The following is a 284,358-nucleotide window of genomic DNA, read 5'->3' as shown; positions in this document are numbered from 1 at the left end:
GGTAAACAGAGGTTAAGTGACTTGCCCAGGATCACATAGTTAGTGTCTGAGGTCAGATTTGAACCAAGGTCTCCCTAGGCCCAGTTTATTCATTAACCACTTAACTGCCTCCTTTTTTTCCACATACATTTCATTCATTTTTATCTTGCTTTTTGTGACTTTTAACATTTAATGTGAATAAATTCAGGTATATATAACAAAATTAAACATTTATTTAAAAAAAAAACAGATGTACCATTGTTAAGTTTGGAATTTAGTGTAATGGAATTTATTAATTTGATCATTGACAATGCTATGCTAAGGTTTATTAAAAATACAGCAATTCAAACAATTAAAGAAGAGAATCCAGCTCTCCAGACCAGAGTCCAGAGCCCAGTTTTCCAGACCAGAATCCAGCTTCCTCCTGATGACATCTTACCACTTCAAGAAGACAAGAGAAATCAGAGACTTTATATGAACAGTTTTGTTTTGTTAGTTTTTGTTATCTCCTTCTGTTATTATATACCACCTGTAACATGTATTCTCTGCAGAGGCCCTCCCTCTGCAAGACCAATGTCAAAGCATCGCGTTCATGAGGGACTGCCCCTCTGGACAAAACTTTTTTCTCTCCCTTTTTCTATATTTATATTATCATATTATTAGTTAGCATAGGATATTATTTTTTACTGTTTCATTGAGCAAACTCATTCATTTTTCAAATGAAACAAAGGGGGAATGTGGTAAAAAAAAAACAAAAACGGAAGTTTTAACTGAATCATTTGAGAGTTGAGCACATGCTACAGAAGCGGCTTTTGAAGGACCACCCTTTTAGGGAGGATACCATGATGAACGGCCATGCGCCTGCTGCTGCCCAGAGAGCTGGCCAAGCATGCCATGTCTGAGGGCACCAACTTCTGGGACAGCAGTTTAAAAACTGAGGGTGGAATGGAAGTTCAGTCTCTCTCTCTGGCGTTTCAGCTTAGCCGTGGTGGCACACACTTGATGTTCAGTGCTGGTTCTCGGCCTGGCAGGCAGTTTTGGGATTTGGTGAGTTTTATAAAGGAATATAAACTAAGCTTAGATCTAAGATTATTCATTTGTATTTCTACTTTCCTATTTCCCTAATTGGTATCACCGTTTTGTTGTCTAATTAATTACCAAACATTAAAAACTAATCCCTCACTGATTAAAGCTCAGAGGCTTCTTTTTCTTAGTGGTCTGGGAGATATATAATGGAAAAGTTAAAGGGGGAGTTTAATGCTCATTTATCCAATTTTAAATCTCACATTAGAATCAGTATTCACAGGCTCCACTATAGCAGAATGGATAGAAAGTAGGACTTGGAGTTTGGAATGCCTGTGTTCAAATTCTCCTTGTGATGCATACTAGTCATGTGACCAAAGGCCCATCATTTGCTCTTTCAGTGTACCCCACAAAATTACAAGACTATGGATTTCTGCTCTCTAAGGAAAAAGGCACACAAATGAAATCATCATTCCAGATTATCCCCTCAGTCATAAAATGTTTGGAATTAATTTAACACCAAAAAGAAATTTGGTGTTAACTTTGATATCCATGATGTTATTATCACTATTTCTACATTAATGATGACATCCTAATTCCAAGAACTATTTGAACTGTAACTTTTGGCCAAATTAATCAATACTGTATTTCTCTATTGTGATATAACCTGGACAGATTACTCCCTCTGACAGTACAAGGAAGATTAAGTTTTCTAACCAAAATTTATCAATCAGTTAATATGTTTCTTTGAAGTTTATACTCACATGATGAGGTGGAAGTGACCCAGCAATATCAAAGGTTATATTGTCAGAATAAAAATCTTGGCAGGCTCTACTCTGCTAGAAAGACTTTGATTATAAGTGTTGTTAAACTACAAAGGTCCAGCCTATCAAACTACAATGTGACATCACCTACAGTTTGACCACTGGTGATAAAGTCTTGGTTTCATGTAAACCCATGAAACAAAAAATTTTAAATAGTCCTTAATCTTCCCAACATAACAGTGACATAGTTAAAAGAAACGTTTTTACATTACTTGTAAATCATTACTTTAAGTACTGAATATGTAAGGTTTTGTATAATAATATATAGTTTGTAAAGTTTATTCACATGCAGAGAGAATGAGTCACATCAATGATCATATTCTAATGAAAATGATAGCATTTTCGAGTCAGAAGGGATGTCAGTGGCCATATAGTCAAACGGGGACGTGAAAAAAAATTCTTTCTGCAAAAAACAAACAACCAAAACCAAATCAAACAAAAACAACTAAGTAAGTAATTATCCAGCCTTTGCTTGAAAACTTCCATTGTGTAGAATCCATAACCTTTCATGGCAGATCATCCCACTTTTTGATAGTTCCAAATGTTAGGAAGGTTCTTTTCAAGACTAAATTTGCCTCTTTGCAACTTTGCCCTAGTTCTGCCCTGGTGGGCCAAATGAAAAAAATCTATTCTGTTTTATCGGTGATATCACTTAAAATACTTGGAGCACTATCATGTATGCCTTGTTTTCTTTTAAGCCTAAATGTCCTTAATTCCTTCAACAGGTTCTCATATGGCGTTAAAAAGAAATTGAAAGAAAAAGATGCTGTAGCTAAATGGACGAATAGGTCACAACTTCCCTAGGAAGGGCAAATAAAGAAATTGGAACAGGCGACTTTGTCATGTGCACCAAGATAAAAAAAAACCACAATCTCATGGGGTGCTTGGTCATCTTACCTCATAATAAAAATAAGAAAAAAGAACCATATGAAGAAAATTATAGTTTATGCTCAAACTTCTGTTGGATAAAATAAAGTAGAGGTATTTCATAAAAACTTAACAAGATCTTTCCAAACTAAAGCTTCTTAAACTATGGGTCATAACCCCATGAGGGTTACATAACTGAACATGGCAGGTCATGGAAAAATTGACAACAGAAAAAAGGTTATATATACCTATTTTATGTACCTAAATGCCCAGGGTCATGTAAAAACGGGTTGCAAGTGGAAAAAATTTAAGAAACCCCATCCTAAATTATTCAGAAACAATGTCCTGATAGTCAATTTCAGTGTGAACATGGAAAAGAGGTGAATAACAGAAAATGTTGCAAAATATGTTCAGGATAAAGGAATAAACACGTCCAAAAGCTTACATATTTCTCAAAAGACTAATGTCTGGGGGCAGCTAGGTGGCGCAGTGGATAGAGCACTGGCCCTGGAGTTAGGAGGACCTGAGTTCAAATCCGGCCTCAGACACTTAACACTTACTAGTTATGTGACCCTGGGCAAGTCACTTAACCCCAATTGCCTCACAAAAAAAGGACTAATGTCTGTTTGCCATGAATAATTTCTTTAAGAGAGAGTTTCATGACAGTAGATATAGTTGGCACTAAGCAGATCAGAAAAACTCCGACAGACCAGACATGGTTGGCTACAGATGCAGGAGTCCTTTCAGACTTAGCTGTCTATGTGAAATCACCATCAACTAGTTAGGGCAAAGGCCAAAAATTAATGTCAAGTTAGAAGGAAAAATATTAAGGGAACACTTCATACAATGACAACAGCACTAACCCAACCTATTTTTAAAAAGCTATTGCTGATGAAAAATAGCTAAAGGTAAAGATAGTGATGCTTATCATTTCCTTTTCTTGGAAAAATTTAAGCATGTATGATGATGTCACTGTTCTAAGAACTATTTGGACCATACATTTTGGCCAAATGGATCAATACAGTCTTTTTGTTTAGTGATGGAATCTGGAAGGATTACTTCATCTGGAATAAAGTGGTAAATCTAAGATGCCTGAGCAATAAAAAAAAGTCACTATAGTTAAAAGGTCAAAAGAACTCCCACAACTGTTCAAGCCGGAAAAATCAGGATTCCTTTGCTAAACAGAGAGGCATAGACACCAAGGGCACATCATTTTGGAATGTAAATACATTTGCCAAACATTATGTAAGTGCATGGTAGAAGACTGTGAGTAGTATTTTCTCACAGAACAGCAAAAAATAATTTAGGGGAAAACATGCCTGAAGAACGCTTGACACTAGTCACAACTGACATGACCAACATGATGGTGGCTCAGACATTTTCACCAGTCTTCATGAACTCTCAATACTCCCCCAAATGGTAGCTGTCTCCTCAGGCTAGGACACCAATTAATCTAATGAGGTAACAAGGTGATAAATTAATAGATTGGGTGGCTGATCCCTACTTCCTAACATACCAACTCAGCGACCTTTATGCATTAACTCTCTTGCTCTATCTGGAATCTACTAAGCAATTCCCTTGCTGATGCTGCTATCCCAGCCAGAATACTCTACCCTTACCCTCATGGTAACATTCTGTGGCAACAAACATCAGACCTCAATATCCACTCCACTCGCATTAACTGTGCAGAGGAGGAGAGGTATAGGAAAGTGGAAGTATGGCTTAGCCAGAGAATGTAAGAACATGGGAAACTGGGGCAAGGCACCAACATGTGGAGAATGCTACACAGGGACTAAAAGAAAAGGAACTGGCCTCTACCTGGGGCAGTTTTGTCCCCTAAGAAATCACTTGGGAAGTAACTAAAGATGATGAAAAGTGAATTCCCCTCAGTGTGGAGAAGGCTGAGATAGTTTTGAGGTCAATCTCTCATGTCTATCTGCCATCTAAGAGGGAAACAGGCAGAAAGTGAGACAGTAGGGGAATATGAGCAAAAACCACTGAACTTACCAAGCAAGCATCTCAGAATGAAGAAAACTCAGTTAAAAACCTTGAGTATAATGAGAAAAATAAAGAGGAGAGATGTTAAAAGAGAAGAGAAGGTTGTTGCCAGGATGTCTAAGCAAGTACAAACATCTCTGAATAAGTATTGCATAACAAAAGAAATTCAACCAATACCTGACAGAAGACCTTTGAGTTCTCAACAGGATGTTTCGAAAGAGTTTGAGAGTGAAATAATCATAAAAGTGGAATTTATGGCTTATGTAGCAGAAATAATTAGCAAAATAAGTAAAACTATAATCCACCAGAGCAATTCTCTTCAAAGGGAATACAAATACACAGAAGTGAAGGATAATTTGGAAAAAGAAAAGTAAAAGGCAACAATATTAAAAGAACATGTTTTCTATACATACAAAACATTTATCCTGAAGACAAGCCACACTAACACAACTTAAGGATCATATATCTCCCAGGAGAATCAAGTCAAATAAACTGAATATCATAATTCAGGAAATTATATGAGACCTACTCAGAACTTCTGAATATAAAAAGCAAGGTGCCAAATAAAAGAATCTATTGTTTGCATCCAGGAAAAAAATAAGAACCCTAACATTGTATGCTGCAAACACCAAGACATAGAATGGCTAAATTGAAAAATTCTGAAGATGATTAATAAATTTTGCAAGTGACCTAGAGACTTTCAAATATAGTGGTAAGAAAATTTGAAAAATGCAAGACCATTCTGCACCAATTAGAAACTGTAAAATATAATGTAATAAAATGTTACAAAAAGCAAAGGAGCTTATGATAAAATCCAAGATGGCAACCTCATATATTGGAGCCTAATCATCAGTGAAAAAAATATGTATGTTCAATAAGAGTCATTTAAAGCATTCCTATGGAAAAAAAAAACAAATATGAGAGGATTATTCTCTTTGCAAATATCCCAGATAACAGAAGTTGAGAAAGATAAATATCACTACCAAGCAAGGCACAAGTAATGAAATTAATTGCCCCAGAAAAAAAGAGGAAATAAAGCTAAAAAGAAAAAAGATATCTGTGGGGCAAAAGCAACAAAATAATAACAGAGAAATCATTAAGGAATTTCTCTCTAAAAGTATATAAGGAGATAAAGATAAAAATGGAACTTAAATAGGAGTGACTGTGGAGGAACAGTTTGAAAAGCTATGTATTAAATCTCACAATACCCCACCTATGAGTGAATTTTTTTTTGGGGGGGGCACTAAATTGAAGAATGAAAGTTAACATAAAGGGGGAGAGGCGAGAGGAAGAAGATATTCCAATCAAATCAATGATAAGCAGTGAAGGGGAATAACTTCTATAAACTCTCACAAAGTAATGACTACAGGAGAATGTGTGAGAAAGCAAAGGGAGGGATTGAAATTGTGCTAAAAGGAGTAAATCTTCATTCAGTGGTGTGAGGGGGCCACTGATGTACACTCCTGTGGGGATCTGGTTAACAATGTATTTTGTAATATGAGACAGGGACCTTACCATCATTATAACTTGCAGGGATTTGGGGCTTGTAGAGACTATTACTTCTGAAAATGTTGCATCAATTTTTTTCTTTCCTCTCCAATTTCTGCCCTCCCACTAGGGTGCATGTATATTGATTCCCCCGCAAACACTGTAGCCATTCAGTTTCTCAGCCTACTCATTTTCTATGACCTCCTCCTTCATCTCACCTCAGCCAAAGACAAAAAAAATGGTCATACATTTGATTTTGCCATTACTCATAAATGCACCGTCTTCCTAGTACAGAATTCTTAAATCCTCTTATCTGACTATAATATATTGGCTTTCTATGTCTTTCTGTGCCTTCCCTTACCAAATCCTACGCTTCACCCACACTGTGACCTCCAAACCTTCAACCCCTCAGTTTTATCCTAAGCTATCTGCCCTATATGAACAATTCTATGCTCTTTCCCCCCATCTTAATCTCTTGGTGAATTAATTCAATTTTAAATTCACCTGTTTAGTTTTTATCATCTTGCTGATTGTGCCCTGCCAAGCCTCAGTCTTGAATCACTCCCACCACCCACCACTTTCCTTCCACATTGTCTTCTGAATGAAATTGAAGAAAATCACACATCTCCCCTGACTTGAGTCCACTAACAAATTTGTTTGACTCAACCTCAGCTAGACTCACACTGCTAGACCAAGAATTGCTAGGAAATCCTTCTAGACCACTCTTCCTAACTCATTATCCCACTGTCCACATGTTCCAAATGTATCATATCTCCTCAAACCTCCAAGCTGAGAAAAATGATGCTATTTGCTGTAACCTTCCTCTTCTCCCCTCTTCCTCATCTCATATAATCCATATGCCTTCTTCCAAAATCTCCTCTTTCACTTCTTTTTCACATAAAGAGGTTACCGTGCTCCCTTGCTCCTTAACATGGCTAATGCTTCAACCTACATAAGCAATTCCATTCCATCCCATCTCCTCCAAAAGATTGCCCCTTTGTTATCTCCATTTTATTACTTAAGTTCAATTTCTCTCAAATATACTGTCTCCTTCCCTACTGCCTTTAAACGTGTCCTCCTATCACCCCTTCCTCAAAAAACTCTAACTTGATCCTTCCATCCTTACTATCATCTTTTATATCTCTGGCTTGGCTTAACTCCTTGAAAAGGCCACCTACAATAGATGGCTCCATTTTCTCTTCTCTCACTCTCTTCCTAATCTCTTACAATCTGACCCGCAACCTCATCTAACTGCTCTCTCCAAAATTACCAACGATATCTTAATTGACAAATCCAATAGTCTTTACTCAATCCTCATTCTTCTTGACTTCTCTGCAGCTTTTGATTCTGTTGACCACCCTATGATATGGATATTCTCTTCACTCTAGGTTTTTGAAATAACACTTTCTCCTGGTTTTTCTACTCTACATCAGATGAACCATTCTCATTTTGCTTTTCCGGATTTTTATCCAACTCCTGCTCACTAAAGAAGACATAGAATAGAGTGCTTTAAATTGAAAAAAAAATATGACTCCTAGAAGAAATCATAATATTCTATATGTTCTCTGACCAGAAGCCAAAAAGGACTATGGTCTCCATATTTATAGAAATTATTCCCATTTCAATGCAGTCCAAGATCACATTAGCTTTTCTGAATGCCATATCTTACTTTACTCATCCTGGATTTTCAGTCCACTAAAACACAAGATATTTTTTTCAGAAAAACTATGATCAAGGGCAGCGAGATGGCACAGTGGATAGAGCACCAGCCCTGAAGTCAGGAGTACCTGAGTTCAAATCCGGCCTCAGACACTTAACACTTACTAGCTGTGTAACCCTGGGCAAGTCACTCAACCCCAATTGCCTCACTAAAAAAAAGAAAGAAAGAAAGAAAGAAAGAAAGAAAGAAAGAAAGAAAGAAAGAAAGAAAGAAAGAAAGAAAAAGAAACACTATCATCTAACCATGATTATTCCATTGTATGTGTGTGAAGTCATTTTTAATCCAAATGTATGGCTTTATATTATTCCATATCAAATTGCATCTTATTTAGTTCAGCCCAGTGTTCTAGACTTTCAAGATTATACTTCCAGTTCTGGGCTTCAGAATTTGTTGCCAAAATGACAATTGATTGACTAATGACAGCCATGCAAATGATATGCAAACTTTACTCAAATCTTTGTAAGGGAACATCATGACCATAATAATAGAATATTTATATGGGGTAAGTTATGGTGAAGGGTAGCTTGGTTTAGTGGATAGAAGTATGGCCTTGAAGTCAAGAAGACTTACTATGTAACAAAGGGCTAGCCAGCCTGTTCATGTGACCTGACTGAAGTGGCAACTGTCTAAACTAGATGGAAGTTAGAAATGAGCTGCATATTTGCCTTTGTGGAAGAAGTGTCTACACCAGGGAATTCTTCACACTGAAGAAATTCCAGGTCTAGGCCAAAAAATATTGTGGTGCTCAAAGTAAAAATTTTGTCAAAGGTCACATGGAAGGTGGCTATGAAAACTCTGTACCTGTATTAAGGTTAAATACTTTAAGATGTGTTTAATTAATTTAAACATCTAAGTATAATATTTTCATAGTTATCTACTATGTATACAACACATATATAATCTCTAAGACAAAAATCTTTCAAATGGCCATACACACATGCATGTATACATACATACATATGTGTATATATATTTTAATAGGAACATTTAAGCCAGTTAGCATTGGAAGACACAGCCTATAGGGTTTGAAGTGTGAAAATTCAATATTAATAATAATCAGAATTATTTAGCACTTTAAAGTTCACAAAATGTTTTACATATATCAACTGATTTGATCATCAGAAATAATCCTATGAGGTAGGTTCTATTGGAAACTGAGGTTGAGAGGTTAAATAACTTGGCTAGGGTCACACAGGTAGTTAAATGTCTGAGGCAGAATTTGAATTCGGATTTTCCTTAGTCTAAGATCTGTGCTCTATTCACAGTGCCAGCTAGCTGTCCCAATACTAAGCTTACATGTGGATATGCATTTTCTGGACACTTTTTGGAAAATTATATATAACTGTTTTGGTGATAGGTTCAATGCAGTGATAGCATGATGGTCCCTTGAATTCTTCTTTGGACTTATCACCTTCTGATTTTATAATTTCACTCTGTAAACATGTCAAATAAATATATTATCATATTTTAGGGAATATAAAATATTTCTCTGCAATTCTGTTTCATATTGGTAGATTTAGGCAAAATATGTTAATAAAATAAATCCTAATGAGTCCATACTGCTTACTTAGTTAATATCTGGGTAACCGAGCAATATAAAATTTGGTATGGATGATTGATTATACATGTATTAGAATTAACTTATTTTTTTAAAAAATTGCAGCATTAGAATTGAGCAGTGTTTTGGAGGAAATAATTTCAAAATCACAAAGTATAATGAGGAAAGGTGTTAACCTGACTTCTCCTGCAACAGCTCATGTGTCATTACAAGAATTAGTCCCATATAACAAAAGACTAATAGCAACCACATCATTGAATAGTGATCACAATAAAAGCCTGGCAATGTTATCTCAAGGGAGCTGAAGCTTTTAAAGATTATAAGTGAATGGCAATTAAGTCATTTTGCATTACTTTCGATCAAGATGTTATGAGGAAAATATTAAATGCCTAACTTTTCAAAACCTGCTTAACAAGGACCCTTATACCAATCTCCCTCTGTAGGGAAAATTCGTTTTGACATGAATAGCATAAAAATAGGATCCCAATGGACCATAATTGCCTAATCAAATTATTTGGGGAAACATGTATATTTTAATCAATGAAGTGAAACATAAAATGATAAGCAATACATTTTCCTCATAAATAATTAATTTCATTTTAATCTTGTTCTAATATTAAATTTACCCCCCAAAGAAAATCGTATTGCATCTACATAATGCATACCAATATGTTATTCATTACTTGTATTAATATGAATAAAAGTGTACACAGAAGTATCTTATAAAGGTTCACATTCTAAAAATTTCTTCTGAATTTAGCTAGTAGAATGAATATATTAAACCTAATTAATATGAAATACCTATGTATTTTGATATGCCTAGGTTTCTCAGTACTGTCCAGGGTACTCAACTTTAACTTTGCTTGCAAAGGACTCTAAGCAAGCCAAAATACTTTCAAATGTATTGCACACACTTTGAATTGCCATGTAACATCAAAATCATGCACTGCTACCTCTAGTTGGATCTTATCATAAATTCTTGACAACATCAGACTTCTGCAGCAACATGACCCCAATATTTCTTATGGCTTTTTTTTTTTACATATTCCATCACTATGTCCCATCCCCCATCAGTTATCCCCCATGAATGGCCAATTTTTGTATTATGACATAATTTATAAGAGGATCCATTCTATGATTTATCACTCATTGCTTAAAATTAACACCACCTCATAATTTCTCTTTGATTTTTTTTCTCAAAAAACTTAGAACATGGCAAGTTTTTGGTCAATGCAGCTAAACCAAAATTAATTCAGAGCTATCATGGAATGCAGCTTTACTGCAGTGCTCATCATAAATATTGCTAAAAGTATACCTCAATCTGTGAAGTCACTCAACAGTCAAGTTCTGTGCTCTATTATCAAATCAACATGACAGTAACAAGAAAAGCAAGAATGTGAAAACAATTTATGAAGGAAGAAAATGTGTAGTCCAGAGGCAAAGGCAATTCAACAGCCAAGAACTGCAGTGAATCATTTGGAGCTAATAGTCACATCTACTAATACTCTCCCACAACACCTTCAAGCAAATGGATTTCACTCACATTTTAATCAGTCAATTCAGCAATAATCCCAGATGAATAGAGATGTTTGTTAAGCAAACTCTAATTTACAATTTATTTATTCATGAAGTGACTTACAGCTGGGTTTGGTAGAAGAATTACTATGCTCACTGAAGCATGCTGACAGTCCTGCTTTCTCCTGGTAATTTTTCCTGCAGCTCGCAGCATGGCTGACAGTCATCTGTCAGCACTCTAATATATTAACCATTGAATCATGCAAAAATATTTACCTTCAAAAGATGTAGCAAAAAAAAATCAGTCTCCTCCAGTTTCCATAGCCCATGCAGTGTTAATATGGAGGAATAGTCCTATTAGCTTGTGCAGGCCAGCAGTGTGTATCTCCTACACTTGACCTAGCCCGCCTTACATAAGGAGGAATCAGTGCTGGATCCTGTGTGGTACAGCTAGCTGAATGTCATCACTGGCAAGAATAAGGGGTATTGACAGCAGGCAAGCACGCAGGCAGACTGGTACTTTGCATGGAGAGCACGGACTCTTTTTTTCTCTTCACTGTTCTGGGGGAGCGTTAAGAATAGCAACTCAGAGGAGCTGTTCTCATTCTTCTTCTGGTCCGAATTACCGGAAGCCGCAAAAGGGAAAGCTGTCAGCAAGTTCTGAGCCACTGGGTAAGGAAAGCTAACACAATTGCTTCGAAAGGGCTTTGCATCCACACCTAAAAGGAAGGAGCAGAGTATTGGCTCAGACACACAGTCTCCTGCTGCTACAAGGTTTTGCCTACATTTAACTCCTCATGGTGAGTACAGGGGGAGACAAGGGCAAGGCACTTATCCCAAGTATACTTTCCAAAAGGCTAGTTTTACTTTTTTTGGGAAAATATCTTGTTGAATGCAAGACAATAGTGTTTGTGAACCTTTGAATCAGATTCAGAAGTTGGGTACTTAATCAGGTTACAATTACATGTATTGTCTTTTTTAATATTCCCATGTGGTTAATGGCGACCCACCCTCATCTAAAAAACTCCAAATCAAAACAAATAAAAAAACCCAAAACAGTACACTAGTGTTAAAGTATTGTCCAAAACATTGCTTGTTTCTTTAACCTATACTGAATCTACTCAGTATGCTTCAGCATTTGAATTTGTAATTATAATTGGCATATTCCATGCATTAAAAGTATTTTCCTAAGGGGGGGAGGGAAAAGAAGCAAAACTTATAGATCACATTTGTTGGAATCAGTCTGTGCATCCCTGGAGAATACTGACTGATGGCAAATTGAAATGCATGCTCTCATCCACTGATTTTTCCACTTCATTATAGCTAATCTATGCAATGAAAGATGTCCTTGAGGATGAGAAGCAAAAAAAAAAAAAAAAAGCTTGTGAGAATAGTTTGATATGATATACTTATATGGGAAGTATATTTTTCTTTGATACATAAAGCAATTAGGGTTTAATGTGGATATCACATCATATTTATAATTTATGAGTCAACAGATGTTTAGAAGGAGCCATGAACCACTTAAAAATAATGGTAACGTATTGTTATTCCCTCTAGAAATTCCCCTATAATTTTGCCAAATGGAAATAGAAACATAAGATTTTAGGAATTGAAGAAACCATCTTATTCAAATCAGTCATTTTACAATGAAAGTATATTCGGCAAAAAAAACAATGTTAAGTAACATGCTCATTGATAACATTATTGACAGTGAAGATTTTAATACAGGACTCCTGATCCCCCAACAAGCATCTTTTCCCACCACACCACAATGAATATCATTTGAGGCAAACCAAATAGTCAAGAATACAGTAACTTTTAGCCTCATGATGTAGTAGAAAGCTTGGAATCAGCACACTTGGATTGAAATCTCTTCTTACTATCATGGACAAATTATTTGATTCCTCTAGGTCTCAGTTTCTCCATCCATAAAATATAATAATAACTTGTACTAGCTATCTCATGGGGTTGTTGTAAGAAGGATACTTGTGGTATAATTGAAAAAGTGCTAGACCTGGTATAAGGAAACATGAGATGAAGCTAAGTTCTTCCACTTACTGACTGTGAACACAAGAAACATACTTCACTTTTCTAATCCTCAGTTTTCTAATTTGAAAAATGTAGATGATGATATTTGTGGTATGCATCTTCACAGAGCTCTTGTGAGAATAGTTCTATTATTACACATCCATATGAAAAGACACAATAGAGAGTTTTTATTATACAAAATTAAGAACCATTTGTCACCATGTCAACAGTGTTTATCAAGTACTTACTATGTGGCAAGTAACATGGTAAGATGCAAAGAAAGGCAAAAACTCCTGCTCTCGGGAAGCTCACAATCTAATGGGGAAGAGAACATGTAAACAACTTGGTGCAAATGACATATATCCAGTATAAAATCAATGTAATATCAGAGGGAATGTAGTAGCACCAAGAGACATTAGGAATGTTTTCCTTGCAGAAGGTAGAATTTTAACTGAGACTTGAAGGAAACCACAGAAGGGAAGAGACAGAGATGAAGAGGGAGAGCATTTCAGGCATGGAGGCAGCGAGTGAAAATGCATGAAGTCTATATAACCTATATTAGATGGGTTCCTGTCTTGTGGAGGGGGGAAGAAAGTGAGGGAGGGAGAAAAATTTGGAACTCTAAATGTTATGAATGTTGAAAACTACCTTTACACGTAATTGGAAAACGCATAAAATCAGGAGATGGATTGTCTTGTTCAAGGATCAGAAAAAGGCCAATGAAACTGGGGATGAATGGAAGATATAAGTTCTAACCAAGAAAAATCCAGATTTGGGCAAAGGTATGCTATATTACTTAAGTATCTGATTTGAACAAACTTCTTTTGTCTACTGGCTTATTTAGACTGTTTTTAATTCTGCCCCTCCTCGAGAATTATTTTGTTCTCAAGTCATCTTTAGATGCAGGGAATAGTGACAGAATGAAGGTTTTGTCTGTAGGATGCTAAGATGAATAATCAACTTGTATAAAAATTAAATTTGGTTAAAGTTTTAAGTCCAACTAAATTGATTAATATGACAAGTCAGATTTAGTCATGGGTTCCTGTAGGGCAGGGTCAGTCCTTAGTAACTTCTGAAGGTACTCATTAGTATGACTTGAACCTCTGGTGGTAGATTATGGTGGACTATGATAGTGATGGTAGGAGAAAAGTCACAACACTAATCCAGAAATAACTTCAATTGGTAAGCTTGGATCCCAGCTAACAAACAGCATTGTTTATAGATTTACAGCTGCATTTCTCTACATTTTTAGTCTGTCATAAATTTCATATGTATTCCACCAGTCCAACCACATGATCATTCCATCGTACACCCTCACTTTCCTCCGCTCCCACATAGTTTTACCTAGACACATAATCTTAATATACAGGAAACAGAGAATTTGTGGTTTCACAATTTGGACATTAATGTTTAAAATATTCTGGAACAAAAAACATATTGCTCTCCATTACTCCTCCTTTTCAATGTCCTTTCACATTAAGGTTAGGTCAAGGAGACTGATTACATTAAGGAGAAATTTTCTTTTAGATGCTAATCCCTCTTTCCTCTTTCTGGCTCTGTTCCTGGCTTCTTGACTTCAAAACCATGCTTTCTCATCCTCAACTTTTCTAGTGCCTGGAGACCATTCCTGTGACCTTCTCATTATGAAACATCCCCTATAAGGCTTCTCTCCTGCTCCCATTAGTGAGTTCCTCCTGGAACCTCCACTTTGTGGAGGAATCCAGCTTGACCTTCATTCCCTTTATATCCCCATTCTTGGCTTCTGGACTTCAAAAACATCCTCTTTTCAGAATCCCCCACTTTGCAATTCCCTTTTGTGTGTTGTCTTCCCCTAGTAGAACACCATAACACTATAAGAAATTATGGATATGAGTAATTCAGAGAAACCTGGGATGAGTTGTATGAAGTGACAAAGAGTGAAGTGAGCAGAACCATGAGAACAATATGCACAATGACATCAACAATATAAAAGAGAATAATGTTAAAAGTCAGTTGAAATTATATAAATAGTAAAAATGACCAATCTCAGGTAAGCTAAGGTCAGCTCAGGTAAGTGGTGAGTCTATGGCTACTGAATGTGTTATATGCTATCAGATGTATTCATGGTCTTTTTGTTTGACTTAAATGTTTTTCTTTATTCTAAGAGAGAATTCACAGGGAATATCAATATACACACCCAAAATAATACATATATATTCAGTTGTTTCAGTCATATCTGACTCTGTGACACCTTTTGAAGTTTTCTTGGCAAAGATCCTGGAATGATTTACCATTTCCTTCTCCAGTTCATTTTACATATGAGGAACTGAGGCAAAAAGGGTTAATTAACTTGTCCAGTGTCACTCAGCTGGTAAGTGTCTGAGACCAGATTTGAATAAGTCTTCTTGACTTCCACCCTAGTACTCTATCCATTGTACCACCTACCTGATACACATACACACACATAGGCACACACATTTTCACACCCTTTGTGTGATCTTGGCTAAGTCACTTAACTTCATTGAGTCTCAATTTCTTTATTTGTAAATTGGGAATAATTATAATAATGATCTTATAGGACTATGGTCAAGAAAGTGCTTCACTAACCTAAAAATATTAGATGAATATGCACTATTATTGTCTTTTTGTTTTACTTTACAGCCTTTTCCAAACCAGGATGTCAGTCTGATTTATGAGCTCAGTGCATTTTTGGTCAGTCAACCAATCAATCTATCAAGAAATATTTATTGAGCATCATCCCTAATTTATTGTTTCTTAAAAAATCCTTAAGTAGTTTGAGTCAGTATTATAATTTGCTATTGAAGTTTGGAACCCATTATTCGGAATTTGACTTTCTAGTCACAAGTCTAAGCTTATGATCGAAATGTGATGTGAAGTTATTATTATAGTAGGGGGAGTGGGTTATAAATTAGAAAGATACTCTTGTTTTTGCATAGAATCTTAATTAATAATAAAATCTCTTCTATTTATGTAGCACTTTAAGGTACATAAAGCACTTTACAAATACTATCTCATTTTATCCTCATGACAACTTGGGAAGCAGATGCTAGTATCTACTTTCTACTAGAAAGAAGAAGAAACCAAGGCAGCAGAGGTTAAGTGATTTGCATACATCTAGTAAATGTCTGAAGTTTCATCTGAACTCAGATTTTCCTTACTCCAGGTTCAGGACTCTAGCCACTCCAAAGGAAAAAAAAAGAAAAGAAAACAAAAAAGAAGAAAGAGGAGAGGAGAGGAAAAAAAAGCTTAAAATTCACTTAAAATTTCCAGTTCCCCCAAGAAAGGATATAAACATGTTCCTTGCCTTGTAGAAGTTTACAGTCTATGAGGGGAGACAAGATGCACCTTCACAATAATACTGCCTATATAATTACCAGGTTTCTTTTGTTTTCCTTCCTTCCTTCCTTCCTTTCTTTTTCTCCCTCCCTCCCCCCTCTCTCTTTCTTTCTATAGACTCTGAGAGCTGGAAGAGATTTTTCAGTTACTTGGCTACTTAATACCTTTGTAACCTCAGGCAAGTCTCTTAACTTGTCTGGGGATCCTTTTCTTTATCTGTAAAATGAGAACAGTAGGGAGTTATACTCTACAACCTGGAAGTGTCTAAGTTTATTAGAAGGGCAGCCATTTTGTCAGTCCCTTAGTCTCACAACCTAGAAGTCATCCTCACTATGTCCCACACACACCAATCCAATATATTGCCAAAGCCCATCAATTTCACCTTTGGTACATCTATATGCTTTCCCTGTCTCCTCTGACACTGCCACTACTCTGGTGTGGCCCTTATCACCTCACATGTGACCTACTGCATTAGCCTGTTAGTGCATTTTTCTGTTTGCATCAAATCTTTCCTCACTCCTCCATTTAGCTACTAAAGTAAATTTCCTAAAGTACCAGGTTAACCATGTCACCCTTCTACTCAATAAAGTCTAGCCTCCATATTGTCTCTAGAATCAAATATAAAATCCTGTTTGGTATTCAAAGCTGTTCATACCTTTTTTCCTTTCTACTCCTCTTTTCCAGTCTTATTACACTTTATTCCACAACACATAGTTTTGGATCCAGTTACACTGAACTCCTCTCCTGGCTTTTCCTTGAATGAGACATTGCATCTCTTAGCTACAGACATTTTCTCTAGCTGTCCCCCATGCCTGAAAGTTCTCCCTCCTCATCTCTGCCTGTTGCCTTCCCTGGCTTCCTTTAAGACCCAACTAAAATATCTTCTTTTACTGGAACCTTTCCCAACCCTTTTTTATTGTCTCTCTTAATTATTTCCTGTTTATCATCTATATAGCTTGTTTGTATATAGCTGTTTCTACATTGTCTCTTCCCTTAAGGGAAAGGTCTATTTCTTGCCTCTTTTTGTATTCTCAGCCCTTATCAAAGGGCCTGGCAAACAGTAGATGCTTAATAAATCCTTATTGATTGATCAATTATCCTCTGATCTATTTGAAACTCCACATCGGTATGGATAAGGAAACAGTCTCAGAAAAGGTAGGTCATCTCCCGAAAGTAAATAGCAAAATTCACATCTTAGTTCTGTGCTCCCATGCAATGTTCCTTCCACTCTGTGTCATTGTACTGTTATCCATAAACATTACCACTAAGGGAAGCTAAGTGGAGGAGTAGATAAAGCACTATCCCTAGAGTCAGGAGGACCTGAGTTCAAATCAGGCCTCAGACACTTGACAATTTACTAACTGTGTGAACTAGGGCAAGTCACTTAACCGCAATTGTCTCACTAAATAAATAGATAGGTAGATAAATAAACAGATAAATAAAAATAAATGAATTAATGAAGGAATAAATGAATGAATGAATGAATGAATGAACAAATAAATAAATGAATGAATAAATAGAATTACCACTAAAAACACCATGATAGAAATTAGAATTGGAAGATAACCATAATTTTTCACCCACAAATCATACTCTAAAAGGTATGCTGGTCATCAAATGGAGATGTCAACCACATAAACCAAAGGAAATAAATGTTTTTCTAAACTGGTCAGTGTAAGGATAATATAGATAATAATTAGGGATAAGGCGTCAAATGGAAATGCAGAATCCAGATCAATAAATAAGTCATTCCCTATGACCAGAAGCTATCAACAAAGTTGGGTCTAGGTGAAGTAGTAACAGAGAGACCTCAGACATTCAGACAACCAAAAACTAGGATTCAGTAGAAGCAAACACTGCCGAATCTATAGGATTTGCTTGTTAGCTATGTGCCAGCTTTGTTCTAACTTGTAACCCGATTTTCCCATACTTTCTGATGTCTCACTAGAGTTCTCCCATTCAGAGACCTGTGGGCCTTACACACAGCTGGTATGTGCAACTTTAGAATGTAAATGTGTTGTATTTAGTGAAAATTTAAACATTACTGTTGTTTCCCCCACAGTGACCATAGATATGGTCAATTATCCTCTTGGTACACCTTTTATGCACCTGAAAAAAATGATGAGAAATCAGGCTAATGTACAATCCCATACTTATAAACAAAGGCTCTGTCAAAGATTCAAACCTTATGCCATGTGGCCTGTGGAAGAGCTGTTTGTTTATTAGCCACAAACTTGCCATGAAGCCTCTGTCTTACCCAACATTCTGGTATAATGTTTGGCTCTTCTAAAAATATCAATCCATTGTTTCACCCAGAGCTGGGATTAGGATGCGTGAATAATTGTTCAGCTCTTTAAAATTCAATGATGAAAAGGTCTTCAGAAGTGCAGAGCCTTGCAATTCTTTTAAATAGCTATCATTCCTAAAATGACTTAATGTTGGAGGATTGAAAATCTCAGAAGTGATTAGTCAACTAGCCAAACAGCTGCACATTTCTCTAGATTTAAAAATGCTGTTTTCCTTGCAGCCACATTCTCAATGCAAAGAGATATTTTTTTAAAGCAAAACCTGCTTTGTCAGCATGATTGACTAAGCAGTATAATTTTATATCTATTCATCCCAGCTTTAAGACACTATAAATAAGGAAATCATAAGTTGAGATCAGCAATGGTAAACTTTTTTAAAAAACAGAGTAGGAGGAAACCCCAAATGTGACCCATATCGGCAAAGCTCACCTAGGATTTAGATCTGGAAAGGACGTTGGAGATTGCCTAGTTCAATCCACTCACTTTATAGATAAGGAAATTAGGGCCTCAAAAGGGGAAGTGATTTCATCAAGGTCAAAAACATTCTCTGCTGTCAAATCATACACTCTTTCTGGTTTGCCATGGTGTCTCTGGGTGCACAGAAACACATTTTAACCTTTTCACGACATGAAAGAGCCAGGTATACTTTGTGGGAGTTCTCATCTCTTTGGCTTGTTATCTATATCCAGAAAATCTGGGAACACCCAAGTTCATAAAACTCAAATATAGAAGTGCTTTTTCAAAAGTAGATTGAAGTCAGTCAATAATATAGGATGTCCCAAAAAATCTTGGTGTAGCTCTATGTTTTGATAGGCACTAAATAGGTATTTTATAACTATGAAAACTTAAAACTGCACAAATATTTTTGGGAAACCATAGAGATCTTATGGAAAATAAAGATATCTACCCATGAGCAACACTCTCCCAGAGACTTAAGATATCCTCAGTTATTGATAATCATGAACTAGGTAGAGCTCCCAGCATATTGCCTATTGCAGTTCTTTGCCATGTGGCTTTTCCTGTAGTTATTAGTATCCCCCAGCATTTAGTGCTTCCTGTTGTGATGTTTAAAATCTAAATGCGTGGTCACCTTAAATTAGAAGCTTTAGCACCAGTCTTTGAGCATTAAGCATTTACTAAAGCATACTAGATATTAGGGAAAAAAAGAACACATGGAGGTAAGAAAAGGCCTATCTAGCCTTGAGTTCCAGCCTGGTCAGGTTCTTCCTCAAGTCCTCTGCCAGGAGCCTGCTTCAACCATGAACTCCCCAGCAAACTGAGTGTGGAAGCTTTTTATAGGTCCGGATCATAGGCGGTCCTTACACACTGATTCAAGCTGATTGGTAGACATCATCCAAATCCATTGGTTCACTGGACTTGAAGGTGTTCTCGAGTTAGGTTCAAAGTCCTTAGCTTCTGAGAACAATACCTTCTTAAGGGCTAGTCAGGTGTGTTTACAGTCTAGTTAACTTGAAGTAGGATAATCAGCAGTCAATCACTCTCACTTAATTCAATCAGTTTAGATTAATCTCCAGGTGGGCCTTTGAGTATCTGCTAAATCCCATTATTTTATCACACTGTGATTCTTCATTAGAATCCCTAGAGTTCTCTGACCTACCAGTAGATCATTCCCAGTTTTATTCTTTTTGTTTGTTTGTTTTGGGTTTTTTTTGGTTTTTGTTTTTTGCAGGGCAATTGGGGTTAAGTGACTTGCCTAGGGTCACACAGCTAGTTAAGTGTCAAGTGTCTGAAGCTGGGTTTGAACTCAGGTCCTCCTGAATCCAAGGCCAGTGCTTTATCCACTGTGCCACCTAGCTGCCCCCTCCCCCACTTTTATTCTTCATTGGGGCTTCCCCATGTTCTTCTCTGTCACAGATCCTGTACCGGTACTTCATAGTTTCCCATATTGATAAAAAGCATAGTTCTGTGTTATCACCATAATGCACTTCACTGCAGAGTCTCTCCCATTGCCTATGGTACCTGCCAACCTCTGAATTCACCAAAGTTTAGTTAGAGAGTAGTAACACAGCATAGCTTTTATCTCTAAGGATTTCTATCACCATTACCAACCAGGATGACCATTGGTAATACAAAAGTTATCAAATGGCCAAATCTAATAGTCTTTTCTCAATCATCATCCTTCTTGCAGTATTAACAAGGTTGAATATCCTTTCCTCCTCTATACCCTCCTCTCCTCTTTGGGCTGTTATGCTCTCTTTTGGCTCTTCTTTGTAGCCCCTACCTAACCAGACACATATTAGCCACATAAAATGCTTATTGATGAGTTAGTATTAATGAGTTAGTGATAACTCTAAACCTCTTTCTCCTATGTATCAAGATGGCATATTTTATATGAGTGAACACCTCCTTTTTTGTCATCTTTTTATTGTTGTGTCATTTCATTCATGTCTGAATTTTCATAACCTCTTGTGGAGGTTTTTGTGGCAAAGATACTGGATAGGTTTTCCATTTGCTTCTCCAGGTCATTTTACAGATGAAGAAATTAAGGCAAACAGGTTAAGTGACTAGCCCTGGGTCATACATCTAATAAGGGTCTGAGGCTGGATTTGAAAGCATAAAGATAAGTCTTCCTTATTCCAAGCCCAGTATTCTATCCACTCTACCACCTAGCTGCCCTTTCTTCTTCCCTCTGAGCCCTGTTTTACCATGCTAGAAAATCTGGGCAGGTTGTTAATGGTTCCATTTAGCAACCCTTGTAGGCATGGACCTGAAAAAGACCAATCTTGGAGTGACTCATTCCTATTTCTGAGTCCTACATTTGAATAATCTCTCTAAGCTATAGTATTATTACCATTTTACTTTTATATATATTTCATACCAGAAATTCTCTACATTAGTGAAATCACAGATCTCAGACAATAGAGTCATAACCAGTCCTTTACACCTGAGGTACACAACTCAGGTGGGGAATGGCCATCAAGAGGAGAAAACGTATTCCCAAGACACCTTGAGATTTCTGTGACACTGAAGATCTCACCATTCTTGGTGAGTAAATGGGAATCTGGGATATGTGGGAAGCACAGATAGGGAGGAATTGTGAGGCAAGTTGTGTCAACCAGAAAAGAAAGAAATTTACCTAAGGTTGTCTGCTGAGGCACAAGGAATGCCCTGAGATAATGCTATCAGGCAGTTGCATGGTACAGTGGCTAGAACATTGAACCTGGAGTCAAGAAGACTCAAGTTCAAATTCTTCTTCATTACTAGCTGTGTGACCCTGGGCAAGCCATTTGATCTCTGCCTCAGTTTTCTCATCTGTAAAATGGGAATAATAGCTTCTACTTCTTAGGGTTTTCATGGTTGGACTATTATAAAATGCTGGTGTGTCTGCCTGCCTCAAGTCTTTCCTTATTCCAAACCATCCTCCATTTTTCCATCCAAGTAATTTTCCTAAAGTGCTTGTCCAATTGTGTCACCTCCCTAAAACTCTCCCCAACCCACCCCAAAACCCCCAAACCAAAAACTCAGTGGTTCCCTGTTGCATCCAGAATCCAATTTTTAAAAAATCCTCTGTTTGGCATTCAAAGCCCATCATAACATAACCACCTTCTACTAGATATTTGAGTCCATAGGAAGAGATGTGATTACCAAGGGCGAGAAGAGAATGTAGATATAGAAGAGGATATAGTATAGTGCCTTAGGGAAAACCCACACTTAGGGTGCAGGAAATGGATTATGATCCAGCAAAGAAGACTAAGAAAGAGTAGTCAGACAGGCAAGAGGATAATTAAGAGAGAAAATTATCATGGAGGCAAAGTAAGAATAATGAAAGCTAATGTTTATACAGTGTTTTAAGGTACACAAGGCACCTTATGTTTATTTTCTCTTGATTCTCATAGTGATACTGTGAGGTGGGGGTTATTATTATCCCTCTTTTAAAGATTGGGCTACTGTGGCTGATCAATGTTAAGTGATTTATCAGGGTCATATAGCTGGTATTTGAGGTGAGATTCAAACCTGGGTCTCTCTCATTGTTGGGTGAGGAAACACTCTATCCATTATACTACCCATGTCCTTTTCTATTCAAGTCAACTGTGTCAATACCTATGGAGAGGTGAACAAAGATGAGGCCTGAGAAAAGGTTATTAAATTTAGCACTTACAATTTTTATAACCTTTGAAGAAGCAGTTTCAGTGAAAAGTGAGGTCATTAGCTATATTGTAAGTGATCTCAAGTGAGTAGGTAGCAGGAGTGAAAGATGAGTAGTTTGAGGTTTTACCTTTTTGGGGGATCTAATCCTGTTATTAGTGTAGAGAACTCTCAGCAAAGAAACTCACCCTGCTATGCACATCTTTAACTCTTCTGTGACATATAATACTATATTTCTTATACCACCATCTAACATTCATATACCACAATTTTTTCTACAGTCTCAAATTGATTGAATACTCACTTTTATTTTTGCTACTACAACATGCTGCTATAAGTACTTTTTATTTATATGATTTCCTTGAGTACATATGGTCCATAGTAGGTTCATTAGATCAAAGAGTTTGAACAGGTTAGTGGCATTTCTAGTATGTTCCCCAATAAACACATACTTTCTAAATACCCATTTCAGAAAATATACCACCATTCCTGCATACACACATGCTACCAAAATGTACAATACTCACAATGTAACAGTTGGGAAAATGTAGATTAATGAAGATGTGTGTTGTATCATATACAAGATATACCTACCATATTAACTGGTTGATGTGCCCCAAGTCTATTCAGAAAAACAATTGATATAGTAATCTTGTTTTCACCAAATAATTTCTCTATGAACTCTAGAAATCTTCTAGAAAAATAATTGAACATTATGTTCTGAATACTGCAAAAAAATAAAAATAACAATGGGCAAAGTTTAATGTTTGTAGTTGTCAGTCAATACTATTTACAGTTAGACAAGCCAGCTGGGTGGCATTGGAAGACCTAAGTTCAAATGTCAAATCAGATACTAGCTATATGACACTGTACAAGACACTTAATCTCTTTTTGCCTCAGTTTCATCTTCTGTAAAACAGAGATAATGGCATCATCTACCTTCCAGGGTCATTGTAAAGACAGAATGAGATAATATTTGTAAAGTACTTTATAAACCATAAAGCACTCTATAAAAATATCTATTTTATTAAACTGTAATTACTGCAACGTCAGTAATATTATCAGTAATAAAAACCAGAGGATACTTTTGAAGTCTCAATTATGGGGTCCACGAGTGACTGGCCGCACATTATAGGGACATTAACTCTGTTAAGAATTTTCTATAAACTTGGGTATAAATAGATTCATAACTGGTGAAACCCTAAAACTACATTTAAATAAAGCCATTGCCAATTGCTTGCTACAAGAAAACAATGACTACTTTGAACTTTGTGTTATGGGGTAGGGTTGCCCCCAATATATGTTGCTTTTTAAAAAGAAATTTTACTTTAATTCAAAAATGTTCTTTACAAATGGCCAATTTAAATTTCAATTCTTTCCATGTTTCTTTCTGGGTAGGAAAAGGGGGAACAACACTTATTTTTGTGTATTTGTTCAAAATTTCGAATAAAATATCTAATAAGAGAAGTTATGGTATTTCTAGTTAACACAGTTAGATATAATTGAAATCAACTTTAGTTGCCCTTGCTTTAGCACTTCGAGGATCCATTATTCCATGGGTTTGGGGACTCCAATCATGATGCAGAATGCTACCATCTCCTTTTGCTCTTATTGCAAGAAATCTGCTTTAGTGGAGTATTTCCCTGGACACTCAGCCAATCACATGTCTCACCTTTGGTAGCTTTTTTTCTAGCATCACAGTAGAAATTGGGAGATATCACACTGCAAGACTGGGATTAATGGCAAAGATAAGGTAGCAGAGAAGCAGAGATACTGACAGCATCTAATCTCATCCCTTTTTCATTTTATAGGAGAGAAAACTGAGGTCTTGCTCAAGGCCACACAGTCACTCAGTGGTAGAACCAATACTAGAACCTAGCTTCCTTGTTGCCCATGCTGTGTTCTTTCTGCTAGCTGCAAACTAAACTACAATAGGCATTTTATTTTATTTTATTTTATTTTATTTTAATTTTTTTTTTTAGTGAGGCACTTGGGGTTAAGTGACTTGCCCAGGGTCACACAGCTAGTAAGTGTTAAGTGTCTGAGGCCGGATTCGAACTCAGGATTCGAACTCTATCTGCCTGATAGAATTCTTAGCTTCCTATAAAGCATTGCTGAGGTGCTACCTTATCCAAAAGGTCTTTCTTTATCTTCTCTAGCTGTTATCAACCTCTCCCTCTGGAAATGACTATGTATATACTCTGGAATTATTTACTTGTACTCCTGACTCCAGGGCCTGTGCTCTATCCACTGCGCCACCTAGCTGCTCCCTACAATAGGCATTTTAAATGAGGCCCTATAGATTCTACTTAAAAAGGAAAAGAAAAAAAAAAAGAAATGGATTAGTCATGTGATTTAATTGGTATGGGGAACTCCCTCATGAGGAAATTCCATCTACCAATGTAGGTCAGAATGTTCTTTGCAACTTACAGTCTTATGAGGTCTGTGTACTTTTGGGGGGTAATTTTTTTTTTTTTTTTTGCGGGGCAATGGGGGTTAAGTGACTTGCCCAGGGTCACACAGCTAGTAAGTGTCAAGTGTCTGAGGCCGGACTTGAACTCAGGTACTCCTAAATCCAGGGCTGGTGCTTTATCCACTGCACCACCTAGCCGCCCCTGGGGGGTAATATTTTGATAATTATATATATTTTTTCTTTTTCTTTTTTTTTTTTGGTGGGTCAATGAGGGTCAAGTGACTTGCCCAGGGTCACACAGCTAGTGTCAAGTGTCTGAGGCTGGATTTGAACTCAGGTCCTCCTGAATCCAGGGCTGGTTCTTTATCCACTGCGCCACCTAGCTGCCCTGATAATTATATTTCAATTAAATTAGTTTCCTTGGTAATCATGTGTATTTAATTTTTTACATTAGAAACTTATTCTGAGAAGGGGTCCATAGGTTTTATCATATTGCCAAATGGGCCTATGACCCAAAACAAGCTAAGACCTCCATGGACTAGAGTTCTGAAGTGTTAAGTGACTTGCCTAAGGTCATATAGCCAAAATGTGAGAGAGGCAGGACTTTAATCCAGGTCTTCTTGGTTTTGAGGTTAGCTCTTCATCCAGTATGCCATATTGCCTATATCATGAAATAAAGTCTTCACTGTGCCTCATTGAATCTAGACACTGGTCAGACAATGCTGCATCCTCTAGAGGGTACCAGAATTTTCAGGAATATGTCCCATGGGCTGAATGCCTGGTATACTCTGTGTTGGCTGAACATTCATTGTCATTATCTCATATTTGTCAAGTGACACAGGCTAGCTTTGTCAAGTTAGGCTCTAGGAATTAGAAAAAAATTGTATGGCCAGGATCAACTCTATAAAAGACTTTTTGCCATCTTTTCCTAGGTAGCTTCAATTTTTTTTTCTTTTCTCAGAAGAGAAAAATGATTTAGGAAAATAAAAGGCTAAGTGTTCCGTGAGGAGTAAGAAATTGTGAATAGTTAAGAGTGGACAAATTTCATGTCTTTTGCAGTTTTCGGCTTGAGACTATAACTCTTGTTACATAGATGCCCCTTTCATAAAGGGTGCAGTCATATTTTATGGGACAGAATACTTTTTTATTTTATTTTAAATTTTTTCCAATTACATGTAAAGATATTTTTTTGAGTTCTAAATTTTTCTTCCATCTCCCTTTCCTCCCCCCTCCTGAGGCCAGCAAACAATCTGATATAGGTGATACTTTACAATCATGTTAAACATATTTCCATATTAGCCATGTTGTAAGAGAAAAATCAGAACAAAAGGAAAAAAACACAAAAAAGAATAAACAAGAACAATAGCAAAAAAAGACAACAAAAGTGAAAATAGTATGTTTCACTCTGCATTCAGATTCCATAGTACTTTTTCTGAATATGGAGAGTATTTTCCACCATAAGTCTTTTGGCATTGTCTTGGATCGTTGTATTGCTGAAAAGAGTTGTCTATCATAGTTGATCATCACAAAATGTTGTTTATACTGTGTGCAATGTTCTCTTAGTTCTACTCATTTCACTCAGCTTCAATTCATGTAAATCTTTCCAGGTTTTTCTGAGATCTGATTATCATTTCTTATAGCACAATAGTCTTCCATTACATTCATATACCACAATTTGTTTAGCCATTCCCCAGTTGGTGGGCATCCCTTCAATTTCCAATTGTTTGCCATCACAAGAAGAGGAGCTATAAATATTTTTGTACATGTGGGTCCTTTTTCTTTTTTTATGATCTCTTTAGGATATAGACCTAGTAGTGGTATTGCTGGGTCAATGGCTATAGGGCAGTATACTTCTTTATACCAGAGTCCTCATTCAGAAACCTGGGAAAATATTCTACTGAACTATCTATTAGGCTAGCACCAATTTCCTCAAGCAAGTTAATCATTGTGAATCTGAAGGAAGTTTGATGAAAAGAAAACTAACAAAGATTTATTCAGCAACAAATACATTTCTGTAACCTACCATCCCAACAGTCCTCAACAATGAGTATCTTTTAAAAAGCAACTTTATTTTCAGTTCTGAGTTGTCTCTCTCCAACCTCCCTCTACCCCCTCCCACTGAGGAAGAAAGAAAAACAAAATCCACTGAAAATAGATATGTGTACATATATGTAGGTATGTATACATATGCATTGTGTATACATACGTATATACATATATATATATATATATAAATATATACAACACACATATATAGGGAGAGGATGGAGGGAGGGGGGAGAGAGACATACACACAGAGGGAGAGAGAGAGAGAGAGTATGTCAGGCAAAACAAATTCCTTCATTAGCTATATCCACAAAGAGATCAAAAAGAAAGAAAAGAAAATATGCTTATGTATGCAGTCTGAGTCCCTCAATTCTCTGTCTAGTGGTAGATAGCATGAGTCTTTTGAATTTGTGGTTAGTCATTGTGTTGATCAGAGTTCCCAGATCTTTCAAAGTTGTTTATCTTTACAATACTTCCCTCCTTTATTATATGCAAAAAATACAATGCAATACAATACAACATAACATAACACAATATAATACAATACAATGTAATATGATGTGGTATAATAAATATTATATATATATATACATATAGTTTAGTCTTAATTGTTTGCCTGTTGTCTTCCTCATTAGACTGTAAGCTCCTTGAGAACAGGGGTGTTTTTTTCTTTTCATTATATTCTCAGTACTTAGCACATACTGGCACATATTACTTGCCTAATAAATGTTAGTTGACTGACTGATATACCCATACCAGTGTGGTAAAAAATGAAAGTTTTTAACTAAAATTTAAGAGTTGAATGCATACTACTGAAGGACCGCCAGTTTTTGAAGGACCTCCCTTTCAGGGAGGAGACCGTGATGAACAGCCGTGCGCCTGCTGCTGCTCGGAAGAGCATGGCCAAGCACACCACTTCTAGGGTGCCAGCTTAAAAATGAGGAGAGAACGGAAGTGGGCTCTCTCACTCTCGACACACACACTGGCTCAGGTTTGATGGTGTGTTCGGGTGATCGGCTCTGGTCCTCTGTGGCAGCACACGCTTGACTCTGGTTCTCAGCCTGAGAGGTAGCTTTGGGATTCAGTGAGTTTTATAAAAGAATATAGACTAAGCTTAGATCTAAGACTATTCATTTGTATTTCTACTTTCCTATTTCCCTGATGAGTATCATCTGTTTGTTGGCTAATTAATTCCCAAACAATAAAAGCTAAGTAATCCCTCTCTAATTAAAGCTTAGAGATTTCTTTCTCTTACTGGTCTGGGAGATACATATATAAATATATAAATAAATATATATATATATATATATATATATATATATATATATGGGAAAGGTTAAAGAGGAGTTTAATGCTCTTATATCCAATTTTAAATCTCACACCAGAATCCCATTGAGAGTATTAGAGAAACAAGGGGAGTGAACCTAGAATTTTTAGAAGTTATAGGTGTTGGGGCAGCTAGGTTGCGCAGTGGATAAAGCACTAGCCTTGGATTCTGGAAGACCTGAGTTCAAACCCAGCCTCAGACACGTACTAGATGTGTGACCCTGGGCAAGTCACTTAACCCCCATTGCCCTGCAAAAAAAAAAAAAAGTTATAAGTGTGAGGGAAGGTAAAAAGTTGTGAAAGGCAAACCTACCAATGAAGGAAGAAACAAGATGGGAAAATTTAAGTGATATGATTGACTTAAGGGTATAAATGGTGATAATAGTTCTAACTCTCCACTAAAGATCTACTTTAATGCCACATGGAGATGGCTATGTGTCCTTGAGGGCTATGGCAGAAGAGTGCAGCTGATAAATCACATATCCTTCAGTTGTTCAAATGTTAAAATAATAACTGAAATCTTTATAATTTTTTATTTTCATAAAACTCTTTACATACATTATCTAATTCTCTCCCTTCATAACAACCTTCTTGTCAGGTCTGTAGTGTATTAGCACTCATAGTCTACAGATAGGGAAATTGAGACTGGGAGAGGATGTGTAACTTAATCAGGTCACTGAAGCAGGACTCAAACTCTGGTCCTTCTGACTCTAAATCAAATGTCCTTTTGACTCCTCATTGTTAAGTTGCTCAATGATCTTAGCACATTATCAAACTGTTGAAATAATTTTCAAAGAAAAGAAAAGGCATGACAATGTTATAGCACATTCAGAGAAAAGGGTTTTCCCATGCTTCACTTTTCCTGCTTGGAGCTTTGGGGGAATGTTATTATAATTATTCAGGGGATATATGTGAGTACTTTGTCTAATTTACCTATTCCTTATTATCCTGTATAATGCTTCTCAATGTCCCTCCATAAATCTTCTATAAGGGATCTGCCCAACTATCAGGAAGCTTTCTTCTATGAATTTTAATCTACAATAATATTCAGGCTAATCATTTGTTAATTCTTGATCTTGCTACATACACCACTAGTCAAATGCTTTATCCAGTTATGAACCCTTGATGATGATGTTCAAACCATCTTTTTTTATTTGTTCAGTCATTCATTTGCTCAGCATTTATTAAAGGCAAGCTATATTCTAGGAATTGTGCTTGTCATCAGGGATACATAAAGAAATATTATGCTGCCTATTTAGATCTACCTTATATTTTTTCCCACTGTTTTTTTGGTATCTTCTAATTTGATTCTTCTTAGATCATGATATTCCATGATTTGTAGCCATTACCAGGAAAATGTTGGTGTTAGGAACATGAGTTGAATCAACAGCTACTTGGGATCTGCAAAAGCATTGTGCCATTTCCCAAGTAGAATTCATATTGCTCCCTTTTCTTCTTTTATATTATAAACTGAGATCATTGCCCATATACACTGTTTATCCGGGAAATGTGTACTGATGAACTAACTTGATGAGCTGCCCATCCAATTCAATGTCATAAATTGGACAACACATTTATCCTCCACTTGGTTTTCCCCATGTTGATTGATAAATTGATTTTTATTGTGTGACTATGAGTCCTACTGAGATGGCAACATTGTGTTTCAGGACTCCAAACATTTGATATGATGTTATCTACAATAAAGGAATATTAAGGAAAAACCCATCACTGCTTATATAAAAAGTTTAATTTGATTAGTTATCTATGTCCTTGTGCTTAAGCATAGTCTGGAACTAAGAGGAGAAAAGAAAAAAAAGAAGAGAAAAACAAAACAATGATTTATTCCCTAATACTACTACATTTTCCCGGAAAATGGATACAAAATAAGCAAATACTTTGTATACCAGGATATCAGATATTTTTTTTACTGTTAAAACATCCCTACAGACTTCTCACAATGGAATTAATTTTGTTTGTTCATATGTAGGAGATTAGGAGTTGCAAAATCAGTAGCCTATACTTTAATTGTTACACATGGAATTAAATAAACTTAAAAATGCTCTTAAATCCAAGCTTACCTCTCTCTCTGGAACTATAAAAACAGTTCTTAAGTATGGTCTAAAAAACCTCTAAAGAAAGAGCTGTTCAAAGAAAGTAAGGGCTATCAAATTTAACAACTACCATTCACTTGCTCCCATAAATGGATGGAGGAAATCTGTTAGAAGTCAGTGGGATTTTTTAACCAATAAAATATAGCTAGTCAGTTAGCTATTGACATTTCAATAGCTATTTTAAGAGGAAAAAGAGAAAGTGAAAAGCCCTTTGAGGACAATTTTATTTACTTATTTTTATTTAAATAATCGACATTTTTATTTAAAGTTTTGAGTTCCAAATTCTATCCCTCCCTGAGTAAGTAAGCAATCAGATGCAGGTTGCATATGTGCAATTATGTAAAACATTACCATATTAGTCATTTTGTATAAGAAAGTGAAAAACAGCACTCTTCAGTCTGTGTTCAATCAATATCAGTTTTTCCTTTGGAGGTGGATAGTATGCTTCATTATTAGTCCTTTGGGATTGTCTCAGATCATTGTATTGCTGAGAACAGTTGTCACAGTTTTTCATCAAACAATATTGCTGTCTCTGTGTACAACATTCTCCTGGTTCTGATGGCTTCACTACACACCTGTTCATCCAAGTCTTTTCAAGCCTTTCTGAATAATCCTGCTTGTCATTTTTTATAGAACAATAATATTCCATCACAATCATGTACCACAGCTTGTTCAGCCATTCCCCAATTGATAAACATTCCTTTGATTTCCAATTCTTAGCCACCACAAAAAGAGCTGCTATAAATATTTTTTTGTGCAAATAGGTATTTTTCTCTTTTTCAGGATGTCTTTGGGATATAAACCTAGGAGAAGTATTGCTGGATCAAAGGGTATGCCCATTTTTATAGCCCTTCAGAGATCCTTGTTTTAAAAATCCTTACCCAGTTTTCTGCTTCCCTTATAATCTTGGTTACATTAGTTTTGTTCATGTAAAAACTTTTAAATTTTATGTAATCAAGATTATCTATTTTACATTTTGTATTGCTCTCTATATCTTCTTTGGTCTTAAATTCTTCCTCTGTCCATAAATTTGACATATAAACTATTCCATGCTCTCTTAATTTGCTTATGGTATCACCCTTTATGTGTAAATCATGTATCATTTTGACCTTATTTTTATTATACAGTGTGAGATGTTGGTCTATATCTAGTTTCTGCCATACTGTTTTCCAATATTCCCAGCAGTTTTTGTCAAATCATGAGTTTTTGTTCCAAAAGCTTGGATCTTTGGGTTTATTGTACACTAGATTACTATCGTCATTTACTATAATGTAATTTGTACCTATTCTATTCTACTGATCCATCTCTCTATTTCTTAGCCAGCACCAGATAATTTTGATTATTACCACTTTATAATACAGTTGAGGGCAATTTTAAAAAGTATTTCAGTATATTATTTTGTGGGATTGAAAAATGTAAAGGCTTAGGTATTGTAAAGCTGTAGATTTTTAAAAAATCTTTAAATGCAGATATTTAAGGCAAGGTATTATGTTGTACATCCCTTAATTCTAGACTTCAAGAGATTTGATCAGTGTTGATATCCTTTCTGTAATGCAGATCTCAACTCCTAGGTGATATTTATAAGTTATTCTTGACAAAAGGACTATATAGATAGATGACAGAGAGAAAGAGAGAGAGATACAAGTATAGATAGAGAGAGATGATAGATAGATAGATGATAGATAGATAGATAGATGTATTTATGCCTGTATCCCTATCTATCTATTAATCCATCATTTATCTATCATCTATCAGTAGAGCTATGTTTTGCAGCACCATGATAGCACTATTCTTGAACTTGAGTACAACCCTCTGATTTTAAAGGTAAGAAAAATTACTATTAACCACCAATGATTTGAGGAGACCAAGAGTTCCTCCTTTTTTTTCTAAAGTCCTCAGCTCAAAAGTTCAGTCTCTTGAAGGACATTACTAATGAGATTGGATTAACTTTCTTATCAATCTTGTTCAGACCCCTCCTCTCCAAGTGGGGAAGTCACTTGTGTTTTACTTAGTGCGTAATAGATTGCTCAAGGCTGGTGGTATTCTGGCTATAGGGCTAGTCTCTCTTTGACAGGATTTCATTCTCAACCCCTCATTGTAATATTCATTCTCTCATTACTTGTTAACTGATTGGAGTTGATTGTCACCCTCTGGAACACCTGCCTTTCTAAGTGCATATAAGCCATGAGCCTGCCAGGGTTGTCTGGCATTCAAGAGTGTCACTGAGTTTTTATTAAAAATGCCAGCATTTTTAATAAAATTGTTAAATTACCAATAAATTATGTATCTCAAACTTTTTAAACATCACAAAGCCTAGAAAATTGAGGCTCTATGAGGTTGTGACTCATCTAGAATCACATAACTGTCTGATGCACACTTTGAACATGGGTCTTTCTGATTTCAGATCTAGCACTCTCTCCATTGATCTGGACTAGGAGGACTCAGGAGACTATCCTGGCACTCCCTCTGATTGTATATCCTTAAGCACTTTTTTGTGAGTGATGCTGCACCATAGGCAAGGCCAATAAAACATAACCATTTCAATAGTTCTGATTTCCTTGTCAGCACTGCTTTGTGATCAAGCCATTTTTGTTCTCTGACTCATACTTATTGTCCTCAGAAGTAAAATAAAATATCTTTGGCTCAGCCCAGTCTGAACAGTGTGTGCAGTCTTTAAAGTGGGCTCACTAGATTCCAACTCAGGGAAACAACTTAAATCTGATCTTTTTCAAGAAGGCTTGCTAGTTCTAAATAAGACATGAGAGCTCTTGGCACCCAGGCTGAGAACACTGCAGTCAGGGATATATTTATTACACAGTGAACTTGGCATTAATCATTCTTTGGAACAAAAGAAGCAGTGAAATTAACATTCAAAAGGAATATAGAATTCACTCTCCTCTTCATTAATTTTACTTGGGTTGAAAGGACTGTTATTTTCATGTGATAATTGAGGAGTTTGTGAAATATTTCACCAATTTATTGCATTAGTTTTAAAATATGCGTGTTGTTCACATTTGTATAGCAGCATTCACATTATCTCATTTTTAATTCCCATAAGAATATTAAGTAGCTTGTAAAATATTATTATTATTCCTATTTTAGGAAGAAACTGAGGTTTAAATTTCTGATAAATAACTGGACAGCTTGCATCAATCACAACTCAGGTAGTAGATTTTTTTCCCACTTATTTCTTTGCTTATTATTTGCCATTTTGTTTGGAAGTCTTTGGACACTTGACTGAGATAATCAACTGGATACTCATGCACATGTGCAGATTTTACTCTATGAAATCTTATCTTACTTGGTATCTCTTGTCAAACACTGGCCAATTTCTGATTTAAAGATAAATTGTAAATATGGAATTGAGATTTTACTGTCCCATCTCCTTTGCATTTTCTTTGAATGACATTATTTCACAAAACTAGTTCTAACATTTCCCCCTAGGGATAGAAAATTCCTCTCAAGGATTACATTGGTCTCCATCATTGTATAAGATCCAAGGTCACCCCTGCTCATTTGTAGTTCCCCTCAGACAGTTTATCCCATGTTGAAAGTCCTTTGGATTGGTATCTTCTCAAAACCATAGCTCATACTTAGAAGTGCATCCTTCCAATGGGCATACTTTCATTACTTGAACAGTGAACAGAATTAGTCAAGGAACAGTAGATATGATGTTTGCTGCCTGACAACTCTAGGAGAAATGCCAAGAGCAGAACAGAAGCTTGTACACAATATTTTTTGATGTGGCCAAGGCCTTTGATACTGTCAGTTGTGAGGACCTGTGGAAAATCATTGCAAAATTTGGTTGCCTGAAGAAGCTCATCAGTATTGTATGTCAATTTCATGACAACATGCTTGCATGGGTTCTGGACAATGCATGATACTCTCATGCTTTCCCAGTCACCATGGAGTGAAGCAAGGCTTTGTGCTTACTTCCATGGTTTTTATTATAATGTTATCAGCAATGTTGTCAGATACTTTCAACATGCATGAAAACATTAAAGACAGCTACCACGCTGATAGTAAATTATTTAACTTGAAAAGGTTACAAACCAAGACTAAAGTGGAGGGAGAGTTGGTGGACAGCTTTTTGTTCCCAGATGATCGTGTACTCAGTGCAACCTCTGAGGCTGAGATACAATACAATGTGGATTGATTTCTGGTACTTGTGCTAATTTTGGCCTGACAACTAACCCCAAGAAACAGTTTCTCCACCAGCCAGCCCTGCACCATCCAAACATGGAATTATTGGTTACAGAAAATGGAAAGATGTTGAATTCTGGAGATAAGTTCACTTACCTTGGCAGTATACTTTCCAGGGATGTACATAGAGAGGCTGAGGTTGACTTGTGCACTGCCAGAGCTAGCTTAGGGTTTGGGAAGCTCGGAATAAAGTATGGGAGAAAAGAAGCATTAGGTTGCCTACCAAACTGAAGGTCTACAGAGCTGTTGTGCTTACCTCATCGTTGTATGACTATGAAACCTGGAGAATATACCAGCACCATGCCAGGAAACTGAATTGTGAGACATAGGTACAAAAAAACCTCCACAATTTTACTCAAGTCTGTAGTATTTATAACAGTCCTGAGGTAAAAGGTAATAGAAGGGTGGTGTTACATTGAAGGGTTGATGGGGGTGGAGTGGGGTGGGGAGAGCAGACTAGGTGTGGAAGAATTGTGGGAATTGTGGGAAAAAGAATCCTCTGGGCTGCCTTTATTCAGAGAAGTATGAGATACTGAATATTCAGAACAACTGCACTGGGTTTAGGCAGGGAATAGAGAACAGCACTGGCAAGCAGTGGCTACAAAATCCACTGTAGAACGAACTCTTCTGCTACCCTCAGTTCTTGTATTTTCTCCATGTACCTCAGTAAATTGACATTTTTTTAGGGTGGGGCAATGAGGGTTAAGTGACTTGCCTAGGGTTACACAGCTAGTAAGTGTCAAGTGTCTGAGGTCAGATTTGAACTCAGGTCCTCCTGAATCCAGGGCCAGTGTTTTATCCACTTTGCCATCTACCTGCCCCCAGTAAATTGACTTTTATACTCCCTCCATTGTATGTAGCCTATTTGGGATATCTTTTATTTTGAGAAGCATGATACCTTCAAAAATAATAATATATTTTAATTTATATCTTTTGATTTTACATTGGCTAGATTTCTACCTACATTCCTTGCTTCCTCCTTCCAAACAGCCATCCCTTATAATAAAGATTTTTTTAAGAGGAAGAGAAAAACTAATTCACAACACTGACAATGTATAGGAAAAAAATCTGACAGTGTATACAATATTCTACACCTGTGGAATATGATTCCTTTTAAAGACCAGATATCTGTATTTCACAAGTTGCATACAGCTAGGAGACCCAATTTCTAATAAACCTTTTATTGAGTGTCTATTCTCACATGGCAATTGTGTTAAAATGTTTCCTAGCTTCCACTTGATTTAATTCCACCATTTAATCTTATATTCCCAAACTAACCCCACTACTAAACAAGTGCATAAAATAACAAATATTTTAACAGTAATTACTGTATAATCCAAAGGTTGTAGGAACTTGGTGGAGATATGAGAAAAGGAGAGTTGTGGGAATTACATGTACCAACAGGTTGATTACTGGTATAATTAAATTGAGGATTGCCAGGGATAGCAAGACCTGCTCCAATTTCATTTGTTGCAAATAGGAATATAAAAATTTTTACATTCAAGTATTTTATTAACTTAAAATTAATATTTTAAGTAAATTAATAACAATAGCAATTAATTAGTTTTAACTCAAATTCACTAACTTAATTCCCTTCTCCTCGACCATAAAAATCTCATTCAGTGGTATGCCATGACACCTGAAATATTCACCATTAAAGATTCAGTCCTTTGGGTTTTAAGTAATTGTGACTACCAGAGTCCCATGACAAAATGCAAATATCCTTAGGAAGTTTTATATAGTAATCTCTCATTGACATTTTAGCCGCAATGTTATGGAAGGTTTTCATCTTCCAATAGATGATAGCTAGGAGTAGGGCCTTTGGGAATCCGGGACCTAAGTTCTTATGAGAAGGGAAAGAGAGTTGTGCAAATAGGGCTTAAATCCTTGGGGCAGTTTTATCATTTTGACTTTGAGGCTCAAGGAGCCAATGGCTTTGCTCCATCACTTCCAGCCCTGTTTTGGAGATCCTTTGAAAAGCAACTCTGAGGTGATTTTCATAAGCTGGTCAAGCTACTCCAGGGAGATAGAAGAGTAGAGATAGAACAATGAACCTTCAAAAACACCAGTCTTAGTGGGAGCTAGAGACTGAATGGTCTGCAAAGTAGCTGGTTAACGGAGGAGGGAGCAAGCAAATGGTATTGACTTCGTAGGAGTTAACCCAGTGTGGAAACTAGACCAAGAAAGAGGTGTTCCATTGGCCACCTGGGAAGACTTGGGACTCTGATATAAAAAAGAGATTTCAAAAGGCTTTTAATGTGTGTGTGTGTGTGTGTGTGTGTGTGTGTGTGTGTGTGTGTGTGTGTGTGAGACAGAGACAGAGAGAGACAGAGATAGAGAGAGACAGAAAGAGAGAGAGACAGAGAGACAGAGACAGAGATAGAGACCCAGTGACACACACAAGAGAGACAGAGACAGAGAGAGACAGAGATAGAGACCCAGAGACACACACAAAGACAGAGACAGAGACAGAGACAGAGAGAAGCAGCTATAGCCCTGTCATCTGAGATAGGTTTTTTTCCTGGGCCAGCTTCTCAAATCCTTGGTGAAAAGGTAACAAGTACAGTCAGCTAGAGGAGAACTGAACAATGGAGAGCAGTAAAGTAGCTGAGGCTGGAAGATCTGGACCACCTGCATAGCAGTGGAACCCCAAATGGGGAACAACATCTAGAGAGAGGAAAGTCCCTGGGAAATTCACAACAACGGAAGTTATGGGTGGGGAATAGGGGCGATGGCATAGGGGAGTTCACATTGACCCTCTTGCTGTATTTCTCAGGGACTTTTCCTATAAAGGGGTATACTATAAATTATGGAGATTGTAAGTAGGAGTAGGGTGGCCCATTGAAGGATTTCTAAACTCTATTTAGTGCTGTGTCCTTCACTGTATAACTAGAATGCTATATTTTGAAGCTTTGTGAGCTTGAATACTTGTAAGGGAAGCTACTTGCTATTGTTGGGGGGATGACAGGGTGTATAACACAAACTGAAGTTCTCAAAGTTTGTGTTATACAATATATGAAATAAAAAGGATGTCAAGAAAATGTACCGAGACTCTTCATGTTGGTGGCAGGACAGAATGGGGGAGGAGTACATGTTGGGTACTATCCACGTAGGGCTCATCTCTGTGGGTCATCAGTGAATCCAGGGGCCTATGTGAAGGGTATTGGTGTTCAAAGGAGGTGGGAGAGGAACATTGAAGATATATTTTGTCAGCTTTCCAAATTTGCCTAGGGCAAGCACTGACTGGTAGCAGAATACTTTGTGGGTCTTAATGCCAGGAAGAGTTACATTAAAATCTCACTTAACCTCCCTGAGCTTTGTTTTTCTCATCTGTAAAATGGGAATAATAATATGTGTTTGCAATTACCTCCCAGGGTTGTTGTAAGGTTCTTATAAGAAAATGTATATGAATGAATAAATCAACGAACAAAACATTTCATATGAGGTTACTATGTACAAAGTACTGTGCTATGTGCTGGTGTACAAATAGAAAAGTGAGACAGTCCCTGCTCATGAGGATCCTAAATTCTAATGGAGGAGACCACATATGGAAGGTTGAGCTGGTAGTAACTAGCAAATGGAATCAGATGGAGAGGTTCTGTGGTTCTTAGGGTTCAGCAGCAAGGCAGATGTGATTTGCAATTCTTTAATGTCATTCCCACTGATAAAAAAATTTATCACTTTCTGATGTTGAACTACCTGACAGTGCAAAGGACTCTAGTGGCCTGAACTTACTTTCTGGATCTTAGCTGTGGGCTGTAGCACCTGTTGGCGCAGTTTCCAGGCTGCATCTCCATTGAAGGCTGAGGATGATGGGCTAGAAGCATTGTTACTCCTGTTTCTCAGGTTCAGGGCCCTGGACTATCTTCATCAGGGTCTGAGATAAGATAGTGGTCGAGGAGGTGGTGGTTTGACTTGCCTGGCACATTCTGCCTCCTGTTTCTCCCTCAGAGGACCTTCTTGTTTCAGCTAGGCTGGCTTTCCTGCCCTGCTTTGACTATTTAAAACTGTATAAAATGTAGCTATTAATATATTACATACAGGTTAGGTAATTTTGATCCACAGCAATGAAACAATCTATAAGAAAAATAACAATAATGACTCATATTTATATAGTACCTTATACAGTAGAAAAACATAATTTATCTCTATTGAACTTATTTTATTATATAAGAATGCTGTGAAGTGACTTTCCCAAGATGAAACAGCTAGTAAGTGGCTTTACTGGGATTAGAAATCAAGTCACATCTAGAGTTCTTCCCATAAACAATACAGATTCTTTAATTTTTTTCCATTATCAAGAATTTATTTTTTACTCCTAGGGAAAAAGGTAAGGAAATAAAAACAAAATTATTCTAAGATGCTGTTTAAGTAAAATAAATCCCCATATTGATGGTGTCTGTGTATTTATCCAACGTTATTTGTCAGTCCACTGGAATCAGTCCAGTTATTTTTTTGCATTGACTAAAGTTCTTAGTTTGAAGAATGCCACATACAGTTTTTAAAGGAAGGTATTTTGTACAACAGATTGAGAACTTGTATTTACCATATTTCAGAACAGTTTAAATGTTTATATGGGGATGAAATATGATTTGGTTTAGGCTAGTCTGAAAAATAGACAGAAAAGTATTTATTTTGTTTGCCAGTAGATGGAGCTATTACATAAAGGTTAATGTGATAGGAAAAGAAACCCAGAAAAAGAAGTATCTACTAAACAGTACTGAGTGTGAACACAGGGATGGCCTGGTGTAGCATATAGAAAGTCCTGGGCTTTGGGTCCAGAAAGACCTGGTGTCAAATGCTTCCTCTGACACATAACAGCTCAGTGATAGAGTGGTTGTTTGCCTGGTATTTCTCATGTCATAAGGTTGTCCAACTAATCAAAGATCCTTCTTGTGTTCCATCTGAGCATGATGGAGAGGAATTATGGGCTGGATTTAATAATAGCTAACCAACATTTATACAGCACCTACCCTGTGCCAGGAACTGTGCTACATGCTTTACAAAGATTATCTTATTTGATCTCACAATCCTAGGAGGTAGTTGCTGATACTGTTCTTATTTTACAGTTGAGGAAACAGAGGCAAGCAAGTATTAAATGAGTTACCCCAAATCACACAGCTCGTGTCTGTGGTGGTTAGATTTGAAGTCAGGACTTCCTGACTTCAGGTCGAGCACTCTATCCTCTGTATCACCAAGATGCTTTAAAAGTGTTTGCTTTTTTTTTAATCATTATTAAATTTTATTTTATGTTCTTAATCACTATTGATAAGAGAAATGCAAATTAAAACAACTCTGTGGTACTACCTCATACCTATCAGATTGGCTAATATGACAAAAAAGGAAAATTATAAATGTTGGAAATGTGGGAAAATTGGAACACTAATGTTGGTGGAGTTGTGAATTGATCCAACCATTCTGGAGAGCAATTTGGAACTATGCCCAAAGGACTATAACACTTTGCATGCCTTTTGATCTAGCAATACAACTAATAGATCTGTATCCCAAAAAGATTATTTAAAAAGCGGAAAAGACCCACGTGTACAAAAATATTTATAGCAGCTCTTTTTGTGATTGCAAAGAATTGGAAATTGAGGGAATGGCCATCAGTTGGGGAATGGCTGAACAATGGCTGAGGTATAGGAATGTAATGGAATACTATTGTGCTATAAGAAACGATAAGCAGGTAGATTTCAGAAAAACCTGAAATGACTTACATGAACTGATGCTGAGTAGAATAAGCAAAACCAGGAGAACATTGTATACAATAACAGCAACATTGTGCAATGATCATCTATGATGGACTTAGCTCTTCTCACATGCAATGATCCAAGATAATTCCAAAAGACTCATGGTGGAAAATGTTCTGCACATCCATGAAACTATGGAGTCTGAATGCAAATTGAAGCACACTATTTTCACTTTTTTTTTCTCATGGTTTTTACCTTTTGTTCTGATTCTTCTTTTATAGCATGAATAATGTGAAAATATGTTTAACATGATTGTACTGTATAAACTATATCAGATTTGCTTGCTCTCTGAGGAAAAGGGGAGGAATTGTAAATCTTTACATGTAACTGGGGAGAAAACAAAATATTAGATTTAAAAAAAATTTTACATTTATTGAATAAAATAAGCATTTCCATAACATACATGAAATTGCAAATCTGCTATTCATGACTTGCTATTCATTTCAAATATACAGCAAAATTATCATGTACATTTCTTTTTTTTCTTTCTTTCTCTCTCTCTACTCTAGAGATAGTTACCATTAGACAATATATGTCTGTGTGTATACGCACATACACACACGTATATACACATATACTTTTACATTTGCATTATTGCATTTTCTTTTAAAGTGAAGGGCTACTGTTTATAATAAAATATTTGTGTCAAAGATCTCATAATCTATAAATCAACAGGGCATTTGAAGACCTTATTGATATGCCTAGGGATTCTGATTTAGACTTTTGGGGTAGCCAGTATTCTTAGAGATTCTAACAGAGACATATTACCAGTATTCACAAAAATAAGGCAAAATCTTAGGGTACCATTGTACCCTAAGGGATTTAGGGGTAGATTTTTCTCTACTACCATGTTTTGATCCCCCATCAGCTTTGCTCTTACATTTGTTAGGAGGTTACTAAGTGGCACACCAATTCCATTCAACTACTTATCATTGATTGACTTTTTAATTAATTAATTAATTAATTTTTGGTGAGGCAATTGGGGTTAAGTGACTTGCCCAGGGTCACACAGCTAGTGTTAAGTGTCTAAGGCCGGATTTGAACTCAGGTCTTTCTGAATCCAGGGCTGGTGCTCTATCCACTGCGCCACCTAGCTGCCCCATTGATTGACTTTTAAAAAAGGATATTTTCTTCAGATATAGCAAGAACAAATATACAAATCTTTCCCCAGCACTATGGGGACATATTATCCTATATTACCTGGGTCTCTAGGTGGAGTAGGTTTTCCTATTTTGATCCCCCAAGTTCATCTCCAGATGTAAAATGGTTGTTGGATAAACCTGAATCTCAGCTATAACTGAGCTATGGTTCCAATAGTCACTCCCAAAGGTTGCTTCCTGTTGCTCAGTGCATCAGTGCTGAATTGACTGCAAACTGGTACTCTAGAATGAATGACTAATAGAACACTAATGTTGGTGGAGTTGTGAATTGATCTAGAATGAATGACTAGATTTTTTTTGAACTCACAAGGTCATAAATTCCACTCTCTTTACTAGTCACCAAACTGCTCCAAAAGTAAAAAAGTAAAAAGAAAAACACTGAAGCTGATAAGCCTTTTTTTTTCTTTTGAATGATTCCACAGCAAATCAACCACTCCTGTATCTGCCAAGAAAACCCCATGGACAGTATGGTACATGGGATCATGAAGAATAGGACATGACTGAATGAATACAACAGCCAATCAAAGAACCTCCTCTTTAGCACTTGGTTAAGTTCCCAGAACCAGTTATAGCATGTTTACACATGTCTCTTCAAGACACCACCACTCTCAAAGGAGGCCATCTTTCCCTCTGACCCCATTACACTTATTTCACACCCAGGTTCTCTCTAATGAGGGAGCATGTTTCAGGGTCAGTCCTTTGAAGTCATGTTTGTCTTAGATTATAATATGGTTTAGAGGTAAGAGGGAACTTCAGAGGCCATGTAATTCAATTCACCCCATTTTATGGATAGGGAAACTCAGGTCCTAAAAGGTTGAGATTTTCCTAAGGTTACACAGGGAATAAATGGCAGAACTAGGATTTGAATTAAGGTGCTTTTCCCACGGTATTAGGCAACCTCCAATACTATTAGCTAGCTAGGAGCAGTGCCCTACAAAAGCAATATATGAGGTAGTACATGAGGTATGGGAAGGAAGGAAGGAAGAAAAGAAAGAGAGAAAGAAAGAGAGAAAGAAAGAAAGAAAGAAAGAAAGAAAGAAAGAAAGAAAGAAAGAAAGAAAGAAAGAAAGAAAGAAAGGAAGGAAGGAAGGAAGGAAGGAAGGAAGGAAGGAAGGAAGGAAGGAAGGAAGGAAGGAAGGAAGGAAGGAAGGAAGGAAGCAAACAAGAAAGAAAGAAAAGAAAAGAAAAGAAAAGAAAAGAAAAGAAAAGAAAAGAAAAGAAAAGAGAGCCCTCAAAGAAATCTCTCTTAATTTGACACATTGAGTTAGGGCTAACTCTTCATGTGTCTTTTGTGATTAGGTCAATTAACCAAAACACTCATCAGCTGGATGGGGAATTTAAACTGGTAAATGAATGAATGTGTGAATGAAGCAAATGAATACAGCATTTATTGAGTACAACATTTTTCTAAGCTCTGGTGAAACTGGTGAGACTAGTAATACAGACTAGGTCATGTGCAAATTTTGTGTGCTAACTGGAAAGTTGATGAGTCTCAAATTCAATATTTTCTCAAACTTCCAAAATAGTTGAATTCAGTTAAATCTCCTGACTGAGGAAAGAGACATTACAGCTTGTTTCTGTCTTAATTGAGTGTCTATTATGAGAAGGACATGATGCTAGGCACTGGGGGTAAAACTTCTACTCCTTCCTCCCCTGCCCCCCCCCCATATTCCAAAGTTCTAATTGTTCCCATCTTCAGTGAGCAAGTGTTCTGGCAAAAGGCTACGTAACAAAAATAGCATCTAATGTAACTAAGGGTGAATTGAAGATAAAAATCATGACTTTGAAAGAGTTTAGGTGATTCATTAAACTGGGGTAAATTGGTAGAAATTTAAATGTAATGGAAGGTGAGGAGGAGGATGAAAAATTTTGAGTTCACAGTATGGTAACTATGGGTTGGGAGAACTGGGCTTATCCAACCTGTAGAGCAAAAGACTAAGGCAGGAAGGAAACAAGCATTTAGATAAGCACTTACTACAACCAGACATTGTGTTAAGCACTTTACAAATATCTCATTTGATCTTTACAACAACCCTGGGAGGTAGGTGCTAGTTTTATCCCCATTTTACAGTTAAAAAAACTGAAACAGATAGAGATTAAGTAACTCACCCAGGGTCATACAGCTAGTATCTGAGGCCAGATTTGAAGTTGTCTTTTTCACTCTTAGCACAGTACTCTATCCACCATCCCACATAGGATGGTAACTAACTTTAAGTAATTGAAAGACTGCCATGTTCAGGGGGCATTAGATATGTTTTTTGGGGCTTCAGAGAGCAAACCCAGAAGCAATAAGTGTAATTTGAAGAGAGGCAGATTTTGGCTCCATTTCAAGAAAAACATCCTAGTAGAGCTTTCCAGAAGGGACGTGGGGTGCCTTGGGAGATGATGGAATCCCTCCCTTGTAACTTTTCAAGCAGAAGCTGGATGACTACTTGTCCAATATGTTATACAGAGGATTATTCTCATGTCTGGATTAAGCTATCTATCATCTATATCTTTTTATCTGTCACTTCTATCTTCTAAATATCTATCATCTCTCATATCTATCACATCTCTCTCTCTCTCTCTCTCTCTCTCTCTCTCTCTCTCTCTCATCTAGCTGGCATGTGTTCAGTGACCAGAATGAGACTCACAGAAAAAAAAAACAAAAAACCCCTACAAAAGTCCCTTTCCTGGACAGTAAATGGGCTAGTTTCCCATCTGGGGAGAGGACAGCTATAAGGAGAGGAAGTTCCCCTGCTCAAGGCATAGGCAGCACAGAAGACCTTTGGCAGCTTAAATGCCATCACTGGGCTCTGCTTTGAGCCCAATGATGACATTTAAGCTGCCAAAGGTCTTCTGTGGCTGCTTTCAAGCATAGGACTGACTCTCCCTACTCATTTATTCTATTCCTCCTTTGGTGTTACACCAGTGAGCAAAATGCATTCTTGTACTGTATTCCAAAGCAGAACGGCATTTGTCTGCAATGTTTCTTGTTTATATTCTGGCTCAGGCCAGAATATTGATGTTAGAACTCCAGGGCAGCCAACCCCCTCTCTCAATTTCCCTGGCTCGCTTCCAGAAGTAGCTCAGTCCTCAGCCTTGTCCTAAGTGGTGTTCTGGCCTTCACCCAGGGAGAAGATAGAAGATATGTGCTCTCGTTCTCTCTCTCTCTCTCTCGTTCTCTCTCTCTCTCTCTCTCTCTCTCTCTCTCTCTCTCTCTCTCTCTCTTTCTCTCTCTCTCTCTCTCTCTCTCTCTCTCTCCCTCTCCCTCTCCCTCTCCCTCTCCCTTTTTTTCCTCTCTCCCTCTCCCTCCCTCTGTCCTTCCTCTCTCCTCCTCCTCCTCCTCCTCCTCTTTCTCTCTCTCACTTTCCCCCATCTCATCCTTTTCTTTCTTTTTTTTTTAAAGGAAAATCTGTAACACTGTAACATCTTCAGGAATAAATACATTTTGGGGGTAGTTTTAGTTGTCAAAATCAATGCACAAGTGCTTACAACACAGTCATCAATCTTCAATCTGGGTGGAGGGAAGATTCTGTTACTTAACATGGAACTTCACCCTTTCATATCCAGGACCTTTAGGGCCCAAAGTGAAATACTTAGGACAAAACCAGTAAATGAAAGGAGATAATAATAGGCAAAGGAGCAGAAACATTAAATAGGGGAAAACTGTCACGTGACAGATTCTTTGCTCCTCCTGCTCCCTGTCTTTCCCATTCCTTCCTTATGCAGGAGAGGATGGAGATGAGAGCAGTAACAGCTATAGGTCTAGTAGGTTCTGATGAAGTGACTCAGTTAAACTAGGAGGAAGTCCAAGAACAGACATTTAGAGAAAGGTAGAGAGAACGATGATAATTCCAATTTTGCTATATTTTATTTGCAAGCTAAAAGAGCAATATGCTATTCTGAAGTTCATTATCTGTGAATTTCACATGTGTTAACTACAAAATTTGATATCTATTGGTTTGTCATGAGAGTAGATTACAAAACTCACTCAATTTTCCATTGTGAAAAGGGGGAAAAGGGCAGTATGGGTAATTCATATACCAACATAGCAAGTGGGATACATTCCACTCATTGTTCCAAGTTCAAGGTATTCTTCTGATTTTATATCCACTCAGAACCATAATTCACAAGCCCCCACTGGGGCAGCTAGGCGGCACAGTGGATAAAGCACCAGCCCTGAATTCAGGAGGACCTGAATTCAAATCCAGCCTCAGACACTTGACACTTACTAGCTGTGTGACCCTGGGCAAGTCACTTAACCCCCACTGCCCTGCAAAAAACAAACACAAGCCCCCACCAATGTGTTTACCTTTACTAGTCAGTCAGAGGTCACATGGTTCAGAATAAAAATACTTAATGAAATAAATGAGAAATGTAGCAATGGAATCTTCTCCCTATAAACCTGAAACACATTTTCCCCCAAATACATGTACTTTAAATGGAAATGTATTAGGTGTAGTGGGACTTGGACCCCAAGAAACTTAAGAGACTACATCCCCTAAGGAATCTTTAAACTTTACACATTAAAACACAAGAGTCCAAAAGTGAAAAACCTCTTTGCTTCCCACCTCAGCAATGGGGTGTGGCCAACACAAAGACCCTGATACACTGGTAAGGTCTTCAAAGAACAAAGATGATATGCAAGATATGAATGGGTGCTGTATATCTTACGGATAGCCCATTATTCAAACTCCAGAAACCCCCTCCCAGTTGTTTTGTAATTTCCTTACTTGGCACTCAGCTTTCTTTGTTTGTAAATATATAAAAAGGTCAGATAATTTCTTATTCTTTTCTTATTCCTCTCACCTAATAAATCTTTTTATTTTACAAGATTTAATGTGAACTTCCAATTCATTGGGTGAGCTAGCCTTACCAGACCAGGTGTACAGTTCCTTCCCCCACCCCTCAAAAGAAAGAGTAAATATTTCTGGGAATCACACAATCCCACATAGGTCCACACATATAGGGAACATCTGTGGTCATGGCATACAAGTGGAAAAGCCACTTACATTTTAGACACTACAAGACTATTTTTTGGTGACAACATTATGCTGCTGTCTTTTTTTTATACCAACTCTGTTTTTGGTTATTACATTATGTCTTTGCTGCTCCCTGCCACTTAGTCTTTTCTGGGTTTCTCTCCTTTCCATTGGGCATTTTGTTCTATTGGTCTCCAGTCAGCAACATTACAACCTTCTCCATTTTATCTCCTTAGGGTCACTTATTGGGCATATCAGCTCCAGTTTTCTAGGGTATAATGACCAGAAAGCATCTTCTAGACCAGGGCAGTGACCAGTTCTTTCTTGATAGCCATAAACTATCACCACCATATCCAATTAACAAAAAGCAGCAGAATGGCACCAAACATTGTATTTTCTTATTGTTGTTGTTTTTGGTCCTTTGTTCTTGAAGAGGACCATGACATCAGAGTGATATCATGACTTGCAGTGAATTGGATTTAAATGAGGCAGAACTGTAAAGTCACCAGCCTCACTGTCTCCTCTGGAGCCATCTGGGTACAGTGGCAAGATATACATCAGGATGATTGGAGATGGCCCTGGATGTTTAAGGCAATTGGGGATAAGTGGCTTGCCTAGAGTCACATAGCTAGTCTCTGAGGTAAGATTTGAACTCAGGTCCTCTTGAGTACAGGGCCAGTGCTCTATCCACTGTACCACCTAGCTGCTAGGATGACTGGAGATGGCCATGGATGAAGTGGGAGGCCTTGGCCTTTTAAGCTAAGGCCTTTCACAGGTCTCAGTTTGCCTGAGGCAATGCCCACTCAGTGATTAACTCTAGGTAAGAAAAGAGGCAAAGAAAGGCCTCTTTTACCTAGTCAAAAAGAATGTAAATAAATAAATGAGTGAATGGATGAATGTATAGATAGACAAATGAATGGATGGATGGATGGATGGATGGATGGATGGATGGATGAATGGATGAATGGATAGAATGGTGGGGGTGGGGATGGGAGGACTCTCAGGGTTACTGGCCAAAATAGAACAATTTCTGTTTACTTGAGCCATCAAGAGGCCACACAATAACCAAATGATGCTTAGGCTGGTACCTAATAAGAGACAAATTTACTAGCTAGATTTCTCTTTATGATGCAAATTTATTAAAGGTAAACCCCCTAGCCTTTGTATTCTATTTTGGCCAGCAAAAAACCCTTTCAACCTCTGTATTTGAAACTAAAACTATTAACAAGTGGCAAACTTACCTTTTTTTTCCACCTTGAGTTTTTGTCCTCTCATTGATGATCTAATGAGTGGCAAACAATGAGTATCTAGATTTACAACTTTTATGCATCTCCACTGAAGTCAGCACTTTGATTAAAGTTTATTGGAAGTAACATTTCCTAATATTTCCAGGGAGAAAAAATACATTTCACATTCTTCATTCAAAACCATCCACTCCAATATTTTGTGTGGATTTTTTTGAGTTATTTAAAATATATTCTGAAAGTTTGAACTTACTCTAACAAGGGCCCATGACAATACAGAACATTTCCTTGGATCTCAGGTAATGTATTTTTGCGTGTAAACAACACTAGATTTGGAGTTGTAACTGGCAAGTAATTCTCCCTCTTTGGGTCCTATTGTGCTTATCTATAGCCTGAAACTCCAGGATCTCTTCCCATTGTGATAAAATAATGGAATTTGGCAGACACCTAGGGGTCCCACCTGATTGATTTAGTATTGTTTGAATTGGGTGAGAATTTGAAACTGACTAAGTACCTAATTGGGGATGATTAGATTGTAGGCATACCTGGCTGGCTCTGAGTGACAGTGTTGGTGTACTACTGACCTCAGCAGGGGACCACTCTCAGAAAACCAACTTGAAGGACCTCTCCTTTGTGGGAGGGAGAGAGAAATTAAGAGGGGGAACGCTGGCTCTGGAAGGTTTTTTTCCCTTTGGTGAGCTTCGGGAGTATACAGGAGAGGGACTGCACAGCTGACTCCCATTGAAACTATAGACCCCAGGTGGTGAGTTATTAAAAGCGAGGCCAGGTCTTCAGGCTAACTGAACTGGAAGCAAGTTTGGGGTTTGAGTCAGTCTTTGCTAGAGCCAGGGAGCTTATCCATTTTTCTCTTCCCTTATTTCCTTGTCCCTGGCTTTATTAACTTCACCTTTGTTGTAAATTTTATTCCCATTAATAAAACCTGGTTTGTTTGTGGAAAAGAGGTTGTTAATCTCCTTTCTTATGAGCCTGAGAGAAATAACTAAAAAAGGCAGTTTGGAAGGGAGGAAACTTTGGACCAAGAGGTCTCTCATTATTTTCTGAACCCCAATATTATGGCAAGACACCCAATTAACTCTCCCCATAATAAATTTGACCCTTACACCATGCTAAACTAGTCTGATGATACTAGGATTATATGAACATATATATATATATATATATATATATATATATATATATATATATATATATATATATATATATATATATATATATATATATATATATACTCTCTTTTTAAAAATTTCAAGTTCCAAATTCCATCTCTCCCTTTCCTTCCCACTCCCTGAGGTGGTAAGCAATCAGATTATACATGTGCAATTATGTAAAACATTACCAATTTTAGTCATTTTGTATAAGAAGACTTGAATAAGAGAAAAAATATATGAGAGAAAGTGCAAAATGGCATGCTTCAGTCTGTGCTCAATCAATATCAATTCTTCCTTTGGAGGTGAATAGTATGCTTCATCACTAGTCCTTTTGGATTGTCTTGTATCATTGTATTGCTAAAAAGAGCTAAGTCATTCACAGGTCATCATCAAACAATATTGCTGTGACTGTGTACAATATTCTTCTGGTTCTGCTCATTTCACTATACATCAGTTCATACAAGTCTTTCTTGGTCTTTCTGAAGTCATCCTGATATGGGATGGAATTAGGGGCAAATTGATAATGAGTCATCCCAAAAGAATTACAAGACTCAGTGACTCAGTTTCCCAAGTTTTATTGAGTGAACACAGGGAATGAACCAGAAAAGTGGAAAGGTATCTCTCAAATAAGGAAAGATAGAAAGTTATATTTATAGTATGGACAAAATTGAATATCAGTCTCATTATAATAGTCTCCACCTTAGGGAGGTACAGGGGAAGGCCTATCCTTCTCATTATAATAATCTCCACTTTAGGGAGGTACAGGGGAGGGTTTCTCCCAATTTGGAGTTCCTGGGGGCTTAAGCCAACCCCTGAGGCAGGTACCTTTTTCCATGGTGGTGTGTTTTTGTGGTTTACATGTCATAAGGTGAATCTGGGGACAAATTTGGCCTTTTCTGAACATGTTTCTTTCTGATTCCCATGGCTAGTTTCAAAATATCTTCATTTTTCATTAGAATTTCTATACCCTGTCAGTGTATCCTTGTGTATCATTGTTATAGTTAAGGTCTTTTTGACCTTAATGACCTTAATTCCTCTTTATGTTCTTGTTATGAATGGTGATTTATGTGGGTAAGAGAAGCTAGGTCCTGACTTGTTTCTCAAGTCTTAAGTTATCCATTAATTGGGGTCTGAATCCCTTTTAGAGCTCATATCTGAATTAGAACTTGGGTCTTAGGTTTTTCTATTAACCCTTTTTTGCCTCCTACATCAATCCTGCTTGTCATTTCTTATAGCACAATAATATCCCATCATCATCATGTACCACAGTTTGTTTAGCCATTCCCCAATTGATGGGCATCCCTTTTATCTCCAAGTATGAGCCACCACAAAAAGAGCTGCCATAAATATTTTTGTATATATAGGTATTCTTCTCTTTTGTGGGATATCTTTGGGATACAAACCTAATAGTGGTATTGCTGGATCAAAGGGTTTCCACAGTTTGATAGCCCTTTGGGCAGATTATATGAACTTCCAGGATCTTTTCATCCCATGATTCTGCACAGACCAAAGAATTAGTTGCTGCCCCTCTTTTTCTTTCCCTCTGTCTGTTGTATTCCCTCTGAGACAAGAGCAGAATGGTCAGTGGGAGTAATAAATATGGCACTCTTTCACATAGCATCTAGTTCTTATTTGAAATGATGTACTTGAACAATACAGAAACAGTCAGGTTCCTGCAAGTGAACATAGTCATCTGCAATCTGTTTTTTTGTTTTGTTTTGTTTTGTTTTTTAAGGGGAGGAGCAAGGGTGGTATGGGAAAAAGTGGGCTCCTCTCAAGTTGATTGGAGCTGTCTGGGAAGACAATTATAGGTGATTTAATGTCTGGGGAGTGGATTCAGGTTCAGCTGGGAGAGTGGATTAGAATAGAAGTAGGTATGGCAGAGCAGATGCTAATATCCACAAATGGGGGTTGGGCTCCTCTCAGTTGTTAAAGTTCTGCCTCCCCTCCCCCTCCCCCCAACCCCACGATTGAAAAAAATCACAGGATTCAGGGAAACCCTAGGCTCCTCACAATCAGATCTTCTCCTAAACAATGTTTATGTGGGCGAGGAGGAGTTGAAGTCCCCGTGTTGAGCCAACCCCACCCCCCATCCCCCAATCCCCTGATTGGCTAAGGAATATTATGTTCTGGCTAGTTTTTTGAGCCAGTTTTTGACCAAGCATTGTAATCCTTGAGTAACTGGGGAAGAAGGGGAGGGTCTGGTCTCCTTAAGAGATAAAAGGCCTGTGAGCCTCCAGCTTGGGATTCACTCTGCTAGGGGGCCGTCCATTCTTGTAAGAATGACAATACCTTTGACCCAGCAATTCCACTTTTAGGTCTTTTTCCCAAAGAAATCATGGAAAGGGGAAAGGGACCCACATGTACAAAAATATTTATAGCTGCTCTTTACGTGGTAGCAAGGAATTGGAAGTTGAGGGGGTGCCCATCAACTGGGGAATGACTGGACAAGTTGTGGTATATGAATACAATGGAATACTATTGTGCTGTAAGAAATGATGAGCAGGAGGAGTTCAGAGAAACCTGGAGGGTCTTACGTGAGCTGATGATGAGTGAGATGAGCAGAACCAGAAGAACATTGTACACAGTATCATCAACATTGAGTGTTGACCTACTGTGATGGACTATATTCTTCTCACCAATGCAATGGTACAGAAGAGTTCCAGGGAACTCATAATAGAAGAGGATCTCCAAATCCAAGAAAAAAAAAAAAAAGAATTGTGGAGTATAGATGCTTATTGAACCATACTATTTCTTTTGTTTTGGGTGCTGTTGTTTTTTTTTTCTAATTTGAGGTTTTGCATTACTGCCCTGATTTTTTCTCTTATAACAGGATTCATGCAGAAATAGGATTAATGTTATTATGGATATATATATATGTGTGTGTGTGTGTGTGTATAGATATATATGTATATAGATATATAGATATAACCTATATCAGATTACCTGCTGTCTAGGGGAGGGGGGAAGGGGGAAAAATCTGAAATTGTAAAGCTTATATAAACAAAAGTTGAGAACTATCTTTACATGTAACGGAAAAAATAAAATACCTTATATGTTAAAAAAAAAAGAATGACAATAAATGAGCTATTGACACATCACCAATACTGAGTTCCACAAGTTTTTGGAATTCTATTTCTCACAGGTGGCCTTAAGGTCAAGAAATTCTTACCATTTTTGGCAATAATTCAGGATGCTTTATGGATAATTATCCACTGGGAATGGGAAATGCTTGCCCTGGACACCACAGAGCAAAACTAACCACTGTACAGTGCTGGACATAATAAGGAAGAATTGAGTTCAAATACCACCCCTGTCATTTATGATATATGACCCTGGCCCAGTCACTTTTCTCAACCTCAGTTTCTAATCTCTAAAATGGAGTGAATAATATCTGCAGCACCTTCCTCCCAGAGTTATTGTGAGAGTTGAATGAGCTAGCCTATATAAAGTGAATTGTCAATCTATGAATGTCAGTTGTTTCTGTTATTATTGTTGTTACTATTTTTAGTATATTGTCATTATCTGACAGTCCTTTTCTGAACTCCTTTCAGAACAGTGTTCTCCTCCAGCAGACATGCTGAATAGGGGGCCTCCGGAAATGCTTGTATTCAGTTTTGCCTAGAGACTAATGCATTTAAAACTATTCCACTTTAAATTCCCTGGAGTTGTGGGATATTGATGTGGTTCTGACTAAGTTGACATTACTCCCATTTGAGCCACCAGAAAGCTTAGAGCTCAAGTTTCCTACAGAAAAGACATCTTTTTCACAGTGGCAGCTTTTAAAGTGAAACTGAACTAAATCTGAATTACATTACCTTAGCTCAGAGGAAGAGGGCAATGTTGTTTTGTCTGTTTTGGTCTTACTACTTCCCAAATATGTGGATATTAGTCTCCATTTTTCCTGAAACTGCATTAAGCCAGAGTTGGAGATACAATGAGACTTTGAGAAAACTAGTGATAAATAGTCATCTAGATATCCCCCCTGTTATGGATACATTACTCAGACACTTAAATAGATCTCTGATCTCATAGATGGGGGTGTTCCCTCCAACCAGCTATTCAGATGGAAACTCATTCATGCTTGTTGTCTAAACTCTGTGACTCTTCCCTATGCCCTCCCCTGAGTTAACCCCAAATGCTTGCCCAATGTACAGAAGGTTTTTGTTTTTTGCTTTCTCTTGATATCATGCCAGAGTTGAAAGAACAATGATTTGGAGTCAGAAGGTTAACGTTGATCCGTCCTCCAGTAACCCATTTGATCTTAACAAAATCATTTAATTTCTTCAGGCCTCATTTTCATCTGATGTAAAATTGAGGAACTGTGATTAGATGGATTCTTTGTTTGAACTTGTAGTCCTATGATTCATTTAATTATGGGGATAGCAATGGTGCACACAGAGGCAATCCATTGGTTTTCTCCAGCTCTTGACCATTGATTGACCTTAACTTTCCTTGATGACATCTTTTATTCTACTTCTTCAGATTTCTCTCTTTGTAAAATATTGCTATTCATGAGACTTTCCATTGACCTCTGATTGAAACTCATTTTTAATTCTTCAGAGACTGTAGCGTTCCATATCTCAGAGATATGCAACACACTATATAGGAGTAGAAGCCAAAGAAGTATCCAGAGGCTCTATAAATCATATTTCTGTTTAATATAATTCTATGAATTTATAACCATTTAGAGCTACCAAACAATGGGATGAGATCTCCTGAGGTGATAAATCTCCCTGTATTGGCAATATTCAAGCACAGAACTAGATAATTATTCTTAGGAATACTGTAATGAGAATTCATGAATCGTGTGGGAGACTAGACTCAATGATCTCTAAGGTTCCTTCCAACCTAATATTCTATAATTCTGAGCAATCCTATCACATACAATCTATTAATATGGGACATCTTCTCTGTAATATATTCTGCATCTATGATGTGGGGGTTTACACTTCATAAGGTGAATCTGGGGACAAATTTGGCCTTTTCTATGCATGTCTCTTTCTGGTTCCCGTGACTAGTTTCAAAACATAATAATTTTTCTTTTTATTTCTGGTCTGAATTTCTATAGGCTGTCAATTCCTTTATTGTTGTAGTCAGGTCTCCTCGGCCTTGCTCCCTGTTCTGGTTATGGGTACTCATTTATGTGGGTACGAGAACCCAGCATGCTGACTTATAAATTATCCATTAACTGAGTTCTGACTCCCCTTTGGAGCTAATATCTGAATTAAAGCTTGGGTATTAGGTTTTTCTATCAAACCTTTTTTTTTTTGCCTCCTACATCACTACCTTTCTAGTCTTCTTCTACTTTGCTTCCTTCCCTGTATTCAGTGATCCAGCCATATTGATCTACTTGGCTATTCTTTGCATAAAACACTCCATCTCTTTCACTTGTCTCTGTGATGTTGCATGAACTGTCCTCTGCCCTGCCTAGAAGGTTCTGCTTCTTAGTTTCCATGACTTTTTTCAAAACTTAAACTATACATTCTGTTGGAAGTGTTTCCTGGCCCCCACAGCTGCTAGTACCTTCCCCATCAGATATTATTTTCCATATATTCTCCATATTTCTTGCATGTACCTACTTATTTTCATAGTCTTTCCCATATATACTCTTTCATACTCTCTTGTACATACATAGATATAAACATAAATACATACATACACACATACATACATATCTATGCTGCTTGATGACAGTAACTGCATAAATTGTCTTTTTGACAATAAGCACCTTGTGCCTGATAAAAACAAACTATGTAAAAAAAGAAAGAAAGTAAGAAAAAAGAAAGGAAAAACAAACAAACTAAGAGATAACTGCCATTCCCTGGATAATTAGGAAGAAGCCCTTTGGAGAAGAAAGGCAATAGGGATGATGGGGTTGAAATGAGATTGGATTCTCCCTACTTGAGAATGGAGCTCATATTAATGATTCTCCTGCTGTTTCAAAGGCCAAAGTAAGAACTAGCTGAACTGGGAAGAGCTAGGATTTCCACCTGAGGAGTATACTGCTGATCTAACTTACAATTTATTGAGCCATCAACTCTGCCAAAAAAAGCTGTCTCTAATCACTGGCCAGATTATTAGTTCTCATCTTACCCTGTTAAAATGCAGTGACCAAGAGAAGCTGAACATATCTATAGAAAGCTGAGGGAAGACAGCTGTGAAACTTGAAGACAAAAAGGGGACCAGCCCCCAAAGTACAAAGTGCAAGCCAGTGAGCAGAGTATGGTAGTGGAGCGATGCCCTTCCATAGAGGATGATGGGACCAGCTCACAGCAATGGAGGGAAGTGAAAGAGACTTTGTGCTCTAAGGTGCATCAGAATCCATCGGTGTGCTCATGGCAAAAAAAAATTGTATAATCATATTTTTCATGTAACAGCTGTGCAGTGTTGTGGAGGACTTGCTATGCAATGAAGAGACATGAAACTTAACTCTTCTCTGTTTTGGCTGTTGCAGACAAGTTGAGGTTTGTTGCTTTTCTTTTGTCTTGATAACAAATGATTGATAAATGATGTCTAGCTTGCTCATAAGTAAGGCAGTTGATGCCGGAAACAATGAGATTTAGAAGAAATTGAGTTGCATTTGAAGTCAGAAGATCTCACTTCTGCCACTACTAGTTTGATTTTGCCTCTTGGGACTTCAGTTTCCTCTTCTGCACAATGTGAAGTTTGGAATTGACCTTTAGGATCCTTTTGTGTTCCAAATCTCTTTATGCAGCTTTAAATCTATGAGCCTGTGAGAATATTGAGCTGGCTGTCCAGTCATTCCTCATGGCTTTGGATAAAGTGTTTACCTTACTGAGGCTGAATTAAGGGAGAAGGAGGAATTTATATTTAGAGTCTTCTGTGACCCAGAGCTTACTAGTTCAGTAGATTTTTTCTGTGTGAAATCCAGAAACATCAGCTAGGAGAGGAAGAACATGGGAGAGAAGAGGTTGGAGACTTTAGAAGAGGACAGGGCATATAAGACATGCAAATATGAAGAATTCAGAGAAGCATGTGAAGACTTGTATGAATTTCTTGCTACAGAGCAAATCAAAACGGGGGGGGGGGGCAGGAAATGTATACAATGATTACAATTCTGTAAATGAAATTAGTACCTGAAGACATCAGAATTCAGATTAACCAACATCTAATCTTGTTTCCAGACAATTATTATGGGATCATAAATTGAGGTGAAAGAGATCTTAGAAGTCATGTAATCTAAACCCTTCATGTTACAGATGATGGTCACACAGGTAGTTAAATAGCAGAGGCAAGATTTATATTCAGTCCTTGAACTTCAAATATTGCATTATTTCCACTATACCATGATGCTGATTAAACACAATTTCCTCTTGGTAGAGAGGATGTGGACTACAATTAGAGATTGTTATATATTCTGTCAGACATAATTTCTGTGCTTGTATATTCGGCTTACTGTTTTTCTTTGCTATTGTTGAGGTGTTATTGGGAAATCACAGTAGTTTAAAATACAAAGAGCATCAATAAAACATACTAAAAAAAGAGTACAGGGTTGTACAGTCCCTGGATGTTTGTGGTAGAAAAAAAATATATTTTGTCTTGATTCTTCCAATGGATATGGGAGAAAGCATTTCTTAAATGGAACATGGACTTTCTTCTCCTTTTTTCTCAATTTCCAGACCAAGCTCACTGTCTAAGATATTCCTGTCTAAGATATGTGGTCAATGGACTATACATTCAATTACATAGGAAAGTCTGAACAATTATAGACAATCTTCATCTCCTTCTTTTGTTTGTTTGCTTTTTGAGTTGAACTCTTTTGTTGGGTTGATATTATACAGGATGCAGACCTAGTTGAAGGTATCTAAAACTTCCCTCCCATCTATAGACTTGTTTATTGACAATTGCTCATTGACCGAATGAGACTTAGCAGGAGGCTTGTTGGAGGAATTAGACACTTTGTTGTCTATAAAACAGGTTGGTGTTGTGTATATATAGATTTGTTTTTGTTTTTGTTTGTTTTTGGCAGGGCATCGAGGGCTAAGTGACTTGTCCAGGGTCACACAGCTAGTAAGTGTCAAGTGTCTGAGGCCAGATTTGAACTCAGGTCCTCCTGAATCCAGGGCCGGTTCTTTATTCACTGCATCACCTAGCTGCCCCAGTGTTGTGTATATATAAAGAGAGTATTGGATTTTGATCAGTAGGAACTGAGTAAGTATCTTTCAGCCACTTAATGACAGTATGACCCTGGGCAAATCCTTACCTCAAGAGCAAGAAACAGTGACTTTTAGAAGAAACATATGACAAATGGCCTGTTTTTACCTAGTTGAGCCTCAGAGGGTTGTACCTGGAGTTCTAGTATCTTGCTGCATTCTTTTGATTTTTTGTTTCGTTTACTGAGCAGAGGTCAGAGGCAAATGGTTCCTGAGTTCAAGAGTTTCAGATTTTGAGTCAGCCACTGGCCCCTCATTACTAACATGATTCTCAAAGAAGAAGAGAATCCTCCAGAGAGGTCCAGCTTATAGTAAAAGGACTAAAGTCATGTCATGAGGCCAAGAGGCACATAATATTGCCGAGCTGCTTAGATGATGCAAAGGGGAATGGAACATATTTGTTTAGCTCTACCCCCAAATATTTTTACCTTCTGGGCAGAGTCTAATTAATGGCCTTTATGTTTCTGCATTTGTTTATGGGCTTCAATGAGCCCTTTGTGCCTTACGAATTTTCTGTGTTAGAGGAAATAAAAACTTTTTCAAATCTGGTATCAGGTATATGTAGTGAAATGTTTAACCACCAGCTCTCTTAAGATGTTCATAGATGCATTTATTGAGAGATAAATTCTCCACACTGAAAATTTAACAATAGGGAGCCATTAAGAACTGGTTCTAGTGCCCTCCTGCCTGGTACTCATATTTGTTGGAGACCTGATTAGCTACATTTGGGGAAATATAGATAAAAGCTTTCTTCAGGAGATTAAAGAGCAAAAAAGAAAATGACCTTCTTGGAAGTTAGGCTAGGGGGTTTAAGAGGAAACCTAGGGTTTATATGAAAAGAATCCTTGGGTATGTATCTTGTGTGTGTGTGTGGGGGGGGGGGGATGGGGATCAAGGGGGAGGTAGGGGGAGGTCCTTAGGTATTTCTCTGTAAAGAATTACGATTGTATGCAATCCAATTAGAATTAAAATGGTCCTTTATTGGGCACTAGAGAAAGTGGCAGAGAGGAAAGTCAAAGACTTAGCCTCAAGAGTAGGTGGCTTAGAAACATCTTCCTCCCAGAACAGAAGGAAGGCAAAAGCTTTTATGGAGGATAGGTGTGGTGACCACCTACCTGGAAAAGGAAAGTTCCTTTTGCGGGTAGAGTAGGGAAAGTTTCCTGAGAGTCAGGGGGATTTTCTTTTCTTTTTTTTTTTGGGAATAATAGTCCTGACCCCTGGAGTTCTCTGCCTCCAAGCTCAGTTAGTAACCATGCCTAATTGACTTTCCTGCTATATCTTCCCTTACTTGTTAGGTGTGTCCCTCCTGATTTCTAGTTGGCCAAGCTAAACTTTAATAGTCCCTTAATTCCTCCATATGTTTGTCCTGTTATCTGGTCACCTTCGGTTTTGCTTCTCAAAAGAGAAACTTCTTCTGAGTTCTCCTAATGTCCTAATTTATCCTAATATTATAATTTAGCCCCATGTCACTTTTATTTGCTTTATAATGTTAATATGAATGTATGGATCACCTGGATTTAATGGATCTGCCTTATCATCCAAATGGATTTTATGAGACCCTGGATTAAAAGGAAAAAAATGCCCTTTGACTAAAGCTCCAAACTGAACCTAGATAGCTAGCAGATAAGTCCCTATTTCCTAACCTCTTTTTCCAAGAAAGTAAGCAAATGAAAATGCACCTTTGAAGTCCCCATTCCAGATCTTCTTTCCTATAAAGTATCTAGGCATCCTGATCTTTGATAAAAACCCTTCCAGTTAATACATAATCTACCAATGCATTTGCTTTAAATTGAGCTGTTAATCGGATTTGTGTAGTTTAACTGTTTTACATTTCTAGTATTTGCTTTGGGTTGATTTGTATCATGCTAATGAAGTTTCCCCGAACCAGAGAGCAAAGAAACCTTAAATACCCTTAGAAAGAGGAGGTCTTTGAGCCACTTTGGAAGGGGTCTCCAGCATGATCAAGTTTGTTCCTTCTTGGGACAAAAATAAATTGGTACAATGTTCTTCCTGTCTGTCTCTAATCTGGTTTTTCCTGTAGGAGACATTATATTCTCTGTCTGCTTTGTTCATAGGAGGACAGGTATGGAAACAAATTGTAGTAGATAGTATAAAATTGATTTCTCTGATCTGTTTATTATTTTTTTGCAGGAGATAGAAAATAAAAACTACATTTAATTTTCAACAATAAATAATTTGTGTGAATTTAACTGCATACATATTGTTTCCTTCCACTAGAATGTAAGCTCCTTAGGAACAAGGACTGTTCATTTGTGTCTTTTTAACCCTAATGCCTTGCACAATTCCTGGAATGCAGAAAGTGTTTAGTAAATGCTTGTCAAATATTTGTTATTGAGAGAAAGGAAGGGAGGAAGGAAAGAAGGAAGAAAGGAATTGTAATGGGGAAATGGGGTACAGGTTTGGGTAGGGGTAGGGGTTGTTAGGATTCCTCTTTAAAGAATTACACCCTCTTGCACACAAAAGTAGTTAGAATAAGGTGGTAGTTTATTTAGGGGCAAGGGAAGGGAAGGGTGGGGGGAGGGAAATCATGAAAGAAATCCTTGGACTTCTCATGGGGAGATAGGCACAAAGCACGTGGCTCAGAGGTACCAATCTCCTCGAACAGGAGACTGGCAGGTACTTTTATAGGACTAATGGGGGGAGAGGTGACCATTTGACTGTGGAAAGCTCCTTTGGTGAGGGAGGACCAGCCCCCACTGGTGGTAGCTGGGGGAATTGGGTGAGGAGTGGAGGATCATCCTCCACTGGTAGTGACTAGAGAAATTGGGTGAGGGGTGGCTAAGGATCCCTTGTCAGGACACAAAGGCCACAGCCACACCCAAATTTATCTCCCCAGGGTAAGGGAGACCAGAATGAAGGGTGGGAATCCTAAACTAGCTCAGTCCAATTTGGTTCCATTTATCTCTCTAGGCATATCTATCCTCTGGTTTAGTCTCTCAAGGACGAGATTCCTCGGTGTGCCCCAGAGAAATTCTGGGGTGCTCTGCACCCCATGACAGAATGCAGGAAGGAAATGAAAGAAGGAACCAAAGAGGGAAATCAATATTTACTGTGCCTACTATGTGTCAGGCACAGTGTTAAAGGATTTACATTTTATCCTCATTTGAGCTTCACATCAACCCTAGCTAGTAACTGTAATCATTGCCCCCATTTTACAGTTGAACTGGCACAATTGAGGCAGGCAGAGGTTAAATGACTTGCCTAGAGTGACAAAACTAATAATGTCTGAGGCTGGATTTGAACTCAGGTCTTCCTGTGTAACTGCACCTAGAGGAGGTGGGCTGTAGGTTAGAAGGAGTTTTGGTTTTAGTGCAGTCAGCCTTGTATCATAGATGGAAAATTGTTCTCTCATACCTCAGCTGCTGTTTGCCCTTTAAGCTTCCTAGCTGCTCTCATCTCAGATTTTGTCCTTCCCCTCATAGAAGTGTTATTTTTCTTTAGAGGGTAAGACTCATCCTCTGCTTGTCCCTTTATTGGTCACTAAACAGCCCCTCAGGCTTCATAGGACACAGAAGGGGTTTAAGCAACTTGGAAACTTGTCTCTCCCTATGGAAGTTCTCAATAGTTCTTAACCAGATTGAGGGTGAGTGAATTCCATTGGCCTCTCCCATGAATCAGGGTTCAGGCAGTATGCCTTCCCCCACCCCCAAGCCAGCACCTCCCACTGTGTCCCATGATGTGCATATTTACTCTAACCCTTTTGCTTTTGCTTTCCAACTCCCTGCTCACACCTCTTTCTAGTGGAGGAGCCATGAAAATGATATTAAAGCTTTTATCTGCTCCCTGAAGCCACAGGGAAACACTGGAAGGGGAGGAGGCAAAGTGGGCAACCTCCTGGCTCATTCCTGCTAAAAGGCCCAGGACAAGGTTCCTGACCCCTTTAAGTGTATAGATTAAGCTTTAAACTAAAGCTGCTATTCAGTCATCAGTTCCTAGGAGAGAATAGGTTCTAGCAACATGCAATTAAATTGCAAGAGAAACCCCGCATTGGCAAGTCAGATGGCCTCATTTTTCTCTATCTTTTCCATTTATTAGCTGAAAAAGGAACTTGTGGAGGCCTCACAGTGCTTTTAAAATTAGCTTCCTTCCCGTACAGATCAATTGCTAATGGAAGTCTCCAATTACTTCCCTTACAAAGCATCAGGGAATATAGTGAAGTGTGGGGTGTTTGATACAGCGGCTTGTTTATAACTGTACATTATTCATGTCTCCTTTCCTATGTGCACTTGATGGCATTGCTGCAGAGACCACGTGCCCTGAAGCCTGCCCAAGATCCCTCCCCCACCCCAGGGATGGTAACATAGACCTTCTTGCAATTCATTTTGTTTGGGTTACACTGCAGCATGATATTTTTATCAAGCTATAAACTGATTTGTGTAGCATAAATTCTAAGGCCAGGGATCAGATCATAGAGGCATATACGGGGGTGGTGCTGATCATACAGATATCACGGAGATTAATGATAGTTATTTCCTGTGAGAAAACATATCAATACAGCTTCAGTAAATGGGCTATGATGAAGAGCCCTCTTAGGTGACTGGATTCCTAGACTGAAGAGAAGACAGGATTCTTTGTATTGCATGAGGGAATGAGTCTTATTTATCTTTGTCTCACCAGCAGCTAGCACAGTGCCTGATGGGTAGTAGGCACTTAATAAATATTTGTTGATTGATTGGCCCAAAAAGCAAGACTTCCAGTGCCAAGAGTAAAACATTTAAAAGAACAAATAGATACCAAGTGGGTCTGGCTTTGGGTTATATTCATTTCATTAGCATATTAGGAAAGATAACTAATCAGAAACAAACAAAAAAAAGGCTTGTTTTTCCTAACTCCCAGTTTTCTCCGCCAAAAGAGGGCATTAGTGAGGTGGAGAATCAACAAAGCATTTGGGGTTTTATCTTAAACTTAATTTCACATTTACCTTCCCAATTATACTTTATTAACTTACTATTGAATTATTTTGAGCACATGGTTTAGAGTAACAGGAGGGGTCAAAGCAGACTAGTGAGCCCAGGGGGAAAGAGTAGTATGAATAACTTGCATTTATATGACATTTTAAGTTTTCCCAAATATTTTCTTCACATAAACCCGGGTGGTAGGTAGGCCAAGTACTATTAAGTCAGAAAGGTATCTACCCAACATCTTGGAGAACTTCCTCAATTTTTCCCAACATCTCAAGGTATAGTGCACTCTGTCTGGCCGCCTGTCAGCCTTTGCTTTCATCATGTGATCAGTCTATATATTTGTATATAGGTTCATCACATAAACAAATTTGGATAGAGAATAAATATACTTGAAATAAGTACAAGATAATTATTTTTAAAATAGTAAGGAGTCACTAGAGTTTATTGAATAGTTGAGTGAAATGATTGGGCCTATGTTTTAGGAATATCACCTTGGTAGTGGGTAAAGAACAGGTTAGAGACTTGAGGCCAAGATTAATTAACTGCAAAAATCCAGGTGAGGGGCAGTTAGGTGGCGAAGTGGATAAAGTATTGGCCCTGAATTCAGGACCGGAGTTCAAATTTGACCTCAGACACTTGACACTTACTAGCTGTGTGATCCTGGGCAAGTCACTTAACCCCAATTGCCTTACAAAAAAAAAAAAAGTCCAGGGGAAAGGTGATAAGAACCTGAACTAGGATAGCAGCTATGTGATTAGAGAGAAGGTGATGGATATGAGAGAGAGAGGTACAACTGACATTTTTGTCAACAGATTAGATATATGGAAGGAGGAGTCAAATATGACTCAGGTTATTGGAAGGGTCAATAGAACAACCAGGAAGATGAAATATGCTAGAGTAATATTTGATAATATTAACAGAAACTAAGTGTAGTTCTGCATCTTGGTAATTTGACTAGATCACATCTGGAGTATTCAAGGAACTGGGGGTGACTACCTCAAGGAGAGAATATTTAGAAAACAGTGTAATCTTTAGGTTGAAGGTCTATAAGGTAGAAAAGAGTTTATCATTGGTTTTGCTTTGATGACAAAGGGTAGAACTAGGTGCTGTGAGTAAAAGTTAGCAAATAAATGTTAATTCAGGATAAGAAAAAAATTGAAATAATCTGAGTTATCTAAAAGTAGAATTGGTTGCTTTGGGAGATCCTGAGTCTCCTATCACTTGAGGTCTTCAGGCAAAAGCTCAATGAATAAATAATGTTAAAAGACACTTGCTGCTCAGAAATGAGAAAGACAGGATGACCTCTGATGTTCTTCAAATCTAAGATTTTATGATTTCTAAATCTAAAAAAAAAAGTAAGTTAGCAACAGTCAAATTATACCTGGGGATACGTAATATACAAAATCTTCTAAATTTACCTTAGAGAAAACCTACAGATTATTAATGGTGGTATGCCCTAGTACTCATAATGATAATCACATCACATGTTGTACATATACTGGTGCTTTTTAATGTTCCAATTTTGAGACTAATTTTAAATGGGAAGTAAGGAATACATGCTTTAACCAAATTAGGTATATCTATATTTCTTTCCCTTGGTTTTAAAAAAATATATTTTTTATTTTTTGGTGAGGCAATTGGGATTAAGTGATTTGCCCAGGGTCACACAGCTAGTAAGTGTTATGTGTCTGAGGCCGGACTTGAACTCAGGCACTCCTGACTCCAGGGCTGGTGCGCCACCTAGCTGCCCTTCCCTTGGTTTTATTACAAAATTTTTTTTCTGACTTCTCTCCATCAATTCCTTTCAACAGTGAGCAAAAAGAAATCAGTCCTTAGTTTAAGTCTTTTGATGTTACACTAATTTATATTTTATAGATGAGGTTCAGTCTGGTTTCATATTCTATCCAACACTTTTAAGTTCACCATTATAAATCATGAAACAACATTTTTTTATTTCATCTTCTTGAGCTCCTAAGGTAAATGAAATTATATATATATTTAAAAAATCCCAAATGGACTATTTCTCCATTTTTTTTCTTTTCATAAGAGGAATAGTTGCCAGCTCAGAAATGGATGCTGCAGGTTATATTGTGATTTAGAAGACCACAAATTAACATAATCTATGTTGTATTGTATTTTTATTTTGTAAAACATTTTCCAATTACAATTTAATCTGGTTAAGGTTACAGAGGGGAGTGGATGTGTGGTTTGATGCCTCTGTGAGTACTAGCAAAATTTTTGGCGGAAACAGTACTGATTAAAATTATAATTACTTTTGCTAGAATAGAAGACACATTTATACACAGATTACTTAATTTTTCTAATGGTTTTATTCTCACTTTCTATTACAACGTGTTAGTCCAAATACAATTGGCTTATTATGCTATTTATGACAAACTTTGTTTTTAAGATCTAGGGACTCAAAAATTTCATAATTCTAAGTAAACAGCACAGATAACTTATGTTTTATGTTCATGGCCATTTAATTGCTTTCATGAAACTATTTCTCATCACTGTTTGCCCAAAGAATATTGTAATATAACAATAATAGAAGTAAACAATAATGCCTATGAGATATTTCTGAATTATATTGCTGTTAGTCCCAACATATTATTTAGCTTTCTATTCATACCTTATTCTCAGCTCCACTTAATGTACTTTTGAAATATCTTTTTACTAGGTCTTCTTCACTTTTAAAATACTAATTTATTAGCTTTGGGGGTGAGGGTAGAATTTGGACAGACATCCATTAGAGAGAGAACAAAGATCATCAGTTTCCTTGCCCAAATCCTGTCAATCATGAAAAACAGCTTCTCTTGCTTTCATCTTAGCTATATATTCAAATGGATGATCTAGAGATGAACAGCCTCATTCTGCAAATCAGTTTTCTTATCATTTAAAGATCCTTTGTTATGTACAGCAGCTCCTTTACTATGTCATGTTAATTTTAATAAAAATGAAAACAAAGAAGAAAATGAAATGAAGATGTAGTCATGATTCTTTAGGTCTGTCTAAGGATAATATAGATTAGCTAGAAGTGTGGCAGTATCTCCTGTAGGCAATTAACATTTTAAAAAATGATTGTCTAAATTAAAAGGTTAGTTTAAATTTACTTTTTATTTGTGCTACAATCACCAAAGCTTCAACTGTGACTGTCAATTGTCAACAAATGGCCACTATTATATATGTGCATATATATACATACAACTTAAACATATATACAAACACATACAGCATATGAATGTGTATATATGTATATATGTGTACATGCATGTATATATAATAGACATATACTTTCTATGTATGTACATAAAGTTTTAATGGACCTGTGATTTCATTAGCAGAGGAAGTTCCCAGTGAAGTATTTCCTCTACTAATGAAGATTGGCACATGCTTTCCAATTTATATCTTAGAAAATTGCCAGGGGTCACTGAGCTGTCAAGTTACTCCCCCAGGTCACAAAACCAATGAGTGTTAGAGAGGGGAGCTGAGTCCTGTTTTTCTGGCCAGTTCTTTATCCTCTATGCGACAGTACCTCTCATTAGTTTGTATTTCTGGGGCAAACATTTGCATAATCTACCCATTTTTCTACTGATGAACTCAAGAAAAAGACTTAGACATTTTTCCTTTCCCAATGTGACTTCCAAGAAGTCCACCAATTGAAATTCAAAGCTGTTCACATTAATATGGTGCAATGTAAGAACGTGGACAATGAAAGAAGCATATAATAATTTTTTATTTTGTATGAAATTATCTAAAATATTTATATGGATTTAAAACAATGAGAAAGAACTTTAAGCATAAATAAAAGGTAATAGTTTGAATGTACAAAAATGCTAAAAATTATCAATTTTATAAGTTATTTTATAAAATTTTCTTGATCTATTTTAACAGGTTAAACAGGTATGCAATGCCCTGTGAAGTTTAGGAAAACACTGCATGGTATCTATTTACTAAAAAAAAAAAATGTTGCTGAAATAATTGCTTAAATAAAAGTGGGAACCACTGTACTTGGCTGCCTATGTGATACTTTATACCATACAGTTGCAAAAATACAACACATTGATAAAAGTCTCAATTGGTAATAATCTAAAAGGACCACAGCATGGGGATTGGGGCTGTTATTCCATGAAAGTCCATGTTTTTGCATATCTGTATCTCTCTCTTTCTTGTGAATGTAGTTTTTTTTTTGTGGTCTTCTATATATATTTATGTTTATGACAGGTAATTGAATACAGTCTTATTTTTTTTTTGCTATTATCTTCTCTTTTTTGGTGAGGCAATTGGGGTTAAGTGACTTACCCAGGGTCACACAGCTAACAAGTATCACATGTCTGAGGTAGGATTTGAACTCAGGTTCTCCTGACTCAAGTGCTCTATCCACTGTGCCACCTAGCTGCCCCACTTTGCTATTAATTTAAAAAGACTGTCTCTTGTTAAAACAAAACAAAAAGACAAAACCCAAAAACCCAACTACATAATTTTTAAAAACTCTGTGTCCCTCAATTATTTTCCTCTAAATCAGTGGCTCTACATAGAAAAAAAAATATTTTCTGCCTGCGGCTTAAAGTTATTAAAACATAGTGATTTGAACATTGTCTTTGTACAAGTCACTAATGAGAGTGCTTGCAAAATCTCTGAAAAATGGAAAAAGAATGATGGCAATAACAGAAGCAAGACAAACATGCACTTGTAATCTGCAAACTACTAGTATTGTACTGAACCTGAATATAGAATATAGTCAAAGCATTTTTGAGCTTTAGCTTAGCTCCCAAATCAGCCAGCCCGCCACTCATTTTGCAGAGGATTATGAGGCTCCAATTGAGTAAAGGACTTTGTCAAGGTCACATAGGTCATTAGCGGTGATAGAGCTAGATTAGGGAACCCTAATCTTCAAACTTCCAAACAAATGACTTCTTAATTTTACTTCCCTGCTTCCTATTAGAAGCTCAACAGGGTGCCAATGAAAAGCTTGCCAATTATGCATGACCTGGTACATATTTGATGCAATAAATACTGTGCCCAAGTCATTTATCTGTTTGCTCAACATGCACCATGGTATCAAATTCCTATTTATGTATCAGAAAGCACATCTTGGTGAGGATGAGAACTAAAAAGTTGACCAGAAATACTGCAGGAGAAGGTATGAATAGTGTCACAAAACAATTTATAGTTGGGCCACTCTTGGTTTCCTAGGGCAGTTAGATGCAATATTTGATTCCAACAATCAAGAAGACGCTCAAGAATTGCTTCCTTGCTCTATAAATTGCATACAGTTTGATGTGAATAATGCTGACCTCCCCTGGCTTTTCACAACAGCACAAACCTTTGGGGATTACTTCTTTGTTGCTTAGACTAAACAGGTGACATATTAATAAAAGTCAGCCACTTACATATTTAGGGACATCTCTGAGATTTTATAGGCCTGAAAACAACTAATCCTAATGCAACATGAAATGAAATCAAGCACCTTAAAATAGAGAAATCCTTTTATGCACAGTTAACTGCAAGACTTTTAGCAGTAGGTTTCCCTGTGTATAAGTAGAATCCTCAGCCATCACGGCTACTTTTATTCTGGTGTTGTAGTGGATTAGAGGAAAACACTTTTCTCTTTGTTGCTTTTCTAAATGGAGATGGATCATTTGGAGCAATTACCTATGTTATTTATTGATGTGTGTATGTTTGTGATGAATAACAACCCCCCCAAATATGTGAAAAGATTACAGAATTGTGACTGTTCTGAATACACATATGTTCAACCAAAAGCAGAAATTGAGATTCTGCCTCCCTGAAACCATAGTCCCTTTTGTCTGAGAAGACCTTTTGTTCTGCTGAAGGACCAGCTAATGGTGTAAAGAGTAAAATTCTTGTCAAATTTGCTGCCCTTTCCCCTGTTAGTCAATGAAGGGTCATTATACTCGTTAGGAGTACTGACTTTAAGCTTATAGTGATTAAAAAAAAACCCAGTCAGTTTGGCATAAACCTCCTAAAAAGTCCCATTGACATAATAGGTCATTTCCCGGCTATAAACTATTGATGGCAAAACTGAATTCTCCATTATTTATTGCCTTCCCTGCCATCTTTGTCTTTGTCTTTGTCTTCCTTTTCTGTTTTGTCTTTTTCATATTTCTCTTTGTCTCGCTTTGTCACACTATCATAAGAAGGTGGGGAGGTGGTAGAAGGAGTCACTTCATCTGTTTTCTCTGGAGTTGAGTTTTCATTACCCTTACCAAAGACCATATCTTCTTTCGTAGCCAGATCAACTCTTTCATCACCTTTGTTATATATGCCCGATATGTTTTTGACATTTTGTCTTAAGCGGTAACGTCTAAACGCTCGCTGAATGATTGTAGCTGACACTTCCTCTTGTTTTCGTTTTAGAGTAGTAGTAATGGGTTCATAAGAAACTTTGGAAGGATTTGCAGCCACAAACCGCTCTTCCATCTGTAAACGTAGGGTGTCCATCTCTTCGCTTTCACCCAACACACGCTTTGTAAAAGCAAATAAGATGTCAAGGCAGTGAATTCGGTCCCCGTTTACCATGGGTAGGTCCATGGCTATGAGCTGGACTTTGTTTGGTTTTGCTATAAGAAGAGGAGGATCTAATGAAGCTGCAAAATCAGAGAGTTTACTGTATTCTATGAACTGGGTGGCATCAGGATCAAACTTCTCCCAAACCTCATAGAACATCTCAAAGTCATCCTCGCTCAGTGGCTCAGCACTCTCTTCAGTAGCAACACTGAAATTCTCCAGGATAACAGCAATGTACATGTTTACAACCACCAGGAATGAGATGATGATGTAACTGACAAAATAGAAAATACCAACAGAGGAGTTACCACAATCTCCTTTGACTGAGCTTCCAGGATGAACTTTTTCAGGGTCACAGTCTGGTGGTCCACTGTTAAGAATGGGTGCAAGCAAACCATCCCAACCAGCAGATGTGGTAATTTGGAAGAGGCAGATCATGCTGTTGCCAAAGGTTTCAAAGTTGAACATGTCATTAATTCCAGCTTCCTTTTTAACATAGGCAAAATTGGACATTCCAAAGATGGCATAGATAAACATGACCAGGAAGAGCAGGAGCCCGATGTTAAACAGAGCAGGGAGGGACATCATCAAAGCAAAGAGCAGTGTTCGGATTCCCTTTGCTCCTTTGATGAGACGAAGAATTCGGCCAATCCTGGCCAGCCGGATCACTCGAAACAGGGTAGGAGACACAAAATATTTTTCTATTATATCAGCTAGAAACATACCTGTTAAAGAACATAAAATAGAATATACTTAAATATACACACTTTAAAAATGCACACACTATGCCATCCTCTTGAGGATAAACCATTTTCCCTTTTATCTTTGTTTCTCCAGGCTGAGAGCAGTGAAGTTTCTCTTGCTTCTAGAATTCTAACTTCAACTACCCTCCTGCCTCCCAATCAATGCAAACTGTAGGACTGGGCATTTTTATGGCTTTCCATTGTGTGACTTCACTGGCAATATTATGGCCAGAATTTTACAGTGTTGGCTACTGAAAAAAAAATCAGGAACCATAGATTCAAGAAACATCATGCTGCTTTACAAATAATAATAGTGCCAGGGATATAACCTCCTAGAATTTTAGAGTTGAAAAGACATTGGAGTTCATTTAGTATGACCCATCTCACAATGCACGATTTTACTCTACTATATACCTGAAAGTTAGTTATCCAACCTCTTCTTTATCACCACCAAAAATAGGATTATCCTTTCCATAGCAGCACTTAATTTGGTTTGTTGAATTAAACTGAATTACTAAGAAGTTCCTCTAAATTTCAGGTCATTCTCATTGTTAACAAGTTCTTTTTTTTTTTTCAGGGCAATGAGGGTTAAGTAACTTGCCCAGGGCCACACAGCTAGTAAGTGTTAAGTGTCCGAGGCCAGATTTGAACTCAGGTCCTCCTGAATCCAGGGCTGGTGCTTTATACACTGCGTTACCTAGCTGCCCCCATTAATAAGTTCTATACTGGGTATCTTCAAAGTCTCATTAGTACCTTTTTCTAGGTATAGCATAGTTTTAAGTTACTAAAGCTTAAAGTCATACTCCACTATGACTTTTGGTATACCCTGCCTTTCAAGACAAGCATATTTCACTTTAACCTGTTGTCCTAATTCTGTTTTCTGGATGGATCTGTAAATTTAATCCTATGAGGGTAATTCTTTTATCAGTGAAAGTCATAATTCCGACTTCTACAGAGGATTTATCTAACTGATGAAAACCATCCTCTATGTCAAGGATTCTTAAATTGTTTTTTGTGTCATTGACCAGCAGCCCCTGTGGCAGACTGGTAAAGCCTATGGGTCCATTCTCAGAATCGTGTTTTTAAAAGAAAAGGAAAAATATATTATTATACAGGAAACCAAAGATTAGTGAAAAAAAGAAAATATGTAACTTTTTTTTTCTCATCCAAGTCTATAGACCCCATGAAATATATTCATAGACCCAAAGTTTAGATTTGTCAATTAGTAACTGGAGAGAGAAGATTTGGCTAAATAAGGTCAGAAGTCGGATTGTAAAGTGTTAAGGAGAGTGAGAGAAAAAGAAGTGGAGGTAGTTAATTTAGATGACTTTTTAAAATATTCAGTCAAGTAGAGATATAGGATGATGGCTCTTGGGGATGGATGGATGAAGCTAGGATTTTTTGACGATGGAAGAAATGTGGGCATATCTGTAGGTAGTAAAGAAGCCATCAACAGACGGAGAAGTTGAAGATAAGTGCCCCTCTATCATGACCATTCTCTCAATCTGTTGAAGAACACAGGATAGCATGGGCTCACTTCTGCATTAGAGGGGTTCGTCTTAGCAAGGAGAAGGGCTACCTCATTTTGTAATTGAGTGATTGACAGATAAACTATTTTCTGGATAAGAGGAATAAGCATTTTAAAGTACCTACTATGTACCAGGTACTGTGCTAAGCATTCTACAAAAATTTACCTAATTTACTTCTCACAACAACCCTGGGAGGCAAATATTATCATTGCCATTTTACAGCCAAGGAAACTGAGGCATATAGCGGTTAAGAGATTTGTCCAGGTTCATACAGATAGTAGGTATTTGAGGCTATATTTGAACTCAGGTTTCCCTGGCTTTAGGCCCGTAGTTCTATCTACCATATTTGTTCTCAGGACTCCTCTCCAGGTCCTCTTGGAACTCTGAGATGTGATTAGTGAGCTTTCACCTTATATTCTTCTTCTCTTTTTTTGGGGGGGGGGCGGGGCAATGGGGTTAAGTGACTTGCCCAGCGTCATACAACTAGTAAGTGTCAAGTGTCTGAGGCCAAATTTGAACTTAGGTCCTCCTGAATCCTAGGCCAGTGCTTTATCCACTGTGCCACCTAGCTGCCCAACCTTATATTCTTTTGATTCAGATTCACCATAATCTTGTCAGCCTCCAGATCATTCCATCATGGGTACACCTTGGATTTCCATCTCCTTGGCCCCCCCATTCTCTTTTCTAATTCTAGTTATCTTCCCTCCATTAGAATGGAAGATTCTTGAGGGCAGAGACTGCTTGCTTGCTTTTTTTTTAAACTTAGTACTTGTCACACTGTGACTGACAATTAATAAGTACCAAAAATGTTTTAAAAATTCATTCATGGGGGCAGCACCAGCCCTGGATTCAGGAGTACCTGAGTTCAAATCCGGCCTCAGACACTTGACACTTACTAGCTGTGTGACCCTGGGCAAGTCACTTAAACCTCATTGCCCCTCACAACAAAAAAAATCATTCATTCACTTTCTCTCTATTTAATTTAATTGCCCTTTGTTTTGAAATTATCTCATAAACTCATAAATGGTTGCTGCCTGTGAGTTATGATTTTTGTATTGTGAGAAATTATTATTTGTAACCAAAGCTTAGGGAGGTTCGGAGCTCCCTCCCCCTTCTTCCAAAGCCCTGACTTTTAGAGGTCCAGTTTCTTCTTGATGTATGATTGCATTGAATATCTTTGTCTTGGTCAGACCCATCCCAAGCTTTCAAAGAATCTAGGTTGGGGACACTCAATGAGTTCTACTCAAGCTTGGGTTGATACAGATCTTTCTGTCTGGATAGGAAAAGGCCTCTCCTTCCAGGGAAGGGTCACAATTCACACATTGAAAAGGGTATACATTCTTTGATAGGCCAAGTTGGGGGTGGGGGTGGGGTCTCAGAAACCTTCATTTTAATATAGCCTACCTCCAAATAAGTTAACCAATTAGATCTGATCTCTCCAGTTACTAATCAACAAATCTAAAATTTGGGTCCATTGCTGTTTGATGAAAAACCTACTGTTTCCAGGGTATATAAGCTGTGAGCCCCACTGCCATGACTGTCTTTGGTCTGAGTGAGATAGTCAAGGACCATCCTCTTATTAATAACCTCCTGGATTTATTAATAAAATGATTAATCAGTAACCATGTCTCTCAAATTTTTAATCATCACAGCATGGAAATTGACCCATACTCATTAGAACATGGTAGCAATAATTTGTGAGCAGGTTCCCATGTACTACAGGAACAAACATATAGGACTTGAAACAAATTAAAGTGGTCCTTCACCCTTCACATTAGCTGAGAGTATTTTTCAAAAAAAAGATTCCCAGATTGGGATCCTCTGATCTCCTGTTCCTTTATGATCAATCTAAATGAATACCTGATACTATAAGTAAAGATTCTTACCTACAATGGACAGAATGACCACCACAAAATCAAAAATGTTCCATCCAATAGTGAAGTAATAATGGCGGAGGGAGACCAGCTTCAGCACACATTCTCCAGTGAATAAGATAATAAAAACCATGTTTATCCAATATAAAACATTGGTCATGGTCGCACTTTGTTCATCTTTTTCTACCATCATGGTGACCATGTTAAGACAAATAAGTACCATAATTGTAATATCAAAAGCTTGTTTTGTCACCATATCAAATATACATCCTTGGATTTTGTTCTGTAAAATGAAGAATATAAATTGTATAGAAATCTTACAAATAATATTTAAAAGCTATTAGCACACACAAAAATCCCATTTTTGGCCTATCCAAATTTCTATAAACAGTTGTACACACTTTATCCAATAAGATGAGCTCTTTATAGACAGTATAGATCAAAGGATTATAAATAATACATTTACATTATAATAAAATTATATTTATAATGTTATAGATACCCAATTTCCAAAGGGTAAAGTTTCCTAATACACAAAGTCCCTCTTGTTCATAACCTTCTCTGACATTTATTTAATAATCTATAAACACTTAAATGTACCCAGTATCTCTTTTTTTTTGGTTTGTTTTGGGGGGGTTGAGGCAATTGGGGTTAAGTGACTTGCCCAGTGTCACACAGCCAGTAGGTATCAAGGGTCTTGGGCTGAATTTGAACTCAGGTCCCCCTGACTCCAGGGCCAGTGCTCTATCCATTATACCACCTAGCTGCCCCATACCCAGTATCTCTTAAGGAAACTATAATTTCTCAATAGATAATTGGTCAAAGAATATAAGCAGACAGTTCTCAAAAAATTTCACAATACTAACAACCATTTTAAAGAAGGATCCACCAAAAACAAGTAAAAAAAATGATCCAGGTCATCAAAAATAAGAGAAATACAAATCAAAACAGTCCTGACATTTCAACTTGCACCCTGCAAATTAGCAAACATGACAAATTCAATGATAGAAAAGTTGTGGGAAGATAGGCCTAGTACATTGTTGGTAGAGCTGTGAACCAATACAATAATTCTGGAAAACAAATAATGTGAATACAATGTCTATATCCTTTGATTTAGAGAATCTATTACCAGATTTATAACCCCCAAAAGACCAAGGACAAGAAGAAAACCTATACGATTAATGTATTTTATCATAGCAAATGACTGAAAACAAAGTACATACCTGTAAATTGGAGAATGACTAAATAAATTGTGGAATATGAATGTGATGGGATATTACTGTACCATAAGAAATGAAGAAGAAGAAGAAGAATATAGAGATGCATGGAAAAATATAAATGAACTGATGCAAAATCAAGTAAACAGAGCCAAGAACAAAATATACACAGTAATTACGACACTATAAACAGAAAATCAACTACAAAAATTGCAAAAGTAAATATATATAGATATATTTTGGTGAGGCAATTGGGGTTAAGTGACTTGCCCAAGTTCACACTGCTAGTTAAGTGTCAAGTGTCTGAGGCTGGATTTTAACTCAGGTCCTCCTGAATCTAGGGACAGTGCTCTATCCACTGTGCCACCTAGCTGCCCCACAAAAGTAAATATTGCAAAAATAAAAAAGAAAGTGCATGGCTTGAAAGAAACACAATCTAAGAAGATACCACCCTTCTTTCTCCTTTCTCCCCTTTGTAGTGATGAAAGGTCTACAACTGTGTTACACTGTACAATATTTTTTTTGATTTATTGATTATTTATGCTGATAAGTGGTTGTATAAAAATAAATGATACCAAGCTATATCTATATCTCTACATATAGATGCAGATAAAGATTTGAAAAACTTCCAAAAAAGCCAAGGTGTTCCAATAGTTTTAATGCAGTTTTAAGTTTTTAAAATTCGGGAGCAGAAATTAATATTCACAAAAATGCAAATTGAAAATTTAAGTTTCTTTTACATTTATTTAGTATTATAAATTTTATATAATGTTTTTAATTTTATTTTTAACAAGATTGGGCTCCCTTGTGTGTGACAGCTTCAAGATGACACTATCTCATGGATTGATAGAAGAGGTCATCATGCTTGACCACTTTGATTACCTAATCTATGTGTCCATTAGACCTTTTCTTGTGGAATTCTGTCAGAACTGTCATATATGCATCAAAACTTCATTATATGGTTGATTTTTTTTTTGGCAGGGCAATGAGGGTTAAATGACTTGCCCAGGGTCACACAGTTAGTAAGTGTCAAGTATCTGAGGCCAGATTTGAACTCAGGTCCTCTTGAATCCAAGGCTAGTGCTCTATCCACTGTGCCGCCTAGCTGCCCCCTATCTGGTTGATTTTAAGGCTAGGATTACAAATGTCATCCTTTCAGCCTCGGAGAAATAGTTGCTGATGAAGTTTTTTACAAATTGTGTAAATCACTGGAGGGACATTTTGCACATAATGGTGCTTATGCTGAATTATAATAAGACATATCAATGTTTAAAATGAAAATACTGTACCTTTTTTGTAAGTCTGTAGAAACTATGCTTCTGAAGTTATTGAAGCTTAACATAGTATTAATATTTTTGAAACACATATGTTAAAGAGAAGATAGGACTGAAGAAATTATGGTGATTTAAAAATGACTTTTTTTTTTAAAAAAAGATACTATATGGTTAATCTTTGTTTAATATTTCAGAATGTAAAGAATATTCCGCTAATGGATTCATTTAACAAATTTCAATTTCTTTTCAAGATTTTCTTATAACAAGGATATTATTATGTTATTAAAGGATATATTAAAGTAGCCATGTATCTTCCTAAAATATTTACACTTAAATTTACTAATACCTGTATCAATATGATTGGAGAAACTGAATCATTTTCATACTAAATATACACCTGCTATCACCAATTTTCATCAAAACTATGTGAAAAGAATAGAATACCTACAACTTGACCTGAATTCCTTTAGCATAAAGGTATATATTCCAGTCTTTATCAAAATATATAGATACTCTTCTTAAGATACCAGTATCATTAGGCAACATTTACAGAGAGGCTTTTTGGGAGCATGGTTTGATGGTATTGATAATTACCCCTTTCAGCCTTTTATAAATAATACTATTATAGCATGGATTCCTCTTCTTCATTACATAAAATATTGTGTTTTTTTAAAGAAAGATTATTTTCCCATAATTACATGTAAACACAATTGTAACATTCTTTTCTTTTCAAATTTTGAGCTCCTTCTGGTGGCTCCTTTCCTCCCCCCATAATTGAGAAAGCAAGCGATTTGACACAGGTGGTACATGTGCAGTCATGTAGCATTACATAATCTTCCTACTTCTCCTGGGTTTAGAAAATATGTGATGTGTATATATATATATATATGCATATATATATACACACATTCATATATATTATATATTATAGGTGCATGCACATACTTCTTACCCATATGTATGTATAAAATGCATCTCATTAGCTCTTTACTTTTTTTATAACTTTGATTCTTTAGTCAATATATCTCCTGGACTCACTAAAGGTACCAACAATTTGACTCCCTAATTATGAAGATAAGAATCAAACAACAGTTTAAAAAATGCTCAGAAAGTTAAATGCATCATAAAGACGATACACACACACATACATATATATATTTTTTTTACTAAAAATCTTTTAGGGCTGTCCTATTTCCACAAGTAGGAAGGAATTTATGTTTGATCCCAATCCTGAGAGGGAGACAAGGGTTACTCTTTAATTGCCTTCATCCTTGTGTTTACCTGGCTATTTTTCCTAGAATATTAGAATATAAAATCATAACAAGTTCTATTATAGAAGAATATCTTGTTGAGATTAAAAGTAAAAGTTTGCAAGTGTATATTTATGTGTATAGAAAACTTTAAAATTTACAGATGTTACAGTGCATAGTGTTGTACACTTCAATATTTGCTTTTTTACTAATAATGGATATTCATAAAAAACGATCACAAATTTCTGATCCTATAATAAACAGGACATCTATTAGAATAAATATGTCTTTTTATAGGCTACTATACCGAGTGATAAGCAATAGTTTAGCTTCAGTAAGAACTCAAATATAAACCATTATCACATCACTACCACTGTAGGAGATAGAGCCATATCAATGCTACCCAGTATGTTGGTGGTGGGGGGATTCTTTTAGAAGAAGGATGAGAGAATCAAGGCCTTTTGTTCAGAACTTTAAAAAAACAACAACCCATAAACATTAATTCCTTAAAGAGAGAAACAATCCTATAAAATGCAATGGTTCTTAACCTTTTTTATGTGTCAGGGATCTCTCTGACGGTCTGGTGAAACCTATGGTGCTCACCTCTGAATAATGCTTTTGAATGCATTATTACATAAAATTACAAAGGAAACCAATGATATGGAAATACCATTATGAACATATTTAAAAAAATAAAACCAAACACCAAATTCATGGATCCTATGGATCCTCTGAAAAGACTTCTCAGATTCCAGACAACTAGGAGGTAAACATTTGCTTACCCCTGGCCTGGGTATTGGCTTTTGTGGTTTCTTGGACCCCAGCTTTTTCATTGCATTGTAGTATTTCTTCTGTTCCTCTGTCATAAAGATATCTTGGCCTCCAAGGTAAAGAAATGAAATAAAAAAAACTATTTAAAACCTGCTTTATTGACTTAATTTCCTCCAAATCCTTAATAAACATTTCAAGAACAATGGGTATAAAGTTTAGCCCCTAAGAAATGTGATTCAGGATAACATTTTATGAAAAATATTTTCAAGATCTTATACTTTTGATATACAGATTCTTGCAGGTTTATAACACATATATACACTGCTTACCACACATGTGCAAAGTGACTTTTATTAGATTTCGTTTGTAATTTTTTTATGATGAGGATATGTATGACAATTATATATAAGTAAAATATTTATGATGTGAACTTAATGATTAACTTAGTTCTAGTGGAAGGGTAATATGGAGTATAGCTTAACAGAGTTTTCCTCATTGTGTATCCTTTTGGTGTGGCAACTATTTCATACTGCCTTATGGATAGAGGGAGAAAAAATAGAAAAAAAAATCTAGTTTTGTGATTTGCTTCACATTCATGGGTCTTAAAATAGTTTATGGAGGAAGCTGAAACCAACAGTTCAAGTAAAGTCTTGATTTAGCTGTAATACACCATCCCTTTGCTAATAGAAAAGAAAAAAAAATGACATTTTGCTAAGTGTAATTTCATGTACTGGGCTGAATTGTGTATTTATTATATTAGTGAAATACTTCTGGGACATGAAATATAAGTAACTGAGGGAATATAAGTAAATACAAGTGATATAATTTAGTTATATGTAACACTATATTATATATAATTGTTAATAATTATAATTGTATAAATACAATTATATATTATAATATAAAATATAAGTAAAGTAATATAGGTAAAATAAATGAGGGAGGCACAAAATTCTAGCTGGAAAATTAATGTCACCAAGCATGGCACATCTCTTGGTGTCTGAATATGACATGTCTCTACTTATAAATTGATATATGTATTTTCAAGTAACTTTTTTGGAAGGGATGAGCATAAATTTAGTACTAGAAGGAGCCTGAGATCAGTTAATCCAACCCCCTCATTTTAAAGTTGTGATTTGCTGCACATTCGTGGGTCTTAAAATAGTTTATGGAGGAAGCTGAAACCAATAGTTCAAGTAAAGCCTTGATTTAGCTGTAATACACCATCCCTTTGCTAATATCCAACATGCATGTTTGATCATTCTCAGTTTTCTTTACATTCTCTACTATAAATTTCAAGGTGGAATGGTCACTTTCCCCAAAGGTTTCCATTATTTCCACTGGTGAGAATCAGTGCCAGGATAAAATTACCTCCTTTGGTTCCTATGTTTGTTTGTTTGTTTTTTAATTTGAAATTTTCATGAAGGCAGCTCAGGAAATTAGGAACTGCTTTGCTTTTGGCAGACAATGATCTAGAAAAATGCCTAACTAATTAAGTCCTCCATCACTACTATATCAAACGTAAGTGCCAATTTTCTAATCTTATGGTCCAAATTTATCACTTTGAAAATATTGAAGTTCTGGTGTCATAGGTTTTTTTGTACAGCTGTTTTGGCCCCCTTGATATGCTAGTGGAGAAGTCTGAAAACTTTCAACACATCGTACTCACATCTGCAAATAAGAATTTAATTTATAGCCTCTGGCATGTTAGAGCAATGTAGGGAGATTGGCAGGATAGAGCCACAGCTATGAAAGTTGTCCTATGCTTTTGAAGGATGTGCCTATATAGTATAAGTACTAGCTAATTTTATCAAGCTAGAAAGACTCTGAATATGAACCCAAGGATGGTTCTTCCTAGGTAATTTTGGAGAGGTTCATCATCAGAGATTAGACCACCAGGCAATAAACTTATTCATTTTGTTATTGCAAGCAATAGCATCTGTTTACTCCCTTATGATTTATTAACATTTACTTTGTATTTTATTCCTCTTCCCAACTATATGTAAAAACAATTTTAAACATAAGTTGTTTTTTTAATTTTGAGTTCCAAATTCTCTTCTTCTTCCTTTCCCCTTCATTGAAAAGGCAAGCAATTTGATATAGGTTATACATGCACAATCATGCAAAACATATTTCTATGTTAGTTTTATTTTGAAAGAAAACACAGACCAGAAAATACTCAGGAAAAAATAAAGTGAAAAAGTATACTTCAATCTGTATTCACATTCCATCTGTTCTTTTTCTGGAAATGGATAACACTTTTCATCACAAGTCCTTCATAATTGGCATAGATCATTGTATTGCTGAATATAGCTGTCATTCACAGTTGATCATCATATAATTTTTTTAATCTTTACACTAGGATGAATTTTTTTATTTAGAATTTTATTTTTTCTAAATTACATGTAAAAACATTCTGATATAAATTTTTAAAAACTGTGTTCCAAGAACTCAAGCAAGTCAATATAAGTCATACATGAGTAGTCATGCAAAACATCTCCACATTAGCCAGGTTGTGAAAAAAAACAGATAAAAACAAAACTTCAGATTAAGGAACTATCAAAAAAATTATACTTCAATCTGTTTTCAAATACCATTGGCTCTTTCTCTGTGGATGTATTGCAATTTTCATAACTCAGAATTATCTTGGATAACTGAATTGCTAAAAATTACCAAGTCATTCACAGCATATCATCTTATAATATTGCTGTTATTTTGTATACAGTACATTTCACTCTGCATCAGTTCATGTAGGTCTTTCCAGGTTTTCTGATAAAATCCTGTTCATCATTTTTTTGTTTCCAATAAAGGAACTAACAAAAAAATTATGTTTCAATCTGTATTCAAGTACCATCAGTTCTCTCTGTAGATGGATTGCATTTTTTATAAGACCTTCAGAGTTGTCTTGTATCATTGCATTGCTGAAAATAACCGAGTCATTCACAGTGGATCATCTTAAAATATTACTGTTATTTTGTATGCAGTACCTTTCACTTTGCTTCAGCTCATGCAGGTTCCTTCAGGTCTTTCTGATAGTATCCTGCTCATCATTTTTAATAGTAAACTACATTTATATAGTGCTTTAAAGAGAGATTTCTTTACAATAAACCCATGAAGTTGATTATTGCAACAACAGTAATTGATAACATTTATATAGTACCTTAAACTTGACAAATAATTTTCTTCACAATAGCCTAGCAAAGTAAGTACCAAACATTTTGCCATCATCAATCAATCATCATCCATCAATCCTCATCATTGTTGATCAAGCCTCATCTTCATTCAATCCTCAACATACAATATTGCTGTAACTATGTACAATGCTCTCTTGGTTCTGTTCATTTTGCATCAGTTTGTAAGTCTTTCCAGGCTTTTCTGAGAGCATCCTGCTTGTCATTTCTTATAGCATAATAGTATTCCATCACAATTACGTACAACAAATTGTTCAGCCTTAACTGTGATAGACTTAATTCTTCTCAGCAAAGTAATGATCCAAGACAATGCCAAAAGACTTATGATGAAGAATGCTCTCTGCATTCAGAAAAAGAACTGTGGAGTCTGAATGCAGATTGAAGCATACTATTTTAAGTTTTTCTTTTGTTGCCTACTTTACCAAGCTCTTTTTTCATTATTTTCTTGCATCATTCTCATTTCTTTTCTTTTCTTTTCTTTTTTGGTGGGGCAATGAGGGTTAAGTGATTTGTTCAGTGTCACATAGCTAGTAAGTGTCAAGTGTCTGAGGCTGGATGTGAACTCATGTCCTCCTGAATCCAGGGCCAGTGCTTTATCCACTGTGCCACCTAGTTGCCTTATCATTTTCATTTCTTTCCCCTGTTTTTCCTCTCCCTCTCTTAGTTGATTTTAGCATCCTTTTAAAATTCTTCCATGGCCTGAGTCCAATTCACATTTTTCACTGAGACTTTGTATGTAGCAATTTTCACTTTGTTCATTTTTTTTGAGTTTGTGTTTTGATCTTCCCTGTCACCATAGTAACTTTCTGTGGTCAGGATCCTTTTTTTTAATTGTTTGCTCATTTCCCAAGGCTATTTCTTGACTTTTAATTGGATATTAAATTTGGGTTCTGCTCCTGAGGTAGAGGGGGTACTCTCCAAACCTTTACATTTTCTGTACATCTCTTTTCAGAGCTAGTTCTGGGGTGTATGTGTAAACTTTCAGTTTTGCAAAGTAGTATGATCTAAGGAGAAGTATGTTTACTACTCCCCTGGTCTGTGCTCTGGTCTGTGAATAACTACAAGCACTCTTTTCTGCTCTGGACCTGTGACGAGGGTTTTCACTCCTCTGTTACCACAAGCTCTGGTGTGGTAGTGGTTCTCCCTACCCTGGGATTGTGACCCAGTTCTGAGTAAGGACAATGCAACAGAGTCCTGCCCCTGATGCCAGAATAGGGACCCCTATAATCATTTGATTAGTTGTCTGACCCCCTCATCACCTGTGGGGTAAGAACTCCTAAAGCAGCCCATGCTGATTCGGTCACCTCCAGAGCCTGCTACTGGTTTGCTGAGGTGCCACCTGTGCAGGTGTTTTGTGTTCTTCCTACCTGGTGCAATAGACCTTTCCTGCCAACCTTCTAAGTTATCTCAGGCTTTAAAATTCTTTCATCCTGTCCTTTTGTGAGATATGCCACTCCAGAATTTCTTTTGAAGTGATATTTAATGCTATTTTTTTTTTGGTAAGGCAATTGGGGTTAAGTGACTTGCCCAGGGTCACACAGCTAGTAGGTGTCAAGGGTCTGAAGCCAGATTTGAACTCAGGTCCTCCTGAATCCAAGGCCGGTGCTCTATCCACTGCGCCACCTAGCTGACCCAATGCTATTTTGAGGGGAATTTGGGAGAGATTGGAAGAGTACTTGCTTCTTCTCCACCATCTTGGCTCTGCCCTCCAAAAATCTTAATAGTAAATTATCTATATTTGCTGAGTCTCTACTGTGTCAAGAGGGCTGTAACTAATACTAGTTTAAGTAGGATCTGGAAAGTATAAGTGACTTGCTCATTTTCACATTGCATTTAAAGGTAGGATTTCAAGTCTAACACTTGATATAATAGTTCCAATATACCATAGTGATTCTTGATATTCACACTGACATTTTTTAGAAAAATAAAATATTGTGTCTTTTGTCTTGAAAGAATTGAGCATGCCTATTCCTTTGTAACATCTATCATCTGTCCCTTTCCACTGGAAACACCATAGTTGATTTACATATGACCTTATGCCTAGACTATCATAGTAGTTTCCTAACAGGTGTTATTGTTTCTAGTTTCTTCTTTCTCTAATTTATCCTCTACATAATTTTCATATTAATTTTTTAAAAAATGTTATCTTATACTTATTTTCCTCCTCAAACATCATCATAGCTCCCTACTGTTCAGAGAATAATATGCAAACTTTTTATCCTGGCATGCAAGGCATCCAAAAATGTAAACCCATTCCAGGTCTAAACTTATTTCCACTACTAACTAACTGCCTTGCACGAAAGTCTCCTCTCCAGCCAAAAGGTTTTTCAAATAGGCCTTGCACATTCTTCCCATTAGAATGAAAGTTTTGCACGGTGACTGTCTTTAGTTTTGTTTTTATTTGTATCTTTAGTGCGAGTAAATGCTTAACAAATGCTTGTCTTTCCCTTCCCTTTGCAGCTAGTGTCAATAACTCAATTCTATTCTTCCCCCTCCCCTGCCCCCCTTGAGGGGCAATGAGGGTTAAATGACTTGCCCAGGGTCACAGATCTACTAAGTGTCAAGTGTCTGAGGTCAAATTTGAACTCAGGTCTTCCTGAATCCAGGACTGGTGCCTTATCCATTGCATTACCTAGCTGTCCCAATTCCATCCTTAAATGCAAAGAATTATTATGCCTGATTTCCTAAAAAGAGTTCAATATTTATACAGATAACAAAAAGAAAGAAGCAGAGGCAGGTGAAGTCATTGGAAGGGGAAAAGCTTAACAAGTAGAAATGATTAAGTTGAAAAGAATCCTCGTTGGATGGGTATTAGAAAACAGACCAAAGCCTATCAGATAGAAAAAGGAAGTAGGAAAAGAACACATGCAAATAGAAAAGCAAAGCAAAATAAAAGACAAGTTAATAAAAATAAGGAGGTAGGAATCACTGAAAAATGTTCCCAGTTGGCCTCCAACCACATGGTTGGTTTTCTGTTTCATGTTATAGCAATCTCAACATTAGAAGATTCTCCCAGGATTTAAGGAGCAATGGTTATAAAGAAGGGGATAGATGACACAATGACACAGATTCTGAGACTATGAATATACTTTATCCTGACTCATTTATAATTTAACATGCATCAAACGTGCTACAGACATGTAGCTAGGTGTGAATGTCTTTGAAGTGCTGGTGCTGATAGCAAGGTAGAATAATTAGGAAATTTGGGAAATACTATTCTTCTGTTATCAAATACATTTTCCCAAGGGAAATAAGTATGTAATACTTATAATTAAAATAACAGGTTTAAACCCTCACCTGTAATTCAATTGTCAGAAATGATTAACTCCTTTAAATAAAATTCTCGAGTACAAGTAATTGGCACAAGTAAGTGCCAATCAATGCAAATGTTAGTTGAAGTTGGCATTCATGTATAAAAATAGAGGTTTAGAAGTTAGAACATACTTAGGAAATGTTAACCATAGATACCCCATTTAAGGACACAATTACCTTTGAAAATCAAAGTGTAGAAGAATAATCCAATAATTTGCTATGTTATCTTCCACACTGTGGCTATTGGTCCCTGTTTAATTTTTAATTCTCTGATTTTAGACATGTATGTTTTCCCCAATTGTACCTCCTCAGTTAAATATTCACAAATTGAACATTTTTTATCTTTCACCTTTTTAAAAATTAGAATTGTAATTAAGCTGTCATCTTTCAAAATGTTATTTTATGACAGTGTTTGCAAGATGATTAGAATAACCATTTCTATAATATAAATGAATGAAATAACATTTACTTCTTTCTTACAAATAATTTGAATAAACAATGAGCCTTTTAATGAGAATGTTTCAAATGATGATATACTAAACAGTCTGAAAGTTTAATCTTACATATATATATATATATATATATATATGCATGTATGTATATATGTGTAGTCCCAAAAGTTTTAATGAAGTTTTAAAAGTTTTTAAAATGTCACTAGGACTTTTGGGATACCCTGTATATACATACTCACACATTCAGGACAATGACAAAATGCTTGGAATACTTATCTTCTTTTTCTGTTGATTGAAATTATCTATGATGACACCAATGAAGAGATTCAAAGTGAAGAATGACCCAAAGATGATAAAGATGACAAAGTAAAGATACATGTAGAGGCTTGCTTCATATTTGGGCTGAAAATTTATCTACAAAATTAGCAAGAATTAGCAATATAGAGACACTAAGTTTGGGTAGTAATTTCAATGTTATACAGTGACTATTGGCAAAATAATTCAAATGACACTCTTCTGGATGTTATAATTCTGCTTTGATATACAGGAACTATCATTCTGCCTTGATTTACTTTAAAAATTTCATCATTTAGGCTTTGTAACGCTTAAATATTTCTGTAGACTTCAAACAGACAATGGTTATGAGACTGAAACTATATATACTCCCAGATCTTAGAGCTGTTAATTGATAAATAAGTAAATGATCTGAAACAGGACTTTAATTTGAATTGACCATCATTAAACAAAATCTGCCTACCTTTGACACATGAATACTCTTTTTTTTTTAATGTATGAGGTATTTTATTTTTTCTGTTACATGTAAAGATAGTTCTCAACTTTTGTTTATACATGCTTTACAATTTCAGATTTTTCTCCCTCCCTCCCCTCCCTTCCCCCTCCCCTAGACAGCAGGTAATCTGATATAGGTTATATCTATATATCTCTATACATATACATATATATATATACACACACATATATATACACATAATAACATTAATCCTACTGAATACTCTTTTTTTAATGGAAAAAAAAATTTAGACTCTGACAGGGTGGTAGTTGGGAGAAAATACATAATAGTAAAAAGAATTCAAATGAATTTTCATTAAGTCATATCAGCTTCTCCATCCATTTGTAAAACAATTACATATTTGTGTGAGATATACTATTTATTCAGTCTATGGAAAGCATATTTGCTTCTTTATTATGCTGAATCAATTAATGGGACAGAGTCTTTGCAATAATTCCAAAGCCTATGAAAGGGTCCCTAGCAAATAGTTTGGAAAGCAGTTAAGATATATTATGGCTTTGTCCAGTACTTACATTAACCGAATCAACAGCTGCATACATAATATCCATCCATCCTTTAAATGTGGCCTGCAAACACATAACATTTATAAAATTTGAATATGAAATTTAGAGATTAGAACAAATAAAAGTGTTTTTTTTTTTTTACGTAGGGCATTTAGAATCCTTTGAGTAATAAGAGATTGGTAAATCTAGCAGCACTGCAAAATACCATTTTAATACTAAATTTTCATTTTTACTTTCTCCGAAATTCAATATTAAAATTTTATGTATTAAATAAGGTTACCATTTTCATAATATTACTACTTCACAATTACTGCCTATAAGCCACAATGATCTGTTAACAGTGGCAAGATATTTTTCTAGGGAGAGAGAACTTTTCCTCAATTTCTGCAGAATACATTGTACATACTATAGTCCATTGGTTCTATTTTTTTTTTTTTGGTTAGGCAATTGGGGTTAAGTGACTTGCCCAGGGTCACACAGCTAGTAAGTGTTAAGTGTCTGAGGCCGGATTTGAACTCAGGTCCTCCTGAATCCAGGGCTGGTGCTCTATCCACTGTGCCACCTAGCTGCCCCAGTCCATTGGTTCTAAAAGTTATATGTATGTGTGGAAGTGAGAAGGGTGCCATGGACATCAATGTACTGAGAATGGAATGGACTATGAATGCTGCTTTTGAGTTAGGGCAGAAAACCCTTGCTGGAAATAGATATGACTCAAACGAGCAGCTCTTCTATTTCCATCTTCACCTCTTCCTCCATTTTCTCCATTCTATTCTTCCCATCTTCTCCCCACATCCAACCCTGCCAAATTCCATAAAAGTATGCATGATTATTGAAGGAATTAGATAGAATTAATTGAATAATGGGCCCAGAATCATGTTTAATACTGTCTTTTAAACTGGGACAAGGGGAATTTTGGTTCAGGGGTTGGGGTTGGGACAGAGCAGTGTACGAGAGAAAAACACAAAATAATTTATATAACCTGAGGAGTCAAGTACTTCAGAGTTTTTTTTAACTGATTCTTAGGTTGTATGAATTGAGATGCCTAAGATTCCTACCCTCTCCCCCCACCAAAATAAACCCAGAGATTTCCCACCGAGCATCTAAAATATCAGAATACAATTTTGTTTCTTTAATTAAAGTCAAACTGGGTCTGAGCTGTTTAGAAAACTTCAAATAAATCCCTGGAAAATATAACATTATCAGTAATTTAGATTTTAGTGTGAAGGATATGAACAGATTGTATCTAAAAGCAGGTTTTGATAAGAGGATAATAACCTTTAATGGTTCTTTATACATCAGAATTATGGTTTATGGTAGAGTCAAATTCTTTTCCCCCTACTAGTGACATAGAATTGGATATTAATAATTTACCAGACTTAGAACAGAATAATGAAATAACACTGAACCCATGTCAATTTCACTTTAAAACATGGAGTAAATATATTAATATCAAGGATATGAAAAAAATCTGTAGAATTCATGCTTGTGTACTTAATTTTCTATCATATAGCGAAGGGAAAATATCTTAAATAATCATTAAAAAGCTATATCTAAACATTTCTAATTTCATTTTTATTTTTAGGTATAATCAAACTTAATAAAAAGTTATTATGTTAAAATAGTAATATGTTACACAATACAAATATATATTACTTGGAAAAAAGTATCACTTACAACTTGAAGCAGAGAAAGGTAACCAATTCCAACATTATCAAAGTTCACTTTCACATTTTTCCACCGTACATCATGGCTACTATTCATGAGTTGTTCACACTGCTCACGAGTCTCAACCATGCTTACAGGAAACCTGTTGCCATCTGTGGTGTTAATGCACTCATAGAACTTGCCAGCAAACAGATTTACTCCCATAATGCTAAAAATTAGCCAGAAGATAAGGCAGACCAGTAGTACGTTCATAATGGATGGAATTGCTCCTAAAAGAGCATTTACCACCACCTAGCACACAAAAATAAATAATTAAATAAATAAATAAATAAATAAATAAATAAATTTGTGTTGGACAATTAATCATTCAATGAGTATTTATTGAGCACTAATATGTTCCAGGAACTTTGTTAAGTACTGGGGTTGCAATTGCAAAGAATTAAGCTATCCCTCAGCAATAACATATCAAACAATCATAGCATCTGAGAAATCAAATAAAGAAAATATAAATGAAGTCAGTATCCCAAATTTTATATTACAGAATTAGGCAATCTAATTATTAAATGATCATATCAACCAACCAACCAAGAAGATATATTAGGTGCCTAACATAAGTGTACTCAATCAGCACTATGCTAAATGGTGCTAGAAGAAGATTTTAGTCACTCCCTCAAGTATAGGGTGAAAGAGAAGATAGATGGTACTCATGAGACAGTGGGTGAAAACAAAAGGTGAGAAATTACATTTAAAATAATTAACAGAACTTAAATGAAAACAAACAAATAAATGGAAACCTGATGGTTGTAAGTTGAATCATACATTCTGCATATTCTAGAAAAGAAAAACAAATTAAATGAAATATAATGTCAGTTTAAATAATATAATAAATCATAATAACAAATGCTATATAATCACTTAAAATTCATAACATGAGGAGTGTCAACATTTCACATACCTTCAAATATCAAAGCTTTTAAATTTAATGTAGTCAAAATCATCCATTTTGCATTTCATAATACTCTCTATCTCTTGCTTGGTCATAAACTGTTCTTTGCAAAGATCTGAGAGGTAAACTATTCCTTCCTCTCCTAATTTACCTATGGTATCACCTTTTATGTCTAAATCATGTACCCATTTTGACTTTATTTTAGTATAAGGTATAAGATGTTGGTCTATGCCTAATTTTTGCCATACTATCTTCCAGTTTTCCCAGCAGTTTTTGTCAAATACTGAGTTCCTATCCCAGAAGCTGGAGTCTTTGGGTTTATCAAACAGTACATTTCTAAAGTCATTTACTATTGTGTCTCCTGTGCCTAACCTATTCCATTGATCCTCTACTCTATTTCTTAGCCAGTACCAAAAAGTTTTGATGACTGCTGCTTTATAGTAGAGCTTCAGATTTGGTATAGCTAGCTCACCTTCCTGGGCATTTTTTTTCATTAGTTCCCTTGATATTCTTGACCTTTTGTTTTTCCAGATGAGTTTTGTTATTTTTTTCTAGCTCTATAAAATAATTTTTAGGTAGTCTGATTGATATGGCACTGAACAGGTAAATTAAATTAGGTAGAATTGTCATTTTTATTATATTAGCTCGGCCTATTCATGAGCAATTGATATTTTTCCAGTTATTTATATCTGATTTGATTTGTGTGAAAAGTGTTTTGTAATTGTGTTCATAGAGTTCCTGGGTTTGCCTTGGCAGGTCGACTCCCAAGTATTTTATATTGTCTACTGTTACTTTATTTAAAATTTTTTTTTCTACTGTTACTTTAAATGGAATTTCTCTTTCTATCTCTTGCTGCTGACCATTGTTGGTCATGTATAGAAATGCTGATGATTTGTGTGGATTTATTTTATATCCTGCTACTTTGCTAAAGTTGTTAATGGTTTCAAATAATTTTTTAGTTGATTCTCTAGGACTCTCTAAGTATACCATCATGTCATCTGCAAAGAGTGATAGTTTTGTTTCCTCCTTGCCTATTCTGATTCCTTTAATTCCTTTTTCTTCTCTGATTGATAAAGCTAAAATTTCTAGTACAATATTAAATAATAGAGGTGATAATGGACATCCCTGTTTCACCCCTGATCTTATTGGGAAGGCCTCTAACTTATCTCCATTACAAATAATGCTTGCTGATGGTTTTAGGTAGATACTGCTTATTATTTTAAGGAAAGCTCCACCTATTCCTAAGCTCTCTAGTGTTTTTATTAGGAATGGGTGCTGTATTTTGTCAAAAGCTTTCTCTGCATTGTAATACAATTTCTTATTGCCTGCAGTTCATGTTCTAGGCTTTTTCTTTCCTTCCTCTATGATCTAATCTCAACTGTTGGTCTTTTTTTCCCCTGTGTCTCATTCTTTCCAACTAATGTAAGAATGTCTAATGTGCTACCTAGTTAATGGTATCTTAACATTTCAAATACCATTATACTCATAGTATCAATAAAACTTTTGAGCAGTTACTAATTGTTCAGATAACATTTTAGGAGGAGATATATTTGTGGGCAGATCCCCTTTACAGAATCTTCCAAAAGGCCACCAGACCTTTTGCTAATAGGACACAGCATGTTTGCAGCATTTGGGAAATGCAGTGGTTCCTTGCTGCAAAGAAGTCCAAGTCTTCTGAAAAAGTACCTCTGATTTGCTGTGAGTCATACAGTTTGATCTCATTTATAGAAACCATCATTAGCATTTAAATCTTCCCTATATCTCTTGGAAGTGAATAGAGAGAAAACATCATTTCGTTCATTTTGTAGATATAGGAATAGAAAAGTAAAGTCATAGGTCAATGACAAAGCTAAGCCAGATATGAGGGCTCAAATCCACTAGATCAAATAGTTTCTGATGTTCGTTAGGGAGAAGAAAAATAGGTCACCCATATTTCTGTGTACCTATATGAATTCTGTATTCAAGTCAGGAATACTAGCATTGAAATCTAATCTCAGACACTTATTAGCCGTGTGACCATGGATCGGTCATTTAATTTCTATCAGCCTCAGTTTCCTCAACTATAAAATTGGGATAATAAAAGGGTCTGCCTCCCAGGATTGCTATAGGGATAAAATAAGATGATATGTACAGTGCTTTGGAAACCTTCAAGCTCTCTATGAATGCTAGCTATTATCACAATGGGCTCAGGCTTCCTGTTAAGACTATAAAGCATATCATATATATATACACACATACATATATATGATGCACACACACACACACACATAATATATATAACAAAATTGAAAGAAAAGCATGAAAAGACTTGGTCCATATTGTAAAAGAAAGTGAGGCATTTGTATAAAAAAGATTTATAAAACCTAGAAGTAGATTGGTAGCTAGAGTTTCTAGTTTACAAAATCGCTTATCATTTCTATTCCTAACTTGTTTCTGTCCCACCTCTGTTACTCAATAGTTGTATGATCCTGGCCAAGCTATGTTACTGGCACCCTCAATGATTATAAGACTGGAGACCATAAGCCAGTCTACCTGGAAGGTGACTGACTGGGTACCTCATCAGGATTAAAATATACTGATGAGGGGGCAGCTAGGTGGCGCAGTGGATAAAGCACCGGCCCTGGATTCAGGAGTACCTGAGTTCAAATCCGGCCTCAGACACTTACTAGCTGTGTGACCCTGGGCAAGTCACTTAACCCCCATTGCCCTGCAAAAATTAAAAAAAAATATACTGATGAAATCACAGGAAATGTCTCAAAACTATGATTATGAAGTACTTGATTACATTTGTGCAAATGAGACTACACTGTTAATATGATTCAAGGACAAAGATGTCAGAGTTGGAAGGGACATATGGATTGATCTAATGGAAGTTTTGAAGTGCTTGAACTCAGACAACTAGTTGGTTGTAGAACTAGGTTGAGACTTCTGGTCTTTATTATTTTTAGTCCAATGGTATTTCATTATAACTAATTAATACTTTTGAGATTTAATACTAAAAAAATATAAAAATTGAGGAAGAGCAAAATAAAGCCAGTCGTCTAGGCAAAGAATATGTTTATCACAGGTTATTATAAATCACTTTGCTAATGGGGTTTATATACCAGCATCATATAAAACCAAACTTATCTAAATTATTAAAAAAGTGATGACAATCATAGAATAATAGAACCTTGTTACAATGCTAATTTTGTTCTGATTGTTATGGGATGACTTAAAGATGAAGTCGTTTTATAATAATATGTTCTTGGCAATTAAACCCTTTTAAACAGGGCACAAAACAGTCTATCTTATATTAGAGGGTGTTCAAAAAATCTAGAGTAGTGGCAAGAACAATAATAGTAAATTGTCATGAACCAAAAAGAATTTTTTAAAAACCTGTCACCACCAGTGCAGGAATTTTTGAGGATTGTTTTATATGACAGAATTATAGGGACCATCAAATATTAATTAATAAGACAGAAACTTTGCCATTTGATAACACTATACAATTGGCATTTAACAGTGCAACTTGCAGACCATACAAATATACACACATTTGACTTAAATATGTAACTCTTTCAGAGATGTCATTATTGAAAGTGAGGAAGCTGTCTTGGCAACCAAGGTAATTTAAGTGTGAAAAATTGGATATGTTATGGAACTAGAGAATCTATACTTGTCACTTTAGATGGTATAGTAACACTACAGTTTTCTGACATAGTTGGGGAGTATGATGGGATAAAAGTCTTTCTAGTTAACTGGAATTTGTTAACATTTTAAGAGCCAACACTGAATGTTGTAAAATATGCATGATAAGAATAGAACTCACCTCCCAAGATCGATGTGAAGATCAAATGTGATAATTTCTTTTTTTTTGTGCAGGGCAAGGTGACTTTTTTTTGTGCAGGGTTAAGTGACTTGCCCAGGGTCACACAGCTAATAAGTGTCAAGTGTCTGAGGCCGGATTTGAACTCAGGTACTCCTGAATCCAGGGCTGGTGCTTTATCCACTGCGCCACCTAGCCGCCCCCAAATGTGATAATATTTTAAAGTAATTTGCAAATCTTGAAGCCTAATATAAAGGCTAGTTTTTATTATTTTGTTATTTCAACTCTTTAAGTGGAAATCTTTCCAAAATATATTACTCATTCTCTTGCCTAAGTAGGTGTGATGTGAAAATTGTAATATAATCTTTGATTGATAATTCAGTGTAATCATTATTATAAATTATTTTCCAGTACTATAATTTGCACGTTGCCTTGAATTGACATAACTTACCTTTTAAAACCATCATTCCAGTCAGCCACCCAGCCTTAAAACCTTAGTTATCTTTAAGTCTTCTTCCTCTATCATAGGCAGTAATCATGTCTTAACTCCATGTCTAACATCTCATCCTGTCATTTCTATTCCCACAGTAAATACTCTAATTCAAGCACTTATTTCTACTCATCTAGGCTACTGTAATAGCCTTTTCTCCTCCTGTCTCTCCGGCTCCAATCCATATTTTATAATTAATGCCCAAGCAATCTTAAGGTATTATTCTGATCACATCACTCCCCTACTGGAAGGGTTTCAGGAGATTCCTGTTCTCAGTGAAATACAATTTAAACTCCTTATGCTAGCATTCAAGGCCTTTCACAATCTGGGTCAAGCCTTGCCTTACGCTTTTCAAATGTTCTAAATTCTGGCAATATTATATTGCAATCCCTGCTTTTTTCAGACATTGTGCTCATACTGTGATCTCTAACAGGAATAAACTCTCTTCCTCTCCTACCCTCTGCTAGCTCTACCAGATAGATGAAAATACTTACGTCCATCAAATCCTAAATCTTAGAGGAAGTGGGTACTTTACATACTAATGAGATACTAACAGAAAACCTATAAGATGCTGTTGAAAATTGTCATAAATCTTTTTATATTTCTTACCTTTCTATCTCTGTGCCTTTCCCTGCCTCTCCTAATGAAAGTGAACACTTCATTCATTAAATTACTCAAAATGCTTTGAACTTATCCTTTAACTGATGAGTTGTATACATGTTTTGGAATGCCCCTGATTCCTATGATATTGTAAGGTCCTTAAGGGCCATCTTTGTATCCTAAGTGTCTAACACAGAACCTTTAACATAGTAGGGAGATAGTGCAGTGGCTAGAACACTGGCCCTGGAGTCAGGAAGACCTAGATTAAAATCTAGCCTCAGATACTTATAAGTTGTGTGACCCTGAACAAGTCACTTCTGTTTTAATTTCCTTATCTGTAAAATGGGGATATCACCTACATCTCAGGGTTGATATGAGGATCAAATGAAACAATATTATTTGTAAGGTGCTCTGTAAACTTTAAAGTACCAAACAAATGCCATTATTATTAGATTATCATTATTAGTTGTAGTAGTATTGTTTGATAACCATTGAGTTTAATTGAATAAACATTAATAGTGGCTCAATTTTGTGTCACAAAATTAAAATGTTGAATGAGCAGCTATATGGCTTCTTGGGGAGTAGAACAAGACTGCCTTCCTGCAAACCTAATTACTGATTGAAAAATTGAGTAAACCTTTTCTTGATTTGCTATTTTGCCCCTAAATGAAATCATTATCTTTAATAATTTTTTTTACATACTTTGTTTTTTTGGAAGCTTTCAAAAGATTCTCATATTTTAACAATGAATTACTATTAACAAAATAATCACCCTCAACCCTCTTGTTTTATGGCTTTTGGGATAGTGTCACCATAAGCCATTAAAGTCACGTGATTTTCACAATCCCAGGCATGAATGGAAGGCCTTAACTTTGAATGTTGGCATTTAGATTCTCTTTGACTATCAGTTAGCCTGGGGCTAACCAATCTTTGTCAATTCCAGACTCTAGGTTGACTTATGGATCTCCCCCAAGAAAACTATCCCTTCCCAATGATTCCTCATCTTACTTCTTGGTCTTTATGTTATTATGTAAAAGGGTCCACCTACATTAAGTAGTTTTTATTTAGAGTTAAGTAGTGTCTATACTTAACTCAGTAGCAGTTCTATAGTTTCTTTTGTCAAAGGTTCATTTACATTAAGTAGTTGTACATGACTCTGGAGCAAACTTTTGGTTCCCTTTTGTTCTGTTAACTCTCCCCCCCCTCCATAAAAACCCTTTCCTGGGTTCCCATCTTTGGGAATTCCTAGCTTCTTGCTTTGTGATAACCACAAGCTATAGTTCCTCTGCCCTGATTAAAGACCTTATTTTCTCCTATATTGATTTTTTTCCTTAATTTATAGGTTAACACTGTTAATCTGGGCAATTTATATTTTTGTAAATATTCATCCATTTCATTTATGTCATGGGCCTGGGTACCTCACTTGAATGGCCCTGGGTACCCCAGAAGTTTTGTGGGGTAAATCAAAAGAACCTTCTCCTTGAGAAACTAAACCAAAGGACAGACACACCCTCAGGGAGTTCACATTCTAATGAGGAGAAAATATGCAAACTATCTACAAATAAAATATGCAAGATAATTTGAAGGTAAACTCAGAATGAAGATAATAGCATTGATGGAGAGGAGAAAACCTTGCAAATGGTGGGATTTTAGCTGAGCATTAAAGGAAGCAGGGGAAGCCTGGAGGCTGAAGTGAGGAGGGAGAGTATTTCAGGTATAGGGAAAGTCAATAAAAATGAATGGAGGGATAAAACAATGGTCCTGGATTCAGGAGGACCTGCGTTCAAATTCGACTTCAGGCACTTGACACTTACTAGCTGTGTGACCCTGGGCAGGTCACTTAACCCTCATTGCTCCACCAAAAATCAAAACAAAACAAAACAAAAAAATTAATAGAGGCCCGAATGTCTTAGGAGACCAGTGTCACTGAAGCAAAGAGTATGTAGAAGGGAGCAAAGTATAAGAAGATTGAAAAGGTAGGAAGGGGTCAAACTATGAAGAGTGAGAATTATCTCTTTGATCCTGTAGGTAACAGAGCCACTACAGTTTAATGTTTAGGAGGTTATTATGATCTTTTCCAGTAATACAGTCATTTTAATTATTGATATTTCTTGGAAACGTGTTTAATTGAAGTAAAATAATTGCCATAATGGTGAAATCTTCTATAGCATTTTGTGGGTAAGCCATTCTTGGTAATATTTGGCAGCCTACTTACATCTGAGAAGGAACCTTTCCTTTTCCCATTTGGTCACTAGAAAATTTGATTTTTTCTTCCCTGATAACATGGTGTTTCATGATTCACAGTCATATAGCAACATTAATCAAGTAGAATGAGGATGGAGAAGGGGCTCTGGGACTTAGCAATTAAAGAATCATTGGTAACCTTGGAGTGGCAGTTTTAGTAGAATATTGGCATTATAATCCACCACTACAAGGGAGTGAGAAAAGTATAAGGGACATAAAGGAATAGAAACAAAGAGTATAAATGGTACTTTGTGAGAATTCAGAAAGGGAGAGGAAGTATAGGAGAGATGATAGATGGAGTACACTGTCATCTTTTATTTACCTTTTTAAAAAAAAATGGTTTTAATGACATTTTCTAAACTGTTGGATATGACCATCCATAGACAAGTGATTTTGAATGACTTAATTTCAATAACCTATTAAATATACATTTCATTGTTTTCCAAACAAAGCACTATACAAATGTTAGATGTTGTTGTTGTTATTATCATTATTATTATTATTCAGTGCTTGCCATTTGTAATTCCTTATAATTCTCTCTTTGAAAAAATATTATATAAAGACATGATACTTCTGAATAATTTAAATTGACTTCATTTTTGAATTATAATGAAGGGAATATATGATACCAAAAACAAACAAATCAACAAACAAACAAACAAACCCAACAACCACCCATACTATGGCAGTCCAGAAAAGGAGTTTCACTCTCTTTTGGGAAAACAAAGAGTTTTAGTGGTATGTTATCTCAACTTTCATTTATCTATTTAAGCCTCAGTTTCTTCATTTGTTAAATGAGACATCTATGGCATTATTTTAAAGTATTTGGAGGAATTTTATAAAATGAGGCACCTAGATGGCACAGCAAAGAGAGTGCCTCACTTGGAATTGGAAGACCTGGTTTCAGATTCTGCTTTGGACAAATCACTTAACCTCTCTCAGTCTCAGTCTCCTCATTTATAAAACAATAAAAAAAGATTTCCATCTCAGGATTGTTGTAAGAATCAAATGAGTTACAATATGGAAAATGTTTTGCAAATCTGAAATAATAGCTGAAACACTAGCTATTAATATGGTTAATAGTACTGCTGCTGCTGCTGCTACTAAAATTTGGATAATAATATCACCTATTTCACAATTACAATGAGAGTTAAATGAGGTAAAGCCCTTTGAAAACATAAAAGCACTAGACAAATATTAGCTATTATTTGTAAATTATCATTGAGCTTATTCTTCAACTTACAGAAGGGAAAGGAACAAAGTTGAAAGAACAAGGGAAAATGGGGAAGATTTTCTGAGGCAACTAGATAATACATTGAAGGGAAAAAGGTGGGGAATCATAAATTTAGTATTGAGAGGGGATTTAAAGATACCTTAGTCTAACAACTAAGTTTTACAAAAAAGGAAACTGAGGCCTATACTGGTTATTTGGTCATATAGTTAGTGGCTAAGCTGGGATTTGAACCCAGGTCCTGACTCCAAATACATTTTAGCACCCTATTCTGAAAATAGGGATTAAGCAGGATATATGAATATGTTTAAGAAAGAGGTTAGATGAAGTAGAATGAATGAAGGTGGGAATTGTGACAGAAGAAAAGATTGGAGTAGGGCTCATGTATCATCCTTTTCAGAGGGAAGCATCCAAAGGCTACCCAGTAGCAGTTTGGTGACTCTTTAGAGGTCATAGGAAGAAGGTGGGAATTGCACTTGGGATCCTGTATACAGAGTATGATTTAGTACACAACCAATTTGTATATATAGGCTATCTGTAGATCATGTGTTTATGTTTATAGTTAGCTTACAAAATAATATATTTACCTGCTGTTTATATGAAGCAATTTTTCTTCTACAGTTTCTCAGATATGAATCAGAGAGATTCAATTGGAAGTCTTAAGCTTTTTGTATAAAACATAAAACAATAAGCCAATTTCACAATTATTTATTTATTTTTGTCAAATGGGTTTTAGAAATTATATATTTTTAAAAAATCATAGGGAATTTATCTGAATTTTTCACTTTGATCAGATTATTGTACTGTTTATGTGAATACAGCAGCTTTTGTTTTGATTAATATAAAACAAAATTATAGAGAACTGAAGAAGTAGATAGCCCAAAAATTTCAGATATGCCTTCAGTTGCTAAATCCTTTGTCCTCTCCAAGTAACCGAATCTTGGAAGGCAAAGTAAAATACATAATGGTAATTAAGGTACAATAAGATCTTAACTAGAGTCATAATTCCTGCTAACATCTATTATCAATAAAGCAATTGAGAATGAGAAAATAAGTGAAAAGAAAACACCTAACCATCAAAACTGAATGTCATTTAGATTCAATATATATACAGGACTCTCAGGCCTAAACTTCACACTTGATTATCTGGTTTTACAGTTTCAATCAAAGGAAAAGAAACATATTACAGGAATAGGAGAAGATTAGGAGTTACATTGGTAGTGACAAGAAGGGAAAACTAAAAGGGGGGATATTGATGGAAAATATAACTATAAAAAGTAGATATAAGATCCTGAAAATCAGAGCATTCTGAAACTTTTTGTGTAGGCAACAAATAGTCCTAAGCACCTTAAAAGATCCTAAAGGACATCACTACAGTAAAATAATTGATGTTCATAATGATGGCCCATGTATTCAAGAAAAAGTAAGTTAGAATCCACAGGCTGGTTAAGAAGACTGAGAAATAAATAATAGAGTTTAGACAGATTTCCACACACACAAAAAAGAAAAAAAAGATGGAAACATTCAAATAGTTGTGTCAATCATATAGAAATTTACTTATGTAAACTATCTCATTCCCCAGTTTTGCCAGATAAATGAAATGCTGCTTAACAACATTTCCAATGATTTTGATGTGAGACTATGTATGCCAATAATAAATAGTGCAACAAAGAACATGATTTAGGAATTTTATATAAACTATTCTCCAGGGCAATGAGGGTTAAGTGACTTGCCCAGGGTCACACAGCTAGTAAGTGTCAAGTGTCTGTGGCAGATTTTAACTCCGGTCCTGTGAATCCAGGTCTGGTGCTTTATCCATTGCGCCATCTAGCAGCCCCCATACTTTTAACATTTTATTCACATTCTAGACATCCTCTTTTCCTCCCCATGGATAGAATACTTTGCCAAATTAATTATTTTCTTACCCTCATTCCTTCAAATCGAGATAAAGCTCTGAGTGGTCTTAAAGCTCTTAGTGTCCGGAGGGATTTAATAGGACCAAGGTCTGAGTATCCAAGAGTACTGGCTACAAGAGTAATTATAGATACCTGCCAAAAATCAGAAAAAAAAAAAACAATTCAATAACAACAAAATTTCACACTTACTGTGTCAATTGCCTATATAAAATGTAAAGTTATTATACAGAAAATAATCATAATTTGCTAGGAGCTGCTTAATAAATAACCAAATCATTCAAAGTACCCAATTATTACCTAGAAAAACACATATAAAGAAATGGTTTTTAGTGAAATGCAGTTAAAAGCAAGTTATTTTAATGAGAAATTCTGGCTATTTTATTCAGAATTGACAGGTAAACATATCTACACTTAAGAGGTTATGTGTGTCATAAAAAGAGCTCTGAATTTAGTGTCAGGAGATATCAGTTCAAATTCCGGCTCTGACAGTTAATACCTATGCAACTGTGGGTAGGTTACTTTACTTCTTTACTCTTTTCATCTGTAAAACACACACTAACAGATGCACTACCTCTTTCATGGAGTTTTTGAGAGCATTGTAAACCTGAGAGTGCTTTAGAAATGTGACTTGTTATTTTTGTTTTTAAATTCACCAATTTGGGGGGCAGCTAGGTGGTGCAGTGCCCTGGATTCAGGAGGACCTGAGTTCAAATCCAGCCTCAGACACTTGACACTAATTGTGTGACCCTGGGCAAGTCACTTAACCCTCATTGCCCCGCGCCCCACAATTCGCCCATTTATGGTTAGCATTTCTAACAATTTGCTAATTAGAAACTGTTATGAGAGATCACTTTTGTAATTAAAATCAATTTATAATGGGACCATCTGAAAGGAACACCAAACTATGTTCACACATATGAATAGCTAAGCCAATATCTGGATACAAGAATTGCACTGATGAGCCAAAATTGAGCGAACTACATATATTATTGAACAATATTTTGGTGGCTTTCTGATTTCTATATTCTCTTATTTCCCTAAATGCCATAATTTCAAGCTGGCCTAAATATATCTTACAACTTCTCAAAAAGTGATACTGAAAGACATGCTTTCAGTTATCAATAATTCATTAGTAATAAAGAGTCAATTGGCTCAATAGGGGACTATAATTTAATTGATGTTTCATTGACTATAATTTAAGCAGCAGTGTTATGAGGCTCAAATAAGGTAATGGAAATAAAGCACTTTTCAAACCCTAAAGCTTTACAAATGTGACTTTTTATTATTAGTCACCAGGCCTCCTGTCTGGTGATGACTTCATTTCTGAAACCTTCTGCTGAATTCCTACTAAGCTTAAGCAATGCAGATGTATACTGTTAAATATTTAACAACTAGGCACTACCAAAAAATGCATACATGCATACTTTTATCTGCATTATGAAGTCTAGACAATCAACAAAATAACAACCAAACCTTTATAACAATTTATGATTTCTGAGGGAAATGCTCACACTGAAAATTTAACAATCAGATTTTATAAGCCAGTTAAGAGCTTGCTCTAGAGATACCTGAATTTCTTTTCTTTTCTTTTCCTTTTTTTTTTTTTGAGGCAATCAGGGTTAAGTGACTTACCCATGGTTACCCAGGTAGTAAGTGCCTGAGGCTGGATTTGAACTCAGGTCCTCCTGACTCCAGGGCTGGTACTCTATCCACTATACCACCTAGCTGCACTTAATGCTGATTTAAAAAAAAATTCTAGTGTCTAATATTTTTAATGAACCTGTGACATGAATCTCTTAACATATTCAGTAATGCTAACGCCATGCTTCAAACATAAGTCTTTTTTTCATTTTATCCTTCCCTCCCTTTTACCTTCACATCTAATCAGTTGCCACATCTTTTCAATTGTAATTCCACAACATGTCTTGCATCTCTCATACTAGTTTAAACCCTCATTAAATCCTGCTTATTATTGTCCATCTCTAGTTTCTCTTCCCTCTTTACCATTCTCCACACAGGTGCCATAAGGTTCCTTATAAAAACAGGTTGGATCATTTCACTCCCCTTCTCAAAAGTCTTTCCCTATTTGTTTATGGGGTAAAATAGAAACTCCTAAGCCTTGAACTACAGCTTCATGTACTTAGGTTTTACACTATCTTTCTTTTTCTTTCTTTTTTTACACTATCTTTCAATCATTATTTCACACTGCTGCCTTTCACATCCCACCAAACTGGGGGAGTCATCAGTCTTGATCCCATGCTGCCCTCTCCCACCTTTGTGTGTCACTGAAGGCTATATTCATGTCTAGAGTGTATTCACTCTTTATTTCTACCTTTTGAAATCCTCATTCTTCAAGGTCCACCTGAAGCATAAGCACCTTCATGTAGCTTTCTCTGACTGTCTTAGTTGACAATGATTTTTTTGCAGTAGGTTATCTTTCCTTTGCCTCCATTGCATTTTACCTATCATTATACTTGGTCATGTATCTCTTGTACAACCCTTCTCAGCCCTCATCATGTGCTCCTTGTGAAGAAAGACTATATATCATTTTCTGTCTTCATTCTCAGGACCTAGTACAATGTTTTGCATATCACAGGGATTTGATAAATATCCTTTGAATGGGTTTTTAAAAAATGGATAGATATAACAATGGGATAAAATGTCTAAAAGCAAGGACTAGATTGCAACTATATCTTTGTCTCTTTCTTTTTTTTTTTTGTGAGGCAATTGGGGTTAAGTGACTTGCCCAGGGTCACACAGCTAGTAAGTGTTAAGTGTCTGAGGCCAGATTTGAACTCAGGTACTCCTGACTCCAGGGCCGGTGCTTTATCCACTGCACCACCTAGCCGTCCCCACAACTATATCTTAATTGTTAAGACAGAGATGGGAAGTTGGTCACACTGAAGACTGAAAAAGTTTTTGAAAAACTAAAATTTTAAGGGGCGGGTAGGTGGCACAGTGGATAGAGGATAAGTCCTGGAGTCAGGAGAACCTGAGTTCAAATTCAGTTTCAGATACTCACAAGCTGTGTGATCTGGGGTAAGTCACTTATTCCCTGATTGTCTTTTTTTTTTTTTTTTTTTTTTTTTTTTTTTTTTGAGGCAATTGGGGCTAAGTGACTTGCCCAATGCCACACAGCCAGTAAGTGTTAAGTGTCTGAGGCCAGACTTGAACTCAGGTAGTCCTGAATCCAGGGCCGGTGCTCTATCCACTGTGCCACCCAGCTGCCCCCCTGATTGTCTCCAAAAGAAAAACTAAAATTTTAAACAACTTTAATGGAGAAAGTGTGTAAGTGGAAAACCACTTTCAAATTCTGGATAAGTAGGCAGGCTGGTCCCTAGCCCTGACTCACCCACTGGGCATGCACATCCTTCCTATTTCACCTCTCCATAATATCTTGTGCACATCTTCTGCTGGCTGTTCCCATTGCTACCTCCCTAAATCGAATATCCTCATTACCTCATGTACAAGGTAGTTCCTTAACCTGGTTCTCCATTTCTGTCCATAACTCATTAAATCTATCCTTCATACTAATTACTAGCTGATTTTTCCTAATAGAACTGGCTGTGTCACTCCCTTATTCCAGAACTTCCAATGATTTCCTAGCCACTTCCAAATAAAAGCCAAGCTGCTTTGTTTGACATTCAAGGCCCTCCATAAGGTGACCACAACATATTATTCTCTTATACTACTCTCCTGTGAGTGCTCCATTCTCCCACCAAACTGTATGACCTTTCTAATGCACATGACTTTATTTTTGCTGTCTTCAGCTACTAGATGCTCTGTTTCCTTCTCCTACTCATCTTTTAATTCCTAAACACCATATCCTTCATGTAATCCTTATCCTGATCTTCCCAACTGGAAATGATCTCTCCCTCCCCAAGAATCTTGTAGCACTTTGTTAGCATTCCTTTTAGACACTTCTCTCCTTCCTTCCTTCCTTCCTTCCTTCCTTCCTTCCTTCCTTCCTTCCTTCCTTCCTTCCTTCCTTCCTTCCTTCCTTCCTTCCTTCCTTCCTTCCCTATGTATCCTTAATCTCCAGCTAGAATACAAGCTTTTGAGGGAAGATTTGTGCTTAATAAATGTTTGATGAATTCTGCTTTGGAGGCAGGGTCATCTGGTTTGGTACTTAAGTAATTAATGCTAAAACAGAAAAAAAGGCTGCAATCTGATTATGAAGAAGATATTAAAAAGAGACCTAAGACCACCTAGTGTATTGCATTCATAGATAGGGTCACCCATTTTACAAATGAGGAACTGAGGCTTTGAGATCCATGGTTACATAGATGATAAATGACAGAGCTGATATTTGAACTGAGGTACCCTGACCTCCAAGAACTCTTTCCACTTTACTCTAATGCTTCTCAACATATGGGATAGGTTTTTATAAGAGGTAAGTAATTATAAGTACCATTAGCACTCACTGTAGAACATAAAGGTTTATTATCTCTAGCCAAAAGATTTTTCAAGATGGAACTCATAAAAAATCAAGATATCGTGCCACCATTAATATGTGTTAAAAATTAGACTTCTAGAAGAAGGAAATCAGAAAAACCTATTAAAGTAGATCATATTCCTCTGGCTATTATTTTCACAATACATGTGTACAAATGTGTCACTTATAGAGAAGCTAAAATAGAAAAAAATTCTTCACTATAGTTATGATTCCTTAATTTATATTAATCTGAGGTATTTTTCATTTTATAGTTCAATATATTATATAGGGTTGTACATGTTTATCTAAAAATGTTTAATAACATTGTGAGATATCCCTTTGTTTCCCTACTGTAATATGTTTGGTATGATCAACTAGTGGCTAAATTCTAAAATTATTTGTATGTGATATTTGTATATATACCGGACACTACTCCCTAAAAGCCGACATACACACATACATGCATGAATACGTACATTGCATGCACACATCCCCATATATAAGCAAAAAGTGATATGTATATGAATATAGTACATACACATGCCTAATTTTAGAATGTAGCTACTGGTTAACTGTCTCTCTGTGTTTATACACACATATGCATATATACACAATCTGTGTATATATATATATGTATATGTACATATATACAACTATATGTATATACATATATAATGCTTTTTTCTTGTTGCTCTGAAGTGTTTTAAAGAAGGATATAAGAAAGAAAATAAATCTCCATTCCTATTTAAATATGATGGCAGGATCTACATAAATATACCAGGAGACAAATATTTCCAAAAACAGAATAAGACATATTCAAGATAACTAAATCAAGTGCAAGGCAAGAAGGTAGCTAGCAGAGAATGTGCTAGACTTGGAGTGAGGATGGTTTGAGTTTAAATCCTACCTCAGATACTTATTAGCTGTGTGACACTAGGCAAGTCACAGACTAAGCCTCAGTTTCCACAGGAGTAAAATGGGGATAATACTAACACTACTCCTTAGAGGGTTGCTATGAACATATGTATAATGTATAATATATCCTCAAGTGAGAACATGTGTAGAATGGTTTTCAAACCTTGAATCACTGTATAAATTACTTATTAGCTATCAAATCCCAGCAATCATCATTATCATTATGATGGTTTTCATAATGGTATAATATGCATATACATTTAGAAAACAAAGTTATCTTTCAATCTAAAATAGCATGCAAATGTGTATTCAGTAAAATGTATTTTAGTATTTCTGACCACATTATTCCAGCCATTATGAAAATACTTTTTAAAATAATGAATTCTGGAGGCACCAGAAACCTCTGTAAGAAATTATTTAAAAATACGTACATCAACAATCAAGAAGTCCAGCCAGCACCAGGCATTAGTAAAATATGTTTTATAACCATATGCTACCCATTTTAGAAGCATTTCCAGAATGAAGACATAAGTGAAAATCTTGTCAGCATACTCCAGTACAGTCCTAATGGTCTTTCTCTGTTCAATGTAGATATCTTCAAAAGCCTGTGGGGGAAGAAATCCAAATTTCAATGATATTTAATACTGAGGCATGATTTGGAGTAAGAATGAGAAAGAAAATTAGTTTCTGTAGATTAGATGGTGATACTAAGACTAAGAATACAATTTCACATGAACTAGTTTTTGTTCTCTTTCACAGACACAGAAAATCCCCTTGCTTCTAGTTTGTCATCTTACACACACATATCCATGAGTCTGAGAGAGCATGGATATGGGCACCAAAAATTCCTGGTATATCTATGCTATATTGACATCGAATGAAGAGCACCTTATTGTGAATCTTAAATAAATTTTTCATCCACATCAATTTCTTGCTTTCAAAGGGAAATAACACTTCCCTGAATTTCAGTATTAAAAAGTCTCAATCCTTCCAAGCTGTGGAGTGTAAACAGAATAATTTTGTAAAGTTTTAGAATAAAAATTATAATAATGGTTGCTACTATAAAACCTGATGAAAATTTAACAAAAATTAACAAAAAGTATGTAAAGAGCAAACTTTTATTTGACCTATGAAAAACTACAAATTAAGTTCTCTCCTCAATGGTCTACGTATACTGGACATTATTAATAATGCCATTGCAAAGTATACAGATATAAGTTGTGCTTATCATTTATTGAAGAAGCACAAGAAAATCAATCATGAGAGCATCTTTACTTCAAAAATCCACACAATACGGGGGTATCTAGGTGGCACAGTGGATAAAGCACCAGCCCTGGATTCAGCAGACCCTGAGGTCAAATCCGGCCTCAGACACTTGACACTTACTAGCTTTGTGACCCTGGGCAAGTCACTTAACCCCCATTGCCCTGCAAAAAAAAGAGCTTATAAAATGCATCCATGCAATTGACATTAGTAATATGTTTTGAATATACTTCTGTTAATAAAATATGATGGTCCAAGAATATGCCTTTGAATTGTACTTTACTGAGACTACTTAAACCCAGGTTTCATTCAGTATTCTTTTTATGGTTCTGTGGAAAAATTACTTAAAGTTCTGTGAATTAACTAGTATTCCTGAGGAATCCAGTCAGAATAATCTCAACAGGCTAGATTGATAGACTGAAACCAACATAATGAAATTTAACAGGGATATTATAACATCCTATATTTAGGTTAAGAAAATTATGCACATAACTGCTAGATTGGGGGGGGGGGGTGTGTGGAGGAAGCAGTTAGGTAGATAGAGCACCAGGACTGGAGTCAGGAAAAGTAATTTTCCTGAGTTAAAATCTGACCTCAAACACTTACTAGCTGTGTGACCCTGGGTAAGTCACTTAACCCTGTTTGCTTCAGTTTCCTCATCTGTAAAAATGACCTAGAGAAGGACTAAGCAAACTACACCAGTTTCTTTTCCAAGCAAACCCCAAATGGGGTCATGAAGAGTCAGACATGATTGAAATGACCAAACAACAGTAACAACTGGATGGGGAATGCCTGACTAAATGAAGTAATGAATATGAAAAAAGATCCTGCAAGCTTTAATTGGTCATAAACTTCACATAAGCCCATGATAAGATAAAGATATTTTTAAAAATCTAAATAACAGCTTAGATTTTTAAAAAAGTATACTGTACACATCAAGTAAAGAAATAGCTGTTTGGTACTTTGTACTATTCATATTCATGAGTAATCTAGAGTTTTCCATTCACTTCTTGGTATAACATTTTAAGAGAGTTAATGAAAAAGTACAGAGCATCTTGAGAGGAAGAAAAGACAGTTAAATATCTGGAAATTATATTAAATAATGATGTTTGAGGGAACAAGGGTTATTTATCAGAAGATTTGTTTTGAAGATGGAGCAAGATAACTTCTTTCAAGTGTTTAAAGTAATGTTTTGTTTCTCCAGAGGACAGAACTAGAACAACTGAGTTCAAGTTACAGGGCAACAGATTTAGGATTATTATAGGGATAAACTTTTTTTTGGGGGGGGTTGAGGCAATTGGGGTTAAGAGACTTGCCCTGGGTCACACAGCTAGTAAGTGTCAAGGATCTGAGGTTGGATTTGAACTCAGGTCTTCCTGAATCAAGGGCCAGTACTCTATCCACTGAGTCAGCTATCTGCCCCAGGATAAACTTTAAAAAATAATTTAAACTATCCAATGGAAGCCTTTACAATTACAAGAGTTTGTCTCAAGTTACAGCTACTCTTTCAGGACCATATATTTCCCCTTCCCACCTGGAAGTCCAAAAGAATCACCTTCCTCCTGGTTCAGACCTCTCCTGAGTCCCTTATCCAATGACACTGGTGGAGTGACTGTGTCTCTTTGCTGTGTACCATACTCATGGCAATTAATAATTTATCAACAACAGTGTGGATTATATAGTTTTCTAAAATCTAGCCTGTGAAGTGAACCCCATTTAATCACAAGATTATAGGATCATAGATCTTGATTTGGAAGGGATTTCAAAGGCCATCCAGGTTAAATACCTCATTTTATGCATGAGGATACCACGTTTAAAGGCAGATAAGTGGTAGAGTCTGAGGAAAGGTTTCAACCCAGATCCTCTGAGTCAAATCAATGCTCAGCTCCTTGTATTATGCGTTTATAATATTATTCCTAAATGAAATACTTTTCAGGTTAGGTGATGTAAAGAAAACACAATGGTTTGGAAAATGTCTTGCATCTTGCTGCAGAGGGGCCAGTGACTGTTGCTCAGTTTGGGAAGGGACTTAGCAGAAAGGAGCACAGCTATGGGAATACCTTGTTCTCTATATGGTGTGCTGTTTTTAATTTTGCACATATTTTTAATTTGGATTTCTATAACTCGGGGAGAACCTATACTTTAATTCTGGTGAAAACAGTAATTTGCAATGATTTTCTGCATCACTTAAATTCTTATTAAATCAAATGTTTTCATGTACATAATGCATCACTTACCAAAGCACCACTGCTGAGAAGGATCATGAGGACAATAAAACTCTCAAACCAATTGTGTTCTACTATTCTGTAGCAGGTCTTCCTCATGTTCCACCAAATTTTTCCTTTGCCAGATTCTACACTAACTTGACAGCATGGGAACCTTCGTACACAACCTAGAAGAATGGAATTTTCGTGAAGAAAGAATGTGAAAGATAAAAATAAGTGCTTCATATACTCACCATTGCTTTCTTGTTCCCCATTATATTTCTAAAATACTGTTGAATACAAACATCTTCACATAAAACTAGCCACATTATAAGGTCAGTATTCCAGTAGACTAAGGAAAAGCACTGCATAGCGTAACACACACGTGAGGGTAAGTTGCATTTCTTCCTCCAGGAGATATTTCCACATTATAAAGTAGGAAGGATCAGTGCTTTTATTACTCAGCTCAATCCAGAAGTCAGTGGAAATACTGCTATCCCCTCAATCCCCCTCACAGGACTGGCTGTGGATTTTCAGTAATATCTACTCATTACTATGGAGATTAGAGGGGATTAGTTTGTTGCTCTGTTTTTTCAAAAAAGCTTCAGACCTTGAAGAAAAAGAGAAAATCTTTGGAGCTGGAAGGAAACTGGAACTTGACTGCATTATGGAAAACCATAATAGACATTTTCCATCTCTCCCATCAGTGCCACTCTCTTCACTGTATTAACTACCATCTTCATGCAAGCCTCCAACGAATCTCACCTAGACCACTCTAAAAGCCTCTAACTGTCCTCTCTGCTTCCAATCTTTCTATCCCCCTATTTATCCTCCACAGAGCTATAGCAGTTGCCTTTTTATCAGGCCTCTGTACTTGCCTCTAGATCCATCTATAGATGTGAGAGCCTCAATACAGGAAGAACTAAAAAAAAACACTCAGTAAATGTTAATCTGCTTTTTTTCAGTTATTTTTCAGTCATGTCTGACTCTTGGTGACTGCATTTGAGGTTTTTTTTTGTTTGTTTTGCAAAGATCCTGGAGCGGTTTGCCATTTCCTTCTCCTGTGCATTTTATAGATGAAAAAAGCAAGACAAATTGGGTTGTGACTTGCCAAGAGTCAGACAGCTAGTGTCTGAGGCCAGATTTGAAGTCACAAAGATGTCTTTCTGACTGCAGGCCTGGTGCTATATCCACTGTGCCCCTGTTAATCTGCCGTGTTAACACATGTTAACCTTTAGACTTAGTTCAGGAGATTTAAGTAACATATTAAGTCAGGCCTAATTGTACTGTTCATTTGGATTTGTTCATTTTGCTTTTTGCCACCCTTGCATTCATGACCAATGAGGTCCCTTGTGTACAATCCTAAGAACCTGTAGCTATATAGAAAATATCCATCCATGAAGAGATTTGGACCTTTTGACTCTGGAATAAATACAGTAACTAGTTATACTATTAAAAGCTAAAAAAACCTACATTTGAAAATTGAAGAGAAAATGACAACTCGTCTTTTTACCAATTAAAATGCTAGAAAGTCCAAAACTAGACTGAGAGGGGGGGAAAACCATGGGGAATGTCAAAGTCCACATGGGAAACTGAGGAAAATCTACAAGTTTCCACTGCACTGGGCTGCTACTTTCTTCTTGGACCCAGTGGCCCAGCTGCTGCTATCCACTATAAGATACACAAGTGGAATCAGCAGTGGATACTAAGCTAGGAGATCTGCAGGCCTGGCAGAACATGTCCTCTTGTTGGAAATGTCAAGGACCCATTTTCAGTAGCTGTGTTCTTTTTTCTTTCTGACAGACCTAGGGATAGTTAAAGGTACCTGCAGATTTCATTTCAATAAATTAGGTTTCAGCTAGCTATTTTTTAAAATGGATTGTCTCATTCTTCTGGTATGGCAACCGGGTTATCACTAAATCAGCAATTTTGAGCGCATTTGTGCTTAAAGAGTTGAGAGGGGAAGTGAGGTGAAACTGATCTTGTGATAACATCTATTTCTCAAACCCCTCAATTCAAGCACTTTCAAAATAATCTTCCTAATCCAAAGGTCTAACCATGTCACTTCACTTCTCAAAAATCTTCAAGTGACTATTTCACCTAGGATAAAATACATCAGGGCAGCTAGGTGGCGCAGTGGATAGAGTACCGGCCCTGGAGTAAGGAGTACCCAGGTTCAAATCCGGCCTCAGACACTTAACACTTACTAGCTGTGTGACCCTGGGCAAGTCACTTAACCCCAATTGCCTCACTAAAAAAAAAAAAAAAAGAAAGAAAAGGATAAAATACATCTGTAATATTGTAAATGATGTGCTTGTAAGCAGGAAGTTGGTCTCAGCATACTGGAAAGTACCAAGTATATAGTCTCCCAAGTCTCTTGGGTAGGTGATGTGAGCCAAAAGAATAGAATATCTCTCAAAATAAACTGGGTAAAACTGGGTCCTTTGGGTCTTGAAAGTCTCTGTCAAAAAGGTATAAACAAATATTTAATTATAACCCTAAAATATTTCCCTCCATGAATTCTAGAAAAATTACAAAGACAATAGAAAAAGTAAATAAGAGGGATTATTAGAAAATATATTACTTAAATGAAGTTAATAATAATTAAAATTACCAAGAAAAATAAATACAAAACAATGATCCTAATATTTTCTTCAAAAAAAAACTTAATTAAAAAAAATCATCAGTTAAAAAATAACTAGTCAGTACTGAAGGGTAATCATAAGCTAGAAATTTTGTCTACCAAGGCATGTATAGAGATGAGAAGAAAATATGATTAGATTTCACAGTATCTTAGCTCTTTGTACTTATATTAATTCTACTTAAATATAAAAAAGCTCATGTAAAGGGTTAGTTATATTTTTTAAATGTAATTGCCATAGAAGAAAATCATTATGTTTATTTTTTTAAAAAAGACTAATATTTGTTTACTTGAGAGACAATGTAATATATTTTTTCCGATAAAAGTATTTTATTTTTTTCCAATTACACGTAAAGATAGTTCTCAACATTTGTTTATACAAGCTTTCCAATTTCAGATTTTTCTCCCTCCCTCCCCTCGACAGCAGATAATCTGATATAGGTTATATATATATGTATGTGTGTGTGTATGTATACATATATATGTGTGTGTATATATGTATACACACACACACACACACACACACATATATATATACACACACATACATCTATACTCCACAGTTCTTTTTTTTTTTTTCTGGATTTGGAGATCCCCTTCTATCATGAGTCCCCTAGAACTCTCCTGTACCATTGCACTGGTGAGAAGAATCTAGTCCATTACAGTTGATCAACACACAATGTGTATGATACTGTGTACAATGTTCTTCTGGTTCTGCTCATCTCACTCATCATCAGTTCATGAAAGTCCTTCCAGGTTTCAGCAATGTAATATATTGAATAGGCTGCTACACCTGGAGTCAGGAAGACCAAATCCTGCCTCTGAAACTAGCAATGTGATCATGAGCAGATAACTTTGCCTCTCAAAGTTCTACGTAATTTTTTAAGACATATGTAGTAAGTTCTACATGAGGTTTTTTTTTTTAATAAAGTATTTTATTTTTTTCCCGTTACATGTAAAGATAGTTTTAATCAGGGAGGAGGATCTTACACATATAATCACAAGACCCCGAAGTATTGTTGGGATTCAAATGGAGAAAATATGTATTGCTTGATCCTATAATCAAAGCACACACGCAACTTTGCTCCTTTTCACCTCCCCTATACATATCCCAATTAGAAAAGTAAGAAAACTTTTCATATGATGAAGGCTCATAAATATTGCCCTCTGGGTTTATTTCACTTTAGAGAGTTTCATTCTCTCCTTGTGGGACCAGAATACTCAGCCACTTTGGCTGATTTATATACAAAAGTAAATCCTAAGAGAATTTGAACCTACATGGTTAGCAATGCTATCAAGCCTTCTTTTATACAAAGCTATTAAATAAATGTAAACATAACAGAGAGCCTCTCACACACTTTAATGAGTACCAAAGGGGAAAAAAAACAACAACAATTTCTCTTGGGTAACTTCATTAGGTTGTTCTGATGATGTATTACATAATGACTATATCATCTTTCATCATTTTTTTTTTTGGTGAGGCAATTGGGGTTAAGTGACTTGCCCAGGGTCACACAGCTAGTAAGTGTCAAGCATCTGAGGTCGGATTTGAACTCAGGTACTCCTTATTCCAGGGCCAGTGCTTTATCCACTGTGCCACCTAGCTGTCCCCATCTTTCGTCATTTTTAACTAAAGTCTCAGTTGTTTTTTTTAAATATTCTAACAATGTGCACATTATGCAAAAGCATAAATGAAAATAAAGAACTATTCACTGGCAACACAATAAATGTCAAGTTCTAAAATCATACTTAAAATTTAAAAAACCTGTCAAATCCAGTGATTAAAAAAACAAATTCAAGTAATAGATATTTAATTATTTGAATTAGTTGTATCATGAGAAGTTTCTGAGTATTAAAAATAATTTAGGAAGTGGTATCAAATCATTTAGATTGGAATTACCTTCCCAACATGTAGTTATAGTATTTATGTGCAGTTAATACAGTTGAGTTGTGGTGCAAAATGCTTTATATTAAGATGTAATGTCTTAACACATGTTGAAATGCCCTAAAAACACTAAAGCATTTTGAAACTACAAAGGATTTTTTAATACAAAGGATTATTATCCAAGACCTTTTATGTACTAGGTACTTAAGACATTTGTTTGAATCTGAATTTATTCATTTATTGGTAACAAAAAATATCCATGTCCCTACCAATGTGTCTTATCAATAGCCTATTTGTGTTCATATATTATATAAAGAAAATGATAGTACACATATTCTGCTTAGGTTATATCTATATTGTTGTAATGATAGCTGTAGAGGCTGGTATGAACTGAAAAATTAATGAAAACAATGGATGGTGAAAGAACTAGATTGAAAGTGCTAATTAGAAGTATAAGAATGTATGTTTACAGAGAGGAGTCATAAGGAAGAGGTGATATAAAAATCCATATATATCAGTGCGCATATATATATATATATATTTATATATATATATATATATATATATATATATATATATATATATATATATATATATCACATAGCTTCAGCATAGCTTAGAATCTATAACATCCATGAAGTCTTTCCTGAGCTCACCACTGTAAGTGCTCACTCCCTTATCTGAACTGAACTAATTGGTACCCAACCGAACTTTTTGTTTTATTACTGTTATTTGAGTAATATCTCCTCTCCCTTTAAGGTTCATAAAAGCAGAGACTGTATCTTAGTGTTAGTGTTCCTTACAGTACTTCAAAAATGTGCTTTAAATATCAATATTCATCAAATGTTTGTTGAATAAATGATGTTGGCCTAAAAGAAGTAATTGTTCCTTGGAAATAAAGGTAAAAGTATGTCAGTGAATGTCAGGAGGAGGTTATCATAAAATAGACCACAGGAATGCCTTTGGTAAGTAATAGGCAAAAGGAAGGTTCCTACCAGTGCTGGATGGAGATCAAAGAAGAAAGGTTCTATCTATAAGAAGACAGAGAGGCCTTCCCATTTGGACCACACATAGGAGGAGTTTTTTTACTCTCTAATGTGTTTATCATAACATTGTGAATTAATTTTATGACTGCATCTTATTCCCTACAGATTATATGCTCCAAGAGAACAGGAACAATTCTTGCACAAATCTTTTCTATCTAAATTGCTCAACCTAATGTCCCTTTGTCAGATTTAATTCTGTTTGATAACTCTGGAGCATTTGACAATGTACTTCTCAGAATACTGCCTGGGTTTTTTTTCTTAAATATCGATACTGTTTTAATTTGGTTTTTTTCCTTCTATCTGGACACTCCTCAGACTCTTTTGTTAGAACATCATCTATTTGTTGCCCCTTGTCCCAAACTGTGGGCATGACCCAAGGCTCTGTCCTGACTCCCGTTCATTTCTTTTTCTTCAACGTCATTAGATGACCTCATCCCTTATAGTGGGTTCAAATGACAAATTAGCCATCATCTATTAAACACTATGTCCCACTTGTTAGTTTAGGCATTGGATATTCAATGGCAAAAATGAAATAGTTATCTTCAAGGAGATTGTGTTACATTAGAGGAAAAATATGCACACAAATAAAGTAAGGTTAAGGGAAAGAATGTTAACAGTTATGGGGATAAGGGGTACTTGAAGTGGTCCTTAAAGGGAGCTAGGGATTCTTAGAGGTGAAGATGAAGAGCGGGTTTATTCCGGGCATGGAGGGGGGGTGAGGAGTGAAGGTAACTTGTGAAAAGGTATGAACATAGATGAAACTCCGGGTAAAGTGAACATCTGGCTGGCCAGTTGAACTGGCATGTAAAGTTCATGGAAGGGGCTTTGGTTGCCAAACAGAGGATCTTGTATTTTATTCTAGTGTTCCCAGTTATAAAATACTTATTAATACTGAATATTCATCTTCTTCTAAGATGTATATGAACATATTAGAGCCATAATAACACTGTTCTTAATTTTTTTTTACATTTTAAATGAACATTATATCAATTTGGTAGTGTTAGTGGTCAGCATTTTTAAAGTGATTTAGAAAGATTTTTTTCCAGAACTCTGCAAATTTTATTTAATGCAAAGTGTGCTGACATTGCAAAAGGCTTAATGATCTCTGTTCTAGAGGGCAAATGCTATCTTTTCCATATAATGATGGAAGAGCAAGTAGAAAATTGTAGGTAGCTCATAATGATTAGTTCTACCACTTTTCCAGTAAAATGAAATATGCAAAAAAGATTTACCTAAAATAAAATCCCTTCACATTTTCATAGAATTTAAAACTAGCAGGAATAATCAAGATCATTTAGTCTAATACCCTCATTTTACTGCTCAGGAAATTGAAGTATTTTATAATAACCTGAATATAACTTTATCTTCTAATTATTTTGCTACTATATAAATATCCTAAAAAACACACGGAGTAGGCAAGGTAATAAATGAACCTGACTTTTCATCATCATTATTGAAAATACACAAGGCAAAATATTAGGGTGCTAGAATATAGTTTGTGTTTGTGAGAATATTATTATCAGCAGGGGGCCCCTGATAATAATATTCTCACATGTTTATATAGGTCAGTTAGTTTTGCTCTTTTCTATGGTCATAAGCATCCCTGATATTTACAATTATATCAAGATGTTTAACAAAGATGTCGGGTAAGGGAGTATAAAAAAGAAATCAGCTCTTTTTTATTACTTTGATTTATTTTCAGTTTGATTATAGAATTAAGCTCCCTTCTTTAGGAAGAACTAGCCCTAAATTAAGCCAGACTAACATAGCTAGTCTCTTAAATCTAGGTTACTTATAGATTTAGTGAATAGATTGAGAAGACTTTATCATTTAGTAGCAGATAATTTAGAAGAATAAAATAATTATAAGATTAAAGGGTTTTTTTAAAAGGCAAAGTTCCCCTTTTAGCAGTTGGAGAAAGATTAGTCAGAGGCCAAGTTATTTTTTCCAGTCTTAATAGGTAAGCCTGGTTTTTTTCTTTAGAGCCTAAGTTGAGTGATGGACTCTGCTAAGGAAAATGGAGGTGGTGGTGGTAGAAAACATTAACCATAATTTCCTCTTTCCCAGTACACTTTCTGGTTATAAAAGGTACTACCTGGAGGAAAGGACATTTGGTATAGACTTAAGAAAGTTAGCGAGAAGATATTTAGTTAGGTGACTTGCTTTGTTCATTGAATTATACTAAAAAAAAAAATTCTGTCATTTTTTCCAATACCTCTTTTTTGTTATAAGAACCATCTCTGCAAATCATTCCTTATCTCTGACTTTTGAGGAGTCAGGTGACCTAGTTTGATATGCAAATACTAGCTTTGCAAATTAAATCATAGATAGCTCTGTAACTTTCTCCTCAGTTTCCTTTTTATTTCAGATTTTAACAAGTATGACTAGTCTAGATGAAGTCTATTCTCAAATGACTCAGATTTCACATCCCATTGATGATGGGCCATGCAAATCAACAAGCAACAAGCCAGGCACTATACTAAACACGGTTTATACAAGGAATGACAAAGGCATTATTAACATGATCTTCAGGGAAGACAGTACATTACTCTAGATTCTGGTTTTGGGTTTTTTTGTTTGTTTGTTTGTTTTTGCGGGGCAATGGGGGTTAAATGACTTGCCCAGGGTCACACAGCTAGTAACTGTCAAGTGTCTGAGGCCAGATTTGAACTCGGGTACTCCTGAATCCAGGGCCAGCACCTTATCCACTGTGCCACCTAGTTGCCCCTATTACTCTAGATTCTAACCTTTGCCTCTGTAGTGCAGACTTTCATCTGATATCATAAAGACAAATTAGTAACTCAGATGCAATCCATGACCATTGATCATATTTATGGTAATCAATATGAATTGGGATTTCACAATCTCCTATCTTCTCTAGAACAATACATACTAACGCTGATAGTTATACATCTGGGTCATGATTAGTACAAATAATGACTCTTGAGAAGTGGAGCCCAATGGAAGTAATGCAGTATGACTTGCAATAATTATTGGGACCATTTCCCAGGATTCACTGTTTACACTAATCAGAGCCTACCTGTATGGGGTGTTTGAATGCTTGCAAAGTACTTTAGGGCAGCTAGGTGGCACAGTGAATAGAGCACTGGGCCTGGAGTCAGGGAGATGCAGTACTAGCTGTGTGACCCTAGGCAAGTCACTTAACCCTATTTCCCTCAGTTTCTCCTCTGTCAGATGAAGAGAAAGAAGGAAGTGGCAAAACACTCCAGTATCTTTGCCAAGAAAACCTCAAATGGGGTCATAAAGAGTCAGACACAACTGAAAAATGAGCAATAAAGTACTTTTCACACATTCTCTTATTTGAACTGCAGAGCAAACCTGTGAGGTACATATTTCAGGAATTATTAGCAGATGAGAAAAGTAAGGTTCAGAGATATTTCCCAACCTGCTCATAATGACAGCTATTACATGTTTGTGGATGCATTTTGAACTCAGATCATTCTCTTACATCTTTCTCTCTATTCACTATGCTCTGCTTCCTTGGGCCAAGACAAGTACTTGCACATACTGCCTGTTAGACCAAACTCCAATAGCACATTCTGACACACCTCTATTTGCAGCCATATGATCACAGGCTTTATTTTTCTTCACAGATTTGTTAATCCAATTGTAACATTTGATGGAAATTGCAGGCGGGGAGTGCTATCTTAGGTAGGTTAAATAAAAGGATTCATATTCAATCATTTCCTCTTGGGGAGCTAGGTGGTGCAGTGGATAGAGCACTGGGCTTAGAATCAGAAAAACTCATTTTTCTGAGTTCAAATCAGGCCTCAGGTACTTTTGTCACTTAACCCAGTTTGCCTTGGTTCCTCATCTATAAAATGAGCTGGAGAAGGAAATAAATAGCAGACCCCTCAAGTATCTATGCCAAGAGAAATGATCAAACAACAAACATTAGTCTTGTCACTATAGATAAGTTAGTTAATATCCCAGAGTTTCTCTGGCAACTCTGTAATACTTCAAAGTCAATCTGTAGGGACAGAAATACCTACATTGGTAATTCTTTTAAAAATGAAGTCATAAGGACCCTTCCCTTCCAAAGTGCCCAACTCTCAGATAATGGGTCTGGTTAACCAGAGGTCTCAGATGATCTGGTTAAAAACAACCAAAAACCCTCCAAGGTTTAATCACTCTTTTCCCTTTTTGGGTGAGGCAGAATTATGCTTTTTCATGGCCAACTTTTCTTACAAGCAATTGTTTCATAAATAAAGCTATTAGTCAACAAGTGAGGGGTATGTTACCTAATGCTAATCTGATTATGAATGAAAACAACACCTGGAAAGGCCAATCATTGCTCTTCTGCAGTTTTAATTAAGATACCTGCTCATGTGATCACCCAGCCTTCATTCTCAAGCACTAGGATGCTTTGCATTTCATAATATTCTCTCTCTTTTCTTTTGTCATAAACTGTTCTCCTTTCCATAAATCTGAGAGGTAAACTATTCCTTCCTCTCCTAATTTGCCTATGTTATCACCTTTTATGTCTAAATCATGTACCCATTTTGACTTTATTTTAGTATAAGGTGTAAGATGTTGATCTGTGCCTAGTTTCTGCCATACTATCTTCCAGTTTTCCCAGCAGTTTTTGTCAAATACTGAGTTCCTATTGCAGAAGCTGGAGTCTTTGGGTTTATCAAACAGTACATTACTAAAGTAATTTACTAGTGTCTCCTGTGCCTAACCTATTCCATTGATACTACACTCTATTTCTTAGCCAGTACCAAATAGTTTTGATGACTACCACTTTATCAGTAAAGTTTCAAATTTGGTACAGCAAGCCCACCTTTCTGTGCATTTTTTTCATTAGTTCCCTTTACTAGGATACTTTGAAACAAATAAACAACAAAAAATGTCTCATCCATAACATTATTTTTAAAATGAAGTCTATTAACAATAGCAAAATCACTATGAACAGTTTTCCTCTTACCATCTGTAAAACAGGCCTCTGGCTCATCTGAATTTTCAGGTTCAGCCACGGCTTCTTCTTGGTCCTCAGGGATAGCATTATCAATTGTGCTGCCTTCAGAGGAGCTAGATCGGTTTACTCGCTAAAAAACCAAACAAACAAAAACCCAGCCACAAAAATAATTTTATAATTAATTTAGCAAAGTTTCTTAGAATACCATACTGAGAAGCATGCAACACATTTTGCAAAACACAACAATATTGCGGCCATAGAAATATATAAGCACACATTAAGGTTTAGAAACCTTTCAATGTGTCATTGCTTCATCTTTCTATGCACATCCTGGTGTGGTTTCTATTTTTGTGGATAAACATTGTAAAATAAATATATATATATATATATTAAAAATAGTAATGCATTTTATTTCTTAAAACTACCTTTAAGTAGAAAAATAAAATCTTCACTATATTATCTGTATAAAGGCATTGTATTTAAGTCCATTGTCTTACCACGATCTAATTTTCATTGCATTTAAAAAAGCAACAGTAAATGGGTTTTAGGACCATCAAGATTGTAAAATCCATAGCATTTCACCAGTTGTCATACTACCTTTATCTCTTTTAACTGAAAATTCAATTCAGTTCGATCGGCTGGTGATAAGAGAAGGAATTTTTAATAGTTAAGAATGAAAAAAAATACAGCAGAAGAAAGCAAAAGAAAATTCCAACAATTTTTAATCCTTCCTTCTTTGATATAAAGGGTATGTATAATAGGATTATATAAGATAGAATTTTTCAAAAATAGCATTAAAATCAGAATTCAAAGGGCCAATTAAATTCTCTTCTAGTATCATCTATTTGATGCATAAAATTTAAAAGCATTTTTTAAAATTTAAAAGCAGTTACACAAAAATAATTTACATAAAAAGTCAAGACACTAGTTTGTACACACTAAGTTGAGCATCACATGCGAGTGAACTCTGCAACAAAGATTGAATGAAATCAAACATGATAGACTTACATATGAGAATAATGAGCTTAATTTCCTTATGGTCATATTAACTCTAAGACAAAGAGACAGTTAATTTTTTCCATCTCCTATATCATGCCTAAACTTAAATGAACATTTAAAAACCACCTTTTTGTTAGAAATCATATATACTTATATTATATTAGCAGGGATAGAAAGATTTTTTTAAATATAATTTTCTAATTTACTTCTTATAAAAGGAAAAATAGTAGCTACTTTAATTCTTATTCATTTGCTCATGCATGTATGAATATTTTAAAAGCACCAGCAAGTATGGCACATAAGATTGTCTAGTGAAAATTATAACTAATTTTTAGAGCATCTCAAATCAAGTGTTAACTATGGCTCCCAAACAGAATCAGAAAAACCTTTTACATTAGGTGAACCTAATCTGCAATTTACTATTTGCCATTAGATTGTAATTTTTTTTTATTTCTTGATGGATTTTAGGGTCATTTGCAAATACTATATTAAAAGACAGTAGTTCTAAGTGCATATTTTAGCTAGCCTATCATCATCACACCAAGTATGGCATCAGTAAAAACTGCACAGATAAAATCCTGTATGAAGAAGGAATGATGGAAGCAGACACATCAGAAGAACAGTTGTACTGGTACTTATCATTTTAGGATAGGCATTAGAGGCATTATTCCCACTAGGTGGTTGTACTCTGGTTTGGGAGATCAATAACAGGAGTCTAGCATGTTGTAGGAATCCATAATTTAGAAGCAAATGAAAATCTAGGAGCTACATGAATGAATATTCTGGAATACACAGAAACTGAGTGATTTTAGAGCCTTTTTCCCTCTTTCCCAAAGATTTAGGGAACCAAGCAAAAGTCACTAGTCAACAGTCACCAAGCAGATAAGTGCCTTTTATAATGCAGACACTGTGCCAAGTGCTGGGAATTTTTTGAAAAAAAAAAGTCTGATTTTAAAAATATTAAATAAATTTAACAAAAATAATTACATATATGTACATATATGTATATATACATACACATATACATTTGAAAATTTTCTACAGAATCATGATTGTGCAAAGGAACAAATTACTGCTCATTCTGCAGTGAAGCAAATCACCATAGGCATGTAAAGGTATCTGTATGGTGGGACTGAATTATACCTTTCCTAAACCATTAGACCCTGGAAATATGCTGTCAAATGGATCAGAGCAGAGGTGAGACACATACACACATATACATGCAGATGAATATATAAATATATGTATATAAATAGATATCAATACATATATAGACATAAACATTCATATACATATTCTGTTAAGCCAGGGGTTTTTAACCTAGGGTCAAAAAACTTGTGTTTTTAGTTTTTTGGTAACTATGTCAGTGCAATTGGTTTCCTTTGTAATGCTATATATATATTTTTTTTATGCATGTAAAACGTAATTCTGAGGAGTTCATAGGCTTCATGAAAATATCAAAAAGGTCTAAGAAACAAAAAGGGTAAAGAATCCCTGATGCTAAATCACAGGCAGCTTAAATAATGCTCCCCCACACACACACACATTTGAGATGTAAGCATATTTTTTTAATAGAGGAGTTTTTGGATGCTGGTTAATGAATTTGACTTCAGTAATTTTTTTTGGGGGGGGATGAGGCAATTGGGGTTAAGTGACTTGCCCATGGTCACACAGCTAGTAAGTGTCAAGTGTCTGAGGGCGGATTTGAACTCAGGTCCTCCTGAATCCAGGGCTGGTGCTCTATCCACTGTGCTACCTAGTTGCCCCGACTTGAGTAATTTAAAGGTAGATTCGAGGATTCTTGCCCTTCTCATTAAATGTCATCAAATATAACATATCCTAAGATAATTGAGGGAGAGAGTAAAATATATTTCTTTTTAGATACTGTCCACATTTAAAGAAAACATTTTTTGTCAAGTTTTATTATTTTAATTAATTATAGTAGGAATTTCTTTGAATTAGAGCTGATGCCAGTCAGGACTATTCATTAATGCTATTTATTAGAATGAAAACTGTATTTCCCAAAGTCAAAATTATTATTAATTAAAATGTATTACACCCAGCACTGATTCTGCTAAAAGGCACTTTTAAATGATGAATTTCCCTTCCTTTGTCAAAATCAACAATAGATTACAAACTTCACCAAATGAATTTTTATTACAGTAATAGTTCAATAAATATGTAGAACTATGAACATTGCATAAGGAAAAAGAACTATTTATTCTGATATTCCTAATCCTATCTTTTTCAGTGCTCACTATTTTGTTACGTGAGTGTTATGAAATATATTGATAATGAATAATCAACTTGTTTTCACATAGTAAAGAAGTTAATCCTGTTAATGACATTAAATATTCAATGTGTGTACACTGGTCACACTGACATCATCATAATTACTATCAAGGAGAAAAGGGAACAAGCATTAAGTACCTACTAAGTGCCTTGCAAACATTATCCCACGTGATCTATTGAACTATACGTTTCCTTATTTTTAAAACTATGGGATTCAACTATTTAATCTCTAAGGTCCTTTTTTTAGTTTCAAATCTGTTATGTGGTTCAATGGTTTATGAGAAAACATGAACAAGAATCACCAGGGATAAGAAGGCATGGAGGTTTTTGAAGACACATGAAGTAATGATACAAATTATATCACAAATGCAAAAGACCAAAGAAGGAAACTGAAAATTATGCTCAAATGAAGCAATTTTCTTTCCCTCACAAAAGGCTTCTGATGCTTCGTCTCCATATGGGGTTAACTGGGGTTTTCCCAGACTATGACAGCAGAGGACTACTGGAAGGTGGCAGGTTGTATCAAAATAGAAAAGTCTTTAGTCTGGGCTCTGTGACAGATGATGTCTCCTATTTGAGGATGAGTGTAACTAATTTCAGAAAAGCTCATCACTGTAAGGTTGGTCCCCAAGATGATCATTTTTTAATTATACTAATCTATTTAACAAATAAAAATATAAAATAACTCTCAGTGCTATTTAATTTTTTGAAATTACTTTTAAATCGCTTTTCTTCACTTTACCACTTGGGCAGTAAGGATGGCAGAATGGAAAAGAGTGAAGATAATGTTAAGAATATTACCCTGATTTAAGTATTGGTACAAAGTATACAATCTTGGCCAATGGCCAAGTTATTCCTGGAGAAACTAAACCATTTCCATATTGGCATAAAAGTGGTCTGCTGCAACAAATATCACCTGAATTGACCATGACTGGAGAATAGTTATCCCAGTCACTTTTGTACAGTGAATAAAAGGTTGAATCAGAAAATAACATGATAGGCAGAGACATAAGGGGAAATGACAGTAACCATCAGACTAATCACATAAAGACAAGAAGATGATGAACTAAGCAAAGGCAGGATAGAGTCAAAATTCAGTAATTTAAATAGGAATCTGAGTTGTAAAATTAAGGCAGGGGATGACATGGGTACAGTGACCAATTTGACCATGATCTGAAGCACAATAAAGGATAAACTCTAGTTAAAGACTTTCTGTTTTATTTTGCATATTGTTAGAAATCTGGATATGTAAAAATGGGTAGCTACATTCATGGCATTTTGGTGTTTCCAACTTTAAGTTACTTTTAAGAAATTTCTCTTAAAAAGCTTTATTACCAAACCCATTAAGTCAAACTTGCTTTAAATTTGCTGATGATAAATGCAATATTTTAAAGAGCTATTCACAAAGTTTTACAAAATTTCCAAATTCTTAGCCAAATGACCTTCATAAAAATGGGATTCATGTTTTCTTAAAGTAATTTAGTAAGCAAGTCAAAAGTATTTTCTTAAAATTAGACACAAGGCCAAATAAATATGGATGATTTAAATTCTTTCTTGTCACTGACAAAGATGCTTAACTTTTTCAAAGTCAATGAAAAGTGACCTCTTTTCACTTGACTTCCTGATAGAAGTACTCTGTGGTAGGCTTTTGTGGAATCTGCAATATATTTTTTTAAATAAGTTCCAGCCAACTGTGATTTTTTTATAGTTTAGAAATAAATTATTTTTTAATGGAATACTGCCTCTAAGTTATTTTGATTTTAGCATAGATAAATATAAAGGCAAATATATTGGAAGAGTTAGAAGTAAATAGAGAAACCTTTTCATTATTAAAAAACACTATTTGATGTAGGATATTTTTATTTGCCCATTATAAATCTTTGGATAAGTTTTGCTTTCATCATTCCATAATGAATTGTAGTGATATAGCTGTCACAGTAATGATAGGCTATATTGATGTCATGAACTGGATTATAAAACAAATATTTTCAAGAACAACTTATTTTAAAGAAAAAAGCCATTATCTTTCAAATACCAAAAAGTGTCTACTAAGGTTGAAACTGAATATTTATGTTTTTTTGTCATATTTATATGTTATAGCAGAATTATATAAAGAAATCTGTAGTAGCTTCCACAAATTAGGATGTGTATTCTATAGCTGTTATATAAACTCATTGTGTCTCAAAAGTTTTGGTAAAGGTTTGTTTTTTTGGGGGGGGGGCGGGGAAATGAGGGTTAAGTGACTTGCCCAGGGTCATACAGCTAGGAAGTGTCAAGTGTCTGAGGCCGGATTTGAACTCAGGTCCTTCTGAATCCAGGGCTGGTGCTCTATGCACTGTACCACCTAGCTGCCCCAGTTTTGGTAAAGTCTAAAGCTTTTTTTTTTTTTGAGACATCTTAGGACAAGTCTTCACCTTTAAAAAGAGTAAACATATAAGACAAAAAAATAATCTGATAAACTAAGAAGAGAAGAATGATCTATGTCACTTTTTATTATGACCATTCAAATTACAACTAGGACTATAATTTATAGGTGGTCTTAACATAAAAATATGCGATGATTCTATAAAGTTGCAGTAATAATTAAATGCCAGACAGGTTTATCAGAGGCATCATATTAATTTTCATTGCACTTGATAATTTATTGAGAAATATAATAAAACTATACTTTGAATTTGTATTTTTTCACTGATGCTTATCAACCTAAATTAATAATATTTTGACAAAATTAAAATGGGATATTGGAACTCATATTGTAAAATATCTATATGAAATACTACATGAATCCTTGTTTTCCTTCATAAAGAGAATCTAGTGGAAAGTGAAGACTTTCATTTAGATATTCAAATCCCCCACCAGTGACTCACTTTGTCACCTGGGACAAATGGTATACATATTTTGTTGCTACAGTTTTCTGAAAAAGGGTAGTTGTGATGCTAGTTTTGGGGTCAGAAGATTTAAATCATCATAGAATTTCAGAGTTATAATGGCTTCAGTGGCTATCAAAGAAACTGCCTGCTATAACGTGCATGACAAATGGTTACTTGGGTCTTTACTTGAGTATCTCTGAGGTAGCAAAATCTACTGTCTCTGAAGGCAGGCCATTCTGCTTCTGGGTAGCTCTAAATTTGATTCTTTGCAACTTCCACATAGTTTCTCCTCTGACATATCCTAGTTACATTATTCTGGGCAAGTCCCTTGCACTAGCTGAGCCTCAGTTTCCTCAACTGAAAAATGATGATAACCCCAGGAAAAGCTTATTATGAGAAAAGTAATTTAATGAGCACTTAAAGTTCTATATAATTTTTGCATTGAAAATATCTAGCTAGATTCAGGAAACCAGATGTCTTCTTCTAGATTCAGTTAAAAATTCCTAAAATTATTTCATTTTTTAGCCAGAAAAAATCCTAAAATTATTTCATTTGTAGCTTGTCTCTGCTGGAATTTAAGTTACATTTTTTGGATAGCTGAATCAGGATTCAAATATCAATTATGCAAATCCTTTTTATCTAAAATGAAAGTTATAACACTCTCTGGTTGAAAATTCTTTAAAAGATGAATTCAAATTCAATTTTTTTAATCCCAAAGATGTCTGGCTTTGTATACAAGATTTCAATGAATGTAAATTGGAAAAGTGATATTAAATATAGTCTTTTAAAAACTAGAAAAAGTCTTCAAGTTCAATGATGTTTTAATGGCTTCTCAATTTCTCACTTTTATAATCCAAATGATAAAAACTGATTGAACATGCAGTTGAGGATGCCAAAATATTACATAGATGTATCAGAGAATTGTCAGCAAGAGAATCACAAAAATGATGCACTGCCCCAAGAACATGCTGTGATAAGAGCCTCAATCCAGGTTATGGAATTTTACTTTTTTGCAATGGACTTGGCAGGAATATATTTCAGCTTATTGGCATGCAAGACGAGACATTGAAAAAAATATCATATAGGTATGATTTTTTTTTAGGTAACCTGTGCAAAAGTTGTCACATTTGTCTCTGCCTGGTTTAAAACACCAGAACTGCTTCCTTGATTTATCCACTTTGCTTTTTACCCCTGTGAGAAGTAAGAATGTAAGGTAATGAAGGTTACACAAGTAGTCGTATGAGCGTCAGCTTCTAGAATCAGATTATTATTTCAGGATGACTGAAAAAAAGAGAAGGTAATGTGCCTGAATATTATACACCTAAATATGATAATGCTGCTTATTATGTATTTGAAGAAAACTTTAAAAGTAATTTGAAACCCACTCAACATAATGTTAAAAAGCAATTCCCAAGAGGAAAACAAAAGAAATAGGCTAAGAAATTATATAATGCCATCACTTGGTAATACAAGAAGAGAACCGTATGAATATAAGTATAAGATTTTCTAAATATTGCTTCTAAATCAACACTTTATAACCTTCAAAGCAGTGAGGTGGTACAGTGCATACATAGATTGCTGGGCCTGGAGTCAGGAAGACCTGAGCTCAAATCTGGTCTTAGATACTTACTAGCTGTGAGACTCTGGGCAAATCATTAAACTTTTCTGTGCTTCAGTTTCCTCAATTGTAAATTGAGGCATTATAACAGTACAGGGTTGTTGTGAAAATAAATGAGGTACTTGTTAAGCACTTAGCACAGAGCCTGATGCCTAGCAGGTGCTATATAAATGCTTATTTCCTTCCTTTTCTCTCCTGTCCAATACTTCCTCTGTGGTATTTGCTGCTAAAAGGAGTCACTATCAATAAATTTTATATTCATCATAATTATTAATGAAATAAACAGTTTTTCCCAGTGACTGTTTCTTTAACTTTAAACCAGGTTCATGCTTTCCAAAATGACTGCTAACAACACGCCAGATCTTTAAAAATTTGGGTATTCCTATTTTTTTAACTTTATTCATATACATTAGTTGTGAATAATCCACCAGAGTAACTATCTTTTGATTCAGAAGAGTAGAAGAACTGATTGGACAAACTTTGCTTAAAGTTAAATATGGCATTATATTTATGAGTAAAAAGTAAAAGCTAGTAATGGAAGATGAAGAATTATTCTCTAGATTTTCCAAATGTTTGGAAATGAACACACTAAATAAGGTAGTAATGCAGTACTATTGAGAGAGAGAGAGAGAGAGAGAGACAGACAGACAGACAGACAGACAGAGAGACAGAGAGACAGAGAGAGAAAGATAGGGAGACAGGGGAGGGAGGGAGAGAGAGCACGTTGGATTACATTAATAGAAATGTGAAATGCAAAAACTAATAAATTATTCTCATTAGAAGAGAATACATTTTTGTTCCTGGTTACCAAAATATAAAAAAGGAGCAGGGATGTCTGTTCCAGGGATCCTAAAAACAATAATACAAAAATATCTATATTAAACTAATTAGGAATTTAACTGCCCAAACAAAGGAGTCAAGATCAGAATATTTAGTAACATGCATTCCAAAGCTATGATATTATTATTTTTATTATTATTCAGAGCATAAATAGAATATTATAGACAACAATGAAAACAGGCTTGGTAAATGTTCTTATTTTTTCAAAACCAAAACCAAAAAACCAACAAAAAATCAAAGCCCTTGGAGTACTTGTTCTGGAATTTCTCAAAGAAAAATTAGGAATTGTGTTCTTTTCATGAATTTCAATTACATGTGGCTTTTGTCACATAACTACATTTATTTTGGTTTAATATAGTAATTATAGATATTAAAGAAACTGAAATGATGCTAAACCAAATTTTCTTGCCCATCACTAACTCTAGCCAGCTCACTTTTCAGAGAATAAATAGGTCAAAGGTGAATTGTCTTCCCCTGAAAAGATCCTTTCTCCCTAGATTTTGAAATAAATTCAGTGAAATAAATCCAAACCTCTTATTTCCTCTCTCAAACTCAGAACAATGAATCATTTAAAATTGATCATACTTAAAGGACAAAACCCAACAATCCGGGCTAAATTCTAAAATTCCAAATCGCAGCTCAAACCAGGTCACCTTCTTAGGATTCTTTTTTTTTTCCTTGTGGGACAATGAGCGTTAAATGACTTGCCCAGGGTCACACAGTTAATAAGTGTCAAGTGTCTGAGATAGGATTTGAACTCAGGTTCTCCTGAATCTAAGGCCAGTGCTTTATCTACTGCACCACCTAGCTACCCTCCAGGTTACCTTCTGAAAATAAAACTCCAGTGACTCCCTGTTGCTTCCAATAAAGTATGCCATCTTATTTGGTGCTCAAAACCCTTCATAACCTAATTTCTTCTCACTCTACCCTTCCAGTCTTCTTATATATTACTCCTAACCATATACTCTTCAGTCCAGTCACAATGGCCTGCAGGCTATTTTTTTTTTTAGTGAGGCAATTGGGGTTAAGTGACTTGCCCACGGTCACGCAGTTAGTAAGTGTTAAGTGTCTGAGGCCGGATTTGAACTCAGGTACTCCTGACTCCAGGGCCAGTGCTCTATCCACTGCGCCATCTAGCTGCCCCCCTGCAGGCTATTTTTGAATAAGACACTCTCTTGACTCCAGCCATCGTCTTAAGTGTGTGACATTTTCAACATATAATTTACTAGGTAATGTTTTGTATTCTGTGTTTTAGAAGGAATCAAGATTTTGAAGATTTTTAAATTTAGAGAAAAAAAGTGTTTAAAGTACAAATCATTATCATAATGACTATTATACCTAGCATTTATGTATCATCTCATTTTATTGTTGAGATAACCCTATTAGGAGTTAGTCAGGTAGCTTTGTATATAGAGCACTGGACCTGAAGCCAGGAAGATCTGAGTTCAAATTTGGCCTCACATAGTTACCAGTGGCATGACCTTGGTCAAATCATTTAACTATTGCCTGGGAATAATAATAGCAACTACATCTCATGGTTATTGTGAGGATAAAATGAAACAATATTTATAAAGTGCTTTGCCACCTTTAAAGCACTACTTAAATGTAACCTTTTGTTATCATTATTCTTATATATAATCTCAAGAATAAGGTTAAAATGCTTTTAGTAAAAGTCTGGTAAACCTTTTGAATATGGGAGAAAGTAATCTACTACTGGGTGAATGTCAGAGGTGCATGTCTTTATGTCAGAAAGAAATTAACATTTTGTACATTACAGGCAAGGATCCTTTACTTCTAAGAACACTTGGTCACCCTAATGACATAGCAAATCACTGTGATATATGAAAAAATTGGATTTTCTGCTTAGGTTGACTACTGTGCTGTGGCAATAACATTCTGACTTAAGTCTAAGGGCCCTCTGGGATCTGATAGGTGGTTCTTTATGTTCTGAATAGGTGTAATAGTAGCTATCCTCTAATGGTCGTACTGCCACAGATGACAGCATGTGCTTTCTAGTTCCAGGAGACATAAATTGTGTCTACATTAGGCCAATACCCTTCCATCAAGCACAGACACTGTCGTCTGCACAATGAAAACAGATTGATTTAGCTAAATATTCTGCTTGTACTTAACTTCAATAATATTAGAAGGTCGTTAGCCAAAACAGTTCATTAGTGCATAACAAATTATCAAATTACAACTCATAGAAGTATATTTCACCATCTTCTCTATATAAGTCTCCTCAGCTAAACTAGAAATCAACAAGGAAACCTGCCTAGCTGCCAAATGTCTATACCCTTAGTGCTTAAAAGTGAAAATTACAACTTGGACCAAAGAAAACTTCCAACCCAATGGATCTTAAATAAAACCAATTATAGCCCCCTCAACAACAACAACAACAACAACTACCACTAGATATACTTGGAAATTTTTTTCTCCCCTCTTTAAAATCATTTCAGCAGGGTTTTGGATTGCCTTATTGGTAAGGCTTTCTTGAGAGGCCTGCGATCACCCCTATTTAAACAAAACAAAACAAAAACAATTTACAAGCTGTGTGTTTAATAGTAATTAAAAATTCACCACATGTTCAGCTCTTGAGGTTTGTTTCACTCCAGCAGCAATTCAAGGTAGCTAAAACAATCCAGCCACAGAATCAGTCATGTGTCAAGAAGACACATTTTAAGAACTGCTCTAGGGAATAGATACATATTTCCATAAAACTGCATTTTTGATCGTTGCAGCAGGAAAAAAAGATATTCATTATTCTTGAATATGTGATCATATGCTGGTATCTTTTCTGCATATAGTTAGCAAATTGAAAAACCAAGCAAGACCCTTTTGATTCCTTTCTTTCCATTTCAATTCTATATTCTTTTTGAATAGAAGAATTATAACAGGGTAGCAAAAGATCTCTCAGAAATAGGGACTAATAGGCAACATGATACAGAAGAAAGTATGCTGAACTTGGAGTCAGGAAAGATGTGAGTCCATATACTTCCCCTGACATGTATTATCTAAGTGACAACCCATATGATTTACCCTAAGCCTCAGTTTCCTAATTTATATGTAATTAGTATGTAATATGTAAAAGCTGAATTATATATCTATTGTTTTGAATTTCTAAAATTCTATGATCTTTTCTCTGAAATAAAAGTGTCAAGTACCAATGAAATTAAATTATTATACTATATGGAAAATAGATTTACCTTAATAAGTTAACCCCTTACTAGAATTCCTTCTTGTCTTCCTTCTACTGATTCAGTTCCTACCAATCCTTAAGGACCCATCTCGAGTTTCAGCTCTTTCGTGAAACCCTCCCTGAGAGTCTCGTTTAGCTCCTTCTCCTCTGAACTCTCACAGTGTTTGTCCATCATGATTCAAGATTTCATTATAAGCAATTTTCAAGATGTTTTTTCACGTCAGTCTTTTATCCATAACTAGACTATAAATTTACAAGGCCATCTCTTACCTGCTGTGAATCCTACAGAGTACATATACCATTCTGCCTTATGATCATTTGAAAAATCTCCTATCATATGAATTAAGGCAACACAAATAATTTTCTTAAATAGAATGTGAAAATACATATTCAATTCTACCTAATGATCTTTTGAAAAGTCCCCTATCATGAAATAAGGCAACACAAATAACTTTCTTAAATAGAACTTGGAAATAAAATATTTTTCTCCCTAGAAGTTTAAAGATATTTTTTGTGCTAATCAGTTGGATTTGTTATATGATTTATGAGATGTGAAATCCATTTTCTAGAATTAATAAATGAAATCTTGAGCAGAATTGTTAGGAAATTACTGAGGGAAGGCAAATATAAAGACAAAAACTTTATAAATGATTATTGAATATTATTATTTCATAACATCAAAAATATGAATAAAATAATCTTACCTCCTTGCTGCCTTCAACATCTGACTCACTGCTAAATTCTTCAGTATTTACATTTTCAAAATCAGATTCTCCCAGGGCAATTGGTACTGTTACTGTGAGGCTAGGATTGTGAATGCAAGATTGATAGTCACTCTCATCCATCATGTATCTTTCCATGCTGCTGCCAAAACCACTGGTTCCATCTCTTTCTATGTGAAAATGTTGATCTTTGCTTATTTCAGCAAGTGTACGGTTGGGTATGTAATTTTCCTTTTTACTATTCTGATCATCAACTCTTCTGATCTCGTTTGAAATCTTTGGCTTCTTAACAAATGCTTTTTGAATGAGTTCACGTATGTTTTTTTTCACATAATTTACTCCTTTTTTGATCCTCACCACTGCAAGCTGAAGATTGTTTGCATCAGTATCTTCTTCAATTGCTGTAAGATTATCTGAACTAAATGAGCTCAGTAACAAAGCCAGAAAAAGGTTCAGTACCTACAAGCAGTGAAGGAAAAAATACAAGGGTACCTTTTATTTTCTGAAGGGACATTCGTAGACACACACGCATGCCATATACACACATAAGTACATGCATACATATATATGCACACATGTACACATATATGTATAGATACACAAATATATACCTATACACACATACATGTATGTGTATTTAAAGCTTATTCCTCTTTTATCTGCAGATAAAAAAGTCAGACCTGCCATACAAAAATGAACAAAAAAAATACAACCCCCCAAAAAAAACCCCCAACTATTTCCTTGTTTACATATAGGGCAAACCAGTTCTGATTGTCTACGGGAGCAGGTCTTATGTCAGTCTCTTGATGTGCTATCCCCTATGTACAACAGGAGATGGAATTACTTACACTCATAAAAAAAAGACTGTTACTATATCACTACCAAGAGTATCTCTAGGTGATGCATGTAGAAGGAGGCCAGGAATTACCTGTTGCCAAAAGCCTGTTTTAAAAGATTTTGAAAAGAAGTTGAGAGCAGGGAAAACATTACAGAATGATATTCTATCACATATATAATTATTTTTTCTTTCTTTTAGCATTGGCAATGGATTATGTATTTGAAAATGTATGGTGCGGGTTTTTTTTTCCCCCCAGGAGAAATGTTAGTAAGTAATGAGAAAGATAGACTACTATTTCTGTTTTGTAATGTAGGTATGCATTTCTTTAAAAAAAATTTTAGAAACTGGATAAAGGAAAAAGCCCCAATCTAGCGACTTCCTTTTCTCTGCAATATTTATTACCCATGACACTTCCCTTTGGTTAGCATCTTGATTCTAGCCTTTTATCAATTAGTTAATTTAAAAAAATCATTCCTTAACAAGTTGTTGGGTACCTAATGTCTAGATGGAAATCACAAATTATATTATGGCTAGCTCTTGACTAGTTATAATCAAGATAAGCAATATAAATGAAAGATCTACATAATTAAAAGCTTCATTCTAATTAACATCTGCTCCTCCCTTGTAACCTTTAACTGATTTTGTAGTATAGTGAAAAATGACGTTGGACTCAGATAAACCTCAGTTATGGTCCTAAGCCTTCCATTCTGCTTCTGTGTGACCAAGTTGTAAATTATTTCTTTTCTCTTGGTCAAAATTTCTTCTTTTCTACAACTAGTGAGCTAAGCTATAACAGTGGTGTCGAACTGATATAGAAAGGGTAAGGACACTAGTCTGTACATGGGATGCTTTCAGGCCACATATTAACTAAGTTTTAAAATATAATGTTACTTTGTCTTATTGAATTTTATTTTGTTAAATATTTCCCAATTACATTTTAATCTGATTCAGGTTATACTAGCGAGTGTTGCTGGCCCCACACCTCTGCATTTTGACACCTCTCAGCTACATGATTCCTAAAGGTTACTTTGAAGTTTCAAAATCTGTAGCCTAACCTGTTTCTGAATTGGTTATTTTCTTCTATTACCACCATGATCACCATCTAACGATTATTGGATGTCCTTTTATCATATTAAATAATAGCAATGTGAGAGACAGCAAAGGAAAAGGAAATGGGAAGAAAAGATGGTTATAAAATATAAAACAAATTCTATTAGTTATATTATAAAATTTGAAATTAGTAGGCTGCCAATGAATGGAATATTTTTTTAATGTTATTTTTGTTTCATCAATGAAAAAATTCCTGGTGTGGAGATGGAGAACTAACTGTATTTGATGAAAGAAATCCTGGAATTTAGTCTTATCCTATTAGTGCCACTGCCTGTATGACTCTGGTTATTTAATCTCTCGGAAACTCGGTTTTTTGATATGCAAAAATGGAGAAAACAACAACTTACCTATTTGAATATACAGGGCTAAACTAGATGATTTCATAAACTCTAAGAGCTGAGCTAATATATGATACTGTGCCAAGCTTTGCACAAAGGAACTGTTGCAAATCAGTCCACATTTACTAAAGATAATAATCTAAGGCAGAAAACAGACTTGTAAGTAAAATTGAATGTAAAATGTTTTCTCTCCCTTATTATTTTTGAAGTGATAGAGTCTTTAGAAAACAATCAAACAAACAGAAAATGCATTTGTTATTAACATTTCAATATGATCAAGGCATGTAAAAATAAGTGGCGCACAGGTCTGTCTATTCCTCACAATCACTTACCAAATATTTCTTAAGAGGATAATTAACTTAATTCCCACTCAGGCTCAATAATAATTGCTAGAAAGGTATTTGTTAATGACAAAACCCTAATGCCAGTAAATGCTTTACACATCCATTGAAGAACAACACACATACATCAAAGCTCTGTCTACCTGCAAGTCTTCTCCTTACAATACCTTTATAATGATCGTATAGCTTCTGCCATGTTTAACGTCTCATGGAGGTAAGGGAATAGGTAATATCAAATAAGTACTTTCAGCACTAAAATTCCATGTTGCTCCGCAGGGCAACCTGATCATCTGATGAGGGGGCTGAAGGCAAGCAAAGCCAATCAGTCAACTCCATATGACACCATCAAGCTAGGAGGACAGGAATTCATGATAGAGGGGAAATCTATTCCCAGTTCTTCATGGAAATTAGTTTGAAATGTCTCATTAACAGTAAGCAGAAGCGAAGGGGGAGGAAGGGTCTAAGAAGAAGAAATATGCAAGCATAAATGTCAACAAAAAGAGATATGAAGCAGTCCAAGCATTAAGAGTTGCACAGGAAGACCTAAGTTCAAATCTTAGTGGATGGAATGCTGGTCTTGGAATAAGGAAGACTTACTTTCCTGAGTTCAAATCTGGCCTCATACATTTACTAGCTGTATAACCCTAGGCCATCCACTTACCCCTCTTTGCCTTAGTTTCCTCCTCTGTAAAATGAGCTGAAGAAAGAAATGTCAAACCATTCCAGTGTCTTTGCCAAGAAAACCCCAAATGGAGTCACTAAGAGTTGAACCCCATTGAACAACAACAACAACTGAGAAGCCTAAATAATATCCTTTTACATTTAATGGCCATTTTCTTTTTTCTTTTTTTTTTTAGTGAGGCAATTGGGGTTAAGTGACTTGCCCAGGGTCACACAGCCAGTAAGTGTTAAGTGTCTGAGACCAGATTTGAACTCAGGTACTCCTGACTCCAGGGCCGGTGATCTATCCACTGCACCATCTAGCTGCCCCCATTTTCATTTTTAACAACGATAGGATTTCACCAATGAGAAGTAAAAACCTACAGGGATTATTCATATGATAACACTATTTTTAACTAGATAAAGTGATAGTTTTTCCTTGGAATACTATAGTAGAAAGACTACTGGAACTTAGAGTCAGTAGTTTCATTGAATCTCGACCCTGACACATAGTAGTTATGGATTTCTTTTTTCAGTGAGGTAATTGGGGTTAAGTGACTTGCCCAGGGTCACATAGCTAGTAAGTGTTAAGTGTCTGAGGCTGGATTTGAACTCAGGTACTCCTGACTCCAGAGCCGGTGCTCTATCCACTGCGCCACCTAGCCACCCCAGTAGTTATGGATTTTTAGAAATTCACTTAACCTGAGTCCGAGCTTTCTCATCAGGAATATGGAAAGAATACTACTTATATTATCCAGGTAGAAGAATATTTGTACTAAAAATGCTTTGTAAATGCTAGTATTATATAAATGTGAGTTATCACTTTTACAAATATGAGTAATTTACATACCTATAGTCAACCTAGCTTAAAGATTGTTGAATACTAAGAACTCAGCATCATAAAATAAAAAATAACAGACCATGCAATTTTATGCTAGTTTTCTGAATGAACATTTGAAGTCTTCTGTTTACATACCACTAGGTTTCCAATCACCATGACCATCATGTAAACAATGAGGCACATGGATTGACCTGCCACCTCCATACAGTCCCACATGGTCTCTATCCATTCTCCACACAGCACCCGGAACACAATCAGGAAGGAGTGAAAAAAGTCATTCATGTGCCAACGAGGCAGTTCACAATCACTGTTGATCTTACAGACACATTCTTTGTAGCTCTTGCCAAAGAGCTGCATGCCAACCACAGCAAAAATGAAGACAATGATGGCCAACACCAAGGTGAGGTTTCCCAGAGCCCCCACTGAGTTGCCAATGATTTTTATCAGCATGTTCAGTGTTGGCCAAGATTTTGCCAACTTGAAAACTCGTAGCTAAAAAACAAGCAAACAAAGCACCATCAACATTAATTATGATGAAGATTTTACTTTTTAAAATTCTTTCTATTACAAGTCATTATAAATTCAAAAATCAAAGTTAGCACATGTATAATCTGTATGAAATTGTTTACCTTCTCAGTGAGGGACAAAAACAAAGAGGGTGAAAGAATTTGGAACTCAAAAGTTTTTTTTTTTAATGGTAAAATTGTTTTTACATGTAATTAAAAATAAAAGATTAAAAATAAAATTAATTTTTAAAATCAGTCAATTTTAGCTTCTGTCATCAGTACCACTCACTGAAAATTTACTTGATACATGTAATTTCTCACTGATAACAATATCCATAGCACAAAACACTATTTTCTACAAGATAGCAATCTAGTGGATTTGAGAGTGTGGAATTTTATTTAAGGAATAATAACAACAGTGTTCACCTATGTTTTACAATATAGCCAAATATGCTATAGAGGATATAATGACAGATTCAAAGTCAGAGAGACCTAAGGTTCAGGTACTGTCTGTGATACTAACTATATGACCAAGGACAAGAAAGAGACTTAACTTTGATCTTATGACATGATCAGTGTCAGAGGACATTTTTACACCAATGAAATAACAGGTCTTTGATGTATTGATATATTGATATGACATTCAATTTGTGACAAAGGCCAACTGCTATTTTTATAATTTTACAAGTAATAAAATAATAGTTTTTATGATATGTAGTGGCTATTTTAGCAGGTATAATTGGATTCCCAACTACTCCTAATATATAAAACAATAAAGTCAATATACAAATATTTTTTATTGTCCATTCAGGGTTCCCCAACTTCTAACACTTACTAGATGTAGTGTTTGGTACATAGATTCTACTTAATAAATACTTAATGATTGATTGATTGCTAGGCAGTATAAGTTACCCCTTACCTTAAAAGAAAGTGTTATTTGGCTCATTTATGTCCCTGGCACAAATATAAAATTGGAGACTCTTGGTTTCTTTTTTTTCTTAAAGATTAACTTTGTTTTTTTACTTTAAAATACCTTATTTTGAATTTCCTTCACTTTCCCCATATCTTATAAGGTCATATTCTTAATTTAACTTAAAAAGCAACATGTTATTATGTAAAATAAAAGTTCAAAGGGTGGGCAAATGCTACTATTGTTTGTTTTTCAAATACAGAATATAAAGGAAGGTCTGTTCTGTACTTACCAATCTGAATGAACGGAGGACAGACAATCCTTCCACATTGGCTAGGAAAAGCTCCACTAAACTAAGGGTCACAATGACACTATCAAAAATGTTCCAGCCTACTTGGAAATACTCATATGGATCCAAGGCAATTAGCTTTAAAACCATTTCTGCGGTGAAAATCCCAGTGAAGACCTAAAAGCAAACCAAAATGTAATTCTAGAATTAGCAATGTCCATACATTCTTATGTTAATAAAAAGCAGAATTTAACTCTTGAGTGGATTTCACACAACTGGGGTATACAGAGTGGCCCTGGAAGTACTCACACCTCTCCTCACTGCCTACATCATGCTATGATCATGCTTTGGGGAAAAAAACCCAACACTTTCTGTTCCAGATGGCCAAATCTATAATGATCTAATGCCTAACAAAGTATACACAATATTGTAGTGAATTAGGCAAAGTACACTGTCTCCCTCTGACTGAGAATGATAAACGTTTGACACTGTCTTAAAGTGTGAGTATCTCTAGTGTTCCAAAGAACATTTCTGTGACAAATGGCTTATTAATAGATTAATTAGTAGAAGTGAGGAAAAAAAATCCAGACTATAAAGTCAGGGTGGTCACCAAAGTAAGGCTACCAAATTCTGACAAAGAAGTACATTGTGAGACATCATTAATTCATGATTTTAATATAAAAAGGGGAAATAAGTGAATAGAGTGCCAGAATTAGATTCAAAATAACTTAGGATTCGAGGCTTGGCTCTGACTCATAAATTCTGTGACCAAGGGCAAATCACTTAAGGTGAACTTAAGAAAGAAGTTTAGAAAGACATTTTTCTCATGAACCTTATAACTGCCATTTTTGTAGTTACACTAGGAACAAATCTCTTTTGACCATAGCCTCAAGGGCTGTCATACTCAGAAAGGATGCCCCTGAAGTCAGCTGGACTGGAAAGTGCCATTCCCCAGGCTCAGAATATCTATGCTCAGTATGTGAGGAAGCCAGGTCTGTGAAATTATTTCTTTACATTCCTCATCAGGAATCTGTGAATCCTGAGAACCAAGTTCTGTAGGTGTTACTACTTCTTCTCTCAAACACTCAAGCTGGAATTCTGGGTCTAGTTAATGGTTTAATCTTTTCTGTTAGCCAATTCTTACCAACTCAGTATTATCCCTCTATTTATTATGATTATTTATTATTTTATTTTATTTTTTTTGAGGGGCAATAAGAATTAAGTGACTTGCCCAGGGTCACATAGCTAGTAAGTGTCAAGTGTCTAAGATTGGATTTGAACTCAAGCCCTCCTGAATCCAGGGTCGGTACTTTATCCACTTCTCTATTTATTATTATTATTATTATTATTATTATTATTATTTTTTGCAGGCAATGGGAGTTAAGTGACTTGCCCAGGGTCACACAGCTAGTAAGTGTCAAGTGTCTGAGGCTGGATTTGAACTCAGGTACTCCTGAATCCAGGGCTGGTGCTTTAACCACTGTGCCATTTAGCTGCCCCTCTATTATTAACGTAGCACTCTTGAATTCCTAGCATCCACTGTTAATATAATACTAAAAGGATTGTTTATTCCCTCAAATATGTTCCTATATCTCTTTGCATATGAACCTCACCCTTCCTGGAGTGTTCTCTGTCCTCTCAGCTAAAGCTACAGCTAGAGAGCTAGCTTGAATCTTCTTGAGATGGGACTGCTAGATTTTCAATGTGAGCCTTTATATTTTGGAAATCAGCTAACACTACAGGGCTTGGTTTATTGCTTTGTTGAAATTGATGTTAACAATATAGAATAAATTTTAAAGTATATACATTTTTTCCAGCTATCCAATTCAACATCGACCAAAATAACCCTCACTATAGCACCTTCCACAGTATTCACTGGAACCCTTACTCTATGTTAAAGAAATTTGATTTTAGTCTCAAACTTTTCTTTAAATACTCTTACCTCACTGAATGAAATGATGTGTAATAACACAACACTGATAATGCTAATACAAACCTTTTTTCTATCCCTTAACCCATGAGACCAGGAGGAGAGGTGGGTATATACTTTTCTCCCTCTGCTGCCATTAGAGGGAAATATGCTTTTCTCATTTAAAAATTACACAATTTAATCATGCTACCTTCTATCCATTCTTATTGTCACACACCAACTTTCAGGATCATCTAGAATATCTTTCTTCACTGACTTGAGCATCTCTATCAGCCTTCTTTCCTTTTGATCCTATTACCTACAATAATCTTTGACAACTTTTAATATTAATGTTGATTTATCCTTCTAATTGATATATAAGAGGGTATGGCAGTTCGGGCTAGCTTTGGAGTCAAGAAGACCTAGATTCAAATCTTGGCTCTGAAACACACTAGCTGTGTGATTACAAGGAGTCCACTTGCTTTGTCAGTATCCTTGGGCCACTCTCTGACTATATATTAGAACTATGTTGCCATTCAATATTATTGGATATTTCCACACTGAGAGTTGTGTACACTGATGATATCACATGTATGGACAGTCTTTTCCCCTCAATCTGTCCTCTACCAAAAATCCTTATAAGACTTTGACCTTAGATTTTCCCAATAATACTCTTTATCTCCATCCCCTTTAGTCACATATAAATATGGGTATATTTTAGACTTTGTTGGGATTCTACTATCTCTAAGATCCTTAACTGTGAAATTCTACAACTTCTTGGCTTTGTACTCATTCCACTGAATCTACTTATCAATATCACTGGGCAGTCTCTCCACTCCTCCCTGTATTTCTAGTCTGTATTCCCATTTCATTCACTTGCCTATCCATCTATGACCCTATTCAGTTCAGCTTTAATCATTTACCCCTTTGAACTGCCAATTCTACCTTGCTAATCCTCAGCCATGAGTGTATGCCCCTAGTATTTGTTTTCTTATTTCCACTCAGGTCACAATACATTCTTGGAGAAAGTAATAACTGTGTTGATATTGTCCCTTATAAACATATGCTACATAAATTCAGTTGAATTCTCACTCCTACTTTGCAGTCACTTTTTTCAACTCTTGACTCTAACATTCCCTAAGGACTATTCTAAATATTATCATCTCTCAAGCCCTCAATCCCAACTCAATATGTGTGTGTGTGTGTGTGTGTGTGTGTGTGTGTGTATACATGAGGTGAGTGAGTGGAAGGAATATATATATGAAATCAAAACAGATGACCTTGCCTTACTGATGTAAATTCCTTCCACTCACCTTGTGTACCTCAAAATTTTGTCTTCGCTCATCTTTTCTTCTTCTGTGTCAAAGGAAAATGTGCTCTCCTTATTACCAAGAAAATCTCTTCTGCCTTTGGCTTTCATTCTATTATCCTTCATGACCATTTTATTCTATCCCTCATCATCTCTCTCCTGTGCATGTTCATTCTCTTCCTCTCTCCTTCCTTCTTCCATCTGCATAGTATAAAACCATGTTTAGGTCTCCCCTACACTCAAGACAAACTAGACACAAATAGTCTCTATCCATATTAATGTACTTCCTGACCACCCACTTCTCAACACCTAACAAGATGTGTTTTGCTTTGAACACAACTTAAATCACTGTCTCAGAAGTTACCAATGGTCTTTGAAGAGACAAATTCAACTATCCTTTTAGTCCTCACCCTCCTTGATATATTGGCAGCATTTTGTCCATATAGGATACTTCCTCTTTTTTTTTTTTTTTTTAGTGAGGCAATTGGGGTTAAGTGACTTGCCCAGGGTCACACAGCTAGTAAGTGTTATGTGTCTGAGGCCGGATTTGAACTCAGGTACTCCTGACTCCAGAGCCAGTACTCTATCCACTGTGCCACCTAGCTGCCCGATACTTCCTCTTTCTGAATAGTGCCTTCTTTTGGCTTTTGAAACACTCGTCTGAGTTATCTCCTCATTTTCTCTGAATGCTTTTTTGAAACTTTTTTTTCACTTGATCCTTTTCTTCTTTCATTCCTTTAATGGAACTTTTCCCCATAGTCTTACCCAGTGCTCTCTTATTTTTACATTATCTCCTCTGATTATTTTATTTGTTCCCCCTTCTGGTCCTGTCCCCTTCTAATATATCTTCCACAAAGCTTGAGACTGAACTTCCTCATTCAGGGATCTAATAGTGTTCTTCTTCTGTTCAAACTTGCATCCTATTGCCTATTGAATAAAACTCAGACTACTTAACCTGATAGTCTAGGCTTTCTACAATCTGATTTTGCTTTCTTGTTTCATCTTACTCTTTCCCTGCCCCATACTATCTTCATAGTGATCCATCAATCACCTCAGAATATTCCTTAAGCTTGTGCTCTCAAAGATATGACTCAAAACTGAACAGAGAATTCTAGATTTAGTCTGAAAGGAGCAGAGTACTATGGAAATACCATTTCACACTAGATGCTATAATTCTATTCATTCATTAAGCAGTGTTCAGGAACAAAATTTTTTATTTTGGAAAAAAAAAGCCCAAAGTTCCAAGGTGTTTTCTTCAATATTCAGAGAGAAATCTTTGTAATGATAACAGTTCAAATTTTTGTTAACAAGGGACCAAACATTCTCACTTAAAAAGACTAGACTCTAAATCTGTCTGTCAATGTTGGTGGTTATGAATGCAGCGTAATACTGGTGCTCAAAAAACTTAAACCGTTACTAATAATCAGATGCAAAAACCATCATAGGAACTCATAGGACTATGAATGACAGATACAATATAGTAAGGAAAGTATTTCTAATATGTATTACAAAGTAAAATGAAAAGGGTGATGATCAGAGCAAAAAGCTACAATGAAGTGACACATGGACATTGGGAAAGACTTACCAGGTTTCCCACATAAAGCACATTTTTAAATCCTTCAGTCATTGGGTAATGTTCCATGGCCATAAACAGTGTATTTAAAACTATGCAAATCGTAATGGCAAGATCAACAAATGGATCCATCACAATTAAATGGACAAACTTTTTATATTTCAACCAGTGTGGTGAGCAATTCCAGATGAGAAAAGTATTAGCAAACTTATACCACCAAGGTGGACATTTCTGTCTGGATTCTTCAAGTTCTGGAGAGAAAGAATGTGAAAAATAAAATCAGTTATTTTATTATTTGGCACTTTAATTATTTAGACATTTGAAGACTTTTCAAACCAGATTCTGGTTTAGAATGTATGCCAATTAAAGTATAGTGTTATGCCATAAAGGCCCATGTATCACATTCTCTTCCTATTTGGAAATATATGATAAAAAAAAGGCAAACCAAAAATGGAAAGCAAAATACAGGAGCATCTGACTCAGGAAAATACCATCACATGGTAATGAATATGAGAATTAAGAATTTTTTAAGCGGGAAATAATTGCCGTTCCCCAGATCCACTCAAATATATAGAAGGATACAGTTTTTAAACTAGAAAACATTTTTATTTTTATATCTACCCCATGGGCTGGTTTGGAATCACATATGAATCACAGGATTAAAGGGTGAGGAAGAATGCTGCGAAGTTACTTACTTCAAATCTGAACATTCCTATCCTATCATTTTAATTTATAGCTAAAGAGAGATGATTCTATTTCAGTGCTCCCTCCTAGCATTCAAAAACTACGTTTTTATGGAATTCTTTTCATTATGATCTTCTCCATACTTTTACGCTACTGTCATAGTTGGTAGAGAAAAATGCCTGATAACTTTTTTTTTTTTTGGCAGGGCGATGAGGGTTAAGTGACTTGCCCAGGGTCACTTACACAGCTAGTAAGTGTCAAGTGTCTGAGGCCTCATTTGAAGTCAGGTCCTCCTGAATCCATGGCCGGTACTCTATCTACTGCACCACCTAGCTTCCCCCATAACGGCTCCCCCCCATAACTTTTAAGGTAAATATTATCACATACCTTCCATTGTGTTTGTTATTATGCTGGCTATGCTCAGTGCTCTTTGTCTGACAGTGGGATCATCTAACATATCCATAGAAAGGTGGTAAGAACTTGATCGTCTTTTATTTGGGTCTATTTTAGTTGTCCCGCCCTGCAAAGAAATCTGAAGAATTAGCACCTCATCCCTAAATTCTTACTCATTCTAAAATAAATGACAGGTCCTACTAATCTGGTTTAATCTAATTTGCCCCATAGCATTCCTATCTTCCTGTCTCCAGTGCTTCTAAATAATTTTGTTTGGAAAGCTTACGAATTATTTTCCAAAGAAAAAATAGCTAAAAGGAGCATGTTTATTTTTATTCATTGCTTTATTTTACAGAGATGAGGAACCAGGGAGAATGACATCTTTAGGGGGTCCCTGGTGATTGTTAGGAATTTTCTCTCATTAAATGGGCTTTTCTCACAAATACTATTGTGACTCTTCAATCTGTCTTTTAAAAGGGTTGTCTAAGCAGTATATAGCTAAGCCTGAATCTTAGTATCCATTCTTGCAAGCTAGAAAGCAGACTTCTAAAGATACCAAATGCACTACAATTGTATGCATCACCCATGTAGAGAGTCAAGTAAGCCTATTCAGGCTGAGTAACCCAAGCAACTGAGCAGTCAGAGGAACTTCAGGCTGTGGTTCTACAAACTCAGCTACAGTTATAGAAAGGAAAGGTATCAGAGAGCTGTTTATATAACCCTTCAACTACACTTTCTAAAATTGTAGAATTTAGTGGTAATAAAAGTTTCAAATCATCTCCCTGCATTAGAAAGATTTTCTTTTATCCAGATCATGATTCAAGCAGAAAGCTTATGTTGTTTTCTCATGTACTTTCAGAGCTAAGATGTCTCCCATGCCAGACTTTTCTTATTCATTGTATTCTTTATAGAGGCCACTGAATGTCTTCCTGTTTGTTCCCTTTTACAATATTTTTATAGGACTTCTTGTTTTCATATAACGAAGATTTACAAGGAAACTAATTTGTAATTCATTTATAACAAAAAATAATCTAATATAATTATAAGGCTAATTTTAAGTTTTAGAAGTTTGGCCAATTCTCATAAGCCAAAAATAAAAAAATACAACAAAACAAAAAAATCTGACATTGGGACACTTAAAATAACAGGATGAAGAAAGTTACAATAAGCATGCAAGCATGCAGGGCACATTCTGCCTAAAATATATGCATAAACTCATGGTGTTTTTTTTAAAGTCATGCTCAGCTGATTCATTTGATTAATAATATTAATCAAATTTAAAAGCTAGTACTAGGAAAGTATAATGATATTTTCAGTATGGCACACTGACATTTTCTTTTTAATATTTTAAATTGATGAAAAATGTATAATAAGCCATTTTAACACATGCATATTGCAATCTGGTAACCCATGTGGTGATAAAGGCATTAGATACATTTGTACTTCCTTGGGTTTAGTCTTGCTGGGAATATATCAACACCTACTAACATGCAGCATAAATGCAAGAGAGGAGTGACCAAAGTTTTGTTTTCTTGGTCAGAGATATTGCCGGTATTTTATGATATACTGTGTAGCTCTCAGAACTGCTCTATAGTTATTTCAGTCTCAGGTCTTCTCATTCAGAAAACCTCAGAGTAAAATGCTTATATCTTATTTTTAGGGAAAATAATGCATTACATCATGCTCTGGAATGTTTCTAAGGAAGAAAATTTCTTCCCGGAGTGAGATTCTAATGAAATCAGATTCTGAGGTATAATTAGTGGAAACTAGACATGAAATAAAGATATTGGGAAGCTGGAAAATGACTTAAAATCCTTTTTCATAAGTGGAATTTATTCAAGTGGCCATTTTCTAATGGCATCCACATTAGATGTTCTTTAATGAAAATAGCTCACATTTTGATACAACTATAAGGTCATAGAGTGCTTTCCTTGCAAAAAATCTGTGAAGTCTTAAAAAAACATGATCATCCCCACTTGACAGATGTGGAAAGTGACTTTGACAAGTTAAGTGATTTGCCCCCAGTCAAACAGTTAGTGTTAGAGCCAGGATTTGAACCTAGATCTTCTCACTAAATTCAGAGACCTTTCTCCATGTGTTTAGAATACACTTTCCTATTATCATGAAGTAGCATGATTCTAAATTTTCCTTCAGTAACAAGTATCAAGAAAGTTAACAGCGTAATAGTCAACCTTGGGGTGAAGAAAACATAGGTTCTAGTTTCACCTCTGATGCATGCTAGCTGTGTGATTTTGGGCAAGTCATTTAACTTTTCAGTGCTCCCATGCAACCCTCTAAGATTATACCCAACAAACTGCATCAGTAAAGGGAGTTTCCACACTGGAAGTTTCCCACACTGATGAAATCATGAGCCTTATTCCCTACCCTCCCTTCCTCACTGTTAAATTGCTATTTAAGAATTTTATAAGAATTTTGTTTTATCTTATATTTTTATCATTCTATTTTATAGGTATGTTGAATCATATACTTCAGAACTATGGAGCTTAGTGAAAGACTGGGGTCTAATAGATTTTTAAAAAATAGAGGCATTGCAAGATCCTGGGAGTGTGCAGAGCGATGATTCTCAAGAAGGCCCAATCAGCAGAGTAATCAGTTGATGCAACAATAATTGGCCTGGTCATGCCTGGAATATTCAAAACTTTCTTACACTGTCATCGGAAGTTGCCTTATCTATTATCACCTCTGGCAAAAGCTGTCCATTAGGCAGCATGAGGGCCATAGGACCATCGACCAGGGACACCACACCATTGCAATCCACGGCACTGTGCATCTTTCCATTCGCTGGGAGCATCCGAGGAGACCTACTGGCTTGGCTGATGTTACTACTCCGTCGTTCTCTGTGCCTGTGTGGCACAAACAGAGAACCTCTTCTGCTTTCATTGTCTCCAAAGATACTATGCTCATCATCAGCAAAGTCAGTTTCCGATCCAATATCCTTTCCTCGACCCCTGAAGCTAAAAAGACTTGTTCTACTGCTGCGTCTTGCAGAAAGCAAGGAACCACGGATGCTAAGGGGGGACTAAAAGAAAAATAAATGTCAATGAATATTTCTGAAGTTCTTAAAATAATATATGTATTTGTATTATATATGTACATAACATTTTTATCACTCAAAAAATTGACATAAAGAACACATCCTTGTTCACTAGATTAGGGAAAAAGAAAGGTCCCAAACCAGAAATCTGTTTAGCTAGTATTAGGAAATAACACATGCAAATAAATGACAAGTAGAGTTCTCAGAATCATAAATTTATAGCTCAGTTGAGTCCCTACATTTTGCCGATGAAGCAATAGCTTAAATAACTTATTTGTGTCACACACAGTTAAGTGGCAGATTTCCGATTCAAACTCAAATTCTCTGCTTCTAAATCTTAGGTTCCTTTCAATATTACATGGTCTCTGAGTTCCAAAAAAAATTCTTGTAAACTCAGCTCCTGATCAGCTCAGCTCAAAGTGGTCTTTCCTTCTTCTGAGTTAGCTTCTCTACTAGACTTTTCTTAAATTAATGTGTTCTCCTGAGTTGGAGTGTATGGAAAGACAGACAGATAGAGAGGCGGAGAAAGAGAGACAGAGGGAAGAAGGGCAGATTGTAAACCTCAGTCATCTTTGAGTTTTCCCTATGTCTAACTGTCCATAGCCAATCAGCTGCCTAATTACATCAATTCTTCCTCCATAACTTTTTTTTTTTCAAATGCAACTTCTTTCTAGAGACTCCCACTGCTACCATCCCAGGTCAGGTTCTTATCATCTCTTATCTGGACTACAGTACTAGTTTTCTACCTTATTTCTCTGCCTCTAGTCCAGTCCCTCCCAAATACATCTTTTTTTTACAACAGTTCCCCAAATAATTTTACTAATGAACAGATCTATGCCATTCTTCTCCTCAAAAAACTATAAACCTATAAGATATATTACCTATAAGATAACATTAATCTGGCATGTAAGGCTCTCTGCAATCTGATTGCCACTTGCCTTTACAGCCCAATTCTCATTATTCCGCCTTCACATAGTCTACATTCCAGCCAAACAAGATGAGTAGCTGGTCCATGACCTGAACATGACAGCCTGGCATTTGTGCAGGTCATCCCCTGTATCTAACATTCACCTCATCCGTGTCTCAACCTGTTTAGATTTTTCAAGGCTCAGCTCAGAACTCTTCACCTCCATGAACCCTTTTCTTATGATACCAGATGCAAGTATTCTGTTCCTTCTCAGGTTTTTCTAGAATACTTTGACTACATTTTCCATTTGTTCCCAGATATCGAACTGTGTACATGGTACATCAACAATGGTAGAATGTAAGATAGTTGAGAGTAGAGACGATGCCACTTCTGATCCTTGTACTTCTAGGGCCTGTGTACAATAGGCATGTAATCAATATTTAGTGATCAATGAATGAACAAGTAACTAGGCAGTACCTGATTGGGAGAAGACATCCTCTTTTCTCGAGGTAGTCTATGTCCTTCAACACTAAGATGGAAACTTTTCCTCCTGATACTCTCATCTGATTCAGATTTAGATAATTTTTCATTGTCTCTCTTTTCCTCCCCACTGGATTGTTTCTTCTGATTCTTTTTCTTCCTTCGGTTACGCCTTTCTTTAGCACTCTTTGAGCTCAATTTGGATGTTTCAGAAGAACTTTCTGAAAGTCCCATAACTTTGCCTCCACCAATACTTGTATACTCATCTGCAGCTGCTACTATTGCCTGTGAGGCCAAGAAGAGATTAAATAGTTAGAAGTAACACCAAAAAAAAAAAAAAACCCCAACAGTTATAACAATAGCAAATGCATAACACTTTACGGGTGATGAAGCACTTTACAAATGTTATTTTATCCTGACAACAACCCTGAGACAAAGTGTTATGATTATGTTCATTATATAGATGAGAAAACTGAGACAGAAACCAATTAAGTGACTTACCCAAGGTTACCCAGCTAGTCAGTTTCTGAGGTTGGATTTGATCTCAGGGGTTCCTGACTCCTGGACCAGTGCTATGTCCACTATGCCATTTACCTGCCTGACACTTGTATAGTGCTTTAAAGTCTATGAATTACATACCATATATATCATTTGATCTTTACCTACCTCCCCTAACACACTAATGAAATAGATACTGCATTTATTATTACAAATAAGGAAACTGATGCTTTGTAGGGATGAAGTGATTTTCCCAATGTCATACAGCTCAGAAATATCAAAGGCAGCATTAGAACCCAGGCCTTCTTTCCTGCTTAGTGATCTTTACACTATAGACATGCTAGCTCCAGACACCAAGGATTTAGTCTCTCTCATAGAATCATGGTTACAGAGGTGGATAAAACCACAGAGGCCATCTGATATTATCATTTCATTTTTAAAAAGAGGCAACTGAGGTCAGGGAAGCTAAAGAACTTGCCCAAAGTCCCATAGGTAATTAGTACCAGAGGCAGGATTTGAACCCTGGTCCTCTCACTCTGTGGCCATTGTTCTTTCCACTGTACTATGTTTCCTTCCTCGTATCTTCAGGTCCTTATGTGTTTTTTATTTTCTTCCATTGCTATGAAATAAAAGATCTTCCCATGATCCAGTAGATGGTCTCTGAGAATTTCAGTGGACCGAAGATTCATCACCCCACAGTCAACGAGATGATTAACCTTGCCTCCAAATTTAGCTAGGTTGGTCCTCAAACAACAGGCATGTGTCTGCCACTAGACTCATACCTCAGCATCTTTCAAAGGTTGTGGGACCTACCAGAGGGTGGACTCTATTGACTGGAATCTAATGTCCTTGGTGCCAAACTAAGGCACTAGAATGGGATTTTAATGGGAATTCAATCATACCATGGGCTACTATCACATTTTTATTGTACAAGAGATACACTACAGCCTATTTCCAACAGACTATGCTAGTGTTATAATACAACTGAGTGCTTAACAGTTTGTTACTTGTATAAAATTTGTAGAATATATAAAGTTTTTTCTAGTTAATAATGATATAGTCATTAAAAATAAGTTAAATTAAAATCATATATATATATATATATATCTATCTATCTTGTGGGGGTATGAGGGTTAAGTGACTTGCCCAAAGTCACATAGCTTGTAAGTGTCAAGTGTCTGAGCCCAGATTTGAACTCAGGTCCTCCTGAATTCAGGGCCGGTGATTTATCCACTGCACTACCTAGCTTCCCTCCCCCAAATCATATTTCTAGTATAGTTAATGAGGTATGGTATCAAGAAAAACAAAATAATACAGAATATAAAGTCTGGTATTAACTGACAATAGAAATTCATGACTGTAGATCAAGGTATATGTGACCCTTAAAGGAACTCTTAATTAACAACTGCTAAACATCTAAACATCTAAAGTGTTTGGAACTCTTAAATCCCAATGCCTAGAAGCCATGATTCACCCTGATAGTTACTCAGTCAATCAATCAATAAACATTTATTAAGTAGTAAATAAACATTTTATTAAATGCCTATTATGTGTTAGGTTCTGCCATTGAGAACCTCACAACTAATGGGAAAGAGAAGGTAGAAACAAATATGTAGAGACAAGCTATATACAACACAGAATAGAAATATTAGAGAAAAGATACTAGAATTAAGGGAGATTGAGAAAGACTTCCTTTTAAATGTGATTTGAAGGAAGTCAGGGAAGGAAGGAGGTGGAGGTGAAGGAAGAGAGCACTCTACAAATATGTGGACAGTAAATGATAATTCCTGGAGTTAGAAGATAAAGTTTCATGTTAGAGAAATAAAACGTAGCCAGTGTTACTAGTAGTAGAGAAGTGGAGGGGGATGCAGGAGTGGGGGCGGGAGGGGAGGCTTATAATGGGTAAAATGACTGGAAAGTGTGGGGCAGTTTATGAAGGACTTTGAATGCCAAACAGATTTTACATTTGACCTTGAGGTGACAGGGAGCCAATGGATTTTATTGAATGGGGTAGAGTAGGGGAGGAACATGGCCAAACCTGGGCTTTAAGAGGAATACTTGTACAGCTCAATGGAGAATGAAAAGAAATGACGTATATCCTAATCAGGGGAGATGGAAACTGGTGAGACATGATTCTTTCTCTAAAACATCCTGTTTCCTTCAAATTGTGCTTCAAGAACAGTGTCAGTTACAATTCAGTTTAGGAGAAGAAAGTCATTAGATAAATCTTGTTTGGGGGGGGAGTCAGGGAATAGGAGCTTTGGAAGTAACTTTTTGACTTCTACTTCTATGAAGACTTTTAAGTCACATCTATGATACCTCTGCTTCTTCTTGTTCTTTTTTGAGCCGCTCCAACATCTGCTGAAATTCTAACTCTTTTTGCCGAGCTTCTTCAATGGTTGCCTGGTTCTGTTCTTCATAGGCCATGGCAACAACAGCCAGGATCAAGTTTATCAGATAAAATGAGCCCAAGAAAATTACCACGACAAAAAACATCATGTAAGTCTTCCCAGCAGCACGTAAAGTCTGGAAGAGGAGAAAAAATTGTTATATTTAAGTTGAATCTAAAATTCATAAATTCATGTATTATAAACCAACCATGTATAAGGGCCTAGAGAAGCGAACACAAAAATGATGCAGGTTCTGTTTTCAAAAAGATTATGTTCTACTAGGTACAGAACCTAAAATGGAAAAGTTTTGTTAGCTAAGTCAATTTTACCATAAGGGGAAGGGAAACAATGCATATACAAGAAATTTAATCTGTTGATATATTATAATTTCATATTAGGTGCTTTTCTAGGAATAAAATGCATAACTCAATGGAAAACTACTAGTACTATAACAAAAAGGTATATAGCACCAACAACTGCCCACCTCTCATATGAATACTGTATTCAGGTTTAATCCTAGATTTCTAGGTTCTCATATTCACGGAAAGGTGGTAAGTCAGGTATCAAACTCCCAGCAGGCCCCCCAAACTCCTCTGTGTTAGTGAGGAAGGAATCAGAATAAAATGTACTTGGTAACCATTTTACAGGCAAGGAGGTGGCTCAATTGATAGAGTGATGGGCCTGGAGTCAGGAAGACATCTTCCTGAGTTAAAATCTAACCTCAGACATTTACTAACTGTGTGATACTGGACAAGTCACTTAACCCTGTTTGCCTCAGTTTCCTCACCTGTAAAATGAGCTGAAGAAGGAAAGTGGCAAAGCACTGCAGTATTTTTGTCAAGAAGAGCTCAAAGGGGGTCATGAAGAGTTGGACATAACTGAACAACAACAAAAACTATTTTTACAAAATCAATAAAGATACAATATAGATAATACTCATTTGTGGTTTTCTAAATCAATATGCAGCAGCAGGGACTCCTCTCTATTTTTGACACTACTGGTCCAAGTGACAAAAGCAATGGTTTATTATAATTATGCTGTACTTATTCACAATATGAATTTCTCCATGAAAATTGTAGCTTTACCAATCATTGATGGTCTTAGGGCACATTTTAGAATAAATGATCTAGAAATTCCTTTTCAAGTCACAAACCTATTCTTCCACCCTACCACAAAGTAACTTTGATTGTATATAATACAGGCCAAAAGTCTATGCAATCTACATATTATCTGAGTCTAAATTTATGAAAGAACCACTAGGTAGAACAGTAGGTAGAGAACCAGGCCTGGAGTCTAGAAGTTCCTGTGTTCGAATCTGGCCTCAGACACTAGCTGTTTGATTCTGGGCAAATCACTTTAACACTGTTTGCCTTAGTTTCCTCATCTGTCAAATAAGTTGGAGAAGGAAATGGCAAAACATTCTAGTATCTCTGCCAACAAAACCCCAGATGGGGTCATGAAGAATCAGACATGACTGAAAAATGACTGAACAAAAACAATTATGAAAACATCTTAATAGGTAGGTAATTGGGTAGGTTTAAGTTGGGAGAGGAGAAGCCATGAAAATATCTAAAACATGGTATATGGCTCTTGGTGATTAATTACTATTTACAAAACTAAGTAGTTTGGAAAAACAGGCCACACACATGGGGGAGAGGGGCAAATAAACAACATAAACCCAGTGATGAAGCATTCATTGTCCCCTTTCTGCTATAGAAAATCTTTTAAATTTTATTTGCTGATGAATTTCTCCTTGCTTTCTCCCCGTTCTCTAATACATAATACACATTCAGAAGCTTCCTTTTATTCAATAAGTTTGTTTTTAAACCTTTGTGTATCTAATAATTCATACTATAGAGTTAACTTTAGTAGTCTCTATGTCAGGAAGAAAAATATTTTTATACTAATCTTGAATTAATATTCAAGTCCTAATAATTACTTCATAGATATCAATAAATTGATGTAGAAATATTTTAAACTTTTTTTTTGTGAAGCAATTGGGGTTAAGTGACTTGCCCGGGGTCACACAGCTAGTAAGTATTAAGTGTCTGAGATTGGATTTGAACTCAGGTCCTCCTGACTCCAGCATCTTTCAAAGGTTGTGGCACCTACCAGAGGGTGGACTCTATTGACTGGAATCTAATATCCTTGGTGCCAAACTAAGGCACTAGAATGGGATTTTAATGGGAATTCAATCATACCATGGGCTACTATCACATTTTTATTGTACAAGAGATACACTACAGCCTATTTCCAACAGACTATGCTAGTGTTATAATACAACCGAGTGCTTAACAGTTTGTTACTTGTATAAAATTTGTAGAATATAGTTTTTTCTGATAAATAATGATATAGTTATTAAAAACAAGTTAAATTCAAATCATATATCTCCCTATATATCTATCCACTTCACCACCTAACTGCCCCCTAAACATTTTTTTTTAAATCACAGCATGGCACAATGAACAGAGATCCAGCTTTGGAGTCAGTAACACCTATGATCAATTAATTATCTAATATATTCACTGGCTATGTGATTCTAACCCAGTCACTTAACCCTACTTAACCTCGGTAACCCAGGAAATCATTAAGACTGGAAGTTAAAAAGAAATTACCAATGATTATAAAGAAAGGAAATTCCTCACTAGGAGCCTCCTACACCAATGACGTCAATAGATACAGTAAGAAAACAAAAACAAATTTATATTATTCTGATTCACACATTACATCCTATATCCTACAAAGCTTAAGTTATTAGAAATATAAAACCATGAAGGAGATATGTGGTGAATACACAAATCATCAGAATATTTTTGCCTACAATTCTTACTAAAACTTTTTCAAATATGTCTTAACTGGAATTTATTTAATATATAAAATATTATATAATGAGCTAGATTGTCCCAGCAAATAAACTCTTTCCTTGGATTCAATTAGGTAAATTTTAGAAGTTATAAGAATTCTTTTTTGGTCAATGAAGTGAAATGAGATGTAATGATTTACTAATTAATCACGAGACAATAATGTACAAAATGGTACTCACTGGAGAAGACTGCCCACTTTCACACACTACTGACAAATTCAGTTGGGGCCATTAATAGGAGGGTCTGAACCTACCCTGAGTGAATCTGAGAATCCTAGACAGAATCTAATCTCTGGTCTGTCTTGGTGTTTACATAATTGTATGTCCAAATAAGCTAATAAATCAGGATTTGAAATCAGGTTTTCCTGCTGTACTCTATCTACTGTGCTATCTAGCTGCCTAAATGACACAGTAGATATTCCATTTCTCAAATTCCATTACAGTAAGTTTCCAGCTATGTTACACTAAAATAGGAAGGAATTAAGAATTTGAAGGACTTGAAAATCACAGGGGCTTAAAAAGGGGTGAGAAGCAGATTCCCTTTTCCAAGAATTTGAGCTCAGAAAAAGCTCATTATTAATGAATTAGCTCATTAGTATTAAAAGTAAAACCAGTCTAATTTGAATGAGATATTATTAAAAGTAAAAATGCTGCCTTAAAATTTTATAAGGTCCCTTCCTTAAGATTTCAGTCAGGGGAATCAATTACTTCTCCCTTTTATGTCATGCAAAAAAAAAATACAGTGTTTGCTTCACAAGGCTCTTACCTGTTGGTAAAGATTTTCCCAGAAGTCTTGAGTCATTAATCGAAATAAGGCCAAGAAGGCCCAACTGAAGGTGTCAAAGCTTGTGTAGCCATAATCTGGATTGGTGCAGGCTTTCACACACATATATCCTTCTGGACACTGGCTACATGCAAAAAAAAAGAGGTATTAAATTTTCAGCTGTCTTCAGAATATGTTCTGGGAACAGGTAATTAATACCTCAGAAATAGGGTAGGAAATGATATCTAAAGCTGGAGATCTGCTAACAGCTACATTGTATCCAAAAAATTTGTCACTGCCCAAAGCAGAGTCCTAACAAGCAAAAGGCTTGGAGTGTATTAGATAAAAGGGTGCTCTATGCCTCATAGAGATGATTAAGTAATCAATTTCCCACATGAAGGCTCTTGCCAAGCCTTTAAACTTTCTTGAAGGTTATGCCAGCAGTCCCCACTATAAGCTGGATGGTCCTTCCTACACAAAGCTGGAAACAATTCACGTATCAGCCTGGTACCAGACTTGATGTATTGAAGTGCATTAAATTTTAATTAAGCTGTCCTTAACTACCAAATGTTCAAGTGCTGAGGCATCTGATAGCAAGGCAATTCAACAAATTGATTATGTACCTTCTGTGTGTAGAACACTCTACAATGTATATCAGAAGGGGGAAAACAACATCATGGTCTCTATTTGTATATGACATTAACCCAAAGCCATGTTTCCCATTTTTTTAAGAGTGATCATAGCTTTATGGCAGTCAGACCCACACAAGCAATAATTAAATCAGTGCCAGGGAGTGGGAAGAGTAATTATAATTATCTTAGACACCATCCCATTTCTTTCCAGGAGAGCCTCATCACTACCTTTCAGAGTATGCTCTAACGGCAGGATTATGTTCTACTTTCTCAGCCCTCTAAGTAAAGGACAGAAAAACCTAACAATAAATTAAGGGAGATAATTTAGAGCTTATTTCAAGCCTGGCCTATGTGTACAATTTTCAAGCATGTGATTTTCTTATTTTTTATGAATTTTATTCATTCAAACCTTAGATGTATGAAATAAATAGGGACCTGGCCAATCGTTCTGGTTCCCAGACTGATTTGTATTGTAGCTTGTGGAGCAAAAATTCAACGTCACTTACCCTGCATCAGTGCCATTACCACAAAGAAGAGCATCCTTTTGTCCTTCCAAATGATAGAAATAGCCTGTATAGGAAGATATTAAAAAGTACCTTAACTAAATGAGCATGCAGAGTTAGCATGTCATAAAAGTACTGAGATGGAAGATGCAAGAAGGAAGATGTGAAACTGGCAAAGTTTTCTTTTCTAGGGCTGTGACCTCATTTCTTTTTACATTTTCTTCTTTGTGATAGTTATTACTCCCTCTTTCTTCAGGTCTTTGTATTTATATATGTACGTATGTGCACACATAAACATACACATAACATGCACACATATAAATATCAACATATGCACATAAATGTGAACAGTCTTTCTACACACATGCATGCACATAATTTCCTGCACCAATGAAATCATAGTTCAGTCTCTGTCTTTAAGTCTTCTGCATCATGTATGTATGTGTGTGCATGTGTGCACTGTATATGTGTATATATATACATACTTGGCTGTGTGTGCACATGTGTTATATAAGATATAATAGTATATACATATCTGTTCTATATGTGTGTTCATACATACAATTCTTGTGAGATTAAAGAGAAATGAACTTTTGAAAGTAAGGAAATTCCTTCTACCAAAACAGGTTATATAGGCTGTGGTCTCTTTTAGGTAATGAGTCTAAGAGACTTGTCTAGAGCAGTGAGAAGTTAAGTATCTTTCTTAGGGTCACATAGTCAGTGTGTGTTAGATGCATGGCTTGGACGCAGGTCTTATCTGTACTTAAGACCACCACTATGCTATGCTGCCTCGTTTATAGATGTAGGAATAGCTATAGACAAAGATATATAAACTCCATTTCCTAGAAAGCATCTGATCATTACATTAATAGTATGCTAAAGAATTTTAGTTCCTTAAGCAATGAGGAGCTACTGAAGATTTTCTATCAAGAGAAGTGACGTAGGCATTACTGTAGATGACTAATAAAGCTTACTGTATTATTTTTTCCAAATGTATTTAACTAGGTCCAAATCCCCTGTTTAGTTAAATGAAAAACGAATGAAATTGGAAATGTAGAATTCTAGGCATATGCAAACCAGGTAGTTGGGAGGTAAGGTGCAAATTCACACTGCATATTTCCATCAGGATATAACCAATGACCATATTTTACATAATTATAATTTCATGTCATGTGAATTTAAGTTGCAATTCAGGATCAACTGGACCATAAATGTTCAAGGATAAAAAAATAATTGCTGGTCACTAGCAGCAAATCTATCACTGAAATAAAGCTCCTTGATTAAATGCAAAAAGAATGAAAGATAAATTAGAGTAATTAAAGTTGGTCAGAACATTTCATAATAATCCCTAAACAATATAGTCATTAAGAATATCATTTATCATTGGTCCCATGAGAGTTTTAATGAAATATATATTTTTAAATTAACTCCAGTATTTCTTTTCAATGAAAAAAGGAATAGTTGGATGCTTCAAAGTGATCTATTAGTAGACACACAAAAAATTGATCCCTTTGAAAGTGCATCATCAAATCTTTCTGGCCTTAATGACATTTAAGGCATAAAATAAATGAGAATTTGGTGCATCTCTTTCATCCTTACAGTAAGCAGAAGGCCATGAATTGAATATTTATATAAATATAAATTTATTTTAAATGTACTTTAAAACTGTGTGGGTACCAAAAATTAACCACTGCATTTGTGGAAATACATGTGACAACAAATTATTCAATGTAAACTCAAAATTAATTTAGTAGAAGCCATGGATATGTTACAAATTCTATAAAAATATGCTTGCACAAAATCTGTCAAACTTAAAGTAGCAATGAAATGACTGGGGAAAGATTACAACTGGGCAAGCACCATTCCTAAGTAAGAAACATTTTGGTCTATTTTGAACAAATCATTGTCATTTTGTAGTTTGGATTCAGTTAGAACATCCCAATGAAAAATTAACTATTTAAACATTATTATTTAAAAAGTCAAGAAGCAACATGGGGAAAATTAGTGGATGTAAAATTAAGAGGAAAATATAGACATAACTTTCTCAGAGGCAATAACAGAATCAGAACAATTGAGGGAGAAGAAGCAGTCTTGCACAGTAAGATTCTAACACATAATAAGCAAATGTCAATTTAAGATATGATCAAAGCATCAAGGAATTATGTTGTCATTTTTCTCAACCACAAAACAAAAAGCTTATTTTAAACAACTGTACTCCAACCAAAAATGTTCCCTTTCAAATCAAAGAAAAAACCATATATGTGTGTGTGTGTGTGTGTGTGTATAAAATATGTACAAGTATATGCATTTTTTCATTTTCACAACTTTTGCCCTCCTGTTTTGTTTGATAGTTATTTATGTTCTCTTTCATTTCTAGGGATTGCAGTTCTAGGGGTGGGGATATGAAAATGTTATTGTCAGGCTTCATGGTGTTTGAGTATTTTTACCAGTTATGGTAAGGGATTATATGGATTCATTGTGGTATGGTAGAAAAGAGCAGGAGGATAATCTCTGATCACTCCCAGGACTAAATCAATGCTCCTATGATCCATGTTCAAATCCTCATTCAATAACTTAATCTATGATCTTCAGAAAATCACTTTAACCTCTTTAGGCATCAGGTCTTCATCTATAAGACCCAGTACCTTTCAGACATCAATCTATACTTACATAAAATAGGATCTTATGATATTAGTAACTACAGCACAGGGCAGCTAGGTAGTGTAGTGGATAGAGTGCTGGACCTGGAGTTAGGAAGATTCATCTTCCTGAGTTCAAATATGGCCTCAGACATTTATTAGCTGCATGATCCTAGATGAGCCACTTAACCCTATTTGACTCAATTTTTTCATCTGTAAAATGAGCTGGAGAAGGAAATAGCAAAGCACTCCATTATTTCTGCCAAACAAACCTCAAATGGGGTCACGGAGAGTCAAATATGACTGAAAATGACAGAACAACAATAGCAACAATACAGCTAGAACACAGGATGAAACACTCTGTAGATTTCTTCATCTTTTCAAAGCTAACCAGTCCATACTGCAAACATACTTGGTATGACATTAGCATCATGCCATAACCAGGTAGGGTTTTTTTGTTTTCTCAAATAATTTCATAAATGCTAATTTTACAAACTTAGTAATTTTGTTAATGGTGTTTTTCCTTCTTGTTTACTTGTTTTGTTTTTATTTATATCACTGCCAAGTTGCTAGGTGTGAATTAAAGCATGTTTGTTATTAAAGGCAAATTGATCACTGGTAGCAGGTGAATACATTTTGGGATGTCGGGTGTCTGAGAAAAAGAACAGGAAATAAAAGAAAAATGTCATAATCTGAAGAGTTCTCAAGTGGAGTAACATTCTGAGGAATTGTATGTTGAATACTATTTAAAGAAGATGAGCAGTTGTTCTAATAGCACATGATTTTTATAGACCAGGAATTAAAAATTGTCTTGAGCATAGAACTTATCTAAACAAGCATATCTTCACCTGGTTCTCAAATCAAAAAGTATCTTGAATATTAAGCCAGAGAATCAAATAATGATTCATTTTACATGGAGCTTGAAGGATAAATTAGAGACCATCTAATTCCAATCCCCTCATTTTACAGACGAGGAAATGGGGCATATGGTGATTAAGTTTCTTGTGGAAATTCACACAGGGAGTAACAGTTTTTACTCTTTATTTCTGTCCTTTTATTTCCTTCATGCTCTGCACATCTCAAGTTGGAGTCTGTTTTTCTTTTTGCTATTCTCTGACCTATCTTGCCTTTCTTCTTAAACTTCCCTCCATCTCCATATACCAGTTGTATTTAGTGTATTTCTTCGTTATGTTCTGTGTCTAAATATGTTTGTAAGTTCAACCTTTTTTTTTCTGTTTCAAATGAAAATAAGGTTCACGGTATGTCTTTTCCCCACAACCTTTCCTCCATATTTGAATAGTCTTTATGCCATGTGTTTCTATTATGTGAGATAGTGAATTCTCTCCGTTTCTCCTCATTTCCTCCTCAGGATCATCCCTTACCACTTTTTGCCTTCTATTAAGAAATCAAAATATAACAGAAGAAAGCAAGGAAGCAAGGAAGCAAGCGAGCAAGGAAGCAAGCAAGCAAGCAAGCAAGCAAGCAAGCAAGCAAGCAAGCAAGAAAGAAAGAAAGAAAGAAAGAAAGAAAGAAAGAAAGAAAGAAAGAAAGAAAGAAAGAAAGAAAGAAAGAGAAAGGAAGAAAGAAAGAAAGAAAGAAAGGAAGAAAGAAAACAAATGAGACAGAAAGTTAGATGGAAATAAAGATAAAGATTAAAAAATATATATCTACCCTTCTACCTAACATTTAACTTTCTCTTGAGATAACAGGATTTTCAGAAGACCTTTGTTTCTTCTCCACATTAGCATATAAATAATTCACCCCCAAATAATTCTTTTCAATTGTTCAAATGTGTATCTTCCTATGTTTCTCTTGACTCCTAAATTTTCATTTAAAAGTGTCTTCTCAATTCTGGTGTTTTCATCTAGGATGCTTAAAATTCCTCTATTTCATTATCCCATTTATCCCATATTGGATTACACTCAGTTTTGTTTGAGAGACTATTCTTGGTTGTAGCCTATATCTTTTGCTTTAGTGGATATCATATTTCAAAAACTCCATTCCTTTATATTGAAAGCTGTCACATCTTGTAGGATCTTGGCTGTAACTCTTTGGTACTTGACTGGGATTCCGGGGGGATTTCTCTTGTCTGAATTCTGAGGCTGCCCTCTGTATATACAAATTCAAATCTTAAAGGACCAAATAATTTTTCTGGTGATGTAGGTGAAATCACAGGATCATGCCTTTAATTTGGAAGGGCCATTGAAGGACGTCTACTCAATCCCTCTCATTTTATAGAAGATAAAATTAAATGGAGTCCCAGGGACCTGTTCAAGTTAACACATCTAATGGTGGTAGTGGTGAAGAGTGTTGGAAGAAAGAAGAAAAAGGAAGGAAAAGGGAGAAGGGGAAAACCCATTTATGTGGTATATACTCTGTACCAGGCACTGTTAATAGTTTTTTAAAACAAATATTATGTCATTTGGTCCTCAGATACAGAGATGTTACTACTATCCCCATTTTACAATTGAGGAAACAGAAGAAACCAGTTAAGGAACTTATCCAAGGTCACACTACTAGTTGAGTGTCTGAGGCCAAATTTGAATTCAGCTTTTCTGATTCTTGACCCTTTGCTCTATGCACTGTGCCATCAGCTGCCTCGCAAATATTATAATAATGATGAAAATAATAATGAGAAAAAGAAAGAGGAAGAAGGAGGGGGCAAAGGGGACAGTAGAAGGGAGGAGAACAAGAGGAAATGTCCCAAAGGTAGGATATGAAACTGTCATTTTATTTCAGAGCCTGTATTCTTTCTACTGTACCATACTGCCTTATTGATCTTTATAACTGAACTGTAAAAGGAAGGAAAACACACACACACACACACACACACACACACACTACTTGATTGAAATATTGATTGCATCTGAATAGTTTTCATTTGTGCTAAAAACGTAGCATTTCCATATTTCTCACAAAACAACATACTTTTAAGTCTTATTTCAATAATAGTAGCATTTCTTACTTGTGTAATTTTCCATTTCACAAAGAACATTTATGTTTTCTATTGTTATATTTTCATCTTCTAGGGGCCATCGCACACACTTATGCCTCAGGTTGCCCATGAACAGCTGTAGCCCAATGAGAGCAAATACACTCAGACAAAACAGGGTCAGAATCATGACATCAGAAAGCTTCTTTACTGACTGGATCAGAGCCCCCACAATGGTCTTCAATCCTGAAAACAAAGAAGTGTCAATGATAGTAAGCTAAAGTACCCTAACAAGCATAACATTACAAACACTTTCTTACAAGTTGCAAGAAACATGCAACATTCTCCTATCGGTGAAGTCATCTAGTTCACATGAGTATTTCAGATAGGTGAATGTGCAGCTAAATATCTGTTTATGTGTTAATTATGAGATATTGATTACATGTGGGGTAAAACAGTCCCAAATGCTTGTTAGAACGCCAAAGATTAACCGGCTCGTTCATGCTTCATCACAAAACTGAGGTAAAGAAAAACCATCACCCTGTCAATGCTTTTCAAACAAACTGACTCCCTTTAACTGTATATGGGTAATTCAGTAATAAAGATGCTGATTGGTAATATATAATGGATAACATGTACATGTTCAGTTAAGAAGTTGTTTGTAGAGAAAAAGCATCTTGGTAAAACTATATCATGCAATACCTCATGCTAATACTTTGACATATTTTTTTCCTAATTCTACTAAGATCTAAAGTATGAAAACTATTTGAAATGTTCAATCCTGCATGTGCATTAAAGAGAAGAATTTTGGAAGGAAAGAAAATTTCAAATGGAGATGCAAGCCAAAAGGCTGCATACCTTCTGCAAAACTCATGCAATAATTGATTAAACTCAAAGGCTGATTTTGACTTTAAAGCCGGTGCATTGAAAAGTATTAATTTTCATTAAAAATCGACAGCTTTTTGATTCCTGATTTTAGGCAACATGAGTAGTGATATCAAAATCAGCCTCGGTGTTTAACCTCTCTCTCACCTGGAATGACTGAAATTGTTTTCAACGCTCGGAGAACCCTGAATGTTCTCAACGCTGAGACGTTGCCCAGATCCACAAACTCTGTCACATATCTGTATAGGGGAGTTCACACACAAACACAATGACAACACACACACACACAATAAAACAACCCACAGTTGGAGATATGAAGGGCCTAGTCCTTCACATCAACCGCTTCTTACCTGGGATTACAGAAATAGTTTTCAAAGCTCTCAATACTCTGAAAGTTCGAAGAGCTGAAACATTGCCTAGGTTTACAAATTCTGTTAAAAACCTGTAGAATTAAACCAGAGTTATTCAGAATTTAGACAATTTCTGTTACTTACCCATGTCTTTTATCAGGATCTCTTTATGCTTTGGAAATTCATTTAAAAAAACTCAGTCATATTTTACATGCAGCAGAGATGGTGTTTATTTCATAATCACCAAGGAAATTGATTTTAATATAGAGAAAATGAACATATGACTATTCGTGCATCATGTACCACATAAAATTTACAGAAGAGGAATAATTATAAGCCTCAAAGAGCTAATGCTATGACAATTTAATTTGCTTGAAAAATATTTTTATCTGTAAAAATATATCAAATCAAACTAGGATATCCTTTTTTATAGCTATGCTATGCTGACTAGATAGAACTGAAGAAAGCTAATATTTGGTATTTTGGTGCTAGTGCATTCTAAGAGACACTAAATATGAGGGTTTGATTAGAAAGGAAGAGTCTCGATTCAGAACATTCTAAATATGCTACTGTTTAAAATAACATTAAGAATATCTTAAAACAGAATATGAAAAAGGAGTGTGTATATGGATATAGATTGTCCCAAAAGTTTTCTTAGTGAAATTTTAAGCTGTATGTATGCACATATGTATGTGTGTAAGTATGTATGTGCATATGTAATATTTAGAGGGAAAACCTTATAAATATATTTATCAATATCTACAGGATGTTGCAAAGGTCTGGTGCAAGTTTACACTTTTAAAGCATGCATACATATATGCATATATTTTTTCGTATGCAGCATGTATGTGCACAGAAATTGTTTATATCGATAGCATGAATGTACCCACAAATGTACACACATGAGAATATCCTGTTATATATGTACACATTGTGTATATATAAATATAACATAACACAAATTTCATGTATCATATATGTATGCATGTATATATGTAGAACATGTTATACAATATGGAATGCATTGTGTATTCGTACATGCATATAACACAAATAACATGTTTTTGTATACATGTAGGCACAGTTCTATATTTTATATCTAAAATTGTGTGTCCATGTGTGTAATGCATATATGCATACTTTAATAGTTTAAAGATGAACTGAGACTTTGGAAACACTGTATATAGATACAAACATACACACATTCCTGTTAAATATACTTTCTATTTTTACTTCCAAATAAAACAATACATTAAGATGCTTTCTCATTAATTTATTATGTATATATGCAGGAATATGCTAGAGCCATATACTTTAGAAATTGGCAAATGCTGAATTCAATCACCAATTTATTGTTTTGTGAATTGTCTAGACTTGAGAGTTGTAGAAAGAATGTTAAAACTTAAAAGGGTGTTGTGAACACATTTCCTATCCCAGAGAATCTGTATATGTGTATGCATATATGTAATTCTTTTAGTAAGAAGGCAAGCCTCCAATGCTGTATTCCAATCCATCAATCAACCAACCAAAAAGAATTTATTAAGCAGTAATTATATGGCAGACACTTTACTAGGCACTGGGGATATAAAGACAAAAAAACCCAGTAGCTGACCCCAAGTTGCTTATATTCTGTAGAGGGTAATTATACAGGTTAGTTATTGTGAGGGGAATAGGAATAGTAGCTTCGGGGAGCTCAAACACACACACATATACACATTAAACATTTGTAGATATGTGATATATCCTATACACATAATACATACATATATACAAACCTACACAGAGTGAGAATGAGAATGACAGAGAAAGAGATTAGGATTAAGGCTCGCCCCAGCTGCTACTCATGCCCATTCTCCCCTAAAATACCTTATATCTATTTATTTATGTACATGTATCCCCCTAGAGAATGTAAGCTCCTTGTGCTTACAGCTCCACAACTGTTACATTTTTTCTTTTTATTTCCAGTGCCTCAAAGAATATTTGACACATAAATGCTTCATAAATGCTTACTGAATGATTAATTCAGTGGGATACCATGTTGGAGTCTTCTTTTATTAAAATATTTTCTTCTATATTTTTATGCATTTATTGGTACCCAAACAACATACTTAGTGATATTTTTCAGTGGATTGATTTTTCAGTTTTAATGTGAGCCTGGATAATGTATAAAATCAACCTAGGAATTACTTTTATTTTAGCTTTGAAAAATGGATAATGCATAGCTCCTACTTTTCTTTACAATCAGGTTCTGAGAATTAAATACAAATAATTTGAAGATATTTGACATATATATTTGTATTATATTATATATGTATGTATGTATATGTGTGTGTATATGTATGTATATATATACATATACACACACATATATAAATTTCAAAATAAAAATCGAAAATACTTACGCAAAACAAATGACAATGAAGTCAAGCCAGTTCCAGGGATCACGAAGGAAAGTAAATGGCCCTATACAGAAGCCTCTTGCAAGGATTTTTACCAGTGATTCAAAAGTATATATTCCAGTGAAAGTGTACCTGAGGGCAAGTATCCATAATAGCATTACAACCCAAAACAGCATAATATCTATGATCAAAGGATTTGGACCTGGTATGAATCTATATAAATAAGCCATTTCCCTAGAGTAATAACCTAACACTCAGGACAGGCTATGGGATCACTGTTTTTGGTATCCATGTTTTCTGTTAAAATGGGCCACAGCCAAAGATGGGCAAAGATATGCTGTTAGTTTTGCAAAAATCTGTCATTTCACATGTATGGCCATTCCCATCAACAGTGGAGATTGTGAACTTCTCCATAACTTAGTACAATGTTTTAGAGAGTGATAGGTAAAATATACATCACCCTATGGTCAAATTGACATGATGAGCCTGTCTGAACTTAGCCAGATTGCTCCTTGGTTCACAAGACCACAGACTTACTTAGGTCCTCTAAAGTACTCTCCAAATAGTTCAGTGACATCCGTAATAATCTTCATTTCTCAAAGGTGAAAATAAAAAGTATAACAGCTATGATACTGTAACATAAGGAGAGATAAGCCCCAAGGCAATGACTTCCCTAAAGGGATAAAGACCATTCTAATTCAGAATAGACTGAGGAATATTCAGCATTTAAAATTCGCATTTTGGGGGGCAAACTTACTCAACGTTCTTTGTCCAATCTGGAGGGTTACTCATTGTCATAAATATACAATTAGTCAGGATAGTACACATGATGAGCATGCTGAATAAGGTAGGTCAGAATCAAGGAATGTAGTATAATAAGCCATATTAGATACATTATATACATTAAATTAAGACAATTGTATAAATAATGAAAATTTAAAACCTCTGATAATTTTTTCCAAAAAGACCCTCTTCCCCCCACCTTACAAAGTTTTTGTGTATGTGTACATATATCTATATATATATATACATACACACACACACACACACACATATATATATATAAATCTGTATATGCATACATACACACATATAAATATCCATATATAAACAGAAACAAATAAGTATGTGTGTATATATGTATATATGTGTGTGTATATAGTGCTAAATATTTGCACTGTATCTAAATGTTAGTCTATATATCAATGCATATCTAAAAAAGATACTGAATTCAATTAAGCTGAAAAACTAAAACAAGTGATTCTTTCAAGGTAGAAGAGCATCATTTGAAGATTAAGAGAGAATTTTATTCATTCAGTATGAGTTAGTTTTTAAAAGAAACACTATCAAAAAAGTTACTGGAAAAGGATATGAATGAACCAAAATCTTAATAGAAATCCTTCTAATCAGGCTGAAAGGTGTTAACATGTACAAGGCAGAGGTGGCACTGAATCGGAAAATTGTTTTCCCTTTATTCAATACTATGAATGTCTGTAGGAGAAAAATGAATATAGTGTGAAAAAATTTTAAATTAATTACATTGCTTTTATTTATTTATGACAATGTTTCAATTATTGCCAATCTTTCAAACTATGAGTTGTGTAGATTAAGGAATATTAGATGAACACCAGCTATCACACTAACAATAATAACAATTAGCATTTGTATAGTGCTATAAAGTTTGCAAACCTTTATTTCACTTGATTACTTAGTTTTGTGATCTTGAGCAAGTCCCCTTTTCTTTCTAGATTGCAGTTCCTATATCTATAAAATGAAGGGATTAAATAAGAAAACAATTAAGGGGACCTTCCATCTGTACTATGATTCCCTTGACTGATATTGACTGATATTCCCTAATAATTCAAATCAATTACGTTGACATACATAATTATATTTAAATTTTTCACGTAACTTTCTTCTCTGCTAGTCTGGCATATTCAGAGAAACCAACTAGATTTTAGCATTAGACCTATCATTGGGCCAGAAGAGTGAGCAATACGTTTGAAAGAAAAATATATGTTGAATTTTCATGAAAATTAAGGTTAAAGTTAAGGAAAATCAATACACAGGGTATGGTGCTTCCCTTGGGATGAATTATGGGAAAAAGATTTTCTTCCTTATTTGAAGAGCTAATAAGATATAGGATTCCAAGTATCATGGAAAGCATGATACATTAAATTAATGCTTAATGGAAAAAACCACTGCATTATATATACCACTAGAGAATAGGTATAAGAAAAGTCAATAAGAGCTTTATATATGGCCAGGTTAATGGTAAAAAGAATTTTTCTTCTTAATGATGTCCCTCTAACTAAGAACTATGTAAAATTAAAATTTCATAGAATCAAGGGATTTTAGGGCTGGCATGGTTGGGCCAGCCACCTTATTTTTCTGATGAAGAAAATGAGAGATTAAATTTCTTAACCAACTTTATACATCTAGTTGTCTAAAGAGAAAAATAAATAATACTAATTGGACAGAAATCACTTAAACATTAATATGATGAAAATACAATGAATGAAATATTTGGAATAAAAACATATTTATGTTTAACCTCTTGTCTAAGAAAATATATTCCCACTACATAATCCCTGAAGTCTCTTAGAATGGTGTAAGTGTACAGATTTATCTTTTGTTTAAAATGATCTTTTGGTTATTTTCTTTCCCATTCTTCACTAGCCTTCTTTTGTTTCCAATTTCATGAGAATGAGAAAGAGCATACTAGAGTTGGAATAGAATCACATGACGAGACATTTGAAATTACCTAGGTCCAACTCTTTCATGTTAAAAGAGAGTCAGCCTGCTTCTCAGAGAATAGAAAACTTTCCCTAAGTAATCATTATTTTACAACTAGTCTCACTTCATGCATTACTTCTGCCTTCAAGTCTTCCCTGATCCCACTTCCTTTCAGTTTTTGGCACCCTCTTTTTCATCAAACTAGGGCAGCTAGATGCTACAGTGGATAGAATGTGGGCCTGGAGTCAGGAATACTCATCTTCCTGAGTTCAAATCTGGCCTCATACATTTACTAGCTTTGTGATCCTGGGCAAGTCACTTAACTCTGTTTGCCTCAGTTTCCCCTCTGTAAAATGAGCTGGAGAAGAAAATGGCAAACCATTCCAGTATCTCTGTCAAGAAAATCCCATATGGGGTCACGGTCAGACACAAATGAAAAATGACAACTCCTTATCATATGCCTCAATATGTATATATGTATATATGCATATGTACTATATCCTACAGGGGAATGTAAGTTTCTTGAGGGCAAGAGATGTTTGATTTTTGTATTTGTATGCCTAGAACCATAACAGTGCTGTGTACACAGAAATTGCTTAATAAGTGTTCACTGGACTGCTGACAAAACAAACAAAAAAAAGATATGTAAATCCCTCTCAACAGATTAATTTCACTCAATCCCAAACAACAGTTCTTTCCTCATACTCCTTTTTATTTCTTGGGTTATGGCAATTGTAAAATGAGAATCAGCTAAGGTAAAAATTGTTGATCCCACCTTTAATGGACAAATCATTCATAAAATAGTCCTTACCTTATAGTAGTATAATCTTCTACAGTCAAATATAAGTGTGTAGTAACCAGCAAACTTGCTCTACATTACCATTTCAATTGTGTGACCTGACTGGGAACAACATATTGTTGTTGTTGTTAACAAAAATAACAGGTGGATAGAATACCAGGTATGAAGTCAGGAAGATTAATCTTCCTGAGTTCAAATCTGGCCTCAAACACTTACTAGCTATGTGACCCTGGGCAAGTCAGTTAGCCTTCTTTGCCTCAGTTTCCTCATCTGTAAAATGAGCTGGAGAAGGAAATGGCAAACCATTCCAGTATCTCTGTCAAGGAAACCCTAAATGGGATCATGAAAAGTCAGATACAACTGAAACAACTGAACAATAATGACAATAATATTAATCAACATCACCACTGCCACCACCACTACCACCATCGCCATCATCATTTTATTCTCTTGATAGATACGAGTTCTTGATACAATTTTCTATTTTCTATATCCAGGAACTTCGGGTATGGTATTACATTATTTTCTTCCATATTCACAAAGGAAAAGAATTTTACCTTCCTAATGTCTATATGGATTATGAACCTAAAGAGATCAGTTAAAAAATTTCATTTCAATGACCTTGAATCACAAAACAGTCATAATGGGAATGTATTTGTTTCTACCCTTTAATATATCATTCTCTCAAGATTTAAATCATTTCAATTGCTTAAGGGAAACATATTGACATTTCAAACTTCCCCACTCCTTCTTCTAAAATGGTTTCTCAATTTGAGTATGTGTGCTTTTAATAAATATTTTCAGGGGCAGCTAGGTGGCGCAGTGGATAGAGCACTGGCCCTGGAGTCAGGAGTACCTGAGTTCAAATCCGACCTCAGACACTTAACACTTACTAGCTGTGTGACCCTGGGCAAGTCACTTAACCCCAATTGCCTCACTAAAAAAAAAAAAAAAAAAAAAAAAAAAGTTTTCAGGTCTTTCTATGATGTGTGGATTTTCCTGTCTTAATAATGTGCTAGGTTTGTGCTTTCCTTTAAGTTAAATTGTCATCTTATGACTTGTTATCTTCACTGTTGCCTTCCCACACCCTCCAACAAATATTGTGCTTTTCTTTGTTCTGCCATCAAATAACATATATTCTGCATGTTGAAACATACATTTGGGCCAGACTTTATAGAGTATTTTTACTGCTTGGCTGCCAGAAGCTGATACTCACCCTCTTCAAAATACCCTAGTAAAAATGATTTTAATCACTAGATACAATAATAATCATATCTCCTCCAGCACGTTATTGGGGGTGGGGGTGGAGTGCGACAATCAACATGACTGCAGAACATGTTACTCTAATTTGAATGGAAAACTGGAACTTGTAAAGAATATAAATTTTCATCATCCTTTATCAAAATGATAATGATATTACATTTTCCTTCTTTCATTTGGTAACAAGGATTTTATTTTTTAAACAGACCAAAATTTCATGGATATAGGGAGTTCTGGTGTGGAAGATCCTCTCCTTGGGTAGCATCTCAACTTTTTTGCCATTTAAATAGTCCTGTAGATTTTAACATCATTTACCATACAAACTGTAATAAAACCTTAACTAGATTAAATACAAGAGTATATCTAAACCATTAAATATTTGCTTATATTTATTCTCTATCCACTTTAGAAATTCATGGTATTTATAGTTTTTGTTTTACCTAGCATATTTTCTTCCTGCTCTGTTTAAAATGCTTTCCTAAGGTCTATTTCATGGAATTATGAATTATTAACAACAAGGAAAAAAAAATCACTATGCTCTAGGAAAGGTATGCACACTGCATAATTTCTATAGCATATATTGAAGAATCTATTTTTTTAAGTCATGGGCTACCTTTGCAAGTCTCTGAAAATATTTTCATGCTATACTCTTTATCATCATCCTCATCCTCATAATAGCTAATATTTTTCTATTATCAGGTCTGCAAAGTGCTTTACAAATATTATCTCATTTGATTCTCACAACAAATCTGTGAGGTAGACTCTTATTAACCTAATTTACAGATGAAAAACCTGAGGCAGACAGAGTTTAACTGATTTGTCCAGGGTCACATAGTTATTTGAGGCTGGATTTGAACATGGATCTTTCTGATTTCTACTCAAGCACTCAATACACAGCACTAGCTAGCTGCTTCTACAAAACTGGCTCAGATGTCTTTTCACCTTCAATTTGAGCTTTGATTTCTAACTCCACAGCACCTCCCCTCTGTGTTCCCTTCTCTCTACTCACATAGCAATATGCTAATTCAGCTCTCATCACATCTAACTCAATAGTATCCTAATTGTTCTCCCTAAAGTCTCTATGTAATGGAATACATCTTCCAACATAGCTTCCAAAGTGGTTTTCCTAAAATATGTCTATGTCTCCTGCTGCACAATTTCCCTTGTCTTCCTATTACCTCTATGATCAAATGCAAATAGCTCTTTTTGGCATCTGAAGCCCTTCACAACCTTGTCCTTGTTAATACCTCTAGGTTTTTAATGAAATATTCTCCACCAAACTCAAACCCTGATGTTTATTTGGGGTTTCTTACACACTATGCTCCATTTCCCACCTTCACAATTTTATACCATCTACCATGATTGGAACACTCTCTCTCTTCAAATCCACCTTATAGAATTACTAGCTTTCTTCAAGACTCAGTTCTAACATGACTTTTTGCAAAAGGATCTTACTAAGTCCCCCAAACAGCTGGTATCCAACTTCCTACAATTACCTTGTTTTTATACTGCCTCTTATATATACCTATTTATGTCATGCTGTCTCTTAGATTAGAATGCAAGGTTCTTGAAGGCAGGAGCTGTTTCTGTTTTCCTGTATATCCTCAAGTACCAGTCATGGTCCCTGACACATACTAAATACTTAATAAATGCTTATTGATTGATTAATATAAACTCTTAGATTGAAAAAAAGGTAAAGGGAAATAATACCATTTTGACCAACTTGCTATGAAGTCATCATGATGTCTAGACATTGAGTCTAGACGGGGGTCTCCCCTGTGTCCCATTCCTACAAGGCTTTATTCTGAATTAGCTAGCAGTACAAAGCAATCTGAAAGCCATCCGTATTTCAAATAATGGCTTAAGGTACTTCCTAGGGGCATCCATTTTAAATAGAAAAACACTGAAAACATAGGAATCATAAACTTTTTAAAGGATTAATTTAAAATAATTGAATTTCAGACCATGTGAATGCTGTGGGAAATATTTGGGGACAATATATATCCTTGCTTCCTGGGTTCCTTGAAGTTTTAGCTAAAGTCATATCTTTACAAGGAGCCTTTGTTGTTCTTCCATCTAAGTACCTTCCTTCTACAATCATATCCAAATTATCCTATATATTTTCTAATACATTTGAATATGAGTTACTTGATAGCAGGGTTTTTAAAAATTTTTCTTTGTATTCCTAGAACTTAGTATAGTGCCTGACACACAGTAGGTGCTTAATAAATACTTACTTAATGACTGATTGAATGAGTTGATGAACCCTACTCAAAATCCATGCCTATTACTGATTCTTACTATCCTGCTTCATCTTAGTTCTCAATGGAACTTTGTAGTCCTGTGACTCCTCTTTCACAAATACTTATTAATAAATTATTGCATTTATCATTGATATGACCTCCTGCCAACCCCATCTTCATCAAATTCCCTTATCTTTAAATTTCTTCTTGTACGGAGAGTGAAACCAAAACATTATCTTTTGGGTTACAGAAAATGCTCACTTTTTTATCCATATAGTATGGGTCCATATCTTCCAAGGGCTCTGACACCATCCCTGGAGGAATGTCTCCATAGATAAATGGGAGCTGTTTACCAGCTTCCAAGTCACTACTTGGCTTTGGGCCTTCTTCTTCCTCATCTGTTTTCTCCTCTTTAGGTTCCTTAGATTTTCCTTCAGCGATGCGTTGTTCAATGAGTGCAAGAGACTGTCTAGTGAAGTAGACGAAGCTCTCAGGTCCTGGGGGAGGCAACATTGCCATCTTTTCATCCTGTAAATGTTAATTCCCTTTCTTTTCTTTACATAAGAGGCCTGCATGAGATAGGGTTGGGGGAAGGACAGAAAATATTCAGAAAGTGGAAGTTAATATTTTAATTATAACCAAAAAAAGCATCACCTTTACTGAAATAGAAAGTGTCACATGTACATTTGAAACTAGGAGTTAGAGCTTCAAGTGAATTCTCCACCAAATTTGACTTTAAAGCTGCAAGTCAATGAAATCAATACAAAGTCCACACAGTGTTATAGTTGGTGATTATTTTCCTCAAGATCAGGAGATCTTAAACTGCAGAAATAATTTGGATAACAATATTTCAGTCCCATTTATTTCCTTTAAAATCCCCTCATTTTAATTTTAGATATAGTTTATTAATATATCTCCATTAACCCACTTTATTAGACTTTGACCTCTCAATGGCTTAACCATCAATTATTTCATTGCCCTATGTTATCAGTTTATGTCTAATTACAGATGTCTATCATTCAGAGAGTGGAATGGATCATTCAGGAAATACTATGAGCTGATGAATACTGTAAGCTGTATTAGACTTCAAGCTCTGGGGGCAGCTAGGTGCAGTGGATAAAGCACCAACCCTGGATTCAGGAGGACCTGAGTTCAAATCCAGCCTCAGATACTTGACACTTACTAGCTGTGTGGCCCTGGGCAAGTCACTTAACCTTCATTGCCCCGCAGGAAAAAAAAAGAAGTTATTAGACCTCAAGCTCTAAATAAGCAAATTCTGGAAAACCAACATTGTTAGGTCTGAACTCAATTGATGACATAGAATTAGCCTATTCACCTGCTGCTTTGGGGGATTGTTGTGTCCCTCTCCCTCCTTTCTTTCATACTTTTCCCTTTCCCACCCCCTTTACCTCATTTAACACCAATGCCAAACTACCAATTTGTATGCATAGATATATATGGTAATATCATTCCTCTGTTAGAAATTCTGAAGTAAATCTTTAGAGTCAACCTTGTCAAGTTCCATATCCTTCCTTAGCTAGACATTGAAACTCACTAACCCTTTTCTCACATTCCTTCCCTCCATATACTTCATACTCCAGTCAAAAAAGACTGGTATCCCTTATATTCCTTGTACAAGTGTTCTGTGCCCATTGATGGTTAGGGCTTAAGACCTTAGAGAGTAGCTTTGGAGAGAATAGGGAAGGGGCTCAGGAGGTATAGCCCAGAATATTACTCTTCTTGATATTATCATATATAGTCACCATTGCTTAGTCCTTGGGTATATTCCATTCCTAAGATCTTAAGCACTTCACAGTGCAGCCCAATACACAAGATTTTACTTAGGGACATTAGCAGCACAAGGGAACACAAGCACAGACACTCAGGGAAAGCCACCCAGGTAACCAGACTCCCCAGAGCTGCCCTGCTCTGCCACTGCAAAGTGTCACCTGATTTGCTTTCTCCTTCCTTCCAAAACACATCATCCAAGCACCACAATAGAATGGACCAGCATTCTAGTTGGTCTCAATGTACAGGATCTTCACTCTTTCTATGTTGTGCCTCCAGACAACTTCAGAGGAGAGGACCCAATGCCGCCATTAGATCAGTTAGCAGTAGGTTCCGCTTTCTTGCTTTCTTGCTCCACATATGACCTGCCTTTGTGATTGCAGTTATACCCCGAACTTTCTGACTGCTGCATCTTTACTCATACTGTTCCCTGCACCTTGAATATATTCCCTAGTTGAATTCTTATTAGTACTTTACAATACAGGAGAGAAAAAAATTACCCATTAGTTCTATGGATAGGAGAAAAGTTTATGATCAAACAAGGAACTGAGGGGATCACAGAAAATAAATGAATAATTTTGATTACATAAAACTAATTTTGTGCACAAAGCAATCTAATAAGCTAAGATTAAAAGGAAACTAACTGGGATATTTTTTTTTGTAGCAAGTATCTCTGATAAAGGTATTATTTCCAAGATATTAACAATGAAATGTAAGCTCTTTGAGAGTAAGAGGGCTTAGTGATTTTTGCCTCTGAATTCTCATTTCCTATCACATAATAGATGTTTAACAAATGTTTGCTGAATTAAATTACTAGATTAACCTGCCAATACCTGTTCTGATGAGAAATGGAATTTAAGGAGCAAGTTACTCAAAGACAATATTTATAGTAAAAGAATGAAGAAATCTAAAAGTATATTTAAAACCCTGAAGGTGATCTACTATGTTAAATACACTTGGAATCTTGAGGCTACAGTTGAAGGCCTCACTGGAGTTACCACGTTGCATTTTTAGTCCATGATGGCAGTGTGGTATTGTGGACAGAATGTTGTACTTGGAAGTTGGGATGATATGGGTTCAAATTCTGCCTCATGTACTTATTAGCTATGTGATGAAAGGCAAGACACTCAAGCTCTCTTAGGCCAGCTTCCTCATCTGTGAAATGTGGACAAAAATAGGACCTGCTTTGCAGGGCTGTTGTGAGGAACAAATATGGTAATGTATATAAAGGGAAGCTAGGTGGCACAGTAGGTAGAACACCAGGCCTGGAGTCTGGAAGACTAATCATCCCAAGTTCAAATCTCACCTCAAACACTTACTAGCTGTGCGACCCTGGGCAAATCATTTAACTCTGTTTGCCTCAGTTTCCTCATCTGGGAAATGAGCTGGAGAAGGAAATGGCAAACCATTCTAGTATCCTTGCCAAGAAAACCCTAAATAGGGTCACGAAGAATGGAAAATGACTGAAATGACTGAACAACAGGAATACCAGACTATTGAAAAACTGGAGCCCACAAAAGCCACAACCATCATTTGCAGCCAAACAATGGCCGCTGAGGCTAACCAATATAGCTCTGGTGCCATATGGATCTCAGCCACAACTCTGAAGATTAGGAAACTGGAGTATTCCATTAAAGAATGTAGAAAGCCACCAACCTCTGGTTAGGGAGAAGAGCTAGGCTAATCTGAAAGCAGGCACCTCTTTGATAAGTCTTAAAATATCTCACTTATAGAAAGCATTCTCTTTTTGAAAGGTTATACCTTATTCTCTTTTGTGGTCTAGTTCAAGAGAATAAATGGCTTGATTTCAGGCAAAGCAGGAAGTGAAGGTATCTTGGGGACCAGTGGGATGGGACTATAGATTCACTATATAATCCCTCAATGTGCATTGTTATGGCCCCTTTTTCCTTCTATACTAGTCTATAACTCACCATTGGATAATCCCTTCTCTCATTTTCTTATCCCAAGTCACATACATCGCTTTTTCTTCATTCTTCAGGGGAAGGATCGTTAAATCAATAAATATTAATTGAGTGATCATTATATGGGCTTTTTCTGTCATGTCAGGAAAAAAAAGAGAAGACTTCTGGGTTAGAAAAACTTCCAGTAAACAAAGTGAGGTAGAAGAAAAGAAGACAAAAGAAAAGATACAGGACAAGAGAGATTTTGGGGGTATTCAGTGTTATGACTTTTACCTCTCTAAATTATTATATCTTTAATAACATTTTGTAAATATTTATAACATGCATATTTTAATATTTATAATTTTCTATAATTTAATCTTGATGTCACATAACATAAAATGTATTTATATTTTATATTAGTTATATAGAATTAAAATAAAATAAAATCATATGTGAATTTTGCATTAAAATGGGAATGGGAATGAGATGAAGGTGAAGGAAAACAGAATAATGGACTCTTCCCTCTTCTTTACTCCCCCAACATCTTTCCCATCCATGCTGCCTACCCTAATGCCCATTTCTACTATACCAATTTAGTACAGTCCTCACTAGCATCCATGTGTACTATTGTGATAATCACTTAAATCTTCCTACCTATACTCTCCTTTGATTAAACAGCTGTTGGACCCATCTTCCTTAAACATAGATTTGTTACATAGATCATGTTATATCTCTATTTAAAAATGGCAATGGCTACTTATTACATAAAAAATAAGGGGATGAGGGCAGAACTCCACAGTCTGGTATTCAGAGCTATCTGGAATTGCTAGCTTCAACCTCCAGTCTTACTGATTATCTTATTACTCTAGTTCAAACACGTTACACGTTATTAAAACTAGACAGCACTATCTTATTCCAATTCGATAGAAATGACAATGTTACTTAAATTAATTTACCATTCCAATGGTATGCCAATCAGACTACCAAAGGAATAATTTATAGAAATAGAAAAAAGCATAGCAAAAACCTTTTGGAGGAACAAAAGATCAAGAATCTCAAGGGAAATAAGGAAAAAAGTGGGAAGGAATGAGTCTGTTAGTAACAGATTGAAAACTATATTACAAAGAAGTAATGATTAGTCTTTCCCTCCACTCTCTGCTGGCTTCACCTTAGTCCCAAGGACACCATGAGCAACCAGGTTGTTCGAGAAGAGTATAACCAGCCCTGTCCTCAGAGGCCAACACCCAAGACCCAAGAAAAAGGCCCTCTATGGTTTCTGGTAGGGGCTTGGCTTGTGGGGGCCCTCATAGGGATGAAAGGATTGAGGATTTGAGCAATGGAGACCCTTTTGGGAGCTCAGATTAAAATAGATCTATTCAATCAAGAGGAAAACAGTGAAAAGCCCTAAAAAAAGCAGAGATTGTAGATAGAATTGTAGATAGAATAAGAGCAAAAGAACTGGTTGAATGTATCATCAGAAGGTATCCACCGGCATCTCTTGATGCGGCAGATGAAGCACAGAAAGCAGTTGCCTAGATGTTCATTCAGGATAAGAAGTAATATGAAGCCCAGCTGGTTTTTGTTAATTTTATACAAATAAATTATAGTTCTTTTAAAAAAAAATAATGATTAAAACAATTTGGTACTGGTAAAAAAAAATAGGGGCATCTAGGTGGTGCAGTGGATAGAGCACCGGCCCTGGAATCAGGAGGACCTGAGTTCAAATTCGGCCTCAGACCCTTAATACTTACTACCTGTGTGACCCTGGGCAAGTCACTTAACCCCAATTGCTTCACCAAAAACAAACAAAAAAAAGCAAATCAGATTAGGTACACAATACAAAGAAGTAAAACACACAGAGTACAATAGTGTTGGATAAACCCCCAAATCCCAGATACTGTGGACAGGACTCACTATTTGGAAGAAACTGCTGGGAAAGTTAAAAACAGGAAAAAGCTCCAAATGGTTATGTGATCTAGATATAAAAGTCATATTATAAACAAATTAGAGGGGCAAGGAAGAAATTATCTTTTGGATCTATGGATAGAGGAAGAGTTCATATTTAAACAGGTGACAGTGAGGATTACAATTTTGGTTATATAAAGTTTAAAAAGTTTTTGAACTAATGTGCGTCAAAAATTATTCTTGGAATCACTAACTAGGAAAAATATTTGCAACATTTCTCTGAAAAAGGTCTCCTATTCGAGATATATAAGGGGCTGATTAAAATTTGTAAGAATAAAATCTATTTCCCAATTAATAAATATTCTAAGGATATGAGCAGGCAGTTATCAAAGCAGAATACCTAAGTTATCTATAGTAAAAAAATGCTTCATTTCACTAACAGAGAAATCCCAATTAAAGTAGCTTTAAGGTTTTAATTCACATTTATCAGACTGTCAAAATGACAAAAGAGATAAATGACAAATGTTGGAGATGATGTGAGAAAATAGGCACTCACTCTAATGCACTATTGGTACTACTGTGAATTGGTCTAGCAATTCTAGAAAGCAATTTGGACCTATTCCAAAAAAGTTACCAAATTATACATATCCTTTGACCCAGCAGCATCATTAGGCTATGTCAAAGAAATCAAAGATGAAGGTGAAATTTATCTATTATCTATATAAAATATTTATATCAGTTCTTTCTTTGGTAGCCAAAAATTGTAAATGATGGGAGTGTCTTCCTGGGGGAGGGGAATGGCTAAACAAATTAAAGTAATGAAATTAATGAAATATCATTATACTCTAAGAAATAATGAAATACACAATTTCAGGGGAAATTGAAGCTACAATTATGGAATGAAGTGAGCAGAAATAGGAGAACAATTTGTACAATGATACCATTTTAGAGAAAATCAGAAAGACTTTAGAATTATGATCAACATAATGATCAACCACGAATCTAAAGGAATGAAGATGAAATATTCCTTACAGAAAGATGAACTTAAAATGACATGTATTTTTGAACACGATTAGTGTAAAAAATTGTTTTGTTATACTACATAGCTATGTATTGAAGGCTTTGTTTTTTCTTTTCTTTTTTTTTAATTGCTCAGTGGGGGAATAGTAGTAGGAAGGACAGATTAATTTTAAAAATACTTGTTACTGAAAGAGTAAAAATAATAAACTATTTTAAAATGGTATGTAAGCTTTTTGAGGGCAGGTAGGCAACACAATGGATAGAGCTATAGGCCTTGATTCAGGAAGACTCAGCTTCCTGAGTTCTAATCTGGCCTCAGACATTTACTGCAAGTCACTTAATCCCGTCTGTTTCAGTTTCCTCATCTTTAAAATGAGCTGTAGAAGGAAATGGAAAATCACTCTAGTACAATTGTCAAGAAAACACCAAATGGAGTCAGGAAGAGATAGACATTACTGAAAAATGACTGAACAACAAAGAGCTACTTGAGGGCTGGGATTTTCTTGCATGCTTGTATTTGTATCTTCAGGTTTTAGCACTGTGCCTGGAATATATTAAGCACTTAATAAATGCTTTTTCATTTATTCATCTCCTCTCTCCTATACCACATGTAAAACTGCTTTATAATCTCTCAATTCATGGGTCTTAAAAGTTGGGACTATAGGTCTCAGTTAATTTGCAATTAATGAATATAATAGTGGGAAGATATGTTGCATCATGCTTTCTTCACAACAGGCAAACATCCCTAACCTTCACTTGCTATCCCCTAATACTCCTTCATTCACTCTTCCCACTGATATGCAAGCTCTCATTCCTCCACTTCTGAGACAGTCATTGGGCCGGTTTTTTTTTTTTTTGTTTTGTTTTTGTTTTTGTTTTTTTAGTGAGGTAATTGGGGTTAAGTGACTTGCCCAGGGTCACACAGCTAGTAAGTGTTAAGTGTCTGAGGCCAGATTTGAACTCAGGTACTCCCGACTCCAGGGCCCGTGCTCTATCCACTGCGCCACCTAGCTGCCCCTGTCAGTGAAGTTTTAACCTCGATAAGTGCGACTTGAACAATTTCCCCATTTGCAGCATGTCCTACCCCTCTTTACACTAATCGCCTCCTTTGAGAGGCTCCTTAGAAGGCTGGCTTTTGATTGGTTAGTGTTAATATTTTTACAGAGAGAAAAAAAGATTTTTGTGAATTATTAATAAATAAAACCTTTTTTTTTTTACAAAATTTAATCTTTCTCTCATTTCTATTTTTGTGCTTTATTTTATATATGCATATATATTTAAAATTGTAATACTATAGTACACATGGATTTATATGTACATAACTATAAATATACCTATTTTGGCAGTGTGCTCAGAAAATGTTATTGATGGAGGAGCTATCAAAAAAGTTTGGATATTATTCCTCTAACGCTCTTAGCATAGATTATCATGAGAAGGTAATCCCTTAGCTACAAATGCATTCCCCTCTGAGAGTAACTTTTTTTCTACTCTGTTTATATCTTTTATGTACTTAGCTGTTTACACATCTACCTCATTAGACCATGTACTCAATGAAGGCAGAGACTGTCTTTTTGCCTCTCTTTGCCTCCCCTGGCACATCAAAAGTGCTTAATGTTTACTGCCTTGACTAGATATACTGGTTGAGAAAGTATGGGTGGCAATTTGCATCAATGCAAGGAATATCAACATTGATTAGTTAACAGATGCAATGATTTATTAAAGTATTTATCATGTAATATTCCCTTTCTAACAGAGGAAATATTCCAGAGTTTTTCTTTCTTTGCTATCTATGTATACAAGACTACAAGTTCCTATAGAGAAATGATAATGTCTTAGGTAGAATTTGTATATTCCCCAGTGGCCAGCACTATGCATAGAAGCATAAATGTTTACTGAGATGAGCTTTTTGAATTAATGGAAGAGAGGGGCCATTACAAATGGGAATAATTGTCCATTTTGTCACCTTCACTATTTTGCTCAAGGGCATTCCTGAGACTGTCAAGTCAACAATCTATAGATGCTAGATATGTAGATGTATTCTTGAGGTAGTTCTAACTGAATAGACCTCTCCCTCCTCCCTGCCTCCTCCCCACAAAAATGTTATAAAATAAAGATTTCTTTAAAGGATAAAAAATCATATAGGATGGCAGAATTCTAGAGATAAGTTAGCAATATCTTCAACACTGTTCCTAAAATTGTGTTTTTAAAGCATGGGTTATAAATGTTCTCATAGATATATTGGTCTCTCATCTCTACACACTATTCTTGAAATTCACTAATCTCTCTGGCAAATTTTAAAAAATTAAGACAAAAAAGTACTGGTATATTAAAGAGAATTTCCAAGAAAATTGAGATAATTGATACCTTTATATATCTGAAGTAAGAAATTATTGTTCAGAAATATTGTACATGGGCAGATGTTCTAAGGAAAACTGATTTTCATTTGACAATTCATTTTGTTTTTTGCTTTGTATTCTACCAATTAAGAAAGCAGTTTTTCTGAGAAAAGATTACATTGGACAAAGAAAAGCAGAAGGAGAACAGAAATCTAAGCACCCAGACGATAGAATGGCTCCAAATGGGATTCTACCTATTTCCCAAGATGTACAAAACATTAAAAGCAGTAAGTGGCGCCACTCTATGACTGCACCAGACTCACCACCTGGGACATGAAAGCCTCGGATGCACAATGCAGAAATGGTGATTTGGAAAGTCTATTTGATCTGATGCCATCACACACAGGCAGGGAGAGAACTAATGACAATTTCTTCTTTTTTTAGGTTCATATTAGCAATTTCAAAGCTAAATATGTCAACTAGGTCACAATAATGGGCCTTACATTGTAAGCAGGGATGCAAAAAGGGGTTAAAGTTAATTATGCTCCTCCAGCTTTCTCCTATTCCCACATCAATTAAAATAAAACATCAATTACATTTAGAACAAAATACTGACTTTCCCATAATGTTCCAGTGCAATGACAAATACAAGTAATCCATTGCTATAGGTTTTATAGGTTGGTTACAAACGAATACAAAAAAATCAATTCACACAGATATGATAGTTTAATTATTTAAAATAGTTGGAGTGCATAAATTCAACTCTTTTAAAAATACATTACAGAAATTTGACATCATTTGAATTAATGACATATCTATGATTTTTATATTAGATATTTCTTCTTTGAACCTAAAACATTTTCATATAAAAAAGATTGAATGATTTATGAGTCCTCTTCTAACTCTAAAATTCAATAACTCTAAGATCTAAGTACCCACAGTGTGTATGACATTGTAATAGACACTATAAAAGATTTATAGAATGTGAAAATTATATGGTTCTTGTCCTTAAAAACCTGACATCTCATGAAGAATACCTTCCTTACAGTATTGTTGTGAAGATCTAATGAGATAATTAATGCAAAGCATTTTACAAACTCCAGGACACATTGGAACTATCAGCTAATCATGATGAGATAATGATTATGACTTAGTTTATTTGAGGTTGATGACTTGAATTCAATCAATTAACAACAATTAACAATTCAATTAATAAGTGCTCCAGACTGTGTTAGTTGCTAGGGAAACAAAGATTGAAATGAAACTATCTCTGCTTTCAAGGAGTTTCTAATCTGTTTGAGGGCAGCATTTTCTTATATAACACTGTAATACCTTTTGGTATTTTTTGGTTTTTTTTTTGTCATTTTTGTTTGTCCTCAGGGAATTATGACAATAACAAACAAACAAACAAAACAAAACAAAACAAAAATAAGCCCCTCTGCCTTCTTCCCACTTCATTTCTCATTATCATCTCCAACTGAGGATAACAATTCTATCCCTCCTTTGATCTTCTGTTCCCAAATAGAGCTTTAAAAAGGTAATACTCATTTTTGTTGTCTTTACCTTTCCTTTTCATCCTCCTCTCCTTTGAGTTTAATATGTCTGACACTTTATATACGTTAGTACCACACCTTTCCCATGATTTTCCTTTCTTTCCTTTTATTCACATGTATTTTATTGAGGCATATAATTTAACTTCTAGACATAAGTGTCTTGAGTCAGCTGACTAAATTACATTTGGAAGTTGGAAAAGTATTAGAAAAAACTATTAGGCAGGAACTATAGTTCATCCTGGTGTTTATTGTTGTTTTAACAATGGAATTTTTGAGGTAGAATTAAAACAACAGGATTTCAGGAAGAATCTCCTCAAAGACAAAAAAAATTACAGTGGATACTGGGAAGCGAGGCAGTAAAACTCATATGGGCATGGATGAAATAAGGATGCCTATTATAAATAGGACAACTTGTATAGAAATACTGATAATTTATGTGGGTTTATTTTATATCCTGAAACTTTGTTAAAGTTGTTAATTGTTTCAAGTAGTTTTTTAGTTGATTCTTTAGGATTCTCTGAGTATACCATCATATAATCTGCAAAGAGTGAAAGTTTTGTTTTCTCTTTGCCTATTCTAATTCCTTTAATTCCCTTTTCTTCTCTTATTGCTAGAGCTAACATATCTAATACAATATTAAAGAATAGAGGTGCTATTGGACATCTCTGTTTCACCCCTGATCTTATTGGCAATGCCTCTAACTTATCCCCATTACATATAATGTTTGCTGATGGTTTTAGATAGATACTGCTTATTATTTTAAGGAAAGCTCCACCTAGTCCTATGCTCTCTAGTGTTTTTAATGGGAATGATTGTTGTATTTTGTCAAATGATTTCTCTGCATCTATTGAGATAATCATATGATTTTGCTTAGTTTTGTTATTAATGTGGTTGATTATGTTGATAGTTTTTCTGATGTTGAACTAGCCTTGCATTCCTGGTATAAATCCCACCAGGTCATAATGTATTATCCTGGTGATCACTTGCTGTAATCTCCTTGCTAATATTTTATTTAAGATTTTTGCATCGATATTCATTAGGGAAATTGGTCTGTAATTTTCTTTCTCTGTTTTGGCTCTGCCTTGTTTAGGTATCAACACAATATTCGTGTCATAAAAGGAATTTGGTAGAACTCCTTCACCTATTTTTGCAAATGATTTGTATAGTATTGGAATTAATTGTTCTTTAAATGTTCAGTAGAATTCACTTGTAAATCTATCTGGCCCTGGGAATTTTTTCCTAGGGAGTTCATTGACCAACAATGGTCAGCAGCAAGAGATAGAAAGAGAAATGCCACTTAAAGTAATGGTAGACAATATAAAATACTTGGGAGTCTCCCTCCCAAGGCAAACCCAGGAACTCTATGAACACAATTACAAAACACTTTTCACACAAATAAAATCAAATCTATATAATTGGAAAAATATCAATTGCTCATGGGTAGGCTGAGCTAATATAGTAAAAATGACATTTCTATCTAAATTAATTCACCTATTCAATGCCACGCCCATCAGTCTATCTAAAATTATTTTATAGGGTTAGAAAAAATAATAACAAAATTCATCTGGAAAAACAAAAAGTAAAAAATATCAGGGGAACTAATGAAAAAAATGCACAGGAAGTTGGGCTAGCTGTATGAAGCTATACTATAAAGTGGCAGTCATCAAAACTATTTGGTACTGGTTAAGAAACAGAGTGGTGGATCCATGCAATAGGTTAGGTGACACAGTAGTAAATCACTATAGTAATCTACTGCTTGATAAACCCAAAGACTCCAGCTTCTGGGATAGGAACTCAGTATTTGACAAAAACTGGAAGATAGTATCGCAGAAATTAGGTTTAGACCAACATCTTACACTATATACCAAAATAAGGTCAAAATGGGTACAAGATTTAGACATAAAGGGTGATAACATAAAAAAATTAGGAAAGGAAGGAGTAGTTTACCTTTCAGATCTATGGAGAGGAAAACAATTTATGTCCAAAAAAGATATAGAGAATATTATGAAATGCAAGACAGACGATTTTGATTACATTAAATTAAAAAGTTTTTGAGAAACAGAAGCAATGCATCCAAAATTAGAAGGGAAGCAGAAAGCTGGGAAACAATTTTTACAGCCAATATTTCTTACAAAGGCCACATTTCTAAAATATATAGGAAACTAAATAAAATTTAAAAGAATGTAAGTCATTCCCCAATTGAGAAATGGTCAAAGGATATGAACAGGCAGTTTTCTGATGAAGAAATCAAAGCTATCTATTGCCACATGAAAAATGCTCTAAATAACTATTTCTTATAGAAAGGCAAATTAAAACAACTCTGAGGTACCATCTCAAACCTATCAGATTGGTTAATATGACAATAAAGGGAAATAATAAATGTTGGGGAAGCTGTGGAAAAATTGGAACACTAATGCATTGCTGGTGGAGCTGTGAACTGACCTAACCATTCTGGAGAGCAATTTTGAACTATGCCCAAAGGGCTGTGGGACTGACTGTTCATACCCTTGGACCCAGTGGTACCACTGCTAGGTCTGTGTCCCAAAGAGATCACAGAGGATGGAGAAGGACTCACATATAAAAAAATAGTTATAGCAGCTCTCTTTTTGGTGGCAAGGAATTGGAAATTGAGGGAATGCACATCAGTTGGGGAATGGCTGAACAAGTTGTGGTATATGAATACAATGGAATACTATTGTGTTGTAAGAAATGATGAGCAGGAGGAGTTTCAGGGAAACCTGGAAGGACTTATATGAGCTGATGCTGACAGAGAGGAGCAGAACCAGAAGAACACTGTACATAGTAACAGCAACATTGTGGATTAACAATGGGGATAGATTTGGCTCTTCTCAGCAGTACAATGATACAAAACAATTTCAAAGAACTCATGACAGAAAATGTTCTCAACATCCAGAGAAAAGAACTATGGATTATGAATGCAGATTGAACCATTTTCTTTCTACTTTTGGACCACTTTTTTTTTCTTCTTTTTTGAGGTTTTTCCCTTGTGCTCTGATTCTTCTTTCACAATATGACTATTCCAGAAATATTTTTAATGTGATTGTACATATATAAACTATATCACATTGCTTTCTATCTTGGGGAGGAGGGAGGGAAGAGAGGGCAGGAGAAAAATTTGGAACTAAAAGTCCTATGTAAACAATGTTTAAAACTATCTTTACGGGGCAGCTAGGTGGCGCAGTGGATGAAGCACTGGCCCTGGAGTCAGGAATACCTGCGTTCAAATCTGGCCTCAGACACTTAACACATACTAGCTGTGTGACCCTGGGCAAGTCACTTAACCCAATTGCTTCACTTAAAAAAAAACCTATCTTTACATATAACTGGAAAATAATAAAATAATTTTTTTAAAAAAGGACAACTTGGCTTTGGTTGTTTTGGAGTTGGATTATTTGTGATTGATGCTTTAGAATAGAAGTACTATGAGAATGAGGTACTATGTAATGATAGGGAGAGTCAGCCAAGATTAGAAGGTAAACAGTTAGGGAGAGCCAATATGGCAGAGGAGAGGCTGTGACTCCCCCAGCTCCTGAAAAATCTGTCCACTCACTCCCAAATAATGCCATTAAAAAAAACAAAAACAAAACACAAAGCAGCCTAACTCACATAAGAGAGTGAGACTATTTTTCAGCCAGAAATGGCAATTAATATCACCTGTTGATCAGACTGAAAGAGGAGCTCAGTGGTAGCCTGGATCCACCCAGGAACAGACACCGAGTCTTCAGAGCCAGTGGCCTCTTCTGAGGCTCAGCTCATGGACCAGTGAGGGCGTTTGGCAGTTGGCCAGGGTGAAGTGGCTGTAGTCTCTGCTGGAGTTGGGGTAAAGCGCCCTGGCTCTGAATCAGTGGGCTGAATTGAGTGGTGGTGGCCCAGTAGGGGAGGGGCACAGGCATGCCAAGCTTCCAACCAAAGAGAATCAGATTTCAATCGGAAATCAGGCTTTAGATGAGTCAGCAAAGAAAATAGCAGAAAATAGAGAGCTTCTCTGGGGGATAGACCAGAATACACCTTCAGAAGAAAATAATAACAAAGTCAAAGCTCCAATATCCAAAGCTTCCAAGAAAAAATATGAATTGGCCTCAGGCCTTGGAAATGCTCAAAAGGGACTTTGAAGAGAAAGTAGAAGGGAAAGAAGATTTAGGGATGCGGATGAAAAAATGGAAAGAGAAATGAGAGCAATGCAGGAGAATCATGAGAATAGTCAACAACTTGAAAAGTAAATGGGAAAGGATATAGAAAAACTAGCTGAAGAAAATAATTGCCTAAGAACTAGGAATGAACAAATGGAAGCTAGTGACGTTATGAGAAATCAAGACACAGTAAAGCAAATCCAATTGAATGGAAAAATAGAGGACAATATGAAATATCTCCTTGGAAAAAAAGCTGACCTGGAAAATAGATCCAGGAGAGTTAATTTGAAAATCATTTTTCTACCTGAAAACCATGACCAAAATAAGAGCCTAGATATCATCTTCCAAGAAATTGTAAGGGAAAATTGCCCTGGTATTCTATATAAACAGGGTAAAATAGAAATTGAAAGAATCCATTGATCACCTCTAGAAAGAGATCCCAAAAGTAAAACTTCCAGGAATATTATAGCCACATTCCAGAGATCCCAGGTCAAGGAGAAAATATTACAAACACTAGGAAATAGGAATTCAAATAATGTGCAGCCACAGTCAAGATAACATAGGATTTAGCAGTTTCTACATTAAAGGCCAGAGGGCATGGAATATGATATTCTGGAGTGCAAAGGAACTGGGACTACAACCTAAAATAACTTACCCAGCAAAACTGAATATAATGTTTCAGGGGGGAAAATGGGACTTCAATGAAAAAAGAGGACTTCCAGGCATTTGTGATGAAAAGACTTGAACTGAATAGACAATTTTACTTTCAAAAAAGACCCTAGAGAAGCATAAAAAGGTAAATAGGAAAAAGAAATCATGAGGGACATTAAAAGGTTAAACTGTTTTCATTCCTACTTTAGAAGATACTTCCAACACATAAGAACTCTCTCAGTATTAGGGTAGCTGAAAGGAATATGAATAGACAGAGCACATAGGTGTGAATTGAATATGAAGGGATGATATCTGTAAAGCATTTGTCCATGTTTTTTGGGGGGGCAGACAGGATGGGGTGGCTTATGTCTTGGGCTGGATTTGGGCTTGGGGCTTCCTGGTTCGAGGGCTGGTGCTTTGTCCATTGTATCACCTAGCAGACCCATGATGACATCTTTAAAGTAAAGTTAAGGGATAAGAGAAATGCACTTGAAGAAAGGGAAAGGGAGAGGTAAGAGAATGTAAAAAACCTCACATAAAAGAAACAAGAAAAAGCTTAAGGAGTGCAGGGGAAAATGGGGAAGGAGTGGGGAAGTGAGTCAGCCTTACTTTCATCAGAATTGGTTCAAAGAGGGAATAATATAAACACTAAAATGGGTATAGTAATATATTTTGCCCTGAGGGAAAGTGGGAAGGGAAGGGGAAAAGAGGGGAGAGGTGATGGAAGGAAAGGCAGATTGGGACAGGGGGCAGTAAAAAGCAAAACATTTTTGAGGAGGGATAGTGTGAAAGAAGATAGAAAATTGAGTAAATATCAAGGGGAGGGAATAGGATGGAGGGCAATACAGTTAGCAATAGTAACTGTGAAAGAAATGATGAGCAGGATGCAAGGGGCTAAAATTCTAGCTAGTCTTTCTAAAATATCTAATGAGTGGTGGCCAATAAATTATAAGCTTTAGCAAGAGTTTAGACTTTTAAGCATTTATTAAGGAGAATAAGAATTTGGTGAAGAGAGAGAGAAAGGCCTAGATTCATCTATCTGTAAAAGGGAGAGCACATTTTTGCTCCACTCTCCATGTGAGTCCTCACAAAAGACAGTGAGTCACACCTACTTCATCCCACAAGGCTTCTGTGAAACTGGAAATGTCCTGTCCCTACACACACAGCTCTAATCTAATTGGCTGATAGCTTTGATCGACAGTAGCCACGAGCAAACGTTACTTCCTGACGCCAAAGGACTTGACCGCATGGCTTGTCCTCAGATGCCTTCTCCTCATGATGGAGCTTTCCTACAGTAGTTTTCCAGCAGGTGGTGTCATTCCAATTGTTACAAGGATGATATCAGAAGGATGTATGAAAAATGTAAACCATAAACAGAGGAAGAACTGATGGTATTTGAATACAGATTGAAGTATAATTTTATTTGTTAGTTCCTCTTTCTAAAGTTATTCTATTTTCTTTCATAACTTGACTAATGTGAAGATGCTTGGCATAACTGCACATGTATGACTTATATAGAATTGCTTGATTCCATAAGGAGGAAGAAAATTTAGAACACAAAGTTTTAAAACAATCAATGTGAAGAAATGATGAGCAAGCGGATTTCAGAGAAATTTGGATGGACTCATATAAACTGATGCTGAGTGAGATAATCAGAACCAGGAGAACACTGTACACAGTATTAACAACATTGTGTGTTGATCAACTGTGATATAGATTTAACTCTCCTCAGCAATTCAGTGGTCCAAGATAGTTCCAAAGGACTCATGATGGAAATTGCTCTCCAAATTAAAAAAAAAAAAGAACTGTGGAATCTAGATGCAGATGAAACTATACTATTTCCATTTTGTTTTTGTTTTCCTTTTTTGAGATTTTTCCCTTTTGCTCTGATCCTTCTTTCACAGCATGGCTAATGTGGAGATATGTTTAGTGTGATTTTACACAAATAACCTATATCAGATTGCTTGGTGTTTTGGGGAGGGGGGAGGGAGAAAAATTTGAAACTAGATATGTTATAAAAACAAATGTTGAAAACTTTCTCTACATGTAACTAGAAAAAATTCTTAAAAAATTAAATAGTAATTTTTTTTTAAAAAGAAGGTAAGTAAGTTACCTTGGAATGAAGAAGAAGGAACTTTGTAGCAGGTTTTTTTCTGATAAATGTCTCATTTTCAAGATATATAAGGAACTGAATGAAATTTATAAGATGAGCCACTCCACAATTGATAAATGGTCAAATGATATGAGCTGGTAGTTCTCAAGGGAAGAAATCCAAGGTATGTATAGCTGTCAGAAAATATTTCACATCAGTAATATTTAACATAGTACAAAATAAAGGAACTATTTCATACCTATCAGATTGGCAAAATTAACAAAAAAGGAAAACAGCATATTTTGGAGGGGCTTCAGTTAAAGTGGCTTTTAAATACATTCTTGGTAGAGTTGTGGTGTAGTTTACCCATTATGGAAAATAACCAGGAATTGTGTCCTTAAGATTACTAAAGTGTGCATGTCCTTTGACACATTGATATCTCTAGTAGGCCTATATTCTAAAGAGATCAAAGAAAGAGGAAAAATGTCATATATACAAAAATATTACAACCCTTTTTTGTGACAATGAAGAACTAGAGGCTTAGGGGTTGCCTGGAAAATGGAAAATGGCTAAATAAATTACTGGATATGAATGTAATGGAATATAATTTTCCTATAGGAAACTACAAAATGGACAGATTCAGGGGCAATTGGGAACACTTGTATGAACTGATATAGAGTGACAAGAGTACAAGGAGGGAAAAATATGCTATAATAAAAATTCTAAAAATAATGAACAACTTTGAAATACTTAAGATCCCTGATAAATGCAATGATCAGTCATGATTCCAAGTGAATGGTGATGAAGAATCTTAACTACTTTCTAAGAGAGAAGGGATAGACTAAATATTGAGTACAAGATTTAATTTTTTGAAGATGGCCATTTGGAAATTTGTTTTGTATGACTATGCATATTTATCACAAGAATTTTGTTTTTCTTTTTTATTTCATGGGGAGGGGTAATGGAAGGGAGAGAAAGTGAATACTTGTTAACTGAAAACATAAAGACACTAGGCTCCTATAAGAAATCAATTTAGCTTTATCACTGAATTTATTTTGTCCCCAATAATGTGCTGCTTTGGCTGAAATAAATCAATACCATTAATTTGGCTTAGGGAAAAAAAAAAACTAAAAATCCAAATGCTCTGTACTTATTGAGGCAATGGAAGATATGCACCCTGCCCCCACAACTCCAAGGACCTTAAAATCAGCTTCAAGTAAAATAATTTTAAAGAATAATAATAATATAGAACTCAACATGCCTGTTACAATAATAAGAAAAACAACAAATTCACTAGATCAATAATGTCAAACTCAAATAAAAATTAGGAGCATTAAATTGTGCACAAAGATTTCTGTGGGCCATATATTCACTTAGTTTTAAAATGCAATGTCATCTATATTTATTTTATTTTCATTTATTTTCTTTAACATTTTTCAATTACTCTTCATCTGGTTGTGTTGCAATTGGGAATGTTGGAAACTGCAAAGATCAAGTTTTTGTACCAGATGATACTTATAAGATGTTCAGAAATACCTTTCAAAAAGTAAGGGAAGGGGAATGGGGCAGCTAGATGGCGCAGTGGTTAAAGCACCGGCCCTGAATTCAGGAGTACCTGAGTTCAAATCCGGCCTCAGACACTTGACACTTACTAGCTGTGTGACCCTGGGCAAGTCACTTAACCCCCATTGCCTGCAAAAACAAACAAACAAACAAACAAAAAAAGTAAGGGAAGCCATAAAATTGGTTTCCTCCTAAGCAATAGATAATAAATAATAATAAATAAATAATAAATAATAATAAATCTGCTTAACTCTTGTCTGAGAAATAATTTCTTTTAGACCTTCTCTAAATGCAATGACTTATCTACATGGGAAAGGACATATCTAAAAGTTAAATAAAAAGAAAGGATACTTGTAAAATCCTCTAATAATAATTCATTTTTTTTTCTCCTAGGGGCAAAATGATGGTTTAACTGGCTCCCTGTTCTGCTGCTTTTGAGAATTTATTTTAAAGTTAGTAGTAAAATCACAATTGCTCCCAATCCCTAGTTAGAAAGCCCCAAATTCTAACATTTTGGTAAACCTTTGGCCCCTGACATTTTACATTTTAATCTATCTCCACTTAACTGCTGGACTTTTTGTGGTTGAGGCAAAATATGGGCTGCTGGTAATAGAATGTAAAATCCCCAATGGGAGGGTGAGATGTAAAATGGAGAAGGCTATCCAAGACTCTACAATTCAGTGGCACTGTGTGTGAATTTGCATTGGCTACCCTGGCTTCCTGCAAGTCTCAACTAAAATATCACCTTCTGCAAAAAGACTTTCCCAGTACCCTTTAATTTAATTTCATCCCTCTGTGACTATCTTCAATTTATCAATATGTAGCCCATCTGTACCTAGTTGTTTGTTATGCTGTCTTCCCCATTCGATTGTAAGCTCCTTGAGGGCAGGGACTGTTTTTGGTTTTTTATCTTCAGCACTTAGTACTAACATGCTCATTTGTTGATTTGATTAAGAGTAGCCAGGTAAGTGGCACAGTGGATGGAATGCCACACGTACAGTCAGGAAAACTTCCCGACTATATCATCTTCCCAAATTCAGATCTTGCCTCAGATCCTTACTTGGGCAAGTAACTTAACCCTGTTTGCCTTGGTTTTCTTATCTGTAAAATGAGCTGGAGAGGGAAATGGCAAACCATTCCAGTATCTTTGCCAAGAAAATCCCAAATAGGGTTACGAAGAGTTGGATACAACTGAAAAATGACTGAACAACAACAACAAAAAAAGCCTTTTCCAAGGTCTCTCCAACATCTGTCTGGTATACTTCAAGGAAAACAGAAAATACATGTCAGAGAAGGAATTTGTTAAGAGCTGGACCAGTGTAGTATGTCTACCTATGTGTCATATACATCCAAGAAACCCTGTATTAAAGGACTGCATTAATATGTTAACATGTATGACTTGTAATATACAAATATTTTATGCTATACAGAGATTCTTAACCTGGGGTCCGTGAACTAAGAGTATTTCCCATTTCAACATAATTGTTTTTTTTTTTTTTTGTAATCCTCTAAATTTTATTGTATGCCTTTAAAAACATTATTCTGAGAACAGGCCCCTGAGTTTCACCAGACTCCCAAAGCAGTCCATTACACAAAAAAGGTTAGGAGATTCTGTTAGAGAATGCAGGAGTTAAAGATGCAACTGGTCTTAGAGATCACTTCTTTGCCCTCATTTTAAAGATGGGGACACTGAGGTCCACAGAGATTAATTGACCTATCCAAAGTTATGCAACTAATAAATAGTTCATATAGTCCAGACCTCTGACTGACTACAAAACCAAATGCTTTTTGTAATACATACCATTCATTCAACCTCCCATTAATCCTTTGTCCTGTCTAGTTAGTAAAGACAAAAGATAGAGCAGTGATATGTATTTTTAAAAATTTCATAAGGCACAAAACCAACAGAAATAATATGATTATCTCAATAGATGCAGAAAAGGTCTTTGACAAAATACAGCACCCATTTCTATTAAAAAACACTAGAGAGAGTGGCGACTAGGTGGCACAGTAGATAAAACAGCAGCTTTGGATTCGGTAAGACCTGAGTTCATATCTGGCCTCAGACACTTGAAACTAACTGTGTAACCCTGGGCAAGTCACTTAACCCCCATTGCCCAACAAAAATAAAAACAAAACACTAGAGAGCATAGGAATAAATGGAGCTTACCTTAAAATGATAAGTATTATTTATCTAAAACCATCAGCGAGCATTATTTGTAATGGGGATAAGTTAGAAGTCTTCCCCTTACAATCAGGGGTGAAGGAAGGATGCCCATTATCACTTCTATTCTTTATTATTGTACTAGAAATGTTAGTTATAGCAATAAGGGGAGAAAAAGAAATTTAAAGAATTAGAATAGGTAATGAGGAAACAAAACTATCACTCTTCATAGATGATATGATGTTATACTTAGAAAATTCTAGAGAATAAAGTAAAAACTATTTGAAATTATGAACAAATTTAGCAAAGTTGCAGAATATAAAATAAACACATATAAATCATTAGAATTTCTATATATTACCAACAAAGAGCCGCAACAACAGATAGAAAGAGAAATTCCATTTAAAATAACTATGGACAATATAAAATACATGAGAGTCTACCTGCCAAGACAAACACAGCAACCACATGATCAAAACTATAAAACACTTTTCCCACAAATAAAGTCTGATATAAAGAATTGGGATGTAAAGAATTGGGAAAATACTAATTGTTCATTAGTAGGCCGAATCAACATAATAAAGATAACAATCCTATGTAAATTAATTAATTAATTTTATGTTATACAAGTCAAACTATCAATAATAATAACAATGTTATTATAGATCCAATAACAAAATTCATCTGGAAAAACAAAAGGTAAGGCTATCAAGGGAATCAATGAAAAGAATATGAAATAAGATCCTCTAGCAGTATCAGATCTCAAACTGTGTTATAAAGCGGTGATTATCACAACAATCTGGTACCAGCCAAGAAAGAGAGAGGTGGATCAGTGGAATAGAACAGGTACAAATTACATGATAGTAAATGACTATAATAATCTAGTATATGATAAACTCAAAGATCCAAACTTTTTGAATAAAAACTCATTATTTGACAAAAAACTGCTGGGAAACTGGAAAAGAGTATAGCAGAAACTAGGTATAGACCAACATCTCACACTATACACTAAAATAAGGTCAAAATGGGTACATGGTTTACAAATAAAAGGTGTAAGAAAATTAAGAGAGCATGGGAAAAAGAACTGTGGAGTATAGATGCTGAATGAACCATACTATTTCTTTTGTTTTTGGTGCTGTTTTTTTTTTCTATTTTGAGGTTTTTCATCATTGCTCTGATTTTTTCTCTTATAACAGGACTAATGCAGAAATAGGATTAATGTTATTATGTGTGTATATATATGTGTGTGTGTGTATATATCTATATCTAAATGTATATGTATATGTATATAGATATATAGATATATATTAGATTACCTGCTGTCTAGGGGAGCGGGTAGGGAGGGGAGGGAGGGAGAAAAATCTGAAATTGTAAAACTTGTATAAACAAAAGTTGAGAACTATCTTTACATGTAACAGAAAAAATAAAATACCTTATATGTAAAATAAAATTTAAAAAAAGAGAGCATGGAATAGTTTATCTGTCAGATTTATGTTCAGTGGAAGACTTTAGAACTAAAGAAAATATAGAGAGCAAAACAAAATGTAAAAGAGAAAACTTTGATTATATAAAATTAAAAAGTTTTTGCACAAACAAAATTAATGTAGCCAAGATTATAAGGGAAGCAGAAAACTGGGAAAGAATTTTTGAAACAAGTATCTCTGATAAAGGCCTAATTTTTCAAATATATATAGCACTGAGTCAAATTTACAAAAATACAAGTAATTCCCCAGTTGATATATGGTCAAAGGATATAGCAGTTTTCAGAGAATGAAATGAAAGCTATCTATTATCTGATCATGTGAAAAAATGCTCTAGATCACTATTGATCACATAAATGCAGATTTAAACAACTCTGAAGTATTACCTCACCCCTATCAGAGTGACACATATAACAAATAAAGGAAAATATTGGATGTTGGAAGGGATGTAGGAAAGCTGGGACACTAATAAACTCTTGGATGGTGAAAAGATCAAACTGTTTCTGAAGAGCAATTTGGAACCATGCTCAAAGGGCTATAGAACTATGCATACCTTTTGATCCAACAATACCACTGCTAGGTTTATATCCTGAAGACATCCCCCAAAAGAGAAAAAGACCTATTTGTACAAAAATTTTTATAGCAGCTCTTTTTCAGTGGCTAAGAATTGGAAATCAAAGGAATGCCCATCAATTGGGGGATGGTTAAACAAGCTGTGGTATATGCTGGTTATGGAATATTATTGTGCTATAAGAAATGACAAGCAGGATAATTTCAGAAATTCCTGGAAAGATTTTTATGAATTGATATATATTGAAGTGAATAGAACTAAAAGAACACTGTGGACAAACAGCAATATTGTTTGATGAAGAACTTTGAATGGTTTAACGATTCTCAACAATACAATGATCCAAAACAATCCCAAAGAACTAATGATGAATCATACTATCCATCTCCAAAGAAAGAACTGATATTGATTGAACATAGACTGGTGTATGCTATTTTCACTTTCTTTCATTTTTTTCTTTTATTCAAGTTTTCTTATACAAAATGGCTAATATGATAACGTTTTACATATTTGCACATGTATAGCCCACATCTGATTGCTTACAGCCTCATGGTGGGAGGAGGAGAAGGAGGGAAGGAAGGATAAAATTTGGAACTCAAAACTATAAGTAAAAATGTTTATTATTAGTAAAAAAAAACCACATAAGGCTAAAACATGTGGTGAAGTACTTACCCATGCCTACTACCTATAACCTCTCTAAACTAAGAGGTTTTTACATGTAGAAAAATCCTTGTTCCCATCTGCAAAACTCCCAACCTTCAAGGAAAGTCTAAAATTTCATCTTTCAAGAAGTCTTCAAAAAACTAAGTAAAACCAAATGTATATATGAAGACACACTTATTGGGGGCAGGGTGTCCTTTCTTTCTTTGTTTAGCAATTAACTGGCACAGGACCTGGAATATAGAAAATGCTTAAATACCTGCCAAATAAAATGGAATGTGGCACAGAGAAAAAACTCATTTTCTTTAGGATGGAGTATAATGGGTAAATAAGAAATCTGGCCAGCTTCACTAAATTTACCAAAGAGCAGATGCACGGCAGGGGCTGCCAACTACGAGCCATAAAGACAAGGACTACTTTACCCAACCTGAAAACTTGGGGAGAAAAAAAACAAACTATTTTTTACACTCTGTTAGGATTAGAGTATTTATGTGTGTGTGTGTGTGGGGGGGGTTTCTATTGTAGGCTCCTCCTTTCATTCTCCATAAGTATATATTACGTAGTTCCTGCTACATGAAGTCTAGGGGCTTTTGATACCCACCTCAGAAAAATCTGTTGCTAAGCAACCAGAAGCAAGGAGATTTAGGTACTTTCCAAAATAAGGAGCCTGGCAATCAGCCTCTTTTCACTTCTTTGCATTAACAAGGCTAATCTTCTATCTTTCAGAAATATAGGAAACACTCATTTAAGTAGATATTAAAGATCAAAAGAATTAAGCTAATTATTTTTATGGAGGAAAAATACAAAACTCCCAAAGCTTATAGATGAAAAAGTGGAGGAAAATGTATTATTAGGTTCAATATTTGACCCAACTTTTATTTCAGATTTCTGGGAGTACAGTAGAAGGAACATTCATTAGGTTTAGAGTCCAAGAACTGGGTTTGAATACTGGCTTTGCCACGCACAGGAGCGGTTGTGTTTCAAAGAGTATATGTGTATACATATATACATATATATACACATATATATGTATGTGTATATATGTGTGTGTGTGTGTGTGTGTGTGTGTGTGTGTGTGTGTGTATATTTTAAGTGAGGCAATTGGGGTTAAGTGACTTGCCCAGGGTCAAAAGCTAGTAAGTGTTAAGTGTCTGAGGCCGGATTTGAACTCGAGCACTCCTGACTCCAGGGCTGGTGCTCTATCCACTGCGCCACCTAGCTGCCCCTATATATACATTTCACATACATACATACATATATATATATAGACAGAGCAGAACCTAAACTGTTCTTTAAATGAGATCTATTATTATTATTTATTATTATAATTAAGTTTGAGGGGACAGCTAGATGGCACAGTGGATAAAGCATTGGAACTGGATTCAGGAGGACCTGAGTTCAAATCTGCCCTCAAATACTTGACACTTACTAGGTGTGTGACCCTGGGCAAGTCACTTCACCCTCATTGCCCTGCCCCCCCCCCCGAAAAAAATTGTTTGAACAAATCACTCAGTTATTATTCTATCTGTCCACAGAGCAAGTATTTTCTTTCTTTCTTTTTTTTTTAGGACAATGGGGGTTAAGTGACTTGCCCAGGGTCACACAGCTAGTAAGTGTCTGAGGCTGGATTTGAACTCAGGTCCTACTGAATCCAGGGCTGGTGCTTTATCCACTGTGCCACCTAGCTGCCCCAGAGCAAGTATTTTCAAGCTTTCCTAAACAACCCAATAAGTAGAATGGGGAATTTCCTAAATAGCCTGAGCATATTACAGGACCACTGTCATGTGCTAATCAAATCAAAGATGTTTCTCAACCTGCTGAAATTCTAGGGCGTTATCCAGTAAATGAAGATAATTTAGTAAAACACAAGTACTTCTAGCTACTGGCTGGCTGAAGGGTCAGCAACATTCCTGAGGACCATTATATACTCATTTTTGTGAAGGAAGGGGTATGATCATCACTTTTTCTCTTTTGCCTCTTGGAAGATACAGTGAGGTAGAAGTTATTTATTTACATTTTTCCTTACTTCCTTCCACTCCACCATCTGCAAAGGAATCTTGTAGCAGACACAAATGGCAGTATACAATGGAGGAAAATCCAGTTAGGAGTTCAGTTAATTCAACAAAAGGAAGTTAAGAATCCAGTTCCTAGTGCTTAGGGCATGATGGGCCCCAGAGATGGAGAGTTCAGTTGGTCAAAGGGCATTATTATTATTGTGTCCCATCCCCTGTTCCCAGAAAAAGTATAATTGTATCCTAGGCTAGGATTTCAATGGTACCCCAAACAAAAGGCATGAAGACTATGTAGTAGAAATACACCTCTCATCCAGGAAGAGGTCCAGGCATCCTAGAAACATCATTTTCCCAGGAGAGACATCACATTCCACCCATTACAAGCAACATGAGGAAATCACAAGAAAATATAAAAAAGATACAGGGTACCTGAGGTATAAGTTGCCTTGACAACATGTAGTCTTTGTATAATGACTCTATATTTGAGAGTGGGTGTCTACTCTTCTCTGACACCATGTATATGTTGGAAAATACACTAGGTCTGAGGGAGACATTTTGCTGCATCTTTTATTAGTATGTTATTTTAATAAATGCTTATGTTTTGAACTGATTGTGATATCTGACTGACTCTGGAAAGGCAAACACATCAAATGAGGTTCATGAACTATAGTTTTAGGATTGCAGATCTGCAGATTATCCTTGATTTTGGATTATTATTTCTTGGGAAGGGATACTATGGGTGTTCAAGTTGGGGGGTGGTCCAAAGGGGAGGGATTTTTGTACAATTAGAGGGTTACATTAGCTGACCTATAAAGTCCACCTTGTCTCTAAAGGAATGAGCCTATGAATGTCTCTGTTACATCTAAAGGAAAATTTAATTTATAAGTGCTTAATTTATATAAAACTCTTTGGAAACAGCTATTTTGAAAAATGTTTATAGCAATTCTTTGGATTGTAGAAAAGAAATGGAAACAAAAGATTTAACCATCCATTGGGGGATGGATAGACAAATTGTAGTATCTCAATGTAATGGAATATTGTTATTGCATCATAAAAAATTACTAAAAGAAAGTGAATAATTCAGAGAAAACTGGAAAGACCTGACTGAACTGATGCAGGGAAAGGAGAACAAAGAGTAATTTACAAGGTGACCACAATAATGTGAAAGATTTACTTAGGAACTCTGATCATTGTAATGACAAATAATGAATTCTGAACACCGATAATAACATTTGCCTCCTACCATTTGGCTAAGAGGAGATGGAGTAGATGTATAGAATCAGATGGACATTTGCAGACATGGCCAACATGCTCATTTGTTTCATTTTACTATGACAATTTGTTACAAGAGAGGTAGATGGGAGTGGGAGTAGAAAGTGACAGTGATGCAAAAAATGAAAAAAAAAGCCTCAATGAAACATTAAGATACAAAAAGAATTTCATAAAAGGACACAAATGGGACAAAATTGTTTCTGCCTCATTAAATTCAATGTATACTTAAAAAGCTATATGTAACAGAAGTTCAAGATACCTTATAGACCTCTTATTCTGCTTTGTGTATTATGTTTGTTTACAAATACTTTCATTAAAAATTAATTATATAGGGGCAGCTAGGTGGCGCAGTGGATAGAGCACCGGTCCTGGAGTCAGGAGTACCTGAGTTCAAATCCGGCCTCAGACACTTAACACTTACTAGCTGTGTGACCCTGGGCAAGTCACTTAACCCCAATTGCCTCACTAAAAAAAAAAAACAAAATCAATTATATAACCAGCATCCAAGGCACATGAACAAGACACCATTAACATTCTTTCCTCTTTACATTTTCTTTGAGTGTGATAGCTGCCACACCCTCTATCTGGACAGCTCTCTCTATCCTCTCTTCCCATCCCCTTTCATGATAATCATGCATTCACTCTGCCTACCCTATGGATAATGGACAAAAGTTGAACCATTGACATCTAATTTATGAAAGGTTGCTAACCCTTTTTCCAGATTAATTTATACATTTCTCAGAATAATAAACTGATAGCTTTATTCTTATGTATTATAGAGGGGAAATATATAGAAAGGTAAATACCAAATTCATGATTAATTTTCCTTTTCACATAAAGCTTACAATAAAGACAATGGTGGGAAAAGAAACATTCTTTCCTCATGCAGATTTAATACCTGTATTATTTTTATTAAGAATAATGCATTGCGGGGGCAACTGGGTGGTGCAGTGGATAAAGAACTGGCCCTGGATTCAGGCCTTCTAAGCCCAATGTGACTTGTCCATTCTATTTCCCTCCACTTCTTCACTCTGTTCTTAACCTTAATTTGGAAGCTTCTATGTTTGCATCTAGTGCTTTTCTCCAGCCACAAAGTTTTTACCTAATTCATTTATATTGTTACAGACCTTTGATTTCATTATTGCAGGGAACTCCCTCTATTAACACAGATAATCCACTGTTCTGCAATTTATAATCCTTTTATTGCTGTTTTGGGGGTAATTGTGTCAGGAGCTCTGTGTGTTTAATGTCTTTCTGCAATTTATAATCTTACAGAGTTGTGTAGGACACTTAGAATTGACTTGACTTGGCAACAGTTCAATAACCGCTATATGTCAGAAAGTGGGAACTGAATTCTGGTCTTCCTGACTCTAGCTACATACTGTATCTCCACATACTTTTGTCTGTCAGCACCTAATTTTTTCTTGGTGCATCAATATTCTGTGGACTACATAATTACATAATTCAGTGGCAATTAAATCCGAACACTGAGCTGACTTCCTGTGAGAGATTTAAATAACCATAGGAAGAGATCAAGTCAACCAGAATTCAAGAGGTTTTACCTTTAAGAGGTCACCAATAATCTCCCCAGGATTGCCAGAATTCTGGGCATTAATCCTAGGAGTATTTGATATAAACTCGGAACATTCCAATTTTCAAAAGCTCATGCTCAGTGCAGGGTCATCACATCTGAACCAAAAGCTGGAAAATTTTCTAAGAGCCTTCAGACAGCTCACATGGAAAAAGTCCTTTCTTTTATTCTCTTATATCTTAAGGATCCTAAAAGTGGGAGTGCAAGAGAAGCATTCCATAAACACATATACAGTGAAATGAGCAGGACCAGGACAATATGTACTGACAACAATAATATGAAGAAAAACAATGTTTCAAGACCTTAGTACTCTGATAAAAGAAGTGAATAATGGTGACTTCAAAAGATTAATGATGAAACATGCTTCCCACCTCCTATTAGAAAAATAATGGACTTGAAATATATAATGAGAAAAACATTCTCAGATAGGCCAATATGTTTATTTTGTTTTGCTGGATTATACATATTTGTTAAATGGGAGGACTTCTACTTAGGAATGGGGAAACGGGGAAAGCAGGTGGTTGGTTAGGAGATAATGTTAGACATGCAAAAAAGCATCGATAAAATATTTTTCAATGCACAGAACAAAAAAAAAGGACAGAACGGGACATGAACAGAACAATTTTGTTGCTACCTTATTAAATTATAAAGAAAAACGTACAAGTATATAAAAACAAAATATACACAGACAAGCTCTTGTTTTGTCATGTTTTGGTTTTATATATTGGCATTAATTTTCCTTAACTCAGTTTACAGTTAAAATGAAAAATAAGGGAACAAGTTAAATTAGCAAAAAAGTACAATATCTACAGAGTTTTAGGGGCATCATACCTGCATATAAAATATTAGAGTTATGATAATATGTATTTTATTTTTAATCATTTAAAAGGAGTAAATGACAGGAATATAAATCATGGTCAAATGTATACATTTTCTTCTATGATTACTTGTTACAACATTCAAAGTTATAAAATATCAAAAATGCTATCTTAGATGATATTAAAAGCAAAAGTTTAAAACTGGTTTTAATGAAAGTATTTCTAACAATATCTATAATAAAATTTTTTACATAGTATAAAATATTACTACTTTGATCAATAAAAGGCTGCTAAAAACGCTGATCTTTTCCCCCCTTCATTCTGAACAAAAGGATAACTTTCTATTACGCTTTTGAGTCAGGAGGGAGCTTCTTCTTATGAAAACAGTACTAGACTGGAGACAGAATGTCTGAGTCCTAATTATACTTGAGAGACAATGAGACTCAGTGGGCTAAGCAACATTTGAAATGTAAGTTCAGTTGTGCCTTTTCCCATGACTTTAAAATAAAATAATAATGTTGAACTACTTCAGGCTATTACAAACACTATTTAAAATTATTACAAATATTGTAAACAACCCAACAGGCAACAGAAATGCACACAGGGGCTCACCCATGCTAGGAATGACTTGAATATAAGATTGGCCTTAAAGAAATTTCTGAAGATATATATGTATTGAGAGAAAAGGATCATATAGCAAGAATGATAGTCAAAACTTGGATAAGACCAAGTGTAAAAACTGATACTCCTGAAATGATTAGAACATGAGGAGAAGACCTTCATCACACTTTATAGATAACTAAGAGATATGACTTGCACAGCATAAGAGGTAAGAAGGTTTTACAATCTACATTGGTTGTGAAAGTCCTCCTGCAGTGGAGAAAGTATCACAGATTTAGAGCTGAAGGGTCATCACAGATGACCTAATCCTATCCCCCCATTTTACAATTGAGGAAGCTAAGGCAGAGATAAATGACTTACCCTAGGTCATGCAGGTAGTAAATGGTGGAGCTGAGATTCAAACCTAGGTCCTTGGACTATGATCTATTACTCTTTCCACTGTACTACAATGAAATCACAGATGAATAGGGTAACAAAGTATATTAAAATTATGGTAGAAATCCATATGAATAGATCCTTCAAAACTAAGCTTTGCATCACAATACTTCTTTTAACCTCAATGCCTCTCCTTTCTCCCTCAATTTGATGTTACCACCTATTATAATCCCACACCATTTTAGTTCTTGTCACTCAACCTTGCACTCATCCTAGGCTTAGCCAGACCTATGACTATAAGCTATTAAATACACAGGTCATGGTATTCACCAAATCAATACAGACAAAAAAGTACAAACAATGAAAAGAGTTTATATCTACTGGTCTAAATACAATTGGGCCGCAAAGCATCAATATGTTTATAACTTTTTTTTCTACCAAACAAAGTGCAAATTCACTATTTAATCATTTATCTATCTGAATTTCTACTTTATCCAAAATATTTTGGTGTCTCTTCAGGCAAGTTTGGGCAAGGTGACTGCCACCTCTTTTGCATATATAGAATGTTAATCATATTGGAATCACCTAAAAGCTAGAGAAAGAGGCTCCAGTGTCACCTTTCATGGAGAGTAGGGATGTGTGAATCTTTGAATTTTCCCTACATCATATATTTCTAGTTCTTCTCCCCTGGAAAAGGTAAATTCCTTACATTTGAGAGATGCTAGTATATTCATTATATGCCTATTCCTTGTTAAATTAGGCATAAAAAGTAGAAATGCCTTTCTTTTTGATCAATTTACCATTTTAATTAGAGCTATATAGAGGGATCCACAAGTCTCCCAAGCCCTTTGGGTTCCAATTCCTATGATCCTATAAAAGATACTGTTTTTCTTTTTATATCCTTGGTGTTTTGTATTCCTACTGGATTCTCTATCCTTTTATTAACTACCTCTCTTCCTGCGCCATTCTCTGAATTTTTTGTATGCTTACAAAAGATGCTGAGAAACAAATTAAGAACAGCTTAAAAAATTACATTGGAGGGGGCAGCTAGGTGGTACAGTGGATAAAGCACTGGCCCTGGATTTAGGAGGACCTGAGTTCAAATCTGGCCTCAGACACTTGACACTTACTAGCTGTGTGACCCTGGGCAAGTCACTTATCCCCCATTGCCCCACAAAAAAACCAAAAAACAAAAAATTATACCGGAAGTATAGATCATGTATTAAAAAGTACTCATACTAATTATTATTATTGTTGTTGTTGTTGTTGTTGTTGTTGTTATTAAATTCCAAGCCTGATGGTGGAATTGTGAACTAATCCAACCATTCTGGAGAGAAATTTGGAATTATGCCCAAAGGGCAATCAAACTGTGCATACCATTTGAGGCAGCAATGCCACTACTAGGTCTATATCCCAAAGAGATTTTTTAAAAGGAAAAGGATCTATTTGTTTTTTATTAGTAGTATTTTAATAGTATTTCATTTTTCACCAGCCTATCTCCCTTCCTCCATCTCTTCTCCTCTTCCAAAAATGGCAGGCAGTTTGATATAGGTTATACATGTGCTATCATGTAGAACATATTTCCATACTAGTCACAGTTATGAAAGAAGAAACAGATCAAAAGGAAAAGACCACAAAAAAATAATAAAGTGAAAAAAAATGCTCCAACCTGTATTCAGCATCCATCAGTTTTTTATCTGGCTATGGATAGTATTTTCATTTTTGAGTCCTTTATATTTGCCTTGGACCATTGTGTTGATGAGAAGAGCTGAGTGATTCATAATTGATCATCACATAATGTTGCTGATATTGTGTACAATATTTTCCTGGTTCTGCTTATTTCACTTTGCATCAGTTATTACAAGTCTTTCTAGGTTTTTCTGAAATCTGTCTATCATTTCTTACTGCACAATAGTATTACATTACATTCATATATGACAGCATGTTAAGCCATTTCCCAATTGATGGGAATCCCAACAACCTCCAATATTTTGCCACCATGAAGAGGGCTGCTATAAATATTTTCGTATATGTAGGTCCTTTGCCCTTTTTTTAATAATCTCTTTGGGATACAGATGCAGTAGTTGTGTTGCTGGATCAAAGGGCATGCACAATTTGGTTGCCCTTGGGCATAGTTCCAAATTTCTCTCCAGAATAGTTGGATCAGTTCACAACTCCACCAATAGTGTGTTAGTATCCCAATTTTCCCATATCTTCTCCAACATTTATCATTTTACTATTTTGTCATAGTGAGGTGGCACCTCAGTTGTTTTTTAACTTGCATTTCTCTAATCAACAGTGATTTAAAGCACTTCTTTATATGCTTATAGATAGCTTTGAATTCTTTATCTGAAAACTACCTATTCATATCCTTTGACTATCAATTGGGGAATGACTTGTATTCTTTAAATTTGAGTCAGTTCTCTATATATTTGAGAATTGAGGCCTTTATCAAAGACAACTGACATAAAGATTGTTTCCCAGCTTTCTGCTTTCTTTCTATTCTTGGCGGCATTTATTTTATTTGTACAAAAGCTTTTTCATATAATCAAAATTATCTCCATTACATTTTGCAATGCTCTCTATCTCTTGTTTGATCATGAATTCTTTCCATCTTCATAGATCTGATAGATAGACTATTCCTTGTTCTTCTAATTTGCTTATGGTATCACTCTTTATGTCTAAATCATGTACCCATTTTGACCCTAACTTGGCTATACCAAGATGAGTCTGGTCTACACCTAGTTTGTATTCTGTTGTTTTCCAGTTTTCCCAGCAGTTTTTGTCAAATAGTAAGGTCTTATCCCAGAGGCTGGGGTCTTTGGGCTTATTAAACACTAGGTTACTATAGTGATTAAGTACTGGGTCTTGTGTACCTAATTTATTCCACTGATCCACCCCCCTCTATTTCTTAGCTATTACCAGAAAGTTTTAATGATTACTGTTTTATACTACAGTTTGAGATCCTACCTTCCTCTGTATTTTTTATTAATTTCCTTGATATTTTTAACTTTTTATTCTTCCATATTAATTTTATGGTTATTTTCTCTAGTTCTATAAAATAATTTTTGGTAGTTTTATTGATATGGCACTAAATAAATACACTAGTTTAGACAGAATTGTCATTTTCATTATATTGGCTCAGCCCAACCATGAACAAAAGTTATTTTTCTAATTGTTTAGATCTGACTTTATTTGTGTGAAAAGTGTTTTGTAATGGTGTTCATGTAGGTCCTGGGTTTGCATGACAGGTAGAGCTCCAAGTATTTTATATTGTTTACAATTATTCTAAATGAAATTTCTTTCTATCTCTTGCTGCTGGGCTTTGTTGGTCATATAAAGAAATGCTGATGATTTATGTGGATTTACTTATATCCTGCAACTTTGCTAAAGTTATGATTTCAGGTAGTATTTTTTAGCTTCTAGGGTTGTCTAAATATACCATCATGTCCTCTGCAAAGAGTGATAATTTTGTTTCCTCATTACCTATTCTATTCCTTTCAATTTATTTGTTTTCTCTTATTGCTATAGCTAACTTTTCTAGGAAAACATTGAATAATAGTGGTGATAATAGATATACTTGCTTTACCTATAATCTTATTGGTAAGGCTTCTAGCTCATGCCCATTACAAATAATGCTAGCTGATGGCCTTATATAGATACTGCTCATCATTTTAAGGAATGATCCTTTTATTCTTTTGCTCTCTATTTGTTTTTAATAGGAATGGGTGCTCTATTTTATTAAACACTTCAGAATCTATTGAAATAATTTCTGTTCTGTTGAGATGATTTCTGTTGGGTTTGTTATTGATATGACCAATAACGTTCATAGTTTAGCTAATATTGAATCAACCCTGCATTCTTGGTATTGTGATAAAATGATGGGATTTAGCAGATACTCAAAAACCCACCTGGAGATTAATCTAGACTGTATGAATCAAGTGAGAGTGATTGACTGCTGATTAGCCTACTGAAAGTTAACTGGATTGTAATCACAACTGGCTAGCCTTTAAGAAGTTATTATTCTCAGAAGTTAGACTGTGAACTCAACTTGAGAACACCTTCAAAACCAATGAATTTGGATGATGCCAAGCAATCAGCTTGAAGCAGTGTATAAGGACCACCTCTGTTCCAGACCTATAAAAAGCTTCCACAATCAGCTTGCTAGGGAGTTCCTGATGGGAGTTCCTGATTAAAGCAGGCGCCTGGAGGAGGACTTGAGGAAGAACCCAACCAGGCTGGAACTCTAGGCTAGATAGACCTTTTCTTAACTTTCTGAACTCCATGTTAATACCCGTATGCTTTAATAAATGTTTAATGCCCAAAGACTGTGGCTAAAGCTTCCTATTTAAGGCGACCACAATATAGGTTTTAAACATCACAGTATAAATGCCACCTGGTCATATCACCTTCCTAGTATTCTGTTCAAAACTTTTGCATTGATATTCATTAGGGAAATTGGTCTATAATATTCTCTCTTTGTTTTAGGTATTTCTGTTGTAGTCATCAGAACCATATTTGTGTCATAAAAGGAGTTTAGTGGGACTCCTTTGTCTATTTTTGCAAATAGTTTACTTAGTATTGGAATTACTTGTTCTTTGAATGTTTGGTTATATTCACTTGTGAAGCCATATGGCCTTGGGGATTTTTTCTTAGGGAGTTTATTAATGGCTTGTACAATTTCTTATTCTAAGATGAGGTTATTTAGACACTGATGTGTGAATCTGGTTAATTTATATTTTCATAAATATTCTTCAATTTCACTCAGATTGTCAGATATATTGGCATATAGTTGGGCAAAATATTTCTGTGAGTGGCTGAAATTAGCCTTGGGCACCACAAATGGGCCAGTCCTCCCCCAGCACAACTGCTCTCCTCGAAACCGCCCCAGACATGTAAGCCTCATGCACCACACCCAGCCCAAGCCCTGCTCAGCAGGGACATGCACGGGAGGCCTCCCAGACAACAGAGCTTCCTCTGCCCAGCTCCCAGCTCCAGGAGCATGTGGCATGCAGCTCAGCCCATCCCTGGGGGCACCAACAAATTAGCTTGCCATGTGTGAGTGTGGGTGTGGTCAGCCCCAGTTTCAGAAGGACAAAGAAGGGTTATATAACCTGGGGGGCAGACAGTGAAAAGGGAGTCTGAGAAAGATGAGGCTATGGAAAAGGGGCTTTTCAGTTAGGAGGGGGGGCCACAAGCCATAGCAAAGAGAGGGAAGGATGGTCAGTAGTGAAAGTGGGTTGGTTGGTAGGAGAAGAAGTGCAAGTGGAGCAGTGAAAAGAGAGGACTGATAAAGTTGCAGGGTGGCTGACAGTGAAAGGGGCAGCTGACAGTGAGGAGGAGACAAGAAAGTGCAAGCAGCAAGTAGTGAAAAGGGAGCAGTGGTGGCAGCAGCCAGCATACCCTCAGGTGAGAGACCCACAGGCAGCAGGAGAGAAAGTTAAAACGCAGTCAGGTCATATACTTCTTGCTTTCATTTCTAAGTTTCTTATCAATAAACCCTGTATTTGCTTTAATTGGAAGAGGCTTTCTAATCTTGTTTCTAATCAGGCTGGGAGAGGCAGTGGGGGAGGGAAACCCCCCAATAGGCTCTTTCCATATTAAATTAAAAGCTGTCAGATAGCCAGTCAGGAGTTTACACATTAAGACCAGTTAATAATAATTTTTACATTTCCTAATGATTGCTTTAATTTCTTCTTCATAGATGGAGATTTCACCCTTTTCATTTTTGATACTAGATATTTTGGTTTTCTTTCTTTTTTAAATCAAATTAACCATGGGCTTGTCTATCTTACTGTTTTTCCCCCATAAAACTAGTTCCTAGATTTATTTTTTTAATACTGTTTGGGTTTTTTTGGTTTTGTTTTGTTTATATTCAATCTTATTAACCTCACCCTTGATTTTCAATATTTCCAAGTTGGTGCTCAATGAAGGATTTTTAGTTTGTTCTTTTTCTAGTTTTTTATTTGCTTGCTCAATTCATTGATCTGTTCTTGTTTTATTTTGTTGATGTAAGAATTTAGAGAATTGAATTTTCCCCTACTGCATCACATAAATTTTGCTATGTTGTGTCGTAGTTGTCATTATCTTTAACCGGCTATTTATTGTTTTGATGATTTGGTTTTGACCCATTTGTTCTTTACAATTGAATTATATAATTTCCAATTAATTTTTAACATCTTTCCACTTTTTGTTGTATATAATTTTTATTGCATTATGATGTGAAAAGGATATATTTAACATGTCTTCTTTTCTACATCAGATTTTGAGGGGTTTATGCCCTAAAATAAAATTAATTTTTTTTCTTGTAACATTCATTTTTTTTCCAGTTACATGTAAAGGTAGTTTTTAACATTCATTTTCAAAATATTTATAGTTCCAAATTTTTCTCCCTCCCTCCCTTTCCTTCCCCCTCCACAAGAGAGCAACCAATCTGATTTGGTTATATATGTACAATCCACAAGTACTCATTTTCTTTTTTCAGTCTGTGTTCAATCAATATCAGTTCTTTCTCTGGAGGTTGATAGTATGCTTCATCATTAGTCCTTTGAGATTGTCTTGGATCATTGCATTGCAGAGAGTAGTTGTTATTCACAATTGCTTATAAAGTGATGATGCTGTCACTGTGTTCAGTGTTATCCTGGTTCTGCTCACTTCACTATACATCAGTTAATATGAGTCTTTCCAGGTTTTTTTGAAATCATCCTGCTTGTCATTTCTTATAGCACAATAATATTCCATGACAATCATATACCACAGCTTGTTCAGTCATTCCCTAATTGATGGACATTCCATAGATTTCCAATTCTTAGCTACAGCAAAGAGTTGCTATAAATATTTTTTGTAAATTTTTTTTCTCTTTTCTCTTTTTCACAGTTACTATTGTTAACTGTTTCCCTGTATCCTATTCCCTTCCCCATGATATTTACACTATCTTCTTTCACCCTATCCTTCCTCAAAAGGGATTTGCTTCTGACTGCCCCCTCCCATCTGCCCTCCCTTATTTTACCCCTCCCTCCTTATCCCCTACCCCTCCTACTTTCCTGCAGGGTTAGATAGATTACTCCACTCAATTGAGTGTGTATGTTATTCCCTTTCTGAGCCAACTCTGATAAAATTAAGGTCTTTGAGACAATTCTGATGAGCGTACCGCTCATTCACTGCCCATCTTAGATAGATTACTCCACCCAATTGGGTGTGTATGTTAATCCCTCCTTGAACCAACTCTGATGAGATTAAGGTCTTTGAGCCTATTCTTATGAGTGTAAGATTCATTTACTACCCTGCTCCTGCCCCATCTCTCCCCTCCCCCCCCATAAGACCTTTCCTGTTTGTTTCATCCCTCTTAATTTCTTTTTCCTGTTTACCTTTTTATGGTTCTCTAGGGTCTTGTATTTTAAAGTCAAATTTGCCATTAAGTTCAGGTCTTTTTTCATCATGAATACCTGAAAGTCCTCTTTTTCATTAAAGTCCCATTTTTTCCTCTGAAATATTATGTTGAGTTTTGCTGTATATATGATTCTTGGTTGTAATCCCAATTCCTTTGCACTCTGGAATATCATATTCCATGCCCTCCAGTCCTTTAATATAGATGCTGCTAGATCTTGTGCTATCTTAACTGGGGCTCCACAGTACTTGAATTCTTTCTTTTTGGCCACTTGCAACATCTTCTACTTGACCTAGGAGCTCTGGAATTTGGCTATAATATTCCTGGAGGTTTTCCATTTGGGATCTCTGTCAGGAGGTGATTGGTGGATTCTTTCAATTTCTGTTTTACCTTCTGCTTCTAAAATATCGGGGCAATTTTCCCTGATAATTTCTTGGACGATGATGTCTAAGCTCTTTCCTTGATCATGGTTTTCAGGTAGTCCAATAATTTTCAAGTTATTTCTCATGGACCTATTTTCCAGGTCAGCAGTTTTCCCCAGAAGATATTTCACATTGCCCTCTATTTTTTTATTCATTTAGATTTGCTTTATTGTGTCTTGGTTTCTCATAAAGTCACTAGCTTCCTTTCATTCAATCCTAATTCTTAGGCAATTATTTTCATCAGAGAGCTTTTCCATTTGGTTTTTCAAGCTGTTGACTTTTTTCTCATGTCTTTCCTGCATTCCCCTCATTTATCTTTCCATTTTTCCCTCTACTTCTCTTTATCTTCAAAGTCCTTTTTGATCACGTCTATGGCTTGAGACCAATTCATATTTTTCTTGGAAGCTTTGGATATTGGAACCCTGGCATTGCTATCTTCTTCTGAGGTTGCACCTTGATTTTCCTTGTCACTAAAGAAACTTTCTATGGTCCTCACCTTTCTCTGCTCATCTTGCCTGTCTTTTACTTGACTTTTAACTCCTTAAAGTGGGGCACTGTTTCCAGGCTGCACTCTCCCAAGCTTCAGGGGTTCCCAGGTGGTATGATTTTAAAAGGAGCAGGTTCTTCATTTGCCTGGCCTGTTCCCTGGTCCACAGATAAACCCAGGCCAACTTTCTAATTAACCAGACAGCAAAACTTTGTGTGCTATGGTTGTTAGCTCCAATGAGCCTGTGCCCCTCCCCAACTTGGGCTGCCACTACTCAAGCCTACATCCTGGTTCCCAGCAGGAATGAAAAATCCAAGTTAAGCCACAGAACCAGCAGGGATCCCTGTAATCTCCCTCCTGCAAGCCCTCTCAGCAGACCATGAGCTTAGTTCCAGATGACACTGGTGCTTTAGCTGATTTAGGGGCTCTGGGGGTCTCTTTCCCTGGCTTGGCCTTCCTAGGACTGTGTCTGTGTCAATGTGACTGTGGGGTTGGGCTCCTCTGTTGCCTCAGCACAGCAGCCCCCTTCTGCTGACCTTCTAAGCTGTCTTTGGTTGGAAAATGATTTCAGCACATTCTTTTGTGGATTTTGCTGCTCCAGGAATTATCCTATGGCATTACTTGGAGGATTTTTGGAGCAATTGTGTCATGAGTTCGAGAGCTCACTCTATGAGTAATCTTTGTGAAGGTTCCATGTTCCTGAGAAAGAGAAATGTTTCTTTCTGTTCCCACTCAGTTTTTTCTAAAGAATTGTCATATTTAACTTTTCTAATATTTTATTAGCCTCATTAGTTTCTTTCTTGTTCCTTTTTTCATTGAATTTATCAAGTTCTGGAGGGGACATTTGAGGTCCCCCACTAGTATAGTTTTTGATGTTTATTTCTGCCTATAAGTCACTTAACTTCTTTCAGAATCTGTATGCTATATACCTTTGTGCATATATCTTTAGTACAGATATTGTTTCATTGTCTATGGTACCTATTAACAATATGTAGTTTCCTTATGGTTTTATTTTTTTTGTTTTTTTTTTGTTTTGGTGAGGCAATTGGGGTTATTGACTTGCCCAGGTTCACACAGCTAGTAATTCTTAAGTGTCTGAGGCCAGATTTGAACTCAGATCCTCCTGAATCCAGGGCCGGTGCTCTATCCACTGCAACACCTAGTTGCCCCCCCCCTTTTTTCCCTTATCTTTTTTAACTAGGTCTATTTTTGCTTTTACTTTGCCTGAGATCAGGATTGCGAGCCCTGCTTTTTTTTTTTTAAAGTTCAGCTGAAGCATAATAGATTATTCTCCAGTCCCTTATGTTTACTCTATGTGTGTCTCTGTCTCAAGTGTTTCTTGTAAACAACATATTGTAGGATTATGATTTTTGATCCGCTCTGCTATCTGTTTCTGTTCTATGGGAGAATTAATCCCATTCACATTCACAGTTATGATTACTAACTGTATTTCCCTCCATCCCATTTTCCCTCCTGTTTTTTTCTCTCTCTCCTTTCACTCTTTCCCTCATCGCTGGTGTTTTGCTTTTCTCTAACACCTCCCTGCATCTGCCCTCCCTTCTGTCAGCACCACCTCCTTTACTTAATCTCTTCCTGTCCTAATCCCCTGTTGGATAAGATAAGTATCTATATTCAACTGATTGTATGTATTATTCCCTCTTTGAGCCAATACTGATGAGAATAGAGTTCTAGCAATGCCTATCACCCACCCTCCCACCTTCCCCTCCACTGTAATATGTTTTTATCACCTCTTCAAGTGAAATAATTTAACCCATTCTACTACCTCCCTTCCTACTGTACCCACTGTACACATCTTTTTCATCCCTTAATTATTTTATGTCATTTCCTCAAATTCACCTTATACCCACACCCTCTGTGTATGTATATTCTTTCTAGCTATACTATTAGTGATACAATTTTTAAGAATTGCTAGTATCTTCCCATATACAGATGTAAATAGTTTAGTTCTATTGAATGAATCCCTTATCTTTTATTTTCCCTCGTACTGCTTTATGATTCTCTTAGGTCTTAATATTGGAGATCAAATTTTTGGTTTAATTCTGATCTCCTTATGAAAGGTTGGGATCCTTCTATTTTGTTGAATGACCATTTTCCCCCTTGATGTATTATGCTTAACTTCAAATGGTAAGTGATTCTTTGTTTTAATCCTAGCTCTTTGGCCTTCTGGAATATCATATTCTATGACCTCAGATCTTTAATGTTGCAACTGCAAAGTCCTGTGTAATACTGGTAGTGGTTCCCTAATGGTTGAATTCTTTCTTCCTGTCCATTTGCAGTATGTTTTTCCTTAACCTGATAGTTCTGAATTTTGACTATCATATTCCTTAGAGATCTTATTTTGGCATCTCTTTCCTGAAGAGATCAGTAGATTCTTTCAATGCCTATTTCACCTTCTGTTTTTAGGATAGCAGGGGAGTTTTCCGTTATAATTTCTTGAAAGATGCTGTTGAGATTCTCCTTTTGATTATGACTTTCAGGTAGTCCAATTATTCTGATATTGTCTCTCCTGGATCTATTTCTAGGTCATTTGTTTTTCCCATGAGCTATTTTACATTTTTTCCTATTTTTTTCATTCTTTTGAATTTGTTTGATTGATTCTTGTGGCTTCATAGAGTCATTAGCTTCCACTTGCCCAATTCTAACTTTTAAGGAGTTGTTTTCCTCAATTAACTTTTGTACTTTCTTTTCCTTTTGGTCAATTGCACTTTTTTTAGGAGTTGTTTCCTCCACTGGATTTCTGTATCTCCTGTTTCATTTGGCCAATTCTACTTTTTAAAGTTGTTTTCTTTTTCTAAGCTATTGACTCTTTTTCATTATTCACTCTCATTTTTTTTTCTCAGTTTTTTTCTACCTCTCTTAGATGATTTTTAGCTCCTTTTTGAGCTCTTCCATGAGTTTTCTTTTGGCCTTGAGACCACTTTGTATTTTTCTTTGGGGTTTTGCCCTTAGCTCTTTTGACACTGTTGCCCTCTTCTAAGTTTGTGTATTAATTTTCCCTGTCACCATAATAACTTTCTGTGGTCAGATTCTTTTTGTTGTTGGCTCTTGCTTATCTTTTTTGGGCCTATTTACTTTCTTTTAAATTTGAGTTCTGCTCCTAGGGTAGAAGGAGCATTTTCTCAGGTTTCTTGGGCTAGGGGCTGAAGGCCATGGCTCTTTACTTGGTGCTTCACTGATGTTGCCCTGAGGCCCACAGGGGACTCTTGTGTCTAGTGCTGTGTTGAGGGGGTGAGGTGGAAGGTGGTTGGCACTGCTCTAGGGATCTAGCAGCTTACCTAATGCCAAGCTGGGGTTCTAATGCTGGTGTCTTATATGCTAAGGCCAGTAGGGTATTTCTACATTTCCTTGGGGATACATTGAAGCACATGGTGTTTTGACAACTGGCAACTCTCTGTCCAGGGCTATGCTGAAACTCTGTCAGAACTGGAGTCTGCCTGTTCTCCTGGCTATGCGAAGGCATGTTGGGGGTGGGGGGAGAGTCCTGGTGTTGACATTTGCATTCTCCACTGCACTGGGGCTTAGGATCTACTGCTGGTTTGCTGAGGTGGAGCTTTCTGTTAGCTTGCTGGCATGTTCTCTCTGTGAACTGTGCCCACCCTTTACCCAAGTGAGACAGACCTTTCCTGTGGATCTTCCAAGTTTCTCAGGCTCAAAATTTGTTTCATCCCATCTTTTTGCTGGTTCTGCCATTCTAGAATGTGTTTTGGCGAACTATTTAATGGTTGTTTAGAGGTGAATATGGGAGAGTCATAATGATTTATTACTTACTCTGTCCTCTTGGTTCCCAGAAGGGGAATGTTTTTTTTTTCTTTGTGAGTTTTGTTTTTTGAGACCAGAAAGGGAGTGTCAGAAGGACCTATTTGTACAAAAATATCCATAACAGCTGTGTGTGTGTGTGTGTCTATGAAAAGAATTGAAAACTGAGGAGATGCCATCAATTGAGGAATAGCTGACCAAGTTGTGGTATATGAATGTTATAGAATACTATCATACTATAAGAAATGATGAGCAGGTAGATTTCAGAAAAACCTGGACTTACATGAACTGATGCAAAGTGAAGTAAGCAGAACCAGAACATTGTATACAACAATAGCAATACTGTATGATAATCAGCTATGATGTAGCTATTCTCAGCAAGGATCCAAGACAATCCCAAAGGACTCATGATGAAAATCCTGTCCACATCCAGAGAAAGAACTGATGGAATCTGAATGCAAATCAATATATACCATTTTTTTCTTTTGGTCTATTTTTTTACAACATGATTAATATTGAAATGTTTTATAATATTGTACATGTGTGTATATATATGTATATACACACATGTATATATAACAAATATCAAATTGCTTACTGTTTTAGTGATGGGGAAAGTAAGGGAAAGAGGGAGAAAATTTGGAATTCAAAATTTTAAAAAATGAATGTTAAAAATTGCCTTTAGGGGCAGCTAGGTGGCGCAGTGGATAGAGCACCGGCCCTGGAGTCAGGAGTACCTGAGTTCAAATCCGGTCTCAGACACTTAACAGTTACTAGCTGTGTGGCCCTGGGCAAATCACTTAACCCCAACTGCCTGACTAAAAAAAAAAAAAATGCCTTTATAAATAATAACAACAAAATTCCAAGCTTATAATATATTGATTGACATTAGGCAGCTAGGTGGTACAGTTGATAGAACACTGGGCTTAGAATCCAGAAGATTCTTCTTCCCAAGTCTAAATCCGGCCTCAGAAACTTACTAGCTCTGTGACTCTGGAAAAGTCACTTAAACCTGTTTGCCTCAGTTCATCATCATTATTATGAGCTGGAAAAAGAAAATGGCAAAAAATGCAATTTCTTTGCCAAGAAAAGTCAAATGGGATCACTAAGAGTCAGACATGACTGAACAACAAGAATAACAAATGCCTTTCCACATTAAAAGTAACTTTAATTGTACACTCACCTGACAAGATACCATTTACAATCAGTGAAATACTTTTTTTTTTTTTACTAATAACTGTTGTCACATGATTTTGGCACAAAATAATATTAGTACAATTCTCATTACACAAGTGAAAGTGAGATTGGCTTTATAACTCAAGTGTTACAACATAAAGTATTTTTTAAATATTGTTTTGTTTTTCCTTCATGGTAATAACCTCAAAGGAAGCTAAGTGGTACAGTAGATAGAGTGTCATAACTAGAATCAGGAAGACTCAACTTCCTGAGTTCAAATCTGGCCTCAGACACTTACTAGCTATGTGATCCTAGGCAAAGCACTCAGACCTGTTTGCCTCAGTTTCCTCAGCTATATAATGTGCTGGAGAAGGAAATGGCGTACCATTCCTATCTTTGCCAAGAAAACCCCAATTGGGGTCATGAAGAGTCAAACACCTTATCTTTTTTCTTAGAAGGTGCATTTGAAGTTACTTCAGTTCAATTGCTTTTTTGTTGTTATAGAATAAAAAGAAATAATTTCTTAGAAAATTTCACAAAAATATTTAGATTTCTCTCATACCAGAATGTTTTCATCCAATGAACCAGCAATTTATACTAATTTTCTTTATTCTTCCTGAAGGAGTTGGATGATGATCCAAATGTCTTACATATATCTTATCACTAGGACCCAAACCCCAGCATTTACATTTTGGCCCATTATCCTTAGTTTTCATTACTTTATTTACCAATCAACATGCCAATTTATAATTTATTTATATAATCTGAAGACATTTATGAAATTGTGAATATTTTGATGAAATTGTCTTAACAATTTTACACATGAATAAATAGCAGAAAGGCCTATTAATGGACCTGTGGATGGATTTACTGTGAAGTCTTTTGAGTTCAAGTTAAAAGCTTTTTTACATTATTAAGCACCAACTGTATGCATAGCAATAGGGTAGATAACAAAATTGAGCTAAGACTGGCTTCCAAAATGGAGCTTACAAGTATCATTTACGGCAAGAGGATATATACACAAAAATATGCTATAAAAGAATATATGATGAGTATAGCAAAATGGTAGGAACTACATGAGATCTGAATAGGGGAATATTTATTATTATTTGTGCTAATCAAGAAAAGCTGCCTAGAGAGTGGCTTTTGAGTATGGCTTTAAATGAGAAGTAGAAAGTCTATAGGTTATTAGAAGAAAGTGTTAATTCAAGCATTGGACTGGGGAGAGGGGCAGACCAAAAAGAAAAACATGGTGGCAGAAAAGTCTATGGCTTGAATGAGCAACAATGAGTAGTAGAGTTTGGTTGGAATTTGAAGTAGTACATAAACATGCACACAAGGTATGATAGGTATGCTCAGAAACAACTTGTCTTAAAACCAAAAACAAACCTGGCATTTTGTGCCTCATTTTTGAAGTTTATATTTTTAAATGAAAAGTATTTGTTAATTTTAAAACTTAAACTTTAGTCTTAATTTCTTTAGTTTGATAAATATAATGATATAGATATTTTATAGATTGATAAATACAAAATAATATCTATATATTGTAGTAGTCAATAAATCCCCCCCCCCAATAAAATTTCCTGGGTCCATGCTTTAATGAAAAAAATCTATATACAACAATGGAGTACTATGAGGTAGAATGGTAGAAAGATACCCAATTGTTAATGAAATACAATGGAACTTGAAACAATAGCTGTCACTGTACTGACACACGATATGCTTACCTATTACTCTGTGAATCATATTTTTAAGCTGTAAGGATACTGTCAGATATATTTTTATTAGTGACAGAAAAAACATTTCTCTGGTAGCTCAGATCATTCTAATATATGCATCCTCATACACTTGTACACATGGCAATATTTTACGATGATAAGGATATCAGAAGAGTGGGGTCTTTTCAATTTCATTAGCTATTATAGTATGGAGTCTCCCACTGGAGCTATGAGGATTTGGTAGTCATTCAAGTGTGAAATGAGTCACTTTTCTAGCATTCTGTGCCACATGGCATCATGCCAAAATGACTGCCACGAAGATTAAAAGAGCTTGCAAGAGTCCTAACACCTGTACCCTCTCCTGGACCACTGAATTTGCCCTAAAGACCACTCCCATACCTGCCTTGAAGATTTAATTTCTTCAGCCTTGGAATTCTGCTTTTGACTGAACTGTCCTGCTTGCTTGGTGAGTAAGTACAAATTCACTGAATCCATTATCTGTTGCAAGCCTTTCTTTCTTTTCCTTCCTTCTTTTTGTCACCTCTTGTTCTGAGAACAGTAATTAAAGCAACACTATTATTGCTACCGGGAAAAAAGAATGACAATGGCTCCACTCATAATCTCTATGAGTCCTCAGACCAAAATTCCCTTTCACAGCTACCAGTCTCCTATGAATTTGTCCCTACCAGTAAAAGGTGAGCTCTTAAGGGCTAATACATTCTCACTTTTGTATCTTTATCCCCAATGCCTAGGACAGTTACTGACACATTTATTATTGTTTGGTCATTTTAGTCATTTCCAACACTTAGTGAAACCATTTGGGGTTTTCTTGGCAGGGATACTAGTTTGCCATTTCCTTCTCCAGCTCATTTTACAGATGATAAAGCTGAGGCAAACAGGATTACATAACTTGTCTGGGGTTCCAAAGCTAGTAAGAATTTATGCAGGCAGGCAGAGAGAATTGGTAGTGATTCTAAAAAGTTTTGAAAAGGGAAGGATTTTGTGGGAACTCATATTAGTTCTTCTTAATTTTCTCAGGGATGTATGATGATAATTCATTGGCTAAAAGTATAAGCATTTGGGAACAGAAGAAAAAGTTTAGTGAAAAAAATTAAACTACTTTGGAAAAATATAATCTCATTGTTTTAGGGAAATATGTGTGTATATATATGTATGTGTATATATGCATATATATGTATATGTATGTGTGTGTGTGTGTGTGTGTGTATATATATATATATAAGCCAACCTGGAATAACTAGATCTAAATGTACATATATTTCTTATTGGGGAAAGTGTAAATTTCAGTTTCTGGAGAACTAGATGAGAACTTAAGTTCAAGATGACTAATTTCTATGTATTGCCAAATCAAAAGGCGTTAATTACATTTGTGTCAATTATATGTATCTCATAATTCTAGTAGATTAAATTATTGTAAAATTTTAGATCATGCATTAAATTGTTCTATGCATTTTTCCTTTTCTATAAAGTGCTCATTTGTTACTTCACCAGAAAATAATATCCTCACCATTAGATGTTATTGCAATATTTATTAAATGATCATATGCATTGGACACTGAATTTTATATTTTAGAAACTAAGCCATACTGGTATATTATAATCTAGATCCATTTTTGGCTATTGTGATAAAGTTAGCTTAGCAATGGTTAATTCGTTCTATATTTATTAAGTAACTACTGTATACAAAACACATTCGAGATTTTTGAGGTTGTGCATGTTTAAGCTAAGACATAGTTCCTCTACTTATAGAGCATTCATTCCAGTAAAGAATAAGGCACAAATATAGGTGACTATAATATACAATGATAAGTACATTACAGAGATTGAAAACAAAGTGTTATATAATCTACAAGGTGATAGGTCATTAATGACAAGAAGATTATAGATTCACAGATTTAGAGCTGGAAGGAATCTTAGAAGACACCAAGTCCATCATTTTACAAATGATAAAAGTGATGTGCAGGACTTCCCCATGATCACACAGCCAAAAAGTGGCTAAGGTGGATTTGAACCCAGGTCTTCCTGTCTTTAAGTCTAGTACTTTATCTACTACAACAGGCTGCCTCTCTAGAAGAATAATCACATGAGGAAACATTTGAACTAATCTTTAAAGAATGGAAAGGAATTCACTGGATAGTAGTAAGAGGACAGAATATTTCAGGGCTAAGAAATGGTAAAAAAAACCACACACAATGGTACAGAAGTATTAGATCGGGGGAGTGGGGAAGGAAAACAGTCTAGTTTGACTGAAGCATCAGGAGAAATTATATGAGACTAAGATGGTGGCAGATTGTAAAAGCTCTTGAATGCCAACAAAATAGTTTTGAACTTGATATTATAGGGAATGGGGAAGGAACTAAAGATTCTGAACAGGGACCTTGACTTGACCAGATCTGTATATAAGATTATTCTGAAATTAGTATAAAGGATCAATTGCAGGGTTAAGGAGAAGCTGAAAGACATGTTAGGAGATTATTGCAACAGGACAGGATGGAAGTAATGAAAAATTACATTAGGTAATGGGAGGGAAATGATTGGAAATATGTTGCTGATATCAGTATTTAGAGAGAGAATCAAAGGCAAAAAAATATGGTCTTGAACACTGGTTTTCCTATCCACTAAACAATGCTCTCAAGATCATTATCACAATAACTTCAGTTTAAGACTGGTGTAAATGCATAGGACTCATTATTACTTCTATTAAACATGAATTTTCATTCCTATAGACAAAATGTCTACCAACTTGCATTAGCATTTTCCTTGCTCTTAGAGGACATAAAAGTTCAGTGTAAACACATTTGATGCAAAATAATATATGAATAAATACTAACATGATTAGATAAAATCTTTTACTGGGTCCCTGCTATAACATTAGTCTATTGAAATTCAGTCTTTATCTCATCCAGGGAGGTTCTTACTGAGACAAATAAGACTACCTGTCTTCCACTATTTACTTCCACTATTAGGGTGCCCCATAGGGGGAAAAAACCCTAATGATGAATCTTGGTAAAAATTTCAGTTTATTAATCTTATTTGTAGGCATTAAATCCAAAGACTTTACGCTTGGAGGAAACATCTTTCCTCTCAACTGCTTCAATGTTAAAATGAATATCCTCTACGGCAAGTGAAGCATTTTTCACCCAATGGCAGTAAGTTAATTTGTGAAGATGGCCTAGAAATGTAACAAGGACAAATTCAAAGCATTTGGGAAGAGTCCATTAGTCATCATCTATTGGGCCTCAACAATTATTAAATCATTTTGATTGAACAACATGGCTCACAATGTAATGATCAGACATTCTCTCATCCCTTTAAAATAACAGAGAGCTATGAAACAGACATTAAAGTGTAACCTTTGATTAACTTTTTAGGAGGTAGCAGGAACTGAAAGTACATTTAGAGTACAGCTCATCTCAATGCACCATAAAGCTGCTTTATGAAAGTTAAAAAAGACTACCCAGTAAACATATAAATTTAAAATACAGAATTTTAGCATTCCTGCCATTCCATTTATTTTATATATTAATGTGACTTTTGTTTTTTGTATTTATTGGTACTCCCTACAGTTGTGTAGTCTAAAATCCACTCATGCCTTATGTCTCTTGCCCTGTGTCTCTTGTCCATGAATTCCTATAAATCTTCAACTTGGACCTTCTTAGCATGTCATGGAAACAAAATGGACTATGAAAGGTATTCATCTGTTATCTCTTGCCCTACTTAATTGATGGCCCATCTCTTCTTCCAGTATCAGTCTCTTTAAGAATATCATTCATGCTTCTTTTTGTATACAACTTTTATTGGTAATATCAAGCAGTTCAAACCCATAATGCATTTCTCCATTTCTCTTTGTATATTCACAATGTAAATTCTTCTGAGCCAGTGGTATCCATATAAATGAGCAACCATATAAAATCACTGAAAAATAATGCTGCTAAAATGATGGTTCTTTACCTAAGTTTCTACTCAAGGTCATTAAAAGCACAGTACAATTCCCAAAAGCAATTTAACCTTATTCTCCTGTTCAGTTCTGAGACCAGATTTGTAATCATCTGCTGTGTCTTACCAAAATATATGCACTGATTTACCAGCTCTTTGGGCAGATCATCCAAAGATATATTAATCTGAACAACTATCGTTCTTTTTCTATCCCACTGATTTTTCCTATGTGAAGAGTGAGTTAACTCTCCTGTATAATGATGTATCTGACTAAGGAATTTCTACAATGCTTTGAGGGCTTGATCAATACCTTCACAAACAAATGCATCTGGAAGACCTTACCATCAATAGGAGAAGCTTCCATTTGGACTTTACAATGAACAAATTGAATGAGAGTGAGAAATACCTTTAGGGATTCTGTCTCCCTGCTTTATATATCATTTGACAGTAATCAGAGGGTCAATATACTTTGTTGCAAAAGACTTGGAACACTCTGTAAGGATCAGAAAATATTTATAAAGTGTTTAATATGTACAAAGCACTATAAAATCTCCTTCCATTATCATGTTTATAGCCCACTGGGGAAATCCAACATATGTACAAATAAATTAACAAAAAGTACATATAAAATCATTTAGGGATGGAGAGATAACTACCAAGGGGAAGTGAAGGGGGGTCAGATAAGGAAAAACTTTGTAAAGGAGCTAGTACCAAATATTTCTTTCTTTTAAAGGAAGCCAGGGATTCTCAGAGGTAGAAGTGAGGATGTAGTGTATTCCAGATATGAGAACATCAATTATGCAAAAACATGGAAACAGGAAATGGGATGTTATGTATGTGGGATATCTTGCAGTCCAGTTTGATTAGAACAGAAGGGGTGGAGGAGAATTGGGAATCATACTGTAGAGGGTTTTAAATCCCAGAATACAGATTTAAATTTTATCCTAGAAACAATAAGGAACCAATGAAGATTTTAAAGTATGTAAATGGTATGGTCTATATTTTGAGAATATCTATTTGCTAGCTGTATGGAGGACAGACTAAAAGGGGTTAAGATTAGAATCATGGAGATAACTTAAGACACTTACAAAAATCTAGATAAGAGGTGATGAAGTCCTGAATCAGAGAAAAGTGGACAAAAGGAATAAATGTAAAGAATGCTATGGAGAAAGAAAATCAATTATACAATTGATGAGATATAGAAGAAATAGGATAAGAAAGAAGACTCTAGGTTACAAACCTAGAGTTACAAACATGGGTGAGTAGGAAGACCCCAGTTCCCTCAACAAAAAACAGAAAAAATAGAGGACAGATGGGTTTGGAGGTTAATGTGAGTTCTGTTTTATACATATTGAGTTTGAAATGACTCCAAGACATCTATATGTCAATGTCAATTGGACAGATAGTAATAAATACTGGAGACTAAGATTATAAACAAGGATGGACTTCACTCCTTTGAATATAATTATTTCTTACAATGAATATCCAGTAAGCATAATGATTCCCAAACTTTCCATATCTTTCAGTCACACATGTGACTAACAAAAAAAAAAAATTGGTCCATTGTAGAATACCATCTGTGAAAGCCTGAGAGTTCCCTTCTTAGTCCTGTATAAAAAATGCCTTTGATATGTACTTAGATTATTCTATTGATGATTTTATAAAGATGGGAAATCAGGAATAAGAATGAGTTAGCACTTATTGATATTTTCTGGGTCACCTTTAAGCAGTAGTAAAATCAGTAATTTTCTACATTCTTTCCTCTGACATTCTGAGAACTGACTTTCTACATGCCTCACACTGTGTTAACTTTAGCACTGAATTCTTCTGTGTGCATTTGGTCCAGTCCAACCCCTTTCCAACCTTGTCTATTATTGTACCAACTCTACTTCCTCACATGGCACATCAGGGATTGGATGCTACCATGGAAATATGATGTCTTAACTGTTAGCAGTGGAGAAAATATTCTGCTATATAATTCCTGGAATATATTTTCCACTTTTTCATCTGAATATTGTCCTCCCTTCAGTTTAAAAACTGAAAATATTTTAACTGGGTCTGTCTCGGATCCTTCAGTAATTTCCTCCCTACAACCACTTTTCACTATTTAATGAGCCAATGCTCTTCATTCTCCTTTTCCAACTTTTTCCACAAGAATCCATAAAGAAGGTCATATTACAAATTCATGCTACCTTTGACCACTACATCTCGTGCCTTAAAAACATTTCAAGTATTGTCTGGATTTTTTGTCTTGTCATGATGGAGGTTGATGTATATCATTCACCTTCCTTAAAAATGGTGATGTAATCTTTGTCAATAACTGTTCTTTTAGTCATTTTCCAATGAGTACTAAGTGAGTTTAAATAGGCAGGTCAAAGCTCTTTGAATTAAGCATAGTAACTTCTCATTTTATCATTTGAAAAATGTAGTATTGATTTATTTTTTTCTCTAACAAGTAGATGGTCTGTATGAGGAAACATGATTCAGGAATAAATTCTCTAAGAATAATCAGTCACTTCCTTTCATTAAGTACAACCAATTGGGGCAGCTAGGTGGCGCAGTGGATAGAGCACTGGCCCTGGATTTCAGGAGGACCTGAGTTCAAATCCGGCCTCGGACACTTAAAATTACTAGCTGTGTGACCCTGGGCAAGTCACTTAACCCCCATTGCCCCACAAAAACCAAAAACAAAAACAAACCCAACAAAAGATAAACCAATTTATTTTTTGGTGAGATTTTTTCCATTGTTCACCATTTTCAGGGTCTTGTCACACTCTCTTTCTTAATAAAGTATTGGGATACGTAGGTTTGTGAGTTCTATAGAGTTTAGGCTTTCAGGACTTTTTGTTTTTAAGTCCTGAAACATTTTTCACTTTCTCTCACCATGTCCCCTTGAACTGAAGTTTAAAAAAAGTATCAAAATATAGTCCAGACCCATCATTTCATCAGTTTAGGGAGCTTCTTAATAAGAAAACTTTCTTTAATCATGCAGTAGAGTAATTGCTCTGCAACCCAATCGTCTCAGAAAGCTGCAGAGTAGGAGAGGTTGTTACTTGTCCTGATTTATCTAGTCAATATCTATCACAGGTGGGATTTGAACCCGGATTCTTGTTCTGAATCTTTTTTTTTTTTTGGTGAGGCAATTGGGATTAAGCGACTTGCCCAGGGTCACACGGCTAGTAAATGTCAAGTGTCTGAGGCTGGATTTGAATTCAGAACCCTCCTGACTCCAGGGCAGTGTTCTATCCACTGTGCCACCTAGCTACCCCCGTTGTCCTGAATCTTAAGACAGTTCTCTAATCCACTATTACACCACTGTCTATTAAAGTATATATTGATTTAATTTTTAAGTTCTTACAGATTGATCTTTAATTCTGCATATTTTCCATTCCTGATCTGTTGTCCTCTCTCCTGTTTTTCCTCCTTTGGTGAGATTTGCCACCATAGATTCAACTTTTTCTATTGAACCAATTATTTCCTCCATGCAGGTCATAATCTTTGCTTTCACAATTCTTATTTCTCTCTTAAACCATTTGGGGCATCATGCTGTGGTGGTATGCTCTCATTGAGAATTCACAGGGTCTCTTCTCCTCTGTTGTTGATTCACTTTCCTTTGTCTTACAATATTCATAGATGTCTGGACCAATTTATACTTTTGTACAATTGTGAAATCCTCTATCTCCTAATATCCTGCATGATGCTTTCTTTTAAAAACAAAGTGTTGTCAAGAGAACTGCACTTTTATCCCACATTGGCACCTAGTACAGTTGTCTGGGCACGTAGTAGGTACTTAATAATGTTTATGGACGATGATTTAAATGCATATTCTACTTCCTTTTATTTTCTTTTTCCAAGCAAGAAGTGCCTGAGTCATCTTTCCATAGCCTGAACCTTGTTTGATCTGCTGAGTTTCATCTATTTATATTGAGAATGTCAGAATCTTTAGTCAAAGGACCAAAGGTTTAGAGTTGTAAGAACCAAATACTGTATTCTAGTCAGCTACTCATTATACAGTGAGGCGACTGAAGTTCAGAGTGGGGAGACAGGTCATATGAGCAGTAAATGAAGAAGCTGAAATTCAAACCCCTGACTCTAATTCTGCACTATTTCTACTATATCAACTTGACTCCTTATAATTAAATTCCTTCAGCTGCATGTCTATTCCTTGGACAAAGATTTCATATTATTTATAATTATCATCATTATTATCATCACTATATCCTTGTTATTCTAGGACATTTTCAGTTAATTGGAAGTAGAAAGGGAAGAAATAATTAGGTAAGAGGATAGTAGCCTGGGTGATGCATAGCAAGAATTTCATATGATTTGAAACCATTGGAGATGTGAAGGCTTGCAGGAACCCCCAAATGCTGGAAAACTAGGATCTGTCATACTCTTTATATCATTAATTCCATGGCCACTAATATGGAACTAGTACTAAGAGTAAAAAAAAAATGATGCATTAGGCATAGGGCTGAAGATTGGTCCTACTCAAAATTATGATCATCAGCAAACATGTAGAATAATTCTGTAAGTAACTTTCACTTGTGTTCTCTTCTCTCAAGAATACAAGATATATTGAAATAATCAGAAATACTAATACCACAATGGCTGGAAATGCTTTTGTATAGATGATGCTGACCATAAAAATGATAAACCACAAGGACACAGGGAATGCATTGAAGATGGGAATACCTTCACCATTGGCTAATACTATATGGTAACAAAACCAGAAATGGACCTTCCTGGTTATTGGTAAGGGCTTTGGACTGTATAATGTCAATGGTACCCTCAAGCGATGAAGAAAAATATGATTTTCAAAGAGACTTGGAAAGATTTTATGACCTAATACAGAGTGAAGTGAGCATAAGGACAATTTATACTATAACATCCATATTATAAAAATGAAATAAAAAATTGAAGACACATAAATTGATGAAAAATGAAATGGGCACATTCATGAGAATAATTTATACAGTAACAGTGGCATTGTAGAAACAAACAACTTTTAAAGCCCAAGGAATTCTGATCAATCTAATGATCATCCATGATTCCAGAGAATCAACGATAAAGCATGATGCCCATCTCTCAACAGAGAAAGTCCTGAATTGTTTTTAAGATTGCTACTCATGACATGAACAAAACCTTATCTTTGGTTACAGCAACAGTTTTAACCACAGGAGGAAAAATGTATTCATCAAAAAATATTCCTAATGACAAATATTAAAATGACTCACAAAGACTATTAAAGACCTGTGGAAAGGTATTGAACAGTAGCCTCAATATCTAGCTAGTAATATAGCAAACAAACAAACAAACCCTTGAATCCTGTGCTGTCAAGTAAAGACAACACAAAAGAAACAGGCAGAATGGAATCTGGAAAACAAATATATAGTTGAATTCTATGTTTCATAAAACAACAATTAGACCTAAAAAGCCAAGAGTATAAGGTGACACCAAGAATCAAATTAGTCCTAAGAACAAAATAAATAAAGCAAGAGTAAAAGAAAAACTTTGCTATAGAGGGCTGGGAAGCAAAGAAATCAGAGAAGAAAGAAAAGTCCTAAAGGAAGATGTGGAAGATTCTGTTCTATACAGTTCAGACTAATTCCTTAAGATAACACCACAATTTGGATCAAACATGAAATAGAAAACTTGTGTACTATTAACATAATGAAGAATGGAAAAGTCATCTCTAAGGAGTTAATTGAAATCCTTCCTATGCAAATTGGAAAGGCCATGAGGCCAAGTTCATTGGTTTATATTCTTCCCAGAAGTGAATGAATTACTAGCAAAGTACTTTACCATTTTCCCCTCAAGTAAAATCCTGATCTCAGAGAAATGCAAATTAAACAACTCTGAGATATCATCTTATGCCTATTAGAATGGAAAATATAACAAGAATGGGAAAATATTGGTTGTTAGAGGGATTGTAAGAAAACTAGGACATTAATCCACTGTTGGTGGAGTTGTGAAAAGATTCATCCATTCTGGAGAGCAATTTGGAACTATTTCCAAAGGTCTATAGAATTGTTCATTTCTTTTGATCAGCAATACCAGTACTTGGTTTATATCTGAAAGATATCCCCAAAAGGAGAAAAAGGACCTATTTGTGCAAAAATATTTATAGCAGCTCTTTTTGTAGTGGCTAAAAATTGGAAATCAAAGTAATGCCCATCAACTGGGGGCTAAACAACTGTGGTATATGATGGTAATGGAATATTACTGTGCAGTAAGAAATGACAAACAGGATGACTTCAAAAAAGCTTGGAAGAGACATTTATGAAATGATGTATCGGGAACTGAGCAGAACCAAAAGAACAATGTACACAGGAACAGCAATATTGTTTGATGAAGAACTGTGAATGACTTGACTATTCTCAACAATTCCATAATCCAAGACAATCCCAAAAGAATATTGATGAAACATACTATCCACCTCCAAAGAAAGAACTGCTATTGATGGAACAGACTAAATATGCAATTTTTCACATTCTTTCATTAAGTGACAAATATGGTGATGTTTTGCATGATTATATATGTATAACCCATATTGGATTGTTTGCTGCCTCGGGAAGGGGGAAGGGGAGGGAGGGAAGGAGCGATAGAGATTGGAACAGAAAAATATAAATAAAAATGTTTAACCCGAAAAAAGAAGGCAGCACATATTTACTACTAACAGATGAAAATAGCAGTAACCCCCTCCAAATATAGACCAAATATGTGTGTATGTACTTCATACAAAGCATTCACAGCTTGCATCACTAAAAATAAATCAACAGATATTTATGAGAAAACAACACTGAAAAGCAAAGTAAAGTAGTAAAAAAATTAAATTACTGATTTGGCAATTTTTGAACAGGTCATGTGAATGAACTGGAATATTAATGGTACTTTTATTAGTTATTAAAAAGTCTTTGATGCAGTTCCACATTCATGGCTTATTCATGTTCTGCATATAAAAATTAAAAATACATAAGTATAATGAAGGGCAGGTAGATGGTGAAGTAGATAGAGTGCTGGGCCTGGAGTCAGGAAGACTCCTCTCCCTTGGTCCAAATCTGGCCTCAGACACTTATTGTGTGACCCCAAACAAGCCACTTAACCCTGTAAAATGAATTGGAGAAGAAAATGGCAAACCACTACAGTATCTTTGCCAAGAAGACCCCAAATGGGGTCACAAAGAGTCAGAGATTACTGAAAAATGACTGAACGACAACTTTACATTCTAATAACTTCTATTTAGCTACACAAATATATAGTTTATCTACCTTTACAACATTTTGTGGAATATTAAATGTACATTAATAAGCAGCTTTGTGGTTTTGTGCATAGTGTGCTAGGCCTGTAATCCGGTAGACCTGTGTTCAGATCCTGATTCAGATACTCATTGGTTATGACTCTGGGCAAGTCACTTAAAAAAAAAAAATCTGTCTCATATGTAAAACAGTGATAACAATAGCACCTAACTTCCTGGGTTGTTGGGAATAAAAAATGAAATATTTACAACATATTTTGCAAACCTTAAAGTGTTATAAAAGGGATGCTATTATTATTATTGCTATTATTACAAGGAAAGACGACAATGATAAAATAAAAACAAAAAAAAACCAAGAGAAACACTTGTCCCAGGATGATTTCTACATGAAAGATGTGAATGAGATAGGATTGCTACTATATGTTGTTGCTCCTGCCACCATCACTATTACTACTACTAGTATCTCTACTTGTGGTTTCATTGATAAAGAGAGCTCTCTGTATATAAACTCTCCAATGATTCAAATGATCAACTTATTTATAACTTACAATTTTAATGAAATATCTGGGCTGCAGAGAATTTACTTGGTTAGTCACACAACTAGCATGTGTCAGAGAAATAATTTGAACAAAGGATTTCTTGATTCTAAATGCCAGCCACGATGCCACATTGTCGCTCATGTAGAGTACTAAGAATTAAGCAAAATGTTTATAGATATCCTAAAAACTGTCATTTTTTTAACACTCTCTGCTTTAATTTCTTACACCCTGCTTACCAGCATTGTAGATGTGCAAGGCTGCTGCACGGAACCAAGGGCCATTTTACATTTTCCTTTATTTTGTGGCCTGTCCTAGATAAAGAATTCATCACTAAATGACCAGTCTACCTGTGATGTTTGGCCTAGTTATGTGTGGAAAAGTCACTTAGAAATCTGACAGCCTGATGCCAAGACTACAGTTGAAGCTTTTCTACCAGAACCGACACTCTCCTGGAATTGTCTTTTAAAACCCAGCATCACCAACATTTCATCAATTCAAAGAAATGCAATGTGACTAGGCAGATGGAATGAGGTTTATGTCATCTTACAGAAGAAGAGCAGAGGAAGGAACAGGAAAAGGACATATGCCTTTAACGTTCACAATTACAAAAAAACATAGCTTAGTTTACTACAAGTTTGTAAGCTTACTTAAAAATCTTTTTTCTTTTTTATTTAGCAGCCTTATATATGAAAACTGAATTACTGAGTAGAATATCTGATTCACTACTCTTGAAATCAAATAAAGTCATCACTAGCATCTTAATAGAAGAGTGATATATTAAATGCCTGCCCAAACGTAACAATCTCAATGACACTGAACAGGCAATAGTCCAATGAAAAGGCTTGACACAGCATTCTTTGATAATGATAGTAGTGGTGATCATAATTGGTGATCATTTACAGCACTACAAAGTTTGCAAATTGATTTAACTTAATGATTTCATTTGAGCCTCACAACAACTCAATATGGTATATAGCTAAGTAGTCATGGCTTATATATCTGTGGTTTCCAGGGTTTTCTTTTTGTTTATTAGTTTTGTTGAAGAACACTAGATTTGGAATCAAAGGGTCTATATACAAAGCCCATATTTATAATATGACGGGACTGGACCAGGTAACTTCTAAGTTGCCTTTCAGCTCAACATCCTATGATCCTACATATAATTCTAAATCTCTGCTAACTCACTATAGGGTGGCTAAGTAGTGCAGTGGATAGAACACTGGGCTTGGAATCAGGAAGACTCATTTTCATGAATTCAAATCTGGTCTTAGACACTTAATAGCTTTGTGACCTGGGGCAAGTCACTTAACCCTGTCTGTCTCAATTTCTCATCTGTAAAATGAGCTGGAGAAGGAAATGGCAAACTACTCCAGTATCTCTGCCAAGAAAACCCCAAATGAGTCATGAGACAGGACTGAAACAACAAGAAAATTTGTAAAATTCCTTCCAGTTCAACATCCTGTGATCTTACATATACTTCAAAATCTTTGCTATCTTACTATAGACATTAAAAAGTCCATTAAGGGGAGAGATGTTAGTCTTCCATCAGAATAAAAAATAGTGTGCTAATTCCAGAAAGCTAATTCCTTTCATGGAACCCTAAGGTAACTATTGTGTACTAAGAAAAGGAAATAAAATTAAGAGTTATCTGGGGGGGGAGGGGCAGTTAAGTGGCACACTGGCCCTGGATTCAGGAGGACCTGAGTTCAAATATGGCCTCAGACACTTGACACTTACTAGCTGTGTGACCCTGGGCAAGTCACTTAACCCTCATGGAAATGTTATCTGGGAAACAGAAACTCCTCCTAAAAACTTTATCCTCATATCCTTACCATGCCCAAAAAGTCAACAAGTTTTCATTGTCTTCAGATGAGACTTTTTTATATTACAACTAATATATTAACAGATGTCTGGTTTGAATGTTTTGATATACAAATCACTCTATCCATTATCCCCTATTGCTCTCATAATTATACCAGGTAGCATTAGATAGGTAACACTAACAATTATTATGCCTTTTTGACAGATGTATAAAAACATTAAATAATTTGCTCACAGCTAGTAAATATCAAAACAGGACAATGGAACCATTATCTAATGAACTTACACTTAAATCCATTAAGAACTTAAGTATATTTTAATGGTACACTCACTATTTCGAGAAAAATTATCATACCAAAAACTTTCCTTGAAATAGTGAGACTATATGTGATGGCAGAAGTAATTTTCTCTGGCTATGAAACAGCATGTAATTTAATACTGGAAATATATAGATTTGTGTTGCAAAATCCATCACTGGGGGGAAAATCTGCTCTTGAAGATAAAGAACATTCATAATTAAAGATAGTAAAAGGGGAGAGAGGGAAAACTTACTGAGGGTGTGGAAAAGAAAAAAATGTTGTATGCAAACATTAAAACTTCTCTCAAGTGAAATTCTATTAGTTCTGACTCAGCAAGAAAAGCTATCAGCCATCAGTTAGAGAATTAAAACAAAAAGTAACAACTGAAAAAAAGTCACAATAAACAAATAGGGCAATTTGGATTTGAATCAATAATTCTTCCAAGAGATGATATTTTACAAAGTATGAAACAGAAAGTACATACATATTTTCATCAAGAAAATAAAATTAATATTTTATTTAGTACCTATTTGTGAACTATACTTTCTTGCTTCCAATGGCTGTTTCTGCTTCTGTCCTGTTACTCTTCTCACTACTAAATCTTTCCTCTTTCTTCTACTATTTTTTCTATCATGTCTTATGGTTTCTTGATATGTTTAAAATATAATCAAATCTTTATTTCATGAATTTTGGATGCTAACATTTAAATATATAGCAATTATATTTATGCATTTTTATATTTCATTGGCATGATATTTATTTTTGTATATTTTTCATTAAAATTGAAATATAAATATCTCATATGACAGTACAAAGCTGTTCCTAGCACCTAATTGTCCTCAGCTTCCCAAATGCAGCTTTTTTTCCCACCCTGTCAGCCAAAATGAGGTAGACTCAGGACAGAACTGTCCCTGGGACCTGATTGATCCTCTGTTCCCCCATAGACTTTTTGTTTATCTAGAGGCACAAAAAGTGCCAACCAGGTGGAGTCTAGGCCTCTTAAACTTGGTGGGTGCCCAAGACCATTCAAGTAACCAAAACCTCATGACATGCAGACTGGACATAATTCCAGATGTAAAAAAGTGGGGCTGAGTCCAGAAAAGCTAAGTTTTGTTGTAACTTTCTTGTATATTCTTGCCATGTTATGACAAAGTCAATCTTCTTGGTTAAATGTTCAATGACTTTTGAGTGCCTTACTTCTTCCCAATGCTGAATCTTAACTTCCATTAGATACCTGTCAATAACACCATATATACTTAAGGAGACATAGTTTTTGTCCACACACTGTGATTGTGGGCACACCATGACCTCTGTGGGACTCTCTGTACCCATCCAATGAATGGGGTAAGATTAGAAAACCTTTAAGGTTCCTTCCATCTCTAAATCTATGGTCCTATTATGCTCTTTAACAGCATAATATGTCTTTTTGTTTTCACTAGAAACACTTATTGAATTCAGCAGGTTGTGGTGATGAGGGATTTAGGTCATATACTCATAATACTTTTACTATATATATATATATATATATATATATACAATGGAAACACTATTTAATTTTCAATTTTTCTTGACACATTTTGTTTGTATATCAGTTTTAGATACAACTCCCACTAACTGGCCCTTCTCTGTTAACAAGAAAACAATTATGTCACGCTGACTGACACACATAGCCACTATGTCTGGTAAATAAATTTTAACACCCTGTATCCAGAGTCCTTGATTTCTTTAATAAATCACTACACAAGCATTTATTAAGTGCTCAATATGCAAGCTTAGAGATATAAAGACAAAAATCAAATCCCTGCCTTAAAGAAGCTTTCATTCTATCAGGGGAGACAACATGTTCATATTTAAGTATGTTATATATATATATATATATATATATATATATATACACACACACATATATATATATATACACACACAAATATATACACATATATATGTAAATATATACATACAGATGAAAGATAACTTGCAGGGTAGCAGAGGAACTAGTAGTTCTGAGTATCAGGAAAAGCTCTGTGCACAAAGTAGCATCTGAAATGAGTTTTGAAGCAAGCAGAAAATTGTAAGAGGTGGAGTAAAGAGGTAATTCATCTCAGGCAAGGGTGATATCCAGTGCAAAATTTAAAAAAGATGAGAGAAAGAATGGTGTGTGTGTGCGTGTGTGTGTGTGTGTGTGTGTGTGTGTGTGTGTGTGTATGATGAACTGTATAAAGGACAGTTTAGATGGCCAGTAGAATAAGAGGAAGATAGTAATAAGGTTGAAAAGGTAGGTTGGAGCCAGGTTACAAAGGGATTTAAAAATCAAATAGAAGAGACTGTACTTGATTTGAGAAGAAATAGGAAATCACTTGAACTTTGTGAGCAGGATAGTGATTTGTTCAGACCACTGATCTAGGAAAAAAAATTCAAGCTATGTAGTCAATAGATTGAAGAGAAAAGAGAATTGACCTAGAAGACCACTTTGAACATTATTTCAGTTATTCTGTCAAAACATGAGAAGTACCTGGAATAATGTGTTTGATTTATCAGAGAAAAGGAGATAGATTGGAGAGATTTGCTAAAGATAAATTGACTAGATATAGAAACTAAGTAGAGATGTGTTTGATGAAGAGAGCAAACTTGAGCATCAATTAATTATAGTAGAAATCAAACTGTCGAACTTTTAATTTCTGAAATGGAGAATGACTGATGATTGGTGGTTGTCTAAGTTTCCTTCTACATCTAGGACCTGTTTTAGAGATATGTCACTTTTCTCCCTAGTATCTCATCAGCTGCCAGGCTGCTATCTGCATATCCCATGTCCTCCCATCTCACTTTCCAGTCATGGAACCATAATTATATCAACTCAGTTATTGCTGCTCAAAAACTGGGCCATCCATTACTCTTTTTTTTTCTTGGTGAGGTAATTGGGGTTAAGTGACTTGCCCAAGGTCACATAGCTAGTAAGTGCCAAGTGTCTGAGGCTGGATTTGAACTCAGGTCTTCCTGACTCCAGGGCCAGTGCTCTATCCACTGCGCCACCTAGCTGCCCCCATCCATTACACTTTATAACTCCACTCATCATGTTTGTATATTTCCAAATCAAAATATCCCTCCCTGGTCACCACCCCACTGTAGATCTTATCACCTGCAATTAGAATGTAAGTTCCTTGAGGGCAGGAACTATTTTTAACTTAATGTTTGGATTCTTCAACACTTAGAAAATACTTAATAAATCATTTTTCATACTTTTATTTATTCAATAATTATTAAGCACCTACTGATTTTGCCAAGAAACTCCCACATGGGGTAACCAATAGTTGGACATGACTGAAATGACTGAACAACAACAAAACTGTTGGAATTTACATTATCTCAGAAGAAACAACATATGCATGTATAAGCATATCCAAAATAGTTTCAAGATAATTGAAGGCAATAATAACTCAACAAAGTGGGATCGAGAAAAGATGACTCCAAAGTTTCAAACCTGGATAACTGGAAGTTTGAAAGAGACGTGGTAAAATGATGAATTCTGTTTTGGACAGATTTATTTTGAGATGTTTATATATCATCCATTTTAAAATGTCTAATAAGCAGTTGGAATTAAGGAGAGAGTTTTTGCTATTGTTGTTGTTTTTTCAGTTGTTTCAGTCATGTTCAACTCTTTGTTACCCCATTTGGGGTGTTCTTGCCATCTCTTTCTCCGTTCATTTTACAGATGAGATAAATGTGGCAAACAGGCTTAAGTGACTTGCCCAGGGTCACAGAGCTAGTAAGCGTATGAGGCTGAATTTAAACTCAAGTCTTCCTGACTCTAGACCTGGAGCTGTATTCACTGCACTACTTAGGGACAGACAGACAGACAGATGTGAAAATCGTCTGCAAAGAAATGGTAAAAGTAAAACCAAGGTAGTTGAAGCCACTAAGAGAAAATATACAGATTAAGGTCTGAACCTTGGAGGAGACATACATAATTATGAGCATGATGGATGATGATCCAGCAAAGGAGACAAAAAGAAGTGGTTATGTAATTAGGAGAACCAAGAGAATAAGTGCCTGAAATGCTAAACAATGGAATTTACATTTTATCCTATGAGCAATGGAAAGCCACTGGAGTTGGTTGGTAGGTAAGATGATCAGATGGTCAAATCTATTTGAAGTATAATTTGGCAGAAGTTTTTTGATGGATGGGAGTAAGAAGAGATCTGAAATAGACCAATTAAGGAAGTGTTATAATATTCTAGCCAAGAAGTGATGAGAGCCTCATGATGGTAATTATGTGAGTGAAAAGAAGGAATTAGTTTCAAATATGTTTTATAGGTAGAAGTCAAAATATTTGGTAATTGATTGGATATGTGAAATGAGTGAGAATGAAGAGTCAAGGATAATCCTGTGATTACAAACCTGAAACAATGGAATTGACTTTGACAGAAATAGGTAAGTTTGGAAGAGGGAAGTTTTAGGGTGAAAAATTAATAGGTTGTTTAGGATATGTTGAGTTTAAGATGTCTCCAGGACATCCAGTTTGAAGTATCCTAAAGTCAATTGGTGATGCAGGGCCAAAATTCATTGGAGAGACTTGTGATGAATATATAGATTTGGGAGTCAACTGTATAGAGACTGTAGTTAAACCCAGGAGTCTAATGGATTACCAAGATGGTGTAGAGGAAGAAGAAAGGGTCCAGGACGGAAACATGGGCTTTACTCACAGTTAGGAGGCATGATTTATGTAAAGTTCCAGTAAAGGAAATTAATCATCCAAAAATACTTCAAAAGTTCCCTTTCCTATTAATATAATTTTTAATTTGCATTTTTATAGTAGGGAATAGTTTTCAAAGGCTTTAAAAACCATCATATAATAAAATTCCTGAGATTACTTGACACTCCATTAAATGTAGTAAGAATTGAATATATTTTGGTTGAATTCACATGCAGAATGGTTATCAAAAGCATTTTGCAAGATTAACAAGGCAGGAATTTTCCTTATTTCATGACTCAGGATACTGAAGTTTAAAGATTTGTCTAGAAAAAGTAAGTGGTGGAGTTGGGACTACAATCTAAGTCTTCCAAGCCAGTTATGTTCTAGTTATCCTGGCTGATTATAGCTTTATAACATTTTTGAGAAGCTATTCTTTGTAATAATCATACTTTCTCTCTGGTTACATAGAATTTTTTGTTAAGATACCTCATTAAGAGGATGTTAATGAATGGCTCCGTGCTTCTGGGAATTCCCTTAAAATTAAGTAATGACTGATATGTGAATGAATTCCCTTAATTGGTAAGTATAGTGGGAGAGTATGAGAGAGATTCAGTTACAAAGTCGGACAGATTACCAATAATTAGTAGCAATTATATTGTTTGTATTTCAAATTCAATAAAATGTTAGTCAAAGAATGAGAAAGCCTTTCCTTTTTTTCATGTTTTAGAACCTAGTTTGGTGCTAAGGTGAGGGGGAAGGAAAAATAAATACTCTGATATTTTTATTGTATTTGGCTGGTATTATGGTGGTGCCATCAACAGATATATTAAATTTGAGATAAGGAACATATTTAGGGGAGATGATGAATTCCACTCTGGAAATGGAGTTCTAGGTGCCAAAAGGATACCTAGTTGGAGATATGCAGTAGGTAGTTGGAAAAAAGGGACTGGAGTTCAAGAAAGAGATTGTGAATGGATACACAGATTTGAGAATCACTGTATAGGGTTGAAAAATAAAACTTTTGGATGATGATGAGATCTCTAGGAGAGAAAGTATAGATGAAAAAGAAAAAGATGGCCTAGGACAAGAGACTCCAAAGGCAAGAGGAGTGTAAGGAATTGAAAAGTCATTGTTCAAAAAAAAGGGAGAACAATTCACTGAAGTAAGGAGTGGAGAATCTATCTAGGAAAAGGGTCAACATACTCAAATCCTGCAGAAAATTTTAACAGGTGAAAACCAAGAAATGCACCAGTATTAGAAAGGTCACCTTTGACATCTATGGTTAGGGGAGGAATTCTACGAATGCTAAAAGATTTTTTCCCAAGGGAAAAAAGTTATCAAAGAAAATAAAATGGATAATTTGATTTTGATTAAATAAAAGTGAAGAAAAGCTTTTGCATAACTAAAATCAATGCAGTCAGAATTAGAAGGGAAATAGCTAACTAGCCTGCTAGAGTCACAACTTTCCCACATCCTCTCTAACATTTAACATTTTCCTATTTTGTCATATTAACCAATCTCATAGGTGTGATGTGGCATCCCAGAGGTTTTTTAAATTTGCATTTCTCTAATCAAAAGTGACTTAAAGCACTTCTTATGCCTATATGTAGCTTTGATTTCTTCATCTGAAAACTGCCTATTCATATCCTTTGACCATTTATCAATTGGGGAATGGCTTCTATTCTCATAAATTTGATTCATTTCTTTATATTTGAGAAATGTGGCCTTTATCAGAGACACTTGGTATAATATTATTTTCCAGAGGTCTTTGAAGTACATTGATGATAATAAAATTTGACTAACTTTTTTGTTCAGACTCCACCCAGGGGGGAGTAGCTATTGCATTCTGCTAGGATATGTGTAGGCCATAAATTCTTTGAATAGACTTCCCAAGACTGGGGGATGGTCTGGGTATAGAGATAGTCTCTTTGTCCAAGAGTGACATGATGCCACTCACTGTCCCTCATTGTAATATTCATTCATTAATTGTTAACCAATCAGGTTTGATTCCCACACTGGGGAATATCTATTCTTCAAAAGCTTTACAAACTGTGAACCCAATGCCCTGAAGGGTCTTTTGGTCTGAGAGATGGCCAAATGATGATCCTTTTATTAAAAAACATGCTGGCCTTATTAATAAAATTATTAAATTGCCAGAAATATGTCTCTCAAAACTTTTTAATTGCCAGGCCCATGGATAGATAATAAAAGTCAGTTTTTAAATTGGTGAATCCAAGTTTTCAGCAATCACATAAAAATGCTCCAAATAACCAATAAGAGAAATATAAATTAAAACAACTCAGAGGTTCTCCTTCATATACATCAGAATGGTAAACATTATATAGAGAAAATTATAATCATTGGAAGAGTTATGGGAGGAAAGGGACACTAATGTACTACCAGTGGAACTATGTTTGATTCACTTATTCTGGGAAGCAACTCAAACAATTTCCTTAAAGTCAACAGCTTTTGATCCAGTGATACCACTAATACTCCCAAAAAAGATCAAAGAGAGAAGGAAAGGACTCATGAGAATTTATAGTCACACCTTCTTTAAGTAAAATACTAGGGGAAAAGTGGATGCTCATCAATTCGGGGATGACTGAACAAATTGTCGAATATGGATGCAATGGAATATTGTTGTGCTGTAAGAAATGATGGATATGATGACTTCATAGAAAGTTGAAGACTAAACTGATATACAGCAAAAGAAGTAGAACCAGGAGGCATGATTTACTTTGTCTCAATAACTTGAAGGAAAACAACTTTGAAAGTTTACAAAAATTCTGATAAATATGGTAACCAATCATGACTGATGATGAAACATACCAACCATCTCTCTGCAGGACAGAATGGATGAAAAGGGTAAAATAAGATATATTTTCAGACATAGCCAGTAACTTTCATTTTAAAAAATTGACTATATTTAAAATATATGTTGTCATAATTGAGGGCTTATGAGTTAAAAAGTAGTAATAGAGAACAAAGGAAAGAAGGAAAATAAAAAGGTGCAGGGAGGAGAAGGCTGAAAAAAGGAGGAGGAAGAAGAAAAGAAAGAGAAGGAAAGCGAAGTAGAAAAAAAGAGAGGAAGAAAGGAAGAAAAGGAGAAGAGGAGAAAGAAAAAGAAGTATAAAAACATAGGGAAGGCAAAAAGTTCAGAAGGGAATACAATAGGGTAATTTTGTTACTACCATATTGAATTTAATACTTAAAAATAAACAATATGTGACAGAACTACATAATTTTATAATAACTTCCCTTTCTGTTGTTCATAGAGTGAAATGTTCATGGTTGTTGATGATTGTTATATTCGTTATAAAAATAATATTCAAAACAATATCACTGATGACCTATAAAAGAGCAGTTTCAGTTAGGATGGTGGGATACGAAGCTACTTCACAAAAGGTCAGTTGAGAACTGAGTAGCTCTTCCTATTATTTCATAAGTTTAAACCCAACATAGGGTTATAAGGCAATGGACTATGCTATTATAAAATATATTTCAATACGTCATCTATATTTATTGCATCCCTCACAGTGCCCAAGTAGGTGATCAATGAGATCACAAGATGTAAAAAATTATCAGAAAGTCAAAAACTAAGAATAACAAAAACCCCAGAAAAATGGAAATTACACAAAATGTATATTGTCCCCTAAATAATTCTTCCCTAAATAATTGATACTTTTATTATCATTTACCTCACTGTACTGTGTAATGATTGGAATGATGCCACCTACTGGAGACTTGCTGTGGGAAAGCTCCACCATGAGGAAAATGCCTCAGAGACATCGTGGCTTTTCCTTGGCGTCAGGAAATAACGTTCGCTCATGGGTGCTGTCTATCAAAGTTACCAGCCAATCAACTTGAGGAGCCTCCTATTTTCTGGGAGGAGACAGGAAGGAGGAAAGGGAGCCTGTGCGGAGAGCTCTTGGGTTTTTTAGGTTCCTGACTTGATGGTGTTGGCGGCAGAGGACTTCACAGGAAATTTGAGGAAAGATAGGAATGCCAGGCTGTTGGAATTCTGTTCTCAATCTTTTTCTTTCTATTTTCCAATAAACCCTTAAAAACCTAAACTCGTTTTATCAGTGATTTTAGTCAGTTTCCCCCAAAACTGGGGGAACAGATTAGAATCCACATTTAGAATCTTAAATTACACAACTGACAGTGGCCATGTTCTTGCAGCACAAAGTAAAAAATGAAAAGAGAAACATACAATTGAATTTGAAAAGCATCCTACTGCCATGCTTTTTCATCAAAATGCCCATTTACATTATGGATAAAGATTCAGAGAGAGCACAAGAAGGACACTGGAAAAATTCTAAAGAGGTGGGATGTCTTCCTATGGAGGGCCAACCCCCATTGAGGGAGTACTGTGCCAAATAGAGTTTTAAGTGGATAATTCACAGAAAATATAGTCCTCTAATGATTATTGATTTCATATGAAAAGTTTAGTTCATGAATTTCAGACTTAGAAATCCCTATGTGTAGGGCAACTTACAGCAGGCAAGGGGAGTGGCCAAGTTATAATATGCAGCTGATTGCATAAATATATCTATATTCTCTTTTCAGTGAATTCATTGGCCTATTAATTAACCTAGTGAGTAGCAACTCACACTGTGTCCTAATCTATTTACATTTTAACTACCTAAACCTGTTTTTTCTCTCCACAAAGGCTTATCACATCATATTTGTGTATATACACATATATATGTGAGTACATATATGTAGATACACGCAAATATATGTATATATACATATGTTATGTGTATAGTTTAGCATAGGCTTCCTTCTATAGATATATGTACATATGTATGTGAGTATAGGAATATGTGTGCAAATATATATGTAAATATATTTGTGTATATGTACACATATTATGTGATGACAAGCTTTTGTGAAGAGAAAAACAGGTTTAGGTAGTTATAGTATACATAGATTAGGACTCATTTTGAGTTTCTGCTCACTGGGTCAATTCATAGGCCCATGAATTCACAAGAAAAAGAAATAGTATTATGGTCAATAGCCCTTAAGTCCCTTACAAGATATTTGTAAATAAAGTTTCTAACATCCTTTAAGAGCAATAAGTATAAGATCATTCATTTGAAGGAGCAACTTTGCATACATAATAAGGTGTTTTTAGAAATACATATTTGAAAAACTGCTCTCCAAACACACCCAGCCCTACCTATATAAGTCACTAAGAACAACTGAGAATGAGATCAATTCTCCATTAAAAAATAGTAATATATTAAGGTTATAGGAGAGCTACATGGAACTGTAATTTCCCTCAGAGCTATAAAGAAGAATTACTATTAGGGAGACATTAAGGGATTATCATTATGGCAGATATTAAGTTTTAAAAAAATTAAATACAAAAGCATTCAAACTAAACCACGTGAAATGGTACCACAAAAAAAGGTTAAAAATGTAATTAAAGATAGCTAGGGAATTTTAAAAATGGAAACATTGTGCTAAACCATACAAAAATTAGGGGGAAGCAATTTAAAGAAACAATTTTTGGAAGGAAAGGGGTATGTGTATGTGTGTGTGTGTGTGTGTGTGTGTGTGTGTGTGTGTGTATTCAATGCTATAATCAATGAAGAACTTACCCTTCTGAGGATTTCACATATATTTGACAATTACGGGACTGGGGACTGGCTATTCTTAAACATAAATATCTTAGTTACTATATATACATGTACAAATATAAATGTATATGTGTATATATATCCACACACGTGTATGCACACATACATGTGTGGCTATATGTATGCCTGTATATATTATATATACAAATATATATCACAACATTTTAGAGTCAACAATCAATCATTTTATTATACTTGACTAACAGAACTCTTATAAAATCATTGTCCATAAAGCATTAAAACAGGTTCTATATATTATTCCAATATAAAGTTCCTAGGAGTATTCAGCAAGATAATTTAACACATTTAAATAACTTTAATGTATGAAAAAAAAAAACCACTTCAAAACCTACTGTTGTTTCAGTTTTTTTTTATTGCTGGGTTTTAAGGGAGCTTTAAAAGAGGCTCACATGCAAGAAAAGTGTTTTGTTTTGAGGTGAAGCTAGACTTCTGCTATGCCAAATCAGCTAAGACAGTGATGTGATGTAGGGATATCAATTTGATAGTTTTGCAGAGAATGAACTAGAAATGGTAGAGGCTGGATGGAGGTAGTTCAAAAGGAGACTATTCTAACATTCCAGCAAGAAGTGGTCAGGGACTAAATCAGGGATATGCATCAGCAGAGATAAAGAGTACTAAAGATACCATAGTAGTAGAATCAACAATACCTAATAACTGCTTGGATTTATGGAGGAGAGAGACTGGAGTTTTCATAATGTCCCTGGAAGACTGATGGTTTACTTTACCCTAATAGGGAAGTTATAAACAGGGATTGTATTGATTTATGGAAATAATGAATTTAATTTTGGATATATTGAGTTGAGATGCCTTATGCTGTTGGAGATATGAGGCTGGTATACCAGAAAGAGATGAAAGATGGAAATATGGATTGGGAATCACAGTTCATAGAAATGAAACTGAATTCAAGGTATCTTATGATATCACCAAAGCATATGAGGGACAGGGAGATGGAGAGGTAAAGAGAGGAGAAAGGGAGAGAGGCAGAAAAGAGTGGAGCAGGAGGAGGGGGGGATTGCCTCCCAAAAATCCAGGAAGAAGGAAGAGAGTATATACAGGAAGAAGGGATGGTGAGCAGTATCAACACCTGCAGAAAAGTTGAGGGAGATGAGGCAAATGAATTTAGAAATTAAGAAATCATTGATAATCTTGGTGAATACAGTTTCAGTACTGTGGCATAATGTGACAAGCACTTAGATAAAAGTGGTAGTATTAGCAATGAGGGAAAGTAAATGATTAAAGAAAATGCTGAGATGAAAAAAAGAAAAACCATAAAAGGGTTTGTTAACTGATTCCATAAGATGAATGAAGGACAGGGATAATGTAACTTCAGTCCAATGGGCTCCTCCTACCTGCTTTAGTTAAAGAAAAAGAAACACAAAATTATCTTACTTTCTATTCCTTTCTTCTGTCAATTCAGACAGCCATTGTTTTTCCCTTTGTTTAAAATTAATAATGTCACTTCTAGAAACTTCTTTATTTTCCAATTATGGCTCTGCTATATATTTGTCATAATACCAAAAAATGTCTGTCCAAAATACAGTATTCTAGGGAAGCAGCTAAGTAGCACAGCAGATAAAGCACTGGCCCTGTATTCATGAGGACCTGAGTTCAAATCCGAATTCAGACACTTGACTCTTACTAGCTGTGTGACCCTAGGCAAGCCACTTAACCCTCATTGCCCCCCCCCCACACAAAAAATACAGTATTCTAGTTGGTCAAAAGGGACCATACTGTTATTACTAATGACTAGATTCTTCTGGGCTCTAAAAATATAATTTCTGCCATTAAATTTTCAAGGGGTATTATGATACTGAATAAATAGTACAAGAAAATTACTTTACTGGTATAGTAGCTGTGCCTTTAGATGACAACCAAAATGTGTGGGTGTGAAAAAAATCACTCAATATTAAAAATCTTCCCATTGATATGAAACAGAGGTACAAGCTGGAAAACATTTGAGTCATGGCTGTTGTTATCTTGGCAAACAGTTTGGTCCCAAAGGCACTGAAAGGGAGTTTTGACTATCTTTAGTTCCTCATAAAATTGATAAATTGAATACAGACTGATATCGTTCTGAATTTAGCTTCAATTACCCTCAGGATTTAAAATATAACAGTTGCCATGTAGCACAGGGAAGTTAGTAGGCTGAAAGGGGACCCTAAATGTTTAAACACACATCTCAATGTGGGGAAAGATATAATAATAATAATAATGATGATGATGATGATAATGATGATGATAATAATAATAATATAGGCTTTATAAATCTTCCTTCTTAGTGATTCAAAATGCTTTCATCAATTCTATATTATCATAATTTCCTTATGAGCTAATATGACAGCTTACAGTTCCCAGAATAAGATGAGAGAAAAGTGGAAGTACAGAGGCAGCTGTAAAAAGTATCTTATGAAGGACAGAGTTGCTTACAGTAGGGCTTGTCATGGGTAAGTTATTTAGCCATGAAGAAGGCCACTAAGAAAATGGAAGCAGTAGAGAGAGCTAAACAAGGAGTATGACTTTGCTTTGGTCAGCAATTTCTTGAAAATGTAGACTTGATCTTGGAAAAAAGAAGCAGTTTTCAGAAGTAATAAAACATATTTTAACCAAAGACAAAGAAGAAAGAAAATGTGTGTTTGGGTGGAAAGGAGAGGGGTGTACTGGAGAGTTACAGTCACGCTCTCTCTTCTACCCATCATATAGATTCAATTAATAAACTGATTTTTTTTTCTTCTTAATGTTTCTTTTTTCACTGTTTCTTACTGTCATGACTAGAGTCCTAATATAAATTCTTAACTAATGTTGAACTATTGTAATAGCTCATTGTTCACTCTCACTCCAGTATCTTGATCTTCTAATTCAATATGCACACTTAAATTAATTTTCTCTGAAATGAAGGTTTGATTTTGGCATTTCCCTGCTCACAAATCTTTGATGACTCCTGGTTGCTTCTAGGGTGAAATGCAAACATTTTGAATTCTATACTCTAGGTCCAGTTTGATCTTTTGCTATGCCTGCATTGCTCATGTAGGGATCTACATAGCATCTGCATAACAAATCTTGAAGTTTATGCTTTTATTCTATTTTATAAGCATTCATTAATAATCTGGAGATACAGATGAACACAGATGCAACATGGCTCCTAAAACATTTACACTATTCTGCTCCAAAAGAGCTTATAATAGATTGGGGAGAAAGACAGGAATGTGATCATGCACTGGAAAAAGACACTAGACCCGGTTGTTTCACAGAAAGAGTTTATTATGTCTTGCTACTGTTGTTCATTTTCAACCACAATCCTTCTATACTTCAATATATCTCATTCTGTTCCACTGCGGGATTGAAAGCCCATTGAAATGCTTGATTTCCCTACTCCAAGAGCCATTACAATATCACTAACAGTCACTCAAGTGTTCTCTTTAACAGTTACAATTTTTACATACTTTCTTGGAATGACATCCATTAAAAAAATATACACACACAAGGAAAGGGAGCAATGAAACGTGTATGGCATGAAATCTAGCACTCAACTGACAGCACTAAGGCTCAGGAAACCATCTTAATCAATATTTTATATAGTCATGTCTGCCAAAGTCTGAGTCAGTCTAGTGTCAGTTACTGTCATAACATTAAAATATATTGAAAAAAATAATGAAATTTTTGCTTTTCCCAAGAATACCTCTCTGAAGCTCAATATCTTCACTGGTAAAATAAGGGGTTTTGAGAACATGACCTTTACAGATAAATTCTATGATATAATAGAGAATAAGATAAATACAAAGGAGGGGTGAAGGCACAGTTCTAGAAATTTTAACATGGGGGGATGTTTTTCCCCTGCTGGGGTTAGGGAAGGTTGCAATTAAAAGGCAGATTACAGAGAACCTTAAATGCCAGGATCAGGAGTTAACAACAAATTTGATGGACATTAGGCAGCCCCTAAAGGTTTCTATGTAGGAGCCTCATGATCAAGAGTAATACATTAGGGTTAACTATGTGAACACTAGTGGAAGAGCCTTAGGAACAACATCAATTTTCTAAAAATTCTAATTCTAGCCAAACTAAGATCAGATTTAAAAGATCTGACAATTAAGCTATTCAACAAGTACTAGATATGTGACATTGTGCTAGGCAGTAGAGATAATACCTTATATTTGTATAAAGCTTAACAGATACAGACTTCTTTTATATATTTATTTCATATAATGCTTAGAATAAACTTTTAGGTAGAACAGGTATTATTGTCCTCATTTAAACTATTATATAGAAGCTGAGGGATGTAAAAGTTATGACTCATATAGACTAGGACTTTGTAAAATGTAGTAAAACTCACAAAAATTTCTTATATGTAATGGAAAAAACTACTTTTAAAAATACTTTCATCTCAAATTGCTACTCAGAATGACAAATATGGAGTTCATTGGACCAATCTAGTTAATTTTGGCAGAGTAAATGAAGAGGTTACTTGACGGTTAAATAAAGAAAATATGTGAGCAGAAAAAAACAAGAGTAAGGCATTAGGGAATGAGAAGTAGTATAAAGGAGAGCATTTAGTGTGAAAGGAAGAGGGGAGATAAGCTATAAAGGAAAGCCAATAAGGAACCTTGGGTGTGAGAGAAAAAAGATTGAAATCTTTAACTAAGGTGGTTTCAGGGGAGTATGATATATTTTGGAAGCACACTGACAAGGATTGGCACTTCCTGTAGTTGATATTTTGCTCATCATCTTTCATACCTTACCCTTCATCTCACTACCACTCATATTTCCCATGAAAGAGGACCTTCAGCTTTAATTTGTCTGAATCCTGCAAAATAAAAATTTTATATCTTTTAAACTTTAAAATAGTTTTTTCTCTCCTCCTCTTAAAAAATACCAGAAAGAACAAGGGACTGAATATTCAATTTGGTGATATTACTCAGGGAGTATATTTGTGTTTTTCTAAACATATATTAAAGATTTATTTTAAGTATAATTTTGAATTAATACCATTTTCCCCCTCCCTTACACATCTTCTACCCTCTCACCTTTTTACTGTAAAAAAATACAAAACCCTTGTAATAAAAAAAAAAGTCATGGAAAGAAATTCCCATGTTGGCTACATGTATTTTAGTCCATCACCTCTCTGTCAGGAAGAGGGTAGCATACTTGATCATGGTTCCTTTGTCATCATGGTTGATCACTGAATGGATCAGAATTCTTAAGTATTTCAGAATATTCATTTTTAGAGTATTAAATTTCTAAACTAAATTGTTGCCCTTCTATACTTTTCAATAAATTCTGCATCAATTCATACAAATCTTCCTAGTTTTCTCTGAAAACATCTTTCTCAATTCCTTATTGCATAGTAGTATTCCATTATGTCCACATATAATTTGTTCAGCTATTATGCTAATTTTCAAATTGCTTTCCAATGGATTTTATACATATCTGTATAAATGAGCTCTAAACCTTACTAAAAATAAGTTTAAAAAAGCCAGGGTCTAATCTTAAAAACATGTCTTAGACATAAAGGGAGCTACATATAACCAATATAACTTAATATTCTTGACAACACTGGTGTCTTAATACAATATCCCTATTTATTATATGTAAGTAAGAAATGTATCATGACCATTTGGTGAGTAGGAAAACTGAGGACCAAAAGTCATTTATTTAAATTTACTGGTAACCAGTAACAGAGCTGCAATCTGAAATCACTTTTGGTTCTTATAGGAAAGCTCCTCGCTTTTACTTTGGGAGATTTATTTTTTCTAGAATGAGCTAACATATGAAAAAAATCATTCTGAGCCATGGGTTGGGTCCTCAGAATTGGTATTTTTATGTTTTCTTGTTTTTTGAATAGAATTTTATTTTCCAAAATATATTTAAAAACAAAATTTTAACATCAATTTTTTTAAAACTTTGTGTTCCAACTTCTCTTCCCGCCCCCCCTCCATTCGCACCCCCACCCACAAGAACTCAAGCAATTCAAAATAAGTTATACTTGAGTAGTCATGGAAAAATTCCCATATTAGCTAGTTGTGAGAGAAAACAGTCAAAAAAACCCCAAACTTCAGATTAAGAAATTGTCAAAGAGGAAAAGAAAAAAAATTAAATGTTTTTCCATCTGTTTTCAGATAGTATCAGTTCTTTCTCTGCAGATGTGCTGCAATCTTCATAAGTCCTTCAGGGTTATATTGGATCATTGCCTTGCTTAAAATAACCACATGCTTCCCAGAAGATCATCCCCCACTATTACTGTTATTTTGTATATAGTACATTTCACTCTGCTTCAGTTCATGTAGGTCTTTCCAGGTTTTTCTGATAGTATCCTGTTCATCATAACCTGTATATAGTACCTTCAGCTTGACAGAGAAATTTCCTCATAAAAGTCCAGCAAAGTAGGCACCATACGTTTTGCCATTATAATCAGTCATCATAACTATTTCCGTCCATCCCACTCCCTTCCCATGACATTTACTCTCTCTTCTTTTTACCTATTCCTCCTCAGAAGTGTTTTACTTCTGACTATCCTCTCCCTCACTTTGCACTTCTTTTTTTCATCCTTCCTTCCTTATCTTCTTCCCCTCCTATTATCCTGCAGGGTTAAATAGATTGCTCCTCCCAATTGGGTATGAAAGCTATCCCCTCCATGAGCCCACTCCAATGAGATCAGGGTCCCTGAGCTAATTCTTTGTTCTAAATTGTTCTTCCTCCCTCCCTCCTCAACCCTCCTATGAGATCAAGCAATTAAAATGGGATTTTAATGAGAAAGAAGTCTTTCAAGCATTTGTGATGAAAAGACCTGAACTGAATAGAAAATTTGACTTCCAAATACAAGACCCTGGAGAAGCATAAAAAGGTAAATAGGAAAAAGACTTCATGAGGGATATTAAAAGATCAAACTGTTAACATTCCTATATGAGAAGATAATACTTTCAAATCATAAGAACTATCTCAGTATGCAATTCACCGAAGACAGGGCTGAACTGAATATGAAGGGATTATATCTGTAAAGCATTTATGTTTTGTTCTTTGTAGGGCAGACAGGTTGGGGTATCTTATGTCTGGGGCTGGATTTCGGCTTTGGGCCTCCTGGATCCAGGGCTGGTGCTTTGTCCACTATGCCACCTAACTAATCCATGATGACATCATTAAAATAGGGTTGATGTGTAGGAGGAATAAACTGGGGGAGAGAGAAGGGGAGAGATGGTCTGGGGAGAGGTAGTTCACATGAAGGAAACAAGAAAAAAGCTTCTGGAGGAGAGTCAGAATTGGCTCAAAGAAGGACTAACATACATACTCAAGTAGGTATAGTAATTGCCCTGAAGGAAGGGGGGGAGGGAGAAAATGGGAAGGGGAAAGAGGGGAAGGAGGAAAGGGCAGATTAGGAGAGAGAGCAGTGAAAAGTAAAACACTTTCAAGGAAGATGGAGATGTTCTGCATTACTGCACCAGTATGACATATGTTTTCTTGTTTAAGTAAATTTTTGATCAGGACCACAAAACTCTCACATGCAGCATTTCAAAACCTAATCTCTAGCAAAAATGCATGATAATATTGTCATGGTCAGTTTTCTAAATAAGTGCACTCTGACCATAGAAAATTTCGGTCTTGCCTCATGTAAACTGGAAATTTCTACATATGCCTAGAAAGTTAAGATATGTGTGTGTGTACACACAAACATACACACACATTCCATGCTTACAGTTGTAAATTAATTTTGGGGGGTAAAACCAGGCATTTTAAGAATCTGATAGGTATGTTAATGTCAAGGAAAGAGCTCTCTGGAGATATTTCTTCTAATGAATGTGAGGTGTTTAGCCCAAGGTGGAAAAAAATCCATCACTTGTTTGTGAAAAAGACAGTGCAGCTGCTACCCTGGTAACATTACCAACCATAGCAGAGGCCCAAGGGACCCCAGAGGTTGCCTGCTATTGTTCTATCATGGCTTGGGATTGGCAACTTACTCAAGACCACAGAGCAAATGTGAAGAAATCTGTTATTCAGTCACGTTTTCTAAAGCAGTTCAGAAGGACATCTTGTCTATGAAAAGTGGAGGAAGAGAGGCTGAAGTGGCTAAAAAAAGTTATTGTAGGGTAAGAAGCAAAGTCAGAGGTACAGAAAAAAAAGATAAATGTTCACAATGACATGAAATAGTCATCTAGAGCTGAAGTTCTTAATATGGTCTGGGGACATATTTCAGAGGGTACATGAATTTGGATAGGAAAAATTTAGATCTTCATTTTGATATAATTGTTTTCTTTTCTAATCCTTTGCATTTAAGAATAATATTCTGAGGAGGCCATGGCCTTCAACAAACTGCCAAAAAATGCAGTGACAGAAAAAGAGTTGAAAACCCTTGATTTAAATAACCTGAGGAAAAGTTCAATTTGCTTTAATTATATGGATATTTCAAATAGCAAATACCAAGAAAATGGAGGAAAAATCAATTTACTAATGCATGATTGGTTTATGTCAAAACTCTCCATGGAATCCTGATCTCAATATGTAATGCGTCTGGGAAAAAATGAAGAAATAAATTCAGTGTTAATGTATCCGTATTTCAATACAATTTGTGGTCTCTGAAGATAAGATCTACTTAAGTCTAGGGTTTTGATGAATCATTGCTCTTGGAAAGCCTTAATGCCCAAGGGAAATTTTCTCAAAACATTAGCTCAGGGATGCCAGCTTCCCTATCAGGTAATCTCACACTACATCCTATTCATCTTTGTTCTGCATGGTGCAGAAAATGCTTTTTAAGTGGACCCCCAATTGAGGTGCAAAACCCTCACATCAGTGCTATTTTGTAGAACTTCTTAACAAATAGCTAATTAAGACTCAAAACATACCTGAGCGCTGCTGTTAGGGCTTCTGCATCATCTTTATAGCTTATGAACAAATGAGAGCATAGGCATACTGCTCACTAAACAGCAGAGGGGAAAATAAATACATCCAGAGATGTTATCTTAAGATTCCTGGTGCTTACTACTACATCCCACCTTTGGGTTTAGAATTTCTGTAACCAGAATTCCAAGAAATTTCACCCATTTTATCTGATAATCTTGTTAGAGGCCAAGGAAAAAAGTAAGTGCAAGATTAAAGTTAAGAAAGCCACAAATTAAGTTCATTGATTGAATACAATGTAACTGATCATATAACGTTCTGGTCTCCTTTCTTATGAGTGAAAGAGCAGAGGTAACAAAGGGTATTAACATGAAAGAGCAGGCCTTTCACTACACTCTCACCAGACATCAAGGACTCCTGGAAAGTGATAGCTCCAGAATGGGAATTATAAGGATCATGAAACTAAAGAATTCAAGATACAAAAGGGACCTCAGAGGCCATCTTGTTCAGTATATTTCAGAGGAAAAAACCCACAAAAAACCTCAAAAAACAAACAAACAAAAAAAACCCTCCCTTTATAGAATGTCAGACAAGATATCATCCAGTCTCTTTTGGAGTGCTTAATTGGGGTCAGGTAGGGGGTGGGGGAAAAATGCCTGATATCTCCCAAGACAGCCCATTCCATTTTTTTTTGCCCAGTTCTACTTCATAGGGCAGTTAGGTGGCACAGTGGACAGAGTGCCTGGCAGGAAGTCAGGAAGACTCATCTTCCTGAGTTCAAATTTGACTTCAGACACTCACTATTTGTGTTACCTTAGGGCAAGTCACTTAACTCTCAATGTCCTCTTCTGTAAAATGAGCTGAAGAAGGAAATGGAAAACCACTCCAGTATTTTTGCAAAGAAAACCCCAAATGGGATCAGGAAGAGTCAGACACAGCTAAAACAACTAAAGAATAATTTCACAGGAAGTTTTTCCTTATATCAAGTCTAAATGTGCTTCTCTATAACTTCCAACCACTGTTCCTAGTTCTGTCGCCTTAGTTCATGCAGAATGGCAGGACTTCAACTAGTTGTCGACACCAATCATATCCACACTAAGATTTTTCTTCTTTAGGTTATTTTTTCTCTTCTTTCCATCCATTAGATGATTCTCCTAGAGTATGATCTCAATACTGTTCAACCTCCCAAATGTTTTCCTAGGGATTTGCTTGAGTGTATTTTTGTTCTCATCTATTAATCCACAAGAATCTATTAAGCACCTAGCATGTGCCAGGCAAATTGCCAGAACATAAGGGATATAAGTAGAAGGAATGAGATAATTTCTACTTGCAATGAGCTTACATTCCAATGGGGGTGGGGTTGAAGGGGACAAAGGGTACAAATAAAAGATGTAAAGCAAAAATGTAAAATTAAAAAATACAAATATAAAAGGAATGAGTTATCTAGGAAGTTGGGAAATTCATTAATTTTTTCATATAAAAAATTATGTTTGAGCTACATCTTAAAGGGAAAGAGACTCGATGAGGTATCAGTGAGGAAGGGATACATTTCAGTTACCTTGGACAGCCTATAAAGGGCACAGAGATAAGAGATGGAATGTTGGACGGGGTAATGCTAAAGTTTCTGGGTGGTAAAAATGTATTTTTGGCCAGATAATATTTTAACCCATGGTTACCAGACTGATTACTTAGAAACTTTTAAAACATGTATCATGGTACTTTTCTAATAACTTTTGTAGCTTGGCATAACGGGGGGAAAACAGTTTTGGAATAAAAAGGACCTAGGTTTAGATTCTGGTTCTGTCCTTTACTACTTATATGGCAGAGTACAATTCACTTCACCTCTCCACACCTCAGTTTTCTCATATGTGAAATGAGGAGGTTGGAATCAACTGCTAAGGTTTCTTACAGCTTTAAATCTATTACCCTAATTGAGGAAACTGTATTTACCAGCTGTACAATTCTAAACAAGTCTCTTTACCTCTCAAGGCTTCAATAGCACTCCACATACTTTTATAACCTGAGCTCTTTTTCAATCTCCTCATGCCTTACACTCACTGTACAGTGACACTGGCCTCCTTGTTGTTCCTCAAAAGACATTCCAAGCACTAACTCTGGGCTTTTGCACTGGCTGTCCCTCATACCTGGAATGTTATCCTTTCTCAGCTCTACCTGCTGGCTTCAATGTCTTAATTCAAGTCCCTGCTAAAATCCTACATCTTACAAAAAAAAAGTTTTTCCTTTTCCCTTTCATTCTAGTGGCTTCTCTCTCTTAATTATTTCTAATTTCTCCTGTATATAGCTTGTTCATACACAGTTGTTTACATGTTTTCTCCCCCTGTTGGGTTCCTTGAGAGAAGGATCTATCTAGTGCCTTTGTTTGAATCCTCAGCACAATGCCTGGTACACACTAGGAGATTAATAAATGTCAACTGACTGACTGAATGGCTTAGACTAGCTCTCTCAAGTTTCTTCTACCATCTTTTATGATGTGATGTACGTGAGAGAGATTGGGAGGGGAGAAGACAAGAGGAAGAAAGAAAGAAAGAGAAAGAAGTAAGGAAAATAATATCGTGGTATACCATAGTGGATGGAGTACAAGCTCTGGAGTAAAAGGACCTTGAATTTGAATTCCAACTTTTCCATCTTGCTACATATGACCTGGGTGGTGGTGGTGTATAATCATTTTTCAGTCATGCCTGATTCTTCATGACCCATTTGGTGTTTTCTTGGCAAGATGCTGGAATAATTTGCCATTTCTTTCTCCAATTCATTTAACAGGTGAGGAAACTGAGGAAAACAGACTAAGTCACTGCCAGGATCACACAGCTAGCAAGTGTCTGAGGCCAGATTTGAACTCAGGAAGAGGAGTCTTCCTGACTACAGGCCTGGTGCTCTATCCACTACTCACTTAGCTGGCCAGGACCTATTTAAACAGCCAATAACTCAACTTCTAGAAACATTAGTTTTGATCTTTAAAATGAATGAAAGTTTACTACAGGATTCTGAAGATTGTTTTCTGCCTCTAAAATTCTAGGATTTAAGGTCTCTGACTCTAAATCCATGATCTATCATATGAAATATGCACACTTTTATAAAAATATATATTCATATATGCTCTGAATTACAGAGATACCTTACATAATAGTGTATTTGAAAAATGTTTTTTCATACTGTTTAAAAACATAATTATAAAATATAATATCTCAGAATCCCACAACTGTCCTTTTATAGCATTTACTTTTATGAAACTAGTTTCTCCTATAACATTGTTTCACCTAACTTCATGTTTTCATAGATCCAATGAACATTATTAGGTGAGCTGTTTCTATATTTTGAGAAAGGGTCTTTCAACATTCTACCAGAAATTATACATTCAGGGATAGCCAAACTTATGTATACTGTAGTTGGTGTCCTGACATACAGGAAATTAATTTTTGAATACTAATATAAGATTTTCCACATGATGAATGAAAGTTCTTTACTTAAACTTATAAGATTTGCAAATGACAAATGAAAGCTCCTTACTTAATTACTGAAGAAGGAAGAATGATGTTATGTCTATGTATGAAAGTAATATACATATATTATAATACCATATAAATAACCTACTCAAAGGCAGCAATAAATTTTGTTTTTCCAGGCTTTTAAAAAAATATCCCTTAGAATGCTTTACAATCACATAATTACTCTATAACACAAAGAAAAACATAAACTGAATAAAATCATCACCAGAAAATGTTTTCCTGCTGTCATGCTGAGGCATTCAGGGATGATAAATGTCAAAGGTGGGAACATGTTTCTTTTCTAAATGGGAGAGGATGATCACATGACGATGTTCATTTCAGTATCTTCATGTTGCTCCTGCCAAAGGACTGATGCATATTTAATCATTTTATCTAATGGATGTTATTGCACAAGTCAGAATTACCCATTATGAAGGCACTTGTTTTGGCAGAGCAGAAGGCTCTGATTACATTTCCTGGCTTTGTGGTTGGAAAGAGGCAGGGTTGATGAAGAATTCCCTGGCTGAATCATCTGTCTTTCCTATGGGCACCATGTCAGAGGAAGAAAATCCTCTGTGAGTCATCAGGGTTTAGAGGACTGGGTGCAAAGACATCATGAATTCCAGAGCGTTACAACCCTTCAAACCAGGAGGTCACAGCCATCCTTAATTATTGATGACTCACACTAATTTGTAAAATGACATCATTAATTATGTCTGATTGAAAATCTGACCAATACAGAGAAACTATTAGGCTTATCATCAATATACCTGTATCTTATTATAATAATACAGTCTAGTAGTCTATGTAAAAATTAGTTTAATTACCCTGCTATAGTTTCATTTTTCCAATACAATGATGTTCAAAGCAGGAAGACTATGGTTTTGCCCCTGGGCATCTGACATCTGGGGAATAAGGTGATAAATGTCTTCCTTCTATATCCCAAAGGTTCTCTGCCAACCCCATGTCACAGCCCACCAATCCAATCAGGACTGAACCTCACCCTCAAGGGGTCCTATTGCTACATTGATTCCATAAAAACTCTGTTTTTATTTTTCAACAGCTAGCTCAATAACCACTGAGGTATCTTTTCCCACTGCTCTATCTCAGTCTGATAACTTGAGTAGCCACTTCTAGGGCTTAGTGGGGTCAGACCCTCTAAGGGATGAGATGTCCCTTACCCAGCATGGCTGCACACAACTAGGGAAGAATGAACTCTGGGACAAACATTATTAGAAGTGGAAGGTCAGCAGGTGAAGAAGGTGTAAAGAAATTCACTAGGTTAATCAACTCACTGGTTGGTCGCAAATCTGTAGGGACTAATTTTAATTGGGGAGTGTTAGCTATTGCAGCTCGCTGCAATATTGGGGTAAGGAAGGAGACTGACAGCTCCCCTCAAAACAGAACAGGGATTTTATTAACAAGAATGAACTTTAAAACCACAAGCAAGATCAGTATAATTAAGGAAAGGAATAAAATGGGGGAAGGAATATGACACAACCTGAATAACACCACTGCCCCAGGATTCAGCTGAGAATTCACTGCTGCATCCTGTTGCCTTCTAGCTTCAGCTAGTAATGTCAAATCTCCTCCCTTCTTCCTAGCAGACACCAGGCTGACCACACACAGCCCCAAGCCAAATGGCTGGCAGCCCTGACTGAGTCACATGACTGCCCTCACTGGGCTTCTGGTCATTATAATTTTGCCAGGCCCATGTAGGTGTCTGCAAATGGTGATGACATGAGGTGCCAGCTCCATGGCAATGGCTAAAACCAGTGGGTGGAGCACCATGCCCTTTGCAGAGGCGCTATATGTGAGCCCCAGACCAGTGTACACAGGGTTTTTTTTTTAAATTATAGCCAAAAGATGGGGTCATAAAAACTCAAATAAGAATTATTTCTTTACAAAGGATACAATCCTAGGGTCTTCCCAAAACTGTTATAGCTGTGGCTATTCACAGCTCAGTCTTCCCCTTGTTCTCCCTTTGTTCTCTCCACCAAGCAACCACCCATCACATTGACCTGGGGGTGTGCAGGGTCTCTATATTTCCTCTATGAGTGTTATCCTGGCGTCCCAGTCCTTGTTCCGAGGAAGTGTCTCCCCAAAGTTTCTTTGCTTCTATCCTCTGCCCCACTGGACTCAGATCTAGAACTGTTTGGCTATAGCTCCAGATTGTGGATTTTACTGTTCATTAATTATTTCTCTTTGTGAACAAAAGCATACATTTGCAAAACAGAAAGCTCAGAGAAATGGCAAAGTTTGTGGCACTTAAAAAGTTTTTGTTTTTTGTATAAAGCTAAATGATCCATGTTGAGATAACACCTTAAATACTTTATAAAACATGCACATTGTTGGGCCCAGAAGAATCTGAGAAGTAGTATCTTGAAATATTGGGGAACTCTCTGTGACATTCTCAATAGTCACAAAATCTACATGTCTAGAACATCTAACTATCTAAAGCACTCAAAACAGAATATTAAATTTAACAAATTTATATATGTGTGCTTTAAGGCTATGAAATAAGGAAGAAGGTAAATTGAAAAGTGAGAAGAACATGAAAAAGATACAAAAGAATTTAAACTAACCCCACAAAATAATAGCAAGAATATGGTATAATTTGGGGGAGGCAGGGCAATGAGGGCTAAGTGACTTGACCAGGGTCACACAGCTAGGAAGTGTCAAGAGTCTAAGGGCAGATTTGAACTCAGGTCCTCCTGAATCCTGGGTTGGTGCTTTATCCATTGTGCCACCTAGCTGCCCCAAATAATAGTGTAATTTAAAAACCCAACAAACAACATAATTAGTGGACCTCATTGCTATAACTTCTACAACTATCAGGCAAAAAAAAGAAAGAAAAGAAATCCTAATTGCAATAAATTCTAAACGATACTCAAATTGTTTCTATAATTGTGCCTTTACTGAAATGTTTAATTGAAACATTACAATGTCCCTAGACAACACTCAAATGATTTCCTATTAATAACACATCATTAAAATGTTTAAAACATTGTACATGATCTTTAATCAAAATACTTTAATTGCTTCTTAAAGATTTATGTTATATCTACTAGCACAAAAAATACTTTTACACAGAGCTACAAAGTCAATTAAATCGTCATGCATATCAGACATTCCTTTTTAAAAGCAGAGATCTGGATTATCTGAAGGGCCCTCTCATCTTACTATGATTAAAGAAGCAATACCTGCAGTGCACCACGGCAATGTCCATCCATGTACTACAACAAATAGCACATATTCAGAGACAGGATAGGTTCACTATGTCATGAAATTTTAGAATCTCAGAATTAAGATGGACATGTAGTTAGAGGTCATGTAACCTATAATAAATAACACTTTTAAGATATAACTTCATAATTTATTTCAATTCAAATTAATCTTAAAACAGGATTTATAGCCATCACTTAAGACTTCAATTGCAGTTTACACATCTATATTATGTAATATTATAATAATCATATAATTTATAAAAAATTATTTTAAAGGTTTTAAAAATGTTTTGTAGCCTTTCTACCACATGCAAAAGTTATATATTTCATATGCTTACTCCTGGAAACTAAAGACAGCTTAAATGAAAAACCTTTTCATAAACTCATATTTATAAGATTATTACTGATGTAGGTAATAAGTTCCCAACTGGAAATATTATTTAATGTAAAATTGGGGGAGAGGGGAAGATCTAGTATAGTCTAATTAAGTCCCTTCAATTACATGAAAGAGAAAATATCAATGTGTAGTAACATGAGGATGAAAGGTAAGGCCACAGAGTATAGGTTTCAAAAGAATTATCCTGTTTTTCTTTTACCCAATTTAAAATAAATCAATAACTTGAAATTCTAAAAAGAAATTCTAACTAAATATGGATTTTAAAAATGATGACCTGAAGTTAATTTTTCATTGTATCTACCAGAATAGAAGTTAAAAATCCAATAATGCATACATAAATGCAACTCACAGGCTTGGGAATGGAAGCTTATAAATTGTCAATCAAAGCCCATAATTTTACAGATTTGAAAAACTGAGATCCAGAGAAGTAATTTGGCCAAGGTACAAAGGCAATAACAGATACAAAGACAAGGTTTAAGATCAGGTTCCTGTGATCACCAATTAATTCAGTGATCCTTCCATTAGAGTAGGATGTTTGTTTTGACATGCATGAGAGTGGAAAAACCAGGAATGATCTATTCCTGAATACTTATACTAACTAGCTATTCATGAAATCTAAGTATATTAACATTGCTGGACTGATCATATAACAAATTCTCAATTTACATTTTCTCTTCTCATTAAAAGAATAGTTTATCAGTAGCAATGCATCCAAAATTGTAAGGGAGGCAGAAAACTGGGAAACAATTTTTGAGGCCAGTGCTTCTGATAAAGGCCTCATCTCTAAAATATATAGGGAATTAAATCAAATTTATAAGAATCCAAGTCATTCCCAATGAGAAATGGTCAAAGGATATGAACAGGAAGTTTTCTGATGAAGAAACCAAAGCTATCTATTCCCATATGAAAAATGCTCTAAATCTCTAATGATTAGAGAGATGCAAATTAAAACAACTCTGAGGTACGCCTGACACCCTAACAGATTGGCTAAAATGACAAACAAGGAAGATAATAAATGTTGGAGAGGCTGTGGGAAAATTGGAACACTAATGCATTGTTGGTGGAGCTGTGAGCTGATCCAACCATTCTGGGAGAGCATTTGGAATTATGCCCCAAAGGGTGATAAAGCTGTGCATTACCCTCTTTGACCCAGCCATCCCACTTTTAGGTCTTTTGCCCAAAGAAATCATGGAAGGGGAAAGGGACCCCACATGTACAAAAATATTTTATAGCTGCTCTTTAGCTGGTAGCAAGGAATTGGAAGTTGGGGGGGTGCCCATCAATTGGGGAATTGCTGGACAAGTTGTGGTATATGAATACAATGGAATACTATTGTGCTGTAAGAAATGATGAGCAGGAAGAGTTCAGAGAAACCTGGAGGGTCTTATGTGAACTGATGATGAGTGAGATGAGCAGAACCAGAAGAACATTGTGCACAGTATCATCAACAATTGAGTGTTGACCTACTGTGATGACTATATTCTTCTCACCAATGCAATGTACAGAAGAGTTCCAGCGGAACTCCATGGATAGAAGAGGATCTCCAAATCCAAGAAAAAAAAAGAAAGAAAGAACTGTGGAGTATAGATGCTGATTGAACCATATTATTTCTTTTGTTTTGGGTGATGTTTTTTTTTTTCTATTTTGAGGTTTTGCATCACTGCTCTGATTCTTTCTCTTGTAACAGGATTAATGCAGAAGTAAGATTAATGTTATTATGTGTATATATATGTGTGTGTATATATATATCTATATGTATATGTATAGAGATATATAGATATAACCTATATCAGATTACCTGCTGTCTAGGGGAGGGGGGAGGGAGGGGAGGGAGGGAGAAAAATCTGAAATTGTAAAGCATGTATAAACAAAAGTTGAGAACTATCTTTACATGTAACAGAAAAAATAAAATACCTCATGCATTAAAAAAAAAAGAATAGTTTATGGGGCAGCTAGGTTGCACAGTGGATGGAGCACCAGCCCTGGATTCAGGAGGACTTGAGTTCAAATCCGGCTTCTGACACTTAACACTTACTAGCTGTGTGACCCTGGGCAAGTCACTTAACCCCAATTCCCTCACTAAAAATTTTTTTAAAATTAAAAAAATAAAAGAATAGTTTATGTTTTGCTTCCATAAACCACACAATCCCTTGCTATAATATCATTGGGTGAAGAGAATCCAGGTTGAGAAGATCTGAATTCAAGTCCAAACTGCTAATTTACTATTTGTAAGCCATTAAGCCAGTTACAACTTCTCAGTTTCATCATCTGTAATATGAAGGCACTAGATGAGAAGATCCCTCTGGTTCTCTTGCCACTCTAAATCTTGTTATTCTACCTGTCAACACTTATGGTATGATTAGAAGAATCCCAAAACAAATGTGTAATACACTGAAAATAAAACTAATCAGTGCATATACGTGAATGCATTGGGAAGTAGGTAACTGCTTAAGGAACTCTGTAGTGTATTATTCTGGATAAAGATTATCTGCAAGAGTCCTACTTCTATGTCTCATTATGGTATGGAGATGACTCTGGGTCCTAGTCCTGGAAATAGACTGAGGTCTCTCATCTGGGGACCAGAGGAAGCTCATTTTGGAGACCCTCGTAAGTACAAATTGACTCCAAGCATGAACACCATCACAGGGTCCTGCTCTACAGAGATAGTTCATAAAGCTTGTCTAATTTATCTACTAATGAATGTAGGGAATAGCAATCTGTACTTTATGGATGGAGTCTATACAGTGTTAGGGGCAGCTATGGTGGCACGGTAGTTAGAGCACTGGACATGAAGTTGAGAGTACCCTGAAGTTCAAATCCTCACCGAGGACACTTACTAGCCATGTGGACCCTCCGAAAGTCACTTAACCCCAATTGCCTCAAACATCTTGAGCCCCATCCCCAGTTGACCTAATGTATATCCTTACCAGTGGACCCAGCTGGTCTGGAGGAGTGAGTGAGGGTGGTGACTTTGCACAATCCCTTCCTCACTTAAATCCAATTTAGTGCAAGTCATGGCATCTGTCCTGGGCCTCTTGAGAGCAAAGGACAAACAACTACAACCAACATAAACTGATAAAATCCCATATCCCTGAATTATTGAAGTAAGTGATAAACATTCAGAGCTAGCACATTAAGGTATTCCAATAATCATACTCAGTTCTATTTGGTTTTCTATATACTATTTTTAATAGAGCATGCTTATTGAAAATGAAATATTAATCTGAAGATATTAAAACTAAAAACAGGATCAATCTGGCCACTCATGACAGAGCCTTTGGTATCTCTGAGATCCCATATACATATTCAAATTCATCTATGAATAAATCAATACTGACTTAGTCACCGATTTTACTTTAATGCTTTCTTCACAAGTTTCTCCCCAGATCTTATGGATATTCAGCATGACTACTTCACAATCAGCTAGTATATCTCCCCTGGCTGAGATTCTGAAAATGACAAAAGTATTGACTCCATTTGTAGAACCATTCAAGACATTTCAAGCCAACACCCCCCACCCCCCACCCCCAAAAAAAGACCACTTTAATAGTATTAAGAATTTTCCTCCAAGGTACAATCTCTTGAGAGATCAGTATGGCATTGGTATAACGAAAAGTTTAACTTGTATCTTAACTTTTTTTTTTTTTAGTGAGGCAGTTGGGGTTAAGTGACTTGCCCAGGGTCACACAGCTAGTAATTGTTAAGTGTCTGAGGCCGGATTTGAACTCAGGTACTCCTGACTCCAGGGCCGGTACTCTATCCACTGTACCACCTAGCTGTCCCTTAACTTTTAATTAGGTCTTTTGGGGTCCTACAGATTTATCCCTATGGTTCCTGATTGTTGTTGGTGCTGCTTTTCAGTAGTGTCTGACTCTACATGAACCCATTCTGTGTTTTTTGCGGGGGAGAAATGCTAGAGTAGTTTTTCATTTCCTTCTCTGACTCACTTTACAGGTCAGAAACTAAGGCAAACAGGGATAACTGACTTGCCCAGAGTCATAGAGCTAGTGAGTGTCTGAGGCTGGATTTGAATTCGGATTTTCCTGCCTCCAGGTCCAGCACTTTTTCCACTTTTCCAACTACCTGGTTCCTAATTAGTATGTTTCTAATCGCAGAATACAGGGGCACTAGGTGGTGTAGTGAATAAAGCGCCAGGCTGGAAGCTAGAGAGACCCATCTTCCTGAGTTCAAATCCAGCCTCAGACCCTGTGTGACCCTGGGCAAGCCACTTAAACCTGTTTGCTTCAGTTCCTCATCTGTATAATGAAATGGAGAAGGAAATGGCAAATCACCCTGGTATCTCTGTCAAGAAAACTCCAAATGTGGTCACAAAGAGTCAGACATGACTGAAACAAATGAACAACAACATATAGCAGAATATAGTTCTTTCATAACTTTCCGCTGTGAACATAAAGTTTCTAAAAATTGATGTGAAAATTTGTATGTGTAACTTGGGGAAAATTCTAAATAAATCAATAAAAATTTTTAAAAATGTACAGAGTAGCCTGGGTCTCTGATTTGGTAATGTACAAAATCTTGTAATTTTTTTTCATAATTTAAAATAGAATAGGATTGGATTTTTGACAAGGTCATAATAGGTAATGAAAGATAGAGAATCAGTAAGAGGTGAATAGAATCACTGAGTTATATACCAGCCCAATGTAGATTATGGAGCAAAAATTTGGGGTGCACAAAATCTTACTTTCTTTCACTGACACTCATGCAGGCAGCTGGTGCAGTGGATATAGATATGTGCCAGACCTGGATTAAGGAAGACTCCTCTTCCTGAGTTCAAATACAGCCTCAGACACTTATTAGCTATGTGACCTTGGGTAAGTCACTTTACCCTGTTTGCCTCAGTTTCTTATCTATAACATAATCTGGAGAAGGAAATGGCAAACCACTGCAGTATCTTTTCTATGAAAGCCCCAAATGGGGTCATGAAGAATGAGACAGAACTGAAAAAAATTACTGAACAATAATCACTGACACTCCACTATTCAGCAATTAGCTCAGAGGATTTTTCCAAATGGTAGAAGTTTCTCAGAATGAGAATTGGCAGATTGGGAGTAGCAGAGAGTTAGAGGTAAGAAAGATTCTAGGGTGGTACCTATTTGAGGTAGTTGATCATGGAGTCAAGACTATAGGGAGTTTAGTGAATTCATAATGAAAGGAAATTAGGGAGGAGAAGGAGGATTTGAGTAATTAGAAGTCACAATGAGGGCAAGGAACAACCTTAGTGGTAACGAGAAGTAGAAATGGAGAAAAAAAAAGAGCATTAGAAGCCAACAGTAGAGCAAGTTGTGGTCAGAAAATGAAGTTTAAGAGTTCAGGAACTTAGATGTGGTGTTCTATATAGTAAAGAGGAATACAGTATATAGAATCTTGCTGAAGCAAAGTAAAGTGAAAGGTTATTAGAGTGGCAGGATTCAAATCAACCCACCAGTATGCATATCTTGAAGTCGTTGGAGATGATGACAGATATAGAATGGAGAGAAAGACAATAGTATTAAAGTTACTGAATTGCTCAATGTCACAAGTGGTCATTATACTTACTTCTTCAGGAAATTTATGGATCCTCCAATCCAACCCTTTTATTTAATAGATTAGAAAATTCATAGTATAAAGGGGATTCCTCTTTAAATATGGGTTAGACTGGATGAATTCTGGTACTCCTTCCAGATTCTATGATTATCACATGTGATAGTAATTTACGAGAAAATAGTCAACAACAAGGAAGGAGCAACATTTACATAATCAGATAGTATGTATTTATTGGGAGAAAAGGTTATTGAGGGAGGTTTGAGCAGAGCATGTGTAATGACTTCAATGAATACATATTAGTGGAATTATCTCAAAAGGGTTCCATTCTGTTTTCTAAAGTTCTTATACCTAACCCTAGTTAGAAAGAGACATGTTAGATTTTAAGCTAGAATTTTAAATTTATTATAATTAGCAACAGGCAGGGAAAGAGCTTTTTTTTTTAAAAAAAGGACTTGAGCTGGAACTCAGGCTTCTCACAGTTGGGAGGGACCCTAGAGATGACGAAGTTCCATTTTACAGATGAGAAGACTGAGGTTCATAGAAGTGAAGTGACTTGGTTAGGCTTGCACAACTAGTGAATGGAATAATAACTAGAACTCAGGTGTCCTAACTGTTGAGTCAGTGCTCTTTACCTTATATCATGTTACCTATATCATGTCAACATTATCAAAAATACTGTGATGGCTAATTTGTTCTTGTTATTAAACTCCGTCCTGTAGTGCCTTCAACTTTAGGGTAGGTTTTGAAGAATTCTGTACAGATATTGGAAGAAACAATTATGTTTAGTCATTTTAAAGTATCCAGGAAAAATGGCATGGATGCCTTCTTTAAAAAGGCAGATAAACAAATGGAAGAATGATTTCCTCAGAGGGAAGAGATCTGTCTGATTTAGGAGAAAAAGCAGCATCCTGGAATTTTACAGCAATCCATTTTAAGAAGGGGAGTTAAGAACTACAGGACAGAGATAATAGGAAGGGGTTTAGCATTCTGGAAAAATGATGTTTAATTAAGAGGTTTTAAGGAAGCAATTAGCACCTTCTCAAAAATAGCTGAGAGCAGTCTGGGCCAGGAGGTGAGAAAAGGCCTCAGATGTTAGAGGTATAGGGAAAGCAAATATTTGGATAAGTAGAGTTTAAAAAGGCAACAATAATATCAATAAAATAATGGCTAACATTTATATAGTATATTAAGATTGCAGCTAGGTGGCTCAGTGGATACAGTGCTGGGCCTGGAATCAGGAAGATTAGGGTTGCTGCCTTCAAATTCTGCCTAAGACACTTATTAGCTATGCGACTTTGGACAAGTCACTTAGTCTTGTTTGTCTCTGTTTCCTATATATGAAATGCGGGACTGGAGAAGGGAATGACAAACTACTCTGGTATCTTTGCCAAGAAATCTCCAAAGTGGGTCAGAAAGAGTCAGATACGACTGAAAGGACTGAACATCAACAACATTAAGATTAGCAAGGTATGTTATGTATATTATCTCACTTAGTTGTCATGATAACCATGTGAAGTAAATGCTATTGTCAAACCCACTTTGCAGGGTAAACTGAGGAAACTGGCTGAGAGAGATTACATGACCTTCAAAGGATCAGAGAACTAATAAGTATCAAAGGCAAGTTTTGAATTCAGGTTGTTCCTGGCTCCAAGTCAGTAGTTTATGCTAATAGTGAAATAATATACTCTTCTTTTTGTCTGAAAACTGATGAGGAAACTCTCTCCACCAAAACAGATTAACAACTGTGCTGAAAGTCAGAGTCAGCCAATTTCCAGAGACACTGACAGGTTAAGGGCCCTGCCCAGGGTCTCACAGCCAACATAGGCAATAGACTGCCCTGGATCCCAGGTTTTCCTAATTGAGAAGCTGACTCTCTATTCACCACATCATGCTGCTTCTACAATTTATATTTAGGATTTTGAAATTGTTTTTAATTTTGCTCCAATTCAGGTGTTATAATATTGTCTATGTAAGTATATTAGGCATTTAGATAATGTGTTAGATAATCTAACTGGCTTGAAGTTCAGCAGAGCTATGGTTTTTTAATTCTGCCTCAGAACTTTAATAGCTGTGGGACACTAATCAAATCACTTAGCCTCTTTCTTTCCTCATCTGAAAGATGGTTTCCAATAACAACATCTATTTTACAGGGTTGTGAGGATAAAATGAGATAATATGTAAATAACTTTGCAAACCATAAAGCTCTCTACATAAATATTAGCTATTTAAGTAGAAAGCTAAGCCCTAATAAATTTGCAGTAAGTAAAGAGGGGGAAAGAAAACATTTTTAAAGAAAAAAAACACAGGTGGGAAGATAATTGTGTTGAAAAACACCTGACTGAACTCTATCTTTTGGTCTATGAGATCAAATGAGATTAATATATGTAAACTGCTTGCAAACTTCAAAACAATGTTGGATATTATCATTGTCATTAAAAAATGAGGCAGTGTGGGCAGCTAGGTGGCACAGTGGATAAAGCACCAGCCCTGGATTCAGTAGTGCCTGAGTTCAAATCTGGCCTCAGACACTTGACACTTACTAGCTGTGTGACCCCTGGGCAAGTTACTTAACCCCACTGACCCCACCAAAAAAAACCAAACTGTATGGAGCAGCTAGGTGGCACAGTGGATAAAGCACCAGCCCTGGATTCAGGAGGACCCGAGTTCAAATCCGGCCTCAGACACTTAACACTTGACACTAGCTGTGTGACCCTGGGCAAGTCACTTAAACCCAATTGCCTTACACGTACACAAAACGAGGCAGTGTTAGAAAAACATGAGACTTAGAAAAAGTAACCCTGATCAAAATCCTGGCCTTGACACTTCATAGCTGTGTGAACTTGTGACAGTCATGGCTTATTTTCCTTACTTATAAACAGATTTTTTAAAAATTGTACCCTCGGGGGCAGCTAGGTGGCGCAGTGGATAAAGCACCGGCTGGATTCAGGAGTACCTGGTTCAAATTCTGCCTCAGACACTGACACTTACTAGCTGTGTGACCCTGGGCAAGTCACTTAACCCCCATTGCCCCGCAAAAAAAAAAAATTGTACCCTCATGTTCTTGTTATGAGGAAAATACTTTGTAAATTCGAAAAGGATACACACCTGGTGACAGGGGGACAATATGAAGACCTAGTTGGCCTACAAAATTAATTCATCTCAGTATGGCAGCCCAATGTCATAATAATAAGTAATAAGTAATGCTTAGTAATGCTATCAACTTCTAAATTCCTTAAAAGTACCAAGTCTCCTTAGAACTATACACAAGAGCCCCCTTCTTCCTCTAATCTTCCTCCTGTCTTTGAATACATTTCCTTAAGCATCAATATTTGAGTGAAATTTTTAAAAAAATCCTTCAATTTTATGATTGTTCTGCTTTATTTGATTTGCACTGATATTAAAACAAACTTTCCCATTATTTTTCTTACAAAATGAATTTCTAGAGCACAATCATAGCTGATATAATAATGCCTTGTATTTATATAGTGCTTTAAGGTTTGCAAAATGCCTTACATTTTCATATGATTGTAACAACCCTGGGGGTAGGTGCTGTTATTATCCCCATCTTATAGATGAAGAAACTGAGTCTGAGGGTAGTTAAGTGACTTTCCTGGGTCACAGAGGTAAGTAAATTTCTGAGGCAAGATTCAGACAAGCTCTTCTTAACTCCAAGCCCATTAATCTATCCACATTGCCACTTAGCTGCCTAAAATGAGGCTCAGAAACATTAAATGAATTGCCCATGGTCACAAAGCTGCAAAGTATCAGAAGTGAGACTTGAAACTAGATATTCGTAAGTACAACTCTCTATGCACTGTTATACTGCCTCTCATTACGTATGTATAGTGCTATTCTGTGTATAAAATAAATTCAGAGCATTTCTTGAAGTTAATATAGTGAGTTTCTAAGGGTAACTAAGGGTGAAAAAAATCATTATTTAAATCCTGCTATGTAATAGATCAAAATAAAATAAATCAGAGCATTTTCTTGAAGTTAATATAGTGGAGTTTCTAAGGGTAACTAAGGGTGAAAAAAATCATTATTTAAATCCTGCTATGTAATAGATCAAAATGGAAACAAGCAACCAAAGATAATCAAATATTAGTGCTGAAAGAGACTAGTTATATGCCCCTTCTTTGATTTTAGAGTTGAACAGGCCCAGAGATGTCAAATCACACACAATAAATGACAGAGCTACAATTTGAACAAGTCTTTTGGCTCCCAGTACAACATTCTCTCCCCTCCAATAGAAAATATTCTAAAAATCAATTTTCACATATGAAAAAAATCCATCTACCAAATCTTTAATCTAATCCAATAAAGACTACTTTGACATATTATGAACAGATTTGAGTTTGGATATAAATCCCATAACATGTATTAAATTATTCTTTTGTTTTCATTTTCATTTTTTTGTGGGGCAATGAGGTTTAAGTGACTTGCCCAGGGTCACACAGCTAGTAAGTGTAAGCGTCTGAGGCTGGATTTGAACTCAAGTCCTTCTGAACCCAGGGCCGGTGCTTTTTCCACTGCACCACCTAGCTGCCACTATATTAAATTATTCTTGAGAGAAATAGATGAATCTGTAAATAATGGCACATAGCAAAAACGTCCAAAGCATTCTTATAATGGCAGTATGAATAAGTCTAGATAGATCTGTAATTATCTAATAAGCATTATTATTATCTAATAAGCACTATAATTTTAGGAATCTCTACTCACACAAGCTACTCAGTGATTCATACATAAAAGCAACATGTTTTTAAAAGAAAAAATGCACTTTAATGATTCTTTTCATAAAATCATGATTAGCTTAATTTATTTTAGGCAAAAGCACTCCTAATTGCAAGTCTGTTCTAAATGTCCTTTCCAGCACTAAAGCAACCAATTCTAAGGTCACAATGGTAACCAGGATTCAAATCCAGAGTGAAGGGTGAGATGAGGATGAAAGGAAAGTTGAGAAAGAGGGAAGTCTCAGGAAAGATGGAAAGATACCAAGTTGGTTGCCAGAGAAAGAAATGCCATAGTTCAGACTTAGGAGTAGAACAAGTATGAGAATTAACAGGGTTTAAAGGATGGCAGAACTCAATTATATCAACATATCTACACAGCCTTGGGTCCCAGAACAGACCCAATACTCCACATCTCTTTCTTCATCCATCCAGGTTACTTTGTAATACTTTGCAACCATGTGTGTACCCAGCCTTCCCCACTCCACCTTGCTCTGGGCACAAACATCAATACTACCCTCATTTGTGGAAACAGAATGCCCATTGACTAGATGCAGGATCCAGCTTACCATCCCTGTGACTCTTCCTACCTGGCCACCACACCACTATGTATGTTATCTCCTTCCCTTAGAATATAAGCTCCTCTCAGAACCAGAAGAACATTGTACACAGTATCATCAACATTGAGTGTTGACCTACTGTGATGGACTATATTCTTCTCACCAATGCAATGATACAGAAGAGTTCCAGGGAACTCATGATAGAAGAGGATCTCCAAATCCAAGAAAAAAAAAGAACTGTGGAGTATAGATGCTGATTGAACCATACTATTTCTTTTCTTTTGGGTGCTGTTGTTTTTTTTTTTTCCCTATTTTGAAGTTTTGCATTACTGCCCTGATTTTTTCTCTTATAACAGGATTAATGCAGAAATGGGATTAATGTTATTATGGATATATATGTGTATATATATATATGTATATGTATATAGATATAACCTATATCAGATTACCTGCTGTCTAGGGGAGGGGGGAGGGAGAGGAGGGAGGGAGAAAATCTGAAATTGTAAAGCTTGTATAAACAAAAGTTGAGAACTATCTTTACATGTAACGGAAAAAATAAAATACCTTTTATGTAAAAAAAAAAAATATATATATATATATACTCCTCAAGGGCAAGGATAGTCTCATTTTTGTAAATGTATCAGCACAGTATCTCTACAGAATTTATAGAATTTCCCTTGAAAGATGCTCTTCTAGTTGGTGAGTTTTTAATCTTTCTCCCTGCCAGCTATCCCTTATAATAATAACAAAAATTTAGATTGGACTTTAAGATTTACAAAGCCTTGTACTTGGAAGTTTTCAGAAGAAAAAAAACAAAGTGATTTATCATATAAAATGCTCTAAATTACTATTGATTAGAGAAATGCAAATTAAAACAATTCTGAGGCATCATATCATACTTAACAGGTTGGCTAACATGACAGAAAAGGGAAATGATAAATGTTGGAGGAAATGTGGAAAAATTGGGATGCTAATGCATTGTCTGTAGATTTGGAAATTGGTCCAACCATTCTAGAGAAGAATTTGGAATTACGCCCAGAAGGCCATAAAACTGGGTATACCCTTTGACACAGCAATTATAATATATACTAGGTTTGTATCCCAAAGATTTGAAAGAAAAGGTAATAGGACCTATATGTACAAAAACTATTTATAGCAATTCTTTTTGTGGTAGTAAAGCATTAAAAATTGAGGGGATGCCAATCAATTGGGGAATGGCTGAACAAGTTGTGGTACATGAAAGTGGTGGAATACTATTGTGCTATAAGAAATGATGAGCAGGGTAGTTTTGGGAAAAAAAAAACTGGGAAGATATGATTATATGAACTGATACAAAGTGAACAGAACCAGAAGAACACTGTACTCAGTAACAGCAATATTTTAAACATGTTCAATTGTTTAATACTTAGTTATTCTGATCAAGACAATAATCTAAGACGTAAAAATGCCTATACTTAACATTTTCCTCATGGACTCCTCAACTTCTACCCTATCCCTTCCAACACCAACATATGAGAGAAATAATACAAGTATGACATCCATTTTACATATTGGGAAAGCTAAAGTTAAGAATAATTAAATGATTAGATTCACACTGCTAGTAAGTGTCACATGTAGGATTCATACAGAGGTTTCTTCTAACTATAAGTTCAATGCTATTATTCTCCATTATGTGCATCTCAATTTATCCCACCTGGGCTCCCCTTTTGTAGTTTCTTTAGAATAAATGCATATTGAAGCTGGAAGGGATCTTGGAGATTATCTGCTACTAGATGATGTCCAAGGTTCCTTCTAGTTCTATTTTTTTTTGTGGGTCAGTAAGGGTTAAGTGACTTGCCCAAGGTCACACAGCTAGTAAGTGTTAAGTGTCTGAGGCTGGATTTGAACTCAAGTCCTCCTAAATCCAGGGCCAGTGCTTTATCCACTGCACCATGTAGCTGCCCCCACCCAGTTCTAAAGCAATGATCTTATGACCTAGTGAGTTAGCCCAAGGCTCTCATTCTAAAGTTGAAGAAATTGAGAACCAGGGTGATGAAATTACTTGTTCAATGACACTGTGCTAGTGAATTGTAAAGCCAGGACTAGAATTCAGAATTTTAATTCCTAGGCTTGTGTTTGTCCCACTACCCAGCACACTACTCCATCTTTTCTCACATAGAAGAAGGTTGAAAGGGGAAGCCATATTAACAGTGATTGCTAAATCTGTCATGTTAATTTTATTCAAAATTATTTCACAGCATCATAGGATTTTGACTTGAAAGAGACTTAAAACCCAAGCAGTGTCTAGTGCAAGACCAGATCCATGTCTTTCCCAGAAATTTGACCATGTTGCATTTTTCACAATTATTCTCTCTTCCATCCTCAGAATTGTTTTTTTCTACCACTTCTCATTTCTCAGAATGCCTTACTGTCATAAGTCAAACACTACATTACTGTATTCCATCACACTACATACTCTATTGACATGAAATTGCTAGGGGAAAAAGAAATAGCATTAGTTTCAAGTAGATTTATTCATGGCATAACCGATTCCCTTCTTTACAAAAAAAATGACCCATAGTAAAGTAATTGATCAGGTATCTAAAAGTAATAGTCATATGAATTCAACATGTAAAAAACTATTGGAACATTGATATCAAGGAGGAAATATAACATAGCAAAAAAAGCACTGTACTTGAACATGAATCCTGAATTTGAAACTCAATGAATGTAGATGGAGTTAAGCCATGAGGTTTATTCGGGCTCTAGTTTCCTCAACTGTAAAATGGTTTTATATGCAATTAGATTGTAGTTTTAGGGAGATTCAACTAGATGATTTCTACAGTCTCTTTCAGCTTTAAATTCTATAATCCAATTTGGATCTTTGTACAATTAATCTACCTTCAACATTCAGCAGACATTTTTAAGTGCCTATGTACAAAGCACTGTGCTAGGCACAGGAGAAATTTTTAAAAAGTAGTATTTTCCCTCAAAGAAGTTTCATTATAGACAGAAAAATAATTTAAATAGTTAAGTGAACAAGAGAACAATTGGGTTATTAAACGAATCACTTGAGATAATGCATATAAGACATTTTGTACTCTGCTACTCACTATCTGTATGACCTTGGAGAAGTCACATAGAGTTTCAATTTCCTTACGGGTAAAATGAAAGGGTTAGATTCAATGATCTCTGAAGTACCATCCAACTCTCAATCTATGAACCTATGATTTATAAATGTTAGGAGAAAGGGCATTAGATAATCAAAAACAATTTAGCTGAATACTAAATGACATGTAGGATTTCAATATTAGAATATTAGAAGGGCATTCCAGATATAGGGAATGAAATAAGCAAAGCAATGTGTGTGTGGGTATAGATAGTAGGGACCCTGTTTGTGAAGTGGTTGAGTTGACCAATATGTAGGCCATAGATAACATAAAAAAATAATCATTTGTGCTAAGGTTATAAAGGTAGGCTAGAACCATACTGTGGAGGTTATTTAGTTAGAAGGTTGTCGAAATAAAAAGATAAGCAGAAATCTAGACCTCAATCAGATTCATGGGGAAAAAAAAAAGAAAAGAAGCAACAGATGCCAAGACTATAGGAAAGGAGAATTCAAGTATTTGACAATTACCTGGATGTTGGGGTTAAGAGGGATTCAGAACTGGTGCAGTGTAACTGACATAATCTATTAGCAGATGATATGAAGAGATTTTCTCTATATCAGATATGGTGTCACAGTAATGCATGTAAGTTCAAAACTGCTATTAAAAACTATCTGATAAATGACTGTCATACTCATTGGCACAGACTCAAAAGCAAGAACAAGTAAAGACTTTAGATGAATGGATTACACATTTTATGTGGGAACAATTTACATTAAATATATAAAAACTCAACTGAAATGATCTCTTAAGATTCAGAAATGAACTTAGCTGAATAAGCTACCAAATGTCCAGGTCAAGAAGTCATAATAATTTATAATCAGATAGTTTTTAAATTTTATTTTAAATTTAAGTCTTCTTGACTTCATTCATCTATTCCAGTACTCTGTTCTTTATAGCAAGGATGTCAAATTCAATTAGAAATGGATTCCCATTGTCTATCTATTGACTCAGAAAATGACAAATTGGCATTACCCAAGTTGTATTGCTTTATTTATTTATTTATTTTGTTGAACATTTCCCAATTACATTTTAATCTTCTTCTAACTGCATGGCTGGGTAGGTCATCTGTAGCCCTGTTTGACACTTCTGCTCTACTGGACCTAGCAAATTGACCCATTAAAATCTGATTCTGTCCCTCAGCTCCTTGGAATAGCTAGTGTATATTTTACAAAGGACTCTGGATGTAGTTTGAAGGTAATAAAACTTTTTATGGGACTGGCTTTGAATGGCTATAGAAAAAAAATATATTCAACTAGAGGAAAGGTCAGATAAAAGGGGAATTAAAAGAAAAGAACATTTTCCCAGTTAGCTACCTAAAATATGGCTCTTACCTATTCTGTACCCAGGTTGATACATATTCTATCACTAACATAATAAATAACGATATCTATAATCTTAATGAAAAAGCCTCAAAATCCATAATCACTATGGACTTGACAATTAAAAACATCATTACCTAAAAGGGTCATTAATTCAGCCTGGTCTCTCCTAATAGTTACCTCAGAGGAATTTTAATAATGCTGCAATATCCATAAAAGCAAATACTTCAGACACAAAGACTTAGAAGGAACCATTTACTGTTAAAAATACTCCCTTTCTGAAGAAAATACTACTCTTTTACTATTCCAGTTAATTAAAAATCAATAGAGGGATCACAAAGTAGATAACTAGCTAGAAATAACTACCCAAAGAGGCATAAGTGGAGGGGTTGGGAGGGTCAAAGAACCCAGTACATTCCTTAAATACTTCTCAGTCTTAAAGAAACAATAAATAATTTAGTACAATTCAATCAGTGGCTGAAGATCTTACATTATCATAAGCAGTCTTTCCCTTTTGAACAATATTTAGCTTTCCATGTAGCATTAGCAGTTTAACATGCCCTTCAAAGTACTCAGAAATTCTAAAGTACACTTTCCCAAAGAATACAAGAATTTTTAAAAAATCTTAAAAGAGGTTTGACATTAAAAAATAGCTTATGTGCTGCTAGGGATGGTGAGCAAGAGAGGAAGACAAAAGGTTGCCCCATCACATGTACTGTATCATACAAAAAGATTCTAAGCGTATTAATTTGAGAACGCACCAGACAATTTCAAAAAATGGGCAAAATTAAGCATCTTGCCAGAATGTCTTCACACCTACCAGGCTGTAAGCTTCCTAAGGGGAAAGATGTTATATTCCACAGTGTGATTAAAAAAAAAAGATGCCACCTTTCATTCTGCATTTGGCCAATCCTCTTATTTAGTTGTAATCCGACTCTCTACTTCATCATGCAAATAGTTCTTGAGGTAGGATCCTTATTGAACTATTTATTTATGTGGGAGACATAGCAGACCAAGAAGACATGAAAAGGGGGAGGTCACAGAGTCATAAAGCTTGAAAGGATCTTAAAAACTCAACTAGTGCTTCTAGTTATGTTAATGGAAAAGAAGAGAGAAATTAAGACATTTTCAGTCACCAAATTTTATGGTTCCCAATTGGGACAAGAGGCAAATAAATGCTTCCATTATTTTTCTTGATGAGGAACACCTTTGGTTATCTGAATGTAAACCAATAGTATTTTTTTCACATATTCTAGGTCTTCTTCCATATGGGCCATAGTCTTCCCTCACTCCCTCTGTACTTTGCTTTAAAATTCTCAGGTACCTCACAGGGTGTTGGTGAGGATCAGAGAACATATAAATAAAAGAGACCTTAGAGATCATCAAATCCAACTGTTTTATTTCACAAATCAGGACTCTGAAGCCTGGATGAAGTTAGAGATAGAATTTGAATACAAATCCTTTACCTCAAAATCTGTTGCTCTTTCTTCCTTGCCATGATGCTTCTCAAGTGAAATGATATGTCAGTTTTGTAAGGGTAGTATAAGGCTTATAATAAGAATTATTATTATTACCCTGCACTTTATCTAACCACTTCTAGAGCACAAGATGATGTTTATTTTAGGATGTTACGTTCATCTTTTTTGTTTGTTTGTTTTTTAGTGAGGCAGTTGGTGTTAAGTGACTTGCCCAGGGTCACACAGCTAGTAAGTGTTAAGTGTCTGAGGCCGGATTTGAACTCAGGTACTCCTGACTCCAGGGCCGGTGCTCTAACCAGTGTGCCACCTAGCTGCCCATGTTACCTCATCTAAAGAATAATTCTACTTCTATGAAGAAGAGTTATTCTCACCCAAACCCTTCCCTCAAACTTTCAATAGCTGTATATCTGAAGAAAAAAGGCTAAGTGACATGTGTAAGATGGAGCACCACTTCAATCAGCACTCTAAAGCATTATGACAACCACAATGCATCATCTAGACCAGCAGTATTCACATAATCCCTGGTGGCAATTCATGCACCCTTTTTAGTGTTTCAGGACTGAAGGGATTACTAAATCAAGCTTCCTGAGTATTATAATTCTTTATGAAAAAGAAATGTAACCGGGCAGTTGCTACATAACAAACCATTACTCATATATAATTATCTAAGATATTAAATTCTTAATAAAATATTAAAACATTTGGATTTCTTTTTGCTCCAAGGATTAACCTGTACAGTATGATGTATTTGAGCAAAAACATGCAACAAAAAAGAAGTTTCTTTGTATGTTTGATGGCATGTTTTGGAAATTATAACAAACTGTTTTTTTTCTATAAACAAGATGAATTTTACAAATCTACCATTAGTAGAGTATGCACTAAGAGGAGGTGGTTCCTAATTTTGTTGTGTGTCATTATACACTTTGGAAGTCTGATGAAGCCTGTGTACCTCCTCTCAGAATGATGTTTTTAAAAGCATAAATTAAAATGTCATTTTACGAGGGAACCTGATTATATTGACAAATAGCTATTAAATATATTTTTTTAATTATTGAAGTGGGGGCAGAGAGGTGGGTTAGTGGATAAAGTACTGGCCTTGGATTCAGGAGGACCTGAGTTCAAATCCAACTTCAGACACTTGACTAGCTGTGTGACCCTGGGCAAGTCACTTAACCCTCATTGTCCCTGCCAAAAAAAAATTATTGAAATATTTAACATTTATGGACCCAAAGTTAAGAACCTTGGACTTGGAGGGTTTTCCCCTTCAATAATAACTGCTATAGATGCATTGAGACACATATTTTGACCAATGGCAAAAAAAAAAAAAAAGAGACGACTGGCCTTTGTGACCCTGGAAAAGAGTCAACTAACTGAAACATATGGAGATCAAATGCATGTGCTTGGCCTCACTAACCCCACATTCTAACCAACTGAGCTAATGGCTAACAAAATTTGGCCAGCAGCAAGCATCCAGAATTAGAACAAAATATTGGTGTGGATTTTAGTGAGCACTCAAGAAACATTTAGAATCATTAATAAAGTACACATACTTTAAACAACACAATCTATCTCCAAATTTCTTGTCATATTTTCTATGCTTAAGCCAAACCAAAGTATCCTGAATCCCAATTTCATGCTGCCCACTCTTGCTTTTGTACAATCATGCACAATACCTTGCAAACTATGCACAACACTTCATTCCTAACCTGCATATTTACCCCTTAAAACTTTTTTGTTTCTTTCTTCAAGGTCCAAAGTGTTACTGTACTTCCTCCTTTTGAAACCTTTCCCTTTGGTAGAATGTAAGCTCCATGAAGTCAGGAATAACATTTTTTAAAAAAATTTATTTCATTTTTTATGGGGCAATGAGGGTTAAGTGACTTGCCCAGGGTCATACAGCTAGTAAGTGTCAAGTGTCTAATCGAAGGCCGCATTTGAACTCAGGTCTTCCTGAATCCAGGGCCAGTGCTCTATCCACTGTGCCATCTGGCTGCCCCAAGAATAACATTTAAGAAAGCCTTTCTTCTCCCATTTTATAACAGTGTTTGGCACATAGTCGATGTTTAAATAGCTTCACTGAACTAAATTGAAAAGGGGATTTTACAAATAATCAGAAGGGTAAGAAGGAAGAGGTTTGGGTCCTGATATTAGCTAAGTCACTGACTTTATAATTGCCCTCAGGAAAATATTTTTCTCTCTCAATTTTAAAATGATCTGATTCCATTTGACCACAACCACTTTTTTGTTTTTTGTTTTTGCAGGGCAATTAGGGTTAAGTGACTTGCCCAGGGTCATACAGCTAGTAATTGTCAAATATCTGAAGTTGGATTTGAACTCAGGTCCTCCTGAATCCAGAGCCAGTGCTTTATCCACTGTGCCACCTAGCTGCCCCCTTCATTTTTGTTTTTGTTTTTTGTTTTTACCACAACCACTTTTTAAGATATTTTGTTATAATTAATGAGTTATCTATACAGAGTTTTAAGTTAAAGGAGAGATTATCAAAATTAGGGGATATTATTAATAACATACTAATTTTTTTTAAAAAAAATTAAACAATATAAAGGAAAAAAATCCTTTCTCTGATTTCTTCCCTTTCCCAAGTATAACATCCTCTACTGGAAGTTTGCACTGGGGTTGGGAGGGAGGGAACAGCTAAGTGGCACAGTGGATAGAGCACTGGCCCTGGTTTCAGGAGGACCTGAGTTCAAATCCATCCTCAGACACTTGACAATTACTAGCTGTGTGACCCTGGGCAAGTCACTGAACCCTCATTGACCCACAAAAGGAAAAAGAAAAAAAAAAGTCTGCACTCATGTGCATTCTAATTTATAGTATGGTTCATCATAGATCTGTCCCTTCCTCCCTACTATACTGAGATTTTCAGGATATGAAGTACCTCATTTTCTCCTTTAAAACGAATAATAATGACATTTGTAGGCATTTTAAGTTACTATAAATTTCTTTCTTCATTGCAATCCTATGAGCCAAATAGTACTAGTCATTTTATCCCCATCATACATATGAGAAAAAAAGGATTAATGAAGTTACATCAATTGTCCCAGATCACACAGTTAATAGGTGTCAAAGTCAAAACATGAACCCAAGTCTCCCAATTTCTGAATTGGACTTTTTCTACTACTCCATGTTGCCTTGTTCTATCACATGCTATGACTTATATGCAATAGGTGCTTAACCACTATCTGCTGAAATCAATTTCCATAATGTTAATAAATACATTATACAAGAACTAAACTATCACCAGCTGATTGTTTCTTGAACCAAGAATTTCTTAAAATGATCTTATATTTGTCAGGTCAGACAGAAATAGTTTTTCATTCTACAGCATCCAGTATACTGTTTGTACCATTCATCTGACACATTATAGAGCATTTTTTTTTTTTTGAGACTGTCTATTCTGAATAGACTACATACTTCTGGGAGGCAACGACCAGTAGCCTAGAATTCCTTTTAAACTTTCGCATTACTCAGCACAATACCTTGCAAAGAATTAAAATGTTAGATTTTTTTTTGTGTGTGTGTGGGGGGGGGGGCAATGGGGGTTAAGTGACTTGCCCAGGGTCACACAGCTAGTATGTGTCAAGCGTCTGAGGCCGGATTTGAGCTCAGGTACTCCTAAATCCAGGGCCAGTGCTTTATCCACTGCGCCACTAGCTGCCCCCAAATGATAGATATTTAATGAAAAAGATTAGAATATACTGAAGAATATTTCTTTAAACTGCTCTTAGATAAACTTTTTCTTAGATTTTCTCTTTACACTGTAGATTTTGAAAACTCTCCACTAGTAGGGGCCCTGTTTTGTCTGTATCACTTATCATCTCTCTCTCTCTCTCTCTCTCTCTCTCTCTTCCTCTCTCTCTCTCTCTCTCTCTCTCTCTCTCACACACACACACAACACACACACACACACACACACACACCTGAATCCAATGCCTTATAACTAGGAGGAGGGCAATATATGTTCATTGAATATGATAAGAAGACTAAACGACCTAAGTTTTTATTGTTATATGAATTTCAGTCAGGGGATATGAAACTTGAAATCACTGAACTGCTTTTTATTAAATAAAGTTAGTCCCTCACAGAGAACACTGGATGGTCACAAATAGATAAGGGGAAGGGAAAGGGAAAGGACAAAGAGAAGGGGAAGCAGTAGAGAAAGAAGGAAAGAAACACTAGTGCCAGAGAAAGGTCATATAACCACCTCTCCCCACCCCCATCCTCCATCTAAGAAGTAGAATGCCTGAGACACATTTTCTGGGCATATAGCCAAACCTAAACTAGTCAGCCTCACTAAGTATCAGTGCCCCATTTGCATGTGATGATCCATGTGTAGGTAACTTGTTATTGTACCCATTAACTGAGTTAAGAACAGACAGAGGCTGCAGGACGTTACAATTCTCCACAAAGTCAATGTGTCTAAGTGCTGCTTAAAGAGAGCATTTCTATCAAAGAAGTAGATAGCATCATGCTAATATCCCAAACCTGTTATTACAAATGAGAATGAGATGTCAAGGTGTGTACCCAAATGTACATCACATGTAATATAAAAATTTGGCCTACCATTGTTCTTTTCTTATGGGTAAATGCTACTGCTGTTTCAGCATTATGGGGAAGCTTATTGCATCAGGATCAAATATCAGACTACAACTAATCAATGGAAATGTTTTTAAAATTCTGCTTACCAGGATTTCTAGGAAAATGAATCATAGCTTATGACTTAGAAATCATGAATTAGAGTTGATGATAGGAATGTTTCTAGTTACAATTCTATAGTACTTTTTTCTTTGTATTTAAACCAATAACTTTAATAAAAATATTTTATATGAACAGCATCCAAAATTAAAAGATAAATCTATTTGGAAGGAGGGGAAAGAACTAAGGGAAGAATATTGTTTAAAAGAGAGCAGATGCATGCTTAAGGTAGTACAATAAAAATATTTAAGAGAGACAATGTAATTCAGTGGGAAGATCACAGAATTTGGAGTCATAAAAGTGGGGTTCCAATCCTACCCCTGTCATCTAATACCTGCATAACCAGGCAGTTCACTTAATCTGGATTTCTTCATTTGTAAAAAGAATTGAACTAGAGGTCCTCTGAGATCCTTTCCAGTGCCAACTCTATGATCCTCTAAGAACTGGGATCCAATGAGGAAACATATATAAGGTGCCAAGCAAAGCTTAAGCACTATATAAATGCTAAGTAGTATAAGTAACTAAAATTCTTTAAAAAATTTTAATATACTGTACTCAGTTTGTCTTTATTCTGCTGAAAAAGATTAAAGAAAACCAATTTTCATGGTAAAATGCATGCAAAGGAGGTAAAATTTATTTAAAGGCTTCTTTTAAAGCCACATGAATAGTAACCACGATGCGCATTTAATATTTCAATATCTCAGCCTTAATCCTTTAACCTCTCTTTATGTTTTTAACTAATGCCAAAATCTCTCTCCATTTAAATAATGCTTCTGGGAGGAAGATCCGTGGAAAGTAAAGCAAAAACTGTTTTCAACGGGAAGTTTATCCATTATAAAAATAATAAAACATCATTTCCTTGATGAAGGAATAATTGATTTATAGAAGGCTAACCAGCCTTTTGAATTTCAATTGTTTTTATGTAGATAACGAATAACCTTTTCAGCGTTCCTTTTGCATTTCCCAAGAGAGTACCAAGTATATAGAAGCTGTATGTCCTAACTTTCCAGATGAGAAATGTAAAAGAAATAAACAAATAAATACCCTTCTTAACATGGATACTGAAAATGCATCTAAACCCATTCCATATTAAGCAACTCTTTCACTGAGTGGCCTTTATATCTCTATTCTTTCCTCTCCATGACTTGAAAGCCTTGCACTAAACAGAGATACTCAACAGGCAAGGGTTGGAATCTAAATGCAAAGAGTTGCTTGTACTCCTCTTCCTCAGTTTCTAGAGACATCTCAAACGCCTGCCCCGGCTTCCCCCACCCCCATCCCGCCTTCTCCACCGCCTAACTTCTTCACCATAATGAACGTAGAGAAACAGGATAGGAAAGAGACTAACAGGTGAAGGAAAACGGGGAGGGAAGCGACAGTACATAAGGGAGAGGCTGGCAACAGCTAGCCATCACCCCACCCAGTCAGTACCAGACGAGCAGGGGAAGAAAAGAAAAGGCACTTACTTGCTAGCATGCCTGTGTGTTGTTATGTCCACCACCTCCACCTGATTGAGTGTGACCCGTGGAGAGGTCCCGGTTTCCTTAACTCCTTCCTCCTCTGCCCTTTTGCCTCGCTGCTTCCTCTTATTCTCTTGCTTTCTTTTTCCGCGCTCCTGTTGCTCAGCAGGCTCCCGAGGCGGAGAGCAGCTCTCGCCAGCTGCTGACACCCCAACCCACGGGAGCACCTGCGCACCGTTGGGCTCCTCTGAATTGGAAACACAAACAGCAGCAGAGCTCTGGACCAGGGAGAGCAGCTTCCGAGGCCTCTGAGCCACGCCTTCTCAGGCGCGCCCTGGTGCTTGTAAGACCCCGCCCTCCTGAGACCAGCCACTGGCTTTTCTCTTCTCCTCCTCCTCCACTTCATCCTCCACCTCCTTCTCCTCCTCCACCCTTCCAAGTCTCTCTCGCCACGCACAGATGCACCCACGCACACACACTCTGGAGCCCCCTCCCTCTCCTGGCTGGCTCTCTGGGCGGTGGCCGGGAGAATGCTGTTGCAGCAGCAGCAGCATCCACTCTGCCCTGCGGCATAAGAAAAGGGAAGGATGCAGGGAGCTGGACCTCTGCTTCTTCAGTCACCCGAATCCTCCTCCCCCCGCCCCCGCCCCTCACCCCAAGTAATCTGCAACTATAGTGGGCGGAAGAGTCTTTCCTTCCCAGCAGAATCTGTTCTTATTCCCAGAAACTATTGAGCTACTTGGTACAGATTCATGTCGAGGCGAGGCAGAAGAGATACCCAGAGGCCAGTGCGAGGAAAAGATCTTGGAAGAGTATGGAGAAGGACTTGAAGGGGTATTTGTGAAAATGGGCTGTTTGCTTGGTGCCAGAGATGAATGTAGTGTCTGGGATCCAGAAACATCTTTCTTCTCCTACGTGTTGGATGAGGTGGTGAAGGCACTAGGGGAAACCTGTTGTCAGGACTAGTGGCACTATGAGGATGGAATACAGGTGTTGGGAAGGCCATTCATTTGGCTTGTACTTCAAGCTAGCTTGCTTTTAAATGCTGAAAAATCGTGGACACTTAGAGGAAACCAATAGGATATTTGTTTTTTCGTTAGAATTTAAACTATTGAAGGACATGAGAATAAAAGAGCAAAAATAGGAGGTAGACTTTCACCTAGAAGGTTCTCAGAAGTCCTTCTAGTCCAACTCCCTCATCGTATAGGTGAAGAAACGGAGAACCAGAGGAATAAAGTGATTGACAGGAGGTATCATAAGATAGAGTCCGAGTATGGATTTACCCTAGGTCCAACTCTCCTTCCACTGAACAGTACCACTGTGACATTGCATGGACTGTAGATTTTCCTTTGAGAACAAATTATACAGAAGTGGGCTGGGGAAACCCTTTGTTAAATTTATCTCCTGTATTATTTCTCATGTTTGGTTCTCCTTTGTGTTTTCCTTAATTTTTTTAAGGGAGGGGCCTCAAAAACGGGTTTCTCTGGCTCTTTGAAAACCCCTGCCTATTGTTTATGCTACCTCTGAGGGGATTGTATTTTCTTTTTAGTAAAGCTAGAGTTGCTCAGATTTCCGGGCTAGAAAGAACATATTTGAAAAGGGAAAGTGGCAAAGAGACATTCATTCCAATATTACATTGGGCAATGGTCCCACCAATATTTCATCCATCTTTTTGCAGCCCCAGTATTCTGGAGTGGGATGGTGAGAAAGACGGGCACACTTAAGAGGAAACCAATGGGACATCTGATTTCTTCCCAGAAGATTTTAAATTATAGAAGGTAGCAAGCATGAAGATAAAAGAGAAAAACATAGTTGGACTATCTTTTCTAAAACCAGGGGACATTTTTGTATACCATATATTAGAATAACTATTTAAGGGGAAAAATAACTCATGAGATGGAGATTAAGAGGAGGCCAATTTGCATCTTCAGATCATATACCATAGCAAATCATTTCAGTTTATAGATATTTGTGATCCATAGGAAAAGATACCTGTGGTTCTCATATTGACAGTTTTAAAATGAAATGTTATCTATATTTTACTGTATTTTTATTTATTTTATTAAATATTTCCCAGTTATAGTTTAATATGGTTACAGATACACTTACAAGTATTGTACTGCAAGCAGCCAAGGGGCAGCATGTTTGAGGAACTTCATTCCATGTTTGAATAGCTGTACTTTTGTTTTGTGGGGTTTTTTTTGTGTGTTTTTTTTTTAAGTGAGGCAATTGGGGTTAAGTGACTTGCCCAGAGTCACACAGCTAGTAAGTGTTAAGTGTCTGAGGCCGGATTCGAACTCAGGTCCTCCCGACTCCAGAGCCCTGCTCTATCCACTGCGCCATCTAGCTGCCCAGTTGTTGTTTTTTTTGCACGGCAATAAGGGTTAAGTGACTTGCCCAGGGTCACACAACTAGTAAATGTCAAATGTCTGAAGCTGTTTTTGAACTTAGGTCCTCCTGAATCCAGGGCCAGTGCTTTATCCACTGCACCACCTAGCTGCCCCATATAGCTATACTTTTGAGAAAATTATTCCTTATGATGACCTGAAATCTGCCTCCCCATAATTTCCCTACATTAATTCTATTCTACTAGCTATTTGATAGCGTTTTCCAAATGATAGTCCTTTGAATACTTCATGATTTTCATGTTTCCATTAAACTTTCACTTTTCAGGCTAACCATGCCTAGTTCCTTGTATGCCATGGTATCCAAGCCCCTGAATTATCCATCTTTGTGCTTCTCAATGCTCAGTCTAAAAATTTCCTTTAAAAAAATTCCTACATTATGCCAGATGTTATCTACTCAGAACACAGTACAGTAGGATTATTGCCTCTCTTGCCTTATACTCTATTCTTCTTTCTATTGAAATAGAATAAAATACTAATAGGTCTTTTGGCTACCATAATTGGATGCAGACTCCTACCTTTATTGAATTTATAATCCACTAGAATTTTGGGTCCATTTTTACATAAACTATGTACTAACTGACTCCTCCATCCTATACTAGTGGTACTGATTTTTATAAAACCCAACTTACATTGATTCCAATTCAATTTTCATTAATAGATTTGAACCCTTGGATGTAGAAACCTGTTCAATTCCCCTTTTCTTTTTCATCATATTGCCTAATGCTCCAGCTTTGTACCAACCACAACTTGGATACTATTTATGCCTTCTTAAAGTAATCAATAAAAACACTGAACAAAAGAAAGATACAAAGTGCTTTCTTCAACCTTCAAAGGGTAACTCCCAAGTTTTTCTAATCTGTGTTGTGGTGATAAACCTATGTTCATGTTGTGGAAATTTATCTTCCATATTTACTCTCTGACATCATTTTACTAATCTGACATTCTTTTGTGGGAGGGGAGAAAGCTAAGAAGACAGGGGAAGAGGACCTTAAACCAGTGGTCTCATTATTTTAAAATATTCCTGGTGTGGAGACTCCCTCTACCAGTACAGACAGATAACTGGTCTGTAATTTTTCATTTTACAAAGTTGCCTGGGGCATTATACGGATAAGTGATGCTTTAATAAAGCTTAGCAAAGATCACACTTCAATGTCCCCTGATATTTGTACAATTTAATTGTAAGATATTATATCTTTCTTAGAGACATGAAGATAGTCCAGTTGAGAAGAAGCAGTGTAATCTTGCATTACAAGTATTGGAGAGAGGGAAACATGGATTTCCCAAAAGCCAGCTCATGGTAGAAACACCATTAAAATGATTATATTATGTTGTTGAAAAACATTTTTGGGGAGCATGAGTGTTTCTATTTCATGCCTCACTTGATATTAATAATTAGAAGGTCATTGTACAAAGTCATATCTGTTCTTATGTAGATACAACTTCGTACAATGACCTTCTAATTATTAATACCAAATGAGACATGAAACAGAAACACTCATGCTCCCCAAAAATGTTTTCCATGGTCAATGAAAAGACAATTCTAGGATTCCTTATAGATGATGAGATTCACAAAATACTCTTGTTTTCAGATACCATTGCCATTAAATCAAATCCTTCACACTGCAGACCCCTAAATGAGATCATTCTCACTCATGAGTTCAGCTTGAGTTCAGCCACAGAAAAACAAAATAGATAAACAATATCTTTTGTCTGGAGTATGATAGGAAGCTTGATGGACAACCCATATAGGTGGTCCATTAGTAAAAATACAACACAGCTGTAATAATTAAATAATATCATAGAATAATGAAGAATGAACATCAAATTTAAGGAATATATAGGAAATAAGGCAGTAGTCAGGGATCTGGCTGAGTGAAGAGCGTTTTTCCTCAAACAAGCAAAACTTTGTATGACGTTCGCAGTATTATCTTTTACCAGATGAATTTAAAAGTGAGTCTTAAAACTTAATTGAGAATGACCTCAGCATTAGAAGCTCTACATAAGAGCATCACCTTTCATTCCATCAATGTCTTAGTTATATTCTGTGCAATGGATGGATGGATGGATGTTAAATTGGGAGCCAATCAATCAATCAATCAATCAATCAATAAGGACTGCAAAACATTGGACTAAGTTCTAAGGAAGGAAATAAAAAATGAAAACTATAACTTTCCTGAAGGGTATTTATAAGAAATACAAAAAATATATACAAGGCAACCTTAAAGACAAAAATAGTAGTAGCTTAGGAGAACAGAAAATATCTCCTTCAAGAGGAATAGTTTCCCAGGGATTCTAAGGAGTGAATGCGAGGATATAAATCATTCCAGGGAAGGAGGGGTACAGCAGGTACAAATGTGTAGGGGTGAGAAAATATAATAGATGAGGAATAGAATATAGACCAATATGACTGGACCAAACAGGACATAGACAGGAGTAATATGTAAGAAGATTAGAAAGATAGGAAATTGTGAAAGATTTAAATGCCAAACAAAAGAATTGATATTAGAAACTGGAGGTAAAATTGGAGTCTCTGGAGTTTGTCAATCAGGGCAATGACATGCTTGAACATGTGCTTTAGGAATAATTTTCTGAGAGCTGTAACTAGGATGGATCGCAAAGGGGGAAAATGAGGCAGAGGAGTCAATCAGAAGCACAATTGCAATAATCCACCTAATCCATAAATTAATTCTGAAGCTTTCCTTGAGTTTCAATCAGAATCACTGGCAGAGACCAATCCAATCATTTTAACTTTTGTGTATATTCTCTCTCTCATCTTTAATTTTGAGTTGCTCTATCCTCCTTAAGTTGCTATTGATATTTA

At 35.7% G+C, this 284,358-nt stretch overlaps 1 protein-coding gene across 1 annotated transcript; it reads right to left on the bottom strand.

The window, feature by feature from the left end:
* Positions 1-68,137: 68,137 nt before the first annotated feature.
* Positions 68,138-279,414, bottom strand: LOC122751493 (sodium channel protein type 9 subunit alpha). Its single transcript, XM_043998561.1, has 27 exons — positions 279,136-279,414; positions 170,763-171,070; positions 164,836-164,954; positions 164,221-164,310; positions 163,467-163,595; positions 161,065-161,156; positions 159,863-160,075; positions 154,262-154,325; positions 153,127-153,268; positions 149,427-149,633; positions 146,607-146,894; positions 144,836-145,207; positions 142,162-142,294; positions 141,103-141,341; positions 136,303-136,476; positions 134,730-135,086; positions 130,449-130,925; positions 117,936-118,056; positions 107,449-107,603; positions 104,380-104,553; positions 98,608-98,730; positions 87,373-87,654; positions 85,708-85,761; positions 84,661-84,798; positions 77,441-77,545; positions 72,930-73,200; positions 68,138-69,496 (listed from the first exon to the last, which is right to left on the bottom strand). The coding sequence occupies exons 2-27, from the start codon at positions 171,018-171,020 to the stop codon at positions 68,298-68,300; spliced, it is 5,976 nt and encodes a 1,991-aa protein (XP_043854496.1). The 5' UTR covers positions 171,021-171,070; positions 279,136-279,414; the 3' UTR covers positions 68,138-68,297.
* Between the last annotated feature and the right edge of the window lie 4,944 nt (positions 279,415-284,358).

Source organism: Dromiciops gliroides, chromosome 3 (genome assembly GCF_019393635.1).
Source record: "Dromiciops gliroides isolate mDroGli1 chromosome 3, mDroGli1.pri, whole genome shotgun sequence".
In the NCBI taxonomy this organism is placed as follows: domain Eukaryota; kingdom Metazoa; phylum Chordata; class Mammalia; order Microbiotheria; family Microbiotheriidae; genus Dromiciops; species Dromiciops gliroides.
The sequence above is the reverse complement of the archived record's forward strand: the minus strand, read 5'-3'. Positions and strand labels throughout refer to the sequence as shown.

Excerpts from the sequence above, each read along its gene's own strand:
- LOC122751493 (XM_043998561.1), bottom strand. The coding sequence starts at position 171,020 with ATGGCAATGTTGCCTCCCCCAGGACCTGAGAGCTTCGTCTACTTCACT. Across the intron at positions 130,926-134,729 it reads TGGTGATTGGAAACCTAGTG|GTACTGAACCTTTTTCTGGC; the intron begins GTATGTAAACAG and ends CACTGCTTGTAG. Across the intron at positions 77,546-84,660 it reads TCAATCAACAGAAAAAGAAG|CTTGGAGGCCAAGATATCTT; the intron begins ATAAGTATTCCA and ends TCATTTCTTTAC.